At 47.8% G+C, this 284,408-nt stretch overlaps 6 protein-coding genes, 1 non-coding gene and 1 pseudogene across 13 annotated transcripts; 6 read left to right on the plus strand and 2 right to left on the minus strand.

The window, feature by feature from the left end:
* Positions 1-1,030: 1,030 nt before the first annotated feature.
* Positions 1,031-3,228, minus strand: TXNDC17 (thioredoxin domain containing 17). The gene is made up of 4 exons (XM_019981238.2): positions 3,017-3,228; positions 2,336-2,417; positions 1,851-1,926; positions 1,031-1,218 (listed from the first exon to the last, which is right to left on the minus strand). The coding sequence occupies exons 1-4, from the start codon at positions 3,159-3,161 to the stop codon at positions 1,150-1,152; spliced, it is 372 nt and encodes a 123-aa protein (XP_019836797.1). The 5' UTR covers positions 3,162-3,228; the 3' UTR covers positions 1,031-1,149.
* Positions 3,229-3,325: 97 nt separating this feature from the next.
* KIAA0753 (KIAA0753 ortholog) lies at positions 3,326-61,475 on the plus strand. 6 transcript variants are annotated; one of them, XM_070772876.1, is made up of 19 exons: positions 3,326-3,616; positions 9,009-9,171; positions 12,289-12,423; positions 15,230-15,854; positions 17,657-17,763; positions 19,793-19,855; positions 20,267-20,482; positions 22,292-22,502; positions 30,058-30,293; positions 32,542-32,708; positions 34,341-34,460; positions 35,529-35,618; positions 38,756-38,834; positions 39,891-39,974; positions 43,244-43,429; positions 45,211-45,292; positions 50,262-50,382; positions 50,866-51,090; positions 59,971-61,475. In XM_070772876.1, exons 2-19 carry the CDS (start codon positions 9,079-9,081, stop codon positions 60,086-60,088), a joined length of 2,958 nt encoding a protein of 985 aa, XP_070628977.1. In that variant the 5' UTR covers positions 3,326-3,616; positions 9,009-9,078; the 3' UTR covers positions 60,089-61,475. The 6 variants fall into 6 exon arrangements, with proteins under 6 accessions (XP_070628977.1, XP_070628978.1, XP_070628976.1 ...); XM_070772877.1 differs by lacking the exon at positions 3,326-3,616 and adding an exon at positions 4,134-4,269; XM_070772875.1 differs by lacking the exon at positions 3,326-3,616 and adding an exon at positions 7,976-8,113.
* LOC139177526 (collagen alpha-2(I) chain) lies at positions 3,783-7,255 on the plus strand. Its single transcript, XM_070772884.1, has one exon. It carries the CDS (start codon positions 3,923-3,925, stop codon positions 7,253-7,255), a length of 3,333 nt encoding a protein of 1,110 aa, XP_070628985.1. The 5' UTR covers positions 3,783-3,922.
* LOC109573785 (small ribosomal subunit protein eS1-like) lies at positions 51,097-59,962 on the plus strand (annotated as a pseudogene).
* Positions 61,476-78,680: 17,205 nt separating the features above from the next.
* PITPNM3 (PITPNM family member 3) lies at positions 78,681-175,700 on the plus strand. Its single transcript, XM_070772885.1, has 20 exons — positions 78,681-78,759; positions 96,813-96,908; positions 106,942-107,049; positions 131,363-131,410; positions 148,099-148,175; positions 148,729-148,964; positions 152,148-152,337; positions 152,739-152,861; positions 153,488-153,672; positions 157,099-157,271; positions 158,513-158,683; positions 160,473-160,664; positions 161,205-161,353; positions 163,234-163,350; positions 166,219-166,335; positions 166,621-166,769; positions 167,052-167,201; positions 169,089-169,272; positions 169,682-169,810; positions 171,505-175,700. Exons 1-20 carry the CDS (start codon positions 78,738-78,740, stop codon positions 171,805-171,807), a joined length of 2,919 nt encoding a protein of 972 aa, XP_070628986.1. The 5' UTR covers positions 78,681-78,737; the 3' UTR covers positions 171,808-175,700.
* TRNAK-UUU (transfer RNA lysine (anticodon UUU)) lies at positions 160,142-160,214 on the plus strand. Its single transcript has one exon. It is a non-coding gene; the product is annotated as a tRNA-Lys (tRNA).
* A 164-nt stretch (positions 175,701-175,864) lies between the features above and the next one.
* PIMREG (PICALM interacting mitotic regulator) lies at positions 175,865-180,489 on the minus strand. 2 transcript variants are annotated; one of them, XM_019982629.2, is made up of 6 exons: positions 180,428-180,489; positions 179,564-179,893; positions 178,127-178,422; positions 177,539-177,634; positions 176,871-176,920; positions 175,865-176,496 (listed from the first exon to the last, which is right to left on the minus strand). In XM_019982629.2, exons 2-5 carry the CDS (start codon positions 179,855-179,857, stop codon positions 176,887-176,889), a joined length of 720 nt encoding a protein of 239 aa, XP_019838188.2. In that variant the 5' UTR covers positions 179,858-179,893; positions 180,428-180,489; the 3' UTR covers positions 175,865-176,496; positions 176,871-176,886. The 2 variants fall into 2 exon arrangements, with proteins under 2 accessions (XP_019838188.2, XP_019838187.2); XM_019982628.2 differs by having other exon boundaries at positions 175,865-176,535.
* Positions 180,490-186,227: 5,738 nt separating this feature from the next.
* AIPL1 (aryl hydrocarbon receptor interacting protein like 1) lies at positions 186,228-195,599 on the plus strand. Its single transcript, XM_019982627.2, has 6 exons — positions 186,228-186,323; positions 187,061-187,240; positions 192,236-192,424; positions 193,453-193,629; positions 193,736-193,877; positions 195,397-195,599. The coding sequence occupies exons 1-6, from the start codon at positions 186,228-186,230 to the stop codon at positions 195,597-195,599; spliced, it is 987 nt and encodes a 328-aa protein (XP_019838186.2).
* The last annotated feature ends 88,809 nt before the right edge of the window (positions 195,600-284,408 follow it).

The raw sequence follows: 284,408 nt of genomic DNA on the forward strand, positions 1-284,408 counted from the left end.
AACTGCATTAAGGTTCTTAAATTCTACAGGCTGGAGACATACCTGTGTCACGGGTTGCTTTGCAGGAGAGCTTTAAGGAAGAATCATTGGTATGTCACTGACCTAGTAACGGCAGGGAGAAAACTGGTAGTTAACTACTAATTGGACTCTTGACCTTGGACTAGAACAAAAGTGAGGAGCCTCAGATACTTGTACTCATTTGAGAAAGCTGACATTTATTTGGCAGATACCACAAACCCAGGCCCTAGGCTTAGCTGCATTCTCATTTTATCCTCAGAATGATCCATGTTCATAAAGGAGGAAACTGAGGTTTAGACAGGTTAAATAACTTGCCTAGGGTTACAGTTAGTCATAATCAGTGAGACTGACTCACAGACTGGAGTCCTTCCCACCACTAGGTTATACAGTCTCTGATCTCTCGGCCACCCACCTCATCCCAGTGAAGCACATCCAGAGAGCTGTAACAACACTGCCAGCATTAGGCAGAGGCTGGAGTAGATGGCGCTGGACTTTCCTTCAGTGGTTAGGTTAAGTTCTACACTGTAAAGCCAAAGGTGTTTTAGGAATGATGATTCTTTGTAAATTCATGGAATTTAAGGTAAAAGATCCTAACTCAAATTGGAAGCTGTCTACTGGACTATTAGGGTCTTTTAGGTATTTGTCATCTCCACTAATACCTTTGTGCTACTACTGCCACTCCTAAAGACTTACTTTATCTACGGTAGCTTAAAAGTACCCTTGTTGTTGTTTAGTTACTAAGTTGTGTCCGGCTCTTTGCGACCCCATGGACTGTAGCCTGCCAGGCTCCTCTGTCCATGGAATTTTCCAGGCAGGAATACTGGAGTGGGTTGCCATTTCCTCCTCCAGTGGATCTTCCCATCCCAGGGATAGAACCCATAACATCCCCTGCATTGCAGGCAGATTCTTTACCGCTAAGCCAATGGAGAAGCCCCAAAATACCCTTATATTAAAGCAAACTTGAGGGTTCATGAGCATTTTAATAGTGCTCTATTGTTTAGATATATACTGATTTCTTTTACATCATCCTTTATTAATTTACTTTTTGTTAACATGAATTCAAAGTAGGCATACAGTTTCTTTTATAGTAGAGCAAATCAGGAAATAGACATAATTTGCCATCAGCAAATCTTAATCTTCAGAAAACAACATCTCCACAAGGTTGGCCTGAAGACACTCAGATTCTACCAGTTTTTGAGGCTGTAAGAGAAGAACAGTCATATCTTAACCCACGGTTACAAAAATGTTATTAGGAAGGGAATGAGTTGTTACGCTTTGAATGACACAAGTCTTGGAACAGAGAAATTAGGCCATACAGAAACTATCAACTAGTTGTAACAAGTTTTATGAAATAGTTAAGATATTTACCTTAAGGTGAATCATTAAAATACTTGGTTCCGTGGACTAAAACAGGAGAGAGCAAGCCCAATTTCACCCCTTCCCCTTAACTCTAATTGAGAATCCCAGGGCCATGACTAGAGGAGGTGCCCTTTCATTTCCTCCAGGATTATGAATTAAGTTGAAAACAACTATTGATGCCACTGTTTTAAGGAATTATATGTGAATCAGCCTTCTTCAGCAGTGGTTACAGAATTTTAAAATAAGAGTGGCTTTTAAAAGGCACGAAAAAACCCCAGTATTTGCATTATTAATATGTTATTGGGATTGGCCATAGGGATGAACGGCCAAGTTGTCTGTTTTGAATGCATTGCAGAGAGCAGTATGATGTTTGGGATGAAATGTCAAAATCTTTTCAAATTTGAATCCAGAACAAGTGAAGAGTGTTGATAGGGTGAATTGTATCTCCAAAACAGTTAAAGAAGGATACTCACTGTTCCATACTTAAGTAGTGTAGGCACTGCAGTTAATTTCAGGTTTTTCCTGAAGTCATTATTTGGATCTTTCCAACTATTTCAAAAAGAGAAAATGATCATGAAAAAGATTTACTTGGTATCTTAAAGTCAGCTGGATATTTGATACATTCCCACTTTTAGCCTTTAGTAATCATTTTTGTTGTAAACATTTAAAAAACCTTGAGGTCTATGACCTATTCTCCTGTGCAAAATTTCATTTAAGTGAATATATACTAAGATATAAAATAAATGTAAAGGCAATTAAGTTCTGAACTAACATCAGGCCAAATTATTGAATTGCCCTTACCTAATACAAATGGCTGAACATTCAAAAATATCTTTTACTTGCTTGACTTATCCATGACTGAACCTTAGAACTCAGAAGCTGAATCACAAAGGCCCTTCTCACCTGTATGCAAAAGTCTAGTGCGTGTCTGAGAAATAGAGTACCCATTGCCACTTACTAAGGTTTTTCTCCTACTTGGCAGTAGATGAACACACATCCTTCACCAACATGCTTCAGCCCCTCTCGTACGACTGGTTCAGCTTTTTAAAAAGTTGATAAAAATGAAAATAATTACACACCAACTCTACAATCAGGCGCTGACAATCGGCGTCCCTCTCCCCTTCAGTCTTGGTAAGTACTTAGACTACCGTGCAGTTAACTGAGGTTAACACAAGTTAGGTGGATTTGAGAAATCAGAACTCCTTTAAGGGTAAGGTCCGACTCTCAGTCCTGATTTGTCCCCAGGCCACAGGTCCGACTCTCAGTCCTGATTTGTCCCCAGGCCACAGCGCCCAGCACAATCAAAGACATAAATCTTTGCTGAATTACGGAGAAGAGACCATCTCACGTGTCTTGCAAGACACTAGTCATACCAGGGAAGTGAAAAGTTCTAAAAGACTAGATTCCAAGATTACCTGGATCGAATGATTAGAAGAGCACTTTTGGTGGGGCAGGAAGGTCTTAATATATTGAGAGTCGGAACAGGGCAGGAAAAGGCAAGAGGAAAGCTCAAATCGCCCTGCGGGAGTCCAGGAGCAAGACTCCCTCCGCTTCCTCTCCACCCGGCTATCTGGCTATAACCTCGGCCTTCCAGCCACTTCCTCTGGGCAGCTAGCTGCCTCCCGAATCCTGGCCTCACCCTGCACGCAGTCGGGGCACCAGCTTTTCCCTTCGGCGTCCTTAGAACCAGAAAAGTAGGCGAAAATGGTCTTGTCACTGTGCTGCTCCACCACCTGCATGAACTCCTCGTAGCCGGACACGCTCACCTCTTCGTAGCTGGCCATCGGGAAAGCGTGCCTCGGAACACAAGGGATGTCTCGGGTTCCGCCACTGCGGGGCGGGGCTCTGTGCGGGGTGGGGCGAAGCAGTTTCTGAATGGGCGGGGGTTGGGGTGGGGCCTGGGGGAGCGCGCCCGGCTCTGCGGTGCTATGGGAGCCTCTGAGGGCCAAAACGCCTCCGCACAATCTGTCTGCTCTGGTTTGTCAGGTCTTTCTGCCCCGGTGGTACCCCGCAACCCCGGCGTCTGCCCCAGTCTGGTCCCGGTACCAGCCCCATATGCAGTGGATGCAAAACCTGCCGCGGCGCGGTCCCTGAGCCCCTTGGTGGCTCCGGAGCTTTAATGGCTCCCAAGTTGCGCTGCGTCTGTTGCCATGGCGACTGGGCCAGCGGCCGGAAGCGGGGCCTAGGCGCGACCCACCCCCTGCCGGCTTCCTGGTAGCCGCGCCGCTCCCCAGGCCAGGTGGGCTCCAGCTAGAGCTGGGGGGATTCTGGGAACCTGCGTTAGGAGTCAGCGATCTGAGGGAGAGGAGACTTTGACCCGGGGCGGATCCTGCCGCTTGTCGGCACTAGTTACCTTTTCTTCTGCCGAGGCGTTAGTTGGGGGCGGGCGTCCGGGACTGGGCGGGAGTAGGGGGCTGGGAGGGAAGAAGGCTTCGAGGGCTAGAGCTGAGTGTGTGAGAACGTGTGTGGAGCCGCCCTCGGAGCTCGTTCTGAGACAGAAAGTGCCCCGGGGCTGCGTTGGGAAGGCGGGAGTCATCCTGGATAGATGAGTGGGGCGGCTGGCCAAGGGGCCTTGCCCGGGCCGAGCGTGCGTGAGCTCCCGGCGGAGAGACCGGGCCTGTGCGTGGGACCCAGCCGGTCCGGACGCGGAGTCCGGCGGCCGTGGGGGAAGAGATGGGGTGCAGGGGTGTTCCGAGGGCGTGGAACTAGGCGCCGGGCGAGGTCTTCCGTGCGGGAGACGCGCTGCGTGAATGCGGACAGGCTGCCGAACCGTCGGCGGCCATGGGGGAGAAGACAAGCAGCGGGAAAAGCCCAGGCCTCGGGGGAAAACGAGGCTGCGGGAACACCTGGCGCTGTAGTCTCGAAGGAGGCTGCACGAGACCGTGGGACCGTGTGGGTAAACGGGGCTGTGGGGGAACCGCAGGTGGTGGGGCCTGTCGGCTCTGTATGGGTGACTGGCACTGGGGAGGAGGAGACGGTTTACAGGAGTCCCCCGGGCTGTGAGAGAAAAGGTCGTCCGGGATCCTTGGGGCATGGGAGCATTCTGGAACTGTGGTTGAAGGTGCAGGCTCTGAGGGCAGCGTCAGGAGGTGGGCAACGAAGCAGAGTCGAGCTCCATCCTGTGCCCGCAGGAGAGGGCCCGATTGAAAGGGGGGTTCCTGGCCGGGCTTCGTGGGTAGAGACCAGCCGTGAAGGTCTCACCGGACCCTGGGTGAAAGGACAGGCGGGGGCAGCCCCCCGGGGCCGGGGACTATCCATCCCTCCGGGCCCAGGGGCAGGCTGTGAGAGGGCCATGGGCTGCTGTGGGCAGGGCCAGGCTGTAAGGATGCCATCTGTGGCTATGCCTGGAACTCTGGAGGCAAGTTCCGGGATTGCCCCACACCTGCCTGGGAGGGGACAAGCTGTGGGGGTCCCTGGGCCCTTGGAGGGGATTGGCTATGGGGTTGCCCCCAGCTCTTCAGTAAAAGGACTGACTGTGGGGGTGCCCGGGGTCACGGGGTGGCCTGAGGCTGTGGAGGTACCCAGAGCTGTGGCGGGAGAGCTCTGCTGGGGGGGGGCTCCAGATCCTTGGGGGAGACAGCGAGCAGCACAGGTGCCTGGGGCTCTGGCACAGGGGGTGATCTGTGGGCATACCACAGGCTTTTGGGGGAGAGGGCAGACCGCAGTTGTGCACAGAACAGCCCAAGGGGACACCCCCTCTGTGGATGCCCCAGCCGTGTGGCGGAGGAGACGAGCTGTGGGGGAGACGGGCACCAGACAGCCTGTAGAGGTGCCTTGTGCGATTGAAGAGGGAGTGAGATGTGGGGGTGACCCGTGCTACAGGGAAAGGGGACAGGCCGGGTGGGCAGAGACAGGCTCTGGGGGCAACTCAGGGTCCTGGGAAGCTGCCCAGACTGCAGGCTGGGCAATGTGTGGTCCCGAGGAGCAGGAGGCAGGCCCTGGCAGTGTTCCAGGCCACTGGGGTATAGGACAGGCTACAGGGGTACCTTGGGCTCCCGGGACAGAGACAGGGTGTGGGTGTGTCCTGGGCCTGTGGGGAACACAGCAGCCATTGGGGGTGTCCCAGGCGGTGGGATTATCGGGGACCAGAGGAGTGCAGACCAGTTGCTGCTGCGTCCCGGGCCTGTGGGCTAGACAGCAGGCTCTGGGGGTGCCTCTGGCTGAGGCAGTGCCGGCCGTGGTCAGAGAGGAGACCTATGGTGGGAACGTCTTGGGTCTCCTGGAAAGGAGGCAGGCCCTAGGGGAGCAGGAGGCTGTAGTGCCCGCCGCTGTAGGGGGTCCTGGGTCTGTGTGTCAGGAGACTGGCTGTGGGGACTCTTCCTGTCTCTGCCTAAGGAGACAGGCTGTAGGGCTGTCTGAGCTCGTGAGGGTGCCAGAGACAGCTGGGGTGTCCAGCTACAGGTGTGCCCTAGCTCCATGTGAGCTAAGTTCTGGGAGTGAAGCTGCCAGGGTGCCCGCCGCTGTGTGGGTGTCTGACTCTGTGGGTCAGGAAGACAGCTTCAGGGAGGACTGGAACCTGCGGGCAGGGGTTCATCCTGCCAGGAGACCCACGGCTTCAGGGGTACCCATGGCTCCCCAGGAGCTGTGGTTGGCGGGGGAGGATGCTGGCTTGTGGGGAAGGAGACAGAGTGCCAGGGTGCCCGTGGCTGCTGAGGTGCCCCGGGCTCCTGGGGTGTGTGGTTCCCTGGGGGTGGAGACTGGCTCTGGAGATTTCTCGCACTTGCCGGGGAGGAGACAGACAGCAGGAGTTTCTCTGACTGCAGGGGTGTTTGCAGATGCTGGAGTGCCCGTGGCTCTCAGGGCGCCTCGGCCTGTGCAGGAGTTGGCTGGTTCTGGAGGCGTCTCAGGCTTGTGCAGGGAGAGAGAGACAGTGTGGGGACCTATGGATGCCGTGGATCCCACCAGAATGGGGATGCCCACCACTGCCAGAGTGCCTGGGCCCATGAGTGAAGAGATGGGGCCTAGGGGCATTTCAGGCTTGGTGAGAGGGAGACAGTCTGGGGGAGCATGTGTGGCCATGGGGCTGCACACAGCCATGGGGATGCCAGGGCCTGTGGGGGAGGAGATGCTCTCTGGGCATTTCTCGAGCTTATCAGGAAGCAGACAGACTGCTGAGGTGCCGATGGCGGCTGCCAGCATTTCCCTGACGGTGGGGGTGCCCACAGCTGCCGGGGCCCCTGGACCGCTGGTGGGCGATGTTATTTCTGGGGATAGCTCAGGTGAATGGGGAAGGAGACCCGTGACTGAGGTGCCCGTGGCTGCCAGGGCTGTAGGACTTGTGGACGGGGAGACTGGCTCTGAAGGCGTTGCAGACCCATGGAGGAGACCTGACGGAGCCATCCCTGAGGCTGCGAGAGTGCCTCTGTCTTTGGGGGTGCTTGCAGCTGTAGGAGTTCCCATGGCAGGGCCCAGGCCTGCGGTGGTGTGGGTGACTGGGCCTGCAGGAGAAGAACCCAGGGCAGCTGTCTCAGACCTCACAGGGGTGAGGAGACAGTTCACAGAGGGCCCCAGGGCTCCCCGCACAGGGGAGATCGGAGGTAGAAATGTCCTGGCGCTGGCTGGGAGGAGCCAGCCAGTGGGGGTGTCTTACACCTGTGGGCATGGGACCAGGTTATGGAGGTGCCTGAGGTCAGCGGGGGAAGAACTGGACTATGAGAATGTGCCAGGAGTGTCCAGAACAGGTGTGACTGTGGGGGAGAATGGAGCTGAGGAGGTGCCCCCAGTTTCACGGGAGGAGACAGGCAGCGGCCTCATCAGAGATCACGCACGGCAGGGTGGGAGGAGACAGGCTGGAGGAGAGTCTGCTGTCAGGGCAGGGGGGAACAATTTGGGAGACAGTTTTGAAGGGGAGGACAGATTGAGGGGGGTGTTCCACTAGTAAGGATGGCGTTGGGGGATCCTGGGGCTCTTGGGGAGGGAACAGGTTGGGGAGAGGTTTGTCCTGTGGTGTAGGGATGTCTTGGGATGGAGGAGAGAGGCTTTGTGGAGACACCTCAACACATACGGGATGGCAAATCGGGAGGTTCCCTGGTGCAGTGGGAAAGGGACAGGTTGCAAGGAGAGGGATGTCCTCTCCTTTGTATGGAAACTTTGTATGGGGGAAAGGTTTGGGGTCGGTGTCCCTGGACTTTGTGTGTGCATGTGTTTGTGTGTGTGTGTAGCATCACTCGAGGTATTCTGGAACTGTGGGATCACCTAGTTTTTTCCTGTTGGAGAATGGACCCATAGGCCTTCGGCATCCAGCCAGGGAGTACTGACATCGTAAAAGTCCCAGCTGCGAGAGCCCGACTCTGCAGGCTCCTTCCTCCTGCGGCTCCAGCCCCTGAACTCTGTTGACATCAGGCCAATTGCGATGGCCTCACTCGCGTTCCTCTTCCCGTCTTCGCTTTTGATTGTATCTCTACAGCCTTAGAAACAAGGAATCTTTATATTCCTACCCGTGTATCAGTCTTTAAGCAAATCCAGTCTACAATCCTTGGCTTTATTCAAAAGTTTGGGAAATCCTGAGTTTTCCAGTTGAGTTCCTATTGAATTCTTTAAGAGGACAAGCTCTCCTCATACCTTTAATGCCGGTCAACTTATGGAAAATCTGCTTAATTCGACAAATGTTGAGTTGAATTGTCTACCGTGCTCAAAACACTGTGTTGGGGGAAATCTCAGAGAAGCACACGACAAGGTCCTTCCCCTCAAGGAACCTTGTCTAGCTGGGAAGCTGAGACAGATACCTGTGAAATAGGTAAATAACAACGCAAGCAAGTGGGTGAGTACAGGGGGCGTGGTGTCTATAAGGAGGCATTCAGAACAGGGAGAGGCCCTCCCTTGTGGTTTACAAAACACTTTCCTATCTTTGGACAGCTGTAGGGTGGGGGAGAGTTAGGGTGAACCTGAAGAGGTACAGAGGTCATTCCGCTAGTTCCTGGCCATTTCTGGCATCCGTCTAGGTATTCTGATGCCACTGGTTTATTTAGAGTCACTCAGAGTTAGATCCTTTTGAGCTACCTAGAAGAGTGAAGTGTACTGCCTTTTGGTTGGTAATTAGAATTTATTAACATAGGCTGTATATCCATAAAACTCCTGCTGGAAAGTGCATGTTTACCATAGAAGAGCTCCGTTTTTGGAATAACATCTTATTGGCGACCCTTGAGCTGTGAACTTTGGAATGAAAAGGACTCAGGAAGTAGTCATCAGGCTAGTTGTTGTTTAGTTGCTCAGTCCTGTCTGGGACTCTCTGCGACCGTATGGATTGTAGCTTGCCAGGTCCCTCTGTTCGTGGGATTTCCCAGGCAAGAATACCAGAGTAGGTCGCTATTTCCTTCTCCATCGGATCTTCTTGACTCAGGAATTGAAGTATAATTCCTGCGTCTTCTGCATTGGCAGGCAGATGCTTTACCACTGAGGCACGAGGAAAGCCCATGTCATTAGGCTAGTGTGTCCCCTATTCTCGTGGAAAGTAGACTTTCAACAGTGCAGTTGCTTTAGTATATGAAAGAAACGGTCAGCAGAAGCATTCGCTCTAGTGTGAGGTTGCTATGGACTACTAGAAGACTCGTACGTGAGCAGAGCATTGTGTTTTACTTATTCTTTCACTTTGTTGGAAAAGGTTGGTCTAAAAGTGCTTTCTTTTATGTCAGGCAATGATTTTAGGAGAAAACTGTTGGCCAATGACTGAGCTTTCACTCTCCGTCTACACTGTCTGACACCATGGGACCAGGCCGACCAGCCTCAACCTGCGTTCATCTAGCATCTGGTGTCCAACTCGATGGGAGGAGTGACCCCAGGAAACTTCACACCCAGGTAGTTTTGTTTTGTTTTTCTCTTCCGATTTTTGTTACGAAGCTTTTCAGACAAAGAGAAAAGGACAGTGAACACATTTTAAATCACCGTTTAGATTTAAGCATTATCACACCTAAGAAAATGGAAAAAAGTAACTCCCTCATATTCTCTAATAATGTCTTCTTTCAGCCTCACCCACTTGTCCTCTAAATGTCTTTTTGTATTAATGAAAATCCTCACACATACAGCAAGCTGCATTTTACAGTGAATATATCTGTCCTTCAGTCCATGCCTCTAGAATCCGTTCATCAGTCCATCTTACTTTAGGATGCATATCAAACTAAATTGCAGATGTGAGTACCCTAAGTACTTGTGCATGCATATCATAGACTAGAATTCTTTCTTTGTATACTGTTTTCTTTTATTTTGATGTATATTTTACATCTTAAGCAACTACATTGAAATGTATACATTTTGTCATATTTGCTAAGTTTTGATCAGTGTGTACACACATGTTTAAGTCATATCTCAGATACTGATCATTTCCATTACCCCAGAACGTTCTCTTGTGCCCCTTCCTAGTCAGTCGTGCTGCCCACCCTTAACAGGCAACCGCTATTCTGATTTTTTTTCACCGGGATTAGTTTCTGTGTTCTAGAACTTCATGTACACAGAATCATATACTACGTACTCTTTGGCGTGAGGCTTCTTTCACTGGGTATAATGTTTCTGAGATTGATCCACCTTGTTGGGTGTATCAGTAGTTACTTTTTTAATACTGAGTCCTGTTCCATACCACTGTTTATTCATTCCCTAATTGATGGACACCTGGGCTATTTCTAGTTTAAGCCATTGTGAGTGAAGCTGCTACATTCTTATACAAATCTTTTTGCAGACATGTTTTCATTTCTCTTGGGTAAATACCTGGGAGTAAAATTACTGGCTCATAGAGTAGGTGTATATTTCGTTTTTTAACAAACCAACAGACTTTCCCAAAGCAGTCTGTATCATTTTATGTTCCTACCAGTAATGAATGAGAGCTCCAGCTGTGCCACATCTTGGCCAGCATTTGGTATGTTTTTTAATTGTAACTGTTTTGGTGGGTGTGTAGTAATATGTCAGATAAAATTTTGACTTAATTTCAGACTGACAGAAAAGTTGCAAGAATGGCACACAGTGTTCCTGGATACTCTTCTCCTGGATTTCCCAGATGTTAACTTTTTATTACATGTCCCCTCTCCCTTGCTCCCTCTCTTCTTCCTTTTTCTTTTCTTTTCTTTCTGTCTCGCTTCACACACACACACACACATACACACACACACACACACATGGAATTGTTTTCTGAACTGATTAAGTTAAGGACATGATACCCTTTTGCCTCTAAGTACTTGAGCTTGTATAATCATGGTATAGTGACCAAAATCAGGAAGTTAGCATTAAAATGATGCTATCGGGTCATCTACAGACCTCACTGAGATTTTTTTAGTTGTTTCAATAATGTCCTTAATGGTGAAAGAAAATCCAAAATCATGACTTTTGTTACGTTTCTTTAGTTTCCTTTAATCTGAATGATTTCTGAGTCTGTATTTCATGACATTGACATTTTTGAAAAGTGCAGACCTGTTACTTGAGGATTTCCCCTCAATTGGGGTTTGTCTGAAATTTTCTCACAGTTACATTCAGGTTGTGCCCCTGCGGTGGGAAGACCTCTGAAGTGATGCTGAGTTCTTCTCAGTGCATCACCTCAAGAGGTACATAGGTCGATTCATTCCCGTTACTGACCATGTTCACTTTTATTGTTTAATTAAGGTGGTGTCTGCCAAGTTTTCCATTGTAAAGTTATTCTCTTACCTTTTGTAATTGGAAGTTTCTGTCTTTGAGACCATGTTAATATCCTTTTACTTCCGAGACTTCATTTGCTTTTAGCACTCATTGATGACTTTGGCCTGAACCAGGTTTTTATTATGACAGTTGACAAGTGGTGATTTACTTATATCAGAGGATACTTTTAGCATTTTACTTAATTAAATATGATATTCAAACGGTCTCTTATTTGGTCAGTGAAATGAGAGTCACTTCAAGTTGATTCCAGTGTCCTTTTCACGTTGCCATCAATCTTTGACCACTTTTTGGTATAAAAAGATATGCCATGCTCAGAGTATTTTGCCCCTTCCCAGCCATTCTTGAAAGGAGCCTTCATCCCTTTGGTGGTGAATGGATTTTAGAAGTCAGTGTCTAGGTACTGGATATGCTTGTTAGTTCTTGGATGTCAGTGTTTTGTCCTATGCTGTCCCCTAGGACTGAGATGGGGAATAGCTGTGTACACTCGTGTGCCTGAACACAATTCATATGCAGCTCTGCACTTACATCTGCATCCCTCCTCCTTCCTTCTCCTCTCCTCTCTCTTATTCCCTTCTTTCCCTCCTTTCTCTGTGTCTCTCTGCCTGTCTGCCTGCCTATCGTCTATATTAAAACCCTCTGAATGCACATAGGTGTCTCCAGTCCAGTCCAACACTTCGCATCTGTAACTCCCATATTCAAGTAAAACCAGTTTCCAGTTACCCACAGTGTGTGTACTCATTTGCTTAATCCTAGAATGTACAAAACTGTTTGAAAATGCGACCCACGCCTCTGCAAAGAAAAAGAACACTACAGGTTAGAGCTCAGTGTTTGTTCAGAGGACTTGTCTTTAGCCTGAGGGCAGATAGTCCACATGTTATGTTCAGAAGTTGATTGGGTTGATTTTTTTTTTTTAGCCCTCACTTTTTAGTCTGGTTGTGTTAGTCTTTTGAACTTCAATTTGCTTCATTGGTTTCTGTTAGTATTAATTTGTAGTGTTTTCCTTCATCCTTCTGAATTTTGTTTATTATCTCTTTCCCTTTCTCCCCTCTCTCTTCCTTCCTTTCTCTCCAGTGTATGTGAAACATTAACGTGATTCCAAACAGATCTATGCAAAAAAGAACAGTGAAATATTACCACCCCCACCCCCAACCATTCCCTCTGTCCTTTCCACCCGATTCCTCCCCATACCCTGTAGATACTTTATCTTATTTGATTTTTCTTCCCTGTGTTTGTTTTTGCACAAATGATCAGCTGCATGTGTACTTTCTCATGAACTATCTCTCCCCTCTTTTGAAGGGTGGAATAGCCTGCCAATGCAAGAGGCACAGGAGGCGTGAGTTCAATCCCTGGGTCAGGAAGATCCCCTGGAGAAGGAAACTGCAACCCACTCCTGTGTTCTTACCTGGAGAATCCCATGGACAGAGGAGCCTGGTGCGCTGGCGTTGCAAACAGTTGGACACGACTGAGCATGCATGCACGCACATATTACAGATACTCTTTTTTGCACTGACCAGCATACCTGAGGAAATGGCAACCCACTCCAGTGTTCTTACCTGGAGAATCCCAGGGATGGGGGAGCCTGGTGGGCTGCCTCTATGGGGTCGCACAGAGTCGGACATGACTGAAGCGACTTAGCAGCAGCAGCAGCAGCAGCATACCTGAGAAATCCCTACACATGGGTTCTTGTACATCTTTCTCATTCTTCTTTACATCTTCATGGTACTTCTCTGCGTGGGTGTACCATAGACTGAGACATGCTTTTACATGGGCATTTAGATCAACTTCAGTGCTTTGCAGTTGCAAACAACACATGTATACCCTGTGCGCATGTATTGTTGTGGGTATATCTTCAGAATATATTTCTGGAAGTGAGACTGCTAGGTCAGAAGGCAAATGCATATATGGTTTTGTTCATTGTTGCCAGAGCCCCGTGCCCGGGACCTGTGCTCCCACCAGGACCCCCTGAGCAGGCCTGTCTTCCCACAGCCCTGCCAGCTCTTGTGGTGGTGTGTCTCTTGAGTTTGCTGCTCTGTTCTGTCTCAGTGTATTTTCACTTAGTATTTTTATGAGCCTGACCAACATTTCATGCATTTAAGGGTCATATTTCTATCTGTTTTTGTTGTTGTTAATTGTTCATGTGTTTTTACCATTTTCTACTGAGTTTTGATCTTTTTTTCACCTCAGTTTTTAAGATTTCTTTATATATGGGAGCCCTTTGTATTTGCAGATATTTTTCCAGTTCTTTCCAGATGGTGTTCTTTTTTAACCATAAAAAACAAGTTGTTTTTAAAATTTTTACTTGAAGTAATAAAATTTATCACTCTTATTACATGTGGATTTTGAGTTATAGTTGGAAAGCCTTTCTCTACACCCAGGTTAAATAGGAATTCACTCTTTGTTTATTTACTTTAGTACGTATATCAAATCTCCTAGGTATTTTAGGTCATTTTTTACTCTGGGGGGAAGGATTTCTCTAATAAGGCCACAAGTTCCAAGTACTGTTCCTCATTCTTTGCACTTTCCAGATGGTAACTTTTTTTTTTCTCTCTCATAATCTCTACTTCTTTTCCCTAAAATTCTTTCCTTCAGTTTTCTCGCACTGGGTTTATTTTAAACTGACTCTTCATGTACATGATTATATAAACACACATTATTATGTGCACTGTGAGAGTTGGGGAGGCTGTCTCCACGAACAAGACATCTTCGTACAGGCCTTGCCAAGCTTGCTGGCAGAATCTTCCAAGGCTGATGACCTGCCACAGACATGGACACGTCCAAAGCCACAGAACAATTTGCTCCCTTTGACATAGTAATCCCAGAACAGATAATTTATCCTCAGGAAATAATTTGCAAAGAGAAAAAAACTAAATGCATGGGAATATTAATTGAACTAATATTTCTATTATTGGAAAACCTGGAATAATCTCAGTCTTTAATAATAAGATTATAGTTAGGATAAGCATGAAAAGGCCATTCATTGGATTTTGGAAAATGCAACTATGAAAAATAATAAAATTTGTGGGAAGATGGAAGCACGCCTATGTTTATTAAGTGAAAAACAAAACCTGTGTCTATGATGAGGATGATGTTCAGTTGCTAAGCTGTGTCTGACTCTTTTGCAACCCCATGGACTATAGCCTGCCAAGCTCCTCTGCATGGATTTCCCAGGCAAGAATAGTGGAGTAGGTTGCCTTTTCCTTCTCCAGGGGATCTTCCTGACCCAAGGACTGAACCTGCATCTCCTGCAGTGGCAGGTGGATTCTTTACCTCTGAGCCTCCAGGGAAGCCCCATCTATCATGATAATAACCTACAAAAACTTCAACCTGCATGGAAAGGTGTAAGTGGACTATTTAGAGCAAGATGCATTTAGGCGCAGGATAAAAGATGTGGTCCAACCACCAGGTAGAAAGTCTCAGGAAAACCTGAAGAAGTATTGTCACTGGCTTAGATTCTGGGTGGTACGTCTGTGGAACAATTTTCAGGAACACTTGTGATGAACTGTGTTGGTCACTTACTGCAACCTGACATTTTGACACAGGGCAGAAGTCCACCACTGGGCAGTTGAAGAACTTACTGGTTTTGCTTGAAGCTTTCTGGGTTGACTTTGTGAGGAGGATCATAGTATGCTGCTAGTAACCAGAAGGATAATACAAGGGACTCAGTGATTTCTAAGAGCTTCCCAGGTGGCACCAGTGGTAAAGAACCCGCCTGCCAATGCAGGAGACAGAAGAGATATGGGTTCGATCCCTGGCGTTGGGATCTTTGATTTTTCTTCCCTGTGTTTGTTTTTGCACAGATGATCAGGTGCATTTGTACTTTCTCATGAACTTTGTCCTCTTTTGAAGGGTGGTGTAGGTGCAGGAAGTACAGGTTTGATCCCTGGGTAGGGAAGATGTGCTGGAGTAGGAAATGGCAACCTATTCTGGTATTCTTGCCTGGAGAATCCTGTGGACAGAGGAGCCTGGTGGGCTATAGTCCATGGGGTCGCACAGAGTTGGACACGACTGAAGCGACTTAGCAGCAGCAGCAGCAGCAGATGACTGTAGGATAAAACCAGGGGTATGTGATCAATTCAAGGGTGTGAGAGTGGCCAATTCTTTGCAACAGGAAAATAAATACCCCATAAGCACTAATAATAGTGTGGGTGAAATGTTAGAAACTTGATTGTAGACATATGTCAGCTATGCAATATGGTATTTTTCTAACATGTGCTTGCTTTTATTTATTTTTTTAAAGAACCAGCTGCAGTTTAATAGGAATGTTCCTACACATTCAAGCAACTTGGCAACCCAATACTCTTGCCCACATGGAATTAAAATCGAGAAACTGAAGCACTCATACAATGAGTCTTACCACTGTAGAGATTTGGATTTCAGAGATGGTCCCGGCCTGGGCAGCTCCGTTTCATTTTCTGTTGTATCAGAAGAGAGACTTAGCTATGCGGTTCATCTGGCCAAAAGAGATGTAAAACGAAGACAGTTAGAAGAACATAGAAAAGAGCATCACCTCAGAAGTCCACCCCACGTCTTTCGGAACTGTGGACACTCTCAGCATAAAACGTCTGACCTTGGGGTGGAAAGAGAGGAATCAAGGCGTCGGGAAGCCTGTCATGGCAGCCACCAGCCGTCCAAAGTAGAGATTTCCAGCTCAGGCGCCAAGGTATACCTGTACACATCTCATCCAGGACAGTCGGGTCTTCCTGTGCCAAATTCTCCACCCACGCATGATCCAGGCCTTCAGCCACATTCCAGGATAGATGACCACAAAAGCCTATGTGAACACAAATGCCTGCTGGAAGTTCAGCGACTCCAGAAAGAATTGAGCAGTTGTATCCGTAAAATTGAAGAAGTAGCTAAAAGAGGTGAGACAAATTGGACTCTTGACTTTGAAAAAAACGCTCCAAGAGGGTAGAGGCCAAATACGTTCTTCAGGACCCCTGCCCCTCATCAGTTCCCTTTCTGTCCTTCTGTCACTAGAATGAGCATTCATGGCAAGACAGGTGAATTTTGAGTTTGACCAGTGTCTTTTTTTCTGAAGAGTTTGCCCTAGCATCTCTCCAGCAGAGGCACCTGGAACAGCCCCTTTTCCTTAGGCTGTGCTAGGTGAGTTGAGTGACTGAGGGTCCCACCTAGTAATCACAGTACCTGCTGTCTTCTGGCGCCTGAGTGCAAATCATCCTATAATGTTTTGCTTCTGTATCCAGAAGTCCTTCTGGAAAAGTTATTTTTAATTTGTTCAGAAAAGAACATTATATAAACATGTATGTTCTAGATAAAAACAGTTCTAAGTTGGGCAATGTTTAGATGAGTATGCCGTAGTGATAGGGAGCTACAGAATATGTATGAGATATCTGACCGCAGAGTAGAAAGGAAGGTATATAACCCTCTCATACTGTTTTCTACAATCTTTCAGCTTTCTCTACACCATTGCATTTTCTTGGAGAGTAGAGGATTGGTTGCACATGGAAAATTTGGGGTTGCCATAGCTGAGAAGTAGGGGAGTCAAGCCTGGCTTTCAGACTGCAAGGCACAGGGAGTTGGCATCAAAAGGAGCTACTGTGCCAGGATAGTAGAGTCTATGATGATCTTTTGCATTTTAAAGTCAAGTAATGTATGCATATGCACGTTACATAATGAATTTAAGGTACGGTACAGAAACAGATTGAACAAAATAGAACAAAGATATGTAAATGAGGGTATTTTGGCATGGGAAAAAAACAAGGAAAGTACAAAATAAGACTTATTAGGAATGGGCAAAAGATTTGTTTCTAAGCTTCCACAGAGTCTGCTAAAGAAGAAAATGTGATCAATTAGAGAAAGAAAAAAAAATTGCACAAGGAGAAAATTATGCCAGGTATAGAGGTTGGAAGATTTCTCTGGTGGGTCTTCATAAAGAATATGTTGTGTAATATAAACAAGCCAAAAACATTCCTACATCACAGTAACAGAAATGTTTTGGCTTATTTCTCCTAGCTTTGCTCAGTGGTGGTCTGTAGCATGACCCCATGGAACAGTGTGGTAGAAACCATGCTCCTGGGGTGAGGTGGGGGAAGCAAAGCCACGAGGCATGCCGCCCTACTGAGGGGGGCTTGTATAGGGGGCCTTAGAGCACAGCTGCTCAGGTAGTCTTCCAGAAATAATTTCTTTGAACTAATCACTTGAAAATACGGAGCAGCATTGTGTACAAGGGTCTGCTTTCTGAGAAATAGACAAAGGCTTTGGCAAATAATTTTAGCCCTTGCTATCTTAATATGTTAGAGAAAGGTTTCCTCTTCTGGGTTCAGGATCAGAAAGTATAAAAGAAATTTTGCTATATATAAAAATAGGTCAATAAACTATTTTTTTTTAAATGGAAAGCATAGATTTGGGTTCAGTATAAATAGCTTAAAAATAATAACTGCACAACAGTGGGCTAGGCTGTCCGGGGCATTTGGATTTGATTAACACCTTCCTGTCTCTTCCATCTCGGAGTCAAGTACACAGGCCCCCTTGCCCGTTGCTAGTTTCTTGGCTGATGAAAACAAATTTTTTGTTATGACAGCCTCATTTTTTTTCTTAGTAAAACTAAAGATCTTTAACCTCATTATTTCTTTGAGCCATTGAAGTTTTTAATCAGCTTTTATATATGGTTTATAATCCACTTTCGGGGGGAAAATATTTTCAGATCGCGTGGAAGAAGCTTTGGATCCTGATGAGGAGCGGAGGATCCGGGTCAGGAGACAGGAGCAGGCAGTCCGTTCTGCCCGCACGCTCTATGTCCTCCAGCAACAGGTGCGGAGGCGCAGGGACGAGGGTGGGGTGGGCTTCCCAGGGAATCGTGCTTTCCTTTCGTGCCAGAAGTATCAGCATCAGCGTATCCTACATGGATTCTGATATGTTTGTGCGTCTAAGTTTCCTGAATGTGTGGACAAGCAATTCTTCCTCTTTCTGCCCTCCGTCTTTATGTGTCTGTGTGTATACAGCCAAACTCTTTAAATACTGTTTTGTTCATTTTTTCCTGCTTTTGGGGGGTCACAGATGCTTGAGGATCTACTGAAAGCTGTGTGTCCTTTCCCCAGGAAGAAATGCTTATACAGCACATATTTTTGTAGACAAGTTTAAGTGTATCGGTTACCCTGAAATCCTTGGTCCCCAGTAACGCACCTTGTAGTCTTAGAGGAAAGGGACTTTGTTAGTTTCCCATCCATTGCATGTTTATTGTATATTAGAAGCTTAGTACACAGTAGATGGGCTTCCCTGGTGGCTCAGCTGGTTAAGAATCTACTTGCAGTGTGGGAGACCTGGGTTCGATCCCTGGGTTGGGAAGATCCCCTGGAGAAGGGCTTCCCTCATAGCTTAGTCAGTATAGAATCTGCCTGCAATGCAGGAGATCCGGGTTCGATTCCTGGGTTGGGAAGATCCCCTGGAGAAGGAAATGGCAATCCAGTCCAGTATTCTTGCCTGGAAAATCCCATGGACAGAGGAGCCTGGCAGGCTACAGTCCATGGGGTTGCAAGAGTCAGACATGACTTAGCGACTAAACCACTACCACCGTGTAGTAGATAGTTTGGTTGTCTTTACTAAATAGTAAAGAATGAAGACTATGTTAAATGTCACTCAGGATACGTTTTGTCATTGTTCAGTTGCTCAGTCGTGTCCAACTCTTTGTGACCCCGTGGACTGCAGCATGCCAGTCTTCTCTGTCCAGGATACATGTAGTGGCTCATGAATAGGCATTTATATTATTTACATTATGGGTAGATTTTTAAAAATGTTTGTTTCAACTTTAATTGGAGAAGGAAACGGCAACCCATTCCAGTATCCTTGCCTGGAAAATCCTGTGGACAGAGGAGCTGCCCATGGGGTTGCAGAGTCGGACATGACTGCGCGACTTCACTTTTTCAATTTTAATGTCTTACTTGTTAGTAAGCATTGAACTTATTTCTGGTCGCTTAGGTCACATGTTAGCTTTCTTGCTTGAACCCCGAACTGGGCTCTTTGATTGAAAGATAATGCCTGAGTGAGATTTTGTTCTTATTCTTGTTGGCTTCTATTTTGGTCCTTACTCTACACTGCTGTCACAGGGATTGTTCTGAAACACGAATCTTAGCCTGTCAGAGCTCTGCTTGAAATGTGTGATTGGCTGTCTGTATCTAAGAGGGTGAAAGCTGACTTCTTTCTTTATCATTGATTAACTATTTTCTTTTTGGTTGTGCTGGATCTTTGTTGCTGCACACAGGCTTCTGTATTTGGTGAGCGGGGCCTACTCTCTAGTCGCAGCGCACAGGCTTCTTAGTGCCGTGGCTTTTCATGCTGCAGAGCACGGGCTCTAGGGCGCGTGGGCTTCAGTAGTCGCATGCAGCGCCTGGACTCTCAGAGCACAGGTTCAGTAGTTGTGGTGCATGGGCTTTGTTGCCCCACAGCATGTGGGATCTTCCAGGACCAGGGACTGAACCCTGCATCAGCAGGTGGATTCTTAACCTCTGGACCATCAGGAAAGTCCAAAAGCTGAATTCTTTGGCAGCACGGCACTGCAAACTTCCTGATGTGCCTCCTGCCTTTCCCGAGTCACCTCCTTTATGTTAAATTCCTCTTTCAGTGGGAATCAAGGGATGGAAGGGAGACCTGTGCTGTAGTCACCATCTCAAACTGGAAACCAGTAGCTGTTGTGGGAGTGCTTGAATGAGGAGTCTGTTCTCATTTTCAAGTGACTTGAATCAATAATGGTTATATTTGGACAAGATAAGATGCATCCTTTTCTACAAAAAAGATCAGTGGAAAGGTACAAAGATTTTCATTTTTCCCCCCCTTTATGAACCAGGTTAAAGAAATCCAGGAAGAATTGGATAAATTGAGTCCACATAAGATTAAACACACTAAGAAGGTATGATGCAATTTAATTATGCTTAATTCTTATTATTTATAAACTACATTTCCAGTGCTTTGATGGTATTACATGTGGGTTCTCTGCACTGATATTTATCATCAACACTTGTAGAAACTTGTTAGGGAGTGAGCGTCTTAAATATCCTGACTTCGAGGATCACCTTCCAAGAAACAGGTTCTGAAAATAGATTGTTTGTTGCTGCAGCTGGTATAAGAAATTGAGCATGAGAGGGAAAACACTTTGTCATTAGGAAAACTTTAAACTTTACAGTTCCCTTTACTATGAAAACGTTTTCACAATGGAAGTCGTTCTTACACAGAAGATTGACTGTAAATGTTTGTTAAGGGTTGGGTGAACATTTAGATGTTCTGAGTATTGAAGTAACTCTTGCATCTCGTTTACTGCCAGTCATGGGCAGTGTCCAGGCTGGCTGCTGCCCATCGAGGAGCAATTCGGGCCTTACAGACGTTTGTCACTCAGTTCACTGCCGGAGGGGAGTACCCTGTTCCTACTTGGTGCAAGGAGCTGGGCAGTCTTATCCGCCAGCTCTCTCTCTGTTCTGCCAAGCTGGAGGCTGAGTCTTCTGTCCCTGATGTGGTGATAGATATCCTGCAACAGATCGAGGTATGAAATTGACCATGATTTGTATTTAAAGTGTATTATTTCTAAGCGGGGAGGTTGTGTTCACCACTGCCCGATTTCATTGAGGTTCACAGAGAATACAAGACTCGTCTGATACCTAGTAAATTCAAGCTTTGCAGAGAGCAGAAGGAGCACTTCATTTTCATTGTTTTTATAGTCTAGTCAATATTGTGTCTTACTTCTTTGAGAAATGGTGTCTTAAGTCTAGGACATAAAACAACTCATAACCAGGCCATTAATTAAGCAGAATATTCCATTCCATGACCATGCCATTTAATAAAGAATGTATTAGCATATGAAAGGAAAACAGTAAAACACTGTTTAGTAGTTAAGTTAGCATATCAGTGTACAACTAGATAGATTTTTGAAAAGAAGCACAAAAATGTATGGAAGCAAGCCTAAAGTCTTGTGCTACGGCTAGAGACTTCTGGAGATCCCAACTGGTGTGTACTAAGTTGTTTTTATTGGTGATGTTCTTAGTTTTTGGTGATGAAGACGACAAAAACAGTCTGTCCTTAAATCTTGATAGTTCTCTGAAGTTTAGAGAATGCTGCCATTCATCCTTACTATATTGGTGTGATTTGCAGTTGGTTTTATTACTATTTTACATATTAAAAAAAGCAAAGCTCAGAGACATGACACAGACACTTCTCTTGAAGGCTGGGAATCAAACACCTGTCTTCGAACTCCCGTACCATTGTTATTTCCACTGTAACACACGTTTTCATCCACAGATTAAAAAAAAAAAGCCTTTATGTTGGTGTGAGATATATAATAGTAAACTGTTAGCTATAGGGAAGCACGCTGTAGTGGGAAGAATTCTAGAGCAAGTGACAGACCATTTCTACCATTAGCTAGCCCTTGGTGATCCTTAAGACCCTTTCTACCTTTATCCAGCAAATATATTTGTGATTTATGTTGCTTACATTTATGTATATGGAATCACTATCAGGAATGCAATTTTATTTGAAGAACATAGCTTGATCATTCTAGAAAGGATCTCAAGAGATAGAAACTTTCTATCCCAAAGTTTGGGCAAGAGTACCTTAACATAATGTTTCTTAAACATACCCTTTATCTCCCCTACATTTGAAAATATTCAGTAGCACAAGAAATTTATTCTTGTTGATGTGTACTACACTATCCCACAGTTTATGTTCTTATCCTTACTGTCATCTGAACTAAATGTCCCTGACTGTGTTCAGTTTTCGTTAACATGTACTGACCATGGGAGACTGGGCCCTTGCTGCCTGGTGATGAGTGAGTGGGTGCTTGTTAGAGCACATGCCTCTCTCAGGAAAGGGGGCTGGCAGGGACAGATCTCCCCCATTGTGGTGGATGAGTGATCAGAGCCATTAACATGCTAAGTTTCCTTTAGTTTATGAAAATGTGCGTTATAGTTTGTGTGCCCACTTAAAAGATTATTTAAGTTTATGAGGTTTTCATTGGAAACTAATGAAATAAATTATATTGGATTATATTCTGAAGACTGTGGTTAGTTTTTAAACGGGGATCCTTAGTTTTAGAATTTGGATACCTTTAATAGTAATGATATTCTTTACTTGTTGATCATTGGTTTTCATGAGCTAAACATGTAAAAGAACATGCAGAATTCCTTTTATTAACTGGATGTCCTATATAACCAAGTTTTAAAAGTAAGTGATGGTTCACTAACAATTGGAGATGGCTATTTAATAACATATTTTTCCAGGGTCCCCATTTTCCATTTTGTGATCAACAGTCAGACTTCTGTGAGACAAACTAAGAGAATGATTGACTGTTTCATGGCAGGCTTTGGAATCTCTCCTGGAAAAGAAACTGTCTCCAAAAAAGGCAAAGAAATGTTTCGGTGAAATTCGGAGCAGATTTCCCATTGGTAGCCAAAGGGCTTTAGAGAGATGGCGAAACACATCCCCAAAGAGTGAGAGGAAGCCCTTTGTAGCAAAGGAGATATTTCCACAGGAAACAAGACAACCTTCAGTGGCAAAGAAGCTCCTTGCTGGTATGTGTCCTAAAGTGTTTACTGCAAGATACTTTATTCCTTGACATTGTCTGGGCTTTAACAGTTGCCACATTGATTTATGCCACAGGATTTATGTCTGGTCAACAATAAGTGCACTTGAACTAGGATAAGTGAACAGCAGCCAAGATGCTACTTTAGGCTGGAGGCTGGAGTATTTCCATAGAGGAGGGAGAGTGAAGAAAGTAAAATTTCCTTTTCCTGCATTTGGGCTAACCAAAGTAAATTCCTACAGAGCTGACAGTTAGAACCCTACTTTCTCTTCTGAGTTTATTCACATTTTAATGATAGCTGTGTATACATATACACACAAACACATACTTGGTTGATATGAATGGATTTTTTTTTTTTTTTAACATAGGTAATAAATAAATTCTTGTTATTCCAGTAAGTAGAATTACAAGCTTATGTGGTTTGCCCATTTAAAACAGACACTGCCAACTTGCCCTTGAAAATGGGTGTACAGTTATGTTTTCAACTAGCACTGACCATCAGTATATATTTCCCCATATCCTTACCAAGTACTTTATACAATGAAATATAAAAAATTTCCAGTCTCTTGGTGGAAAATGTTACTGAATATCTTATTGTTTTATATTATATTCCCTGGTTCCTGGTGAGGAAGATTTTTCTTTCACATGTTCCTTGGCCTTGTTTATTTCTTCCTCTTCTGTGATTTGTCTGTTCATATCCTTTGCCATCTCCCTGCTGGGTTCTGTCTTTGCTTCAGAAGTTCTTTATGTATTTTGGATCTTCATCCTTTTCTGGTTTACATATATCATAAATATTTTCTCTTAAGATGCTTGACTTTTGCAGGGTCCCCCTTTCCCAGTATAAAGGGAATGCATTTTGACACATGATGCTGACTCTTGAGTTTTGGCAAATGTGCATATGAAGTTAAGGAAATTTTCTTCTGTTCCTGTTTTGCTGAGAGATTTTCTTGTCCTCTTTTTTTTTCTTCATAGTTAAACTTCATACTGATAGTACTTTAAAGTAGTTTTAAAATTTTAATATTGAAATTTTTAATGTGCCATTATATCAGTGTATGGACAAATCCAATAAGCTGGTTTCCCTTATTTTAGTTGAAGTAGAATATATGATGGCTCATCGGGTAAAGAGCCTGCCTGCAGTGCAGGAGACACAGGAGATGTGGGTTTGATCTTTGGTTTGGGAAGATCCCCTAGAGGAGGAAATGGCAACCCACCCCAGTATTCTTGCCTGAAAAATCCCAAAGGTTTGCCAAGAGTCAGACACAGCAGAGCAACTAAGCAACAACAGTTTTCCTTTTATAAGTTGAAGTGGAATGTACAGTCATTGGATTTTGTCCAGTTTGGAGTGGTTTTAAGGAGAACTACTGTGATTGTTTTTATATACGTCTCTTGGTACATGTGTGTATGTATTTCTTATGGGTTTATTCCCAGGAGTATTATTGTTAGGTCATCAGGGTATGTATTTGTTCAACTGTAATAAGGATTTTTTTTAAAGTAGTTTTATCTTTTATATTCCAACCAGTCGCCTATGAGAATAGTTGCTATACATCCTTGTCAGCACTTGTTATTAGTTTTAAAAATTTTAGCCACCTGCTTGGTGTGTAAGGCTGTCATTGTGGTTTTAGTTTATATTTTCTGGATGATTTATGGTGAGTACTTTTTCGTATATTTATTGGCCATTTACATGTCTTTTGTGAAGTGCCAGTTCAAGTCTCTTTCCCAGTCCTCCCTCTGCCTCCCTCTCTTTCTTATTTTCTGTTCCTTTTTTCCTTTCACTTTTCTCAATTGATTTGTCGAGTTCTTTGTAGGAGTATGCTGCATATGGGCCCTTTCCCAATTACCTGTGTTATAGATATTCTCTTAGAAATAAGATGTGGCTTGCTTTTAAATGTTGCTGTAGTGTCTTTTGATGGACAGAATTCTTAATTTCACTTAATTCCAATGTGGCAATCTTTTCCTATATAGGGTTTTTGTTTTTTAAGATTGTTTTTGGATCTTGTTTAAGAGGCTTTTCCTGGAAAAGGAAATAGCAGCGCACTCCAGTATTCTTGCCTAGGAAATCCCATGGACAGAGGAGCCTGGCAGGCTACAGTCCATGGGGTCACAAAGAGTCAGACATGATTTAGCGAGGAAACAACAATAACGCCCTGGTTGGGGGAAAAAATAAAGAATTAATTACTAGGGAAAAAAAAAGCTTTTCCCTTTGCTATAGTTAAGGAAACATTTTCCTATATTATTTTCTAGAAAAGGTTCATTTTCTTCCGGGTGGATATCTACTTGAGGTAGCACTCTTCGTTGAAAACATTATCCTTTTTCCCGCAGTGGCGATGTCACTTTTGTCATAAGTGAAGTGTCCACATGTGTAGGGTCACTTCCTGGGTCCTCTCTTCTCTTCCACTGATCTAATTGTGGGTTCTTAGGCTAGTGTATACTATCTTAATTATTCTAAGTCAGTAGGTTCTTAGGCTAGTGTATACTATCTTAATTATTCTAAGGCAGCTTTTGTCACCAGTGACCCTCAGTATTTCCATAGAAATCTTAGGATCAGAATTTGTTGCTTCCCTGCCCTCTCTCTCTCAACACTCCCAAACAAACAACCTATTGAAATTTTGATGGGGAATTGATATCTTTACAAAATTATATTTCCCAATCCACAGGCAGGGTATATGTCCCTCTATTCATTTAAGTTGTTTTTAAATACTCTTAGTAACTTACAGTGTGTGTGTGTGTGTTCATCTTTAGTTAGAATTATTGCTATTTCCAGCGCTCTAGTAAAGGATGTCTTTTTAAAAATTTAATTTCTAGTGTATATTATGGGTATACACATAGTTGATTTTGTGTGTTGATCTTGTATCTAGCAACCTTGCTAATTTATTTCTGTAATTTATCTGCATATTATTTGTGTTTTGCAATGTATATAGTCATGTCATCTATAAATATAACCATTGGTTTATGTCCTCCTTTCCAATCTTTATTTCTTTTATTATTTTTTTTCTATGGTTTTCTGGTTTTATTTACTTGATTTAGACGACTGATATAAAGGTATGTTAAAGTCTTTGAAGACTTTTAAAATTTCTCATTGTATTTGTATTCATTTTTGTTTAGTACATTTTGAAGTCATGCTATTAGATGCATAAGCATTCCTTACTGATAAATCTTTTTTGGTGGATTTTATATATTATTATTAAATATTTGTCTTGCTAATGTCATTCACTTTGGGTTCTGTTTTGTTTGATACAAATATTGTTTCATCTACCCAACTTATTTGGCATTTACCTAGAATAACATTTCACATCCCTTTATGTACAGTCCGTCTTTGCTCTTTTAAGAATGTTTGTTGTAAGTTCTTCATTGTCAGTGTTTTTCACCCTGTTGTAGAGTTCTATATTTAACCTACTGACATTTACTGAGATTAATGGCACATTTGGACTTCTTTCTCCCTTTTTATTTTGATCTGCCACTTCTTTTTCTTTGTTGTAATTTACTATGTTAATCGAGTTCTTGTTTCATTTTGTTTCCTCTACTGATCTGAAGTTATAAATCAGTTCACTTTCTCAATTTGTCACTAATTCTATGGCACCTGCATAGTATAATGTCCTGCCTGTATCGTGAATGTAACAAAACCTAACCTCCTCAGTCGCTGTTAGATATTCACTTGCTGTAACGGGGCATTCTGTTCCCTTCATTGGTAGGCGGGTAGAACCAATGCTGCCACCTTTCTTCTACCCAGGGGCCGCCTTCCGCTCAGTGTGGGTGTGATGCTTATTGGATGCTGTATCCTCTGTGGGAGCCCAGGGCCCGGCAGTAATTAGGCGCTTAAACAACCAGCTCTGAAGAGGGTGTGGTAGAACAAGAAAAGGCTTTGAGCAACAGATCATGGTAACTTCAGTTCTGGGTATTAGGGGCTCGTTTACGACGCTCTGGAGGAAATGTAGAGAACTTTACAGGCCTGCCCACAGAGACGTGTTTCCCAAATGAGTTGAAAGATGAGAGGGACCCGTAACTGTGAGTGCACCAACAGGCGGGGACCAGCTTCAGAGAGAAAAGTTGGGAAACCTGTTCATTTAAAACTCACCACAGGTACCAGTGAGGGAAAGCAGGAAGACAGACCACTGTGGGGAAGACGGGGACCAAAAAGCCCTCCCTCTGGTCCCAGCTCGGCCCGTTTGTGATCCTGGGTGGGTAATTTCGTCTCTCTGAACCTTCATTTTTGTATCTGTGAATGCGGATAATACAGGCATACTTCACATTACTGTGCTGCACTTTATTGCGCTTTGCAGATACCGTGGTTTTTACAAGTTGAAGGTTTGCGGCAACCCTGTGTTGTCAGGTGATGGTTAGCATTTTTGAGTGATAAAGTATTTTTTAATTAAGGTGTGTACATTTTTTCAAGACACAGCACTATTGCACACGTACTAGACTACATACTATATAAGCATACATTTGTATGCACTGGGAAACCAAAACACTTGAGTGACTCACTTTATCATGATATTGCTTTATTGTGGTGGTCTGGAATCGAACCTGCAACCTCTCTCAGGTATGCTGGTGGTCCTTATCCTGTGTGACTGACTGAGCTGTTTAAAGTAGCAAATTAGGTATTTCATCCAGAAGTACGTAAGCTTCAGTTGTCTGGAACAGCGCTGCAGTTTCTGACGGCAGGATGAATGGGCCTCACCCTGGACTGGGGGTCAGAAGATGTGACGCTGTTGCTTGCTGTCCTTGACCTTGAGTAAAACACTTGACTGTCATTTCCTCATCTGAAAAGTTAATCATTGCCCCGCCTGCTCTGTGTCACGGTGAGCCTCAAATGTGAATGTGAAGGATGTTAGAAACTGAAGAGATGTACAGATGTAAGAGATGATGATAAAATCATTGTTGTTATCATCATTACAAATTGAGGTGTGATTATGCTTAGCCACTTGGCAAATTTGGTACAGTTGCTTATGGCGAAGGTTGTGGTCCTCTTATTTTTATTTATGTGTATTATTTTTTTTTTTCTTTATGAACCGGATTTCAGAAGGTTGTGGTGTCTTTTCTGTTTTAGATGTCGCTCTACCTAATTCCTCCATTCTGACCTCCCGCCCCTAAAAGTCACAGGGAGCCAGTTAGGTGGGAAATCACGTCTTTGCCATTTTCATTTGAATTAAATGTGTGAGCCTGATTTGGTCTTGTGATTTCTGTAACTGATGCATTTCTTTAGCAGCTGCTGGAATGTTCTTGAAGTGGTGGATTGCATTAGCACAACTCGTCAGACGTAAGGACAATCCCTCCCCATCACCAGCAATGTCCTCAAACTCAGCTGCCCCTGGAGCTTGTACTACATTTGCAGTTGGTTTATACAGATCATTACTGGAAAGGCATCGGGACCTAGAGGTCAGAGTCACCTTGCTATATGTAAACCTGAGGGTTAATAATTAAATTTTAGACTAGGATTTGTTCTAAGCATTCTTTCCTTTCAGTTTATGTATCCTTACTGTGTAACCTCCATGGCCTTGAAAAGTACCAGATTAAAAAAGTGATGCAAGAGGAACCTGGCCTTTAGCCTACTGCTGTTAAAAGCAGTCTAAATGTAGTAAAACTGATGGACCTTTGGGTTGTGTCTGATTTTTGCTATTATAAACGCTTTGAAGTGATTGTCTATCTCATGTCTTCCTGTGTACGCATGAGGCTCCCTCAAGGCTGAGGGTGTTCCTAGGAGTGAAGCTTCTGGGCGACAGTGTGGGCGAATCTTCTGGTAGCTGCGCCAGTTCACTCCTGCACTAATAGCTATGAGAGTACTTGTTTTTCTGCATCTTTGTTTGTACTTGGTATTGTCACATTAAAAATTTTCCTCCCAATCTGATGAATTTGAAACGGTACCTCATTGCTTTAATTTCGATTTTTCTGATTGCTGGTGCTCATCTTTTCATGTTTTTATTGATAGTTTAGATTTTCTCTCTGCCATTTTCTGTCCTTTGCCTGTTTCCCTATTGCATTGTTTGTTTTCTTATAGATTCACAGTTGTTCTTTATCTATTCTGGATATTAAGCCTATATTAATTATATACCTTACAGAAATCTACTTTCAGACTCTGGCTTCTCTGTGACTTTTTTGGTGTCTTTGTCAAAAGCAAGGTGCAGTTTAGTGTAATTAAGTTTACATATGTTAACATTATATTTGGCTTTAAGAAAGCATTTTCTGCCCTGATGCCATACTCATATTCTTATATTTTCTTGTAAAAGCTTTAAAAGTTTTGCTTTCGCATTTAGGTCTTCTTTACATTTAGAATGTAAGCGTTCGGTGTGAGGGTGAGGATTCTCACACGGAACACTTAGATCTTTCCTTAGTTACCTATGGGTACTAGTGATCTCAGCATCATTTATTGAGCGCTGCAGCTCACACTCATTGATCTGTCATACTGCCTTTGTCACACCCGTCCCGCTTCGTTGGTTTCTGCCTGTTCCTGCATCACTCCCACACTGCCTTAATTATTACAGCTTTATCACGAACACTGTCTCTGGGAAAATAAGACTCCCACCCCTGCCCTACTCCTCACTTTGTTGTTCTTCAGAATTAGTTGGGCTGTCTTGGGATTTTACACTTTGTAAGAATTTTAGCATTAAAATTTTACATCCACAAAAAAGAAATCTGTTGAGATTTTAATTGAACTTGCATTTGAAATTGAGGATCACTATGGGGAGAATTGACGCTTTACAGTATTTTTTTCATTCATGAAAAGAATTGATCCAGACTTTCTTTCTTGTCCTTCAAAAATACCTTTGAACTTTTTTGTTTGGTAAAAAGTCTTATACATCTTTCCTAAGATTTCTTCCTTAGTGCCTTATAGTTTAGTTGCTATTGTTAATGGGGTACTTTTTCTCTTATATTTTCTCTAATTAGTTATTTTGGTATCTGCAAATGATACTGAATTTTGTTTATTTTTCTTCTTCTATCCAGAAACATTGCTGAACTCTATTCTTAGTTGTAATTGCCTATCTGTAGATTCTCTTTGGATTGTTTCTATATACAAAATATCTCATCTTCAAATACAGTTTTACTTTCTTTCCCATTGCAGCTTATATGTCATGTATGGATTTCAGACTTTATTCTGTATCAAATTTGGAGCCATCGAAGGTTTTGAGAAGTGATACTTAAATATTTACATTAAAAACATAATTATGGTAGTCAGGAGAAGGTGTGATTGAAGAGAAGGAAGGGGTCTGTTAGAAGATGCTGCTGTTGCAGTCACAAGATATTTATTGCAAGCCTGACCTTAGGGAGTGGCAGGAGGGAAGAAAAGGGCAAGAGGTATTTTACTGATAGAATTAGGATTTGAGGGACCAGGTGAGTAAGTAAATGTGGGAGGTGAGATTTAGGAGTCACCCATGATACTTAGGTTTCTGCCATAGAACTGCAGTAGGAGTCATAGGATCAGAAGCAACTCTTGGCAGCAAGACACATCAGCTTTTAACAGGGTTTTGTGAGCTTATCTGCCTCTGGATAATCATTCTTACTTGATTTGAATAGCATTTCCTTCCGCTTGTCCTTCTGAAATCTCCATGTAGATAAGTATCAACCCAATACAGAGCTTCCAGTGACCCAGAGGCTGGAAAATCAGCTTGATGGATTAGAGGCGGATATCCTTCAGGAAAACGCTCCATCTATCCTCGACCAAAATGCAGGCTTCAAAGAAGAGGCATTAGCCCTGGCAAAAATAAAAGCAGGGAGAAAGAAGCTTGTGACTGAGAACGTGCCACCGTCTAGGAAGAAAGATACTCTGGCATCAGCAAGACCACAGCAAGTATGAAATCACTCCTCTCTTTTGGCCCATTTGTATTAATCTGACATTGTCCAAGGTCACACAGGCTGGTAAGTGGTGGAGTCAGGATTTGAGTTCTTGGGCATTTGAATGCCAGAGCCCTTAAGCCCAGCTGTCTAAGCTGACATAGCTTATAAACAAAAAACAAGTTTTAGTATTGTTACTAAGGACAGGGCATTCTTTCTTGTCCAGGTTTAGTAAGAGCCTTTCTGATTTGATACCATGGTCTTCATTGGGCAGGCTATTTTAAAATACAATTTTTTTCTGCTTCTGATTTGGAAGTATGAAATTTGAAGGTTTAAGATGGAGATTTTCTGCTAAATATTGATACATAATATATCACTTGATATTGAAAGGCATCTTAGGGTGAGTACTTTCTAACATGGCTTTGGGAGTCAGCTGGCTTCAAAGTACATTATATTCTTAAGCGCCTATCTAAAATTTAACTTTAGGCCCTACCAGTGGAGAACTGGCTAGAAGACCACCTCCTAGTCTGAATATGCTTAACGTGGTTACTCCAATTTGATGGCTTCTCCATAGGCTTCTGTAACATAATCACCTGTTACTCATAAATTATGGATTAAGATCAAGTCTTTATTGCTTTTCAAACAGACTCTCAAGGGAGATCATTGGGCAGTCAGGGTTGAGCTTATACAAATTCAGCCTGGAATATTTCTCCGAAACAGCCTTGTTCTCTATAGCATTTTATGGTAGTTGTTCTGTTTAGGTGGCATATACCTTCCTGCCTTCATCATGCTGCTGCTGCTAAGTCGCTTCAGTCGTGTCCGACTCTGTGCAACCCCATAGACGGAAGCCCACCAGGCTCCCACATCCCTGGGATTCTCCAGGCAAGAATACTGGAGTGGGTTGCCATTTCCTTCTCCAGTGCATGAAAGTGAAAAGTCAAAGTGAAGTCGGTCAGTCATGTCCGACTCTTAGCGACCTCATGGACTGCAGCCTGCCAGGCTCCTCCGTCCATGGGATTTTCCAGGCAAGAGTACTGGAGTGGGGTGCCATTGCCTTCTCCTGACTTCATCATACTCCTTCTCTATTAGCTCTTTTAATCTTCTAGAAATTTGGGAAGACATTATCTCCCATTTTACAGATAGGAAACCTCAAGACTGAGAGATGTGGTTTATCCAAGAATGTTTTACAATTTATCTCTTTTGCTTAGTTAGGAAGAAATATATATTTCTTTATATATATACATTTATATATTAAATATATAAATATTTAATTTATATTTAATATATTTATATTTAAATATATTTAACATTAATATATTTATATTAAATATACAAATATATACTTATATATAGTATATATATATATATTTATATAAAATTCATATATTTATATATTTATAATATATAATATAAATATATATTATATATTTTTATATATTTATAAATATATTGTTTATATTGTATATTTATATATATATATAAATATATATTTATATATTATATATTTTTATATATTTTATATTTATATTTATAACTTTTATATATTTACATTTATAAATATATAAATATATAAAATATATATTTATAAAATATGTCTTTATATATATTAAATATAAATATTTAATTTATATTTAATATATTTATATTAAATATACAAGTATATTTATATTTATATATTATGTATATTTACATATTTTATATATTTATATAAAATTCATATATTTATATATTATAATATATTATAAATATATAAGACGTTATATATATTTTATATATTTATAAATATATTATATATTTATATATTATATATTACAATATATATTATAAATTTATATATATTTTATATAGTATATATTATATTTTTTATATATTTTATATATTTATAAATATAAAAATATAAAAAAAATATAAAATATGTGACTTTATATATATTAAAATATAAATATTTAATTTATATTTAAATATATATTATATTTATATTTAATTATATTAAATATATAAATATATATTTCTTTATATGTATATATATAAAGATGGCCAAGCCAGGGATTCAGTTTTACACGTGTGCCCCTCTCCCCACAACCAGGGTTGTTTTAGTGTAATCTGTGCTGTCCCCAAATGTCTACAACAGTGCTTTCCACTTAAGTTTTTGCTGAATGAATGCATGAACAGCATAGGGACATTTGAACCTTCAGTAAGCCTGAGGTTAAAACCAGTTTCTTTGCTATCCATTTGGCTTTATAATTCATATTTATCTCTTGCAGGGACTCCACAAAGCTGAAAAAAGTAGACTAATCCCCTCTTACAGCAAAAGCAGGTTGCAAAGGACAACAGTCTCCTCCAGATTAAAAATGAACCAACAGCCTGTGAAAGACAGTAGGGCTCCTTGGATACCTCCAAACCCCACATCCCCACCAGCATCTCCTAAATGGTATGTAAAAATTCAAGCATTCAGGTATGTGATCTTACTTTTCCTCCACAGATCAAAGGTGACCTATTGCTTAGAGCAAGTGAAGCAGTGGCCTTAGTCCCCTTTACGGAAAAAAGCTTATTTGGATGGGTAATACATGAAATGTTTTTGACTGGAAGCCCATTGGGTCCTTTTTCCTACCTGACTGTGGGTTGAGTAACTCCCATAGGTTACTCCAGTACCCTGTGGACTTCGAGGGCTGCTCTTCACTTGCCTCTACACCCAGTGGATCCTGGTTACTTGAGGCTGGGAACTGTGCCTTATATCTGAATGTACAGTGCCTGATGTAGTCAATCTTAGTAGGCATTTAGTAAATCTTTGCTGAATGAATGCTTAAAAATAATTCCTAGTCCAAGTCAAGACAACATGAATTAAAAAACCGTACAAACCTCATAGATGCTGTCCTGACGCAGAGGACAGTTAGGATAGAGCTGACATTACTGCCTTGTCACCCTTACTCAGGAGAAGGCAGTGGCAACCCACTCTAGTACTCTCGTCTGAAAAATCCCATGGACAGAGGAGCCTGGTAGGCTGCAGTCCATGGGGCCATGAAGCAACTTAGCAGCAGCAGCAGCACTTACTCACAGCACATAGAGAATGAGGGCCCAATCTTCTGCAGAGCTGGGAAGAAGGCATTGTCCTTCTGGGGCACAGAGTCCAGTGAGGCAGAAATTACAGTCTTCAGGGAAGTGGTTAAAAATGGGAGCTCGTGTACCATGGACAGTGGTTCTCAGAAGCACAGTGGAAAGGACCTGGAGCTAGGACAGTCACAGGAAGGCAGGCAGAAGCAGTCACATGAGGAGGAGAGCGAGCGAGAAGGTAGGTGACATGAAGGGTCCCACTTCTAAGAGGCCCGCAGGAGATGTGGTGAGAAGCTTGGTGGGATGGGGTCCCCTGAGGGCTGAGTGATTCTCAGTGGACGGTTATGCTTATTCATCAGCTTTCACTTTAAAGGTGAAGAAACTGTCCAGAGAATCTAATGCCTTGCTTATGTAGCAGGACTAAAATCAGGTCTTCTGATTTCATAATATATGTGCTGCTTTGCTTTATTTCTGTGCTCTTAATTCTCTGTTTTTATGTATGTACTAGTGTAGAGATGTAAATTCAGTTGGTAAGCTCATGAAAACAGAAGTTGGTTGGAGTTTATATTGCAAACCAAATATACAATGCACTGTCTTCTAGAGTGTACATGTGGTAGATAGGGGAGGTAAGGGGGAAGGCTTTGGGGTTCAAAGTGCTGTATTAGACCTGATAAAAGGTACAGAGTTTCTGTGTAATGTGAAATATAATTTGTGACCCAAATCTGTATATTAGAACAGGGTTTTGTTGAATTTCACCCATTATTCTGTAATTGACAATTGTTTTTTCATTTAAAATAGTGATTGCTTCTGTGAAGCAAAAAGGACCTTCTCTTTGACACTGAACCTGAATCGTGGATGCTGTCACTCTGCTTCACATTCAGCTTCCAATGTAGAGCCCCCCCGTAGATCACCAGTACTGTGACACTCTTGTCTTTTCTCAGCTGGCACCTTTTATGAGTGATCAGGTGTGGAGGGAATGGTTACAAAGGTGTAAGTTTTCCTTGTTTTGCAGTGCCGCCTGGCTCAAGGCGAAATCTAGCCCCAAAGATACCACCAAAGAACAGTCTCTCCAGCAGGAAGATACGCAAGAGGACAGTCGGTTGAGAGGTGCTGTTGAACACGAAGCAGTGAGGTTTGTGCTGGCGTTTGTCAGATCTTTGAAATGGGCTCCCTTTCAAATGGAATTCTGAAGTGAGCTCTCCTCTTGCCCATGTATAATGTTGGCTGTTTAAAATGGAAATTACTAAACTTTCCTGTCAAATTATACAGCTTAGACAGTGAGCCCCTCTTTTATTCCTTGCCTAATTCATTCAAAAATTATGTGCGTTTCAGTTGTCTACCAATTGCTTGTTTTGGTACAGTTGTGAGCTCTTTGGAGACCTTTGCAGGGGTCAAGGGGGTGGGCAAAAAGGACAGACTCGCAGCCCCTGCTTATTTATAGTCAACAGGGAGGACATGTTACTGACTATAAGACAGAAAGGTGTATGTCCCCTGAAACCTGAAGTGTTAAATGCTGAGAGAGTTCAGAAGGCGGACAGGACACCTCTGCAGAGATCTGGGCTTCCTGGAGGGAGATGGAAAAGCAATTAGGACTTGAAGAATAGGCTTTAAATAGGGGGTGATGAGGTGAGGCCATTCCATGACAGGAGAACAGTGAAAACAGGTTGCCTGCATTCATTTGGCTGGAATTGTTCTTGCAATTATGGGGAAGCCAGGGTGAAAGTGGACCATTAGATAATTTGATACTGTTCACTGTCCTGGGCTGAAAGCATCAAGCCCTAACACATACAATAAGGTTGTTAGGACCTCGCTTTTCCTTACTGTGTTTATTTGACTTCACTCTGCCTTGAGGGCTCTCCTGGGAGCCCATTTCTTTGTCTGAGCTGGAAGATAGAGCAGCAGCATTGTTTTACAGCTGAGCAAGAAGTTCTAATTGCAGCGAAGGCTAGTTTTCTCGAGAATATTTGTGGCCAGGTTTTTGTGGCACTGCATGCTAACCAGGAATGCTCTTGTGGGTAAATGTCTTTTTACATGGAACATTACACCGAGAGCTTCACTGGCCCAGAGACTGAGTTACCTCCTGAGTCTTTGATGGAGCCGAGATGGGTGCTCTGCGGGGTCCTGACTCCTGGTCTGTTTATGCGGTAATGACACCTGCAGGTTGAGGCAGAATTGGCCTGACTTTTGTATTCTCTGCTAGACTCGCTTGGCTAGATGCTGAAACTTCCAAAAGATTGAAGGAATTAGAAGAATTAAAAGCCGAACAAATGGACAAAATGCAAAAACAGAGGTAACTGTCTGTTTTCTGAGGTAGAGAAAAACACAGCAGGCCTATTTTATATCATCTAGCTATTTTTACAACTTGTTGGGATTGTTTTTTGGTGTTGTCACACTTTTCATGTCTATTGTCTGTCAGACTGCTTAAAGTTCTTTGAAGTCACCTGAGAAGCCAACAGCGGAGCTCAGACGGGAGCCCCTGGGAGTCCTGGCTAGTTTGAGGAGAGTTGGGATGTCTCTGTGATAGTATCCTTTAGGCTCCATTGGCTTGATGCTGAAACTTCCAGAAGAACAAAGGAACTGAATGAGCTGAAAACGGAAGAAAGGGATAGTTGTCAGAAACTGAGATATGTGTTTGCTTCTGAAGGATGGTGCATGCTTGCCTATTCTTAAATTGGTCCAGACAGTTTCACCACCATCCTGGACTGTGTGGGCCTGACCTCACCAAATGAATGAATGAATGAGTGTCTGCATGCCTGCGTGTATTTGCACAGTATTTTTTCTAGAAAGTATTTCTTTTGTGTGCAGTTTGAATGATATCTACAGTTTAGGGGGAGTTTTATCTGAAAGACCAGTGTTATGTCTGTCTGTGTTTCCGTTGGAGATGCTTGTCTCTTGGCCAGGTGGGGCATATATATGCAGTCTGCTAGGATACTTCTGCTTCACATGTTAGCTTGAGTACAGCCTAAGGTTTTCGAGTGAGGTTGCTTTTCCCATTTGCCCCCAAGAGTGTCACCACCTAAATCCAGGCACGAAGAAGTTCATGAGCAGGCTTAGTTGTTACCGCTGCAGTTGGCTCATCTGTCTCGCTCTCATAGAGTCACCCTGAAGTCACGTGAACAGAATCCTCATTGATACAGCTGTGCATTCTATCACCAGTCATGAGAGAGCGTCCACTCCCAGGTTAGAAGGGCTGTGGCCCTTTCGTTAGAGGGTGAGTGTTGTGAACTACCACCACCCCCAAACCAAGAGATAGGTCAGCACCCCTACTCTCAAACTCCCCCCTGTGGGTCCCTCCTCAGTTGCATCTCCTTCTTTCTCCCCAGAGCTCACCACTGTCCTGATTCCTGTCTTCATCTTTTCATTTCTTGTATTCATAAATCTGTTACCCTTGTGTGTGTCCCTAACGGCATACTGTTTCATCTGGACAGCTGAGAAGCAGGCCCAAACCTGGAAAGGCAGTGTGCTGCTGGGATTAGATGAGGACTCCCAGGGAAAGCAGGCTGTGCAGGGTCCTTCCTAAACTTCTGGGAGTTTTTAGGTGCCCATCCGGAAAGTTTATAGATCATGAATGAGTCCTGGCAGATGTAGGGCTTACCACGTTTGGGGCATCCGGAGATGCAGCAGGTGCAGTGGACCTCCGGAAGAGGCCTGGGCAGGGGGACAGCAGGCTGCCCGGTGTAGTCTTCCATTTTGCTACCAAGTAGTATTCCATCGTGTGACTGTTCACACACACACCTCCACAGTCTGTTTATACATCCTCTTGTGAATTAACCTCTGGGTTGTTTTCCATTGTTAGTTAGTATAGGAGTTCCCTTCTAGTTTTTCTGCATCCCAGCTGACATGTGGTAATGTCCGATTTTTAAAATTTCAGTTATTTTGGTGAGAGCGTGGTGGTATCTCGCTGGGATTTTACTTTGCATTTCCTTGAAGTCTAATGATGATGAACACTTGGTAGTGCTTACTGTGATGTGTTTATTCAAGTTTTGTATCCATTTTTTATTGTTTTTATAATTACTGATTTTTAAGAGTTTCAAAAAATATGGTCTGGATTTGAGGCCTCTTTCAGAATATGTGCAGCAAATATTTTCTCCCAGTCCTGTGGCTTGCCTATGTATTTTCTTAATGGGATCTTTTGAATATGAGAAGCTTCAAATTTTGATTAAGATCAGCTTAGCAGTTTTTTCATTTTACAGTTAAATCTTTTTTATGAACTAAGTAATCATGACCAGTGCTGAAGTTTCAAGGATATTCTATATTTTCTTCTAAAATGCTTTTAGTTTCAGTTTTATTTTTTATATCTGTGATCCCATTTTTGATTAATTTCTGTGTGTGAGATGAAATGCTTATCAGGGTTGATTGTTTTCCTTGTGGATATCTGACTAGTCTAAGCACCATCCAATGAAAGGATTATTTACCTTGAGCTCTACACTAGGGTCATCTGGGTGAACTGTTGGTTAAGGACCGTCATGCAGGTGTTTAGGTCTTTCCTTTGGGGTACACCACGTTCTCCAGAGATGAGTCTTTTGATCTGCTGCCTAGAGAGTGAGGACCTGTGTGTCCTTGGAGCTGAGATGGTCAGGAGGCTGTGAGTCTTACCCCTAGGCATTCAGCTTGCATCCATGCATCCCTCTTTTTAGTAGGGCACCTACAGTCTCAATGCAGTTGCATCTCAGGAGGCCCCTCCCGAGAATGAGCAACCAACCCATCTTCCCTCAGAGTTGCGGAGAGGCCATGGTCCAGTGCGTGAAGGAGGGAAGGGACCTAGGACCCTAACTTCTCAAACATCATCTGACTCTTGTCTTTTATAGTTAAGCCACCTCCTCCCAGGTTACCCCTAGGCCTCGAGGTACCTGGTGCTCCCAGTCTTGAGCCTCTTAAGTCAGCAGTGCAAATTGTGTGAGTCCTCAGCTTTCCCCATTACAACCCTAGAATTCAGCCTTCTCAGGTTGGAAGTTACTTACCACTTTTGTCCTTGAGTTACTAGCACCATTTCCCGTGCCTTGTCATTGTGAGTTTATGTCTGATTCTGTTATTGTGGGGTTTGGGAGGGAACAAAATTAGTTTCATTTGTTGAGTCTTGTGCCCTCTATAGTTGTTTCGAGGCAGCCATTATTCTTTCAAAATGGACTCAGAGCCTAATATACTTCTTCAGATGTTATCTCAGCCTTTGTCCTCAAAGTTGGGGTCAGGACCAGCAGTATCACATCACCTGAGAGCCTGTTGGAAACACAGACTCTCAGGCCTCCCTCAGGCCAGCCGCATCAGAGTCTACGTTTAACAAGATCCCCTGGGATCTTGTATGAAAATTAGAACGGCACTGTGGTTTTATAGTCATTCAATTTCCCTTCGCCTGGGGTGGTAAATAAATATGCACAATAGGATATTTTCTTGCTTTTGATTTTAATTTTCAATTTTATTTCTAAATAGTGTTTCTACCACCCAGTTAGCAGACAAGGTAGAGAAGGCAGTTCTGGAGCGTTTGAAGCCTCTCCTGGCCAAGGCCCAGGTAATCTAGTTCATCCCATATGCTTGCCTTTTGGAAGCTCTCAAATAAAAAGTGTTGCCCCAGAGGTCACACTGACCCTTTGCGGGGCTGTGTGTCTGTCCAGCAGTCAGCAGCTGCACTGCTGCTTGTGTGTCGTGGTGTGGGCACAGTGCTGCCAGGGCCCCTTTCGGGCACCCACACTACTGATGTGTCTTCCTTTGTGGATGAGGGTTCAAGATGGGGAGGAGAGAGAAAGTACCACTTTTGCGAAAGGTGAGATTTTCATTTAGGGAATGAGTTTCGATTGCAATTTATGTTCCTAATCAAATAAAGCTATTGTTGGCATTAGTGTTCAGTTCACTGCTTCCACTCTTAATTTTGTGCTTTTTCACCTCAGTGATCTGGAATGATTTGCTGTATTTTTTCCAGAGGAGAGAAATGTGAGGACAGCTTCTGTGCACAAATTAGTGCTTTTTTCGAGATGAAATTGTATAGAGCATCACCAGTAGGTTTTGCCATCTTCCTCTGAGTAGTGAGCTGAATGCTATGGCCAGACCCTGTAAATCCATCCTGTAAATAGGAATGCTCTTGTTCGTGTGATTAGATGAAGCCATGGAAGAGCACTAGAATCTTAAATGGAGTGAACAACATTCTGGGTCTCTTGAGTAGGGCACTGAACTTCTCTATCTCTTGGTCTGAGACATGTTAAATCATTTTTAGAGTCAATGAAAATCTCAGAAGTATAGAACTGGGAGGGTTCATAGAGGCCAAACCATTCAACCTCCTTATTTTGTCAATGAGGAAACTGGAACAGAGAAGTTGAGTAATTTGCACAAAAACACACAGCTACTCTGATAACAGTTTCAAAATTGAGGGAAGAAAAGGGGCAGAAAGCCAAGACCAGCACATGGCATTTATTTTCATGAAGACAGAGTGCTTAAATTTCCACAGAAAGCCTAATATAGCTAAAACTGATGAACAGTTCCACACAGAAGTTATTCTGGGAGCAGAATTCATTTGTACTAATATGGGTTGTAAATTTTCATAATTCATGAGTGTGCTTGTCTGTTTTAATAGAGAGTCAATTCTTCTCTGGAAGTAGATACTCATTTGAAGGATCAGCCATCAGAAATTGCAACAACAGCCCAGCCTGCAGAGGAGGTGCGTGTGGTGGGGCTGGCATTCTGGACTGACACTGGGATTATTACATGATGATATCCTCGGGTATAAGGAAAAATGACACATAGATGACCCTACAGACACTAGACTGCCCCACTCCCAAGGGTGGAGGTTTTTCACATCTGGCATGTTAATGCTACAGTGTATCTTTAGCATTATGACTTCCATGAGCCTTGTGAACAGCTCACAGAAAGCTCTTGAGCCACAGGTTTTTGTCAGCGGCTCTTTGCTTTCCTTCCAATGACAGAGCGTGGGTAGACTGCATGAGCCTGAATGTTGATGGCCCTCGGCAGAACAATGACTGCCCTCATTTCCTCTCGTTCAGCCTACTTTTGCTCATTACTGGCCTAATTTCCTTTATACTGAGGGCCTAACGTGTATTGTTAGGCAAGCATGTTTTGAGTGCCTAGTAATGACCAGTATCTGGCCTGGCAGAGACTAAAGGTGGCCCAGGAACAAATGACAGCATTTGAGAGAAATGAAAGCATGGCATGTGGTTGTCTGCCCCTGTGCTCTTCCTCTGGACGTGTGTTCCCCATTTGTGGGAATGTTGTCCTCCCTGCCCTTCCACCTCGGCGTAGGGACAGGAAGGTGCAGGCTGCCTCGGGCGGCTGTTCGTGGAGGGCGGAGAGAAGTTACTGCTTTCTGTGTTCAGAGCAAGTGAAGGGCCGAGCAAGGGCCGAGCTCAGAGTGAGAAGGAAATTGGATGCAGCTCCAGCAGCCCAACGACCTGAGCAACAGGAAGATGGTCGGTCCCAAGGATATATCCCAGTTCTAATTATTAAGCAATAGTTCAGCTTTGGCATATTTCTGTAATTTTTGCAGTTGTAATTTTATTGTACCAGTATTTTAGGACAGAATCTCATGGGAGGTAAGGCATCTGAGACTGGAAGCTGAAACCCTGCATATGGCTTTGTAGACCAAGTGCATGATGGCTGTGTCTTTTGTACTGCAGAGCCACCAGTGATGCCTTTTTCCCTAGAAAAGTAATGAGACTCACCTCTCATCTAGGGAGGCAACTCGTGGTATTTTCATAGGAAAGAGAAATGAAGTGGTCATAAATGCTGTCAGTGAAGTAGGCATGTTTGAGTATTACTAGAAATGATCAGCTTTGTACATGAGAACCATGCATGATATAGGCATTAAATGGGCCTTAATACAATTTCTTAAAAAGGAAAAGTAACTCTGTCCAGTATTTACCATTCTCAGCTGCTGTTAAACTTTAGCATCACCATACAAGAGTTTCCCTGGCAGCACCATTGAGGGTCAGTGTTTATAAATAACTGAATAGAAGCAAACTTGTTGAAGTTGGCATGATGAAGTTAAAAAAGAGATATTTTGCTGTGTTAACTTATAAAAGAGCTGTGGGACCTTGATCCCAGATACCCAGAATTCTCATCTCTCAAAGGGAGGAGACGTTTGCTGCACTTTGCAAATCAGCTGTAGCTCTCAGTAGATTTGCTTGCAGACAGGATGATCCCTGGTGTCAGGAAATAGATTTTGGGAGGGTGCCATCATGGCATATTTGTCTCCTGCTGCTACTATTGTCATTAACTGAACTTGCGCATGAAATACATTTTTCCGAAGTGTGTAAGGTTTTCTCTTAATTAAAAGCTGTACCTGGCTAAAAAGGCAAACAATTCAGGAAAAGTATCATGTAAAATCTCCCCACCAGTGGGTACCGTATGCTCATCTGTATCCAGCTTCTTTATATTTTGGTGATCTTTTTCATATCAGCTCATTGGGTCCTTCCTTATCTCACAGGATTCTTGATATTTGATTCTTAAGAATGAAAATAACAGATATATACATCTTAATTAGCTAGACCTGCATTATTGGTTTAGTTAACTCTAGATTTCTTGGTAATTTTATTGTACTGGCTATTCAGCTGATTTTTATTTCTTTAACTTTGGTCAAGGTTGAACATTTCTTTGTTGGTCATTAATGTATTTTCTTCTGTAAACTGTTAAAAGGTTTTAAAAATTACTATGGCGGTAACCATTCTTCGTGCCAATCACTGTTTTTTAAGTGTTCCAGTGTACAAGTGCGCATATAATCCTTATAACTCTGAAATGTAGGGTTATTGTTTCTATATTACAAACCAGAGGATTGAGGCCCAGAGAGGTTAAGTATACTCGCCCCCACTTTGAGGCCTATCAGTGGCAGAACCAGGATTGGGTCCCAGAAATGTCTCCTTCCAGAGCCTGATACGATCATTTCCCCAGCAGACGTTCTTTGTTAAAAAGCTTCTTTCAGAGCAGATTATAGACACATATTAGAATCAACAGAAATACAACACATATAAAAATGTTTTGCAAGCCGTAAAGTGCTTTTTCAATGTAAAGGATACAAAGTCAAGAAAGGCTGGTGAAACTCTTCCAGGTTAGGGGTGCTGTGCTGTGCTTAGTCGCTCAGTCGTGTTTGACTCTTTGCAACCCCATGGGCTGTAGTCCACCAGGCTTCTCTGTCCATGGGGATTCTCCAGGCAAGAATACTGGAGTGGGTTGCCATGCCTTCCTCCAGGGGATCTTCCCAACCCAGAGATTGAACCCAGGCCTCCCGCATTACAGGCGGATTCTTTACTGTCTGAGCAACCAGGGAAGCCCCCAGGTTAGTGGTAGAAAGTCTCAAACAGACAAGAACCATCAACTGTGATGTTGTGAACAGACGTTTTTACAAAGCACTGAACTGAAAAAGAATAGTGTAGGTGTGTCCTCTGGAGAATATGACATGTGCTGGATGCTTAGTTGCTCAGTTATGTCCAACTCTTTGCCACCCCATGGACTATAGCTCGCCAGGCTCCTGTGTCCATGGGGATTCTCCAGGCAAAAATACTGGAGTGGGTTGCTATGCCCTCTAGGAGATCTTCCCGACCCAGGAATTGAACCGGGGTCTCCTGCATTGCAGGTGGATTCTTTACCAACCAAGCTACCAGGGAAGCCCCATGACATGTGCAGAGTTGGACACTCTTCTGAGTCTAGCACAAGGCAGATACTTGCTTTACCAGCTGGCAAAACAGGTAGTAACAATAATTTTCATGGAGATTAATGGTGTTACTCAGTTGATGCAACTACTGAAATGACTGTGGTAGAAACTGTCCTGACTGTCCTGATGTCTTGCTATCAATGTTTACTGACTTAGAAGAGGCTAGGTTTAGTGTAGAAATGCCTGTTGTATCATCGCACAGTTGGTGTGTATGAGTCTCATGCTGTCTTCATATTGCCTTTCCACCCCCTTTGCTTGTTTCGCAGGCTACAGCTGTTGATGGCGAATCCAGTAACATTCATCAGCTGGATGGTTTTTTGGAAAATACCACTCATGAGCACTGGCCCATGACTCACTCTAAGATCTGGGAGTCTGATGCCTTAGCCACCTTAGGGGACGGCAAGGACAGCCCGTACCTGGAGACGATGATGCTCCGAATGGAGGAAATGGAAGTAGGTTGCAGGTGGCAGCTCCAGTTGGCTGCTGGTGGCTGGCTTCTGTTGAGCACAGCTCCTCCTCATGGTTTTGTAGCTTAAAACATCAGAGTTACCTGGTCCTCAGTTTAAATCCCAGCTCGACTGTCAGCCAAGTGTGCAGCCTTCATAAAGTCACTTACCCTTTCTGATAAGTGGGGTGGTTTTGCTTTTTTTAATTTATTTTTTAATTGGAGGATAATTGGTTTACAGTGTTGTGTTGGTTTCTGCCATACAGCAACGTGAATCATAAGTATACATATGTCCTCTCCCTCCTGAACCTCCCTGCCACCCCCCACCCCACCCCGCCCCTCTCATCATCACGGAGCACTGGGTTGAGCTCCCTGTGTTGTGTAGCAGCTTCCCACTGGCTGTCTGTTTTATACTTGGTAGCGTATATATGTTAGTACTGCTCTCAAGTTGTCCCACCCTCTCCTTCCCCCGCTGTGTCCATTCCTGTCAGCACCATTTTTCTAGATTCCCTATAAATATATAAATGTGTGTTAATATATGATATTTGTTTTTCTCTTTCTGGCTTACTTCACTCTGTATAACAGGCTTTAGGTTCATCCCCCTCACTAGAACTGACTTAAATGCATTCCTTTTTATGGCTGAGTGATATTCCATTGTGTGTGTGTATATGTATATATATAAACACCACAATTTCTTTATCCATTCATCTGTCGATGGACATCTAGGTTGCTTCCATGTCCTGGCTATTGCAAATAGTGCTGCAATGAACACTGGAGTACATGTGTCTTTTTTAATTAAGTGAGGGTGTTTTTAAGGACAAAATGAGGTATGAGGTGTCTGTATACTACCTGACACATAACTCATCATTGATATGTGATACCAAAAACGCTGGACCAGAGCCCAGTCCTACAAATGGAACCAACAACGTCTTCGTCCCTCAGCTTATAACTGCTGCCCAGTTGCCTCTTCTGCTCTCCTCCCATTGGATCCTGGCAAACCACAGATAGCTTTACCTTTCTTAATTCCTGTGACACTGCTTTAGAATGCTCGTAGAGAATTCTAGACCTCAGACATTATGCAAACCAAGCCCTGGATGGTTCTGAGGAGGAAATTTAGATACAGTAAGGGAGTGAGTGACGTGGCCAAGGCTACCCAAAAATTTCCACCAGAGCGGAGCTGAGAATCCGGGTCCCTGACTCCTAGCTCAGAATTTTCATTTTAACTCCACCTGGATGAAATCTCATTTTGGCTTTGCTGCTAAACCAAAAACATAGGGAAGACAACATTTAGTTGGTTTTTGACAATTTAAAAATGTGTAGTTTATCCTAGTCTTGTAACTGATTTCCCCTTCTTGGGGGTAACTGTCTAGACCTGAAGTATCCCAAATGGTAGTCTGTAGCCACACACATGGCTGTTTACATACACGGCTATTTACACACATGGCCATTTAATGTAAACCAGTTAAAATTAAATACATCACTACGTTACCAGTGGTCAATAGTTAGTGGCTAGTACATTGGACAGGGCAAAAATAGAACATTTCCATCATCAATTCAGATTCTAGTGGGCAGTTCTGGTCCAGATTAGATTAATTAGTATAGATTAATTGCCTCATTTTATTTTACACTTCCCCTCATGAGCTAACCACTTCCTGGCCTGGGAGGTGCCTGTTTGCTGGCGAAGTGTCTGTATCAAATGTCTGCTGGACTGTTACAACCTTCCTAGTCTCTGGTTTGTAACGAACTAATTTTTTTCTGCATAAATTAATCTTTTTTTTTTTTTTTAAGAAATACCAGGAGACAGTTCGCCAAAGATATAATAAAATTGTATATACCGATCCTCATTTTTGGATGCAGGAAGAAAAAAACGGTGAGTGTTCCCCCACTTTTCCCTCTACATTGTACTGTGAAAAATTTCACACATACAGAAAAGTTGAAAAAAATTGTACAGTGGATACTCATATGTACATCTTCTAGATTCTACAATTAAAATCTTGCTACATTTGCTTTATCATATATCTCCTTAGCCTCTCAGGCTTCCCAGGTGGCTCAGTGGTAAAGAATCCACGTGCCAATGCAGGAGACACAAGAGATGCAGTTTTGAACCCTGGGTTGGGAAGATCCCCTGGAGGAGGGCATGGAACCCATTCAGTATTCTTCCCTGGGAAATCCCATGGACAGAGGAGCCAGGTGGGCTACAGTCCATGGGGTTGCAAAGAGTTGGAGATGGCTGAGCACACATGAGCACCCATCAATTCGTGTTATTTTTGGGTGCATTTTAGAGTAAGTTGCAGATATCAGTATATCTTACCCGAAACGTTTCAACCTGTGTATCAGCAACTGGAGCTTCATATTTACTTAGGGTTCTTTTTCCTTTTGAGATAAAATTTACATCTAATGAAATATGCAGATCTTAACTGTGTTATTTGATGAGCTTTGACAAATGGGTGCATCTTTGTTACCCGTACTCCTTCCATCGCCCTGTGCTCCTTCCCAGTCAGTGTCCCCCTACCCAGCCAACCACTGTGCTTTTTAACTTTAGATTAATTTTGCCTATTCTGGAATTTCATATAAGTGGAATCATACACATATTTAACCTTTTGTCTTTGATTTAGCATGATGTCTTATAATTTATCTATTGCTCATTTCCTGTTGCTAGGGTAACAAGCTTAAGTTAGTAACAAGTTATAGCACAAATGTAGTGGTTTTAAAATAAATTTATTCTCAAATGAATTCCTGGAGGTCTGAAGTCTGAATGTCTCAAAGGGCTAAAAGCAAGGGATTGGCAGGGCTGGTGCCTTCTTCCAGCCTCTGAGGCTGCCTGCGTTCTTGGCTTGTGGCTGTACTGCTCCAGACTGCTTCTGCCTTCACATTGCCTTCTCCTCCCGAGTCACGTCTTCCTCTGCTTGCCTCTTACAGTGACTTGTTGGTTACCTTTAGGGCCCATCCCAGTGATCCAGGTTACTTTCCCCATCTCAGGATCCTTAAAGTCTCTCCTGCTATGTTAGAGACATTCCCAGGTTTCCGGCGTCAGAATCTGGACATCCTGGGGAGCCACTGTTCAGCCTGCCCACTTTGTGTCAGCGTCCGTTCCTTTTTATTGCTGAGCGGTATTCCTTTGTGCACAGGGACCACATCTAGTTTAGCCATTTGCCTGGAGATCTGCATTTGATTGTTTCTAATTTGGGTCTATTAGAAATCTGCTGAGTGTATTCATGTGTAATCTTTTTATGGACATAGGTTTTCATTTCTCTTGGATAAAAACCTGAGTAGATTTGCCAGATTATGGGCTAGGCACATGTCTAACTTTATAAAAAACTGTCAAACATTTCCCCAAAGTGACTGTACCATTTTACACTCCCTGCATTGAGTTCCTATTGCTATAGATCCTTGCCAACATTTGAATTGTCAAAGTCTTTTTCATTATAACCATTCTGGTGGACCTGTAGCAATATGTCTTTGTGGCTTTAATTTCATTTCTTTGGTAAATAATGAAGTTTAGAACATTTTCAGGTAATTATTAGTCATTTGCATATCTTTCTTTATGAAGTGTCCAAGTCTTTTTTTTACATTAAAAAAAATTGGATTGACTTTTTATGTTTGAGTTATAGGAATTCTTCATGCATTTGGGTGTGAATTCTTTGCCATATATATACTATTTTCAAAACAGCTCTATTGAGATATAATTCACATACCATAAAATTCATCCTTTTAAAGTCGAGTCGTTTTTAGTATATTTACAGAATGTTGCAAATGTCATTGCTGTCTAATTCCAGAACATTTTCATCACCCTGACAAGAATCCCAGCTACCATTAGCAATCACTTCTCATTCTCCCCCATCTCTTCCCAGCAGCCACTAATCTGCTCGGGTGAATGTTTGCAAATGTTTTCCCCCATCTGTAGCTCACGTATGTATTTTCTAAAATGTGTTTTGTTACGAGGAAACATTTTAAATTTTGATAAAGTCTAAGCTATCCAATGTTTCTTGTATAGATTTTGCTTTCTTTGATCTCATAAACCTTTGCCTATTCCCAAGTTGAGAAGAGAAGCTCTTGTTTTCTTCTAGAAGCTTTATGGTTTTGGCTTGTATGTATAGGCCTGTGATCCATCTTGAATAAAACTTGCCTCTGGTTTGAGGTAGAGGTTGAGGTTCATTTTTCCTTCTGCTAATGGATATTCATTTGTTCTTACACTATTTGTTGAAAAGACTTTCAGTTTTCTCTTCCACTTTTAAAAATTCATACATATGCCTTTTGGCTGCAGTTGCTAGGCCAGTGTCGCAATTTGGGCTGGGGTGTGTTGCTCAAGTTCTCTTTGACTCATGCTTATCAGTTAGTACTTTACTCAACGAAAGAAGGAAAATAAAATGTGGTTAAACATTACCTCTAAAGGATTTTTGGTACTGTGAGTATTAAGAGAAGGAAAGGAAGTTGTGGGTATAGAAGATTCATAATAGCAGCATATGTACATACACTTCTTTAAAAGAGTATGAGTTTTGGGTATTGTCTTAGGTAAAATGTTCTCTGTGTCACATTTTGACTGAAAAATGAGCCATGTAAACACAATAGAGATTCATTCCTTTCAGTTTGGGTAATTGTTTTTAAAGTGTACCACTTTATAGTTTTATGTATTTATGGCTGTGCTGGCTCTTTGGTGCTGCGTGGGTGGCAAGCAGGGGCCACTCTCTGGTTGTGGGCAAACTTCTCTCATGTGGTGACTTCTCTAGACGCAAAGCACGGGGCCCTCAGGCATGCCGGCTTTGGTAGTTGCAGCGTGTGGACTCAGTGGTTGAGGTTCTCAGACTCTAGAGCGCAGGCCCAGTAGTTGTGGCGTACCGGCTTAGTTGCTCCACGGCATGTGGAATCTTCCCGGATCAGGGATCGAACCTGTGTCTCCTACACTGGCAGGTGTATTCTTTACCACTGAGCCACCAGGGAAGTCCCAGTGCTGGTAATCTTTCAAGCTCCATTCTTTGTTCGTCTCATTCTCTCTCTCTCTCCCCTAGCCCTACTCTAGCTTCTGTGTTTGTCCTCACATGACAGGTGAACCATTCTTCCAGGCCCGCTTTATGTTCGCTTCTTCCTGTGAACTCCCATAGACTTCTGCTGTGTCCTACCCTGTTAGAGATGTTTGTGGAGGGTCTTTGCTGCTGCTGCTGCTAAGTCGCATCAGTCGTGTCTGACATTGTGCGACCCCATAGACGGCAGCCCACCAGGCTCCCCCGTCCCTGGGACCCTCCAGGCAAGAACACTGGAGTGGGTTGCCATTTCCTTCTCCAGTGCACAAAAGTGAAAAGTGAAAGTGAAGTCGCTCAGTCGTGTCTGACTCTTCGCAACCCATGGACTGCAGCCCACCGGGCTCCTCCCTCCATGAGATTTCCCAGGCAAGAGTACTGGAGTGGGTTGCTATTGCCTTCTCCGGGAGGGTCTTTATGTCTCCCAAATAAGCCAGAGAGGTTTATCATATTAAGTAGTATCCCAGCTGCACCTAGCAGGGGCATGACCCAGGGAGGAGCCTTCTCATCATTGCCTGGTGAATTACTGGGCATCTTTCGGTTTGGAAGCAGAGGAAAGGGGAGTGCTGAAGGGCAACTGTTTCACTGTTGGTTTGGCCATTGGCCACAGTCAGGTTGCATCGTGCAGAAGATAGCCTTACCAAGGACTCAGTGTTCTCTTTTTCAAGGACAATTTAAATTATTAGTCACTATCTCTGACTCTGCTGGAGTCTAGGTATGCATTTCAAAGGAGCTTTGTAGAACACTAAGAACTGAAACAAATTTGTGGATACTTTAAATCCAGAATCATGAAATCCTCATAAGAACCCTCTGTCTTTAATTATTCTGATTGTATGTTTAATTGCATCACAAAAACCAAATTTAAAGTGATTTGTGAATTGTGCAGTGTCGAATCTGTATCTCTTATTCTGTCTTTTCTGAAGTCAATTAAAAATCGATTGTACTTTCAGTAATATTTTTATAAAAACTGACTTATGCAGTATTTCTTTTTATTAATATTTTTAAAAATTTTTTGAAAATTAAAAAAAAAAATTTGGCCACTATTGCATGGCATGTGAGATCTTGGTTTCCCAACCAGGGATCGAACCCACACCCCCTGCATTGGAAGTGTGGAGTCTTAACCTCTGGATTCTTAACCTCTAGATCACCAGGGAAAGACCTATACTGTATTCCTGTGTGTTAAAAATCATAAACAAAGAAATACATGAGTCAGAGAAAGGTGTTTGACTTATACATGCTCTTTACCTAAGAGAAGGGCAATTTTCTTTTTACATCTGAAATGTGTTTAAAAATATAAATAATCCGAAACTCCAAAGAGCTGTCAAGCCTGCCCCAATGTATAGTTAATAAGTTAATGTTTTGACTGTCATCATGCAGATTTTCCCAGCGAAGCTGAGACAAATTGTCAGCTAATCAAGTGTTCAGGTGTGAGTGTTTTTTTTTCCCCTTCTCCAGTAATCAGATAATTTAAAGGTTAAAAACAAACCCAACTGCTCAAGACTCCTTGAATGGGGAGTGGATCCTAATGGAACCTGGCTTTGCACAGGCCTTTTCAAGGAGTCTACCTCAGAGCTGACAGAAGCTTTGAAACAAGTTCCTTGTTTTTTAAAACTAACTTCTCATTGGTTTGTTTCTTGCTGACTTTTGAATTCACCTTTTCAGGTAGAACAAAGGCATTGTGTGCCTTTTGCACTGCCAGCTCAACCCTTCCGCTTAAGAGACATGCCTGTGCATTTCCTCACAGGTTACTGGCCAGTAGGACAGCTCTGATGTCTACTCCAGCATTTCTTTACATATAGTCATTTTATACCTCTCCTTTTCTAGACCACAAATTTCCAGCGGTGAGTGAAAGGCCTCTTTCTCCTCATCCAATCAGGATCACAAAGACAGCAGCTCGAAAAGACCCAGATGTGAACATCGTGTTAGAAGGGCCCTGCAATGGCGCGTAAGTGGTCACGAGCCTGTCTGATTTCATTTGTAGTTGGTTACCTTTGACCTTGTTAGATTTTGCTTTCCTTTGATAACCACAAGACAGAGAGAGATTCTTCTCTTGACCAAGATCTTGCCAAACTCCAAGATGGCCCAGCAAAGCAGTGTGTTCATAAGATGGGCACTGAGTGTGTTGCATCTTAAGGAGCCTTTAGTAACAGCTGAATTTTATGATTGAAAGCATCACAGTGGCACAGGTGACTTGTGCAGGTCATTACGGCAAGATTTGCTTTAAGAATTCTTTTGTCCAGATGTTGCTCCCATGAGGATGGTTGGTTCATGTAAAGGAGAAACAGTGAGTGGTGATGTTGGGTTTGGTGCAGCGTGAGGAAGGGAAATGAAGGTCAGCCTTTGGTTGTCTAACCATCAGGATGCATTAACAGTTTACTTTCACTTGCAGATGATTTTGAATGCTCTCATCATTTTTATTTGCTCTCAGTTCCCTGGATGAAAGTGTGGTTACAGAGGAGGGATCGGAGAAAAGAGAAGCTCCCCTTCCCTCCCTTTTAGAAGATGCTCAACAGACTGAAGGCCGAGCTGCCCTCTTCGTCCCGCCGGCCATGCGTCGTAGCATCGGTGACTACTGCCACCGTTTCGAGCACTACTTGCGGGTGATCGCGCACGAGGCCGTGGGCTCCTTCAACCCATGGCTCATAGCTGAAAGGTCAGTAGGAGGGCGTGTGCTCTCTTGGGGAACAGGCTGCCATGTGTTAACTTGACTGCAGAAAGGCCTGGCCAAGGTCTCAGGCCGAGCTTTTGGGCCCTGGAGTTCCAGTGGCTGCTCTGGGGCTGAGGAACAAGCTTTCTCTGCCAAGTGCCTTTCTTCAGGGAGAGGAGATGGGAAAACAGCATGGCTGATGCCATCCCAAGGAGCATACTGCAGCCTTCTGCCAGAAGTAGAAACTTCGTTCAGAGCAGGCTTCCTGTTGGTGTTAGTGAGGTCAGCATCATCAGAGAACGTGAATTATGACTGGGCAGGAAGCAGTTACGATCTTGAAATCTTCATGGTCAGGTCAGACTTGCACCAGGACAGCAGGTCTATAGACTTCACACTTGACCTTCTTTTGGCTGTTGCCTCCCCTGAGAAAGGGGAGTTCTATGGGACTCAACCAGAAATCAGTCCCACTGCTGCTAGGCATTTGAAGAATGGGCAGCCTTCTTTCATGTAAATATTCAATTGAGAGATGTGTGCAGATTCATTCTTTAGAAATAGTGCTCAAATTTAAAGTCCTTATGAGTATCATTTTATTATTATACGAGCAGATAATTTTCATCAGTGAACCTAGAGTATACTGTTATGACATCTTTCTTGAACAGGTTTCACACATGTTCCAGGAGTTAATAATTGCCTCTTTTTAAGTTGCTTATTTTTTTAATATATTATTCAAGTTCTTCACACTCTAGCCAACACCTCTCAACATAATTTTCCTCATGATTCGATGTGTTGGTTAATCTCACCTCTACCCCCACTCTTTCTCCTGAGACTCTCTTTCCTTCTGTCCCAGCCTGGCCCAAGCACTCTCTAGATCTGCGGTGTGGCTCTTGTCCTGCCACGTGTCTTCATCACCACCCTGGCATGAGGTTCTCCCTCCCGTGTTAGGGTCTTTGTGTTCTCTTCCCACGTGTCTTCCTCCTTCCTGGTTTACTCCCTTACTTTGATGGAGCCTATCCTGCTTTGTGTATCACAGGACAGTTCCTGAGACTTATATGTTTGAAAGTGTCTTATCTTCATACTTGACTGATGATTTGGTTGAGTTTTAAATTCCTGGTTAATTTTTCCCAAAGAATATGCCTCCCTTCCTTTGTGGGGGTGAAGGAGGGATTGTCACGTAGCTGCCACGAGCAGGGGTGGAGACCCATCAATCTACCAGCTCATCCTGCAGTCTCAATCTGCATTCTCATCCCCTACCCAATAATACTTCTTTCCACTTTCATGGTTCCTGGTTCTCTTACTTCCAGAGACTTTGTAATGTTCTGTGAGACAGATCAGCTTGCTTTTCCTTGTTGTCTTTCTCTATGCACCCTAAGGTTTCTGCTTCCTCTGCATTTCCTCTGAACTGCTGAGTCGTTTTGATTACCTGTCTCATCTACTTTTGTCTTTTTCTTCATGTAGTTTCATGTGTTCATTTATCTCCTGAGATTTGGGTGGGATCAGAGATAATCACATGTCCACTCCCTTAAGTCAAACCTGAAGTCCTAAGACTTCTCATAATGTACGTACCCTTTGAAGCATATGAAGACCCTTTGTTCTGGTTGAGATGCCACGTGTATTTCCTAGGGAGGAGAGTACAGTGAACTTGACTTGCTTCCGTGCATTAACCTGCAGCCCTGTAGTATGCCCACTGGTTTGCACAGAGCCTGTCTGGATTGATTAGGCTAACTGGCATCTTGGGAAATTTAAAATAAGTTAAAGAAGATAGACTGTTCCCTGTATGACATTCTTACCACTTGATTAGTGATACATTCTGTTATAGTTGTTTTGTAGATGTAGGAGGAAGCTCTCTCCCCCTGTGAGGACAAATACCCTAAGACGTAGAAGTTAGAGCTGTTAAAATATGCCTGAATTTCACAGATGTTCTCCTCTCTTGTCCCTGACCCTCAAGTGACGGCACGTCTAAATATTCTAGCTCTGCTTTTGATCTCTCTTGTTTCTTGTTTGGGTGTTCCAAAGATGAGAAGTGTATTGATCTAATCTGGAAGAAATATCCAAGGACAGTTGGCTTCATCTGATGCCTCTTGGGTGAGGGAGAAATCAGCTGAGTTTTTCCTCTTTATTTTATTGTCTCCATTCCTCCCTTCACCTGGAGAAAAGGACTATTCCAGTGATCAGAAGGGGCAGATAATATAAACTGGATGTAAATAAAAGCATGATTCTGAAAGGAAAGGTTTAAGGTGATGATGCTTTTAATGAAAGCAAACTCTTAAGGATTCCTGGTTGGAAAAACAAATCAGGAGACTTCTGGTTGAAAACAACAGACTGCACATATGATTTATCTCTACTCCTTGTAGCTCTGTCCCACTGTATGTCACTGAAAAACTGAATAAAAGGCATGAAACCAGAAATGACAGCAGATAAGAACCAGCAGGAAAATTTTGGAAGCCATGAAGCGGTTAGACAAATGGGCAGTGACTTACCAGACCAGAGAGAGCCAAGAACCGATGAGGGTAGAGCCAGGAATCAAGCTAATTTGTGCAGAAGAATCTTGGTAAGACTCAGGAAGGAGAAGCACTGGGGATGCATGCGTGCAAGGGAGTCAGAGCATAGGAGGCTTAACTGATTCTCATTCTTGAATAGAGCAGATCACTAAAAGATCCCAACATTTGCTGAAAACCATGAAAGCTACGGAGGCTAGAGTAACAGAAAACATTGGAATATCAGGATTTACAGAATGTGAGAAGAGGGGAAAAGGAGGAATGGAAAACGAACAAGGAAATACTATAAGAATCTCCAGAAGGTCATTAGTCTCTAGATTGAAAGGATTCACTAGTTGTTCACTGCGAGTGTGTGGGTGAATAAATGCATGAATAAATGAAACTGAACACCTCATGACATGTTGTTGTGCACAGGAGATGCGAGCATCCTCGTGTAAGGAGAAGGTGACGCACGGCTCCAGAGTTAGAACTGGGCACGTTCAAATAATCAGAACTGAGAAGGGTGTGTTGTCAGTAGCAGCCCTGCTACAGGATATAAGAGCATGCTTCCAAAGTTTACCCTGGAATTCTGTGCCCAGCTAACTTATCAAATAAAAGGGTAGAATAAAGGCAGTTTAAGGTATGCAAAGTGTCGAAAAATGCAGTTTCTCAGTAAGCTTCTAGAGGGTGTTTACCATCAGCAGGAGAAAGAGGAAGAGGAAGGCATGAAGAAAGAGGATTTGGGAAATTGGGAACTCTAACATGGAACTTCCAGGAAAACAGCAAAAGCTATTTTCAAGAGAATTTTTTTTTTTTTTTAAATTTAAATTTTGGCTGCACCACGCAGCATGTGGGATCTTTAGTTCCCCACGCAAGGATCAAACCTGAGCCCCCTACAGAGGAGGTGCAGAGTCTTAACCAAGACCACCAAGGAAGTCCCTCCAAGAGAATTTTTCGGTGAGCATAGAAAACTAGTCTAGAATAGGAGGACAGAGGGCTCTAGGAGGAATAATTTCCAGACAGGGAAGGCAGGGTAAGAAAGGTTAACAAGGAAGAAAACAGACACATGACCTAATGTGCCTTGGAGCTTGTATTGGGAGCACACGTTGAATGTGTGTTTCTCTCATAGTTTGGGCATGAATTCGTGATAGGAATATAGAAAGCAAAGCAAGGCGAGCATAAAAACAAAACAAAAAAAAGCACAAATAATCACTTCTGCTTCTAGTAAGGATGTACTTGGTAATTTGGACCGCCTCTCCCACTGAGGATCACTGTTAATAGAAAAGCTAGATCCAAAATAAAACATACATGCTTGAAGGCACCAGGAAGTTAACTAGGTAATAAGGAATAACTGGGCCAGGATCCTGGAGAAGACAGAGACCCAAGGAAGTTAGCCCTCGTCTGACCCTGGATTGTCGGTTCTGGGGGAAGGTGAATGGCACTTCCAGTGGTCTTTTCAGATCAAAGGATAGCGGTGGGAATTAAGGGCTTGCCGAGGGCTGACCTGACGCACTTTGCTCACTTCTGATGGGGACCCTGCAGGGTGGCACTCTGGAATAAGGGTGACCTGGATGCCGGCAGGCCCTCCCAGGACTCCACTTGGCTCCACTTCGTCTCACTTCTGAGACTGAGCTGAAGTCATTCTAGATTGTTGCCTCACAGCCACTGAGCAGAAGCAAACGTAACTTTTCTCAGAAGATTTATAACGCCATCTTAGGATTTAAATTATTCCTGCAGTTTTCAAACTTAGTATCTGATAAATGGTAAAAAAGCCTGGCCGTGGAGAGACATGACAATAACAAGAACAGACCCACGGCAGCTCCACACATTAGAGCCATCAGACTCAGATATTAAAATACCTGTGCATACTGTGTACAAAGAGGTAGAATTTTGGCAGAGAACTGGGAGTAAAACTAAATCCATGTGGACATTCAAGAACTGAAAAGTACAGTTTCTGAAATGAAAGTGAAAAGTGAAAGTGACGTGGCTCAGTCGTGTCTGACCGACCCCATGGACTGTAGCCTACCATGCTGCTCCGTCCATGGGATAAGCGACCCATCAAATGGGCTTAATAACAAATTAGACACATCAAAAGAAAAATTTAGAGCCTTTTGGCTCTCTGAGTAGCACCTATGGTGGTTAGCATGAGTAAGCATCTTACGAAAGGAGGTGAAAAGGGAGCCAAGAAGAAAGTGGTTGACCTATTTTCTAAGAAACATTGGTATAATGTGAGAGGACCAACTATGTTCAGTATAAGAAATATTGGGAAAACACTAGTCACGAGAACTCAACCCAAATCACATATGGTGGCCTCAAGGGTTGTGTTTTTGAAGTGAGCCTTGCTGATCTGTGACTGGTACAGTTGCATTTAGAAAATTCAAGCTAATTACTGTGGATGCTCAGGGCAAAAGCTGCCTGATTAATTTCCATGATATGATCTGACAAAAGGTGCTCCGTGGCCAAAAAATGGCAGACAGTGATTGAAGCTCGCGTTGATGTCAAGACTACCAACAGTCGTGTGCTTCATCTGTTCTGTGTGGGTTTTACTGAAAAAAGGCAACAAAGAGATTTGGAAGACCTCTTACGCCCAGCACCATCAGGTTCACCAAATCCACAAGATGGTAGAAACCATGACCCGAGAGCTGCAGACAGGCGACATGAAAGAGGCAGTCAGTAAGTTGATTCCAGACAGCATGGGAAAAGGTAGAAAAGCTTGCCAATCTATTTATCTGCTCCATGACATTATTGTTAGAAAAGTAAAAATGCTGAAGAAGCCTGAGTTTGAGTGGGGAAAACTCATGGAGCTGCATGTGAAGGTGGTCATTCTGCAAAAGCTAGAGACAGGTGCTAAAGTTGGACGAACTGATGGATACGAGCCACCAGTCCATGAATCTGCTTAAAATTCAGACTTTAATGGTGACAAAGTATCTTGTTTGGGGGTGGGGGGAGAAAAAAGTTAGAGACTTGGACATAGAATAGAAGAATATATCTGGAGTGAAGCACGTGCTGTGCTCAGTCGCCTCAGTTGTGTCCGACTCTTTGCAACCCTACGGACTGTAGCCCGCCAGGCTCCTCTGTCCATGGGATTCTCCAGGCAAGAAAACAAGTGGGTGCCATCTCCTTCTCCAGGGCATCTTCCCTACCGAGGGATCCAACCTGGGACTCTTATGCCTCCTGCATTTGCAGGTGGGTTCTTTACCACTAGTGCCACCTGGGAAGCCATGAGTGATGCATGGAGACACACAAAAAGGTGAAAATGAAGAGAGAGGATGAGCGGCATGGAGGATAAAGGTCAAGGTCTAATACACATGTGGCTGGGGTCACAGGAGAGGAAGGAGAGGGAATGGGTCAGAATGACATCCAGAGAGATCATGGCCGATAACTTCCCCAAAGTAACACTAGACGTCAAGCCACAGATTCAAGAAACTCTCAAAGTCCCAAGCAAGAAAAACAAAAGAAAATCCGTATGTAGCATATATCACAGTATTGTTGGAAAATGAAAGACCAAGAGAAAAAAAATCTTAAAAATCAGCCAGAAAAAGGACAAACAGTGGAGGCTGGATGCCCTGGTGTAAAGTTCCAAAAGAGAAAGCTGCCAGTCTGGATGTAAGCCCAGTGAAATGTACCTCAAGAAGGAAGGCAGGAAAGGTTCTAAACAAAGCCGCAAAAATTTATTACCAGTAGACCGTCACTATAGGAAATAGCGAAAGGGTATGTTTCAGGCAGAGCAAAAACAGTCACAGATGAAAAGTCAGAAATACAAGAAGCATGAATTAAGAAAAAGTCAATATGTAGGCAAGTGAATATTGACTGTATAAAACAATAAACTGATGTCTTATGGGGGTGTATGAATATATACTGAAGTACATGATAACAGTAGCATAGAAATTGGGAAGAGGATAAATATGCTTAGTGTCCTAAGGTTCTTGCATTATCTGGGAAACTGGTAAGAATATCAATTAATGTTAGACTTTAAGTCAAGGATGCTTATTGTAATCTAGAGTGGCCACTAAAAGAACAGTAAAATAGTGTATAATACCCAAATTAAAAGTGAAAAAGTAATTTAAACAATCACAGAATCCTAAAAAAGTTAAAAAGAGAGAACAAATAGACATAAAGAAAATACTTAGTATTTTAGTAGTAGAAATTCGGCTGTATCAGAATTAGGTTAATCAAAGAGCACTTTACACACCCATTAAAAGACTAAAGATGGTCAGATTAGCTGTCCCCCCTCAAAAAAAACAAAACCAGAAAACAGCTGGGACAGGAATGGGGTAGAAGGGAGAGGAAAAGGGGAGGGACACTTAGCTTCGTTTCCTCTTTTGTATACTTCGGAACTGTTAATGTTTCCTATACAACCCTCCAAATTCAACAAGGTTTGGAGGATGTTGAGCGACCCTAAATTGGAATACAGGAAGAAACTGACTGTATATCCAAGAAGTAGCCACACTAAAGGGATACATACAGATAAGAACTTGTCTAAGTCACTTTTGAATGTAGTATTTTGACTCTGTACCCTCTGGCTAAAGACAAAGACTGTAAACACATGTTAGATTCTAATAAGTAAGTTTCTTTTACCCAGCAGCATGGGTTAACAATTCTAAAATTACTTTCTCTGTATTTTAGTACTGATTGAGTAAGTATATTGTGAATAATGAGAGTCAGGTTTCAGGGGAAAGGCTAGAATGAATCCTCTGTTTTGAAGTGAGATTGGAGGTATTACGACTTACGGTTTTTGATAGATACAGAGAGAGACACGGGTGGTGCATCTGTGCACCTGTCTGTCTGAGCCTGTCTGCTGAGAGGACCTGGAAGCCGTGACACACTTAGCAACTGGCACACTTGGTACCCAGACTGTGGTTTCTGAAATACGCTTCTCCATGACAAGGCACCAGGGCTCCGTGGAGAATTGGCCAGTTCCAAGAATGGGGCTGGGAAAATGTAAGAACCTGAAACTTCATTTTGTTCCGGAACTGAAGTGTTCAAAGAATGATGGGGGCATCTCAAAAGGACGTGGGAGCTGACTTGAAGGGGCTCCTGCCGACCATTTGGGGGGACACTAAATATCATAATAAGTAATAAAGAAACAGATTACAAACTGTTGAATAAAATAAGAATCCATAAGATCAAGCTGATACGAATGAATGAATGGATACATAAATTCATAAATAAGTAATAGAGAAGGGAAGGCTCTTCCATATAGTAGCATGCCAACTATTGAACAGAGAAGGAATGATGAAATTAGAAAATCAGTGTTGGCAACCTTGTAATAATTGAATCAGCAAGTTTGATGAGAAGCAGAATATTTACATAGTCTCAAAGTATCTCCCTGCAACGTACGTATTAATTACAAAGGGGAGGTAGTAACTGCAGGGTAGAAACTTGGCAGACATCAGCATGACCAAGTGACAAAAATTAACCTCATTGTAACAAGACAGATAATGCACGAAGGGACACAACATCCCTTCTGGGCATTTGTTCCAGAAACATAGAACCTGAACCTGACCATGAGGAAGCGTCAGACAAATCCGCACTGAGACATTCTTAAAAACAAAGCTTCTACTCTTCAAAAAATATTAAGATCATAAAAGACAAAGGCTGAAGAACAATTCTAGATGAAACTAAAGACGTGTGACTGACCATCGACTACAACTCGCAATCCTCCATTGAATCCTGGACAATCTACAGAATCTTTTCTTTCAAAGGACATCTTTTGGACAGTTGGCAAAAACATTGAGAAGGTCTGTAGGTGAGATTGGATAATAGCATTGTGCTTGTGCTTAGTCACTCAGTCGTGTCCAACTCTATGACCCCATCAACAGTAGCCCACCAGGCTCTTCTGTCTGTGGGATTCTCCAGGCAAGAATACTGGAGTGGGTTGCCATTTCCTTCTCCAAGATAATAGTATTATGTGAGTGTTAATGTTAAGATTTTTATAATTGTATCAGGCTTATTTAAGAGAATGTTTTCGGAAAATGTATCCAGAAGTACCATGCACGTGTGTGTGTGTATGTGTGTGTAGAGAAACTTGCAATTTCCTGGCCCCTGTCCCATAGAGAAGGCCCCCATCCTTTCTTCTGTCAGGCAGTTGGTAAGCCGTGGGAAGTGGGCTGGGCCAGTTAGTTAGTGTCCAGCCGTCTCTGGCTTCAGCTGTCTCGAGGGTGAGGTCCATCCAGTAGGTGTTACAGGCCCCTACCTCAAGCCTGACTTTGGAGTCTAAGCACCACCTTCTTACTGTCTAAGGAAGCAAGGGCTCTCACCTTGTTTTTCTTCTTCCAAAATACTGTAGCTCTTCTTGGCCTTTTGAATTTCCATTTAAATCTTAGAAGTGGCTTGGTAAGTCCCTCAGCTGAGTGACAATGGCTCCCATACTTGGCTGTATGTACCTTTAGCTGTGTTGTTTGTCTTCCAGCTTTTCAGAAGAGCTGGTCGACGAAGCCCTGGGGGCTGTGGCCGCTGAACTGCAGGACATGTGTGAAGATTACGCAGAAGCCGTGTTCACCTCAGAATTCTTGGAACCTGCTACGTGATGGCTCTCCAAGGCGGGGCCCCTCATGTCACACTGACCAAGGGGCGGCACCCCTGCTTGGTTTTAGCCACAGGAAGGCTTTGTCCTCAGCTGTCCCTCCAGGACCAGAAGAGCTGCCCACCGGGAGGAAGGACGTGCCTCACTCTGATCCTCATTGTCAGAGCGAATGGTTCTGGTAGCTTATGACGGGATGTGTCCTGTTTATGAGTGCCCAGGAAACATGAATCAACGACAGTATAATATTTCCTGAATGTGTAGTTTTCCCATTGAAATACCATGGTCATTCTACTGGCTCAGTTTGATGATGAGCAGGTTCTGAAAGGTAATAGATTAAGTCTGCCTCACACAGGGATTCAAGTTGCTGCTGACCTGCCCTGATGCCAGCACAAGAGCAGTTACTTTCTGGTCCCATCACCTGGCTCATGTTCCCTGCTCTGACAGTTCCTACCAGGACACCTGTCCTGCTGGGTTACAGACTTTTGTCGAGCACAGGACTTGGTTATGCTGCCTAACCCTGCTCTGTTATTAAAACAGGAACCCAGCAGTTACCGCGTGTAACAGTAAACATATGCTCCTCTCATTCTCAGTTGCTAGGTGCTTCCTCACATTTTTAGTTCCTTAAGTCTTCTGTTGCTGTGAGTTGACGTATTCTGATACACAAAACTCTGAATTCAGAGGGTTTATGGACCTCAGGAGAGGCTGGCCTTCTCTGGGGTTTGGGCGGAGGTACGGGCTCACTCTCCTCTCTGCTGAGGTCACGAGTGTCTCGTGTCTCCTCACTGGAAGGGAGCCTGAGTGGGAGGACAGAGTAGATCCGGATGGCGTGAAGACGACAGGGTCTCCCCCAAGACAGGAAGAAACTTAGGAACCATGACAGCTTAGTCCTCGAGCATCTTATATGAGTCCTGTTTTTTCAGGAGGAGAGCCTCTTGTGCTTTCAGAAACTGAGTTCAGAAAAAGAAAAGGAACGTGTCTAAAATAAGGCCACTGCCTGGAAAAAGTTCCCCTCACTTTTTTTGCCTGAGGCCTTGGTGAAAGAAATGTAGAGAGCGAGTGACGTGAGACACACCCCACGGGATAATGTGAATCTTTTTATAGCGCATGCAGTGTTGTCATCTGGGGTTTGCCTCTGAAGTACAAGTATTTCAGGTGGTAATTTAAGCTGCTTGATCACACATACTTGTGCAAAATTGATTTTTGTTTAATGTTAATGTTTTCCTGCTTAATTTTATATAACCTCAGAATTTAAAAGGCCTCAAGGGAAATTATAGGTCTTTAATTTGAGGAATTACATAATGTACACTTGAATTGATAGAAGTGTCTGTTACTGATAATTTGTGTGGCAGTTTTTATTGTTGATTTTTAAATAAAGTTGATATTTTAAAGTAGCTACATGTTGGTTTAAAATAATTTACATATCCTTTTTCCCCCTCAGGCAAAGTGAAGTGGGATTTACGGGAACCACTGAGAATACTTTTATATTTAATATGAGTATAGTGGATTATTTGCCACCTCTCATTCACCCCCAGAAAGAAATACATGATAACGAAAGCTAACATTTATTGAGCACATACTATGTACCAGCCATAGGTCTAAATGCTTTCCCTGTATTAATATATTTAATCCTCATATCCTTGTGAGGTGGATACCATTATTATTCCCATTTTTAGATGAATCAAATGAGGCCCAGGATGGGGAGATAATCTGATCAAACAAGCTATGTTCAGCAACGCCATGGGCATGGGTTCGTTTACTTACTCTTGTAAAGATAGTTGTTGAAGTTTTGAGAGTTCACTTGAATGCATCCTCCTACATCTCCCTGTCTGCGCTCAGCGTGTGACGCCAACCCTCCAGACGCTGTGGTCTGGAGCAGTCCTTTGCTAAGTCCTGTCTGCTATAGGGTGGAGTCCAGACTCCTTTGCTTTGTTTGCAGATCTTTCCAGCATCTCTCCTACTCCCTGTCTCTGCTGCCTGGGGGTGAGGCTTACACCTGCTTCTGGGTCTGCTCACTACTCCACCACCCTGGCCCACAGCGAACCTCCTGAGCCAAAGCTTATTCTTTGAAGATGCAAAAATAACCACAAGAAATTAAAACTTTCATCTGAAAATGGAAGTTGAATCCTTCAAATATAAATTTTCCTGTGTACAGCCTTGCAATTATCCCAGACCTCTAGCATTTGTTCATGAGCAAAGGCTGGTCCTGTCTAGGTCATTCTCTAGTCCCCTCCAATTTTCTCCTGACCTGTCCAGGTGTTCTTTTCAGAAACAGAGAAGTGCATGAGTGTAGTATTCCTGGGTTACATAGGCTGTCCCAATGGACAGACATGCTGAAATTCCTGTGTTGCTCACCCTGATCTGTCCAGCTTCACAGCCCTGGCCACTGGGGGTCTCGCCTGTTAACGTGTTTGCCTGTTGTCTGTTCAGCTCCTTGAGGGCAAGGCCTCTGCCTAGCCGTGTAGTTGTCACCAAGTTGTGTCTGACTCTTGTCAGGCTCCTCTGTCCATTTCCTCTGAATTTCCCAGGCAAGAAGGCTGGAGTGGGTTGCCATTTCCTTCTCCAGGAGATCTTCTCAACCCAGGGATCAAACCCACATCAGCTGCATTGGCAGGTGGATTCTTTACCTCGGAACCTCCAGGGAAGCCTGGGAGCAGGTAGGTAGTGCTCTGTAAATTGTTTTGAGTTAAGGAAGGCATGCTTTTTCCTCAGGTTTTGGTTTGGGATGGGGGCTCTATCACATATCTCTGCTGTGTCCAGGAAAATCTTTGTTAACTCTTGGTGACCTGCTGTAGGATGCTGCCTGTGAGGAACTGTAGATCCTGAGTCTGAGGCATTTCGAGGGTTTCCTATAATCCCAGGAAATCCCAGTTTGGGCTGCAGCCTGACCCCAAGCGATCTCTATCAACTGGTCCATCAGGGCAGGTCTCACCCCGACCCGGTGCGTAGCTCTGCTAATGGCCCTAGGCTGGCTGGCTCTGTGGCCAGGCCCCACCTTGCGCTGTGGCTCCAGCTCTCAGTCCCTCTCGCCAGCCTGCCGGGGGCCCTGTTCTGTAACACTGGGCCTGCTCTGGCCTCGCCGGTCTTCCTAGGACCTCAGGTGTGGCCTCAGACCCTCAGCCTGGAGCAGGGAGCCCCCAAATTGCCCCCACCTTCTCTGATAAACCCCCTATATCTGCTGCTCTTCCTGGGGTCCTCTTTAGCTGTTTCTGGGCCCATCTGCTTAGTAACCCTGATCGATTATTCTTGAACCAAATCTGCTGCTTCTCACCAACTTTTCTGACTGACTTACCGTCTACCCAACTGAACTTTTTCCTGTGGCTGAGTCCATGCATTCCTGCCATGAACCTGCTGGCACCCCCACCACCAGTGCCCTAGTGGGTGTGGCCAGAGGTCAGGCCCCTCCACGTCCCACTGCCATGAAATGTGTCCCACACCTGCACCCGCTACCCTTCCCTGAGCCCTGGTTCTCCTGGGAGCTGCCGGAGGGGCTGCTGCCCTCTCATTCCACTCTGGATCCAGAAGTCACCCTCCCCCAGAGCCCCTTCTGTCACAGCCTTTGCCTCCCCAGGCACTTTTGCTTCCATTGCAACCCTCCCCCAGGCCCTTCCACGCCTGCTCTGGGGGTGTCTTCTCACCTTGCTCATTCCCTGCTCTCCCCTATTCCCAGCCTTCCTCACTGCCCCCTCCTAGGACCTCACCCTTCTGCTCTGCTTGGCTCCCTGGAATCTTCCACCTACACACCATTCCTCTGTCTTCGCTTGGGTGTGGGTGAGGTCAGCCCAAGGCCTCCCACTAGTCATGTGCCCGTGCCGAGAAACCCGTTCTACACTTCTGCCACTCATTGGGTGGGGCCCTGAAGACCTCGACTCTGTCTCTGTCCCCGCCTGGCAACCTGTTTGGGAACAGGAGAATTGCAGCAGTGCCCTTCTCTAACACACTGTGACCAGATCCTGGACACCTGGGCTCTGCTATCTATCCCACGGTCCCCAGGGTTCCCTGAGTCTGGGCTGGGTTCTAGAGGCCCCCAGCAGACGATTCCTCAAGATGGCATGGGAAGCTGGGAGCCCAGAGAGCTGGGGAGATGAGGCTGGCCACCGGATCCCGTGCCTTTACGGCCCCTAAAGACCAATCTCCAGGGCCAGGATCAGGAGGAAACAGTGGTTCTCCTTAACCACAATTGTCCAACACACCCGGAAGGTCAAGTGAATACCTGGGGTTTGACCCCATCCCACATCTCCTCAGCACTTTGCAAGTCACAAAATGCCTTTCGGTACATCCGTTCTCTCTTTCAGTCACTGCAGCCATCCTGCTTTGTGTAACAGACTACAGAAGAGTGTGAGCCGTGAGTTAAAATCTCCCAGGACCCCCATGCCCCTTAGTTTCCTAATCTGCAAAATGGGGCTAACAGTAGCCCCCACCCAGGGATACTACGCATGTTAAGGGAAATAATCCATGTAGACTATCGAAAAGAGCACCCGGCAGATAGTAAATGCTAGGTTTATCACAAAGGGGGAACTTTTGGCTGTTCTCATAGCCTTTTTTCTGAAGTACTTTCTTTGCCTCCTTGCTCCTGTTGTTCTTCCTACTCACAGCCCTGTGTCTCTTCTTGCCTTGAAGCTGAACACTCGGCGACACTTCGCCATACCTATGGCTGCCCTGAACCACATCTGGTTTCCTCTCCAGCTGGTCCCCTGGTCTCCTCAGAGAGCTGTCCCCTTTGGCCATGGGACTAACTGTATTACCGTGGACAGTGATCCTGTACGCTTGCTCTAGGGATCCGAAAACCTTCTGAAAGAGACCACATCCTTATGGGGCAGACGGATAAAGTATGAATAGCCTTGTTTTATCCTCTTTTTTCTTTTTTTTTGGCTGCACCAGGCAGCGTGCAGGATCTTTATTCCCCGATCAGGGATTGAACTCACAACCGCCTGCACTGGTAGCGTGGAATCTTAACCACTGGACTGCCAGGGAAGTCTCAACAGCCTTGTTTTACAGATGAAAAAACTGAGGTCTACAGAAATGAAGATGTCTTCCGGGCACACAGTGATGGACCAGAACTCAATCTGCCTCCTTCAACTTCAAATCTAGTAACCTTTCCATCCTGTGACACCATTTGGTCTTTCTCTCCAGCAGATGTTTCTCAGACAGTCTAGAAAATCTTGGTAGATATAATTGTAAGTGAAATCTCCATTTAAAAACACTTGTTACGGACCTGCTCTCTGCCAGGCACTCGGTTTGCTCTGGGCGTACAAAGATGATTAAGATGTATTTCCCACCCTCCTGACACAGCCCAGCACAGCAGCACCACTGCTCAGAGTCGAGCTGTTGCCTCAGTTTTCGTCGTCTGTGTCTCCATTCCCTGCCCTCCTGCTGGGCTCTGAACCATCCGCCCAGAACCCCACCCACAGAGCCTCGATGATAATCCACTGAGTGCTGACCAGGTACTAGGGGCTTTATTTACATGATCTCATTTGATTCTCATGGCTTCCCTGATGGCTCAGGTGGTCAAGCATCTGCCCACACTGCAAGAGACCCGGGTTTGATCCCTGGGTCAGGAAGATCCCCTGGAGAAGGGAATGGCAATCTACTCCATTATTCTTGCCTGGAGAATTCCATGGACAGAGGAGTCAGGCAGGCTACAAAAAGTAGCTACAGGAGTCAGGGGTCACAAAGAGTCGGATAGGACTGAGCGACTGACACTAAACTGAAATAGAGATTATTAACCCCTTTTACAGAGGAAACTGAAGCCAAGTGAGATGGAGATATGCCCAGCTAGAAAGTGGTTCCAGGTCTGATGACAAATTTGGGCTGTTCCCCATACCGCAATGGCTCTCCCTGGGCCCTGGCATCCACACTCTCACTGCCAAGGACCTTGGTTCAAATGCTGGTCAGGGAACAAAGATCCCACAAGCTAAATGGTGTGGCAAAAAAGAAAAAAAAAAACAATGTAATATGTCTTCTTAAGACTAGATCACAAGATTCATTTTTGTTTGCACTAATATTCATTCAAAGTTCACTACATGTACAGAAATTCAGATAGTTAAGGCACAGAGCCTCCTAAGGCAGAATGAAAACCAAGGTGAAACAGAAAAGTAACAGAGTATGTGCTGAAAGGAGGGATTCATTTTTACTGATTGACAGTTGCGATCCTGGCTGTCTTCATGGAGGAGGTGGTATTTGCATTCGCCCTTGAAAGATAACTCTAGTAATTATAGAAGTGAGGGAAGGATCCTCCAGGCAGAGGGAACAGCAGGGCAAGGACTGAACTCTCAAAGGGGGAGGGCATGGGTGAATATAATGCGATTAGGGTAAGGTGCTAGAGGGGTTTAGCCAGAGCTGAGATGCCTGCACCGGGAGCCTGTGTGACCCGAGACTGAGCGCATGTGAGGCAGTGGGGAGTGACCTCGGCAGCTCATGACTCCTCTCAACGAGGAATTTTTGTCCGGCTTCGAGAAGATACCTTGAACTGAAACAAGCAGTTTCCCTTCCCTTCCCTTCCCTTGAAAGCAGCGTTTGCCCCAGATTGCCCCTGCTCAAGCCGCCTAAATCTGTACTCTGTTTCTAAATGGGGGAGTCTACTGGGAGCCCCAGGCCCCTGCCAAGCACTCCATCTGTATTTAATCAATCCCTCCTCTGAAATCCAATCCGTCATAAATTCCAGCCTTGCAATAAATGTGCCGAGAGGTCTGCAGGGACGGGCTTCTATAGTGAATGAGAAACAGAATAGCTGCCCAAACTATTGAAATGAGAACAATGGGGATCCGTTGGACGTGCTGCAAGAGGGGCAGATCCTGAAGCCTAAGCAGTGGCCCAGGGAGCCCCAGGGAGCCCCACCCGCCCAGGGCCCCTGCTGTGCCCTCAGCACGTCCTCCGCCTGGCCTCCTCGCCCTTATTAGCTCCTGGTAATGGATTTTATATCTGCTCAGTGTGACGGAGGCGTCTTGGCAATCCCAAGACCTGCAGAGTCTCCTCTAGGCCCTCCAATGAGAAGCCGGCAGCCTCGTCAGGCACGGAGGTGGCTCTCCAGCCAACATTTACTTTTGTGTCAAAAAGAAATCCCAGGCATGTTTGGAACAGATGTGGGGCCCGCTGAGCCGTGGGGGCTTTTCGAGGACAATCGGGGCTGGGCCCTGGGATATAGCTTTCCCGTTGGTGCTGATTCTGTGGTCCTTGCCTGGGGAAGGCGGGGCAGCTGGGTGGCCCACTCCTCACTCCATGCTGGGCCCTGAGACGCACGCATGGTCGGGCACTGCCGCAGCCCTGTGACCTGTCTGTGGCGGGCATGGCAGAAGGCCACCTTGCTGCGGGAGGGCACAGGGACGCCGGCTCAGCTCTGCCAAAGCTTTTAATTAACTCATATAATCGTTCACAGCTTTAGACACCAACACACCCTGGTCTCTCCACACTAACTCGGGGGGCCTCTTTCCTCAGCCGCACAAAGGGCTTGACTGAAATAGGAGTTCTGGCTGTTTTGAAGGGTCAGAGTCCATTCAAAAATCTGGAAAAAATCATGGATTCTTGCCTCAAAAAACACACATACAAACACAAGTACATACACACACACACACACATATATATATATATATATATATATATATATATCATATGCACACATACACATACATATATATATATATTGAATATATATGCACACATACACACACCTATAGTGTCATGTCAGGGGGATCCAGGCAGGCTCGGATGGGGCCTGAACCCTGAACTGAATGATTTTTGGGTCTGACCTCTTCCCCTGTCATCCTCCTGAAGCTGTCTGTATATAAGCAGTGTCCCATCACAAAGCTTTTCCTAACCTCTTACTCCGAGGTAGACAGAGGAGGTTTATCACCCTCTTTGTGCTTAGTCACTCAGTCGTGTCCGACTCTTTGCAACCCCATGGACTGTAGCCCACCAGGCTCCTCTGTCCATGGGATTCTCCTGGCAAGAATACTGGAGTGGGTTGCCATGCCCTCCTCCAGGGGATCTTCCTAACCAAGGAATCGAATCCAGGTCTCCTGCATTGCAAGTGGATCCTTTACCATCTGAACCACAGATCTTATAGAAAATCAGTAGTGGAACTGGGTCTCTTTACCTCCACTACTGCTTCCTCTAACTTTTTAAGACTGTGCCTTCTTTTTTGAAAAGATTTTTTTTAAATGTGGTCCATTTTTAAAGTCTTTATTGAATATGTTACAATATTGCTTCTGTTTTATGTTTTGTTTTCTTTGTCAGGAGACATGTGGGATTTTAGCTCCCCGACCAGGGATTGAACCCGCACACCTTGCATCAGATCAGATCAGATCAGTCGCTCAGTCGTGTCTGACTCTTTGCGACCCCATGAATCGCAGCACGCCAGGCCTCCCTGTCCATCACCAACTCCCGGAGTTCACTGAGACTCACGTCCATCGAGTCAGTGATGCCATCCAGCCATCTCATCCTCTGTAGCCCCCTTCTCCTCTTGCCCCCAATCCCTCCCAGCATCAGAGTCTTTTCCAATGAGTCAACTCTTCGCATGAGGTGGCCAAAGTACTAGGAAGGCGAAATCTTAACCGCTGGACTGCCAGGGACGTCCCTGTGTTCCTTTTGATGCATGGGGGAAAAGATCTCATTTCCCCACCCCAGAAATCTCTAATAACTCACGGTAGGGAGGGGAGCAGAAATCTACCTCCCCAAGTTGAGGTGCACCAAATCTCAGGCCAGGTGGCTAAATTTTACTTTCTAGAGCTTGAAATATAACGGGAACTCTGGAAATCATAGTTGTTCTTATTTTCTAAGTATGAAATATCTTAACATTGAAATATTTGAAATCCTGTTATAGCCTGCAGCAGCCTGGACTAAGAAGCACTACGGAAGGACTGACAGCCGTCCTTATGTTTGTGAGGTCATCTGGCCCCTTCCCTGCAGTTTCCTGCAGGGGACACACCAGGACTCTCATGTTCTGAGGACTCCAGTCGCAGATGGCTCTAGGCAGCAGAAGCAGTGCTCTCCAGAAGGTTCTGGAACCCTTAACTTCAGCAAGTCTTCAGGATTGAGCTTTTGTGGGATGGCAGGGGCTCTGTCAGGCTTCCCTGGTGGCTCAGCAGTAAACAATCCTCCTGCAGTGCAGGAGATGCAGGAGACTCAGGTTCAATTCCTGGGTGGGGAAGATCCCCTGGAGGAGGGTATGGCAACCCACTCCAGTATTCTTACCTGGAGAATCCCCATGGACAGAGGCACCTGGTGGGCTACAGTCCACGGGGTCTTAAAGAGTTGGACATGAGTTAAGTGATTAAACAGCAGCAGCAGCAAAGTTTATGTCATCCATGAACTGACACAGCCCCCAATTCCTCAGTGATTTGGGGGACTTCCCTGGCGGTCCAGTGGTTAAGACCCTGTGCTTCCACTGCAGGGAATACAGGTTCCATCCTTAGTTGGGGAGCTGGGATCCCACGTGCCCTCATCCCCCTCTCTCTTCCTTACACATTTCATGACTGAAAGTCAAAGCTTCCCGTGAATCCTTTCCTTGCCGTCTTTGCCTTCCTGCCTCTAGAAATGGATTTGCATAAAATAACCAGAGGGAATTTCTACAACTGCCTCTTTATTCACCCGAAGTCCTTCTGGGCCTGAATGTTTCCTTGATGGACTGCGATCCTTCAGCCGGTAATTTAATTGGCACCTGCCCCGTGCAATGTCTCCCCCCATGGTTGACAAGGGTGGGGGGAGCAATTCGGCTCCGAAAGGGATGTTTCTGTCTTCGAGAAAGGCCTAGAGTCCCCCGAGCGTCTTTTCACTCGGGCGAGTAATCTAGTATATCTGTAATAAGTGGAGTCAATTCACTTTTGGAACCCTTGTAAGATTCAGCCTTTGAGTCATTCTGACCAGAAGTGTTCAGATGCCAATAGGAATAGAGAGCTGCAGCAGTGCCCACCCACGAGATCTGCCCTGGGATGCAGGGCCAGCAGCTCAGGGGAGGGAGGCACTGATAGCCCCAGCAGGCTTCTGCCCTGGCCAAGGCTGCAGCATCAGTGCCCTGGAGAGTCCTGCTGACTCAGCTTCTCCACCTGCCAAAGCATCTCCAGTGTGGGCTTTGGAAAACCACAGAGTCAGAGCCCAGCAGCAAAGATGCTGGGTAAGAATCTAGCATAGACAGAAGGACGGTGCCCGAGGCTGCACCTGGAGTTTAGTGGCAGAATCTCAGCTTCCTGTGTCTTGCTTTTGTCTTATTTATTTCTCATCTTCTTCTGTGTAGAGGTTAAGGGAGAGAATTGTAGACATCAGAGGGCTTGGTTTGGAATACTTGGCCCATCACTTACTAGCTGTGTGACCTAAAGAAAGATACCTAGCCTCTCTGAGCCTGTTTCTTATCTGTGAAATGGGAACGGTTATGATAATGGCATCGCCAACTTGATGGACATGAGTTTGAGCAAGCTCCGGGAGTTGGTGATGGACAGGGAAGCCTGGCGTGCTGCAGTCCATGCAGTCACAAAGAGTTGGACATGACTGAGTGACTGAACTGAACTGATAATAATGCCTCCCTCATTATATTGCTGTAAGGATTAAATGAGGCACCACGTGAAAAGCACTTAAAATACTTCCAGGTACACAGTAGTCACTCAGCAAGTATCTCTTGTTATTGTTGTACTGTTGGAGAGAAACAGAGTGGATGTAAAGAGCTTCCCAGCTGGCCTAGCAGAGAGGTCCGAAGGTTTTAGCAAAGTCTGGAGACAGAAGGATGGACAGAATGACCCCTTCTTAGCAGTTCTCTCCGAGTCTCTACAATGACTCTGTCTTGGCTTCTATTCAGCAGTTATCTGAGCCCTGCTGGTGTGGGGTCCTCTCTGGGGAGTTAAGACTAATACACTTTGATATCTGTATCAACAAATACCGATGATGCCTCTGCAGAGAGAGAGAGTGGTAGGAGGCATGGTCTGCAGTGGGAGTTTTAATCACACGTGGGCCACAGGGGCTGCCAGCGTTTATTCCTGTTGAACAGGAGGCCTTTCTGTGCTGACTTCAGCTCAGACCACCCCCCTCCTTCTCCATCACCTCCTAGGGAGGTGTGTGATGGGTACCACCCTGCTTCGATCTGGAGGAGAGAGAGAAAACTGCTATCACAGGCTGAGCTTCCAGCTCAGCGAGGCTGCGGCCGTCCTGCTGGCTTTGTGGAGTGTTCTGAGCGGATGGAGCCTCCGGTTCTAAACTAGGACAAGTCCTTTTCCCTGTTTTGGCCTCCATTTTACTATTATGGGATGGGGCACTGGCAGAACATGCTCTCTCAGAGCAGCTTGCTGTTGCCATGATTTGGGGAATCTATGTGTTCACAGTGGCCCTAGGGCTCCTGTGCTGTGCATGTGCCCTGGAGAATCTCCAACACGGAAACCCAAGAAGCGCAAGGGGATGTTTGTTGCAGCAGTATTTGTAGCAGCGAGGAGCTGTGAAAACTAAATGCCCATCAAGAGGGGATGAGGGAATACAAGGCGAGGTCTTACCACACTATGAAACACTATCATCGAAAGGAACCGGCCAAACCTACCACTATCAGTGTGAACAGATCTAAAAACAATATTAAGGGGGGAAGTAAGAAGCAGAACCAGCTAGCCATGGTGCCCTTATGGAAAGTTTTAAATACATCCACGCAGGTATATAGGGCCAATGCAGGAGACGCAAGAAACCTGAGGGTTTGATCCCTGGGTTGGGAAGGTCCCCGGGAGGACGGCATGGCAACCCACTCCAGTATTCTTGCCTGGAGAATCCCAGGGACAGAGGACCTGGTGGGCTACAGTCCATAGAGTGGCAAAGAGACACGACTGAAGCAACTGAGCACGCACACATGCAGGTATATAACGCTCAGGTTAAACGGACAGGAGAAAGAGCTTCTAAAGGTAGACTGGAAAAACATAAGCATTTGGAGGAGAGGAATGGACTGGGAATGAGGACAAAAAGAGACCAAAAAAAAAAAAAAAAGACTTTGCCCAGACTGCTAGGAGATGCCATGAGCTCGTAAACACCAATCTTATTATAGAAGGAAATGGCAACCCACTCCAGTGTTCTTGCCTGGAGAATCCCAGGGATGGGGGCACCTGGTGGGCTGCCGTCTCTGGGGTCGCCCAGAGTCGGACACGATTGAAGCGATTTAGCAGCAGCAGCAGCAGCAGCAGCAGCAGGAGGTGCACCTTGGGTGAAAACAAAACAGATAAAGATGGTTCAGGTCAAGATGATTCCCTCAGGACCTTCCAGCACTGCCGTCCAGGTCCTCGGTCAGCATGGCCAGAGCTAGGACCTTGTGGAGGTTCAGAGCAAGGACGACGTGGAGTAGTGCAGCCAGAGGAAAGTTGTATCTGAGGTATACAAGAGCCCTAATAGGTGAATAGGTGTAGGTAATCTATTACTAATACTAGGTGCTGATAAAGCCAGTCTATTACATAATCTAGTCACATAATCTGGTTGCGATTTCCTGTCTTGTCAATACAGTTACATTAGTAATCAGGACCCACAGGCTGATTGATCTATTGTCTCCTTAGGGCCTTATCATCTATACCTGTGTTTGGTTCTCTGCGTACTGGAATCTGTCATATATAAACAGTGTCACGTGCAGGGCCAGGGCAGGAGAGCAACAGGGCTGAGGTGGGCGGATCAGTAAGAGCTTGTTTCAGGCCCCGGGTACTGATGGATATTTGCAGGAGCGCAGACTCCAAGGACCACTCTTGCAGTGTGTTTTCGATTTTCACCCAGTTCTTCATTTGTATTTGGTCTAAATATAACTTGAAGACAACTGGGTTTGCTTGGGGCCAATCTCAACAGACTTGACATCAAACAAACACAAAATGCAGCTCCAACTGCAAACGGGAGACTCAGAGATAAATCGCTGCTAACCTATTGGGCAGCCTCTTAAATCAGCTCATTCCTTACAGCAGCGGCCACCTCTTTCTGCCTCCAAACAGCTTACCTCTTTTCTTAAAACACCTACCCTCAGCCTCTCCAGACACTCTCTCCAAAATCCCATCTACCGGCGTGCCCCACTCAAAAGAAGAGAGGTGCCAGCGAAACAGCAATTGATGAGATAAAATCTAGACTGGAGCCTCAGTTCATCTCAGCACTCAAAAAATCAGGCAAGGTATCAGTTCAACAGGTTCTGCAAGATGTCTCCAAGCATCTCTTAAAACCCGTGAGGACTCAGGAATGTGAATGTCATCTAAATTTTGCAGCCCACCCCCCACCCTCTTGTGGGCATGGGGTGGACCATGGTCTATGTAAAGGAGGAGCATTTGGCTTGGTCTGCTGGGTGAGGTTCTGTCCTAGCCAGAGGTTCTTATACCTGGGCTCTGGCACTCACCTAAAAGGTCACTTGTGTTGATCCTAAGGGAATCTCCCTGCCTCTGTGCCTCTGCAGGGAGAGGCAGATGAGACCCTTGCTGATCCAATGCTTCCTTTACAGCATTTGCTGTGAACATGAGGCTGCAGTTCCTGATGTAGCAGGAAAGGGGACAGGCAGAGTCCTAACGTTTCTTGAGGTTGGAGGCGGAAGCACGGACTAGATAAGCCACAGCTCCCAGCAAGAAGGAGAGTTCTGGATGCAAAAGCACATTCTGGCTGCGATCCAAAAGTCTACAAATAATAAATGTTGGAGAGGGTGTGGAGGAAAGGGAACCCTCTTACACTGTTGGTGGGAATGCAAACTAGTACAGCCACTATGGAGAACAGTGTGGAGAGTCCTTAAAAAACTGGAAATAGAACTGCCTTATGATCCAGCAATCCCACGGCTGGGCATACACACTGAGGAAACCAGAAGGGAAAGAGACACGTGTACCCCAATGTTCATTGCAGCACTGTTTATAATAGCCAGGACATGGAAGCAACCTAGATGTCCATCAGCAGATGAATGGATAAGAAAGCTGTGGTACATATACACAATGGAGTATTACTCAGCCATTAAAAAGAATACATTTGAATCAGTTCTAATGAGGTGGATGAAACTGGAGCCTATTATACAGAGTGAAGTAAGCCAGAAGGAAAAACACCAATACAGTATACTAACGCATATATATGGAATTTAGAAAGATGGTAACAATAACCCGGTGTACGAGACAGCAAAAGTGACGCTGATGTATGCAACAGTCTTATGGACTCTGTGGGAGAGGGAGAGGGTGGGAAGATTTGGGAGAATGGCATTGAAACATGTAAAATATCACGTATGAAACGAGATGCCAGTCCAGGTTCAATGCACGATACTGGATGCTTAGGGCTAGTGCACTGGGACGACCCAGAGGGATGGTATGGGGAGGGAGGAGGGAGGAGGGTTCAGGATGGGGAGCACATGTATACCTGTGATGGATTCATTTTGATATTTGGCAAAACTAATACAATTATGTAAAGTTTAAAAATAAAATTAAAAAAAAAAAAAAAAAAGCACATTCTCTCCAGTGTCCCGGATGAATTGGGGGCAGCCAGGTGAGAGAACGCAATAGTGAGGACAAACCAGCCCCTCCCAGCTGTTCTAGAAGGTTCCAGAGAAGAGCATCTGTTCCTAAGGTTGCTTTTGTGATTGGAGGCGATCCTCATGGCAGTGAACAACCACTTAGGTTCTTTAAAGTGTGGGAACCAGGGACTTCCCTAGCGGCCCAGCGGTTAAGATTTAGCTTTCCAAAGCAGGGGCTGCGGCTTCGATCCCTGGTCAGGGAGATAAGATCCCACAAGCCTCTTGGCCAAAAAGTCAGAACATTAAACAGAAGCAATATTGTAACACATTCAATAAAGACTTTGAATTAAAAAAAAAAAAGCATGGAACCAGTGAGGAGGGGGCCAAGAAGGGGAGAGCCAGGCCAGGAGACAGAGCTGGAAGGTATTTCCAGCGGTTCCAGTGAGAGAGGATCCTGTGAAACTGGTAGAGGCTGGGGGACTCAGTGTGGTGGGCACCGTTGCTGCCGGGCTTGAACTGGCCCTAGTCCTGCTCCAGGCTTCCTTCTGCAAGCATCCATCAGCAGTGGATAGGAGTAAGTCACTTAACCAGCCCATTGTCCTGCTGCTGACCCCCATACTGTCCACAAGTCACCATCAGAAAGCTGGGCAGCGGCCATGCCAGGCCCAGCAGGCACTGCAATACCGAAGTCCACCAGCTGCCATGTGTCCGAAAATAATTATAACCTGGTGTGGCTACCTTTCCATAGGGCCACACTGGCTCCTGTTGACGGTCACTTACCTGTCCAAGTGCCTTGGCAACCGCTCCCCAGGATGGACACCCAGGTCTTCCGTCTATGGTGTAGAGGAGTCTCCCCGGCCATCTCCCACTCACCACCTGCCTGAAGCCCTCTGCTGTGTCCACATCTGTGCTCATGTTCTCCTGGGGAACAGGCAGCACTGGCCTCTGCACCTTTCCCCTAGTTCTCTGGGCTGGCAAGCTTGGCTGAGCCTGGGGGCACCTGGGAGTCCAGAGGCACCAGCTGACCAGATGGTAGGCAGGGGAAAGGGCCTGGGAAGCAGGTCCCAGAGGAAGGATCCTGTCTGGAACTCTGAGACCTTCTCTCGGTTGCAGAGCTGGGAGCCCTGACTGACTCTGGCTTCTCTATTCTGCAGGCAGCCGAGGTCAGCGTCTCTAAATTGCTAGTTACTCCTTTCTTCAATTAAGGACGAGTCTTCTGACGCAGGAAGTTAACTCCCACCAGTTAATCTAATGGCCTTGTGTCCTGATGTGTTTGCTGTCTGAAGGCAGGGCCAGCAGGTCACAGCCAGCACATTCGGGAGCTGCCCTGGGGGGCCAGGGCCCCACATTCCCTGTTGAACTCCAGAGCCACACAGCAACACTGATCTTCATGTTGGGGCTGGGACTGTGGCGGAGGTTGGAAGTGGGGAAGCCATGAATGGAGCCTGGAAGTGGGTTGTCATGTGGCAAAGTCTCCTTCACCTCTGGCCTACTGCCTTCCCATCTGAGAAATGGGGACATGGAGGAGGGTCTGGCTAGATGATTTCTGTCATTCCCATCAACTTGGCGCATCCCCTTACCCGCCACACTCCCCTGCAAGGATTTGTGGTGACTGCATGGAGTGGTGGGAGGGGTCTTAGTGCCCACCTCAGGATGCATGATGTCTTTGCCTATGCATTCACACACATACACACACACACACGCATGCATGCACGCACACACATGCGAGGTGCTGCCTGGAAGCAGGGTCCCTGCTAGGCTGTGGTCACTGCTGCCGCTGTGAGCCAAGGGTCCCGGGAGGTGCTCGGCCCAGGTGTGTCTGCTCTGAGGCCACTTTATTGTTCCCCTGTGACAACTCACACCCACAGAGCAGGTGGCCAAACCTGGACATGGTCCAAGCAGTCAGGTTTCTGACTGTGCCCCACCTGCAGGGAAGGGTGAAGACAGTCGAGCCCAAGGGACAGAACACAGGCTCTAAACTAAGCACCGAAATTTCTCAGCCTCCCTTTCCTTGTGTGTGTTACATGCTCAGTCTCTAAGTTGTGTCTGACTCTTTGAGACCTCATAGACTGTAGCCCTTCAGGCTCCCCTGCCCATGGCATTTTCCCAGCAAGAATACTGGAGTGGGTTGCCATTTCCTTCTCCAGGGGATCTTCCCAACCCAGGGATCAAACCCATGTCTCCTGTATTGCAGTTAGATGCTTCACCACTGAGCCACCAGGGAAGCCCTTCCTTATGTGTAAACTGGGCATAATACAAGACATCCGAGGATATTATATAGGGAGTGCCTGAGGGTTAAATGACATGATAAATGTAAAGCCCTGAGCATACCGCCTGCCCACGCATGGCTAAGTCTACCCCCACCACGCCTGAGTAATGGGGAAAGGCTGCAGGGATTCACTCACATGCTCCCAGCTGCTGACGGATGGCGCATGCTGGCCAAGAGCTCTGGCTACAACCTCAGAGCTGCTGAAATTCTGTCTACTGGTCAGCACTGCTGTCTGGTTCCAAGATCCAGCACTCTGGGGCCTGAGAGACTTCTTGGGATACGTGACTTTCAGTGCTAAAACCAGGGGTCTCTGGCAAATCAGGCTGGTTGGTTCCTTTGGTGAAGCGACACTAGGTGGTTTGGACAGATTGTCCTTGGTTTGGTTGAATGAGGTCCCAGAAGGACCCACTGGGGGTGGGGTCATACAACCTGCAGATTTCAGCTAAAACAAAGGGAAACATTCCCACGATCAGCAGTGTCCAAAGATGGAAAAACTCTTGTTTGAGATACTGAGCTCCTGGTCCTTGGATGTAATAAACCAGCAGCTGAAGGGCCACTTGAGGGGGATCCTGTGGATGGAGACAAAGTCCCAGGGTGAGGCGTCAATGCTGGGCCAAATGCCCACTGAGGACCCTTTTAGCCCCACATGTGCCCTGTTTCTATAGACGGGTTAATGGGACCCTGGAGTTGGGACCATGGCTAGCCTGAGCATGGAATTATTCTTTTCCGTGGACAGCAGGAGTGGGACCGGGTGGGTGGGGAGATTGGCTACAGGTTGCAACTGGGTTTTAGCCCTTTCTGGTTCCTCAGAAGGAAGCCGAAAGCATCTTCCCAAGGGAGCTTAGCTTGGGGGTTGAAAAATCACCTGAGAACAGATACCCCCAGCCCTCTCCAGCAGCAGAGAGCCCGGCAGCCGGCTATGGGGGTGTTGGGAGCTGCCAGAGCCTGGTCAGCCATCTGTTGGGCCCATGGATCTGGCCCAGCCCTGGGCTAGGGATAAGACTGCTCTCTCCCCTGGGCCTCCCATCTGGCTATCCCCCAAGTGCCACCGAAACAACTGGGCTTCTCTCATCACCTTTTAGGGCTGGACCGTGAATCCCTGGCCACCACCAGGCAGAAGCTACAACACCAACCTCCCCAACCTCTGCTGGGCCTGTTTACCAGGATGTCTGCCCCCCAGGTTTGGGAAGCGAAGGGGGACTATTGCTCACCGCTAGGCTCCTGGCCTCCCCAAACTGCTCCAGCCTGGAATCCCAGGGGGGCTCTGCATGTGTTTTTACACTTTCCTTTAGAGCTAAGGGCACAGAAATCCCTTCCCCTCTAAGGCTAGTTTACACCCAGGTTCTGGATCCTAGAAAACGATTCCATGGAGTGGGGGCTGATGGAGGGTCCATCTCGTCTCCTATCCCTGGAGCCACCTCCCTCTTGGCTTCCCGGGAACCTCCCCAGGTCCTTTCTTCCTTTCTGTCTCTCCTCTCTGTTCTCTGTCACTCTCCAGGTGCCAGGGTCTCGAGTCTGCTCCAAATTTCTCTCCCAATCTCCCGTCGGTGTTTCGGCCGCAGAGGTGTCTCTAGCGCCCAGTCTCCGTGGCTCTCGCCCACGACTCCCGGTCCGCGTGCCCATCTCCGCCCGGACCGCAGTGTCTCCGCGTCTCCGCGCCCGTCCGGGACTCGGAGCGGAGCGTGTTGGAGCGGCGGCCGCGGCCCCGGGCGGGGGTGCGGGCCCGCGGGGGCGGCGTTGGGCGCCTTCCTCCGTCAGTCCCTCCCCGGCAGCGCGGGGGGGCCGGCGCGGCCGCCGCTCGGCGCCTTTAAGGGAGCGGGAGGGAGCGGCGAGGCGGCGGCGGCTGCGGTGGCGGCGGCCGCGGCGAGCGGGGCGGGGGCGCGGGGCGCGGCGCTCGGAGTCCGCTCGCGGCCGGAGGCGGCTGGGCGGCCGGGACCGGGCTGGGAGCCGCGAGGAGCGCGCGCAGCGCCGCCGGAGCCCGCCGCCCGGGCCATGGCCAAGGCGGGCCGTGCAGGTGAGGGCGGGCGCCGGGAGGGCCGGGCCGCCGGCTGGGGGAGGGACTCGCGCGGCTTGAGGTGGGGGGGCTGCCTGTTCAGGTGAGCCCCCGGCGCAGGTGGGCGGAGGTTCTAGGCGGGCCGAGCGGGCGGCGGCGCGGCCGGCCCCCTGGGAGCGTGGAGAGGGGGCTCCGCGCGCCCCGCGTCCTTCCTGCGCCCCCGGTCACCTCGTGGGACACCGCGTCCCCTCGCCACCGCCCCTCTGGAAAGGGCTAGGTCCGCGGCGCCCCTGCCCGGCCCGGCGGAGGGGAACGATCGCCACCCTCCCGAGACCCTGGGCAGACCCGGGCGCGGGGAACGAAGGCGAGGTCCCGCGGCTGCAGCTCTATCCCACGCCCCTCGCCCAACCCCAGCGCCAACCAGGACGCGCCCCCTTGTCCTGCCGCTCTCGCTATCCAGGGCGCGACAACCCCCCCACCCCCCCGCCCCCAGCTCAGGCAGGAGACCCAGATTTCTTCTGGGGAAGGAGGGGTGCTCCGCTCTGCACCGGCTTGTGAGCAGTCCCGCCCCCTCCCCCTCCCGGACCCTGGGAAGCAGCGCCTCAGGGGCCGAGGTCTGAAAGGGGGGGTGCTCTTCTGCGGTCCCCAGGGCTCTGCCCTCCCCCAGACCCAGGCCGTGTAGTCCGGGGTGTGAGGGAGTGGGCGTTAGTCATTTGTTCATTCATTCAGCCAGACGTTCATTCACCAACATCTGCTTTGTGCCAGGCCCAGAGCTGGGCACTGGGATGAGGAGGTGGACCGGACGCTGCTCCTGTTCGCACTTTCTGGGCCCGAGGGTGACTTGGGAGGTCGCTGCAACGAGGGTGGCAGCAAGCCTGGTCACGGCAGGGCCGGCTTTCGAGGCTGGCATGTGTAAATCTCCCATGAACTCACACCCAGCCTGTGACGTTGGCAGGTGCCATGGCACCCCCTCGGACTCAGCAATGGTTTGGCACGAACCCCACCCTCTCTCCATCAGTGGTGGCAATGATGGAATGAGTGTGAGTTCACTTCTGCACACACTTCGAGTGGATTCTGCTGGGCTGTGTGTGTAAATCCACTGCCGCCCCTCGGATGCTGCCCTGATCCTGGGCCGGGTCCTGATGCTCCTATACATATGCTGGGTGTGTGCTTTGGGTGCCTGAGAATACACTCCTGTTCTGTCCCCTGGAGTCCTGTTGGGGTGGGGCTGGTTGTGTGCGACACAGCCAGTGAGGAACACATCTGAACACTCCCTTTCTCACTTCCCTCCCTTTTCCTCTCCAAAGGGAGGCTCCAGGAGATGACACCCATGGGGCTGGAAAAGGCGGCCTCCCTGGGTCCTTGCCCACCCCCATTCCTCACACAAGAGCACATGGCAGGTGTGTGTCCCCCCCACTGTCCTCGTTCCCCGTGTGCACACGTGTGCAAGTTCATGCACACCCCTTGCACACATCATCTACCCGAGCACCATCAACACAGCAGCAGTTAACAATTGCTGCTTTTACTAGGCACTAGGCAATGTGCACCACCATCCCGGTAGGCAGGAAGTGTTACTCTTCCCTTTTGAAAACATCTGCAAACAGAAACTCAAAGAAATAGCTCCATCCAGGTGGCCCAGAGGGTCTACGCAGAGCCTGGATGTCGGGCCAGACTGTAAGGACTTCTAACGATGGATTTTCTCCATTGCTACCCTCAGAGGTTCCAGCCCTTCCACTTTGGTCTGTGGGTTGTTTGGTCTCTAGACCGAGAGTCTGTGGGAATTTGTTCCTGTGACAGGTGAAGAACTGCTCTGCCCTGAGCATCGGTGCCTCATGCTATTCTAACATCTTGTCTTTCCTGCTGCAATTTCATGCTCGGCCCTTTCCCTCAGGGCAGCACAGACCCCACTTCTCCTCCATGGGTCCAACAGCCCAAGCTCTTCCCTCCCACGCTCAGCTGCCACCCCAAGGAGCCTTTGGGATCGACCCTAGCAAGATCGGATTACTTCTCCTCTTCTGAGTTCTTCCAGGCTCCTTTGCATTTTGTAAAAGTCCCTTCTCTTCCTAAGCCTTCTAAGCTTGCTGACTTGAAGACAGCAGGCGGTAATGTGTGCATGGAGATTGAAGTCTGTGAGGATGGACTGGTGAGCTTTACAAGAGAGGGAGTCCTCGGAGACAGGAGCCCAGGTCCTTCTCTTTACAGCTAGAGAAACTGAGACCCAAGGAGGGGATGTAACACAGACAGGGGTGGCTATTGAGGACCATCTACTGTGGATGGACAGATTGACAGTCAGAAATGATCAGAACTTCATCCTGGGGGTGACATTAGAACTGAGGAAGGGTGAAGGCTGTGAGAATCTGGCCTGTGAATGAAAGAGTCTGCTCTGTGGCCTATGAGGTGTTCTATCTAAATCTGGCCAAGAAGGCCATTGACTAGAGATAGAGGTTTGGGCCTCAGAGCTGCCCTAGTGCCTGACTCCAAGGTCACCAACACTGTAGTCCTTTGAGAGCAGCCCAGACTTGTGCAGTGCACACCCTAAGCAACCAGCCATGGCTGTGTCAACAGAGTCACACAGGAGCTGAAGGGAGGCAGTGAAAGGAGCTTCCATGTTGCCAGGAGAACCCAGGTACAAGAGAAAATGTAATCAAGTCTTAGAAAGGATTGGATAAATGGCAGAGGGTGGATCCCAAATGGGAAGGTTTTAGTCACACAGACCAGGATGGTTATAGTGTGTCCAGTCTTGAGAGAAAAGGCTAGGCAAGAAGAGCCCTTGGTCTTGGCTTGAGGGAACGCTTGATCTACTGGACAAAGGAGGAGAGATGCTACCTATGGGATGAAAGTCTGTAGTAGGGAGGAGAGTGGGAGAGTGGTAAGGGTCTGGGAAATGACCTCTTACAATACAGAGCTATCTGGTTATCAGGCCTCAAGTGTGTTGTAGACAGGGAGGAGGCCAAAGGGGGCTTGAAACAGTGAAGGCTGAATTCCTCTAGAAGCTGGGCCTTTAAAGGCTGGCAGAATTTGGACAGAAAGGTGGCAAGGTGCAGGTAAGACCTCCTAGTCTTGGGAATGGGAAAAATGTGCCTGTAGAGGGTATAAAGGGGGTGGGTGCGGAGGAGGTGCCAAAGGGTGGAGAAAGTTGGCTGGCTGTGGAGAAGGTTCCTGGAGGGGTGCAGAGGGCTTCGAGAAACTCTGGAGAATATGGAAGATGGAAGGGACGCGTAAGGTTTGGGTGTTTTGACAGATCCCTCCTGGGAGGGCAGAGAGAGAGGCCAGCCAGGCAGGGCTCAGTAGGGAAGGGTTTGCGCTGGTTCCTGCCAGCTACCGGGCCCCTCCCTTCCTCCCTACGCCCCTCTGGCCTCAGCAGGTTGGCAGGCGGGTCAACCCCGGGGGCAGGACAAGTGGAAGGCCCCGCCGGGGCAGGAGCCGAGGCAGCAGCCAGGACGGTTTTGGAACCTCTCTGGCTGGGCCAGCACCGCCACCTGGAGAGGCTGGGCGGGGGCTATAGGGCTGGGCCTTCTTCCAGGCTGGAGGAACCAGTTTATTTGCTCCCAGGTGTTGGGGAGGAGCCAGCAGGCTGGAGTGTATCAAACCCAGTAATTTGAGTCAGTAAAATACTGATCCTTTAGGAGCAGAGCTGGGGGCACGCCTTCAGAAACTCATGTTCAAAGCATTTGCCAGGAGCTGACACTGAGGCCTGGGGAGGGGGGCCCAGTGGAAAAAGGTGGTGGCAGAATTGGGCCCAGAACCTGTGTCTCAGGGATTTGGTTTGAACCCGATTCTGCTGTGTCAGCTGCCCTCTCACCATCCCAAAGTCAGACCTCCTCCTGGGCCTCCGCTTTGTGGTCCCCGGGTGGTGTGTATGGTGGGGGGATGGGGGTGAGGGAAGTGGCCGGATCCCTCAGAGGACAGAATGTTTCAGAACTTGGGAAAGGGACGAGCTCTGAGATTCTCAGGACTTTGGGGAAGAGCCAGGAGATTTGAGGCACGACTCAGAAACCCCCGAGCCTGGGGTACCAGGATGGCTTTACTGTGTATCTGCTGAAGGGCCTCATGATTCTGCGTGGAGATGGCAAATGCACCTTTGCAGGTTCCTAGGGAGCCGTGTGCACATGCTCAGTTGCTTCAGTCATGTCCGGCTCTCTGTGACCCCATGGACTGTAGCCCTCCAGGCTCCACTGTCTGTGCGATTCTCCAGGCAAGAATACTGGAGTGGGGTGCCATTTTCTACTCCAGGGGATCTTCCAGACCCAGGGATCGATCCCATTTCTCTTACGTCTCCTGCTTTGGCAGGTGGGTTCTTTACCACTAAGGCCACCTGGAAAGCCCCTAAGGAGATGGCTAGGGCCAAATCAGACACCAGTGCCCCAACTCAAAGCCCTTCTAAAGCTCTGCCTCCAGGAAGCCTTAGCGGCCTTCTGTGCAGTCATAGAAGTGCTGGAGGTTGGGCCTGTCTCTGGTTCCTCTGCTGAGTTACCTGTCATAGCAGTCAACCTGGCAGGCCCCAGCAGGCTTCAGCTTGAGGCCCTTTGGTGCCTCTTAGCCCTGCCTGTGGTGAGGTTTGGGGTAGTGAGTCAACACAGCACGGTTCGTGAAACAGAGTCCCACAATGAGCACGTGGTCCTGGGCCTGTAAACCCTGGTGGCGGTCTTGGCTGGTGTTTGGGAGTCCAGTGGTGGTACACAGAGTCTGAGGACATGGCTAGACCCCCTTCTCTGGGGCCCTGTCTGTGTCAGACTGGCCAGAATGTGTGATGCTTTCTCATATATGTCTTAGTGGACTGCAATAGTTCATGGATAGAAGAGTCTTGGAGATCTTCCGGTCCTACCGGTTAATAATGCAGGTGGGAGACCAAGGCCAGAAAGGCAAAAGGTTTTACTCTGAGCTCTGGTGTCTTCAAGAACAGAGGGTATGAACTCCCAAGATCAGTGAGGACTTGAGGACTGGGGGCTTCTTTTTAATCTGGGTGCCTCCTAGAAATTCCCTGGGATTCCAGGCTTGGGAGAGGGTCAGTGACTAGCATTCCAGGAACAATCTGGCTCATTTTGGGTAGCAGTCAACATGCTTTCCCATCCAGCAACATGCCAGCGTCTCTTTGAAGTAGGGCTGATGTCATTCCCATTTCATGGATGATAAAACTGAGGCCCAGAATGGTTAAGTATCTGATTCCAGGGTCACACATGAAGTTAGAGGCAGAGCTGGAATTAGAACTCAGGTCTCTCCTTCTCTTGGATTCAGCATTCCTGGGAATTTGACTGTGTAACAAAGAACAGACCTGGCTCTGTCACTGGTTGCTCTTGAACTGCCCCTCTGGGCCTCAGTTTTCTCGCCTGTAAAAGGGGGACGAGAAGGAAAGAGCTGGGGGGACAGGACAGCTCTGAGTTTGCTCTAGTTGAAACACTGCTCTCTTCTTCCTCAGCCTGTCTCCCCATTGCTTCACTGCATTTCGGCCCTCACCTCCTCCCATCTCCCTCCTCATGGGGACCCTCCCAGAGGCTGGTGGGGATGGGAGGACAGATGGGGAGCTGAGGATAGGCATTTGGAGAGCACCTGCCTCCTGGGGGTCCCAGGACCCCGGCCTACCACCACATCTGCAGCCAGGAGCTTTGTGGAAGAGGGTGGCCAGGGCCCCCAGGGAAAGGGCTGGGGGTGGGAGTGGGGAGGAGAGAATGCATAACAAATGAGTTTGGAAATCAAATAGGATCTGAGCTCCCCACCCACTCCCTCAAACCTCTTTATACTCCTTCTTTTAAAATTCTTGTTTTCTGAAGAGAAGGAAAATGCTACCCGGCACCCCTTTTGCAAACGAATGGGCGCCTTAGTGAGTCACGCAGGAGGTAAATGCCACCTCCAGGGCCCCATGTCTGCCTGCCTGCGGAGGCCTGCACAGCTGTGTGGCCACCAGCCCCCATGGGGGTACACGTGTGGGGTGCCCCCTGCCTGTCAGAGGCTTTGGGGTGGGAACTGGGTGCCTGCAGTGGAGCCTCCACCCTGCCTCCTCCAGGCTCTCTCCAGGGTGGCATTTTATGAGGTTCAGTTGTGGGTGGGACCACGGCTCAAGTTGGGGCCAGGCCGAAAGCAGGCATGGCCACATCAGGGCTCCGTTGGAGACTCGGGGAGGGGCTACAGGGGCTTGGCTGTGACCTGTCCGTGGGGTGAATTCAGGACCTTCAGGGAAGGTTTTGTGGCTGTGGGGCTGCCCAGGCTGGGGGCTGGTGGGAGAAGTGGGGGCAGGTGCTAATGAGTCTGTCTCTGGAAACCAGAGTTCAGGGGCACTAAGCTCTTCTCCCCAGGTGTCCTGGCAGGGGCATGGTGTGTGTGCTTGTCTGGAGTCTTGTCTTCCTTTTGGATGGTCGGCCTGTTAATTTGCAGACCTAGGGCTGGGGAGGCCAGGGAGGAGGTGTTCCTCCTTCCCAGATGACCTGTTATTCCGGAGGGAGGGAAGTGGCCGTCTGTTAGCCGGGGATGCCAAACAAGGGTTGAAAGCAAAAATAGAAACACGTCGGGCTTTGTGTCTGGGAGGGGCACCGAGTTCTAGTGGATCCAGAGGCCTCTTCCGAGCTGTCTGCCGCTGATGCTGTGTTTGCTTGGCTCAGTGTTTGCAGAGCACGTCACTCCTGCGCTCCTGACCTCCTCGGGGATGCATCTAGGTGTGCAGGCTCTGGGCTCGGGCTCCAGGGGCTGCAGCTCTTCTGTGAGGCTGTCTTCAGGGGGTTTGGAGTGGCTGTGGCCACCCATCCGTCCCTCAGACACCTCTGACCTTCCCTGGATGGCTCCCGAGTGGTTCAGCTCACTGCTGTCTGGATCAGAGCTCCTTTTGGCCTCCCATTCCCTTCTCATCCCCCGACTTCCCACCTCCCGTGAAGCTGGTCTCAGCTGACCGACTCTGGAATCATCCCTTGTGGTAAAAAGAGCTATTTTCAGCCTTCCCATTACTGCCCAGTGGGGGGGGGGGTGGTGTTTATCCCTTGCTGCCGTTTTGTTTCCTTCTTGTTCAGTGTAAACTGGAGCGGTGTGGAGAGCATTCCACAGCCCCACCTGCGGGGTCCCGGCTGGCAATTCCCTGGTGCTGTGATTTGGCACCAGAGGCAAAGCCTAGTGGGGCCAAGGCCACCTTGGGCCCCCTCCCTGTGCTATAGTTGACCCAGGGTAGCAGGGTCACCAAGGCTCCCGTGGAGTCACCTCGGCCTTGGCTTGTGGGGGCCACTCCCCTGCTGCTGCCCCATTCAAACTGATGGCAGCCTTTGGTGACCTTACCGGCAAGCTGGGCAGCTCACTGAGGTGGGGAGAGTGCTTTAAAAGAGCCCCCAGCATCCTTTGTTGAGTCTATGACAACCTCCATCCCCCCAATCTGGCCTCCCCACGCCCTGGTTGGATGCCTGGGTCCCTCCTGGTCTCTGTTCCCTGGTCTGCATTGCGGGTCCTGGGGTGATTGGAAGGGGCCCCTCTGTCCTGGTTTTTGGGGCTCCCCTCCCCCTCCCCCACCCTTCTGAGGAGCCTGCAGGTGGCAGAGCCATCAGTGGTGAACTGGCAGGTGCATTGGGAGCTCCCGTTAGAGGCAGGAGAAAGCCTCTCCCGTATGGAGCAAGAGTCTGGTGGGACGGAGTGGGGACATCTGGGGCTGGAAAGAATTGTTCCAAATAACTCAAAACTGTTGGGAGCCGAATTGGCAGAGCAAAACGAAAGTACAATAGATAGCCAAAGCTATTAATCACTAATTATCTCCTAAATAAAGTAATTAATGGGTATTTAAGTGGCATATTTATGAGACACCAGCAGGTCTTCAAAAACCACATTTTTTTTCCCCCCAGAGCAACTAGTTGGGCCAACTGTGTCCTGCTTGGGAGACTGGGGTTGTCATCCCACCCTCAGGCCTGCCAACCTCCCCACCGACACCCCTGGGCAGGGAGTGTAACCCCATCTGAGCTTCTCCCTTTTTCATCACAAACAGGAGCAGAGCTCCTCTGAACTGACCTCACTGGGCTGTCCTGGGGACCGTAGGAAGTGCCTGCAAACCCCTGGCAGTGGTGGAAAATGCTGCACAGAATTTAGTGTTAGCTGCAAAAATAGCCTTGAAGTTATATGCTACAGCCCCTTGATGGTGCCCAGTGCTGTTTATGGCCAGGGTCAGGCCGCAGTCGGTGGCTGGAGGCATTGCTTTTTTTTTTTTTTTTTTTTTGAGTCGTTGCTGAATGTGTGGTTGGGTCAAGGCTTAGTTTGTGGCATGGCCTGTGGTCAGCTTCATGGCCTGTTTGAGATGGGGTCCCAGTTATTCTGTGATTGGGGTTGTGACTTGATCTATGGGCAGCTTGAGGTTAGGCTATGGTTGAGGTCAGGGGTGGGCCGTGGTTAGTCTGAGGAAAATTCTGCAGCCTGGAGTCTCAGCCTCAATCCTTGAGTCCACCCCTGGACTGATGGAGCTACCTGGGTGCCCTGGAGACTGTATTCCTTCCAGATCCTGCAGGATCTGGGCTTCAGGTGCTGGGAACCCCAGCATGCAGGCACTTCTGGGGTGCCTGGCATGTCCCCTGAAATAGCCCAGCACACGAGCTCATCAGTGGTGCATACAGCAGTTTGGGAGATAGTTAGGACCTGTTTCTATAGCAACCAACCCCCAACCAGCACTGGTTTCCTTCAATAATGCCTTTTTCTGGAAGCAGCTTCTCCTGGCCTCTTGTTTCTCCCTGGGTGGCCCCATAGCCCCTTGAAGGCTGAGCATGGGCTGTTTGGCCCTGATTGATCTTGTCAGGCTCATCCTGACCCAGAGAGGGGCCTGAGGACATTCCCTATGGGATACTTTCCTGAGAGAGGGCTCTCCTGAGATCTACCAGCATGGTGCTGGGCCATGCTGAGCATAACAAGAACTTTCTCTGGTCCTGGGCTAGGAGAGGCTACAGGCCTGGGGAGGATACCTACTGAGTGTTTTCCTGGAGGAACCCACAGCCCAGTGTAGCAGGCAGGCCTGGACCTAGTCTACAGACAGGCGCTCTGATGGGCACAGGTAGAGGATGTTACGAGACAAAGAAGAGGCAGGTGCCCAGACCAGCGTGGGGGTCAAGGAAGGCTTTCAGCTGGGGGCTGGGGGCTGGGGATCGAGGGTATTTCAGGTACCAGGGGCTTCAACAGCAAAGTCTTGGAGGGAAAGGACATGGCATGGTGGAGTGGGGGTGCTTCCCAGTAGTGACATGTTACTGGAACCCAGACTGATGATGGGCAGTGGGGCTCGGAGAGAGTGTAGGTCCTGGCTTTAGGTAGCTCAAGATCTGGGGGATGGGGGCAGACAAGACACAACCCCAGGGAGCTGCACTGGCAGAGAGGAGAGAGGCCAGCCATGCACCAGAAGCAGCCCCAAGAGTGTCAGGGCTCAGGCTGTTCTAGCTTCTGGGTGAGGCCAGCAGTTCCTGCCCTGCCCTCGGGGCTCCAGTTCCAGGGGCTGGAGGAGAAGGAGAGGGGCCCATCCTTGGGAGCGTCCACTGTGAAAGGATCAAAGAAAGCCCCGCGGATATCATGATTTATTTATTTTATTTAACAAACCCTTTTATAGCACTGTCTGAGTGCCAGGCACTATGCCAAACCTTTTTCAAATATTCATTCATGTGATCCTTCTAGCAGCTCTAGGGGAAGACTGTTATGATCCCCATTTTACAGAGGAGGAGACTGAGGCACAGCGTGCTGTAGTGACATTTATTAAGATCACTTGAGAAGTGCCAGAGCTGGGATATGAACCAGCCCTTCCCTGGTGGCTCCGACGGTAAAGAATCTGCCTGCAATGCAAGAGACCCGGGTTCAGTCCCTGGGTCGGGAAGATCTGCTGAAGAAGGAAATGGCAACCCACTCCAGTATTCTTGCCTGGAAAATTCCATGGACAGAAGAGCCTGTCTTTTCACTACTGGGAGCAGAGAGGGGACAGTGTGGGGCGAGGAAGGCAGGGCTCTGGGAGGAGGGGCAGAGAGGAGGTGGGTCACATCCCTCCCTCCCACTCCCTGCCCCTCCTAGTCCCTCCTCACACCCCTGCCTGCCTGTAGGAGCCTTTCCCAGATTGTGTGCATCTCTCACTGCATCCAGTGTGTAGAAGGACCCCTGGGACCTCAGGTCAGAGCTGAGGAACGGTGAAGTGTGCCTCTATCTGTGTGTGTGTGTGTGTGTGTGTGTGTGTGTGTGTGTGTGTGTGTGTGCCTGTGTGGGCCACATCTGGGCTCTGGACTCTACATGTCCTGGCTTCCCAGGTGGCTCAGCAGTAAAGAATCTGCCTGCAATGCAAGACCTGCAGGAGATATAGGTTTGATCCCTGGGCCAGGAAGATCCCGTGGAGGAGGGCATGGCAAATTATTCCAGTAGTCTTGCCTGGAGAATCCCATGGACAGAGGGGCCTGGCAGGCTACAGTTCACAGGGCACAAAGAGTTGGACATGACTGAAGTGACTGAGCATGCGTGCATGTTCTCTACATGTCTGTGTCCAGGGCAGCCTGATAATTTAGCAGCATTGATGATCAGCAGTTAAACCCAGATGCTTGTGCTTGTAGAACCTGCCATTCTCGTGCCCGTGTGTGTGTATGTGGACACAGGAGACAGACTGGAGACAAGGGACCTGCCTGAATGAGCCCTTTTCTTCCGAGGCACAGATTGCCGGGATCCAGCAGGCTGGCCAGGTCTCAGTTTCAGATGTGTCCTCAGGCAGGACTGGGCACAGAAGCTGTGACCATGGTCACGGGCGGCAGGCTCAGTGCCGGGCACCCACTTTGGCCAGCTCAGAGGTGCTGTGACTCCCTGGAGGCCTGGATATTGTCACTTGAACCCCTGCAGGGCCATGGCGGTCACAGCAGACGCCCATGTTCCCTCCCTCGCTCTTACAGTTGAGGAGAAATTTCTGGGTCCAGCATCTCTTGGAAATGGCCTAAAAGATTGCTTTGACCACTGTCTCTCCTCCCTCCTCTGTTCCCCAGCCTAGCCAACTCTGCCCCTACTTCCTTTAAGGCTCAGTTCTGCCTCGTCCTCCAGGAAGGCCTCCAGGCTGCCTGCCTCTGGAAGGTGCTGTCTACACCTCTCCGGGCTAGGTTGATGTGGTATTTCACCCAGGGGCCAGGCCGCCCACCCCTCCTTTGTCCCTTGCCCTAAGCCGGGCCACGTAGGCTGGGCCCCAAGGCTGGCACTGGGGCCAGGGATTGAGCCCATTCAGCTTTGTCAGAGCTCATACCTCCTAGGCAGCATCTGGTTCAAGGTCTGGCCCAGGAGGAGTTGGCCAATGCCTCCTGCCTCCCTCACTTTACTGGGCCAGGGCTTTCCTTGCTGTGGACTCTCTTTCCCCTCAGACTGGGCTCCCAAGAGCAGGGTGGTGTCTCCCTTCTGGGGTGGGGAGCGCTGACCTTCAGGCAGGAGCTGCCCTGGAGTCCCCAGCAAAGGGCAGAGCACCCACTGTTGGCTCCTGTCTGTCTGTCCATCTTCCAATTCCTGTGTCCATGGGAACCAGGGCTAAGGTGGGGAAGTGGGTGGCTGCTGGCTGCACTCATGCTGGGGAGACCCAAGCCTGTGACAAGGTCAGGGAGACTGCACTGGGCCTGATGGTGGCGGGCAGATGGATCAGGAGAGGAGCAGGAATGGCTGCCCACAGCCTCTCCCCCTGCACCCCACTCCTTTGAGCTCTGCTGGGGAACCAGTGCACCATGGGGTGTGAAGGATCGTTTGTTTCTCTGGATTGCCAGGGAAGGATTGGGGTATTCCCTTTTCTCTTTTACCCTGATTTAGAGTGTTTTTTTTGGTCTGTGCTGGATGGCTTGTGGGATCTTAGTCCCCTGACCAGGGATCGAACCCACACCCCCTACACTGGAACCACTGGACTGCCAGGGAAGTCCCTTGATTTAGAGTTTTGAATAAGTGTGATAGAGAAGGTGGGACAGAAGGAGAGTCTGTTGGAGGATGTAGGCTGAGCCCTGGAGACCCTGCAGCCTGGGGGAGAGAAGCGAGGAAGAGACCTGGGCTCCTGCCCTGAGCTCTGCTGCAGAGCACACCCTGTCTGGTGGTCCTGAGCACAGGCCCTGGAGTCAGATGGACCTGGGTTCGGATCTTGCCTCATCCCTTATGAGCTTTATGACTTCAATTGAATGACATCACACCTCTGAACTTTATTTCCTGAACTGTAAGATGGGAATTCATAACACCTGCTCTATGGGACTTGGTTAGGATGAGTTTAGATAATACCTGTGAAGCTGCCAGCAGATCATTTTTTGATCATTTGCTTGTTTAACAAACACCTCTTGGTTCTCTTCTGCCTGGGACCCTATACTGGACACAGAATGCAGAGGGGTGAAGGACAGGGACCTACCTTAAGGAGGTTGTGCTTCTGGGCCTTTGCCCTCACTGATCTGGGATCTAGGCACCCACCTTCTCTGACTCTCAAGACCATATGTGGCCTTTAGCGACCTGACCTGAGACCCCCTACCCCTTGGGAGATTTTCTGAACCTCTTGGGCATCTGAGTCCCCTCTTCTGGAAGTAAGCAGGTGATAGACTCTGGATAGAAGTGAGAACCTTAAAACCCACCTGTCCTGAGCTCCCATCTATGACAGGCAGGTGAGCCCTACCTGCTTGGGCTCCATTTCCTCTCTCACCTCTTCTTATACCTGTTTCCCTCTGTCACTGGCTCCGGCCACGTGGGTTTCTTTCTGCCCCTTACAGGTAACTTTGCCCTTGCAGTTCCTTCATCCAGGAAGGCTCTTACTCTCATCCTCTGCCTGTCCATGCCACGCGTGTGTGCCAGGAACGTGCATGCACACACATGGATGTACACACCAGTGCTTAGGATGTCTGGCTCTTTCTCACCATTCAAGTCTCCACTGACCCTCCACATTTTCAGAAGTCTTCCTCTCATGCCCTCCCAAGACTCTATATCAGTGTTTTCCTTTTTTGAAATATGACCTTTGCCATTTGCTAAAAAAAAAAAACCCTGCATGCTGGAGGAAGAGATGAAGGGAACATCTTCCTCCATAAGCCAGGTGACGGCTGCTTCTTAACATGATCTGTCCTTTTTTTTTTAAAAATAATTTTATTTATTTGTTTTATATTTGGCTGCTCTGGGTCTTTGTTGCTGCTCGAGCTTTTCTCTAGTTGTGGAGATTGGGAGCTACTCTCTAGCTGCAATGCGTGTCCTTCTCATTTCAGCAGCTTCTCTTGCTGCGGAGCGTGGGCTCTAGGGGCCCCAGGGGCTCAGTAGTTATGGCGCGTGGGCTCAGTAGTTGTAGTTCCTGGGCTCCAGAGAACAGACTCAGTAGTTGTGGCACACGGGCTCAGTTGTACCATGGCAATGTGGGATCTTCCCGGACCAGGGATTGAACCTGTGTCTCCTGCATTGGCAGGTGGATTCTTTACCACCGAGCCACCAGGGAAGCCCACATGATCCATTCTTATAAGTTCTTTTTTGCACCAGGGTAGATAACTGAGATCCCCCTACGTGTTAAATACCTGCCTTTCCAGAGGCTGTTTTGAGCAGCCTGTCTGCAAAGAGGGAAGGACTGTAGCAGGTTCAAACTTAGAGTGTGCATTTAAAAACCAGTGAAGGTATTTTGAAAACAAAGAGGATGGCACTAAACCAGATAAAAGATGCTTTTAAAGAGAAAATCAACTGTAGATACTGACCACAAAGGAGATTCAACACTCAGGTGAAGGGTTCATGTGGGAGGAGAAACAGCACTGGTCCAGTGTTTATAACTCACTGGGTGACAGAGTTCTTTTGGAGCCGAATGCCCTTGTCATCATCCCTCGGTGGATGTACGGATCCACGCATTCATGCCTGTCTGTTCTCTAGGCTATGATGACACTGTAAGAGACACTTGAGGGAAAGGGCACAGTGGAGGTGGGAAGAGACGGTTTTCCTTTCTTCCTAGCACTTGCCACTGCTGAAAGGATTATTGCTTCCCTGTTTTAGGTCTGCCTCCTCTGTCCCCCTGTAGACTTACGCTTTGGGAGGGCCCCACTCTGTCCCTCTTATTCACCTCAATGTCCCCCAGCACCTAATACAGTGCCTTGCAGGATGGGCAGCTCCCTTTGACACCCCCGAAGCCCCACTCCCTTTCTGACCATCTCTAGCTGGAAGAACATGTCCTTCAAATGGAGCTGAACCAGGCTCCTTGCAGGCTTCCCCGCTGCCGGGCTCTCCCCACTGGGACTCCCAGCAAGTCCAGCCCATCACATGGTGTGGGTGTTGTGATGGCCTAAGGTGGTGGTAGCCCCAAGGATGGATGCGGTGGGGGAGGCGAGGGAGGGACAAATTCCAGAGCTCCCCTCTTTTCCTCAGGCCCTAACACAAGCTCTCTTTAGGAGGGGGAGGTTGACAGGAATGCTTCTGCCCTTCTTTGTTCGTGGCTGAAGTGAATACTGTGCGGGTATGAGACCCACCATAGCCAGTCCCTTCTCGTTGAAACTTCGCTATTTAAATTCAGGAGACAAATCGACACAGATATATCTTTAGATGAACCCACCACTAATTAAACTCTTGCTGCTCATCATACAAAATTCAAGGACCAAATAGATGAGGTTAATATGACTGTCCTGACTGTCCAGATTCTTGCTTTCTTAGAAATGGAATAGATTTGGACAGCAAGGGATATTTGCACATTCATATCATATGTCTGATAGTTTTTATATCCTTGATATCTGTTGATTGAGAAAACATAAAATAAATGTAAAATCAGGAAGGATTTTAAATGATTATATTTTTTGAACCACAGAAATCTTCGCATACATTTAATGTATACCTATGCACTTCTTTATTTTATTGTATTTTGGTGCTATTGTAAATGGTATTATTTTCCAAATTTCAAATTCCATTTGTTCATTTCTGACATACAGGAGTGCAATTGACTTTTGTATTTTGATTTTCTATCCTGTCATCTTACTATCCTCAATAATTAGTTCCAGTAGGGTTTTTGGGGTTTTTTTTGGTAGATTTTGTAGAGTTATTGTTTTCTAGATAAACAATCATGCCATCTGAGAATAAAAGCAGTTTTATTTTTCCTTTCTCATATGTATACCTTTTATTTCTTTTTCTTGTCTTATTTCTCTAGCCAGAAATTCCCCCATATACATTTGGGAAACGGTCCCATAGTCATGTTAGAAATACTCACTTATGGTGTTTCTGGATTCTTCCAACTCCCTTGCAATAAATCCAGGGTCATAGGAAGGAAATTGCTGATCAGACTGTCATGCCCTCCACACTGTTGTGTGAGAACGAAAAGCTTAGAGCGTCCCCACTGGGAATGTGGGGGAAGACCCAGATTTACACCCAGAAGTGACTCCCAGGTCAGTTTTCCTGATGATCTCTGCCTTTTCTGTGTTTCAGAACGTGCTTTTTGCTTGGCTTCAAGCCATGAAGCTCAAGTGGGGTGTGTGTTTGGGAGTTTGTGGTGGGTGGGGCAGGAGGGCCAGGCAGGAGGGCTGGGGCCCTGGGCTGACCTGTGCTGGCCTCTCCCTTCAGGAGCAGTTTGTGTTCTGGGATCTGGGCTCAGGGCAGGAAACGGTGTCAGCACCCTGCAGGGTAGCTGGGTGCAGTGAGCTGAGGCTGCAGCGGCTTTTCTGGGGAATGCGTCATGAGGTGTGTTCTAGCCAAGGCTGGGGGAATGCCCACCTCGTGCTGGTTCATTTACATCTACTATGTGCCAGATCAGCTCCTCAAACATCAGTCAGAGTTGAAAAGTTTCAGGGGAAAGTCTCTTTCTGGTTACCTATTGCACAGATGGGGGAACCAAAGTAGGGGCATTGCTGATGCAAGAAGCCATGTGTACTAGATGGCCAGGGCTGAACAGAGGAAGATAAACCCTGTGTGCAGGGTGATTTTACTGTTTTCCATTGAATTACAATGCAGTGAATTGTAAGATGCATCACTATTTTCTATACCCCAAGAAAGAATAAACAATGCCAACAAAATTAGGACATGCCACCAAGTAAGATACACCCCAGTTTTAAAGCTGTTGAAGTGTGGAAAAAATGTACGTCTTAGCACTAATAAGATGAATTTATGAAATTAATGGGCATATGAAGTTATATGTGCAGTGGAAACATGGAGTTTTCCCTGCCTCTTCTTACTAAATTTTGCTCTGTAGAGGTAATCCCTATTCCATTCTTCCAACAAGCTCGTGGGGGCACGTATGAACTTTCCTCACTTTATAGCTGGCGAAACTGAGGCACAGACAGGTGACATCATACAGCATCTAAGAGGTGAGGGCCTGAGCTTGAATCTGGGGCTCTTCCAACCTCAGATCCTGAGTTCTTAACTAACATGCTGTACATATCCTCAGTGTGCAAGCAGGAGTATATTTTTCAAAAATGAGATCAAAAGAAACATGGTTCTGGGACCCATGTGCATTTTTTTTTTCTCTTAACCATACTCCGTGGGTATCTTTCCATGTTAATACATAAGGAGCTACTTTATTTTTCTACCTACTGCAAAGAATCCCCTTGCTAACTGTGAATATACATCTGGTCCTCTGTGGGTGGACACTGGGATTTCTTCCGGTTGGTGGGTATCACCGGAACACTGAGTTGATCAACTGTGTATTGCCATCTTTGTCTACTTCTCTGATTACTTCCTCAGGAAAATTACCAGGTCAATTTTCTCCCAACACTTTTATGGTTTTAGTGTTTCCAATTAGACTGGAATTCATCCACAATCTCCAGTATTTCACGTGTCTTGGGAGCCGTCGGAGGGCTTCCTGAATGTGCCAGATATCAGCTGCTTTCCTGAGAGTCCCAAAGTGCCAAGTAAAGAGGCTCTGAAAATGGGGGGCGGGAGAGAGAGGCTCCTGACCCAGCTGTATCTCTGGTCTTCCTTCCCCTGGTCCTGGGGCAGGAGGTGGGTTGGGGCTGAGTTTGGGGCCCCCAGGGGGCCACATTCTCTGCATGCACTTGTTCCTGTCTGCTCTGGAATACCCCCCAGCCTACGTTCTGGCCTCTGCAGATATTAATAATAATAGTAGGCATCATCACTGAGCCTCCCGAGATACTGGCGCTGAGCATGCATTATTTCTGATCCTTCCAGCTCGGGATTGATTGTTGTTGATATTTTATAGACTGAGAAACTGAGGCTGCAGTATTCAGTGGGAATGGCTGCTAGGTTGTAAGTAGCAGAGACGGGGCAGAACGCAAGCTCCGGTCCCCTTTCTCTTAGTTCGGGGCTTTTTTCCCCAGGGGAGGCTGCAGTCCCAGCCTGACTTGCACACGTGTGCAGCAGACATCACTTCTGCCCATCAGGATGTCAGCTTCTCCTCTCCTGCACCCTCTTGAAGCTGGCCATGGCTACGTGACTTGCTTTGGCCAATGACACCTGCGCAGAAGTGTGTCACATGTGAGAAGACGTGTTTACGACTGGGCATGACTTTCTGTGCTCTCCTCCCCTGCTTCTGAAAGCCTTGGAGTCCCTTTTTGAGATGCTGGCATCGTATGGTGGCAGCTATGAGTGACTGCCGTGGCCAGAGCCCCCTTCCTACCTGTGTGTGAGTGAGAAATGAACTATTATTGTGTTAATATTTAATTACGCATCCATTTCTTTTTGGCTAGGTCTTTCACCGCAGCGTGAGGGCTTCTCTCTAGTTGTGGCATGCGGGTTCCTGGGCTTAGTAGTTGTAGCGCGCACGTGGGCTTAGCTGCCTCACGGCAGGTGGGATCTTAGTTCCCCAACCAGGGATCCAACCTGAGTCCCCTGCACTGGAAGGTGGATTCTTAACCACTGGACCATCAGGGAAGACCCTGTTATTGTTTTAAGATCTTTTATTAACACAGCAAAACTTACTTGATGCTTCCTGATACATGTGTCACCTTGGCAATGTCTCTTAACTGCCTCTGGTCTTGGTTTGGGTGTGTGCAAAATGAGCACCCTTGTTCCTGCCCCGCCAAGCCATTTCAGAGAGGTGTTTGGGGCTTAAATGAAAGCACAGCAGTGGGATGGCTCTGTGAGGGGCAGGGCACTTGAAGTCAAGAGGGCAGGGATGTGCAGAGTGCTGACCAAACCTTGGTCCAGGGTCGTCTGCATCTACCTCCTTCGTGCCAAGACACAGTCACAAGCTTGGCTAACAGGTGTGTTTTCTTTGGCAGGTGGCCCTCCCCCGGGCGGTGGTGCCCCCTGGCACCTTCAAAATGTCCTCAGCGACTCAGTGGAGAGCTCGGATGATGAATTCTTTGATGCTAGAGGTGAGTGAATCCCATCCTCCCATCGATAGCTGGGTGACCTTTTTTAGAAGCGCCAAGAAAGGGTGCTACTGGGAGTTGATCTCTCTCCCTACTCAGACTCTGTAGTTCCTTGCTTCATAATCACCCAGTCTGTACGTTCCCCCAGGGCTGGGGCTCAGCGCCCCGTCACGCATTCTTTGAGCTATTTACTGAGTTGCTCAACTATTTCAGGTGCTCACGGTACTGCAGGAAACCAACAGACATGGTCACTGCCCTGGTCAAGCTTACAGTCTAGTGGGAGAGGCAAACATCAAGCAGTGACATGAAGGAAAATACAATCACAAATGGAGAATAAGGGACTTCCCTGATGGTGCAGTGGCTCAGACTTGGTGCTCCCAATGCAGGGGGCTCGGGTTCAATCCCTGGTCAGAGAACCTGATTCCACATGCCGCAACCAAAGATCCTGCATGCTGCAACAAAGATCGAAGATTTTGCCTGCTGCAACTAAGACCTGGAAAAACCAAATAAACTTATACATACTAACAAAAACCCCAAATGGGGAAAAATACCTCTGAATAAGAAGAATCAAATGTTAATAGAGTGATGATGGGGATATCTAATTTAGGGTGGAGGTCCTTAACATCCTCTCTGTAGAACTGAGGGTAGGAGTTGGCTAGGTGAAAAGTGAAAAGAGCCTTAGGCAGAGGACATAGCAGGTATCATGGTGCTGAAGCAGGAAGGATGGGGCCTTCCAGGAACTGAAGGAAGCCTGTGTGCTGGGGGAGAGGAGAGATGAGACTACGTGTAGGTAACATGAAAGATCAGCCTACAGATGGGATGGGGAGCTGGAGTAGAGTTGGAGACCAGTTAGAAAGATCATAGCAGACTTTCAGGGGAGAGACGATGGAGGAGAGGATATATCAGCTCTGCATTTCGGTGCTGGGTGCTTGGCCAGCACACCAGATGTAGCAAGGGGCACTATATAAGTGAGGACGGAAAAACAAGAAGCATTATAAAGGGGACATTCCTGGTGATCCAGTGGTTAAGACTTTGCCTTCCAATGCAGGGCGTGCAGGTTCGATCCCTGGTCGGGGAACTAAGATGCCACATGCCTTGGCAAAAAATCCAAAACATAAAACAGAAGCAATACTATAACAAATTCAACTAAGACTTTAAAAAAAAAATGGTCTACCTCCAACAAAACTCTTTGTATAAAAGCCTTGTAAGGATTGGAGAAGAGGGCACTAAATGGGGCGAGCGTTTCAGACTAAAAGATTGACCTGAGCACAGTCTCAGAGTTGGAGATGGGCAGGGCAGGTGTGGGGATCAGTGCGAGGCAGAGTCTGCCTGGACTTCAGGAGAGAGGACCCTCCCAGCCGTGCTCCTGAACTGTGCAGGGGTGGGTGAGACCCACAAGCCCAGGAGGGTCTTCAGTCTAGGAGGGTCCTCAAGTCTTGCTTGGCCAACTCAGCTCCCCTTTGGGAAGTCACCGTATTTGGGAGATTGACTTACTCCTGAGATAGAACCAGCTTTGAAATGCCTGGCTGAACGGGGTCTTGAAAAGAGAAACGGAGCATGTGCTGGGAAGACCTCTGGACTCAGAGCAGGACAGTTGGAACATGATCTCAGACAGTTGGAACTTGGCGTCACAGAACATGCCATTGACTTGTTCTGTGATGTCGGGCACGTCTGTCACCTGCTCTGGGCCTCAGTTTCCCTATCAGCTCTGTGTCTCCAGAAATGGAGACTGATTTGGGGAGGAATCACAGTGGGGTTGGCGGTGGGATGCTGTCCCAGCATGAGGCTCTCCCATTTTTGACTCTGGGTGCCGAGTCCCCTTCCTGATGCCAGCCCCACACCAGCCCATTTTGGGCTTCTTGCCTGTCTCCCATTGGTGTCTGCTTGGAGTGGCAGCCGGGGCTGACTTTCTCCATAGCAACTAACCCACAGTGTGACAACAACGGCTTCAATATTTTGACGCTTAGAACACTTGCATTTAAAATATTTTTGCAGTTCATCAGGGCTCTGCATTCCCAGATGACGAGGATGGCTCACGGAGGGATGCGTCTGCAGGAGGCGCCGGTCAGCTCCACCTCCATCCCAATGGCCTGCACACCTGTCTTTCCTTTGAGCAGCTGTGGCTCCCTCCTGCTGCCCTCCCCTGCGGACCCTCAGCATTCTGTCCTCTGCTCCTATCATCTCACTGCTCGCTCTGCAGTTCCCAAGTTGGCCTCATTTCTGACGCCTCTCTTACGAGTGGTCCCACCTTCTCTTCCTTCATCTCATCTCCTCCCCACTGTCCTTACTTCCTCCATCTTTCTGTCCCTCCACTATCCCAGGATTGCAGACTCTCCTGCCTCTTTCCCTGACTTCCACCTCTCAGCACTGCCTACCGGACTCTGAACCTCACTTCTCCGCATGCCCCTTCCTAGGTCACCTCTCCCAGAGCATCCATAGCTCTCAGTTGCATGGTCCGCCCACAGGCTGCTGGAACCTTCTTCAGTTCTGAGTTGCCAACTCCCCACCTCCTGTCTGTTCCCTGAGGTGTCCCCGGGCAAGGACTCTGCATGTTTCCTTGGCTCGGGGCAGTAAGAGGTGAAGCCAACCTCCTCCGTTCCCAGGAGCTGACTCAAGCCAACCCGGCAGCTCTCTCAGCATCGAGGGTCCAGCCGTGGGTGTCCGTCCGGCTTGCTGGGTGTGCTCTGAAGGGTCGCCTTCCTGCCTCTTTCCCCGGTCCCGGGCTGAGGTCTGACCTGACCTGGTTGTGGTCTCGGTCCCCACCTGCATCCTCCTGCCTCCGTGGTTCCGCCTCCCCCTGCAGTGGAGCCACACTGTCAGGAACAGAGGCCAGAGCATGGAAGGGGCCTGTCCAGATCACACATCAAGGTGGGACAGGGGCTGGAGCCAGGAGCTTAGTGTCCAGGCCAGGCCTTTTCCTTTGACTTATTAATGAAATGGGGCCCTCCTCCCTCCGTTTCTCCCTCAAGCTCCAGCCCATTGGTCCAGCACTGGGGTTAACCAGGGGGACGGGAGATCCTCATGGATCATGGTCTGGTAGCAGAAGAGAGACTCTTAGGCTCTGGGGGGCTCTGGTTGTGTATGTAAGGAAGGGGAGGGACAAGGAGGGGCACTCAGGACTATGGAGGTCTCTGGGTCTATAGCAACCCCCGGGCAAGATGCCGACTCCCTGGGCCATGGCAGCAGATGTGGGGCCTCAGGGTGATGCTGCAGGGTGGGTGATGGGGTCCAGGTGCCCCAACCCAAGAGGCTCCATACCCTATCCTGTTGATAGAGTCCAAGGAGAGCTGGGGAGCCATGGCAAGGTTGGAGTGCAGAGTGAGGGGAAACCCATGGTGGCCAAGAAGTGACATGCCTCAAACCCAGATCATGTCAGGGCTGGGGGTCCTCAAGGTCTTTGAGTTCAACACCCCCACTCCATTTTATAGGCTGGAAAACTGAGGCCAGAGAACTGGGAAACTTGGTCAGGGTCACACAAAGAGTCAGGCAGAGCAGGGGCTAGAATTCAGAGTCACTCATTCCCTCTCTCAAGTAATTATTGAGCATCTGCCCATCAAGTACCAGGCAGTGTTCCCTGTATGGGACACAGGGCAAGTAGACCCCATCCTGGTCCCCATGGATTTATTTATTTATTTTGGTCATGCAGGCAATGGCACCCAACTCCAGTACTCTTGCCTGGAAAATCCCATGGATGGAGGAGCCTGGTAGGCTGCAGTCCATGGGGTCGCTAAGAGTCGAACACGACTGAATGACTTCACTTTCATTTTTCACTTTCATGCATTGGAGAAGGAAAGGGCAACCCACTCCAGTGTTCTTGCCTGGAGAATCCCAGGGATGGGGGAGCCTGGTGGGCTGCTGTCTATGAGGTCGCACAGAGTCGGACATGACTGAAGCGACTTAGCAGCAGCAGCAGCAGCAGTAACAGCAGCAGCGGTAACAGCAGCATGCTATATGACGCATAGGATATGTTTCCCAACCGATCAAACCCATGCCCTCTGCATAGGGAGTACAGAGTCCACAGACTCCAGAGAAGTTCCCTGGACTGTACAGTTTAGTGATGATGGATGGGAAGACAACACACAAGTGAGTTCTATGGATAAGTTCCATAAATAAAATAATACAAAGGAACAGACATATTGGCAAAGAAGGTAGATGAATGAAAAACGAAAGGTGAAAAAATGAAAATATGTTCACCGTCGTTAGTTATTAGGAAAATACAAACTAAAGCCACAATGAGATACTGCCTCGTACCTGTTAAAATGGCTAATTACGACAACCGACCAGAATGTGGAGAATTGGGACATTCAGACTCTGCTGGGGGGGATGTACAATGGGACAGCCCTTTCAGAAACCAGGTTGCAGCTTCCTAAAGAGTTGATCATCATTAACTACCTTTCCACCCCTAGGTTTTTAGCCAAAAGGAAAGCAAACACATGCCCACCTAAAGATGTGTCCCTGAATGTTCATAGCAGCTTTATGATGGCATCAAAGTAAAAACAACCCAAATGTACATCAATGGGTGTTCAAATAAACAAATGGCAATACATCCGTGTATTTGATATCGGCGATAAGAAAAGAATGAGCTGATATACCCAGTGATATGGATGAATCTCAAAGTAATCATGGGGAGGCAAAAGAGTCAGGCTGAGAAAGAGTGCATACTATGGTTCTATTTATAGAAAACTCTAGAAAAATGCAAACAAGTCTATAGCAACAGGAGCAGATCTATGGTCTCCTGGGGGTGGGGAGGAGGGGTCAAAAGGGATAGGAGAAAACTTCTGAGGGTGATGGTATATGCCCACTATCTTGATTGGGGTGATGGCTTCCTGGGTGTGCACAAATGTCAAAACTTATCAAATTGTACTTTTTTTTTTTTTTTTTTTGTCATCCTGTGCCGCTTACAGTTAGTTCCCTGTAATCCTTAGTTCCCTGACCAAGGATTAAACCTGGGCCCTTGGCAGTGAAAGCGCCAAGTCCTAACCACTGGACCGCCTGGGAATTCTCAAATTGTACATTTTAAATATGAGTAGTTTATTGAGTGTCAAATGCTGTTAGAAAAATGGAGGCACCCCCCCTCCAATATAACATATGGGGCTGTAATAGAGTGACTGAGTGAGTAGGAGGTCCCCAGAGGATGTAGCCTTGAGCTGAGAGCTGAATAACAAGAAATGACACATGTGGGGATCTGGGGCAGCGTTCTGGCCAGGGGGAGCAGCAGTGCAAGGCTTTTCCTGGAGCGGTGAGTAGGAAGGTGGATGCGGCCAGAGTGAGCAAGGGGGCACCGGCTTAGTGCTCTGTGTGAGGACAGACCGGCCTGGTACCTTCCAGATATGTTTCTGGGGCGGCCTTGGGCACCCTGCTCCTGCTCTAGGAGGGAGACTCAGAACTCAGAATCTCTAGGAGCAGAGGAAAGTGGTACAGGTTGTCTGGGTTCAGAGCATCCAGGTTCTCCCCAGGGTTGGGGCACTGACCGGTTACTGTCTGACCTCAGGCATGTCTTGAGTCTAGGGGCTCCAAGTCCCTCCTCTGGAGCACGGCAAGGGTACAGGGTTTGTCTCATGGGTGGAGTGGAGGATGTCGCTGTTGGAAGCTGGACAAAGGAGCCCCCGGAGATGTAAAGCACAGGTGTGTCGCTGACCCCTGATCCTCCCTTTCTTTGGAGGAGCAGAAGTAGAGAAGCAGATGCCAAGGAGCTGCCCCAAAGGCTTTTGGGAATGGGCTGAGTGGGGACCCCTATGTGATGAAGAGAGGGCGATGGTATGGCTGCAGGTGGGGGAATGGGGCAAACATGCAGCAGCCAGGGAGGTTAGTGATCATGTGTCCCAGAGGCCTCAGAGCAGGGCGTATCTAGGTCCTTGGAAAGACTGGCATGTGGGTCTGTGGCAAGGAGTGAGAGAGGGAACTGGACCAGCTGATGGTGGGAGGTGACCGAGCCCTGGGCTCCATGAGCTGAAGGTGAAGCCTGCCTGGCACAGGGCAGGGAGATTCTCCGCTCTGAAGTCCTGAGGGTCCAGCAGACACAGAAGCCCCAGCGTGGGAAGAAAGGCTTTTGCTGTATCCAGGCTCTGGCCAGGGGAGGAGTCAGTCTGGGGTCAAGGCCAGGGTCATGGTGCTGGGGGCTGAGCTGAGCCTGGCACCTAGACTGGGCAGGAGCTGGGGTTCACTAGGGGTGAAGTACATGCAAAACCCGTGTCCACACAAGAGGTCACCAGGGCTGGGAACTGGCACGCCAGGAGCAGTCATCAGTAGTTGGAAAGCGAAATCAATAACCAGGATTTTGTCTGAACAAGCCCTTTGTGGCCTCATGGCCTCTGTTGGGAGGCTTGTACTACAATGAAGAGAAATAGAGCGGAGGCTCAGGGCTGAGGCACGAGGCTCCCTGGTTTGTCTGAATGACTCTAAAAGGAGCTTTCTTGGCTGCTCTTTCCATGTGTGTATGTGTGTGTGTGTGTGCTGATGTGTGTGTTGGTGTGTGTGTATGTGTTTCTTGCTTCCACTCAGGGGACAAGCCCATTGTTGCCAGACTGAAGATCTAAGGCTGAGTATTGAGAGCAGGGGCAGAGGATTGGCCTAGAGAGGGAGAGAAAGCTTGTCTGCAAGCTGGGGGAGCAGCTGGAGAGACAGGGATGGGTTGTGGAGGGAGTGTGCAGAGAGTGCAAGGGAGCCAGGGAAAATACGAGAAAGCAGAGAGGGAGAGAGAGCAAGACTCAGTCAGGATGGGAGAGGACACACACACGCAGATACACACACGTGCACACACACACACGAACACAGATACACAAACAGACACACCAAGAGAGCACAGGAGAGAGCTGAAAGAGAGACAGTGACCCAGAAGGAGAGGGTGAGGTCAGAGACCTGCAGAGACAGAAAGATCCTGAGGGGCAGGCATGCAGAGAGAGAAAGAGAAGCCCAGAGAGGGAGAGAGGACAAGAAAGAGAGAGAGGAGAGAGGTTCTGGGATAAAGACAGATCAAGTGCCAAGAGTCATTGTGATGGAGGCCTAAAGGGAGGGACACATGTGACAGACAGCCTGAGACAGAGAAACGTGAGGACCCAGAGGGACAGAGATCAGGGAAAGGGCCAGACGTCAAGCAGAGGGGACCATGCGGAGAGTCTGAGAGGAGATGCATTTCCTAGAAAGACAGACAGAAGACCATGAGGGAAAGATGGAGGCGGGTCAGGTAGATAAATAGGAAGAGGAGGAAAGATGCCAAGGATGGTGCATGCTCAGCCTCAGAAGCTGGGAGCTCTCGGGGTTCTGATAGCGTCACAGACAGCCAGAGACAGGGATCATGCATGGCAGAGGAACTGGAAGCTAGGATGTGTGAGCACCTGCTGTATACCCAGCATTAGACCAGGAGCCCTAGCTCACTCATCTGACTGTCAATTTCCCATGTGGTTTTTTTTTTTTTTTTTCACTAAACTGATTTCCTCCAGGATGGAGGTCATGTCTCACATGCCATATAGCACTGCTCAAGAATCCATTCATTGTAGGATGAATATTAAATGAACAAGCAGACCGCTGCATGATTGGGTCACTGAGCCAGGAGACACAGGCGCTCAAGGTGGGTTACAGGCTGACCCTGACGCCTCCACTGTGGAGCTGGGACAGAACGACATAGGGGCAGACAGCAGCAGAACTAAGTATTAGAGGAGAACACCGCATGCTCTGGTGGTGAGAGGGGTGGTACCTCACCTTCCTGTGCTTCTACCCACATCTATGCTCCTACTGTGTGCTACTGATGCTTACTGACTCTTTACCTTCATTATCTCACTTAGTCCTCACAGCAATCCTATGACATGGGCATTACCCTGATATTTTATGGATGAGGAAATGGAGGCTCATGAAGCCTAGGTCATTGTCCAAGGTCAGATCGCTAGCAGATGGTGCATCCAGGATTGAAAAGAGTCAATCTAACACCATAATAGAACTCTTAAACCCCCGGTGATCCTGCTTCCCCAACATTAATGCTACCTGATATTTGTTTACAGCATTTTGACTTGTGTAGACTTTTCAAGTTTACTATGTCATTTGTTCTCATGAAAGCTTGCTAGAAAGAGTTGTGGAACCAGAGTGTTATTCCTACTTAAGAGATAAGAAAACAGGAACAGTTGAGGGCCATCTGTAAAGGTACGGGTTCACTTGGAGCAACTCAGGACTGAAATTCAGTCAGAGTTCTGCCCAGAACACAATGCAGCCCACAGGTGTAAACCATGTCCAGATGGAACACCCCAGGCTCAGGAAATTGTCTGGGTGCGTGTGGCGCTTGGGCTGCCGATACAGGATGTCCAGGGCAAGCCATCAGGAAGGCAGGATTTTAGGACTCTTGAAATAGTATATCTGGGTTTAAATCCTGGCTCTAGCCAGTGATCTTCAGCAAGTTACTTAACTATTCCATGCTCCTTGTCTATAAAATGGAGATAATAAGAATTTTATCTTTTTAGCATTGTTATGAGAATGAAATGAATTAATATTTGTAAAGCACATAACAATCTCAATGCATAGTAAAGATTTGATAAATGTCATTAAATAGATCAAATAAACACATCAAGTAAGACAGGAAGGGGGAGTGTTCCAGCCTGAAATGGGGTCTAGATTATGGATTCAGAACTCTGGACAGTTCCCCAAGCTTCGGATCCACCATATTGATTCCATCTGCTCTGTGAAGTTCTTTGGCAGTGAAATGGGTCGGATCAGACCCATTTTTTCTCGGTTATGATGAGCTTGAGGATTCTTCTCAGTACCCTTTAATGTCTGTTCTATGAGAAAAAGCGCAAAGCTCTTTACCAGGAAGGCTTGACTCTTTAAAGAGAGGGTGGGGTCATTCCTGTGGTTTATCCTTGAGGAAATGTCCCTTTTTGAGATGAGGGACAGCACCAGATGTGTGTAGTTGAGGTGTAGGATCCAGGGGCTGGTGTTCAGTGTGGTTAGGGAATATGACCTCACCAATTCCTCTGATTCACCCCTAATTCACCAATTCCTGTCCTTTCAGACCAGGAAAGGACAAGACTAGAGACAGGGTTGAAGGGAAGACTAGAGGGAGGATGGAAACATTAAGAGGTTCATAAAGTTGAGATGTAGGTTGAAGTTTCCATATAGCTCACAGCTTAGAGGCAGAAGTCTTCTGCTTTCTCAGTTATTCCAAAGCTGCTCTGATCCCAGCCAAATCTTGGTATGCTTAAATACTGATGGCAACTCCCTCCTTGCGTGAAGAAATGTCCTTAACATCTCCCATGTATAAACAGCCCCCTGTGCACCAAGACCTTTATATTCATTAGCTCCTTTAATCCTCATAACAACTCTATGATTACATGTTGCCAGTCCCATTTTACTGATGGGAAAACTGAGGCTCAGAGAAGTCAAGTAATTCACTGAAAGAAAAACTGCTACCCAGGGGCGAGGCTTTGCTTCTTCTTTTCTTTTTAGAAATTAACGTATTTACTTTTGACTGCATTGGGTCTTGCCTGTGGCACGTAGGATCTTTCACTCCACAGCGTGGGGTCTTCACTGTGGCACAGGGTCTTCTCTCTAGTGTGGCATATGGACTCCAGAGCATGTGGGCTCCGTAGTTTTGGTGCATGGGTTTAGTTGCTCCTCAGCATGAGGGATCTTAGTTCCCTGACCAGAGATCAAACCTGAGTCTCCTGCATGGAAAGGCAGATTCTTAATTTCCCTGGACCACCAGGGAAACTCCAGGGCTTTGCTTTTACTTCCCAAACACACTACTTTTCAAGAAAGACCACTCTTGGCACTAGGAATGCAGCCTTCTTTGAGTTTTCAGTCTCTCTCATGACTGTTTCTTTGTTACTTTCTTTTACTGTAACATGGAGGTCCTGTAGGATACAACAATGCATTCTTGGAATGAAAAATTTCTGCATGTCTTATACCTGTCTATAACTACCGACACCTTCAATAGTCGAAATCTACTTCAACTCACAGGAAGAAATAAACACTCCTTTGAGATATAAGCTCCTGTTAGGGCTACCTCTACACAGCTTTGCCTGTTCATGCCCCTCTCTGCTTCTTTCCACAGAGGAGGTGGCTGAAGGGAAGAATGCCATCCTTATCGGGATGAGCCAGTGGAATTCAAATGACCTGGTGGAGCAGATCGAGACCATGGGGAAACTGGAGGAGCATCAAGGTGAGATTCCGTTCCTCTGAGGTCTGGGTGTATACCTATATGTGTTTTGGAGAGTGGTGGTGGGGGGGTCAAAGTGATGGCAATTTGGGGCTAGAACCTGGGTTTTCTGTTAAGAGTCATCTGTCTCTCTTGGGACTTCACCTACAACCCCTGAAATCTGTGGCCTGCAGGAATGCTCATGGGGACTTCTGCAGGATTTTCTGTGGCAGAAAAGCTCTAGGATACTTCAACAGAGCTTCCTTTGTCCATTGAATGATCATTCAGGAGGGTGGGTAGTTAAGGGCAGGTGGTGGGGTCCCAGCTCCTAGGATTGCCAGGCCTATGTTGCTGGAATCTTCTGGTAAGGTAGGATAACCACTGGAGGAGCCTTTGAGAATGGGCAGGGGAGAAGAGCAGCAGTTGGAGTTGTCGCTTCCTTTGGTTGAATTGTTGACGAAGGAGGGGGCTGAGGATAAATCCAGAGCCTTTTTATGGAGGGGAGTTTTGACCAGGAGCTTAATCCGCAGGCAAAGCAGGCATATCTTTTCAGGCATCCACCCCTCCTGTCCATCTGACCATTTAGCATCATGAGCAGAATATTTGTTGAGTAGCTACTATGTATATGTGCTTGGTAGAAAGGACCAAGGGCTTCCCAGGTGGCACTTAGTGGTGAAGAACCTGCCTGCCAATGCAGGAGACATAAAAACATGGGTTTGATCCCTGGGTTGGGAAGATCCCCTGGGCATGGCAACCCACTCCAGTATTCTTGCCTGGAGAATCCCTTTGACAGAGGAGCCTGGCGGGCTGTAGTCTATAGGGTCGCACAGAGTCAGCCATGACTGAAGCGACTTAGCACACATGCATGCAGGAGGCACCAAAGGTGATTTAACTGAGGCTTCTGTGCTGTGATATGCGATGCAATGTAAGTCAAAACATGGGTGGGGGGAGTCAACCCTTAATCTGAGGGTTATTGGGTCAGAGGGGAGAGGTGGAATTTTAGAAGGAGGCAGGAGAAGAAGCTCAAGGAAGCATTCTTGACAGTGAACCTATGGAGCCAGGCTTTGAAAGGCAAGTGAAGGATGAAACCAAGGAGTTCATAAAATCTTGGATGACTTAGGGGAACCTGAGGCTCAGAGAGGTGCTGCAGTTGGTTATGGTCACATGGGAGTGAAGAGCAGAGCTGGGGCTAGAACCCTATCTGGGATCCAGGGTGCCTCTGCTTCTGTTAGCTTTTCCTATCCCTCCAGCCCCCTAGTATATCACTCCTCTTACTCCCCTCGTCCCTATCTCCTCTTTTCCTTTCTCTCTTGACCCCATAATTTCTCAGTTATGGTCTGGGCTGGGCTACCAATCCGGAGGTATTCAGTGAAATGGTCCTGCTTCAGCCCAGGAGAATGACCATCTTGGTACTGGCCATCTTGCCCCAGCATCTGTTCATTTTCTTACCCCTGTCCCCATCCCTGCTTCCCCCATTCAGAGCCCTCCCCAAAGCAGGTGGCCCATCCTGAGAAATGCACAGGCCTGGGATGACGGTTCCATTTTACAAACGAAGCACCCAAGGCTCAGAGAAGCTGAATCTTGCCCAAGGTCCTTCAAAGCTAGTAGCAGCATCACCCTCACATTGCTAGTCTCCTGATTCCGAGACCAGGGCTTCACCTTCCAAACTGGACCAAGCTGGGCAGTTCTTCGACAGCAAGGAGATTGAACCAGTCAATCCTAAAGGAGATCAACCCTGATTATTCACTGGAAGGGCTGGTGCTGAAGCTGAAGCTCCAATACTTTGGTCACCTGGTGCGAAGAACAGACTCATTGGAAAAGACCTTGTTGCTGGGAAAGATTGAGGACAGAAGAAGAAGGGGACTACAGAGGATGAGATGGTTGGATGGCATCATCGACTCAATGGACATGAGTTTGAGCAAACTCTGGGAGATAGTGAAGGATAGGGAAGCCTGGCATGCTGCAGTTCATGGGATCGCAAAGAGTAGGACATGACTTACTGATTGAATAAGAGCAACAAGGCAGCTCTGAGCTCCTGCAAAATCAGGTCCAAGCAACCCAGAGTCTTAAAGGCAGGGCCCTCCTGGACCACTGTCACATTTACAGAAAGGATGGGCTCTGAGTCTGGTCCCTAAGACCAGTCCAGAGACGATTTCCCTGTCTCTCCAGCCACACATGTGCAGACAGACACTGGGTCTGCTCTTTCCTCCATTCCCACAACCTGGCAGGAGCCCAGAAGGGGTCATGGACTCCAAGTGCTTCCCCAGGACGGTGTTTGGGAGCAATGAAAAGACAAACCCAGACTTGTACTCACCACCCATCTGGCCATCCCCTCCCATCCCAGCCCGTACTTGTCTGCCAAAGAATGTGTGACTCAGACGCAGTGTGAGCTAAGGAGGTGGTGAGTGAGAAGCAGTGTGAGCTGGGAGGGCAGGGGAGGAGGAAGCCGAGGGAGGTCGATGGGAGAGGCTGAAACCGAAGCTCTGGAAGCTAAGAGGTCTGGGTTTGAACCTTGGCCCTGCCTGCCGCTCCATGACTTTGTGGCCAGGAAAGTCACATCACCTCTCCAAGCCTCGGTTTCTCCATCTGCAGAATGGGGCTGGCACACAAGTTGTACGCGTTAAATGAGCTGATACTTGCAAAGTGCATTCAGTGACAGGTCATTATAACGTGGGATGGGGAAGAAGAGGGAAAGGTCTTGCACAAATATAGTTCTAGCAAACACTTTGTGGAGCTCATGAGAGGTTGGATTCGAGGCAGTTGCTTGCCTGAGTCTGAGAACTGATGCTGTTTCCTCTCAGTATGAAATGGGGAGCAAGAAGGAGAGAGGGAGAAGGAGGGGATGAGGAAGAGGAAACCAAACCTGTTTCGTTCCTTCTGAGTTCCATCCCTCTGTGGACTCACAATGTAAATTTCCACAACACGGCAGAGCACACGTGCCAATTTCATTCATTCCAACAGTCACTTTTGGAGCTGAGACATGGGCTCAACACAGGATGGTGGGGAAATAAAGACAAGCAGGCTGGCCTCATGGTCCTTGTAGGAGCTCACAGCAGAGGAAGAGGGTCATGGTCAAGGCAACAGTGTAGTAAGACAGGCTGAGTCTGGGGCCGGAGGAGAGAGCCTCGGGAGACTCTTTTGGGGAGAGGAAGTTTCTGGAAAAGGTTGCAGTCAAAATTGGTGGTACACCTGAGGTAACCAGAATTGAAAAAGACAAATGCACCCCTGTGTTCATTGCAGCACTATTTACAATAACTAGGACATGGAAGCAACCTAGATGTCCATCGACAGATGAATGGATAAGGAAGTTGTGGTACATATACACAATGAAATATTACTCAGCTATAAAAAGGAACCAATTTGAGTCAGTTCTAATGAGGTGGATGAAGCTAGAGCCTGCTATACAGAAAGAAGTAAGTTGGAAAGAGAAAGACAAATGTCGTATATTAATGCATACATATGGAACCAAGAAAGATAGCATGGACAATCCTTGCAGGGCAGCAAAGGAGACATAGACATTTTGGACACAGTGAAGGAAGGAGAGGGTGGGATGATGTGAGAGAATAGCATTGAAACATATCCATTACCATATGCAAAATAGATAGCCAGTGGGAGTTCGATATATGACGCAGCGGTCTGTGACAACCAGGAGGGGTGGGATGGTGAGGGAGGTGGGAGGGAGGTTCAAGAGGGAGGGAACATATGTATACCTAATGCCAATTCATGTTGATGCATGGCAAAGCCATCATGATATTGCAATGATCCTCTAATTTAAAAAAAAATGTGGTGATATAGATCAAGCTCTCACCCTGCCTCCTTCAATGTTCCTGCCCTTAAACGCAGGACTCACTCCAGAGACACCCCCCTGCTCATGGTTCATATCCTGGCCAATCACAGCTACCCTTGATGATGGCCCCAAATCCGTCTCCAGTCAAGACCTCCCCCTTGGGCTCCAGACTCTTACTTTCAAGAGCCCCCTACTTGCTCCACCTGGATGTCCCGAAACCGCTTCACACTCTGCAAATTCCAGATGGAATTTGGACCTTCTTCCTTCTGAACCTTAATTATGTTCTATAGCCTGTTCTTTGATCTTCTCAGTCATTTAGAGCCTGTGTTGCATAGATACGTTCAGACTGCTCTGCTATCTCCAATTCTTGAGGGTGCTAATTCTGGTGCATGCGTGTGTGTGTGTGTGTGTGCGCATTGTGTGTGTGTGTGCATTGTGTGTGTGTGCGTGTATCTGCATGCATGCTATCTGTCCCCCATGAGTTTTGTTTCTTCATTTTTTACTGTGACCTCATCCTGGTTAGCACCCCACCCTTTTCTTTTCTATGGGACTCTTGTGTCCCCCAGCTTTTGAAAATGTCGTTCTAGAGATTGATCTTGTATTTCTGCTGCACCTGAGGGTCTCACTGATCTTGGACATTTATATGCTGAATTTACAGATTTGTTTCCATTCTGCATGAGTGGTGTAAATTTAGACCCTACACCCATAGGTAGAAAGGGCTTAGAGTTTTACTCATGTGTGAGTGTTTTCTCCCACTGTCTGTAGATGGTTTTTTTTTTTCTGCTTCCCCAAAGGAATTTTGCTTTTTTTAAAAAAAATTTATTGAAGTATAGTTGATTTAAAATGTGTTAATTTCTTCTGTACAGAAAGGTGACTCAGTTATGTATATATATATTCTTTCCCATTATGGCTTGTCACAGGATACTGAATATAGTTTCCTGTGCTATAAAGTAGGACCTTGTTGTTCTTTCTGTCTTTGAGACTCTTTTGGGGGACTTGTTATTTTTACCCGTATTAGAGTATTCTCTACGGTAGATGTACCACAATTTATTTAACCACTGTGCAGTGATAGGCATCGGGATTTTTCACCATTAAAACAATGATCCATGCATGAAGAGTATAAGAAGTTGAAACTTGTAATAGATACTGCTAAACAGTTTTCTAAAAGAGCCATGCGAACGTATATCTATTCCAACTGTGGATCAGGTGAACCATTTCTCCCACAAGCTCACCAGACTTAATCTTATCAAACATTAAAATTGTACCTGATTGACAGGTGAAGACGTTTTCTTGCTCTGTTTTGTACTTACTTGCTGGCTAGTGAGAGTGATCATTTTTTCATAAGTGTGTTGACTATTTTCTTTTTTCTGTTTCTTAATTATGGCTTTTGTTCATCTCCTATTGAATTGTCTTTTTATTATTAAAAGTGAAAGTGAAAGTTGCTCAGTGATGTCCAACTCTTTGCAACCCCATGGACTATACTGTCCATGGAATTTTCCAGGCCAGAATATTAGAGTGGGTAGCCGTTCCCTTCTCCAGGGGATCTTCCCAACCCAGGGACTGAACCCAGGTTATTGGTTTCTAGGAATTCTTTACCTATTTTATGGATATAAGTAATTTATCTGCTATAGATTTGAAATATTTGTCTCTTAAATTCCTGCTAGTTGGCTGAATTTTCATATTAGCTCTAATAGTTTGTCAGTTAACTCTTTTTTTTTTTTAGGGAGAGAGTGTCAGATTGTTTACAAATCTCAGCAATTATATCCTTGCCAATATTGAGCCAGCTTACTTATTTTTCTTATTCAATTGCATTGCACAGGATCTTCAGATAGACGCTGAGTGGCAAGAGTGATCTGGGCTTGTTTGATCTCCCCCCTTCTCTTCTCGTCCTTTTCCCTCCCCCTTCCTCCTCATTCTTCTCAGTTAAGTTACTGAGGAATGATTTACATTAGGTAAATTAAGCCTTTGTAGTATATGGTTTTTACCGCTGCTTCTTAAATTCCACGACTTCCTCTTGGATTTACTTGTCTGTTAACTGAAACATCTCAAGACATTCTTTCAAGTAGGAACTGCAGATAATCATTTTCTAAGTCTTTGCATTTCTCAACATGCATTCATTTGGCAAGTTTGCCTGCATCCGTAATCATCTTCCAAACTATCTTTGAAGACGTTCCTCGTGGCCTTCTTGCCTTTAGTGTTGTTGGTCAGACGTCTGAGGCAAATTTCTGAGTAATCTGTTTTTCCTCCTTGTTGAAACTCAGTTTTTAAAAGCTTCTTTCTTTGCCTTCTAAACTCACAACCAAGTTTGCAGATGAGGTTTTGTTCTTTGCCGCGTCTGAACTTGGTGTCCTCTTTTTTTCATCACTGTGACATTTTCTTTCAATTATCTCTTCAAGTATTTCTCTCTGTGTTTTTTCCTTCCAAAACTTCTATTAGGTAGGTGCTGGAACCATGTCTCAACTCTCCCTGTCTATTCTTATGTTCTGGTCTTTGCTGGGTTCTGGAGCAGTCTGGTTCCAGCTAACCAACAGTGCACGAATTTTTCTCTTCTTTGGCTCTTTCCTTTCTTCTGATTAACTCTTCTATATAGTGTGTGTGTGTGTGTGTTTTAAAAGCAATCATCTTTTCATTTTCAGGCACTCTGGTTGATTCTTTTTCATAATAATCTAATATGGATGCCTTGGACTCATTCTATGCTTTTTAGAGCATCTATCTCCTTGTTCTTTTCAGAGTTTTCTGGTAGGTCAGAGGAGGATAGAAATAAACCACTCACACGTCAGACTGGATTAATTAGCCAAAGATCCATAAGTGAGATTACAACACAGAGCAGGAGCGAGTTTGGTTCTAATTGTCTAAGGAAGCACACAGCTGTCATTAACATTGTCCAAGGAAAGCAGTCTTGCCAAGTTCTTTTTTTAACTGAGACACAATTCACATATCATAAAATTCATCCCTTTAAAGTGCACAATTTTATGGTTTTTAATATAGTATTGAAGGTGTGCAATTATCACTATTATCTGGTTCCAGAATATTTTTTCACCCCCCTTCCCTCTCCCACAAAAAAAACCCCATATCCATGAGCAGTCACTTCCCACTTTTCTACCCCCAGGCCCCTGGAATTTCATATACATGCAGTCAAACAATGTGTTTTTTGTGTCTGATGTCTTGTCTAGCATAATGTTTTTGAGATCCTTCCATATTGTACACTGAATCAGTACTTCATTCCACTTTGAGGGTGAACAATATTCTATAGTATGGGTATATCAGGTGGCTTCCCCGGTGGCTCAGAGTGTAAAGAATCTGCCTGCAGTGCAGAAGACCTGAGTTCAATTCCTTGATTGGGAAGATCCCCTGGAGAAGGAAATGGCAACCCACTCCAGTATTCTTGCCTGGAAAATCCCATGGACAGAGGAGGCTGGCAGGCTACAGTCCATGGGGTTGCAAAGTGTCAGACACGACTGAGTGGCTAACACACACATGGGTATATCACATATTGGTTATCCATTCATCAGTCAATGGACGTTGGGTTGTTTCCACTTCTTGGCTATTATAAATAATGCTGTAAAAATTTTTGTGTACAAGTTTTTGTGCAAACATATTTTCTTTTGAGTATATATATATATGTATGAGTAGAGTTGCTGTATCATGTGGTAACTGTTTAACTTTTGGGAGAACTGACAAACTCTTTTCCAAAGTGGCTGCACCACTTCACATTCCTACCAAGAGTTCGAATTTCTCTACATTCTTGCCAACACTCGGTATTGTCTGTCTTTTGGGTTACCGTCATCCTCGTGGGAGGAAGTGGTACATACTTGTGGTTTTGATTTGCATCTCCCAAGTGAAAGTGAAAGTGGAGAGTGAAAAAGTTGGCTTAAAGCTCAACATTCAGAAAACAAAGATCATGGCATCCGGTCCCATCACTTCATGGGAAATAGATGGGGAAACAGTGGAAACAGTGTCAGACTTTATTTTTCTGGGCTCCAAAATCACTGCAGATGGTGACTGCAGCCATGAAATTAAAAGACGCTTACTCCTTGGAAGGAAAGTTATGACCAACCTAGATAGCATATTCAAAAGCAGAGACATTACTTTGCCAACAAAGGTTCGTCTAGTCAAGGCTATGGTTTTTCCTGTGGTCATGTATGGATGTGAGAGTTGGATTGTGAAGAAGGCTGAGCGCCAAAGAATTGATGCTTTTTGAACTGTGGTGTTGGAGAAGACTCTTGAGAGTCCCTTGGACTGCAAGGAGATCCAACCAGTCCATTCTGAAGGAGATCATCCCTGGGATTTCTTTGGAAGGAATGATGCTAAAGCTGAAACTCCAATACTTTGGCCACCTCATGCGAAGAGTTGACTCATTGGAAAAGACTCTGATGCTGAAAGGGATTGGGGGCAGGAGGAGAAGGGGACGACAGAGGATGAGACAGCTGGATGGCATCACCGACTGGATGGACGTGAGTCTGAGTGAACTCCAGGAGTTGGTGATGGACAGGGAGGCCTGGTGTGCTGCGATTCATGGGGTCGCAAAGAGTCGGACACGACTGAGCGACTGAACTGAACTGGACAACTAATGATGTTGAGCTTCTTTTCATGTGCTTATTGGTCATTATTAATCTTCTTTAAAGAAATATATATTCAAATCTTTTGTCCATTTAAAATTGGATAGTCTTGAGAAATCCCTGGCAGTTGAGTGGTTAGGGTGTCATCCTTCCATTGCAGAGGAAACCAGCTTGATCCCTGGTTGAGGAACTAAGATCTCACATGCTGTGCAGTGTGGCCAGAAAAACATTGGGTTGTCTTTTTATTGTAGAGCTGTAAGAGTTCTTTATATATTCTGGATGCTATATCCTTATGAGTTATATAATTTACATATATTTCTCATTCTGTGGATTGTATTTTCACTTTCTTGTTAATGTCCTTTGGAGCACAAATTTAAAATTTTTATGAAGTCCAATTTATTTGTTTTTTATTTTATTGTTTGTGCTTTTGGTGCTATATTTAAAAAGCTATTGGCTAATGCAAGATCATGAAAAATTTATTCCATGTTTCCTCTTAAGAGTTTCATAGTTTCAACTTTTATATTTAGGCCTTTGATCCACTTCGAGTTAATTTTTGTATATGGTGTTAGGTAGGGATTCAACTTCATTCTTTTGCATGTGGGTAACCAGTGGTACTAGCAACATTTATTGAAAAAAAATTATTCTTTTCTCCATTTAATTATCTTGGTACCCTTGTCAAAAATCAATTGATCATAAACATATGGATTTATTTTTTTACTTTCACTTCTATTCCACTGATATATATGCCTATCTTTATGCCAGTATCACAGAGTCTTGATTACTGCACACTTATAGTAAGTTTGAAATCAGATGTGGGAGTCACCAACTTTTTGTATTTTGCAAGTTCTTTTCTTGCAAGTTTGTTTGGTTCTTCTGTGTTTCTTGCATTTCCATATGAATTTTAGAACCAATTTCTGCAAAAAATACACCTGCAATTTTGATAGGGATTGTTGTTGAATCCTATAGATCAATTTTGGAAGTATTGCTAATTAACAATATTAGTCTTCTAATGAATGAACGTGGAAACTCTTTCCATTTATTTAGGTCTTCTTTAATTTATTTTAATTATGTTTTATGTATAGGTTTCAGTGTACAGGCCTTCAGATCAGATCAGATCAGATCAGTCGCTCAGTCATGTCCGACTCTTTGCGACCCCATGAATCGCAGCACACCAGGCCTCCCTGTCCATCACCAACTCCCGGAGTTCACTGAGACTCACATCCATCGAGTCAGTGATGCCATCCAGCCATCTCATCCTCTGTCGTCCCCTTTTCCTCCTGCCTCCAATCCCTCCCAGCATCAGAGTCTTTTCCAATGAGTCAACTCTTCGCATGAGGTGGCCAAAGTATTGGAGTTTCAGCTTTAGCATCATTCCTTCCAAAGAAATCCCAGGGATGATCTTCAGAACGGACTGGTTGGATCTCCTTGCAGTCCAAGGGACTCTCAAGAGTCTTCTCCAACACCACAGTTCAAAAGCATCAATTCTTTGGCGCTCAGCCTTCTTCACAGTCCAACTCTCACATCCATACAGGAAAAACCATAGCCTTGACTAGACGAATCTTTGTTGGCAAAGTAATGTCTCTGCTTTTGAATATGCTATCTAGGTTGGTCATAACTTTCCTTCCAAGGAGTAAGCGTCTTTTAATTTCATGGCTGCAGTCACCATCTGCAGTGATTTTGGAGCCCAGAAAAATAAAGTCTGACACTGTTTCCACTGTTTCCCCATCTATTTCCCATGAAGTGATGGGACCGGATGCCATGATCTTTGTTTTCTGAATGTTGAGCTTTAAGCCAACTTTTTCACTCTCCACTTTCACTTTCATCAAGAGGCTTTTGAGTTCCTCTTCACTTTCTGCCATAAGGGTGGTATCATCTGCATATCTGAGGTTATTGATATTTCTCCTGGCAATCTTGATTCCAGCTTGTGCTTCTTCCAGTCCAGCGTTTCTCATGATGTACTCTGCATATAAGTTAAATAAACAGGGTGACAATATACAGCCTTGATGAACTCCTTTTCCTATTTGGAACCAGTCTGTTGTTTCATGTCCAGTTCTAACTGTTGCTTCCTGACCTGCATACAAATTTCTCAAGAGGCAGATCAGGTGGTCTGGTATTCCCATCTCTTTCAGAATTTTCCACAGTTTATTGTGATCCACACAGTCAAAGGCTTTGGCATAGTCAATAAAGCAGAAATAGATGCTTTTCTGGAACTCTCTTGCTTTTTCGATGATCCAGCAGATGTTGGCAATTTGATCTCTGGTTCCTCTGCCTTTTCTAAAACCAGCTTGAACATCAGGAAGTTCATGGTTCACATATTGCTGAAGCCTGGCTTGGAGAATTTTGAGCATTACTTTACTAGCGTGTGAGATGAGTGCAATTGTGCGGTAGTTTGAGCATTCTTTGGCATTGCCTTTCTTCGGGACTGGAATGAAAACTGACCTTTTCCAGTCCTGTGGCCACTGCTGAGTTTTCCAAATTTGCTGGCATATTGAGTGCAGCACTTTAACAGCATCATCTTTCAGGATTCGGAATAGCTCAACTGGAATTCCATCACCTCCACTAGCTTTGTTCATAGTGATGCTTTCTAAGGCCCACTTGACTTCACATTCCAGGATGTCTGGCTCTAGGTCAGTGATCACACGTCTTACACTTATTAAATTTATTCCTAAATGTTTTATTCTTTTTGGTGCTATTATAATCAAAATAGATTGTTTATTGCAAGTGTATAGACATACAATTTATTTTTGTAAACTGGTATTGTATCCTTCCTCTTTGCTGAACTCATTTATTGGTTTTATTTTGGGGGGATTCCTTAGGATTTTCTATTTATTCTGCCTCCAAATAGAGGTAGTTTCACTTCTTCTTGTCCAATCTGGATGGCTTTTATTTCCTTTCCTTGTCTCATTTTCCTGACTAGATTCTCCAGTATAATACTGAATAGAAATGATAAACAAGAACCAGGCTTCCCTCGTGGCTCAATGGTAAAGAAGCTGCCTGCCAATGCAGGAGACATAGGTTCTGTCCCTGATCTGGGAAGATTCCATAAACCAAGGAGGAACAAAGCCCATGTGCCACATCTACTGACCTCAAGCCCTAGAGCCTGGGAGCCACAACTCCTGAGCCCACCAGCTTCAATTGCTGAAGCCCGAGTGCCCTAGAGCCGATGCTTAGCAACAACAGAGACACCGCAGTAAGAAGCTTGTGCACCGCAGCTAGGGAGTAGCCCCCGCTCGCAGCAGCTACAGAAAAGCTCATGCAGAAATAAAGACCCAGCAACAACCCAAAACAAAAATAAATAAAGAAGTGATGAGAGCCAACATCTTACCTTGTTTCTGATCATAGGGGAAAACTTTTAATTCTTTCATCATTAAATATGAGTTAGCTGTGTGTTGTTTTTTTTGTAGTAGTCTTTTATGTTGTTGAAGAAATTCCCTCCAATTACTGGTTTCTTGAGTGGTTTTGTAAAGGATGTTAGATTTTGCCAAATGCTTTTTCTGCATCTACTGAGATGATCATGTGGTTTTTGTCCTTTATTATATTATAATGATTGTAATACAATATGTTGTCCTTCAGTGTATTACATTGATTGATTTTCATATATTGAATAATCTTTCATTCCTGGGATAAATTCCACTTGGATCTTTCCATGGCACTAATCTTTTATGCTCAGGGTTTACAAATCTCTTCCAGATTAATTTATACTAATAGTCTATGAGCTGTCACTTAAAAGACTCTTTACAATCAGGGCCCTTCTTATTTTGAAACAAACTTAGTGTCATCAAGGCCACAATCTCATTGAGACAAAGGGAGCGGTCGTCGTATACGTGTCCTTGATCAATTTTTCTGCCTCCAGCTTTCCAGACAACTATTTTCTTTTTCCCTACTACTTGCGTTCTGACTCTAGTTTATAACCTTATTTCTAGATATGTAGTTCTTAAAGAGTGGTCCCTGGACCCACAAAATTAGCATCACTTGGAAGCTGTCAGAAATATGAACTTCAGACTTATTGAATCAGAATCAGTAGGGCTCAGAATCTGTGTTTTAACTAGCCCTTTGGGAGATTCTGGTGCTTGCTAAATTTGAGAGCCATTTATGATTATGATATTAAGTTGGTTGAAGGAACCCACAGATCCATTTTCCTGCACTCTACTTCCTTCAGTCATTGAGTCTGCTATCTTTCTTCTACACTGTTGGTTTTCCTCTAGTATTTAGTCATATTTGGATACACACTCTGCTTTGCATTTGCAGCTCCCCCTTAGCCTCTCTCTGAGTGGTGTGGTATGTCTGTTGACTGCAAGCTTCCAGCATCTTATTATTGGGGAGGGTAGGAGCTGCTGCTGGCTGAGTTGAACCATTAGCTTCTGGGTATTTTGCTCCTCTTGGGTATTTTCAGCCTCCCAAGCTGTCCTGTCCCTCAAACTTGGCCCTTCTCACACTTGGGCATGGATGCCTCTGCGTGGTGAAAGCAGGGGTGAGGGGGGAGTCCAATCACCTGGCTTCTCTCCTATGGAAGCCCAGACAGTGGCAAAACCTTCTTTTGCTTCTGTGTTTTCCACCTGTGACCCTGCCAGTCCCTCTGGGCTGCCTCCACCTTTGGCTCCAGACCTTCCTTTGCAGGATTGAGGTTATGGTTTCCTTTCACATGGCTTGGTTTTATGGACATTTGACCTTCACAGTCACACAAAAGCTCCAGGCAGAAAAGGGTCTCACACTAGAGTTTATGCTCTGCTGTTGCCATCTTGAAATTCTTAATCATTTTAAACAAAAACCCCATATGTTCATTTGGCCTGGGTCTTACAAACTCTGTAGCTAGCCCTGCTGCCCTCCATCCAATCCCTCTGTGTTCTGCCTTTTAGAGGTGCCTCACAGTCTCTGATGTGCCAGGACATCCTTTCCTATTTTACAATGCTGTGAAAAATGAAAAAGTCAAAGTGTTAGTCACTCAATCATGTCTGACTCTTTGCGACCCCCATGGAGTGTAGCCTGCCAGACTCCTCTGTCCATGGAATTCTCCAGGCAAGAATACTGGAGTGGGTATCCATTCCCTTCTCAGGGGATCTTCCTTCATTGCAGTCAGATTCTTTACCATCTGAGCCACTAGGGATGCTGCTAAAGATTCACTCACATAAAATGGTTAACGTCATTTTCTGGGGATTTGGGACAGGAGAAAAAGGCTAGATCAGTTTGCCAGTTGACCAATTTTAGCCGATCCTACTGTGATGCTTCTAAAATATAAATCCAGGAGTATCATTCTGCTGTGGAGTTGGCAACTAAGTTTTTGCTTCCTGCAGAAGGAAGTATAAATCCCCCCAGCCTGGCATGTAAGCCCATCCTGATTCTATCCTTTCTTCTAACAATTGTCATTGTCTATTGTCATTATCCCTGCAGGAGTCAGACAGCCCTGCAATGGCTATCATGAAGGATGTTATGAATACATTGGGACTGTCAGGTCATGGCTAGATCTGGCAATCTCAAGGTTATCTCTACTCTGGTATTCATGACTTCCAGGCCATACCTCCCTCTTCTATTCACACTGAGTTCCAGCCAAATGCCCAGGGGCTGCTTGTTGACTCTCAAGCCCACTTGAGCTTGCCTGTTTTTCCCCCAGTTTCCTCTCCTCTTGTAATTCTGTGCCCTTCCCCAGGGAGCCTCCCTGATGGCCCAGTCTCTCCCAGACCACCTCCCAATTGCCCAGCATAGCTTGCTTGGTCCACCTGTGTAGTACTGACCTGTGTTCTTTCAGCTGTGCCTTTCTGGGTGGGTACTCTGCCTCCCTTTCTGAAGTTGAAGCAGTGAGGGGCTCATCACGCATTCATGCCCTCCCTCCATCATTTATGCATTCAAAACACATGTACTGGGACTTACTCTGTGTCGGACCCTGTGCCGGTCAATGCTGGGGACACAGTGATGACTCAGAAATGGACTCAGAATTGACTGGCTCCCAGACTTGGCGGTGGGGTGGTTACAGGCCAGTGAGCTAATTACCCTAACAAGAGTGAGAACAAGGTCCAGAGGGATCAGAGAAGAACGTGGAGCCAGGGCTGAGTTGTGAGGCATGAAGGAGGCCTCTCGGGACTCTGGCCAAACCCATGAGGGTGCAGCAGGAGGAGGGGATGGCAGGTGTGAAGATGCGGTGGGAGGCATAAGAAGGCAGGGAAGTTTGGAGGGCTGCACAGAGTTCACCTTGATGAAAGTTGGGATGCTAGATATTGGGCTGCTGCTGCTGCTGCTGCTGCTAAATCACTTCAGTCATGTCCGACTCTGTGTGACCCCATAGACGGCAGCCCACCAGGCTCCCCTGTCCCTGGGATTCTCCAGGCAAGAACACCGGAATGGGTTGCCATTTCCTTCTCCAATGCATGAAAGTGAAAAGTGAAAGTGAAGTCGCTCAGTCGTGCCCGACTCTTAGCGACCCCATGGACTGCAGCCCACCAGGCTCCTCCGTCCATGGGATTTGCCAGGCAAGAGTGCTGGAGTGGGGTGCCATTGCCTTCTCTGGATATTGGGCTGAGTGGTGGCCAAAGGGGTCACGCGGTCTGGGAGAAGAGGTAGGCGTGGGGATGTTGAAGATGAAACCCTGAACATCAAGGTGCGGAGTTGAAGCCCTTTTAAGAGTATCCCTGGGGACCCATGCAGTAGTTTAAGTGGGAGTGACAAGCCATATTTTAGAAAGAGCGTTCTAGAAGGTAGTGTAGAAGATAACAGGAGGGATCAGGAATGAGTGTAGAGGGTATTGTGATGGGCCAGGTGAAAGGTAATGAGAGTGAATCTTTTCTTTAAAAATTATTTCTTTTCGGCTGCGCTGGGTCTCCACTGCTGCGGGTGGGCTTTCTCTAGCTGCGGGGAGCAAGGCCTACTCTCCAGCTGTGGTGCGTAGGCTTCTCATTTTGGTGACTTCTTTTGCTGTGGAGCACAGGTTCTAGGGCTCGCGGGCTTCGGTAGTTGCTGCACGTGGGCTCAGTATTTGTGTGGTACACAGGCTTACTTGCTCTAGGATCTTCCTGGACCCGGGATCGAACCTGTGTCCCCTGAATTGGCAGGTGGATTCTTAGGCACTGGCCCACCAGGGAAGTCCGGAGGGTGAATCTTGACCTTGCAGCTCAGCAGAGGCTCAGCATCTGGGGAGCACCCTGAGCAGAGAGGGAGGTGTGTGGTTTTTTTTCCTTCTCAGCCCTACTTCATGAGTTGAGTTACCAGGCTGGCCAGAACCTGGTTCAGACCCCCTGCTCATATTCCTGCTCCATGGGGTCTTCCCAGATACTTTTCTGACATGTCAGAAGCTGAATTCCTGATTCCTTCTTCTCTAAGGCCCATCTGCCTGAGTGGCTTCCCCGGCGGCCACTCCATCCTCCCAATTCAGGTGTTTGGTGATTGCGTGTCTGTTCTTGCCTGCACACTTTGCTTCTCTTGCTCTTGGGGAGCTCACAGTTTGATGGAGGGGGATTGGAAAGAGGAAATATAAAATCACACAGGAACCATGAGCAGAATACACTGTAGCAGCATCTTCTTGGAGGAGATGACAGAGCTGAGATGCGTGTGTGAGGTTGGGACAGGCAGGACTCGTGAGTGACAGAGGACCAGCCCTCCCGGTACCCAGCCCTCCCTGTGTAGCCTGTCGTGTTCGTAGGGGTTACTGGCAGCTTCTGCATTTGAAGAAAACTAGTCGGGGCGAGGCTGTTGGGCCCAGGGGCCCTGGAAAGCTTAGGCCAAGTGGGGTCTCATTTAGACAGTGGCGAAGACAGCTGCACATCTGGTTAATCACCCTCGTCCTGGGAGCCCGCTAATCAGGAAGCCGGCTTCACCGCCTCCAACTCCTCTGCACGCCTGCTGGCGGCTGCACGGAAAGACAGAGCTGAGCCAAGAGTCAGCGGCTGGGCAGGGAAGGCCAGCTCCCCGCTGCTCGGGCTCCACACCTCCCTTGTCACACAGCAAGCTCCTTCTTGTCCAGGTTGGTGGCCTTACCAGGCCCCTCGGACGCCGGGCTCAGGCATTCAAGCTTCAGTAACCCTGAAGTTCGGCTCCAGCCTCTGGGTGCTTCTCCCCAGCGCTCCTTACAGACAGCCCATTCTCCATGCCCCCCTGCTCTCCCCTCTTCAGCCCCTGACACCCCACTTCAGGAAGCACTGTCCACATGGCCTGAGGCATCACCGGAAGCCTCTGCTCTAGAAAGCCCCTTTCTGGGACTTCCCCGGTGGTCCAGTAGCTAAGATTTCACGCTCCCAGTGCAGGGGGCCTGAGTTCCATCCCTGGTCGGGGAGCTAGATCTCACCTGCCACAACTGAAGATCCTGCGTTTGTTGTTGTTCAGTCACTCAGTCGTGTCTGACTCCTTGCGACCCCATGGACTGCAGCATGCCAGGCTTCCCTGTCCATCACCATCTCCCGGAGCTCGCTCAAACTCAAGTCCATTGAGTCGGTGATGCCATCCAACCGTCTCATCCTCCATCGTCCCTTACACCTCCTGCCTTCAATCTTTCCCATCATCAGGATCTTTTCCAATGCAGGCCACAACTAAAAGAAAAAAAAAAAAAAAAAAAGATCCTGCCTGCTGCAACAAAGACCTGGTGCAGCCAAATAAATAAGTAAATTTTAAAAACAAAAGTAGAAAGCCCTCCCCCCGCCCCCAGTAGGAGGCAGAGGTCATGGGAGAGCCTCCATCAGGTGTGGGGCATTGAAAGGGACCAGATCTGAAATCGAGTTAGTGACTTTCTCCTTCTGAGCCTGTCTCCTTATCTGTGAAGGTGGCCTTTCCCACCCAGGTGTGAGATCTCAGTGACCTAGCAGGTGGGTCAGCACCGGGCAGACCACAAAGCCCCTGCAGCCCAGAGGCAGCCTTTCTGGTTTCCACCACTGAGTCCGCATGGTGGGGGGAGCTCTGACCTCCCTTTGTAACAGTCTTCCTTCTACCCAGGCGACACCAGTGTGAATCTGTACCAGCATCTCAGTGACACTCCCTCCTGGCTTCTTTCCACCTCTGCACCTCTCCATCACCCCTGCCCCCAGTCTTAATGCCCCAGCTCCACTCCCCCACCAGGCATTATGCCCACTGAAATCCTGCCCAGGCTGCAAATCCTATTTCTTTACTGGTAATGAAATATTGTTTGATTTCAGCATCTTTTAAACCATCCAGGTGAGTTGCTCCCAGGACCTGGCATGAGAACAGGGAGGTGATGGACCAGACCTAGCTCATCCCTTGGCTGGACGCCTCCCCATTCCCCAGGGTCTGGCAGACAGTAGGTCCTGGAGAAACACTGGAGGTGTATGTGCTGTGGTCAGGGCTGCGACCTGTGCTCTGAGAAGTCCTGGGTTTGGGGTGGTGTTGTTCAGTTGTTAAGTTGTGTCCGACTCTTTGTGACCCCATGGACTGCAGCACACCAGGCCTCCCTATCCCTCACTACCTCCTGGAGTTTGCCCAAGTTCATGTCCATTGAAACAGTGATGCTATCCAACCATCTCATCCTCTTCTGTCCTCTTCTTTCGCCTTCAATCTTTCCCAGACTTTTCCAATGAGTCAGCTGTTTACATCAGGTGGCCAAAGTATTGGAGCTCCATCTTTAGCACCAGTCCCTGGATTTGGGATGAATGATCTCAATTCTGAATGATTTCATCTTCATATCTGTGCTTTGTAAGTGCCGCCTGATGGACAGTGGAGCACATGCCGGGGGCTGGGAACTTGGTTTACGCGTGGTGCTGTCCACATGGCCTGAGCCATCGCCGGAAGCCTCTGCTCTAGAAACCTCCCTTTCCCTCCCTTCCAGGATGGGCTCTTGGCCTCCTGCTCTCCTGCCCTCTGGCTCCCTGGCCCCACCCAGCTTCCTCCTCCCTGTACCTGCCCACAGAGAGCTACTCTCTTCCCCCAAGCAGGGGCCTGGGTGCTGGGAGAGTTGGGGTCAGAGGCCTAGATCCCAGTGTCTCAGGGCAGAGCAAGTGTCCCCGCCAGGGGCTGGCAGGGCTGCAGTGCATTCAGTGGGTGATTCAGACAAAGCAGGCCTCTCACCCACCCATCCAGGGACCTAAGGCATTTTGATGCAGAGGCTGTAGTACTTTTGGGAGTCGCCTGCCTGCCCAGGGGGTTGGGACAGCAGGCAGTGGGAAGGGTGGACGCATGGCACCCAGCTTTCTTGCTCTCAGTCATGGCACAGTGCCCAGGTCTGGCAGCTGGTGGGAGGGGGAAGCTAGGTGGCTGCTGGGCTTGGGGGCCAAGTTGAGGAGTGGGGCCCCCAGGCACCTGTGAGTGTCTACACTCACCTCTTGAGTATCCCTGTGCATGAGAGAGCATAACATTAAATAGCAAATAAAAGCTACCCAGACAGGTCAAGAAAGGACAAAGGGAAAAACTGTATTTTTTAGTGCCTTTTAATAGTCTTTTTTCTTTTTCCTTTTTTTTCGCCACATCACAGGGCTTGTGGGATCTTAGTTCCCCAACCAGGGATTGAACCGGTGCCCTTGGCAGTGAAATCATGGAATTCTAACCACTGGACCACCAGGAAATCCCTAGTTTTTCTTCCTTTCTGAATGAGGGCCCCTGCATTTTCATTTCGCACTGGGCCCTGCTAATGATGTAGGTGGTTTGGGGCACAGTAGAAATGGCAGGAGACTCGGGTTTGGAAGAGTTAGTGACTCCCTCTGCCTCTCCAGGCACAGTTTCTTCTCTGCTGCGGTGCCTGCTCCCCTACTCCTGCCTTTCCTTGGGCTCAATGTACAGCAGACACAGTCCTGTTTTCTCTCCCTGTCAAAGCTCCCTTTGCCCTGAGGCTCTCAAGTTGTGACTCTGCCACCCCCTCCCTGGGGTCCCCGGGTCAGAGTGAGTCTCTGCCTCCTTCTTGGTCATCTCACCTTGACTTTCTCATCTCCGCATCCCCCACGGCTCCTGGCACAGTGCTCAGCAGAGAGATGAATAGAAGGGGTTTTGTAAGTGAGTGTCTTCATCTCCGTGTGAGGCTTCTGTCCTGCTGGGTGGAGGGAGCCGACTTGCCCTGTGGACTCAGCTTGTTCTCAGACCACATGCTAGTGTTCAGCTCTGACCCATAGATCTGACATCCAATGCGGGGTTTGAAGTCACCTCATCGTGCTGGCAGTGGGGGCTACTCTGAGAGGATGCCCAGGCCTCTTTTCCACCTGGGTCTCCTCTCTAGAGCACATGACCCCTGGCCTGGGGAGCACCGTGAGCTGGCACCCAGCACTAACCATTGAGTCTCTCCACCCCGCTCCATCTGGAGTCATGCTGGTGACAAGGGAGACAATGCCTTGAACCAGTTGTTAAAAGTATTGATAAATAAGTAAATGAACCAACAATAAGCCCAATCCTTGTGGCTCAGACGGTAAAGAATCTGCCTGAGCTGCCGGAGACCTTGGTTCAATCCCTGCGTTGGGAGGATCCCCTGGAGAAGGGAATGGGAACCCACTCCAGTATTCTTGCCTGGAGAATTCCATGGACAGAGGAGCCTGGTGGGCTACAGTCCATGGCAGACTACAGACCAAAGTGTCAGACAGGACTGATGCGATGAACACTTTTACTTTCACATCTTGAATGGCTGCTGTGTGCCAGGCTGTGTGCTAAGGACTTTACACTCGTTAATCATTTGATCTTCACAATAACTCTCTAGGTAGGCGCACCACTACCTCCATAGAGTAGAAGACTGAGGCTTGCGGAGGTTAACCTGTCCAAGGGTACGTGTCCAAGATTTGAATCCAGGTGTTTAACCATAATGCAGTACAACCCAAGGGCTTTCGGTACTTGTAGGGTCCTCAGAGACCACTGGACCCACACTCAGTCAGCCAGTCAGATCAGTTGCTCAGTCGTGTCCGACTCTTTGTGACCCCATGGACTGCTGCACGCCAGGCTTCCCTGTCCATCACCAACTCCCGGAGCTTGCTCAAACCCATGTCTGTCAAGTTGGTGATGCCATCCAACCATCTCATCCTCTGCCGTCCCCTTCTCTTTTTGCCTTCAATCTTTTCCAGCATCAGGGTCTTTTCCAGTGAGTCAGTTCTTCTCATCAGGTGGCCAAGTATTGGAGCTTCAGCTTCAACATTCAGTCCTTCCAAAGAATGTTCAGGACTGATTTCCTTTAGGATTGACTGGTTTGATTTCCTTGCAGTCCAAGGGACTCTCAAGAGTCTTCTCCAACACCACAGTTCAAAAGCATCAATTCTTTGGCACTCAAAACGTGGTCCACTGGAGAAGGGAATGGCAAACCGCTTCAGTATTCTTGCCTCAAGAACTGCATTAACAGTGTGGAAAGGACCACACTAGATTGTGGGAATGAGGCTCAGTGAGGGAGAGGGATTTGCCTCAGTTCACACAGTGAGTCCATGGGAGCCTGGAAGGGAATCTCAACCTCCTCACTCCACCTCTTTGCTCTTTCCACTCTCCACTCCTGCCTTTGAGAGTACCCAGGGGCTCTGATCCCAGGGAGGAGGGAGACAGATTGGGATTCAGGTGACATGAGGTGAGAAGGCAGCCCTGGCAGACAGAGGGCTGCAGAAACAGGGTGATGGATTCTAGTGCATGGCAGGTGGGATGGTGGAAGGGAGTCGCCCATCAGCTCCTGGATTATTGGTGGGGAGGTGGTGGAGGTTCCTATATGGGAGCCACCCTTGAGTCTGCAGGGAAGGGACCTGCAACTTTGTCCGGGGAAGGGCTTGAAGGGCCCCCAGGAGAGGCCTGGAGGCAGCTTCTCTCTGTATCCCAGAATCTTCCTTGGATAATCAGAGTCTTTGGGGGAAGCTGTGGACACATTTTTTTTTTTTTTCAGGGAACTAACTCAGACTTGCTCAAGAAGCTGGGGATACCAGACCTGGTGTCTATAGGTTCTGCCATCAAGGTCAGAAGAGAGGGTCCTACCTGGACAGCAGGATTCTGCCTCTAGCTAGAGATTTCAAGCTGGAGGTGTGACCTCTGTGTTGCCTACCCTGCACCTACATGCCAGTCTGACCACTTCTGTGCTGTCCCCCAGGTCATGGACCCTTGTCCTGGCAGAGCTGGGGGACCCTTCAGCAGGGCGGAGTGAGGCCTTCCATTGGACAGATGTGTATAATTGAGCCCCCAAAATGTGGTGCCAGAGAACAAGGGTCAGGACTCCTGATACCAAGGGGCTCCTCCTGGCTGAAGATCCTTGGGGGTGGGGGTGGCTCCCTGTGGGCTGAGGTTGAAGACCTGGGACTCCAGTCCTCAGATTCCAGCCTTGCTCTGGCTACAGGTAGTTTTCTAGATCCTGGGGGTTTGGCTCAGGTCCCTTTCTGAGCCCTCCAGTCAGATGGAGTGGGCTCCAGGTGAACATTTCAGATGGAAGGGATTTGACCATTGCTGAACCTGACCCTGTGAGGCCCTTGGGATGCAGAGATGACCTTTGTGAACAGCAGTCCTGAGAATTGAGGCCTTTGATGGGCAGGCAATGTAAATCAAAGCCTTTGTGGAAGATGTGGCCCCGGGATTGATTCTCAATCTAGCTGGTAGGATACAGAGGGTTTGAAAGAGAAAGATGGAAAAACTGTAATGGTGTACCAGTGATTTGGCTGGTGGAGGTGAAGCAGGAAGGGGTGGGCAAAGGTTGGTGATGTGGGCGGGGGCCACTTTAAGGAGAGGCTTTCTTGTCAGGCTCAGAGTTCGGTGATGGGAGGGCTTAAAGCAAGAGAGTGGCTTGGGAAGGCCAGCTTTCAAAAGATTAATCTGGTGAAGTCAGAGGCAGAGAAATCCAACAGACAAATATAAAGCCAGAGAGGTGAGTGTCTGTTAAGAGTCGCCCTTACATCCGCTGCGCCTGGGTGTGTGAATCAGTACATACACCTCTCTGGAGAGAAATCAGGCAATAAACATCAGGAGTGTGAAAAAGGTTCCTGCCCTTTGACCCAGAATTGTCCTCCTTTGGCTGTATTTTAAGGAAATCATAAAACATGCAGAAAGAGCTTCAATCACAAAGATGTCCTTCACAGCAGTAATTATAATGGTGAGATTTTGAAACTTTCTGCCAATAGGATAGTTTTATTTTTATTTTTAATAAAAATTTTTATTGGGGTATAGTTGCTTTACAATGTTGTTTTATTTTCTGCAAGGTGGCTCAGCCATATGTACACCTATATTTCCTCGTTTTTTGGATTTCTTTCCCATTTAGGTCACCAAGGAGCACTGAGTAGTTCCCTGAGCTGTAGAGTAGGTTCTCATTAGTTATCTCTTTTATACATTTACAATAGGGATTCCCTGGTAGCTCAGCTTGTAAAGAATAAACCTGCAATGCAGGAGACCCTGGTTCAATTCCTGGGTCAGGAAGATTCTCTGGAGAAGAGACAGGCTACCCACTCCAGTATTCTGGCCTGGAGAATTCCGTGAACTGTATAGGGGTCACAAAGAGTCGGACATGACTGAGTGACTTTCACACACACGTACATAGCCGTGTATACATGTCAATCCCAATCTCCTAGTTCACCTGGAGAAAACCATAATTCCAAAAGATCCATGCTGCCCAATATTTATTGTAACACTATTTACAATAGCCAGGACATGGAAGCATCAACAGAAGAATGGAAAAAGGAGGTGTGGCACATTTATACAATGGAATAATACCCAGACTTAAAAAAGGAATGGTATTGTTCCATTTGCATAGGAGAGGTATGACGAATTGCTAATAGAATAATTTTAAAGTCAACCATGATGTGGTTTGGGCTTCCTGAGTGGCTCAGTGGTAAAGAATCTACCTGTCAATGCCGAGGATGGTCACAAAAGAGTCCGACACGACTGAGCGACTCAACAGCCACAACAATGATGCAGGCTCTCAGTAGGAGGTTCCAAAGCCATTGGAGTGATACTTACAGAGGTTTCATAGCTTTATGTATTTCTTCACGCTTCCACTTAAAGTACACAAGGTGTGTTTTGTGCTTCTTTATTGTCTATGATACCTTTCAGAGCCAACCACCATTCACCTATTTGTTGGGAATACAGAGATAAATGACATAATCCCTGCCCACAGAGGGCTGGTTTGATCTCAGTCGGCCCCAAAGAAATGTGTGTGGAAAAAAGCCTGGAAAGAATGACATAGAATGGAGCCAGTTTTCCCTCAGTTGTGGGATTATAAGGAATCTTTTCCCTTTTCTATGTTGGTTGGAGTTTTCCAAATGTTGCATAAGGAGCTTGTATTACTTTCATAATTATAGAAAAAAGCTTCTCATCAAAAGACAGGAGCTTTGCAACAGCTTAAGGAGACAGGATGGATTTCTATATTTAGGGAGTGTGTGTGTGTGTGTGCATGCGCGTGTGCTTCATTCATTTATTCATTCAACGAATATTGGCTGAGACACACAGTTCTAGGCCTAGGGACACTCCAGTGCACAATACAGAAGTACTTTCCCCTGGGGAGGGCCAATCTGGTGAACTAGGAGAGGGTAAGGAGGAGAGAAGCAGCCAGAGCCCCCAGCATCCTGTGACTGACTGAATGTGGACATGGGACAGGGAGGGGGTCACGGGTGGTTCCCAGGCTCGGTGAGAAGGTGGTGCCTTCGTTGAGGTGGAGACTTGGGAAGAGGGGCAGCTCCAGAACCCACTCTGTGGTCATGGTGCACATGGGCGATCTGATGAACAGATGTCCAGGAGGTGGTGTGGATCAAGCACTTAGGAGAGAGGCTGTACTAGAGGCAGAGCTTTCCGGTTGTCTGCAGGGCTGTGGTGACCCTCATGGGTGAGAGTAAGAGCAGAGAGAAACCCACATAAGCATCTGCTTTATGAAGGTGAGCAGGCAAAGGTGAAAAGGTGTCCAGGATGCACTCCCCGGGCAGTGGCATCAGGGATCCTGCTTCGTCGTGTATAAAGGTATAAAGAACCCAGATCTGGGGGTGGCAGGGGTGGGGCAGGGCATGAGGGGGTGGGGGAATCCCTCCGCCCACCCCCTGCTCGGGGAGGCAGCAGCCAGACAGGAGGGACTGAGGTGGCCACTGTGGCCTCCCCGTGTCTGGCCAACAGTGATGGGGTGTCCACTCACCTGTCTCTTCTTCTTCTGCAGGAGAAGGGAGCACGCCGTGCACTTCCAGCCTCCTCCAGGAGAAACAGCGTGAGTGCCCCCCAACTGCCCCCCAGGAGTCTCTTTTTGTTTGAAGGGTCCAAACTCCCTCACCCACTTGGGTGGTAGGGTCTTCACCACTGCATAGGACCAGAGGGCTGGGGCCACTGTCTGCCTCTGGGGCCTGAGGCTGGGGGTGCCAGGAGGAGGAGGCCAGCAGAGCAGGTGGAACCACGGGAAGCCTCGTGTGGGGTCTGCTTGTGGGTAGACAGGGTGGGGGGAACGGGAATGGGGAGAAAACCCTCTGAACCTTTGAGATCGACTCTTTTGGGTGACTCGACTTCCAGGAACCGCAGTGGGTGACCCGGTCACCAAGGCTGTGCCAGGGCTCAGGACCCTTAGGTCCCATCACTCGGAGGCTGTGTCTGCAGAGTGGGGTTCCCAGGTGCTTGTGGTCCTTCCAATGATGCAGGCTCCTCCAAGTTTCCTTCTGCTTGTGTTTTCTCAAGAGGCTGAGCGCAAGGTTAGACCCAGGAGAGACTTGGTAAAGATGTCCGTTTCTGACGCAGCAACCTCAGGCCATCTTTCTTGGAGGTTTGGAGTGGACTGGAAGATGTCTTTCCTGTTGACAGTATTGAGTTTTACACGAGGCAGGGGTATGTGTGTGTCTGGGGGAGTCTGGGCTCAGACTCCCCTTCCTTCTCTCTCCTGCTCTCCTTTGATCTGCGGTTGCAGCTTTGTGGGGCTCAGCCCATTCTCAGACCCTACCACCCCATTCCCCAGGCTGAAGTCTTTCTTCCTCCCAGTTCTTCCATCCATCAGTCACAGAAAGGGTACCTACAGCACCAGCTTCCCATGACCTGCCCCGAGTAGGTGCATCGGTCTCTGAGAAGGTTTCTGTGCACCTAACGTCCAGTGGAAGTTCATAGATGAAGCTCAGGGGTTGGGAGGCTTGGGTATCTCTGAGAGGGGTGCCCCCTCCTCACCCCACCAAGGCTCAGGCCAAAAAGTTCACGGGGCAAGGGGAGGGGCAGCGCAGAGAGTGGGCAGTTCTCTCTCTCTCTCGTGTCCTTACAGGATGTGAGGAACCAAGCCCTGTATGAGGGGATCTCTGTGTTAAAATGTACCCGCAGGATTTTTTTTTTAAACAGCTTCCTTTATTTATTTACTTGTGTCTGCACCGGGTCTTCGTTGCTCCACAGGCTTTTCCCTAGTTGCGGCAAGTGGGGGCTACTCTTTATTGGAGTACACGGGATTCTCATTACAGTGGCTTCTTTTGATTTTGGGGAGCACCGGCTGTAGAGTGCAGAATCAATGGTTGTGGCATATGGCATGTGGGATCTTCCCGGACTAGGGATCGAACCTGTGTCCCCTGCATTGGCAGGAGGATTTTTATCCACTGTACCACCAGGGAAGCCCCCCAAGATTGTTTTTTTTTTTAACGATATGCACGCTTATTATTTTATTGACCATGCCATACAGCATAAGGGATTTTAGTTCCCTAATTAGGGATCAAACTTGTGCCTCCTGCAGTGGAAACATGGGGTTCTTAACCACTGGACTGCCAGGGAAGTCCTTACCCACGGAATTTTGATTTATAGAGGTGACTGAGTGAAGCCCAGAGAGATTAGTGCTTTTGACAGAAGGATTTGTTATTTACACTTCTCCAGGGGAGGGACCATGGGGGAAGCACCAGGTCGGTCAGGAGGCAGAAGGAGCGTGGGGAATGCATGGCCCAGAGCCCGGATTGTGTTTTCCACAGGAAAGGCATGGCAGGGCAGAGGAAACAGCTGAGGGCTGGTTGGTCTGAATAATGTTGCACGCTCTGGGCTACAGGACGGTCTCTAGTTCTAGGGTTCCTGGGCAGGGGGTTGGATATCGGCTTGATGGGTGAGAGTTAGATAAAGGAGTTGATTGGAGGTAAGGACCCACGATTGGTTGGTTTGCACAGAAAGGCACGTTGAGTTGTTTATTATCTCTAGGAATTAGCATGGCCCGGGAGGGGCAGTCTCTCCTTGGCAGCTAGACTCCCCTGGAGATGTCAAAATATCATAAAATAAAAGCAATGGATTAATCATGTTCATCAGGAATGTGAGAGAGAAACCGAACCCAGGTCACTCCTTCTGGGCCTCTGGGAGGAAGAAACCACAGCATCCTCAAAGGGAAAAAACATGGCCACATGCCGTGGGGCTGTCTCCACGACGCCAACCACAGGTCTGTTCTGCATAGATGCAAATACACTGATCAGACGGTTGGTGTCTTCTGCACTTGGTTGGAAATATGTGTGTTTAAGGAGAGGCAAAGCCATTTTTTTTTATACCATGGTTATAGATTTTAGTCAGAATGATATTGCTGAAGGTTGTCATCCACGTCTGCTCCTAAAGCATATTCTTGTTTAGTAAAGAATAACTATAGATGCATGGAAGAATTTCAGAGCTGAAATGGTCATTGAGGGCGGTAATTCCCAAGCACAAACCCAACATTTTTGACAATGAGACAAAACGACAGTCTGTAATGTGTTTTATTGTGATGTTGAACCCATTCAGTTGCGAGAACAGGATTTTTATTCCATAATTTTGTCCTGTCTACACATTATGGCATTCAAATACCTTTTCTTTTATGAAATAATGGTGGTAGTTGTTGGTGATTTGCAGCAAAATAAATGTCTGTGACCCTGAATAAAAACAGAATAATGGCAATGCCTGACATTTATAATGTGCCCTATCATTTATGCTATACTTCTGTGTATATTATCTTATTTAATTTTTACATTTGGTTTTTCAAAACGTCACTAAAAACAAGGTGGGAGGTGGTGCAAATTGCCCTGACTGAGGAGTCAGAAAATCCTGGGACTCGTGCGTCTGAGCTTTAAAGGTATCAGACCTGGGTCTGAAGCCCAGTTGCTTCATTTGCTCTCTGTGCTGATTTGGGCAAGTTACCTAACATTTCTGGGCCTCGGTTTACTCCATTGTGGAAAGGTGGTCATAATGTCTGCTTTACTTCTAGAGTCACCGCGGGCATAGCGGTCATGTACGTGGGTGTCAGGGTCTGCACCCCACACGTAGGAAGCGTTTCCTGGTTCTCACTAATTATGGGCTTTTGGATGAGGTTACTACACCTGGTGCAGGTGTAGGAGCTGCATCTTAGCATCTCTTGGAGTGCGGTCTTTTCCGTGCTCTACTGGTTCCGTGGCCGGCTCCACGTCACTCTCACAGTCTGAGTGCCCAGGGAGCCCTCCTGAGCTGGCCATAGAGACTGGGAGGAGTTTGGGGATGGGCCTGCTCTGTTCCCCATCCCTTCTCCAGTTGAAGCCACCATCGTCTTCTCTCCTGGACAAATCCAGCCCCCCATGCTGGCCTGCCTGCCTCTGGTCTCTCCCACTTTGATTCTTCCTACAGAGTGTCAGAGAGACCTTCACAGGTGGCAGACTTGTTCTCATACCCTGATGCCCTTTCGTGATTCCTCTCCAGTAAAGGATGAGACTTTCCTCGGCATGACCTAGCTGCCCACCTTTCCCACATTGCTTTCCCCTTCCTTTCCACACTGACTTCTAAAAGGAGCTCCAAGCACAGTTTTCTCTTAAGCTAGATGAAAAGCTGGAGCAGTGCATCCAGCCCCCTGGAGGGGATGGTAGCAGATGCTAGCAAGAGATGCTAGGAATGACTTGGGCTTCCAGAGTGATTCCCTCAGGACCCAGTCCTCTTGGCCTCTGCCCTCTACTCCATTCACAGCTGTTTGGATCAGGGAGTGGGTCTACCCATTTCCTGCCAGAACCTACTGTCACCACAGAGGAGGCTGGGGGCACAGCCATTGGTTTGGTGGGTGTAGTAACTCTCCTTCCCCTGCCCACGAGGTCCCATTCCAGGGAGGAGCGTGACTCCCAGGAGACCCATGGCTGCGTCACTCTCTCCATCCCCCCTCCTTTGCCCTCCCAGCAGCTTCCCAAGGCACTGGGCACTCTACATGGATCTTCACGAACACCTGGATGCTGGGAAGGGCTGCAGTCATCACAACTGTGTCACACTGAGAAGATGAATGCACGCATGCTAAGTCCCTTTAGCCGTGTCCAACTCTTTGTGACCCTATGAACTGTAGCCTGCCAGGCTCAGGGGTACACAACCTTCCACCGAAGGTTCTCAAACCCAGATCTCTTCACTCCTCTGTCTCCAGAGCTTAGTCTCATGTCTGGTCTGAGCTCCCATTTTCCCCCTTTCTGGTCACCCCAGGTACTGGGAGAAGTGTCCACTGTCCCCTGTGTCACACAGGTACCCTCTCCAAGAGCCAGCTCCACGAACACCCCCCCAAAACCGTGCAGTCCAGGATGTGCACAGAAAAGTGCAGGTCAGAGGGACTTCCTCTCTCTCATCTGCACCTGTGGGGGGTGGGAGGAGGGGGCAGGCAGACAGGAGGACTTCCTACTGTGCCCTCGGAGTTGGACCCAGTCTGTGTGGAATACAGTGTGACCTGCTCATGTGACCTGCACTTGTGGTCATCAAATGGCTTTCCCAGGGCCAGTGTAGGGCAGCAGGCAGTGCCCAGGGCATGGGGTGGGTCTGTTCATGGCCATGCCTGCTTGTTAGAGCGAGGTGAGTAGTGGATCTCTGAACTCAGTGGACCCCAACAGTGGTCCATACTGAGTCCCAGTCCTGGTCCCAAACCATCCCTTGATCTTCATCCTGACCAAACCTCTACCCAAGGCACTGACAAAGTCCCAATGTCTCCCAGGCTGTGTCCTGGCTCCAGTCCCAGATTCTGGGCTGACCTGGACTTCTTGACCCCAGTAACTGTCAGAAGAGCCCATAGGTTATCCCAGAAAGGGAGAGGGGGAAGATGACCATGCTGTAATGGGGACGTGGCTTGACTTCACCTCCCACTGCCTGGGATCAGGGACTAAAGAAATAGCTCTGAACGTCCAGACCAGCCACCAAAGGGCTACCCATCCTGTGTACCCTCATCCCCTTGGCACCCCCAGGAGCCCCACATAGGTGTGGTGCATGAAGCCCCCAGCCCATGGCTGGCCTCCCCACTGTCTGCCTGGTAACTGGTATCTTTTCCTGGCCTGTGTGGGCAGCTTGCTGAGCACAGCTGCAGACGGGCTATATTTAGCCGGCTTTAATGAGCTCAGGGTGGCAGACGTCCGCCTTGGGAGCACTTTTCTTGCGTGCGTGTGCGTAAGCCGATGCTTGGCATGGTCCATTCGTGTGTGTGCGCGCGCACGCGCACATGCAGGGAAGTGTGTGCCTGTGCATTTGTGAGTGTGCACCACTGTGTGTGTCAAAGCATCAATGCAGTCATTTACGCGAGTCTCTGTGTGCTGTGTCTGCTTCGCCTGGGACGTGTGCAGCTTCTGACACACAGAGGGGCACAAAACAGGAACAAATGATTAGTTCATTCATCTGCTTGTTTGAAAAATATTTAATGAGCCTTTTTTATATGCCAGGACCTTAATAGTCTCTGGGGATAAAATGGCACAAAAACAAACCCAGTTCCAGCCTTGAAGGACCTTACAGTCTGCTGGGTGTTGGAGGAGGGAAAGACAAGTGAAATAACCACAAAACGGAAAGTATAAGGATTAGTCCCAGGAAACAGAAAGCCATGGTGCTTTTGGGAGGAAGAGAGTGAGAAGGGAAGACCCCCTGGAGGAGGGAACACTGAGGTTTCTGTAGGGGCTATCTGGGCATAGAGGGTGAGAGGTCGAGTCCAGACACAGAGAACAGGATGTGCAAAGGCCCTGTGGCCAGAGGGGCAGGAGATGCTTGAAAACAGTCAAAAGACTGCCGTGGTTGAGCTCAGAGAGGGTGAGATGAGTGGTGGAGAGGCAGGTGGAGATTGGGGCCTGCGGGAGGACCACACAGGCTGTGGTCAGGATGGGGGAAGCCGCAGAAGAGGACAGTGGGGGCTGACGTGACAAGATTTCTGTAGGGCAATTAGAGTCTAGTCATGATTCTGTTGGGGATTTCCAGCAGGAAAAGGAAGGCTCTCAAGCAGCGTGACTGGGGGAGAGTCTAGTGGGCGGGACTTCATTCCCTGGTTGAGGAAACCTACGGGCAGAGGACAATGCCCTGGGCCTCTCCCAGCCCTGAAGGTCACTGTATGGAGAGTCCTCACCCTGAACCCCGCAGAGCCTGGCCTTGAGGAGAGGGGCCGTGGAGGGTCGGCCTGTGGTGATCCGGTGCGGGGGAGCCTTATTGGGGAGTGGGGAGGGGGAAGCTGGAGGGGAACTTGGAGCCTGTACTGCAACATCCACTGACTTACTTGTGAAAGAACCACCCCTTCCTTTATTTTTTTTTGTAAAGCTGTTTCAGTATCGAGACAGGGATGTTTCTTTGTTTTTCTAGAGGCCACTTTGTAATTTTGACTCTGCAGACCCACCCAGCTGGACTGGTGAGACAGCCCCACTCTGGGATTCCAGGGGTTTCCCTTTTCCTCCTCTTCCTGCCTGGGTTCCAAGGCCCCCAGGACTCTTCTCCACCACCACTGCGTGGGCACACACGTGTGTGCTGGGAGCTCTCTGTCCACACTCATGGCCTCTGTGGGGCCCCAAGCCCCAGCTCCCTCTGTCCTGGTCTGTGGCTCCTGGCTTAGGGGCCAGGCTGCTTGTGGCATAGGGCAGTCAGACCCTCCTCAGATCATCCTCTACCTTCCTGGACTTGCAACAGTCCCCTGAGTTGGGTGGGCACCCCTGCTAGGTCTGCCTTCTCCCTTAGGCCTGGGGCAGAGGGTGGCGATCTCTTTTTAGTCTCAAGGAACCTCTGTCTCCTCAAATCCCTTTCTTCTGAGAACAAAAGGGCTTTTGGAAATAAGATCCGGGAAGCTCTGCCACAAAGCTCCCCAGAGGCAAAGAAGCTGGAATGGGGAGGACATACAAATTGGTATCTCAGAAAAAAACAAAACAAAACAAAAAAACAACACCCTGCTCCGTGCCCTTTGAAAAAAATTTGTATTTTTAATATGTCTCTAGAGTAGATAGCACACGGACATGGTATAAAATAGAAAATTCTAAAGGAACGAAGGTAATGAGGGTGTCTCCCTTTTTCCAGAAGCCACAATTGTGACTAGGTTCTTCTAGAACATTCCAGAGATATTCTCTGCATACACGAGCATCTCCATGAATATTCATTTATATATATCTTTATATATACCCCACACAGATGGTAGCATCCGGTGCCTTCCAGTCTGCACTGTACTTTTCTCAGATGATAACGTATCGGGAGTATTTGACTATTGAATACATCGAGGGAGCATCCTTCTTTGCAAAGCGTGCATATTTCGCTGTGGCCTGCTTTATTGAACCAGGCCCCTGTTGGTGGGCACACAGGTTGCTTTCCTTCTTTCCTTTTTTCCTCTTCTTTTTTTTTTTTGGCTGAGCTACATGGCTTGTGTGATCTTAGTTTCCCGATCAGGGATCAAACTCACGCCCCCTGCAGTGGAAGTGTGGAGCCCTAACCTACTGGACCATCAGGGAATTCCCACAGAGGTTGCTTTCTGTCTCTTGTCCATACCATAAGGGCTGTGATGATGGTTAGTGTTGTATCCACGTCGTCCTGCACATAGACTTGGGATTGCTGGGTCAAGGGCATTCTGTGTCTGGAATGACCTTGCCACACTGACCTCCATGGAGGTTGATCTGGTTTTTTATTTCACCAGCAATGAATGAGGAGGGGCTGATTTACCACACCCTGGTGGGAGGCTGGGTGTTGATAACTGTTCAGCTGAGAAGTGAGAAAGAGGCATTTTAGAGCAATTTCTTTTCTTTTTAAGTTAATTTTTACTGGAGTACAGTTGCTTTGCCACGTTGTGTTAGTTTCTGTTGTACAACAAAGTGAATCAGCTGTACGTACACATGTATCCCTTCTTTTTTGGATTTCCTTCCCATTTAGATCACTACAGAGAACTCAGTAGAGGTCCCTGAGCTATGCAGTTGGCTCTCATTAGTTATCTATTTTATACATAGACCAATAGTGTGTGGGGCTTCCCCCGTGGCTCAGTGGTAAAGAATCTGCCTGTAATGCAGGAGTCGCAAGGGATATGGTTTCGATCCCCTTGGAGGAGTGCATGGCTACCCAGTGCAGTATTTTTGCCTGGAGAATCCCACAATCTCCAGAATCCTCCTGGAGAGGAGCCTGACGGGCTACAGTCCACAGCATCGCAAAGAGTCAGACACGACCGAAGTGACTGAACACGCATGCATGCACCAGACTGTGTATATGTCAATCCCAATCTCATAACTCATCCCACCCCTTTCTTTCCCTCCTTGGTGTGCATATATTTGTTCTCTACTTCTGTGTCTCTATTCTGTTTTGTAAATAATCTCATCTGCACCATTTCTCTAGACTCCACATATAGGCCTTAATGAATGATATTTGTTTTTCTCTTTCTGACTTCACTCTATATGAAGGGATTACCGTGGGGGAGTGTGCTGTTGGGTTCCTTTGTGTGCTGACTTTCAAGCAGGGCCAGGGCTGGCTTGATGGGGGTCCCTTAGAGAGTAGGACCCCAAAGTTCAGGCAGCCTCGCTCCTCTGCCTCCCTCCCAGGGATTGCTCTGTAGGCCGGCTGTGGTGTGGAGGCATTTAAGCATTTTATTTATTTATATTATTTTTCATTGTGCTGGGTCTTCATTGCTGCATGTGAGCTTTCTCTAGTAGTGGTGAGCAAGGGCTCTTCTTTATTTATTTATTTGGCTGTTCCAGTTTTAGCTGTGGTATGTGGGATCTAGTCCCCTAACCAGGGATCAAACTCAGGCTTCCTGCATTGGGAGCATGGAGTCTTAGCGGCTGGGTCAGCAGGGAAGTCCTGGGGCTATTCTTCATTGCACTGTACAGGCATCTCATTATGATGGCTTCTCTTGTCGTGCAGCATGGGCTCTGGAGCACTGGCTCAGTAATTGTGGCTTTCAGGCTTAATTGCTCAGCAGCATACGGAATCTTCCTGGATTGGGGATTGTACCTGTGTCCCCCTCTTTGGCAGGTGAATTCCTATCCACTGCACCAACCAGGGAAGTCCATGTGGAGGCACTTAAAAGACTGACAAGAACACTCCTTTCCTACCCGCACCATCGGGGGTGATGCTTCAGGAGGATGAAAGAGCCCTTGCTGTGTGACCTGAGTTCATATCCGTACCCTTTCACTTAACCTCTCCGAACCTCAGTTTTCTCATCTGTAAAATGGGCAGAACACCTCGGATGAATGTGAAGTGTGCCTGAATGAGGACTAGAAACTTAAGACACATTTGAGGAAGACTGCGTTTATTATAGGAGAGTCCCCAGGAGAGAAGATGCCAAGCCCTTCCAGCATTGCTGTGTAGTGGCAGGAAGGGTTCTTAGGTTGTATGTCTGAAACCTTCCCTGGGCTCGATTCAAGATAGCCACACTGGTTTCCCCCAGGGGAATGGCTCCTTGGAGCTATCCCCAAGCTCCCTTGTGGTGGCCAAAAGTGTGTTTTCAAGAGTTCGGATCTGGGACCTAGACCCTAGTGAGGGTCAGGCCTTAGTGGAGACCAGTATCCCTGGAGGTTTGGCCTCATTCTCCAGATGAATCCAGGCTGACTTGATGGGCTTCTGACCCTGAAAGGGTTGAGGAGTCACAGGAGGGGCCCCGGCCTCTAGATCCCCCGCTCCTAGATGAACAGTTCTTGCCAGCACCCCTGCTGAGTGACCACTTACACCCTTACTTGTACAACATCCTGAAGGGCAGAGAGCATCCTGCCTTTGGGCCAGCATGGGTCACTCTTGAACTGTTAAACAGTCCTTAGTTGTGCTGATTTGGAACTCTCCAGAAACTATCCCCACTCCCATTCATCCCACACCTTTGCTTCCATGACCCAAACGCAGCTCAGCTGGGATTTGCAGGCTGCCACTGTGTCCTATGGAGCCTTCTTCCCCAGGCTGGGCTTCATTCCTTAACTTTCCTTCCCAGTTATTGGGTTCCAGACATGTCCTCAAAGTGGCCTGAGCTGCAGGGACAAAACAGGGATGACCCCTCCTCATTCCAAAGTCTCTAGTGTGTGCAGCCTCAGAGGCTGACTATCTTTAGGGGGTCCCATTACCCTGGCTCCAACAGTTTGCAGCCTTTGGTCACATGACTGGCCTTGGCCACATGACATCTTTGTCGTGTGACCTGACCTTGATCATGTGACCCTCAAGTACTAAGAGATCCTCATAGTCACCTGCTGTATGTCTGATTCATCTTGGTACTTTCAGCCCTGACACAGGTTTGGGCAATAGCCAATGGAAGAGGAATTGGCAAGTCATGTCAAGTTGAATTTTTAACTCAAATGCAGGATGGTGACTCACTCATCGGGTTTCCCATTTGTTCTTTCCTTCCATAACATTTCTTTTCCTTTTTGCGTTCTCTCATTTGCTCTCGGCTCCCAGAGGGCAGAGCACTTCACTTTGTTTTGTCTGTAGTATTTGCATTTAGTAGAATCAGGAGTTGTATGATAGCGTGTTGAAAATGTTCTTATTGTAAATATGACACATACTTGTACTGCATCCATTCGATGTATTCATATAGTTTTAAATGAAAAGAAATGAGTTTGCTAGAGGAAAATTGGAAAACAGAGAAAAGTAGAAAGTTAAAAAAAATCACACATTGTCCCACCATCCAGAGAAAACCACTTATAAACACTCTGTGTTTTCTTCCGCTATCAGGCCTCTAACCCTTCATCTCACCCCTCCACCTAGATTGCTATTTTGCATAAAGCCCAGGAATGGGGCTCCAGGGAGGAGGGTGGCCTGAAGTCTGTCTGGTGAACAAGGTCGGTGGCTTTTTTAATTGTTCTCTGGAGCCCTCAGTGGTTGCCTAAGGCAAGGGTGAGGGGAGTAAGGAAGTGGGGCTCTGGGCCCCCCAACCTGCTTCAGCCAGAGCTGCCCACTTTCACATGTTCTACAAATTGGCCTCTTAAAGAAAATTGCGCTGGACAAAAGATTTCACTGTTTCAAAAAAGTTTTAAAACTAACCAACAAAGGCTCATTCTTTTCCCTGCTTCACACCATCCCATCCGTGTCCTGGCCCCATTCACAAACCCACACTCCTTGAGCTGCTTTGACAGCCGAAGGTTCTGACCTGGTTTGTCATCTGCCAGAGTCCCTCCTCCCCAAGATGTCCTAAGCCCTTGGTGCTTGCTCAGGTTCCCAGTCCAGTGACCCCACCCAACAAGCAATGAGATGGGGTTGGCCAGAGAGGTCCAAGTGAGCCTATCAGAGCTCTGGGGGCCATTGCTTCCTTTTCTAATGGCCCCCCAAACACTTGTTTTGTTTTTTTTTTTTTTAATTTGCAATAGATCTTGTCTGGAATTTGACATGACACTCCCTAGGTGCAATCAACCACTTTGAAAATCCAGGTGACATCTGCCACCTGCCATGTTCTGGTTCCTCTTCCTTCCTCTAAGATCCCTCAAAGCAACTCACCCATCCTGCCTGCAGGTCTCATTAGGGTCCAAGGGTATTATTCTGCTGGGCATGGATGCTTGAGCTCACGCAGCACGCTTGGACTCATGGAATCTCGGACTGCCTGACTCTTAAGAGGGAACACAGGGGACTTCCCTGGTGGTCCAGTGGTTAAGACTTCACCTTCCAATGCAGGTGGTGTGGGTTTGATCCTTGCTCGGGGATCCATGCCTCATACCCCAAAAACCAAAACATAAAGCAGAAGCAATATTGTAACAGATTCAATAAAGACTTATTAAATGGTCCACATTAAAAAAAAAAGCTTTTAAAAATAGAGGGAATATAGTCCTACCCTCTCATTTTGCAATGGTGGGGAGAGTGCTCAAGATCACCCTCTGACTAGGGCATACATTTCCCATCCTAGAACTCTATGTCCGTATCCTGTGTGTGTGCCCTTCTCCATGTGGGTCTCCCTGGGGAGGGGGTGGGTTGGGGCCGTGGTCTGAACCTCCTGCTTGCTGCTGGATGAAGCTCTAGATATTCCCAGACATTTCTAGATCTAGCTCCTGTCTCCCGCTTCAGAATGGGACAGCCAAGCCACTGGGCTCATCCAGAAAAACATGTGTGTGTTTGCCCATGCGTGTGCTTCAACGTGCTCTAAAGGATTAGGTATTTTTGCAGACCTGTCTCAGAACGTGCCATGTGGTCTCAAGCTGTGTCTAGTTCTGTTCAGTTGACCCTGGGGGGTGACTTAAGAGAGAGACAGGGTGACTGTCAGGGCTGGTAGAAGGAGGGTAAAATTCAGTGGTCAGCTTTAGCCTGGGGGCACTGCCAGCATCTACTCCTTGTGGGTCCCCAGTCGCGGATGGCAAGAGAGATGGAAACGGAGTCTTCGGCCAACCCGGGTGACACTCTGCTTAGGGTGCCGAGTGTGTGGGTGACGACCTTGGCTTTTGTCTCGAGAGCAGTGCGGCACATTGGTAATTAGAAGGGATAATCACGATTTGTGCCTTTCCAAGGTTGTGATTAAGCAAAAATAGCCTCCATTCTTCAACTGGCAGGAGGAGCCATGGTGAGCTGGGTGGGCCACTGGTCCGGGTGCCAGTGCTGGCAAGGGTGCCGAGCACAGGCATGGCAGTATCTGACTTGCCTCAGAGCTCATCACAAAACGTTGTCACAAAAACAGCTGTGGGCTCACCCCACCCCAAATCTGGGCACGGCAGGGACCCAGCCTGAGTAAGGCCTTGCAAACAGAAATGAACAGGAAGTGGGAAGAAACAGGCAGCCTGACAATGAAGTCCTGGGGCTCCTGGCATGTGGCTTCCCACCACCCAGGAACCCCTGCCGCCAGCTCTTGTCACCAGTGGCTCTGGGGCAGCCTTTAGGGGCAGAGTGATGAGGCCCAGGCCAGACTGCTCTAGAATTCCCAGAAGTTCCCTGATAGCACTCCTCTGGGGACTTCCAAGGAATGTACCTCCCAGTGGATGATGCTCCCTTGATCCTGATTTCTCCTAGGGGGCTGATAGCATAGAGATGTCTCCTAGGTCATGTGCACCCTGGGATCTTCACTTGCAATAAGTTTTCACAAAAATGCCATGACCACTGATAAGCCCTGCTCTCAAGTGGTCCATAGTCTGATGAGGAAATAGACAAGTAATCTCACAGCCACAAGCCAGGCCCCACCAGGCACACTGTGAGATAACCATCTCTGAGTAGATCTCAGAAAGCTTTCCAGAGGTGGTGACAATTGAGTGGGGTCTTGAAGGTTAGGTAGGAGTTTGCTGGTCTGCAGAGGAGGAAGGCCTTACCAGGCAGAGGGTTCAGGATGAGCAAACGCATGGAAGAGTGAGAGCTGTGTCTCTGAGTGATTCAGAGCCTGTGGCCTCACTCATTGTGGTAGGAATGTCTGGTTCTTAGAGGAGCAGAACCCTTGTGGGCAAGATACCAGCAGACGGGTACTAAACTGCCTTTCAGCTTGTCTATAGAGGTCTCTTCTAAGACTGGAGATGGGGAAACTTTGCTCCTGTTACTCAGCTCTCAAGGGGCCAGGATCCAGATCTGGCAGGTGAAGTCTACCCTCCTCCCCTCTCCTAGAGCAAAGCATCTCTGACTTTTGTGCATTAAAAGGAAGCAAGTCTGTGTCTTCAAACAGCTTGCGGGGGTCAGGCTCTTCCCCTCAGCTAGAGAAGGGTTGAGGGATGCTGAGGGCAACCCTGCTGGTCTCTTGTCTCCTCTGAGCCAGGAACTGCCTCAGCATTGTTTGCGTCCAGGACTCAGCATGGTTTGATGCCCAGAGCATCATGTGGGCCCCAAGGGAGCTGACCACAGGAAGATCAAGGATGCAGGTGCTCTGAGTCTGTGTAATCAGCGAGGGTACAGGATGCGGTCCCCACCTAACACAGGGCATGGTGCCCAGGAGATGGCAGGACCCTCATGTCTTCCCTGCAACTTATTTATAGCCTCGCCATGGTAATTTGTGGCAATCACAGTATTTAATTCTGTAATCACACTGCAAGCAGGCATCCAGCCCAGTGAGGCTGGGGAGCCTGCCAGGTCTCAGGGAGGGACTTGGGGGCAGGGCAGGAGTGTGGAGGCGGTGATGTCCCCATCAGCTTCTAGCCCCATTGTGTCAGCCGTGGCCCTGACTCTGTGCCCCACCCACCCACCCCGATGCACCCTGGATCATAGTAATTAATAAACAACTACTAACACTTACATAGCACTTACCATGTTCCAGGCCCTGTCCTAAGCACTTTTTGTATATGGGTTCCTTTATCCTCATCATCCACTCTATAAGGTAGCTTCTATTATTTTGCCCATATTCCAGATGAGGAAACTGAGGCACAGAACTCACAGCTGGTAAGAACCTACATTTTGGGACTTCCCTTGGGGTCCAATGGTTAAGAATCCACCTTTCAATGAAGGGGACATGGGTTTAATCGCTGTTCATGGAACCCAGATCCTATGTACTGTGGGGCAACTTAGCCCGAGTGCCACAACTATTGAACCTGTGAGCTCTAGAGCCCATGTTTCATAAGCGAAGCCTGCGTGCTGCATCAAAGATCTGGTGCAGCCAAAAAAAAAAAAAGGGCCTACATTCATGTTCAGGCATTCTGGCTCCAAAGTCCACGGTCCCAGCTAGGTCTCTCCCAGCCCCAGAAGTGAGGGGTCTCCCAGGCTTCCCGCCCGTGACCTCAGCTCTGCCCAGCTCCTGGTTCCTCCTGGTCCACCTGCCCCAGAGCTGCACACACGAGGATGCACACACTACGAAGCATGGTCGCTTCATCCTGGGGAAGTGACCGTCAGCGTCCCTTCTTGGGGTTTCCCCTTAGCAGACTGTTTCAAGTGCAGTGGGAAGAGGTCTTGGGGACTTCGGTCTTCAAGGTGTCACTTATCATTTTGTGCTTCTGTGTTTCTCTCCTGCAGAAAGGAGATTGTCATACTGCCTCATTGGGAAGTTCCTGTGGAGGTCAGGGGGATGGGAGGGGAACCACTTTGTCAGGCATCGTCTTCCACTAAGTGTGGGGCAGCTCGCTCAGTCTTATTAGTTGTGTGGTTTGGGGCAAGTGATCTTGGTTGTTGGAGCCTCAGTCTTCTCGTCTGTAAAATGGGGCTAATAAGAAAAGGACCACAGCTCAGAGGCTAACTGTGGGGGCTATATGAGATAGTACCTGTAAAGCTCATAATGCCTGGAACATAATAAGTGCTCAATAAGAATGTGCCCTTTACTGGTGTCTTTTATTATGATCTTGTCCTGAAGATGGGGTGCAGGCCTCTTTTAGCCAAGCCCAGGGCAAGGTCTACAGGATGTTAGAAATAAGGCAGAAGAGCCTGAGCCACTGAAGGAACCTGAGTAAGTGCTGGGCAGAGTCCAGCCTCAAAACAAGTTTTTTTTCTTCCTCCTTCAAGGCAACCCCCTCCATCATCGGGGAAACGATTTCCTGTCTGTTTGGGCAGCAGCTCCAAGCTCATAAAGCAGTTACCCTTAGACCAGAGTTGTGTCCGTGAGGACACAGTATTTCAGAAATGCACTTCCCGGCTAAGCAAAGCTTCTCACTTGGAATTCTTTGCAGAAGTGCCCTCCCCTGGGGCCAGAAACGGCTGAGATGTTGTTGACTCAGAAACATGTTGGCCAGGGCTCTCACCCACACCCACCAGAGGGTTGCCCACAAAGCCTCTGGGAAGGCCGCTCCCCAGACGTGACTCCTAGTGGGTGCTGCAGTCTCACAACAGGGGGTGGGGGCGGAGTGGGAAGCAGAGAGGGCCATCCTGTCTAGAACCCGCTGCTTTAGCGGTGAGTGAGTTCCCAGTCATTGGAGGCAAACAAGTGGCTCACAGTCCAACCATGTGGTTCAGCCACACAGAGGAAACAGTACCCTTCTTATGGGGAGAAAGGAGAGGCGGTGAGGATTTCTGCGTGGCTGGCATCACTGGGTGGGCCGTGAGGGGGCCATTGGATGTATTAAAGGCCTCTCTCCACCTGAGAGTCCAGTGCAGTGGCTTTCAGAAATGTGGGTGTTAGATCAGACAAACTGTTCTGTAAGGGGTCAGATAATCCTTTGTCGACTGTAAGGACTCTGTGATGACCAGTTGACTCTGCCACTGTGGCACAGGCAGCCACAGACAATACATAAATGAAAGAGCTGGCTGTGTCCCAATAAAACTTTATTTACAAAAACAGATGGTGGGCCAGATTTGGTCCACAGCTCTCGTGTACGTAGAGGAACAGGAGCTCAGGCAGGGCTGGATGCTCAGAAGTGCTTCCTAGGGGAGGGGGTGGCTGCTGAGAGAAGCAAGGAAAGAGTCTTGGCAGTGGTTGGCCCCGAAGCTCGTGGGTGACAGCTCATGTGGTCCTAGATGCTGGCTTTGCCTCTCGGAGGCTCCACCTCCCCGGGACCAGGGTCCCATCATTTAAGGCTTTGCAGTCACTTTGAGAGCTTCAACCAGATCTTTAAAAAGTATTTTATCCAGCATCTCTAGCTATTTTCAGAGAATGCTTGGTCCGAGTTTCCATCTGTATCTGGGAGTCACGAGATGACACTCATCCTGCTGCTGAAGTTACTGGGAGAGGAAGAAAGAGCAGGAGAGTTACCTTCTGGGACACCCCTCCTGGCCTCAGGGACCTCATCATGTCTGGCCTCCCTGCCGGCCTCCCTTTCCCAAGGAGGAGAAAGGTTTTAGGTTGTGTTGATGTAGGAAGTTGGGGCTGGGTGGCGTGGCCCTCCCAAGCTCCAGATGCTATCGTTCCAGTTCTCCTGGGAGCCCAGGCCATGGGCCAGCCAGGGCCCAGGGAGTGTCCAGTCTCTGTGAGGGAGGCCTGAGATGCTGAGTCCTCCATTCCCCACCCTACAGGAGAACTGTACCGGGTTTCCTTGAGAAGACAGAGGTTCCCAGCCCAAGGAAGCATCGAGATCCATGAAGACAATGAGGTGGGTTTCTGGGGATGTCTGGGCCGCCTCTGGGTTCAGAAAGCTAGGAAGAGTCGCTAGCCGGTAGACAGGCCAGCCAGTCTTCACCCAGCTCCTCACTGGCCTTTCTGTGTGACCTGGTGCTGGTCTCTGTCTCTCTCTGGGCTTCCCTGGTAAAGAAGCCACCTGCCAGGGCAGGAGACAGGGTTTCGATCTCAGGGTCGGGAAGATCCCCTGGAGAAGGAAATGGCAATCCATGCCAGTATTCTTGCCTGGAGAATCCCATGGACAGAGGAGTCTGGCGGGCTACAAGTCGGATACACTTGAGCGACCAAACACACACTGTCCTTCTTTGGGCTTCCAGGACCCCGTACAAATAAGAAGAGCCTTTTGGGACTCATCCCACACTAACACAGAGGGGCTTGCCCTCCTGTCAGCCCATGCCCCTCACTCTGAACGCACAGGAGGTGCCATCAGAGTCCCCTGTGTGTGCGTGGTTCTCTGAGTGTCCCCTGCCTTCCCACCCCACCCCACTGCCTGTCTCTCTCTCTATCCTGATTGATGTCCCCCTCAGGAAGGCTGCCCGCAGCGCTCCTGCAAGACACACGTCCTCCTGCTGGTGCTGCACGGGGGGAATGTCCTGGACACGGGCTCGGGGGACCCATCCTGCAAGGTGGCCGACATCCACACCTTCAGCTCCGTGCTGGAGAAGGTCACGCGCGCCCACTTCCCCGCAGCCCTGGGCCACATCCTCGTCAAGTTCGTCCCCTGTCCCGCCATCTGCTCCGAGGCTTTCTCGCTTGTCTCCAAGTGAGTTCCTTTCTGCTTGTTTGGGCTGGCTGGGCCGGGTCGGGGGTGCCTAAGCAGAGGGGCTGCCCCTGCCACATGGGCAGGTGGGTGCCTGCCAAGGCCTCCCTGGGATGTCAGATCCTGACTGACCATGAGCATCACTGGAGGAAAATGATCAGCAAGAATCTAAAGGGATTAACATGCACCAAATTCTCTTCTGCCTGGGACTGGGTGGCGCTGGTGCCCCGCAGTACATAGCTCAGACTCCCTTGCTGTGCTCAGCAGGCCCTGGTCTTGTTGGTCCAGATAATGAAGTTGAGGCATTGAGAAGTTAAGCAGTTTCCTCCAGGGTTACGCAGGGACCCAGGAGTCAAAGCCAGGCAGCCCCACTCTTGATCTAAGTCAGAGCCAGTAGAGATCGAGGTGGCACATGGTGTTGTGGACACTCAGAGAGAAGGCCAGGGAGGCTTCCTGGAGGAGGTGATTTTTGGGTGTGCTTTGAGAGTAGCGTAACCTGGTGAGGGGTGTGGGCTCTTCAGTCATCCTGAGCTTGAGTTCCAGCTCTGTGACCTGGGTGGGGGGTGGGGTGGGAAGGGCAGGAAGTTGTTTAACCTCTCCCTATCTGTTTCCTCATCTGTAAAGTGGGGATGATCATGGTATATCAACCATGTCTTAGAGTTTTTGTGAGGATTCTGTGTGCTAGAATGGGTGAAGCACATGGTAGGGCACAGGGATGGGCTGGGACTTGCGTCACCATCCTCGTAGGAGCACTGTCCATTGGCAGACAGTGGGCTGGGGCGGGAGGAGGGAACCCCACTGGCTGGAAGTGAGGCAGTGTGCTCTCAGGGCCTTGGCTCCTCATCCAAACCTGCCCTGGAAACTCTGCAGGATAGACTGAGAAACCGGGGGCCCTCAGGACCTGGGGGCCTATGGGAGACCCTGTCCAATGATCCAGGAGCCAAGTGCTCCCCAGATGCCCTCCCTGTTGAGGGGGTGCCTGGAGCCAGTCGGGAGCCCTGGATGCACCTACAAAGCAGTGCCTAGTATGTGTGGTAGATGGCTGGGACTGGAGCCGGGAACTTTCTGTAGTGCAGTGAGAGGGAGGCCAGTGGCACCTCTGTCCTGGCCTTTACCCTCTTTCACAGCCTCTGCAAAGAAGAACCCCCTTGGGGAGGGTAGAAAGGGACCCCCAGCCTAGTGCCAACTCCCTAGGGAGATGGAGAAGGGGCTCTGCGTCAAGTGTGGCTGTAAGGAGAAGGGCTCAGCTCCGCTGGTTGGTGGGTGGGAGCACGGGGAGCACATGCAGGGGTCTCACATGTCCCCTCTGAGAGAGAAAGGAAAGTCTCCTCTGCCTTTGAGATTCGTCTGTGTTCCCAGAACTCGGGCTGGGCAGATCTCTATCAGAGCTGGAAGAAAGGAGATTAGCTCAGGAAGGAAAATGTATTTCCCCAACGTGTTTAATGGCCCAGATCCCGGGTGTGATTTTTGTTAAACTGCTAGGCGGTAGGCCTCCCCCTGGGGCGTCTGAATCCGGAGGGGAGGAGCCCTGGAATCTGCATCCTGACTCCCTCTGGGCTTTGGCTCGGCAGCGGGTTTGGGAAGCTGAGTTGAAAGAAGACTCTGTCTGTCACACTCCAACAGTCGGAGTTAATTGTGTTCCTTCACAATCAATCTCAGTCCTCCAGCAACCCCCTCGCCCCCAGGATATCTGACCTCCAGAGCTGGGTCACCCAGTCCAGGCCGATCTCCAGGAAGACATATGGCCCAGGGACACTGGAGGGGCCGGAAAGTGGGAGCCCAGCGCTCCCCCAGGCAGCATCTTGCCTGGGCCATCAATCAGCCCTAATCACTGCTGGGAGGGAGCTCTTTCTCAGATAATTAAAATCTCTCCGGCTGCAATTGAGGGCTGTTTCCTCTAATTTGTGATTTTTTGGAGATGAGGAATGGCTGTCAGGCTGGCCTTGCGCAGCAGGGGCTCTTTGTCACCTGCCCAGGGTGCCCTGCACCCTGTCACCTTCCGCAGTCTCTGTCAGACTCCCACTGGGATCAGTGTTGGGTCCTGGGTCAGCCCGAGCTTGGACTCTGGGGGAAGGGCAGGCTCTGGGGAGGGGGTGTACAGTGCCCCCCCTCTGCTGAACCTCCCAGCCAACTGGGCCTGATGCCCCTGGGGACAGAGGTAGGACGGGTGAGGGTGCAGGCAGGCACGGGCCACTGGGAGCTGGTTCCAGATGAGGCTGAGCTGCCCAGAGAGAGAGGGGCAGAGAAGTGAGGGAGCCCATGCAGGAGCTGACAGTCAGTCCACTTGTTGGGGGATGCTGCAGGACAGGCTCTCTCAGTCCTTTCTGGGGTCACAGACCTTTCTGCAAAGCCCATGAAGGCTCTGGATCCCCTCCCCAGAAAGACAGACATGATACCATACATGCAGGCGCATGGCTGGTGTGTGAGCCCTATGCCTGGCACACCCTCTTTCCTCTTTCTAGCTTCCCTAAAGACTTCCTTGAGTCATAGATCAAACCTCACCTCCTCCAGGAAGTCTGCCATGATGACATGTTCCCACCCCCTTTTGGCTGCCAGGTGGCACTAGTGGTAAAGAACCCATCTGCCAATGCAGGAGACACAAGAGATGTGGGTTCGATTCCTGGTTGGGGAAGATCTCCTGGAGGAGGGCATGGCAACCCACTCCAGTATTCTTGCCTGGAGAATCCCATGGACAGAGAAGCCTGGCAGGCTACAGTCCACAGGGTCGCAAAGAGTCGGACACGACTGAACCAACTTAGCATGCATGGATATGGGATCTTAGTTCCCCACCAGGGATTGAACTCTGCAGTGGAAGCATGAAGGCTTAACCAATGGACCACTGGGGAAGTCCTGACATACCCCCATTCTGACCCACACCAGTGGTGGCCTCCTCCATAACTGGTGTGTCCTTTGAGGCGGGCAGAGAGCCCTGCTGTCGTGGGAGACTCCAGGGGCCACACGATGGCTGGCACGGGATGGACACACAGCGGGTCCTCACAGGCTAGCCACTCCCCCCATGCTGGGATTCACGGCTGGGGCTTTGTCTCCTGCCTGGGTCCTCCTCAACAGCCCCGACCCCAGGGCCCAATTTCTGGTCAGCATGTGCTCTCTCTCGCCCCGTCCACGACTCCAAGCCCACCCTCCTGCCTGGTCCCAGGTGGACTTACCTTGGCTTCCTGTCTGCAGCCTGAACCCATTCAGCCACGACGTGGGTTGTCTCAGCAACAGCCAGGACCATGTCCCTCTGGCCGCCCTGCCCCTGTTGGCCATCTCCTCCCCACAGTACCAGGATGCGGTTGCCACTGTCATCGAGCGAGCCAACCAGGTGTATGCGGAGTTCCTCAAATCCCCCGATGGGATTGGCTTCAGTGGGCAGGTAGGACAGCCTGCCCTCACCTCCCTGACCTTGTCCCTGCCCTGAGAGATGTTGGGACCTGCCGGAAGGATCTAGATCAGGCTGCTCTGCAGCCCTAGCTTCTGACATCCTAAGAGGCTTTTGAGATCTTTGGGTCTGTCCTCATTTTACAGATAGGAAAACTGAGGCCAACACCTGAGTTCTGATTATCAGCCCATGCTGATCTGTGACCCAAGTCTGACCCTGACTGTAGCCTGGTTTCCATCCTCAAGCGGACCCTCCTGTCCCCATGTTGGGACTCTCAGTGCCTCCCTGGGACAGGCTCCTTGTTCCCCTGTGGACCGGCTGGCTGCACTCTGGCTGGGTGTGGGGCAAGGGGGCAGCAGTGGGCAGGCCCGCAGTCCCAGCTCTGCCTTCTGCAGGTGTGTCTCATCGGGGACTGTGTAGGGGGCCTCCTGGCCTTCGATGCCATCTGCTACAGCGCGGGACCCACGGGTGACAGCCCTGGCAGCAGCAGCCGGAAGGGGAGCTTCAGCAGCACCCAGGTGCGGGCCAGATGGTGGGGTGGGGGAGGGGATGTCCCTGGGAGCCCCCCCCGGGGAGCAGGGCCTCTCGTGGGGGAGCAGTGTTAGCCCTGGTTGGTGCTGTGACATCCAGGTTACAAAGTGTTCACAATCCTGCAAGAGTGGTGGGAGATTACTATCACAGGTGAGGAAACTGGAGCTCAGAGAAGGCTCATTTAGCCTCAGCTCCCCAGAGAGCTCTCCAGAGTCCCACTGGATCACTGAGACCTTTTTTTTTTATATATAATTTTAATAAGTTGATATTTTGTATTTTCGTTTTTTAAATTCAGTTAAAGAAATTTTCTGGGTGTTTTTGGGCCATGTGGCAGTAGGATCTTAGTTCCCCAACCAGGGATTGAACCGGTGCTCCCTGCAGTGGAAGTGCAGAGTCTTAACCACTGGAAGGTCAGGGAAGTTCCTTCAGTGAGCCCTTTGGACTTAGGGGACAGCCCTGTGCCTAAAATCCCATCTTTTTTGTGTGTGTGTTGTGGCTCCCATGCTCCTTTTGGAAGAAGTACTGCCTCTCGCATCTTAGGAGAAGGGGGTTCATTTGTCCTGGGGCCCCAGAGTGACCGCAGTGCCCTCCTGTCCTCTGCTCGGCCCCCAAGGACGCCCCGGTGGTGGTGGAGGAGGATTGCAGCCTGGCGGGCAGCAAGCGGCTCAGCAAGAGCAGCATCGACGTCTCCAGCACCTTGGAGGATGAAGAGCCCAAGCGGCCATTGCCACGGAAGCAGAGCGACTCCTCCACCTATGACTGCGAGGCCATCACCCAGCATCATGCCTTCTTATCAAGGTAGCCGCTCCTTGTGCCTGCCCTGCCGCCTTCCAGCAGAGCGTCCAGGGGAACAGAGCCTCGGCCCAGTCATCTGGGAGGCCTGTGACCAGTCACATGCCCCAGCTTTTTCTATGGGGGGCCCAGGGACCAGCACTGAAATGCAGGGACTGAGGCCACGCCCCACGGACCCTGCACGGAGACCGGGGACTCTGCACGCTGGGCCTGCCAACCCCATCCGCTCAACTTGCAGAGAGATGGGACAGTTGGTCTCACCAAGAGGGTAGATGCTGCCCAGCCTACTTCACTGATGGTTTTAAGAATCTGGTGAAAGAACAGAAGTAGGTGTGTTTTGTATTTCTTAGCATTTCTTAGTATTGTGTTCTTGGTATTTCTCAAATGGGCCAGCAAAGGCCAGGTAGGTCAGGAACTTTCCATGGATCACACAACCAGTTACTGGAGAGCCGGGGTCTCCCAGTGCCGGGCACCAGTATCCTTTTTTTTTTTTTTTAAATTGGGGTATAGTTGCTTTAAACGTTGTGTTAGATTCTGCCGTAAGCAATGCACTTTTATTCAAAGACCAGCCAGGTCCCTCCATGGAACTGCCCACCCTTTAACTTTCTAGAAGGAGCACGTTAATGGACACTGGTTAAATGAATCTGTTGTTCTTCAGTCTTTCCGACTCTTTCCGACCCCAAGCACTGTGCAGCGTGCCAAGCTTTCCCGTCCTTCACCATCTCCTGGAGTTTGCCCAAACTCATGCTCATTGAGTGATGCCATCCAACCATTCATTCAGGATTCATATGAGTATTTTTTCAGGATTCATATGAGCATTGAACATAAGTCCAAGTGAGAAGAAATGCCTCTTTTCTTCTCCCCTTTCTCCTCAGTTCTCTCCTCCCATCCTCCTTTTCTATCCAAATGATAAGTAGCACCAGGTCATCACAACATTTGGAAAATGTATCCTCTCACCACTGCTAACACATTGGATATTAATTCCTTTCAGTATATTTTTTACATGCTTTGCTTGTGAAAGCGAAAGTCTTAGTCGCTCAGTCATGTCTGAGAGTTCAGTCATGTGTTTGCGATCCCATGGACTGTAGCCTGCCAGGCTTCTCTGTCCATGGGATTCTCCAGGCAAGAATACTGGAGTGGGTTGCCATTTCCTTCTGCAGGGGATTTTCCTGACCCAGGGATTGAACCCAGGGCTCCTGCATTGCCGGCAATTTCTTTACTGTCTGAGCCACCAAGGAAGATTTGCCTGTAGGTTTACTTAGAGAAAAAAAAAACAAAACAAAACTCTTATATTATGGTCTTTCACCATATGATGAAAAATATTCTTAATATAAATATTCTGATAAATATTCTTAACAATGTTTTATTAAGTGAATGGATGATATCTTGCACAGTCCCAGTAACTGGACACTTCGGCTTTTTTTCCAATTCTTTATGATTATAAACAGCAGTCCGGAAACATCTTTGTGCATAAATGTTTAGGTATATATTAGGGCTATTTTATTCAGATGGGTTCCTGGAGGAAGAATTATTAGGTCAAAGGCTCTGCATATTGAAACCTCTGACTATTCAAAGGCCCTCTGAAAGATTATTCTTGAGGGAAGCAGCTACATTTCAAGTCAGGTTGCAGGGTAAAATCCTAACATTTCTGGTTCATCCTTGAAAAATCCTTTAAGAAAACCCCACATTTGGAGAGTGACGTGAAGTTGGAGGCTCTCAGTGGCTGGTCCAGTGCAGCCAGCTCTTTCCTCTGGTGCAGGGACAGATGGCTGTTTCTCTGGCAATTAAGTAGTTGGTATGTGTTTAGGGACCACGCTGTACATGAAATATGAATTGTTTAACAGCAGGGTCGTCATTCTCACTGCAAGATGCTCCAATTGCAAGAGGCAGAGGGTGTGTGGGGATTCAGATTCCACTGCCCAGACCCTCGCCCACAAGCGATGGGGGACTGGCACACATTTCGAAGCTTATTTCTAAAATTCCCTTTTTCCTCCAACTTGCGTATTTTGGTGGAATTTGCATTCCATTAATGGATTCATGGGGCTTCCCAGGTGGCTCAGTGGTAAAGGATCCGCCTGCAATGCAGGAGATGCAGGTTCAGTCTCTGGTTTGGGCAGATCCTCTGGAGAAGGAAATGGCAACCCACTTCTTGCCTGGGAAATCCCATGGACAGAGGAGCCTGGCGGGCTACAGCCCATGGGGTTGCAAAAGAATTGGCTGGGACTTAGCGACTACACAATAACAAAAATGTATTCATAGATCGTGTGCCACTGGATTTTCTGAAACCCTGAGTGGTACCTGAATGCAGCTGAAAGTTTTGGGAGGTCCCCAGTTTTCCTGCCTATTTTTGGCAGCCTGCTCTGGGTCTGCACATCAACTTGAGCTCTTTGAGGCAATGGTGCCTGGGATGGGAACCATTGGAATTCTGTGTGGCTCCTGTTTTTCTCTTTAAGCTCGATTTCCTCTGTGAGCTGGAGGGGAGGAAAAACCAAGCTGTTTGCATCTGTGTCTGCGGGTTGCCTGGAACACGAGTTACCATGAAAGCCCTCATCCTGGCAGGACCGATGATGCCCAGCTGTCCGGCCAGGCTGGGCTTCTCTGTTGGACAGGAATTCACAGTGTGGCCATCACAAAACCAGCACGATGAGGCAGGAGGCTTAGGTTTCATGTGCTCAGTCCGTTTTAAGGAAGATTATTTTATTGGATCACAGTCACATGGGTTTATTCACGTATCGCCCGAGTGCCATGCAGCAGTGTGAAGTAGATGTGATGGAGGCGATATGGACCCCAAAGTCTGAAATATTTACCATCTGGCCCTTTATAGGAAAAGTTGGCTGACTCCTGCCTTAGTCAAATGTTGGCCAGGCCTTGGTGGCAGATGCTGAGATGGTCACCAATTTGTGTTGGTGATCAAGCAAGTGGGTCCCGGGCTGAGCCCTGCCGCAGAGATCCAGCGCTGGGTGCTGCAACTCAGACATCAGGCTGCCCTGCTAGGTGCTCACTCCTGAGTGCTTGTTGTTGTTCAGTCGCTCAGTCAAGTCTGACTCTTTGCGACCCCATGGACTGCAGCACACCAGGCTTCCCTGTCCTTCACCATCTCCCAGAGTTTGTTCAAACTCGTGTCCATTGAGTTGGTAATGCCATCTCATCCTCTGTCGCCCCCTTCTCCTCCTGCCCTCAGTCTTGCCCAGCATCAGGGTCTTTTCCACATCAGGTTCCCAAAGTACTGGAGCGTCAGTATCAGTCCTTCCAATGAATATTCAGGGTTGACTTCCTTTAGGATTGGCTGGTTTGATCTCCTTGCTGTCCAAGGAGCTCTCAAGAGTCTTCTCCAGCACCGCAGTTTGAAAGCATCGCTTCTTCAGCTCTCAGCCCTCTGTATGCTCAGTTCCCCCCCTAACCTGCACTCCCCTGTCTTCCTCCCTGGGCCAGCATCCACTCCAGTGTGCTGAAGGACGAAGCCGATTCCCCAGCAGCCGGGGGCCCCCAGGTCCCCGAGGTCAGCCTGGGCCGCTTGGATTTTGAGGTGTCCGACTTCTTCCTCTTCGGCTCACCCCTGGGCCTGGTCCTGGCCATGCGGAGGACAGTGCTGCCCGGACTGGATGGTGGGTGTGATGCTGGCTGGGGCCTGAGATGCCTTTGAGTCACTAGGGCACTGTGTCAGGACCTGGAACTGGGGAGAGTAGGGGTGGGGAGGACCAGAGAATTGGGGGTAGATGGAAAGAGAGGCAAGGAAGAAGAAGAAAGGGATGGAGGCAGGAGGGAGAGTGGGGCAACTTCCCCGATGGGGCCAGGTGAGGCAGCCCCTGGTGGATTTCACTCCCTACCACAGGCTCCGTTGCCTGGTTGTCATGCTTTCTGGGAAGAGAAACCCTACTGTACCCACCCGCTCCTTCCCCAATACCCAGGTAGGCCCCCTGCAGCCAGGTTGGTCTTACTGCCCCCTGCAGATCCGCCCCCTCCACCTCAGTGCCTCTGCTTGCAAGGTCCCCACAGCCTTGAATGCCTTCCCCCATTCCTCTGATATACTTCCAGAGGTGATTTGCACCAGAAGATGGTTTAGCAGTGACTCTGAGGATATAAGAGGCTGGAGGCCCCTGGGAGCACAATGGATCAGGGATCCTCCAAATTCTTTTGTCCCAAAGCTTACCAACAAACTGCACTACGACTGTTGATCGTAGATACAAAGTCGGGAGTGGAGGGGCTCTGATAGAAGTAGGGGAAACAGGCAGAATCTCACAGCTGTGGTTAACGTTGCTAAGAAAACCTAGGGTTCCCAGGATGCTGGACGGTCCAGTGCCCTGACTGAGACCGACAGGGCAGCGAGATGATGCGATGAGGCCTCAGTGGAGACACCTGCTGGTCAATGGGAGAAGTGTTCGGCCCTCTCTGACAAACTAAGTTTACTTACTACCCCAGTTCTGGGAATTTAGCTGGGCAGAAGAAAGAGGCAGCTGATCCTGAATGAAGGACCCTAGGTCTGCTTCATAGATCAGGTAGCAACTAAGTGACAGCCAGAATTGAAAGGAGTTTGATCAATGGAAACAGTGGAGGACATCCTGCTAAGAGCAGGGGGAGCTTGAGCAAAGGCACAGAGAATGGAAAGCAGCTGTCCATCACGGCCCCAGTGCTGGGTGCCTACAGTGGTGCTTCCAAGTGGGGTAGGTTGGCAAGGCCTTGAGGGTTAAGCTGAACCAAGTGGCTTTGATTCTGTTGGTAGCAGGAGCCATGGAAGGTTCTTGAGCAGAGGAGTAGGTTTCTCAAAGTTGCAGTCGAGGGAGCCTCCTAGGACCAAGGCAGCAGGTGTTCAAGGGGCTTCCTGTGTGTCCTCCCCCCACCCCCCAAGGTTTCCAGGTACGTCCCGCCTGCAGTCAGGTCTACAGCTTCTTCCACTGCGCAGACCCCTCCGCCTCCCGGCTTGAACCACTGCTGGAGCCCAAGTTCCACCTGGTGCCACCTGTCAGCGTGCCCCGCTATCAGAGGTTCCCACTGGGCGACGGACAGCCCCTCCTCCTTGGTAAGCTCTCGGGGGTGTCAGAGTGTGCTGAGCTGGAGGCTGGGCTCCATGCAGGTGGTGCCCTAGGGCCACCCTCTCTGGTCCAGCCCGTCCAAGCTGTCAGATGTCAGAGTGGCTAGACTCACCTGAACAAAGTCTGAACAAAGTACTTTTGGGGGAGTGGGGGGTGGCGTGGACAGGAAGACCTCTGACTCACCTGCCTTTGGGGCAGCCCACCTGTGTGAGCTCCTGCTCTGCAGGAGGCATCTTTGGGCTCTGCCCCCTGATTAGCTCCTGTGTCTGGGGCCAGCGTAATACTGGCTGTGTAATACTGAGATGTCAGACCTGATTGCAAGTCTGGGATCCATGCTGAGTGCCTGGACTCTAGAGGTGCAGGTCAGGGAGTGGGTCACCCTGGTGGGCTTCTTGGAAGAGGGGGTCTTCAACCAAGGCATTTGTACAGGTGAAGAGCTAGAGGGTGGGTTTTGAGGGATCTTCTGGGTGGAGGAGCAGCAGGAGCAAGGGAGGTGGACTGGGGGAGGGCCAGTGGCCTACGGGGCTCACATGGGGTAAGCTAGGCATGGACTGGGTTGAGGCCAAGGGGAGGCCTGGGATGGACAGTCAGGGCTTGGAGATCAGAGCCTTGAAAGTTTAGCCAGACCCTGTTCAGAGATTTGGGCCAGATTGGAGTTGGGGGGCCGGCGGGGGGGGGGGGGCGGAGGGGATGTGCTGCCTTGCGTGTGTCTTATTCAGGATTTAAACCCAGCTTACCCCTTTCCACCCCATATCAAAGGAAACTTAGTTTCCAAAGTCCTGTTTTGTCAGGAGTTTTTATTAATAGAGGGGTTCTATAGATAGAAAAATGAAAGTCACTCAATCGTGTCCAACTTTGCGACCTCGTGGACTATAGCCCTCCAGGCTCCTCTGTTCATGGAATTCTCCAGGCAAGAATACTGCAGTGGGCAGCCATTCCCTTCTCCAGAGAATCTTCCCAACACAGGGGTCAAACCCAGGTCTCCCGCATTACAGGCAGATTCTTTACCTTCTGAGTCACCAGGGAGAAGGGCATCCTAAAATGTGCCGGTCTCTGGTCAGGGCATCCTCCTGCCCCCAGAGGGCGCCCTTGCCCCCAGGCTCATTTACGTCCGGGCTCAGCCGCAATCCTCCAAGGCTGAGAGGAGTGTGTTACAAAGCTCATGGTTGTCACCTGTGACCTCAGCTGGGGCTTTGGGTGCAGTGTCCCAGAGGTGCCCTCGGCAGCTCTGTTGGGGTTGGAGTGACGGTTGGGACCCTGACTTGTGCCTGCATAACCCATGGCTTGGAGGATGTGAAACCAACGGGTACCTGGTGAAGGGGTTCTGGTCAGGCCCTGGGATGAGAGGTGTGGGCTCCTCCCCAGGTGCCCAGACTCCCACCCAGCATGGGGCTGGCACTGCCCGGGCAGCTCCATTTGAGACCCACCACTTGTCCTTGAGGCGGGGCTAAGTAGCTCAGTTGGTAGAGCATCAGACTTTTAATCTGAGGGTCCAGGGTTCAAGTCCCTGTTCAGGCATGCCGCCCTCTATTTTGGGCTTCCCTCACAACTCGGTTGGTAAAGAATCTGTTTGCAATGCAGGAGACCAGGGTTCGATCCCTGGGGTGGGAAGATCCCCTGGAGAAGGAAATGGCAACCCACTCCAGTATTTGTGCCTAGAGAATCCCATGGATAGAGGAGCCTGAAGGGCTACAGTCCATGGAGTTGCAAGAATTGGACATGATTTAGTGACTAAACTACCACCATGCAGACTTGACTGTGAAATTCCCCCTCCAGCTGATGCCCTGCATACCCACAGTGCCCTCTTCCTGGAGGGCAGCTCCCGGGGGAGCCCGCCGCTTCTGGATGCCCCCGCCTCACCCCCTCAGGCCCCGAGATCCCAGCGCCAGGCACGGAGGATCAGCCAGGGCAGCTCCAGTGAGAGCTCGGAGTCCTCGGACAGCTTGGCCCCCGTGGGTGCCTCCCGCAGTGAGTGAGGGTCTCCTGGGCCCCACCTGGATTCGCGGGAAAGGGGCTTCCTCCGGGTGGGCACTGGTTCCCTGCCAGGGCTGTTGAGGATCGTGGAGGAGGGGAACAGGACATCTAGACTGAGCTCTGATCTCAGAGAGAACTGTGACCTCTGACCTGGACAGGGGTCCTGACCTCTGACTGTGGTCTGAGCTCTGACCTCAGCCAGAGCCCTAATCCCAATGTTCAGTTTCCCCACGGGAGTCCCTCTGACCAGCAACCCTGGGGTGAGACTCTATATGTCTGTGGATCTGGCCCTCGTTCTGGGGATCAGTTTGCAGCATGTGACCTGGAGGCCAGTTGGGTGGGTGAGGGGACTGGGGGGGTCGTTGAAGCTGGGGAAAGACTGGCACATGTCCTAGAGCTCATTTTGAGCTGAGTGCTCTGGCTCCAAATTCGTGTCCTAGTGGCGTGTCCACCACTGGATCTGCACCCTGGGGGTCCCACACGCACTGCCTCTTGGGTCAAGGTCCAGTCCTCACCTCCCTCTCGGATCCACAGTCACAGCCAAGTGGTGGGGCTCCAAGCGCATCGACTACGCCCTGTACTGCCCTGACGTCCTCACAGCCTTCCCCACCGTGGCCCTGCCCCACCTCTTCCACGCCAGCTACTGGGAGTCCACGGACGTGGTGGCCTTCATCCTGAGACAGGTATGCCGCCCCTGCCTGGGAGGGCCCAGCCTCCAGGGAGAAGACGCTTGCCTTGCCGGTCACACTGGACACTGGAGCATGGCAAGTGGAGGGGGGAGTGACCTGGACAGACAACCGTTTTCATAAGGAATATGACTTCTGGTCAATGTCATGGCACTTTCTAGACAATTAAATAGATGCCATGTAGGAGAATGTGCCCATGTTTCAACTTGGAGATTGGAGTCATCACGCCTGTTCTCCTGTGGGTCTCAGTGTCCTCATCTGTAAAATAGGTGGAGCAGAGAGGCCAGTGACTGAGAGAGAGCCTGGGAGGAGGGGGCTGGACTGCATGCACCTTCCATGGCCAAGGAGGTGGAGACACAAGAGATGCGGGTTCGATCCCTGGGTTGGGAAGATCCCTTGGAGCAGGACATGGCAATCCACTTCAGCGTTCTTCTTGCCCAGAGAATCCCATGGACAGAGGCGTCTGGCATGCTACAGTCTAGGGGGTTGCAGAGAGTCAGACATGACTGAAGTGACTGGGCACATAAAAGATGTAACTCAGGAACAGCTAGATGGAAGAGATGCAAAGGACAGGGTATGGGGAAAGGAGTTGAGTTTTCCATGCCCTCTCAGAGGGCGCCACTGTCCCCAGAGCTCCATGGCTTACCAACCTGGAAGCTCTCTGAACCCCATCCTTTTGGGTTTTTATGGAGCCTTCTTTACAGACTCGATTGATTAAATCCTGCCCATGGGTTCTCCTGGCAACCAGCCCCATCCTAAGACACGGTGCAACTCACTTCATTAACATAACAAAAGACACCTTTGTACCTCTTGCTTAGGAAATTCCAAGGATTTTAGGAGCTTTGTGCCTGAAGCTGGACAAAGACGAAACATTTACTTCTTATTATAAATCACAATATCACAGATTGAGGGAGTCACTGTGGATAGAGAAGTTCAGGGAGGAGTCCTGGAGCCCCTCTGGGGAGAGAGGAGGAGCCACTGAAAGAAATAGAGGAGGACACCCCTTGAGGTCAGAGGTGGATCAGAGTGGATAGATGGGAGGGGGCCTCTGAGCTGGGCAGGATGGAGGTCACGGGGCCTTGGCAGGAATAGCTTCAGTGGAGCCACGGGGTCAGAAGCCTGCCTGGAGTTGGGGGAGGAGAGGCAGCAGTGAGGAAGGGGAGATAGTGCAGGCTAAGTCTTTTGTGATCTGTTGCTGTCAAGGAGATCAGGGACATGTGATGGTTGTTGGAGAGGGATCCTAGAAAGAGGTGCCAGAACACATGTTTACTATTTATTTATTTATTAGATTTTTGAAAAAAGAGAAAAAAACTGTTTCTTTTTTTTTGTTTTGATCAGGCCGTGTGGCATGAGGGATGTTAGTTCCCTGACTAGGGATCAAACTCGAGCCTTAACCACTGGACCGCCAGCAAAGTCTCTATGAGATGCTAAGGAGTCGGGATGCTAATTTAGATGCTAAGGAGAATGAGCCAGTAGTGAGGGGCTAACCAGTGATGCAGGGTTGACAGGGGAGCTTGCTCCATCATGTTCTTGAGCAGGTGGGTGGAGCTGGGACCAGGGCTCCAGCTGGCCTTCGATAATGGTCACCCACCATGACGGGGGCAGGGGGAAGGCAGAGAATGGGTACAGACCCAGGTGGTTCCTAGGTTGGGGTGTCAAAAGCAGGGGCTGCTCCCAGGGCAGAGCATTTGAGAGACAGTGGTCTGGCCCCAGCTGTCAGGACAGGTGGGCAGAAAGGCTGCCCTGAGGGTCCCAGGCTGGGAGGTGGGGAGGCTTGGAGAAGGGCCTGGCTGTAAGCTGGAGGGCCCTGACACCAGGAGGAGGAGGCGGGGGTGTCCGGACAGCCTGACCCGGAGTCCTGCTGGGCTGTTGATCAGGTGATGCGCTATGAGAGTGTGAACGTCAAGGAGAGCGCTGGCCTGGACCCCGCGGCACTGAGCCCTGAAAACCCCCGTGAGAAGTGGCTTCGTAAGAGGACCCAGGTCAAGCTGCGGGTATGTGCTTGTCGGAGGCGCCTATGGGTTGGGGCTGTCCCCAGGGGATGGGGCATCCACATGGCCAGGAAGGGCTTGGGTTAGAGCTCCATGCTGATACATGCTGGGATTCATGCTTAGACGAGGCCCCCAGGATTTCTGTAGAGGTGGGGTGGGGGTGTGGAGCAGATGAGATGGGGGAGCTGGTTCCCTGTGGCCTGGCTCCACAGGAGCACCATGGGTGCAGGTCCAGGGCACTGAAGATGGAGATGAGATGCCAAATATGGAGCTGTATGCCAGGCGTCTGTAGATGGGCACATGAGTCAGAAAGAGTTCTCCCCACAACCGTGGGGCTCACAGCCTGGGGTGGCATTTGCCAGGACATAGAGGGAGGCCCGGATTAGGAAGAAGGTGGAGAGAAGGATTGTCAGGGTAAGCTGTGCAGGGCTTCCCTGAAGAAGTGTCACCTCTGCAAGGTATTGAAGTATGAGTAGGAGTTCGGCCCACATACATTCATTTACTCAGCAACAATCATCCGTGTTCACTTTGTCCCTGGCCTTCTGGCAGGCAGTGGGGCACAAGAATATACAGACAGAGCCACTGCTATGGGGGGCACTTATAGTCTTGTGGGAACCTCAGACATGAACCCCAAGAATAGTCTTAAATGGTAGAAGGTGATCCATAAATCAGCTCTTTTTTGGTAAACATTTTTATTGAGCTATAACCACACTTTACACAGTTCACCCACTTAAAGTATGCAATTCAGTGTGTCTTAGTATAGTTACAACTGTGTGCAGCTATCATCACAGTTAATTTTAGAACATTTTCATCACCTCCAAAAGAAACCCCTTACCCTTTAGCCACTATCCCCCTCCACAGCCCCTTACTCCCACCCCTAACGCTGAGCAACCAGTAATCTACTTTCTGTGTCTATAGATTTACTTATTCTGGACATTAAATGTAATGCAATCATACAATATGTAGTCCTTTATGTCTGGCTACTTTCACTGAGCATAATGTTTTCAAGGTTCATTCACGTTGTGGCTTGTGACAGTACTCAGTTTCGTTTTATGGCATCTTTCCATGTGTTTATTTCCATGAATGGAATCTTCTGCCATCAGAATTCTTGTTGGGGGGCCTGAATTCCTCACTTGACTAAGTGTCTCCAGGTCAGGGTCCATGACTGGTTCCTCTCTACATACCCAGAGCCCAGCCCAGGGACCAGCGGGGATGAGGTACCCGCAGATATTTGTTGAACTATTGAATTAAAATACTGTGGGAATTGAGAGAAGGTAGAGACTGTGTCCAGGAGAAGGCAATGGCACCCCACGCCAGTACTCTTGCCTGGAAAATCCCAGGATGGAGGAGCCTGGTGGGCTACAGTCCATGGGGTCGCTAAGAGTCGGACACGGCTGAGTGACTTCACTTTCACTTTTCAGTTTCATGCATTGGAGAAGGAAATGGCAACCCACTCCAGTGTTCTTGCCTGGAGAATCCCAGGGACGGGGGAGCCTGGTGGGCTGCCGTCTATGGGGTTGCACAGAGTCGGACACGACTGAAGCGACTTAGCAGCAGCAGCAGCAGAGACTGTGTCCAGAGAAGGCAATGGCAGCCCACTTCAGTAGTCTTGCCTGGAAAATCCCATGGATGGAGGAACCTGGTAGGCTGCAGTCCATGGGGTTGCAAAGAGTTGGACACGACTGAAGCAACTTAGCAGCAGCAGCAGCAGCAGAGACTGTGTCTGGAGAGTCCCCAGGTGCTTCTTAGAGAAGAAGTTGAGTCAGGTCATAGTGGATGGGCGGAATGTGGAGACAGAGGACCAGGGATGCTGTGGAGAGTCAGGGGGTCGGGGGGATGGGGAATCAGTGTGAGCGAAGGCCCTGAGGCCTCTCTGGAGAGTCAGGGGGTTGGGGGGATGGGGAATCAGTGTGGGCGAAGGCCCTGAGGCCTCTCTGCAGAGCCTGACCTGAAAGAACCAGCTGGGCTTCCAAGGGCAGCAGCGTGAGAGGGGACTGAAATGGTTTCCCAGCAAAGTTTTGATGCCAGGCTCAGGATTTGGAGCCAGGAGCTTAAAAGTTCTGTGCTTTGTAAAGACAGTGAATCTGCCATGGGGGCTGTGTTTTGAATAAGGGGCTCCTTTAAGATGCTACTAGCAGAGTCCACGAGAGAGGTACCTGGGGTGTGGGCAGAGACACTGATGTAGGCAGTTTTGTAAAAATTCAGTGGTCTGGGGTCTTGAAGCCAGGCTGGGAGTGGTAGGTAGTCCTGGCTGGGAGCTGTGGAATGAATTAAAACCAGACATGAAAAAGGATGGGGATGCTGGGATATAGTTACAAACAAATGATGCGATGTCCAGAATTGCTCCAGAATAATCTGGATTGGGGCAGGGGTGGGGTGGGGGATCCTGCAAAGGAAGAAGGGAGCCAGAGGCTGTGACTGGTTTCCAGCCACATGAAGCTTCCTACACTGTTCTCTCTACTCTTCACATTTAAATCGCCCACTAAGCGAAGACGGATGGTAAATGGCTACTGGATATGAGCCGTGATGTGGAAGGAAGAAGCGACGGTGACCCGAAGTTTCCAACCTGGCCTTCTAGAAGGATGCCAGGCTCTGAGGACTGGCTGTCACCTCTGGGCCGTGGGGAGCGTTAAGAGCAGAGGATATTCATTTGTGGGAGTCTAGCACGCCTTGGAGATGATATGAAGTTTTTAAGGGTCTGTTTTCTTCAGGGGTTCTGTGGGGACACGTCTTGGAAACTTTAATGGGATTAATAAGGAAGAAAGGCAAGATTTCACAGGGGACCATCCTCCAACCCATCCTGAGGACAATGCAAATCAAAAGCAAAGTCAAGTCCCCTTGCAGAGGTTGAACTGGTTTCTGTCCTTCCAGAATGTCACTGCCAACCACCGGGCCAACGACGTGATTGCTGCCGAAGACGGCCCCCAGGTCCTGGTGGGGAGGTTCATGTACGGGCCCCTCGACATGGTGGCCCTGACCGGCGAGAAGGTACAGAAGCTGGGCCCTCCTTCCTGGGTACCAGATGGCACCTGGGCCGAGGGCTGCAGGGAAGGGCTCGCTGCATGAGCTGGGAGATGCTCACCCGGGTCAGTGAGGGATGGACTGGGTGCTTTGGAGAAGCAGGTATGGCTGCAGAGGAAAGAGAAAGGATGGTGGGAGCCAGGAACTAGCATTAAGTGGGGACCCCGAGCCCTGCGGTCTTGGCAGAGAGCTCCCAAGTCCAGCCCCTTCCCCAGCTTTCAGCGAGTCCCCTGGCCCCCTCGCCTCCTGCAGGTGGACATCCTGGTGATGGCAGAGCCGTCCTCCGGCCGCTGGGTGCACCTGGACACAGAGATCACCAACAGCAGTGGGCGCATCACATACAGCGTGCCACGGCCCAGGCGCCTGGGGGTCGGTGTCTACCCCGTGAAGATGGTCGTCAGGTCAGACCCAGGGGACATTCTCACGGTGGTTTCACCCAATTCCATGGCCCTTCCAGGCCTGTTCAGAAGATGGGGTCCTGGGGATGCTGTCTTGGGCCCCATCCCTGTCTGCTGGGAGAGAGGAAAATGGATGTGGTTACAGCTTTAGCATCAGGAGGTGCCACCGGCTTCTCTCTCATCCTGGCCCCGATTGAGCTCTGACTCTGACCAAGGGCTGATGTTGGCCTCAGGCTGACACCTGACCCTGAGTGCACAGCTAACCCCCAGGTGGGCACTTTTCAGGGGTGACCAGACCTGCGCGATGAGCTACCTCACAGTGCTGCCCCGGGGCATGGAGTGCGTGGTCTTCAGCATCGACGGCTCCTTTGCCGCCAGCGTGTCCATCATGGGAAGTGACCCCAAGGTCCGGCCAGGGGCAGTGGACGTTGTCCGGTGAGTGCTTCCTTCCTGCAGGGGACATATCCTCTGGGGAAGGAACCAGTGACTGTGCGGGAGGTGGGCTGTGTTTTTCTAGTTTCCTCTAGGAATTCCACTAGTCTCTGGGCTGGGAGCCAGGAGTCCTAGCTTCACCTGCAGGAGTAATTTACTGAGCGTTCTTGAGAAGCTCCACCACCTTCCAGCCTTCTGTTCCTCCCTGCCTCCCTCTCTCCGTTTAGCCTAACACCGTCAGAGCATTCTGTGCAGTGAATCAGGACGGGTCTCTTGCATTCAGATCCCAATCAGGATAAAATTGTTCTGATTACCAATCGCCATGGAGCAAATGGCTCCATTTTTAGTGACTTATGATAGTAGTTTATTATTCTATGACATCGTTTTGATTGGGTTCTGCTGGGAGGTTCTCAGAGGGGGCCTCTCCAGAAATGGTAGTCAGATTGTGGTCTGGGCTGGGAGTCATCTAAGGGCTGGATGTTCAAGATGTTCAAGATGGGTGATGAATTCTTATATCTTGTTCCTTGGCTGGGGTCTGTCTTTTTCTCTCTCCATGTGGCTGCTCCAGGTGGCCAGCCTGGGTGATCTCAGACTAGCCAGACTTGGTACCTGGTGACGGGCTTCCCTGCTGGTAACTGGCCTACTATGGTTTCCAGATACCCAGCTGGAAGCTACAAGCCTTCTTAGTACCCAGCCTTGGGATTCAGTGTCTTTCCCACTACACTTGTTCTATTAGTTCCAAGCTAATCCCAGGATCAGCCCAGTTTCAAAGAGGAAGGGAACACATAAAGGTGTGAATGCTGGGACACGTGGCTCACTGGGGGCCCCTTCTTTCGAGACTAGCTAACGCACAGTGCCAATTAAGAGACTGGACTTTTTATAGCTGATTGGAGAAAGCAGAGCAGGCTTCCTGGGAGAGGTGGCATTTGAGTCTGCCCTTGAAGGACAGGCACATATATATTTCAATCCATGCCACTGTACAAAGATGAGCACAAACAGAAAGGCAAAAGGAAGAAAATACAGGACTGAGTTTGATAGGCCAAGAAGGTGAGAAGGACAGGGAAGAACAGACCATGTGTAGGGATAAGTTCAGGGCCATTGCGTGTTGGAGGCCAGTTTAGGACAGGGTGGGAAGTGTGGCTGGAAACAACCTCCCAGGGCTGTTGTACTGTGGAGAAATGTGCAAAAGGATTTTGCCAAGAGAAAAACAAAAGAGGTACCACTTGAGTTCCTCCCTTCCTGTCTGCCTCCCTCCAGTCTTCCGAGGCCGGTTCTGGGCCAGGCTCTATGCTCTGGGACTGATGCAGAAAGAGCTCCTAGTTGGAGGAAACTCACAGTCCAGTGGAAGAAAATAAGTCATGGGCACAAGAAACTGTCCTCCAGGACTCTGAATCGTCAGCATGCCAAAAGTGGACCGATAGCGGTCCTGGGAGTTCTTGGGGACCAGTTTAGTAGGCCTGAGCTGAGGCTTAGAAGTGGAGTTAAAGTGAGAGGGTGGAGTGAAGATGCTGCCTGGTAGAATCAAAGGCTCGCTGACTGGCAGGGAGACGGAGGGAAAGGGAGGAATCCAAGTGGCTTGTCTCTGGCTCCAGAAACTTGAGTGATGGCAGTGGCATCAGGGAGAAGGGGACCCAAGCAGAGAGGGCAGGGGTGGGGGACCAGCTGGGCTGTGGGCATGCGGTTGGCACCTGTGGCCATCTGGGGGGAATGGCTAGGACTCATGGGGACTCGGGGTGTGAATTTCTGGGTCCCCCTTGTTTTCCCCTACCATGCCCTGGAACAGCTCCTCCAGCTTCTTGGGGGTAGGGGGGAAAGCAGGGGGTGTGGGCTGCTGGGCAGTGGGTGGCTTGCACTGGGCGAGGGCTGGACCCTGAAATATCCTCTCCCTAGGCACTGGCAGGACCTGGGCTACATGATCCTCTACATCACGGGACGGCCAGACATGCAGAAGCAGCGGGTGGTGTCGTGGCTGTCCCAGCACAACTTCCCACAGGGCATGATCTTCTTCTCCGACGGGCTGGTGCACGACCCGCTACGGCAGAAGGCCATCTTCCTGCGCAACCTGATGCAGGAGGTGAGGGTCCGGCGGGGGAGGGGCTTTGGCCAGGGAGGGGTGAGTCCTTGGCCACCCTCCTCGGCCGCTCCTCCTCCCTTAACCTGGGGGGAGCCCCTCCTTTACCCCACATGCTCCGATTGTCCAAGCGGATGCCCAGTTGGCAAAGCACACTCATGTGCATTTCATCGGTCCTTTTACTGCCCAGCGAGGTGTGTATCTCCTCCATCTCCACTGATGGATGAGAATGGTGAGGTTTAGGAAGGGGAGGCCACTGCAGAGGGTGGCCCCTGATGCAAGGTGGACCCGTGACCTGGAGTCTGTCTGTGTGCAGAAAAGGGCCCCCCACCAGTGCTCCCCGGGGGGACATCTAGGAATCCTTCGTGGCGGATGCGCTGCCCCTGCCCCCATCAGCTGCCCTGTATTTCAGTGTTTCATCAAAATCAGCGCAGCCTACGGCTCCACGAAGGACATCTCCGTCTACAGCGTGCTGGGCCTGCCGCCCTCCCAGATCTTCATTGTGGGCCGGCCCACCAAGAAGTACCAAACCCAGTGCCAGGTGGGTGGAGGTGGGGGTGTGGGGCTGGTAGAAGCAGAGAGGGGGAGAAGGTGGTTTATTCCGTTTTTGTTCATTCAGTCATCTGTTCGTTCTTTCACTTGCTCATTCATTCATTCGACAAACACAACTGGGTACCTGTGCAGGGTGTAGGTGGACTCGGATGTCACGTCATCTAGTCTAGAAGGGGAGGTGGAAAAACTAGCCAACAACGACAGTGCAGTGTGGCAATAGCCATAAAGAATGGCAGGGGAGACAGAGAATTGTGGGCCCTAAAGAGGAGCAGCTAAACCTGACTCAGGGACAAGGTTGATTTTTTGAAAGTTGGAAGGGGTTGTCTGTGAAGGGCCTGAGCTTGGATGAGCCTTTATGACAGAGGCAGCAGCAAAAGGAAGGGTCAGGAGGTGGCAGAGCAAGTGTATATTCTGGGAACTGACTGCAAGTGACTCAGCTTGGCTGAGGGTGATGCGGGAGGGAGCCGGAGCAGGGTTTGGTGTGGTGCATGGCGGACGGCCTGTGTGTCTTGCCAAAGTTGGGACTGGATGGCTGTGGAGGGGGTTCATGATTCAGAGAGATCCCTCAGGCTGTGGTTGGAGGGAGCATCAGAGGAAGGGAAGAGGGGAGGGGAGCAACGGCAGGGTGGCAGCAGGGCAGTGAAGGCCTACGGTTTGAGAGGCACTTCTAAAGCAGGATGGATTGGATTTGGTAACGAAGGGATCAGATTCTCAGGATGGGAGAAACGGAATGTCAAGGCTGGCCCTTGGTTTCTGACCTGGGCAACCAGGTGCGCGTGTGCTAAGTTGCTTCAGTCGTGTTTGACTCTTTGCAACCCCATGCACCGTAGCCCGCCAGGCTCCTCTGTTCACAGGATTCTCCAGGCAAGAATACTGGAGTGGGTTGCTATACCCTTCTCCAGGGGATCTTCCCGACCCAGGGATTGAACCCCCGTCTCTTACATCTCCTGCACTGGCAGGCAGGTTCTTTACCACTAGTGCCACCTGGGAAGCCCTGGGCAACCAGGCAGGTAGTACCATTACTGGGATTGAGAAGCAGGTGATTGATGGGAAGGTGATAATGATCTCTTTGTACCATGTTGAATGGAGGTGCTTGAGAGTGAGCATCAGGTGGAAGGGCAGAGATGGTGGGACCTCAGAGTGGGGACTGTTAGAGTAGGGCTTCTTAACTCTAACCTGCACACGGATGACCTGGGGAGCTTGTTTAAATGCAGATTCAGATTCCTAGGCGTGGGGTGGGGCCTGACAGTCTGCCTGTCAAAGGTCCAGGTCCTGCTGATGCTGGTGCTCCACGGCCCACACTTTGAGTAGCAAGGTTCTGCAGGCCCAGCAGAAGGGATTGGCCAGGAGGGCCACTGTGGGGACCAGGAAAACATCAGTGAAGTTCCCTGGGGTAGAAGCTGGAGGAGGGGAGAGACTTACCTTTGGGGGACCTTAGTGAAAGTGACAAGGATGAGAGAGCTTCAGGAATCCAGGAAATCCCAGGTGTGTCCCGTGGGTCAGACCGAAGCACTCAGTTGTACCAAGCCAGACAGGGAGCCTCTAAGAGTAATGAGCAACCTGGGTCGGGGAGAAGCTGGGTGCTCCAGGGAAGGGGCGATGTTGGGGCTGGTGGGGGCGGGGGTTGGAGACTGGACCAGGGCCCGCCTGCCCGCGCTGTCCTGACGCCTGTCCCCTCCGCAGTTCCTGAGCGAGGGCTACGCGGCGCACTTGGCGGCGCTGGAGGCTGGCCACCGCTCGCGCCCCAAGAAGAACAGCTCGCGCATGATCCTACGCAAGGGCAGCTTCGGCCTCCACGCGCAGCCTGACTTCCTGCGGAAGCGCAACCACCTGCGCCGGACCATGTCGGTTCAGCAGCCCGACCCGCCCGCCAACCCCAAGCCCGAGCGGGCCCAGAGCCAGCCCGAGTCCGACAAGGACCACGAGCGGCCCCTGCCCGCGCTCAGCTGGGCGCGCGGGCCCCCCAAGTTCGAGTCGGTGCCCTGAGGGCCGGGCGGTGCAGCAGAGCAAGGTCGTGGGGGGCCCACCAGGGCTGCCTGCGGGGACGGGAGGGGCTGCCTTGTCCCCGGCAGACACAGGCTGTTTCCTGCTTTTTCCCTCCCGTGTCTGTCCAGCAAAGTGTCCAACCAGCGAGGCGGGAGGGACCCTGCCTGGCCTTGGCGGGGAGGCTCCCTGGGCGGCAAAGGGGTGAGATCCAGGGGTCTCAATGCAGTCGCTGCTGCTCCCCTACGCCTGCAAGGCAAGCCCCAGTCAGGGTGGATGTCTGTGTAACCCCCGGGGGCAGGCTTGCCTGGAGCCCGAGTGTTTGACAAAGTCGACCATCTCTCTGAGTTCCGGAGGCTTGGGCAGTGATGGTTGGCAGGCCCTAAACGGAGGCGCCCCCCAATCAGGGACCAATAGCCGCTGGCAAGTGCAGCTTCTTGGTTGCCTGCTGGGGTGAGGGGAGAGGGGCAAGTGGCATTTGTGCCCGCCCCCTGGCTACGTCCCAGGTCACCATCCTGGGCCTGGCTCGCCTGTGGCCAAGTGGCCACTATCTGGGAGTGAGATGATGTCCAGTAGGTTCATCCTATGTTTGAGCTGTCTGTCCAAAGACGGTTGGGGGCGGGGTCTGGTGCTGACGGTCTGTCCTCCTGCAGCTGTCTATGGTCCCCCCTTTCTTGTCCTCTGTATCCTTGCCTTTCTCCCAGGGCCCTGGAGGACAGTCCTGCCTCTTCCCGGAGTCCTGCCCTGGTGCCCTCCGCCGTGAGGCTGCGGCCCTGGGCTGTGGCCTAGCTGGGCTGGCTGAGAACCCTTGAGCCTGTTGCTTGCCCTCGCTGGGCCCTGCCTTCCTTCTGTAATTGGAGGGGTCTCCCCAGCTGAGATCGTGGGGCGCTTTTGACTCCTAGCCTGTCCTGCACTTCTGCCCTCTGCGGCTTTTCAGGCCTAAGAGCCCTTCAGAGTGCCCAGTGATCTATACCCTCCCCGCCGACTGAGAGAGGGGCTCTGGGGGCCCACCACTTCCAAGGAAGCCCCTCTGCGGGGGTTGCTGGGAAAGGGGGTCCCTGCTCCGTGGAGATGTTGCTTTGCACTGATGCCCAAACCTGGCGTCCCAGGAACAGACACATCTCCCCGCAGGCCCTGGCCTGGCTCCTCCTCCCCAGCTCGGCTCAGAGTGATTTCTCCCCTTGGCTCCTGGAAGGTAGACAGCTGAGGTCCCAGAGCTCCGGGGGTTCATGTAATTTTGGCTCAAACTGTTGTGTTCTCTGCCCTTCCCCCGGCCATTCAGCTTGGTTTGATGCCTATAACCTCCTCTTGGGTCGTCCCTTGAGGTTGGCAGGGCTTGGCTCTTCTGGGGTTCCCTCAAATTCTGCCCAGGCCTTCCTGCTGCTGAGCCCCTGGCCAGGGCATTGGTCCCCTGCACTTCTCCTGCTTCCTGGCCCAGACCCACGCCTGCCGTGTGGGGTGCTTCCCGGGCCGCCTCCGAGTCCCTCCGGGCTGTCGCTGAGGCTAGTCCAGCTCTTTTAGCCGGGCTCTGTGTCGGGGGCTGGGCTGCCCCGGGGCCCAGACGTCTGTTCGCCCAGCAGGCACCTGTTTTGCTTGGTGTTGCTTCTGCTGTCTACCTCTCGCAGCTCCCATGTGGCCAGGGTCCTCCCCAGTGGCGGCTGCTGGTGGGGGCAACTGGCCCTGCTGTTGTGAATCACCTGGCACACTCGACGCCCCTCTGGGGCTGGAGGGGTCCGGGCTCCCAGCCCCCACCCTTGCTCTACGAGAACTGTGTCTTCTGCAGCTCCACTTCCAGCGCTGCATCTGCACCCAAACCCAGAGCTGCTGGCAAGTCTGTCGGGGAAGGGTGATCACCCCCAGCTTCTTCTCTGGTCCTGCCTTTGGTGGTTCACGACAGGCCCATCCCTCCTTTAACATTTTACCCTTCTTGGCTCTCCATTGGGCACCAGCTCCTATGGCATAGTCACCCCAAAGCCAATCTCTCCCCTCCTTTCCAAAATAGACCCTGAATTAAACTCGGGCAGAGCTAGTCTGCTTCTCTGAAATCCATCTCCTTTTTGCAAAAGCCACTGATGTATTACTCTCAAGTGATGAAATAATTAGCGTGAGATACTTTTCCCCCAGCTAGAGTACCTCTACCCCTTTTTTTTCTGAGAACCCCAGCCTGGGAGCAAGAGAGGCTGGGACCCTGAAGAATTTGGAGTGTGGGGGAACACGATTCTGTGGTTGTGGGGGTCAGAGCTGGGACGTGAGCCCCAGCAGAGGGCCCGCACCCTTTCCTTTCCAGAGCTCCGGTTTGAGGCTCTGATGACTTGCAGCTTGATATGGAAGGTGTACAATGAGGTATTCTGAACACAGTGTTTTGGGAGCTGCAGTTGGTGTGTGTAAATGTGTGTACGTGGGGTTCTGTATAGTGATCAGACTCGTTTCAGTACTGCTTTCATGGCAACTCTGTAACCAGTATGCACTTTCTCTGCTAGTGGTTTGTTTGATTTTTGTCCATCCAGTTGAGTTGGAGAAAAACAAAGAACCAACTTGTGTTCTCTGGAGGGGTTGCCGCTGCCTCTCCTGGAGTAGTTCTGTGACCCCCAATCCGGCTGTTTCCTAGAGAATCCTTCCAGCTCCTGGTGTGCCTGCTCCCAGGGGCTGGGAAACAGATCTTCCTGCCTGACCAAAGCTCCTTGTTTCTTGCGTGGCATGTTTGTTCTTCCTAGTCCGGGGGGCTATCCCGATAGATGGCCTGCCTGCTGCCTTCCCCTGCCTTCGCCCTGTTGGGGGTTCAGGGTGCATCTGTAGCCAGGGCCTGCTCTTCCAGCCTCATGGCATTTTTCTAAAGATCTCAACTCCTCTCTTAGGCTCCGCAACAGATACATTGAAAAAAAAAAAAAAGTTGGACTCTTTCCTGCACTTGGGTAAATGGCCCTCCAGTCTGGGTGCTGGGCCACAGAAAATAAACAATTTTGAACCCCAGTATTCCAGACATTACTGGGGGTGGGCTCTAGGAAAGGGGGGAGGCTGGATCTCATGGTTTTTAAACTGTACTTTTATCACTTTGGAGCCCAGAACCACGCCCCGGAAGTGCCCTGCAGATGAAACATGGCGCCAGTGTTTCAGTGGAAGCCGGACCCCGAGGCATGTGGAAATGGGTCCCGAGGTGGTGCCGGTTGTGCGGGGACACTCACCCACCCAGCCCAGGTGCAGCTCTGCCTGCGGAGCCTCAACTTGACCCCGCCTTAAATGACCAACCTTCCTGCCGAATCCCCGGGGGGTTGGGGTGCCAAGTGCTCTGGAAACCTACTCTCTTTTGGCTCAGCCAAAGGAAACGTCCCCTCCCCTTCCCCTGACCCCGGGCATGGGGGAACTTTCTTAAAAATCCTAAGTAGTGTTCAGTCCAAGCAGCGAGGCATGGCCTGGGTCCTTGACTCCTGGCTGAGAAACCAACAGGGTGATTGGGGAAAAAAAAAAAAAAAATCAAGAGTTTGTCCCCCACCCTCATGCACAGAAGGAGAGGCAGGTGACATCAAGGAGGGGTGGGACCGTAGGGCGGCCGGCTGGTGGGGACTCCTGCCCTCGGACCCCGCTGTCCTTTTCTGTTTGTTTACTTGGTGATGGCAGCCCGTCGGATCTTGTCTGTCTGACTGTTTCTAAGTGTGCAACTCGCAGTATTATTTGTGGTGGATGGTTCTGTGGTGAAAAAGATTTATTCTATTTCTCATGGCTGCCTTGTACAAAATCCATTAGAAAAGAAAATGTAAAATATGAGATTTCTAACAAGACAAAAACAGCACTATGAAGTTAAAAAGATTTTTACAACTGGTCTTGATTTTGATGTGAGCTGGTTTTTAACTCTCAAATGTTGTCACTTAAATAAAAACCTTATTTGCCTTTAAAACATACCTTGCTCTGGACTAAGCCGAGACCTTTCTCGTTGCTCGTGTTCCCCCTGATCTGGGGGCAGGCTGGCTCAGAGTTGGGGTGGGTGATGGTGACAAAGCCAGGTCCCAGACCTATTGCCCAGAGTGGTGTGGGGGGTAGCGATGACAGCAAACAGATGCCAGCTACAGAAAGAGTCTTTATTATGAAAAACCAGTGTGATCCAGGAAAGTCACACACTGGCTTCTTTCTAATAAAATGACAAAGCAGATTTCTTAAATAATTTACAAAGGGCAGAAATCGCTACTGAATAGTGTGTGCCCTCTACGCCCACAGTGCCCTGTGCTGAGAATGAGAATAGGTCCCTGTGGACCCAGGATCTGGGGCCTGGAAACCTCTCCCACCCCTCCTTCTGGGGTTCTTGTGTGGGAAGTAGGGCTAAATCTGGGTTCTCAAGAGCCCCCGCACTGGTGATAATATGGTCTGACTCTTTGTAGACCCCACTCCTGGATACATAGCTCAGGCTCTCAAATATTACCTGCCATCTGCACTTCACGTTACAAACGAAGCAACTGTAAAGCTCATACGTGGGTTGAGTTCCTAAGCCCCAAAGGGAAGTAGAATGAATGGTTCCCCCCACCCCTCCGAGATCTCCCTGAGTCGCTTGCAGGCTGTGGCAGGTGGTCCCTGGCGGGCCGGGAGGTGGCTGAAGCAGGAAAGCAGAGGACCCCAAGCAGCCCCCACCTGGGGCTTTGTGAGTCAGGTCCTTGTTTGTGGCAGCTCAGGGGCATCACCAGCAACTCCCGGGAGGTGTGGATCCTGAGTGTGAGGGCATGGTGGTCAGCTATGGCTTGCTTCCTGCAAGACAGAGCTCCTTCATACCCCAGGGGAAATGGGAACACCAGAGACTGCCCCCCCACCAAATGAGGTTCTGGAAGGTGGTTGTGGCTGTTGGGGGTGCCCCGCGTGTGCTCCATCAATGATGGGCTCAGTGAGGTTAGCCACAGCCCTGGCTCCCAGCAGATCAGAGGATTTGCATGCTTTCGGCTCTGTGGGGCCCATCAACTCTACATCTTTTTCCAGCAAAGACTCAGTTCCAGATATGCCTACGAGCTCATGGAAGAAAAGGAGAAGGAGGAGGAGGGCGAGAGAGAAGAAAGCTCTGAGAAAGAGGCTTGGAAGGAGGGCATTACCTGAAGGGTGCTGTCCTCAGTCTCGGATGAGAGAAACAGTCATGTCGCCACTAGAGATGGGAGAGCGGTGGGGACAGTGCTGCTGTCTGTCCTGGGTGCTTCAGGCTCCGAGGGGCCCTCCCCACCCAGGCTAGACAAGACCAGACCTGGCAGTGTGGTGGGTACACGGCCCACTTGGCATGTAGTCAGCGCCAGCGGGGACCCACCTCAGAGCCTATCACAGCCACGTACGTATGACCCCAGTTAGGGCAGCTCCAGGCGCAGGTGCTGCCCCAGGACAGGGTCCTAAGCAGACAGACCAGGCATTTCACAGCAGCCACGTCACTTTCCCCAGTTCCAGGGTGGGCATGGTGGAGAGGAACCATGGAGAGTGAGTGGTGGAAGAAGGGTGGATCTTTCAGGAACCAGGTACCCCGTCACATGTGATAGACACATTTTGGGGCCCAGGGCCCGGGGGGCCACATCCATCCAGGTGTGTCCTTAACTACCACCCCAACCTAAATATTTGATCAAGGAGGAGACCAGGGCATGTTGCAGAGGCTCAGAGAGGGAGAGAGATTGTTAGACTCACACAGCAGAGTCTGAACAAGAGACCTGCCTAAAAAAGTGGGCTGGCTCGCAGGGGACTCTCCTGGCCATGTCCTTTGAAGCACGGTAAGCTGGCTCACCTGTCCTCCGCTACGATGGCCTCCTCTAGCTCTTGGGACACCTTTTGGAGATGCCGGATTCCTGCCCCCACAGGCTCCAGGTCACTGTCAGACTCACTGGACAGAAGGAAAAGCCATGCGTATCAGTCACTAGCTGGAAACCTGTGGCAGGAGCCTATTCTAACCCAGCACTGGGACCTGGTGTACAGGCCCCAGAGATGACCATGTGGGCTGGGAACTGATCATCCCAGACCCCCATTCTAGGAAGTGTTGTCAGAGGGGCTTGGAGCAGATGGCAGAGAACAGCTGGAGGCCATTGTCAAGGGTAGATGATCCTGCAGATAGGTGAGCATCCACCCACTGACCCTGCCAGGTGGCTTCAAAAACTTTTGGTGGAGCTTGGATGACTGTGATAGTCTTAGAGTTAAGCTTGCCTCTTCCTTTGGCAGGTGGGGAAACTCAGGCCCAGAAGGACCTCCCCAGGTCCCCCATAGTGGGGCGCAGAGCTGAGCCAGAGCATGGATGTGGCTCAGCTCAGGGTGTCCTGAAGGTGCTCAGCAGCCCCCAGGGCCCAGTTAGTATTTGAAGGGCAGGCACTACCCCACTCACCTAGGGGAGCAGAGGGGCTCTGCCGAGGAGTAGGGGCTCCGGAAGGCAGCCTCCCTTCTGGACCGTCGCCAAGGGTGGGCACGGGAGCTCATCTGGACAGAGAGGCGGTGGTACTCTTTCTCCCAGGGGCCCAGGGTTGAGTGGGCAGGGGCGGCCACAGATAGCCGGGTGCTCCTCTGGCTCAGGCTGTGAGCTGGGGGGCTACTGCCCTTCTGGGCCCCTCTCTTCCTCCTCCTGGCTTTCACCTGGGTTTCCACCAGCCACTTGGTGCCACTTTGGCAGGACTCCTGGATCCTCTGTGACATGGAAAAGTCAGTGTGGACAAGCCAGGAGTGAGCTACCTGATTCCTCAGGGCATCCCCCAACCCCTCAGCCCACCAGCTGGTCCTACAGATCCAGGCAGCCTTTAGGCTCAGAGTGAAGGATGCGAATGAGTCCATGAGGCCACAGGTCCATGGCAGGGACCCAGCTTAGGCCCCCAGGGATAAGTGCATGGGCAGCAGCAGAACCTCTCTGGCTCATGGAGCCTGCTGCTGCTAAGTCACTTCAGTCGTGTCCGACTCTGTGTAACCCCATAGACGGCAGCCCAAGCCTGCATTGGTCTAAATCCAAACCCTCTTTCTGGACAGACTCAAAGGGGAGGACCGGGGGAGACCACACCTACCCCCAGGAGACAGTGAAATAATTCTAAACATGTTTGGCACACACCCTACCTTCTCACGCCCTGCCTTGCTCTCTGTCCTCCAGCCATACCCAGACTAAGTTCCTGCCAGTTCTCTGCAGCATCTTGCTCTCCTTCAACCCTGGGCCTGGACTATTTCACCTGTCTTGTACACTCCTCTTACCTCCTCATACCTCCCCTTTCCTGGGGGAATTCCATGGAGTCACCTCCTCCAGGAAGCCTTCACTGACTAAGCTTGTTTTTGGTGTTCCCCCACCATTAGCCCTTTGCATGCAATTTCCTCTCACAGTATAACTCTATCATCTTGTCTTGTGATGTTCTGTTTCCTCCACAACACTGTTTTCATTCACTCATTCAGCTATTTGTTGAGCATCTACTGTGTGCCATGGCGCTAGTGGTAAAGAAACTGCCTGCCAATGCAGAAGAGATAGGAGACATGGGCTTGATCCCTGGATTGGGAAGGTCCCCTGGAGGAGGGCATGGCAACCCACCCCGGTATTCTTGCCTAGAGAATCCCATGTACAGAGGAGCCTGGTGAGCTACAGTCCATAGGGTAACAAAGAGTCAGACATGACTGAAGCGACTTAGCATGCATGCACTACTGTGTACCAGGAATTGTTTGGAGAGCTGGGGACACAGTAATAAATCAAGGACCCTGTCTTCACAGAGTCTCTATTCTTGGGGGCTCTTTGGGGGCAGCCATTTTTCCACATCAAGGAAGCCCTACATCCATACCTGGACATGGTCGGCATTACCTGGGACATGGCACCCAAGGTGCTCTTAGCTGAGCGAGCTGCAGCCTGGAGGCCCTGCTGCCCTGGCTCTGGGGTTTCCAGGCGTTTCCAGGAGGGGCCCACCCCGAGGTTGAGGCTGACTGCTCTCAGGGGCAGCCGTCTCTGGAACTGTCTGCACAGGGAGCCCAGGGCCCCGCTGGAGGTGTCCGGGTGGCCGGCTACAGGCTGCAGGGCCTCGCTCTCCTCCAACCGCTCCTGGTTCTGGAGAGACCTCCGACGCAGGGAAGCCCCCACAGCTGGCCATCGAGAAGCCATCTGACTGTTCAAGAGTCTGTTCTGTTCCCACAGACCCTGGGGAGGAGATCAATGGGAGATCAGCAGGGTATCCCCCATCCCACTCCCAGGATCCAGTGAGACACCGGGTACCAAAGGAAGAGATTCCTGTCCTGGGGCCCATGGGGTGGGGCGCTTGTCAACCGTGGGTGCAGGAAAGAGGAATTCTTCCTAGAAGTGAGGTCAGCGAGGCCCGGGAGAGGGCAGAGTCTGAACAAGTCCGGCCAGCAAGGCGTCCCTTGCTGTGAGTGTCTGGATTAACTGTCTTTTCATCCCAGCCTACTTTCCGTTATCTGCCTCAGGCTGGGAGGGAGGCAGTCAGGACCCGCCGGCCTTCGCTGAGCCTCAGCACTTGGCCCAAGGCTGGACTAGGGACTCTTTCACGAGCTCGCCCTAACCCAACGCGCGGAGGTGGGCTGACCAGACACCCCGATGTCCATCCGGCTATACCAAGAAGCCCCACATGCCGTGCCCGTCCTAACTAGAGGTCCCCACCCCACCTGCTCCCGTCCCTTCTGAACAGAACCCCACCACGCCCCGGCCCGCACTCACCCAACAGCTCCCGAGGCTGACCAGACGACGAGCATAGCCGCTCCTCGCCCATCCAGTCGATTTGAAACACCGCGCGGATCCGCCCCCCTGGTCCTGTCCTCACAGCTGATTGGCTCCGTCCCCGCCTCGCGGCCACGCCAGGGATCCGATTGGCTCCTACGCCAGTGGCTGTGAATCCTGCTCTCGGATTGGCCCGGCCGTCCCCATTCATTTTCTGGAGGCCCGCTGGGCAGGGAGCCGGGCTTAGAGGACCCTTTGTATCTACGGGCCCGCCCGAGTTTCCTGCAGAATCCGTAGCCCGCGCCGGCTCAGCCCCGGCGCCATCTACTGACGCTCGGTCTCGGGCCACTGACCCCATCCTTAACTTTATAAAGGGTTCTGGCTGGCCTGACTGGGCGGGGCGAGGCGGGGTCCCCGGCTCCTAAGAGTCCCTCCTATCCTGCCTGAAGGTCTCAGTGGTTTTGTCAGAAAGAGCCTGGGCTGGGAACTCGGAGCCTTGGGTTGCTGTGGAAATTTTGTTTCCAACTTTCCTCATGACCCTCTGCCTTCCTGAGACTGTCCTTCAGTTCACCAAACTTGCCACCCGCACGGATCCCCAGGAAAACCCATCCTGGAAGAGGGGACAGATTGAGTGCACCTCCCCAGCCCCCTACCCCCACTCCAAGTACGCCCCCCACCCCTGTCCCACTGACCATCCCCTCTATCCAGCTGAGTGCCTCCCTCCTTCCCTTTAGCATCCAAGCTAAAAAATTCACCATTTAGAAAGCCCCCATCCCCCCTCCCCCTCAAAGTAGTCCCTACTCCGTTTCCTCACTGCCTTCCTCACCTGGAACCTGCCCCCCCCCAAATAAAACCCCCCCATTCCCGAGTTTCAACTTATGGGTCCCTTGAAGGTCAGTCCTTAACCCTGTTATTCACCTCTGGGTCATCTCCCCCACACCCTGGTAAAGGGACTCTCCCCATGGGAGGAGACCGATTCAAACGAGTCACTTACTATGCACCTGGCCGTGGTGCAGTGATTAAAGAATCTGCCTGTCAATGCAGGAGAGGAGGGAGACATGGGTTCGATCTTTGGGTTGGGAGGATCCCCTGGAGAAGAGAATGGCAACCCACTCCAGTATTCTTGCCTAGAAAATTCCAGGGACAGAGCAGCCTGGAGGGCTACAGTCTATGCAGTCCTAAAGAGTTGGACTGGAGAAGGAAATGACAACCCACTCCAGTATTCTTGCCTGGAGAATCCCATGGACATAAGAGCCTGGCAGGCTATAGTCTATGGAGTCGCAAGAGTGGGACACAACTGAGCAGCTAAGCACAGCACAGAGTTGGACACAGCTGAGCACACGCACCTGTGCACTATGCACCAGGTACTAATTTCCAAGCACTTTACAGGAGGGACTCAAGAGCCCCTCGCTGCAGCCTAGGACTAGATGAGGAAATGGAGGTGTGGGGAGGTCGGGTCAATTTTCCTGTTTATATGCAGCAAGGATTCAAACTCTGTCACCCTGGGACCAGGGTCCATGAGCCTCTCCAGCATAGCACATGGCCTCTCCTCAGGCTGCACCTCTCCCCACAGTTGTACCCAACCAGCACCTGGCTCCCCTTCTCCTCCTGGGTGCGGTGGGCACCTTAAACCAACATGCTCCAACAAGGTCACGCTGGTGTCTCTCAACCCCCCTTTTCTCCTTCCTCATTCCCCTCACCTGTCCTTCCAATTATTTACTTGTGTCTGATAGATTAAGCTCTGTGCTGACAATGATCCACAAAGGTGAACCAAATGGGTGAACTAACTTGGTGAACTAGCTCAAACCTGGTATGTGGGGGAAAGACAGACATGGATGAGTCAAATAACAAATCCTCAATTCATCAAAGAGAATTATGACACAAAAATTATGTCACTTAAAGCTGAGACCTACAGAATGAGTTCACCAAGCAAAGAACGTGTGTGTGTGTGTGTATGTGTGTATTTGGGGGTGGGGATCTTCTCCCACAAAGAACATCATGTCTGGGGGGCCAAGGACTCAGGTGAGACCCGCCCCCCCCCCCCCAGCCCCCAGCACACATACCTATGTGTAACTGAAACAAAATCTTCCTGAAACAATACTTGACAATGTGTGGGGTGCTTTGACATAATTTCTATTCAGTATTTAATTTTTTGAAAATGCTGGTGACAACTTGCTGCATTTGTTTTTCAGTGGTTCACTAAGAGTTCCGAGCTGTGGTTTGAAAAACCCTGCTCTGTTCTGCATGTTCAACTTCTTCCCCAGTTGAGTTGTTTCCAAAGCATCTGAAGTGTTTGTTCCCACACTTCTGGTATGCTTGTTGAATTTGTTATTGTAATTAGGGAATTTCATTCATGTCCTCTTCCAGTGAAAGATGAAGGGGAAAAGAAAGAGTTATTATTTTTCTGGAAACTAAGCTGAATGTGTGTGAAAGACTCAGGGAAGATGACGCACTTGGAAACAAAGCCTCTCAAATTAGATTGTCTTTCACCATTGTCCATCCACGCCTGTCTGCCTGTCCCAGTGCCTGGCACGTACATCATGGGCACTGATACAATAGCTTATATGTGTCAAGCCCTTACATGTGTGTGCTAAGTGCATTTCCTTTTCTTAATCTTCCTTAATCCTCACAGCAACACTATGAAGTAGGAGCTATTTTTATTCCCATTACACATGACAAAACTGAGATTCAGACAGGTGAGGTGTCTCGCCCAAGAGGGAACAGAGAGTGGAGCTGCAACTTAAATCCTGGAGATCTGACTCTGAAACCTGAATTCCTAACCTTGGGTTCCATGGCCTCCTCAAGTGTCAGGACGGAGGTGGTGATGCCCCAGAGGCCCTCCCTGCTTGGAGCTTTTGGTCCCCCTCCCTCATCTCCATGACTGACAGGGCAGGTGAAGGAGAGCAGTCTCCATGGCAATAAAAGAAGGAAGAAACATTTTCTTCTGAATGAGGAGCCTCTCTCATTGCCTTTCGAGGAGGGTGGAGTGTAGGAGTGTAGGAGTGGAAAGGAGGATGTACGGAGGGGAGCAGGCTCCCAGGGAAGGAGTGGTGGGTGCAGGGGCTCTTGGTCCTCCTTGCAAGAACTAAAAACCAGTCCGTGGTCCAAGGCTGAGGTTTTCTAGGTCCAGCTCCATCCATGACTCTTGGGGAGGAGGTTGGAGGAAGAGAAGGAGCTCCAGCCTTGCCCTGCCCTAAGGGCTCCCTGTCCAACAGAGTACTTTCTCCAGTAAACTTGACCTCCTAGAATTGCCAGTGTGTTGGAAGAAGCAGATGTTAAACTGTGTTAAATGTCATGAATGTGAGATGCTAGGAGATGATGAAAGGATATAAAAGGAATTGGGGGTCGGGCAGGTTTCCCTTAGCATATGGTGTTTTAGCTGAGGAGTTAGGGGGCAAAACAGAAGAGTTTTTCCAACAGAGGGGTCTATTTTGGGAGGCCAGAGTGCCATCAAGTTCCAGGAGTAGAGGAAGGCCAAGTAAGATGGAGAGGCTAGGGGCTGGGTGGCAGGAGGCAGGGCTGGCAGGATCCTATAGGCCGGGGAAGGAGCTTAGAATTTATCCTGATGGCAGTAGGGAGCCTTTGCTGAATTTTCAGAGGGAACTGGGATTATTAGAGTTCTGTTTTTATGAAGCCCATTTAGAGGTTAGTTTGGGGGCCAAGCAGGGACTGGGGTCCATCTAGAGGCTATGGCCTGAGCACCTCTTTCTTCTCAGAAGTGAAATGGAAACCTCTGGCATCAGCTTCAACAGCCCCTTCCCCTCACATCCCCCAGTCTGACCAGCCATGGGCCAAATCTGTGAGTTGGACCCCTGGGTGTGTGTGCCTTTTTTCCCAACTGTGTTGCTTGGCATGCATGCTCTTAGTTTCTCAAGGGATCAAACTTTGTGCCCCCTGAAGTGGAAGCGCAGAGTTCCCACCGCTGGACAATGGGGAAATCCTCACATGTGCCTTTCGACTCTCTGCAAAACAACTGAAGCAGAGGGAGAGAGCGAGCAGTGCAAGACCCAGTTAGAACTTTTTCTTCTGCTGTGAATGATATCAGGGACAGAAAATGCCTAAAATGTAAAGCCTAGTAGCATGAATACTTATGAACCGCCCCCCCTCCACCATGTAACCATCAGCTGGGTGAAGAAACAGAACGCTGCTGAGACCCCAGAAGCAACCCCTGCCCCTGCTCTCTGGCCTCCCTCCCTTGACTTTTACGGAAATCTCTTTGATTTTCCTTTGTAGTTTTACCGTCTAAATACCCATCTCACCTCCTTTGCAGGCGGACTGCTTTAGGTTGCTGTGTAGCTGCAGAAAGAATGGAACGGAAAAGAAGGGCCACTGCCTTACCCCCACTCCACCTTAACTCCTGCCCCTAGAGAAGGACGAAGCTGGGCCCACGGGAGGAGGGGAAGATTCTGAGCACTGAGGGATGGGTTCTGGAGGGGTGACTGGGCTGCCCCAGGCTGGGTTCATGGCCCAGACCGGCTGACCCAGGTTTGGCCTCCTGTATGCCAGTGGTTTCTCACGGCAGTCAAAACTTTTAAGGGTTCTGGGTTTTTTGGGTCCCACTCACTCCCTAGGGGGAGGCTTCTCAATTTCATAGAGAGGGAGGTGGGAGAGGTTGATTTTCCCATTTGGGAAAAAAAGGAGACAGGATGGGTGATACCCAAGGCCACATGGTCAGAGAATAAGAAGGGGGATCAACCCTCTGAACGCAGCTCTTGGGCTCCTAGTGCCATCTTCTCATCTCTCTCATCCTGTTGCCTGTCAGCCTCTGGTCAAGAAGAGAAAGCCTTTTGCTGCTCCGGGTCCTCTCACCCTCAAGGCCTGGGGGAGCCAAGGCATAAGAACCTAAATTGACCACAAGGTGGCGCCAAACACCATGTCTTCACATCATTTCTCACTTTTAAACCCTAAATGCTGGGAATAAGCTCTGTCTGGGTTCCAGGGTACAGGGCTGAGACCCTCCCAAGGGAACGAGACCGCCCACTGCCCCCAGCCAGACCTTGTAGGGGGACAGGAGCAGGGCTGGTGGGGGTGCCTCAACTTCCTCAAATGGCCCCCTTCTCTTTTAGGGCTCTCCCAAACCTGGTGGCTCAGAAGGTAAAGAATCCGCTTGCCATGTGGGAGACCTAGGTTTGATTCCTGGGTTGGGAAGATCCCCTGGAGGAGGAAATGGCAGTCCACTTCAGTATTCTTGCCTGGAGAATCCCCATGGACAGAGGAGCATGGCAGGCTATAGTCCATAGGGTCGCAAAGAGTCAGACACAACTGAGCTGCTGAGAACAGCACAGCAGCCAGAAACCTGCCTGCCCTTCCCTCTGGCCACTATGTTACATCCGCTGGTGGGCAGATCTTGGGGAGGAGAGGGAAATAGGAAAGGGGAAATAGGACTGCAAAGGCTGCAAGGCCCCGGCCTGGGCTCCAAAGCGACCAAGAGTCTGAGACAGGGTCCCAAGTTCAGACAGGGCAAAGGGGGTTTCTGGTCCCCTGTTCTTTCCTCCTGACCTGTGATCTCTCTCCTGCTCATTCTTGACTGCCTGTCTTCAAAGCTCCAGCTGTCTTCCCTCCTTCTTGGGGTGGGCAGACAGAACAGAAGCTGAGGTGGTACTGGTGGATGTCAGGCAGGATCCCTGCCTCACTGCTAGAAGCAGAGGCTGGGGCAGAACCCAGGCTACCAGGAGTGGCCCCACCTTATTCCTCTTGTTCACACCCCGCCCAGCAGGGCAAATCCCCACCTCTTAGCCCTAAGTACCTTCCGCTAGCAGATTATCTCGGCTGGGCTGGACATCTCCCCACACCTGGAGCCATGGATGCCACTCTGCTCCTGAATGTGGAAGGGATCAAGAAAACCATTCTGCATGGGGGCACAGGGGACCTCCCCAACTTCATTACTGGAGCCCGAGTGAGTGAGACCCACCCCCTAGGCCACACAAAAATCCTTCTGCATTCTAGCTGGGTCACGGGGCACTGCAAACACCCTTCTTCTGCTTTGCCAACAAATGGCCAAGAGGTCCTTCCTGGAATTATCAGCCTCCATCCCCACCCTGGGCATCTCCATAGCTCTGGCTTGATGCCCATTTCCCGGGGTGTTTTTTTTTTTTTTTTTTAATATTTTTCTATTTGGCAGCACTGGGTCTTAGTTGCAGCATGTGAACTCTTAGGTTTTGCATGTGAGATCAAGTTCCCTGACCAGGTATTGAACCCAGGCCCCCTGCACTGGGAGGGTGGAGTCTTAGCCAGGACCGCTAGGGAAGTCCCCCAGGTGTTTTTGATATATTTCAAATTGAACTTCAGTGTGGAGTGAGGGTGGGACTTTGGGAATTTTCTGAAGTCCCGAATGTTGAATGAGAAGGAAGGGTATGCAGGGTCAGGGTGTTTGTCCGGGAGTCTCTGGTGGGTTTCCTGGATGACGGAGTGTCTGGGTCAGTGGCCTCAGATCTAGGGTGTATTGAAGGAAGGACCTCCTGACCTGCAGAGCTGTCTAGAGTGGGATGGGGTCCTTTAGGAGGGGGAGCACCGGCTGGGTGGGGATGCTGGTGGGAATTGAGCAAGGACGGCCCAGGGAGTCGGAGACATGGGCGGCTTCTGGGGGGCCTTGGGAGGTGGGTCTTGATCAGGGTCCACTCTCTTGGTGACCAGGTGACCTTTCATTTCCGAACCATGAAATGTGACGAGGAGCGGACGGTGATAGACGACAGCAAGCAGGTGGGCCACCCCATGCACATCATCATTGGGAACATGTTCAAGCTGGAGGTCTGGGAGATCTTGCTGACGTCCATGCGGGTCAGCGAGGTGGCCGAGTTTTGGTGCGACATCATCGTAAGTAGGCCCCGCCCATTTGCCACTGTACTGGCACGCCGGCTGTGTTTCAGGAAAGTGAGGGTAAAATGAAACTCTTTGGGGAAACTCTGCCTCCTCCTCCTCAGCCACTGTAATGATGAAGGTTGTTGTGTTTTAGTTGTTCAGTTGTGTCCGACTCTTTTGCAACCCCGTGAACTCCATGAGCCCGCCGGGCTCCTCTGTCCATGGAATTCCCAGGCAAGAATACTGGAGTGGGTTGCCATTTCCTTCTCCAAGGGATCTTCTTGACCCAGGGATCAAGCCCGTGTCTCCTGCATTGGCAGGGGGGTTCTTTACCACTGAGCCACCAGGGAAGTCCCAAGGTGGAGATGGATTCCCCCATAAGAACAGGTGATGCTAAAATGAGAATCGGTGTCAAGGCTGGCTGGTAGGATATGGGAGCAGGGCCTGCCTCACAGCCCTCACTTTTGTGCAGGATTATTGGATACTGGAGACTTTTGGCCACAGGTCACTTTTCTGCCCTCCTCTCCATTCCTACTGACGTTACAAACTTGTTTTCTCATGTAGGCACTCTTAACAATCACCCGGAGAAGGCAGTCTTCTTGGCCTTTGACCCAAATGGAAATGGCAAAGCTGACTGCCTTTAAACCAACATTTCTTGTGGAAACTTTCAAACTTATACAAAAGTCGACAAAAAGTATAATCAGATTCCAAATACGCATCATCCTATGCCGGGCACCATCAATCCATGGCCAGTCTTATTTCATCTAAGCCCATCCGCTTTCCTTCCTTATCCCATATGGTTAGAGCACATTTCAGACACCGTATCGTTTCACCTGTAAATACTATAATTTGTATCCTTCTCTAAAAAGAAAGATATTACAAATATAATCTCAATATCCTTATCATATTTTCAAAAAAATTCAACAATTTCTTAATGATATCTAATATCCAGTAACTTGACATTGTGGGCTTCCCTGGTGGCTTAGAATTCACCTGCAATGCAAGAGACATTGTGTGACCCTAGGGAAGCCCCTTTGCCCTGATAGCACTCTATCTCCTCATGTAGAAATGAACAAATCCTCATTTTAGGGGGCAGTTGTAAGGATTACATGATATCATGTATACTAGGGCAAATCATGGTATGGGGCAATTGAGAAGTGGGAGCTATTATTTTCACTAAGAAGCATTTTAGAGACTAACTCCCTTGATTCATTGATGAGGAAGTATAAGACTCAAAGAAGGAAAGTAGCTTGCTCTAGGTCAAACCATCTCGGAAACAGCATCAGGGATGGATCCCTGGTTCCCTCTTTGTACAGTATCCCTTTTTGGCTACTATGGTTATTAGACAGGCTGCAATGCCATTCTCTACCACAAGAATTCCTCTACCAAGGAATTATTCATTTCTTCATCAGTTAGCAAATATTCCAGGTCTCAGATGGTAAAGAACCCACCTGCCAATGCAGGAGATACAGGAGACCCAGATTTGATCCCTGGGTCGGGAAGATCCCCTGGAAGAGGAAATGGCAACCCATTCCAGTATTCTTGCCTGGAGAATCCCACGGACAGAGGAGCCTGGAGGGCTACGGTCCATGGGGTCACCAAGAGTCAGACAGGACTGAGCAACTAACACTTTCACTTTCACATTAGCAAATATTAGTTGAGCATCTTTATCCTGATGTTTTAATTTTTAAAAGATGGCTTATTTTTAACAAGTCTTCAGAAAATTGGCTTTTTTTGTGGTTTCAGTTAGTTTAAAATGGTATCTATTGACTTTGCTTACAAAGCTCCTGTACTTTTTTTAGACCTTTTCAGACTTTTTAGACCCATATGTGCTTGTCATTTAGGCCATATGTTAGACAAGCTTGGTCACCAACAAGGGCCCCTTCTCCATAGAATGCATGTTTGCTAATGTAGGAGTGTAGAGTGCAGAGAGCTGTCAATAAATTCTTGATTGGTTGATTGACCTGTTGTTTGCAGAACCACAAACTGCTGTTATTCCTGGAATGTGGGCTTGGTTCTTGGTTCCCTGTGGGGCCTGTGTTCTTTTGGCCACATCATGCACACAAGTGCCCTGCCCATCTCACAGGCTGGTCATTTTTACGCCACAAAGATTACTGGTTTTTCCAATAGCCCCGCCCCCCATCTTTTCCCGGTTCACAGCCACTATGATTTCGCATGTCCACATGCATGTGCACACACACACACACACACACTTCTCAGAGTTATTTTGTTGTAACTGTTGTTTACTCACTAGGAAGTGTCTGACTCTTTTGTGACCCCATGGACTGTAGCCCTCCAGGCTCCTCTGTCTATGGGATTTCCCAGGCAAGAATACTGGAGTGGGTTGCCATTTCCTTCTCCAGGAGATCTTCCCAACCCGGGGATTGAACCTGTGTCTCCTGCATTGGCAGGTGGATTCTCTATACCACTGAGCCACTGGGGCAGCCCAGAGTTATGTACTCACCTACATATTCATCTTTTATCCACTTTTCTATCCATTCACTCATTCAGGCATCAATTTATCCATCCTTCCCTTCAACCAATTACTCATAATCCATTCTTTCATCACTAAGCATCCAGCCTTCATCTATCTGTATGCCTATCTATCTGAAAACATTCAGTGGGTACCAGGTTTGGCCTGTGCTAGGTGTTAGGAATGAAACAGGCCAAATCCCCATCTCTCAAGGAACTTGAGTTCTGGACAAGAAGCAGACACCCTGGTAATTACAATGCAGGGCAGGTAGCACCATAATATAAATAAGGACAGAGGGATTTAGAGCCACGGGAGGGGAGTGACTAATTGCTTGAGGATCATAGCAGGAATTTCTCCAAGAAAATGACATCGATTTGGGTGTTGAAGGATGAATAGGAGTTCACCAGGCTTAGAAGTGGGGAGTGAGGTAGCATCCAGGCCAGGAATTGTGAAGAGGCAGGGGTGGTCAGGGGCTCTGACAGCTTCTGCCCTGAATTGCACTGCCTTCCCCTCCACCCAGGGAGCACACTGGTCTCTATGCTGAATTTTCTGCTGGTGCCCAGTCCAGTGAGGCCAGAGGTTGTGTGTGTGTGTGTGTGTGCGCACGCGTGTGTGTGCTCAGTTGCTCAGTCGTGTCCAACTCTTTGCAACCCTATGGACTGTAACCCACCAGGCTCCTCTGTCCATGGAATTTTCCAGGCAAGAATACAGGAGCATTGCCATTCCCTACTCCAGGAGATCTTCCTGACTCAGGGTTTGAACTCACGTCTCTTGAGTCTCCTGCATTGGCAGGCACATTTTTTACCACTGAGCTGCCTGGGAAACCCAAGGCCAGGGGTTACAAATGCAAATTCCACAGGGGCCAGGGACCCTGGGTGACTGAAGGTTATCTGCTCCATTCACAGGGGCAGATTCTCCTGATCTCCAACTGGATGGCTGCTGTGTGAAAGGGGCAGGTCTGGTGTGGCCAGAGTGTCTGAGTTTTGGACACAAACCAGAAATTTTCATTAGTCTGTGAACTCTCTCAATGCTTAAGTGTTGACGACTCATTAACACAAAACCCCCACCATGTGAAGGATGAAACGAAGTCAATCTGGGAGTTGAATGTGGCCTCTCGAGTGCCAGTTTGTAATCATCAGATAGTAATAGATAGAGCCCCTCAGACAGAACCAGGCTCTGGCCTTGAAGTCCCAGAGAGGGGCATGGTCCTGGGGTCCCCAGGCCAATCTCAGTGGAGGTGCTACGGAGATGGGTGTGGAGCCATGGAGTTCTGGCCTCTATACTTTTTCCTGGGATTTCTGCCCACTCCTGGTGGCATCCCACAGCCCAGCGTGCTGACTAGCATCCTGGTGGTGCTAGAGTGGTACTGGTCTGAGGTCTGGGCCTTGGTCTGAGGTCATGTCCAACCAGCTGCACAGCTGCAGGGTTGGCACTAACTGCTGACTTTCTGGGGAGCTCGCGGCTGTGTGCGTGGGCCAGGAGTGAGCTCTCCCTGCAGCAAGCTGTTCCCCGGGGGCCCTACACTCCCTTCATCCAGGCTTAATCTCAACAGGCTTAACTGCCATCTGGTCATCTTGCTCATGAGGACGCTGAAGCTACTCTGGGCTAATCCTGGCTGATGGGGGCGGGGCAGGGTGACCTTCATCTTCTTACTGGTGACTTGGAGACCAAGCTGAACCATTCCTGCTCCTTCACTTTTGGGGTGTCTCTTTACTGGAGTTGCCGTGCAGGAGGCTGAGATGGGCCATCTGAGGACCCGTTCCCAGGAGAGCAGTTCTTGGAGCTCGTCTGTGGGGCATCCTAGCTCACTGAGGACAAGCAGCTGATTTTCCTAGCCCATCTCCACCCCCCGAGGGTGGCCACCCAGTTCCTGTGCTGGGTGAGGTTGTGATGAACTGGCCTTACCTCAGCACCATCTCATTTAACCCCTGCAATAGACCCACTACCTGACTGGTGCAACCCAGGGGGCAGGAACTCAGGGGGCTGCAGTGATCCAGGCTCGCTGCCAATCAGCAGTGCCATCAGGACACCAACCTGGCCCTCAAGGACTTGGAACCCTGGTCCTTCCACTACTTTCCATGCTGCCCTCCCTGTGAGTCACAGGCTCCATGGACTCAGGGTCTCCTTGGGAGAGAAGCCTGTTAGAGTCGACCACAAGGGCTGGCAAGAGGCAGCCTAGCATTTTGGCTACAGCATGGACCCCAGAGCTGGGTTTGCATCCTGACTCTGTCATTTGCTAGCTGTGTGACCTTAAACAAATCACCTACCCTCTCTGGGCTCTAGTTCCCACATCTATAAAATAGGGAGGATAATAGTGCCCCTCTCATAGGGTCATCTGAAGGATTAAAAGTACTAACGGTGTAGAGCACTCTGCATTCAGGTAGCTGCAGTAATTAGATGAGTAGTAACAGCCATGGGACAAGTGTGTGTGTGTGGGGTAGAGGTCCTGCTCTGGGAGGGGCCCAGAGTGGGGCTCTCTGTGGCCCAGCTGGCTCTGAGCAGACAGGCTGATACTATCTGCCCACCTTTCCCCATAGCACACAGGGGTCTACCCCATCCTGTCCCGGAGCCTGCGGCAGATGGCGGAGGGTAAGGACCCCACGGAGTGGCACGTGCACACGTGTGGCTTGGCCAACATGTTCGCTTACCACACGCTGGGCTACGAGGATCTGGATGAGCTGCAGAAGGAGCCTCAGCCACTGATCTTCATAATCGAGTTGCTGCAGGTGTGACCCTAGGGTGTGGGAGGTGGGGTAGGGACGGTCCCTGCATCAGAGAACAACTGGAGCCAGTGGGCATCAAGGGAACCCAGTCCCATGGGTCACTGGACATCACCCAGATCCTATTTAGAAAACCAGAAAGGGTTCCTAAACCACGGGAGAACTGGAATTGGACCCTCCCACTCCACCAAAAAAACATCCTTTGCCTTTTCCAAAGGAAAAGCCCCTTTGAGACCCATTTTAAAAAATGTTATTCTTTTTCTTTTTGGAGGCATTTTATTTCTGTTGGTTATCTACTTCCTTTTCCCCTCAAAAGTTTAGAATTATATTCTCAGCCCCAGTCCCTGTGGTTTGTGGGTTCCGATCTGGTTTTCCAATAGTGGGAGAACTGCATGGAACCATCCATACCATCTCCCTCGGACCTCAGTGTGACTGATGGTCCCTGTCTGTGGGGTGGTGGGAGAGCATCAAACCAGAGCAGGACTCAGCTAGTGGCCAAGGTTGAGGTTCAGCCTGAGGGTTACATGGGTGAGTACAAATAAATAAGAGAATTGCATCAACAAGGGACCTTTTCAGGGTCTGCTTGAACAGTTGCACAGCTTGTGCACTGCACAAGACCATGGCCTCTAAGGTGCTCATTAGAGACAATATATATTTGTGATTTTATAATGATAATTTTCCAGTAGATGGCAATAAAGTGTCTTGTTCTAACAAAATGAGTGTCATGGCAATTTTCTGAATATTATCAGTAAAGTGTGTTGACATATTACCTTTTCTTACTTTGCACAAAGGCTCTGATTTAGGGTAAAGCCATGGTGGTGGGGAGGCGGCGCTTGCTTCCTTTCCCTGTTTGCCTGTGTTTGGTCAGCAAGCATGGTTCTGCCCACCAATCCTCACTGTGGAAAATGCAAAGCTGACTTTAGCCAGATGTTCTGGGTCCACTGTCTCTGGTCCCTTGCAGGGGAAAGGGCCTGCCCTACTGGGCTGCGGGCACCCAGGGTCCCTGTGTCACTGACCTGCAGCTCTTGGAGCAGGTCGAGGCCCCGAGCCAGTACCAGAGGGAGACCTGGAACCTGAATAACCAGGAGAAGATGCAGGCGGTGCCCATCCTCCATGGAGAAGGAAACCGGCTCTTCAAGCTGGGCCGCTACGAGGAGGCCTCCAACAAGTACCAGGAAGCCATCGTCTGCCTGAGGAACCTGCAGACCAAGGTGGGAGGCTGCCTGCCAGTGGGGATGGGAAGTGGGGTGCGCTGGCCATGGCGGTGGTGGGGAATGGTGGGGGCGCGGCGGAAGCAGAGCTTTCTCCACCGGACAGGAGAAACCCTGGGAGGTGCAGTGGCTGAAGCTGGAGAAGATGATCAACACCCTGATCCTGAACTACTGCCAGTGTCTGCTGAAGAAGGAGGAGTACTACGAGGTGCTGGAACACACTAGTGACATCCTCCGGCATCACCCAGGTGGGCGGGGCGGGGCGGGGCTGTGTGGGCGGGGCGGGACGGTGTAGGCGGGGCAGGGGTCCAATCTTGCCCACGGGTCCGAAGTCACATGCACAGACCTTCGTCGCTATCTCTTCTGACCCGGTCAAGACATCAAATCTTCCAAGCCTATAACGGTATCACAGGTGATGGATGAACGGTGCTTTGTGGTGTTGTGGGAGGTTATTTTATTTTACAGTGAATTAGGAGAAGGCAATGGCACCCCCACTCCAGTACTCTTGCCTGGAAAATCCCATGGATGGAGGAGCCTGGTAGGCTGCAGTCCATGGGATCGCTAAGAGTCGAACATGACTGAGCGACTTCACTTTCACTTTTCACTTTCATGCATTGGAGGAGAAGGAAATGGCACCACTCCAGTGTTCTTGCCTGGAGAATCCCAGGGACCGGGGAGCCTGATGGGCTGCCGTCTATGGGGCTTCACAGAGTCGGACACGACTGAAGCGACTTAGCAGCAGCAGCAGCAGGACAAATAAAAGTCACCAAACCTGTGTGGAGCAGTCAGTGGGTTTTAAAAGGGGGGACAATCAGTATAGAGAACAATATTAAGTACATCCTAGTAAACTCCAAGAGTTGGTGATGGACAGGGAGGCCTGGCGTGCTGTGGTTCATGGGGTCGCAAAGAGTCGGACACGACTGAGACTGAACTGAACTGAGTGAGTGCCGAAGAATTGGTGCTTTTGAATTGGTGTTGGAGAAAACTCTTGAGAGTCCCTTGGACTGCAAGGAGATCCAACCAGTCTATGCTAAAGGAAATCAGTCCTGATTGTTTATTGGAAGGACTGATGTTGAAGCTGAAACTCCAATACTTTGGCCACCTAATGCAAACAGCTGACTCATTTGAAAAGACCCTGATGCTGGGAAAGGTTTAAGGCAGGAGGAGAAGGGGAAGACAGAGGATGAGATGGTTGGATGACATCACCGACTCAATGGACATGAGTTTGAGTAAACTCCAGCAGCTGGTGATGGACAGGGAAGCCTGGGTGCTGCAGTCCATGGGGTCACAAAGAGTCAGATATGACTGAGTGATTGAACTGAACTGAACTGATTATCTGTGGTGGGGGGGATATGGCAATATTTGTGAAGACGATGTTTGAAGAACGTTACAGGATCACTTACCTTGCGCCACACACTTCTCTGCATTTCTTTCTCTTAATTCTCATAATGACCGTGATAAACAGGTTTAGGGATAGGACCTGGAGCTTGCATCATTTGGGGAGCCTCTATAAGAAAAGACTTAAAAAGTTGTGAATGTAAAATTAGTTACTGGGTCTTGGAAGGGTCCGTGGGAAGGGAGTGGGTACTGCGATTATTATCGTCATCCATATTTTATAGTGGAGGGGCTGGGCTCCGGAGGTACAGAGAGGTTAAGGGTCATCATGGCCAAGGTTAAAGGTTGCGCTAGCTGGTGAAGCCCAGCCGCTTGTCGGGTGAGGGCTGCCTCCTGGGCCAGGCGGCGGATACAGCAGGATCTTCCCCACAGGCATCGTGAAGGCCTACTATGTGAGGGCCCGGGCTCACGCCGAGGTGTGGAATGAGGCGGAGGCCAAGGCGGATCTGGAGAAAGTGCTGGAGCTGGAGCCGTCCATGCGGAAGGCGGTGCAGAGGGAGCTGAGGCTGCTGGAGAACCGGCTGGAGGAGAAACGCGAGGAGGAGCGACTGCGCTGCCGGAACATGCTGGGCTAGTGCGCAGGCGCCAAGCCTCCTGCCTCCGCCCCCCGCCCCTCCACCCGCCCCCATCCCCGACCTCCACCCGCGCCCCCACTTCCCCGCGACCTCTACCTGCCCCTCCCTCCAGCCTCCCCATCCCGCCATCTCACTGTCCCCCTGCACTCCCAGTCCAACAGCAGGGTACTGAACATTTCTGGTGCAGTTGGTCAGGATTTTGGTGTCAGTTTTTCAACTTTTACATTAATTTATAAAATCAAAATAATGCGTGTCGACTGACAAAAAATGCACAACCTAGAAGGTGAGAATTATGTTATATTCAGCGGACTTTCTAAGGACTCACGCGCCGGAAGACAGCCTCTCAGCTCGAGGGACTGCTCCTAAGAGGTAAGGGAGGAACCAAGATACAAGACCAGGTTCTGGGAATTTCAAAAGACTGATGTTAACTAAAGAAAGCCAGATATCCCAAGTTAACAAGTTTAGCACTTTTCTATGTATAGGAAGATGCAAGAGTCTGGACTCAGTAAAATCACTCCTTCGAGACGCACCTTAATTGCATTGGCGCAGTATCCTGCTTTTCTCCATCCTGAATCCCCTGTGTGTGCACACTGGGGTCGGCTGCAGTGCTGAGGGCTTGGCAGCCAGCAGTCCCTCAGGGCTCACTGTTCGGGTAGCTGTAGTGTCTGCTGGCTGCAACACCCTATGTTGACTGATATGGCAAACAACATTTTTTACTGACACATGACCAGGGTTAAAAAAGAAAAACCCAAAGGGCAGAGACGAGCTTATGAATAAAAGTGAAATTTCCTGCCCAAACTCCCCCATCCCCTAGAGCCAGCCATTTTAATGGACCCTGTTTTTTGTTTTTGTTTTTACTATTTTGGTGATTTTCTCTGTCTCCGAATAATATGTGTAAATCAGTTTCCCCACACGTCCTTTTTACCCCATGTTAGTGAAAGGTGAGAATTGAATGCTTTGATGCTCTTGGATCCCTTCTTTCCTTCCCCTTGTAATTTTGGGGAGTGTATTGCTAGTTCTTTGGTTACTTTTGTAGCTTGGTACATTTCACCTAGAGCTCTCTACTGGGCTGCAGGGATTCTCCCGTGTGTAGGATGAGGGTGGCAGAGCTGCAACCTCCCCTCCCATCTCCCACTTCTTCCCTCAGCGATCTGATGTACCTTTACTCTCCCATCATCTTGGCTCTTAACATCTCCGTTTTGTCACCAAATTAAGTCTTCTGTGCTTTGCCCACTGGTTGACTCTAAACTTTGAAAATCAATAGACATCAGTTACATGAATGTGGTTGTGCAACGTGATTGCATTTTTCTGTGGTTCTGAATTCAGGACCCCTGGGCCACCAGGGGGCTTCCCAGACAGTAAAATGAGGATATTCCTGGTTTCAGGGGTGGCAGCGTCTGTTTTAACATGGGAAAATTTTTCCTTTTCTTCCCTTTTGTGGCACTGGCAAGATTTGAGGTTTAAGTCCTCCCACTGTGGAGGAAAAAGGTCAATCAATTTTTGGTTGATTCAAGCTTAGTGTCTGATGGGCTGCCAGGTATACTGTCCAAAAACCAGGTGGAGATTTTAGAGGTGGTCAGAGGAAAGGGACATTATGACCTGCAGAAGCTGGAAGGAAGGAAGGAATGTCCTAGGCTGGAAAGAAGGCTCTGGCTAGAGAAGGAGGAGTGGGGTGAAGGCTGGGAGATGGGAGCAGAAGGGACCTTCAGCATCTCCGGACTGCGCTGGAAGAAAGGCCTGGGTGGGATCTGGGCAGTCTCAGAGGCGGCTCAGAACAGATGAAGAGCCTGGCAGAGGCATTATTTGAGGGCACACAGTGGCCTGCAGGCTTCCTAGCCTCCTGTCTTGTCTATCTTCTGTGTGCAGTGTCCCTATCGTGGCCCCTTTTCCTGGGGACAGTGAGGATCTCAATTCAGCTATGGTCCTCCCAGCTGGACTGATGCCTGGATGTGTCTCAGGACCTTGTGTGGTCTGGTTCAAAGCATCCTGGGTGGAAGTCTCCCCTCCTGATGCCCCAGGACATTTGCAAGTCCAAGAAAAAGGCATGGACATAGGACCCCCAGGAAGTGTGGTTGGAGACACCTTGGCATTAGTACTTGAGGGAGTGTTGAACTCAAACAACTGGGAACCCCAGTCCCTCCCTGAAAAACTGGAGCAGCTCTTAGGGACGTTTCTGTTACAAAAGCCCAGGCAATTCCTTCTCACGCACCATCTAATGGATTAAAATCAGGTCACATTTTGGTTCATGACTTTCAAAGCCAGTTTTTGTCCAGCCTCATCTGCGCTCAGCCTCTTTTTAAACTGGGGGCACGAATCATAATCAGCCTTTGACATACCTTCCGGTTTACTCAGCCTCTTAATTGTGGTTTTTGCACTGTCTCCCTCTTCTTTCCTGGTCCAGCCCTCTTGGTGCCCTCTCAGTAGACTTCCCGCTGCTAATTTCTACCTTGTAAAGCACACTTATCTGCGTGCTTCTTTTGGGTGAGTACGTGTGTGTGTGTGTGTGTGTGTGTGTGTGTGTGTGGTGGGGGGAAGGAACAGAGACACATTATCTTCTTGTTACTATCATCCAAAGGCAGCACATGGGAAAACATTACCACTTTCCAGAATCCACAGCATCTCGTACTTCAGCTTACTAGTGCTGGAGAGGTGGAATGCAGAGATGGGGAGAACTGACTGTGCCCCACAGCAGGCAGCCTCCCCATCCAGGCCTTTGGTCCTTGCATTGGCTTCTTTGTGCCTCCAAGGAGGTCTTGGCTGGCCAGGTCTAGGTGGATGAATGCAGGAGTGGATGCAGGAGATTGCAGGGGAATCTCCCTAGGGTCCCTTTTGACAGTTTCCAAGGGATCTCACTGGAAAGCTTTGTTCTTGAGCAGCCAGCAGGGGGCAGCAGAGAACAGATTGTAGTTTCTGGTCCAGCAAGTGGACTTTCCAGAGAAAGCTTAGAGTTCTGGAGGTGGCAGCTCTCCACCGGCCCTGACCACCCCAACTCCTACAGGGTCAGGCTGGCTGGCGACAGGGAATAGGTGTTTAGAACCATAGAATCAGCCTGCCAGTAGACTCAGGCCTCAGTCTCATTCCCTTATACTGATGGGGAAACAAGCTCAGGGAAGGCCAGAAACCTTTGTAGATTCAACTTCAAAGCTGGGGAAGACCTGGGGCTAGCATCCAAGTTTCCCGGCCTCTGGGCTGGGCCTCTTTGTTCTCCATCATGTTGTCTTTCTCACCAGACAGTCCATATGAGGGTTTGATGTATTTTTTTTTTAAATGAAAGGAGAAAAATATGACACTTCTATTAGAGAGTAACCCAGAGCATGGCTTCAGGCTTAGTTTGGGAGCAGTTGTGGAGTCAGATTTGTTCTCTATTACACCCGCTCTGAGCTGCTCCCTCCCTCTGCGAATCATTACTGCTTAACCAAGGCATTCTCTCCCCAGCATGTACCACCCTCCTGACCTCTGTCTACCTGGGGTTGACATGTATCCAAGACCAGAGAGTGATCTGAGAGGGTGGCAGAGGGCTGCGAGCTGGGCAGAGGGACCCCTGGGTATTGTGCAGGTATATTAGATTTCTATTGCTGCTGTAGCTAATTACCACAAACAATGACCTAAAACAGCACAGATTTATTCCATTACAATTCTGGAGGTCAGAAGTCCTAAAATGGGTCAGCAGGGTTGTTTTCTTTCTCCAGGGGAGAATCTGTTTCCTTATCTTTTCTATAGAGCCCCCCGTATGCCTTGGCTGTGACCCCATCCTCCTTCTCCAAAGCCACCAGTGAGCATCTTTTACTCTCTCTCTCTCGATGTCCCTCTACTTCCATTATCACATACCCTCTTACAAGCACCCTTGTGAATGCACTGGGCTCAGTTGGAGCAAGTTCTGGGAAATGGTGAGGGACAGGAAGCCTGGTGTGCTGCAGTCCATGGGGTCTCAAAGAGTCGGACATGACTGAGTAAACAGTGATGATGGGTAATCCAAGATCATTTCCTCACCTTTAGATGCTTAACTTAATCGCATGTTAAGATAACTTATCTTTCTTCAGTGAAGATAACCTATTCACTGGTTCTGGAGATGAGGATGTGGACATCTTTGGGGGTCATAGGCAATGGCACCGCACTCCAGTACTCCTGCCTGGAAAATCCCATGGGCGGAGGAGCCTGGTGGGCTGCAGTCCATGGGGTCGCTAAGAGTCAGACATGACTGAGCGACTTCCCTTTCACTTTTCACTTTTATGCATTGGAGAAGGAAATGGCAACCCACTCCAGTGTTCTTGCCTGGAGAATCCCAGGGGTGGGGGAGCCTGGTGGGCTTCCGTCTATGGGGTCGCACAGAGTCGGACACGACTGAAGCGACTTAGCAGCAGCAGCATAGAGCCTTCCACAGTCAGCTGGTCTCTTTTTGTCCCCAGATCTGTTCTCTGGCCTGCTCTGTCCCTTGAGAAGCTCACCATGCTGGTGTGTCCCAGCTCCCTGGCCTTCCAGCCTCTGGTTGGATTTGGCAAACAGGAGGCACCAGCAGGAGATTTGGTGGGAGGAGAGTCAGGCTGGGTCTTGGTTTCTCCCACCCCTTCTTGCTTGACTGTGGTTTAACAACGTCTGTGCCTTTTACCCTGTGGTCACAGTTGGGGTCAGGAGCCCTTCTGGGCCGCAGCTCCCACCACTTCCCGGAGCAGTGGCACCTCTCATGATCCTTCCCCTGCTGTTCCCTGGGTGCCGCTCATTCTTTGCGGGTTTACTTATCCCACCTTGCACCTTTATTCAACTCTCTGTGGCTGTACCTTCAACTGGGCCCCCTGTTTTCTGCCAAGATGCTGCTGATGAGGCATCAAGTCTTCTCCAGACTGGAGGGAGGGAAGGAAAGCTGAGAGGTAGGGAAACACGTGCAGCACCATCCAGCTAGTCAAAGGTGGAATTTGAATTCAAGCCCAGGTGAATGGGGACTAGGGTCAGCATTTTCCTGCCCCACTGGGCATGCCCCCTTTTAGGGGTGAAGACCCCTCCAGTGGCAGAACCCCTGCCATGAGATGGGCTCAGCTAAGAGGGGCATCTAAGGGTTTGCTGTGTGTCCTGAAGTTGATGGCCTGGCAAAGGGCTAAAACACATGCCCAGTTACTGCTTGTCACAGGCCAAGCCACCTCCTCGTCTAGGCAACCTGAGTCATATGCATTTAGCCAGGAGTTCAGCCTTCAACAGTTTGGGCTCTGCTGGAGGCTTGGCATGAGCCCTGGAGATGAATCAGTGCTCATATTTGAGTGCTTTTTCCCTGCTTCGTGGTGGACTGTATTGGTGCCACTTGGCAGAGGAACCTCAGCTCGGGGTGGGGGGAGCAGTGTGGGGATGGGGAGATTTGGCTTGTCCGGCCTCACAGCTGAACTCAGTAAGTGGCATTGGTGAGGCTGACCAATAGCAGAACTGACATTTCTTTTAATTTCCTGCAAGGATTGCTCCTATGGGGTCCAGGAGCAGGTGAGGGTGGAGAGAGCTGGGAAGTGAGAGGCCAGCTGGGCCTCCCCTGACTCCTGATTCCCCCCAAATAATCAACCCTTCATAGAAAGTGCCAGAGCCCTGGGTTCACCCATGCCCACTGTCCATGTGATGACAACCTGGCAGCCCGGGTTTGAGTTCTCTGACAACCGCCGTCTGGATGCTTCACTTTCACTCTTCCTCCCTGGACTTCCCACATCTCCTACTGGAGACTCAGTCTTGAATTTCATGTTGGCCAATCAGCCTGTGGATGAGGGATCCCCTTGACCGCCTCCAAGTACTTGTTGTTTTGGGGGAGGCTGCCCCCTGCTCAGCCTCTCCCCCCACATCCCTCCATTTCCCAGGACTTTCAAGGAAAGGTTAGGCACAGCCCCGCTCTTATTTATGGCCGTCGTGCGTGTGCAGAGTTCCTGGCCTAATTACAATTGCTCCATTACTCCAGGTATTCTCATTAGTGCGAGAATCTGATGAACAAAGAATCTCGCCTTTCCTCCTGCCACCAATAAAAATATCATCTGAAGATGTAGTGGAGCATTTGTCTCTCCTCAGCAGTCTTGAGGCTGGCAGTTTTTACTGAGTGTGACAATTTCTGGAGGGCAGCGAATTTCGTCTGCTGTGTTCTATGCTGCATCCCCAGTAGTTAGAATAACACCTGGCCTGTGCCGTTGGCTCAGAAATACCATTTCCTTATGAAAAACACAACTCCATTCTTGTATGTGGGGGACCCTCAGAAATCATTGTACAGCTTATTTGGCAGATGGAGAAACTGAGGGCCAGAGACGAGAAGGGGCGCATCCAAGGTCATGACAGTGAGTCTATGATGGATCCAGGGCTAGGAGGAAATGTGTCGACTTGCAGGCAGCCTCTTCTCCACCAGCCCACTTACAATTTGCAGCTTTATTTGCATCCCAACATTTTTCTTTCTGCCTCACTAATTTTTTTCCTGTACTCTTGGGTGGTATGTTAGGATTCCCCTCTCTTTTTAAACCTCCACCCACACTCTGTTCTCCCAAATTTCTTACGAGGCTCCTGGTTTGCCTGCTTCCTCTCTGATGGGCTCAGCTTCCCTGGTCCCCAGTTGGGGCTGCCAGTGGGTCTCACCTTCTCAGTCTGTGTTACGAAGGAAGGAAGGAGTCCTGTGCTCTGCAGGGCTGGTTGCCCAGGGCAGGACATGACCACAGCCAGGCTGCTAGCTCCTTGATGAGTTGGGAGAGAGACCCCCCAGAGACAGAGGCAGAGGGATCGCTCTCCCAGTGGTGACAGGTGAGCAGCATCACTGGGTAGAGTTGGCAGCTTGTCTCCCACTTGGTGGCCTGAGAAATAGGGAAGAAAGCTGATCAGGGAGAGAGGAATGAGAAAGATGTGTAGAGAGGCGAGAGAGGGAGTGAGGAAGAGTAGGATGATAACAAGGAGAGGAGGAGAGAGAAGGAGGAGAAAGAGGAGAAAGAGGAGAGAATTGTTAAGATCTGATTCCCCGTGTGCAATACCCATGTGTCCTAATAATGTCAGACCTTCTGCAGATGCTTCAAAACGCCTCACTAGACCCTCCTGAAGAAAGGGCGGGATGGGATCAGCCAGCGGGCAGATGCCCAGTTCACAAAGATCAGCTGCGGAGTCATCTTCAGCCCAGGTCTGAGGCATAGGCATGAAGGGCTGAGAGGGGCTTGGTACAACAAAAGATAGTACAGGTCGCCAAGGTAGTTTGTGGCTTTCTAGTAGCCATCTTAAAAATATAAAAGAGGAAATTGCAGTCCATGGGGTCGCAAAGAGTTGGGACACGACTGAGCAACAACATCTTAACCCAATCTGTCAAGAATGTTATCAGATTATCATTTATGAGATGCTTTGTGCTCTGGTTCTCACTAAGTCTTTGAAGTATGTATGTGATGCTTCTAGCACATCCCAGTTCAGATCAGCTGAGCTCCAGGTGCTCAGTCATTACATGGGTAAAGGCTACTGGTTTTTAAGATTTTTTTTTTTTTTTGATGTGGGCCATTTATAAAGTCTTGGTTGAATTTGTTACAGTATTGCTTCTGTTTTATGTTTTGGTTCTTTGGCCATGAGACATGTTAGATCTTAGCTCTCTAACCAGGGATCAAACCTGCAACCCTGATTGGAAGGGGAAGTCTTAACCACTGAAGTGCCAGGGAAGTCCCTAGTGGCTGCTGTATTGACAGTGAATATACCCGCCTTCCTGTCCAGACCCTGGACCCTGTAAATTAATTTTACTCATCCTTGAGCTTGGTAGAAACAGGCATGTGTGCATGCATGCTCAGTCACTCAGTCATGTCTGACTCTGCAACTCCATGATCTGTAGCCCGCCAGGTTCCTCTGTCCATGGGATTTCCAGGCAAGAATACTGGAGTGGGTTGCCATTTCCATCTCCAGGGTGTCTTCCTGACCCAGGGATAGAACCTGCATTTTCTGTGTCTCCTGCATTGGCAGGCAGATTTTTGCCATTGAGACACTGAGAAGCCTTGAAGAAACATGACCCAACAGTATATTCTCCCCTGTGTTCTCTCACTGCAAGTGCATAGACCAGTGTATTCATCTAGAGGGATGTTCTAGGAGGTTTTGGCTGGAGGGCACCGATGATAGTTTTGGTGGGGGTCAGGGGGACAGACAACAAGTCAAAAGAAGGCCACAATCACGATCATCCAGTTGTGTTGACAGCTCTATCAAAATCTACAGGGCCAGCACTTACCATTGTGCATGCTGAACACTGCACAATTTGGGGGTGGGGGGAGTGGGGTGGCTATTTACTTCATTGCTGTCTTGGATGTGTGCAGTTATTACAGATCCCAGAAGATGGCAGTAAAGTGTCTTAATCTGCACAGTTGCCTTATTGGCTAGTGCCAGGCTGCACATTCCAGCTAAGCTGCCCTGTGAATGTTAGTTTGCCAGGGTAGAGCCTGACGATGTCCCCAGCTGGTACTGTGGGCAGTAGCAGTTGGCCAGAGCCAGGCTAGGAGGGACCGCGGGTACCTGGGACCCTGGGCTTTCCTCTCCATCCTGCAGAATCTCACCCTTGAAGGGTGTAGCATGAGGGAGGGATAGCCAGGGCTGGGATGGGTGGTTAAGGCGGGAGGAGTGGTGGTGGGCTCTGAACTGACCTCCCCTACAGACTGCCTCCTATTAGATGATAGAAGGTATTCCCCGCTCCCTGCCACCCCCTGGGAAGCTCTGGAAGAAGTTCCACCCTCCACACTTCAGATCTGAGTCTGTGTTGCTGGGGTTCTGTTCTGGGTGGGTCTATTTCCCAGCTGGAGTGCAGGCATCCTGCTCTTTTTCAGGATTCACAGGTGGCCCCTGCCTCTTGTACAGTACGTGAGCCCATGCGGAGTTTCTCCATGTCTCCCTGTGGTGCTAGAGAACCTCTTCATCTCATCAGATGGGTCCCCACCTTCATTCTCTGTACTCAACCCCAGAGGCTGATCTGTTTGGACACAGCCCCCCTCTGGCTTCAGTTGACTTCTTCCCAGCTTCTTCTTCAGAAGAGAGAGATCAGAGTTTTATTTCCTCTGCTTTCTTTCTTGGGGGGATTTCTTGGCCTGACTGATTGAAGGCCACACCTTCTTCAGGGCAGCCCTCTTGCATCCAACCCCAATTGGATCAGTTGCCCATGGCTGCTTTAAGGAATTGCCGTACAGTTGGTGGCTTAAAACTACACAAATATACCATCTTACAGTTCTGGAAGTCAGAAGCCTGAACGGAGTCTCAGGGAACTAAAGTCAAGGGGTCGGCAGGGTTGTGTTCCTTCTGGAGGGTCTGGGGCAGAATTCCATCCTTCTCTGTTCCAGCTTCAGAGGCTGCCTGCATTCCTTGGCTTGTATTATCATATCTTCTTCGATTCTCTGTCTCCCTCTTATAAGGACCTTTTTACAAAAATATTTATTTTTATTTATTTATTTGGTTGTACCTGGTCTTTGTTGCAGCACGTGGAATCTTTACTTGTGGCATTCAAACTCTTTAGTTGCCACACATGGGATCTAGTTTCCTGACCAGGGATTGAACCCAGGCCCTCCTGCATTGGGAAGGTGGAGTCTTAGCCACTGGACCACCAGGGAAATCCCAGGACTTTTGTGATTACACTGGGCCCACCCCAACAATTCTGCAATATCTCCCCACCTCAAGATCATTTTTGCAAAGTCCCCCTTTCCATGTGTGGTAATCCATTCACAGGTTTTGGGATTTACTAGGACCTGGACATCTTTGGGGGACCATGCTTTTCTCGGAGTTCCAGCTATCCCATCCTCCCCCACTTCCTAGAGCAGGAATTTGCTTAGTCGCTCAGTTGTGTCTGACTCTTTGTGATCCCAGGGACTGCAGCCCACCAGGCTTCTCTATCCATGGAATTCTCCAGGCAAGAATGCTGGAGTGGGTTTCCATGCCCCCCTCCAGGGGATCTTCCCAACCCAGGGATCAAGCCCAGGTCTTCCGCATTGCAGGTGGACTCTTTACTGATTGAACCACCAGGGAAGACTGGAGCAGGAATGGCCCGAGGCTGTTACTAGTCTAGGATATGCACTGTTACATATGGTTTCACTCCATCCTGCCCTCACTTTTATAAAGTCCCCTTTAAAAACTTTCCTCAAATTACCCCAATTGAGGGCACTATTGGATCCCTGATAAACCCTGACTGACACACCTGCTCAGTTAATGTAATCTTTTCCGCCATCTTTGAGGTGGAGTCTTCTCTCTTCCCCTCCCTGCCCGTGCCCATTTTATCTTTGAGGAATTTGAGAGATGGAGTGGTTATCTAACTTGTCCAGGGTTGCCTGGCAAGGTCACGGCAGAGCTGGGGTTTGAACCAGAACTAGCTCTGATCTCAGGGCAGAATTCTCCCACCTGCAGTCACTGCCTCCTGTAGCCTGGCCTGGAATTTTTCCATCCATTCGGCATTCACTGTCTGGATGGTGGCATTGTAGTGATTTTCGTAAAACACAGGTGACTGCTCCTCAGTGGTCGTCTCAGCTGTCCTCTTTTTAAAATGTTTATTTATTTTTGGGTTGTCGTTGCTGCGAGCGGGGCTACTCCCTAGTTGAGGTGCACGGGCTTCTCACCGCGGTGACTTCTCTCGCTGTGGAACACCGGCTCTAGGGCGCTTGGGCTCAGTAGCACTCAGGCTTCGTTGCTCTGCTGCACGTGGGATCTTAGTTCCCAGACTAGGGATCGAACCTGTGTGCCCTGCACTGGCAGGTGGATTCTTACCCCCTGGACCGCTGGGGAAGTCCCTGGGTAGTCCTCTTGCATGTGACACTGGGACATTGCTGCTGGCAATGGTTGGCCAGTTAAAGCTGCCCATGAGTGTTGTCCATTGGCCAAAATCATTCCTGGGGTCCTTCTGAGATCATCTCAGTGATCATCCCTTCTGCTACCTCTAGGGCCACAGTAGAGGTCAGCATAGGATGAAGGTCACGAACAACGGCTCTGGAACTGGACAGGCTTGGATTCCTAACCCAGTGTGACCACTTAGCAGCTGTGTGACGTTGAGCAAGTTACTTAACCTCTCTGATCCGCTTTCCTCATTTGTACAATGGAGGTTACGATTGTTGCTGCCTTACGAGGTAGTTGGTAGGAGTGTATTTGTAAATACATGTTCTGAAGTGCTTAGAAAGGCTGACCATGACCGTGGGTAACCCTGCTGGCTGCTTTTCTTATTTTGATTATTACCCATGCTGTCACCTCAGGGTCACCTCGGCACACCCTTTGGTCACACCCCAGCAGTCTCAGCCTTATGTTTGCCTTTGCAAAGCCCTGTGTTCTGGTGCCCTCTGTATCCTGGCAGAAGCACCCCCCGTTGCCTGGCTCTAGGTGAGCATGAATTTTCACAGCTGCCTTGTAGTCCTGGCAACTCCTGCCAGTGTGGAAGTGAGGGATTCGTGGCCTCAGGGAGCCTGCTGCATATTTTGTGCCAAAGTGAATGGTGTGACCTTGCCCGGACATCTCTTTTTTGTAATAAATGTTGCAGACGGCCAACACCGAATCTTCAGTTCTTTTGCAGCTACTTTTCAGGACTCCTTGGGGGAATTCTTAGCAAGAAAAGCGACACTGATCTCAAAACTTTGTATTCATCCTGCCGACAATTTTGCCCGTATCTCTTTAGAAGTGCCTTTTCTTTTCCTGGGACTTTGCATCTCCGGCTGGCCCCTCAGAGCTGTCCTGTCAGTTCCTGGGGCTGGCATCAGAAGCCCCCATCTCTGGGTGAACAGCCCTGAGTTCAGATCTGAAGAAGGAACTTGAAAGACATCCTTTGGCCCACGGAGAGGGGAGGCTTGGCAGCAGGGTAGCAGGAGCAAAGAGGCTTCCTCTGATTCAATGAAGCCATCAGCTGTCTCTCCAAATGCTCCTTCCCCTCTCTGCCTTGTTTTGGTTAATTTAAGAACAGCTGCCCTCGATGGGAACTGATTTCTGGCGGTGTGCAGAAGCCAGCTTCCCAGGAAGGCTGCTGGCATGGGATGGGCAGGTTAGCTGGGGATTTAGAGCCGGTGATCATCAGAGTGTGCCACTTCAGTGCTTTCTCTCTTCCACGAGGAGCCCGAATCAGGCACGATGAGTAACTTGGTTATTCCCGGGGAGAGTTAGAAGCAGCTTGGGAGCCTAGAACTATGGTAGAAGGATCCTTGTGATGGACCAGATGGCTGGTCACCAAAGTCTTTTCCTTTATCTCTGGGCACATAGCTGGCCTGCATCCCAGTTCCGCCTGCAGTCAGATGGGCTCAGGTGCCTGAGCCCTGGGCAGTGGAATGGGGGTGGAGTTAATGTGCCCTGCTCCTGGGCTTGCCGCTAAAACTCTCTACTGGTCACCTTCCTGTCTGCCAAATGATGATGCCCAAGTATCCCTGAAGCCACTTACTCCGTGAACCATGTAACAGGATGCTTCAGACCACTTGCCATCTCTTTTTGTCTTTTCATTGCATCCTTCCTCTTATTTTTATCCATGGCCTTTCACTTCTCACTTGTCTCCTGTAAAATACTTTTCCCTATTATGTATGAGATTCCTGACTTTCAAGCCATTCAATATACTGACACTTTCTGGAGAATCCATATATACCTACCCACACTGCCAAGAATCGGATCAGCAGAGCTGGTAACGTTCCTAACGGAGGACGCATCCTCCTAGGATGAAGATGAAGTTGTGGGAGATCTGGCAACACTGCCTCCAGTGGAAAATTCAGATAGTCCCTCAATATTGTGACAAATGAACTCTTGGTTATCTTTGAAATAAAGAAACAGAAGCACAGATACTTAGTATCGCTCAGTAAATTCCACTACATTCTGGGCATAAGAGTTCAGGTTGCTACCAAGGAAGAAGGGCTATGCCTTCATCCCCAAGTCCACATTTTACAGGACTTGCCCTTGGAGCCCACCACAAGGCAAGTACAATTCCATAGTCATCGTCAAATTCATCAATAAGAGTTTCTTCCCACTAAAACGGAGATTGTTCTGTAAGTAAATCTCAAACAGAGGAAAGCATCTAATGAGAACTGTAATGCTGCTGCCCAACGTGCACTGTATTATTCCAGCCCATTTTATTCTTTTTTAAATTGCCAATTTAAAAATACTTCCATTCCAAAGATATGAAAAGATTAGCTCTCAATTTTCAATTTTGGCTTCACTCTTACTTTAATGGAGCATCTTTCACCAGTGGTTTTTTTTTTTTTTTCTCTTCAACCCTCAACCGCTGCATTAAAATCTTCTCGGGGAGGAAACACCCACCCTGGTTTTGAGTAAAGAAAAGGTGAAATTACTAAATAAAACACAAACTGTCTAAAGAGACACATGAAGCTGGAAAGCAGATGTGAAAGAATCGAGTTATCTGTTGCCTGTTCGTTATCGCCGTGGGCTCACTGGGTCACAGCTTTGTGTCTTCCAAGGGAAAAAAGAATCCATTCAACAAATGGTTTAAGATAATAAAACCTGAAAGAACACATCCCCCTTTCATCTTAATGAGAGTCCAATTCATAACAGCATTTTGTATCAGACAGTTCTGAAGTTTTTTTTTTCTTCCCCTTGTAGAATTGTTTGTTAGCTGAAGCATTGTAGCCTTGGAGAAGCACAGAATTACTGGGGGGGGGGGGGGGGGCGGGGAAACCATGCTTCTTTCCAGAGTGAACTTCCTGGCAGTCAGCATGTAATGGAAGAAAGAGCATGTTTAAATTAAAAGTATTCTTTAGAACACATATTCAAACATGCATTCCAGTTTAATTACTTAAGCTATGTGTCCAACAGTGATTTCAGGCTATTGAACAAACGCAGCATCTTGACATGGGTGCTGAAGCTGCATTTGTTGAGTGATTGCTGGGCGCACACAGTCACATTTCCAGAAATGTGCCACTTATTAAATTGGAACTCTCCTGCCCTTCCTTTCCCAGGATCTGACCAAACAAGGGAATGAACAGGGCTGCTGTGGGGAAGGAAAATGGCACTTTCTTTTAGGGCAACTTCCAGATTACTCTGAACCAGGAATGTCTTTTATGACCAAGTCTGACATTCTAGATTTCAAATGTTATCTTTGTCCTATTGGGGATCCTGAGTTTAAGCACTTGAAGATCTCACTTGCCGGCTCTTTCTATATTTCGTCCATCTTCTTAACACAGTTCAATCATAGTTTTAGCTAAATCAGTATCTTGTGTTTGCGTTATTGTGACTGTATAAATGTTTTCACTGCCAAGCCAGAGGTGTGACACAATGCTGCTTCCTTCCACGTCCTTGTTTGACTTTTTGCTTTCACGGTATTGTGTGGAATCTCACCTTGCATCCATGGCGTTGACCATCAGGTCTGTACTGATGACTGTCACCTTCCTGTCCCTAGCCCTGACCTCTACCTTGAACTCCAGACCTTCATATCCAGTCACCTTCTTAACGTCTCCACTTGGACATCAATAAGCTCTCAGTCTTAATGTGTCTAAAACACAACCCCTTATCTGACCTTCTGCCCTCCCTTCTGCCCCACATTCACCTGTATTCCTCCCTAGCTTGGTGAGCAGCCACCCCATCCTTCTGATAGCTACAGCTAAGGTAGCTACAGCCAAGCTATCAGCTAAGAATTTTGGAGTCCTTCTGATGTTCTTCTTTCTCTGGGTACTCCACATCCAGCCTCAGCATATTCTGTTACCTGTACCTGCAAAATACACCGAGAATCTGTTTCTCCTTACCCCTTCTGCTACCATCCTAGTCTGGGCCATCATTAGCTCCTCTCACTTGGATTTTTACAGTGTGTCCCATAATTGGTCTCTCTACTCTGCCCTTGTTCTCTGATGGTCTATTTCAACACAGCAGTTGGAGTGATTCCTTTATTTTTATTTCTTAAATCTGTGTTTTAAAATTGTATTTATTTGTTTATTTTTGACTTTTCTGGGTCTCCGTTGCTGCACAGGCTTTTCTCGAGTTGCGGCGAGTGGGGGCTACTCTTCACTGTGGCGTGTGGGCTTCTCATTGCAGAAGCTTCTCTTGTTGTGGAGCATGGGTTCTAGGGCGTGTGGGGTTCAGTAGTTGTGGCTCTGGGGCGCTAGAGCACAGGCTCAGTAGTCGTAGCACACGGGCTTAGTTGCTCTTTGGCATATGGGATCTTCCTGGACCAGGGGTCGAACCTGTGTCTCCTGCATTGGCAGGCGGATTCTTTACCACTGCATCAGCAGGGAAGCCCCTGAGTGATTCTCTTAGAAGATAAGATGTTTCCATTGTCCCTCTGGGTCCACCCTGGCTCTGGTCTATTGCTCTTCATGCCCTGAGAGGTTGACCACAGGGGCCAAGTCAAGAGGATCCCTTGCTTTCTGGGTTCTGTTGGGTTTGACCAGCGGGAGGCCTTGGCAGGAGTTCAAATTGTGGCAAAAGAGTGAGGTCGGGGGACCTTGGGTTGGTTGTGTCTTGGCTGAAAGTAAGAGCCCCCATCACGAAGCTTCCTGCACTTCCTCTCTCCAGATCCTGGTGACCATTTCCCCGCTTCAGGTCCAGAGATGGTCAGCGCCTCTTGCTGTCACCAGCCCTGGGTACCACGACCTGCCTCTTCATTTACCTTCACCCTGCCCACACTTTGTAAATGGCCCTCATCACAGGCTCCTCCATTGTCCCATGAGACAACTGTGTGTTTGCATCTGAGACCCCACTGATCAGCCTCCCCTCCCCACCTCCAATCCTTCTAGTACCTCTTCATCATTCTGGTCTCCCCCTACATGTTACTCAAGGTCAGTGTAATGTTCTACTCATTCCTAGAACCCTCTTTTTATCCTTTGGGGCACTTTTTGGTGCATTTAATCATTTACTGTCATCTTCTCCACTAGCCTGTGAGTCCATCTTCTGGGATGGGTCTTCTGCCCGTCCTCTTATTCCCAGCCCCTAGCAGAGGGTCTGTGGGGACTCTGAAAACATTGCTCAATGGGGGAGTGAATGAATGACTGAAAAGGCCCTTTCCTCCAAGAAGCCTTCCCTCTTCGTCCTTCAGCATCAGTGGCAAAGGCTCAGGCCATTCTTGCAGCCTTTACCACTTTTTACCTTGTTCTGCATGGTTTGCGGCCACATCTGCCAGCTCTCCCCACCCTGACCTCACTCTGGATGATCCAAGTCACACCTTTTTTGAACCTCCAATGCTTTGAGCAGTGCCTGGCACATAGTAGGTGCACAATAAATAACTGAGAGGTGAATCAATGATGGAAGGACTGAGTCTGGGAACAGACCTTTTTTATCTGTGGCTCAACCCCACATGCCCCGGGTTGGCATATTTAATTGTCATTTTCTTTGTGAATTCACGATTGTTTTATTTCAGTGTTGTTTTTCCAAAGATCTGCTTCTCCCAGGGCCCGTGGAGATTGCTTTGAACCAGGCTGATCAAATGCTGGGCAGCTGCATAGGAGGGAACACAGGCTCAGGGGAGAGGGAGGCTGGAGGCAGGCTGAGCCTGGGGCCCTGGAAACCATAGACTGTATGCTAAATTGCTTCTGCCATGTCTGACCCTGTGCGACCCCATGAACTGTAGCCCGCAAAAATATTAGCGTGGGTTGCCACGCCCTCCTCCAGGGGATCTTCCCGACCCAGGGATTGAACCCACCTCTCTTATGTTTCCTGCATTGGCAGGCCAGCTCTTTAGAGCATGCCACCTGGGAAGCCCTGGAAACCACAGACCAGACCCCAAAGAATCAGCGGACACGACGGCACAGTCAGAGACAGGGCAGGACTGCGTTCCCCTCGCAGGAGGCGCAGGGCTCAGAGACCATGGTGCAGGTGGGGCCAGTGCCTTCTATCCCAGCTGTCTCCAAATCCTCACTTCTTCGCTCCTGCCCGCCCCTGCAGCAACTGTCTCCTAATCCAGCTGATTCCTTCCGCTGAAGTAGGGGCAGAGGCATGGGCTCTGAGATCCGGTGTGTCTGAGTTTCAGTTTGGGATTTGCTACTTCTGGTTGTGTGACCCTGGCCTTCATCTCCCCAGGCCACAGTCTCCGTACCTTCAAAGTAAGAATCATAATAATGCTTGTTGCAGACTGTCGTGAGGATTAGCGAAGGTCACAGATAACACCGTGATTAGCAGTGTGTAATGTTAGCTTTGATTAAAATTGACGCTGTTGTCAACTGTTGTCTTCATACTTGCTTCAGCAGCCTGAGCCCAGGGCTTTGACTGCTATGAGGGTGCCCAGTGGGGCTTCCTCAGTGGCTTGGCAGAAAAGAATCCGCCTACAGTGCAGGAGCTGCAGGAGATGCGGGTTCAATCCCTGAATCAGGAAGATCCCCTGGAAGAGGAAATAGCAACCCACTCCAGTATTCTTGCCTGGAGAATCTCATGGACAGAGGAGCCTGGCGGGCTACAGCCCATAGGGTCGCATAGAGTCAGACATGACTGAAGTGACTTAGCACACACACATGCATGCAAAGTGCCTAATTAAGGGGACCATATCCAGCCAGTGGTGGAATGAGCTCCCTGTCACTGGAGGTAATCCAGAAGCTACCAGCTGGCTTCTGTTGGGCTTAATGCCCTGGATGGAAGTAGCGAGGGCCAGGGTGATGGGCCTGGAGGGTCCCCAGTCAGTTCCTGAGGGGAGGTTTTCGTTCTGTTAAACAGTGAGCCAGGGACTCCATGTGTTAGCGTGCTGCCTGGCAATTAAAATCGGGAGAGTTTAATCTGAAGAGAGTTCCAGCTCCGTTGTTTGCCCTTTTAATCTTGTCTGTTGCCATGGGAACGGCAAGTGATTGCAATCACCACTGTTTGTATTGTGAGCTCGCTCCCATCAATACAGCTTTTGAAAAATAAGAAATACAAATCCTGACTTCAGCATGCCACTCATTACTATTCAGAGCAAACCCCTGAGAAGTTCTGTCAAACGTTTCCTTTACCGGAGCACGGGCTCTGGTTTGAAAATACCCAGCAGCCCAGCCCCTGGCCTGCTTCCTCCCACCCTGCTCAGCCAGGTGGCTCTGCAGAGGGTGTGTGCAGGGGACCAGCCGCCACGGCCTGGAGGAGCCGGGTGAGGCATCGGCCACTCGACTTCCCTCACTGCCGCCGGTGGCACTCCATTCCAAGCTCGTTATTATTATGTCGATGGATCATAATCATCTTACTTACCACTTTCTGAAGATGAGGACAGAGACGGATGCTATCCAGGTTCAGAGTCCTTGCAGAGTGATGGGTGAGGAGGAGCAGGTTGCCTGAGCCAGCACCTGAGAGGTTTATGACATGTCCTGGCTCGTGGGTGCCTGTGGAGACTCAGCTGCCCCCAGCCCTCCAGATCTCTTTGTCTGGATGCTCAGATCCAGAGGCTGCCTGAACGAATATCACTCCAGCCTCCTTCAAGTAAATGCCCAATGCCTCTGTCTCCCTCCTATGCTTATAGAATGGATTATCAAGAGAATGTGAAGATGTTGGCCTAAGGCCTGAAGAGAATTGATTACAGCACTTTTCTTTGAGTAGGGAAAGACTCCAGAGAGCATCTGATCCTGCCCGCCTTGGGACAACTGAGATCAAACTCCTGAGCAAGGGAGTGACTTGCCAGAGGTCACAAAGTGAAAGAGTGCCTCCCTGCTCCTGTCTCTTGGTTTTGTGTAAGTCCGGTCTCATTTGCGAGGCATGCCCCAGGGCACCATATTCCATAAACTTTCCTAAATTAAAACTATTTTGTATTTGAAATACATAGATATTCAAGACCACTTTTCTTAGGTCAGATACAAGTTGGAATACCATTTTTTAAAAAATGAGTTTAATTCTGGAAATTGGTACTTTGTTGATATTATGTTCTCAAACCAGAGCCACAGGCAAGGGGACGGGATAGATCCTTATTGATTTCAAAATCAGCCTTGGCCTCCAGACCTGGTCTTGGGGATCTTCTAGCTATGTGAACTTGGAGTCTCTGCTTCACCTCTTGGGTCCTCTGTATCCTCCTCTGTAAAATGGGGAGAATGGAGCTTGCCTTGTCAACCTCACATCATTTATGAGGCTTTCCCAGGACTTCATGGATACAGATGCATTTTATCAGGTATAAAGAATTGTATTGAATCCTGGCTGTTATTGTCACAGAGTCTTAGAGTTCCTGGTTTCAGCAAGACTAGAATTTCTCTCCTAGACCAAATGTCTACATGATGGATCTAAGTTTTTATTTTTTTCATTTGGATGAAAATTTCTTCTTTGATGTTTTGACATTACACTAATCTGAGATTTTCTGGTGTAGATGATAAACCAGTGAGGTATGAGAAGTAGCCTGTTCCCTCCACCCAAACTTACAGGGTCTAACTCTAGAAATGAGCCAGGGGTTCATCATTCATTCATTCGATAAGTACTGGGGCTCCTCTGTGTGTCAGGCCCTATGCTGAGCTCCAGGATTCAGTGCAAAATGCATACAATGGTCCCTGCTTTGTGAGGCCTTCATTTGTTCTCTGCCTCTCCCATCAGCTCCCTGGTAGGACCATAGTTTTCAGCCTGGCATTTGGAGCACCTGTTTGAAGCCTCAGAAAAAGAGCTGAAATCTTATCTTAAAAACAGATGCATTTTCAATTTAAACTAGACTCTGAATCTTCCAGGGTGGGAGCAGTATCTTGTGGACCCTTGTGTTCCCAGATGGAGCACAGAGCCCGTCACATAGTAGAGGCTTGGTATTAGTTGAACGTAACTAAATTCTCAGAGATGGCTGTCTAGTAAATCGCCAAAGACCCCGTGCTTTCCCTTCCACAGTGCAACATTGTTGCTAGGAAGTGATTGCCCAGCCAGGGACATTTCCATCTAGGTAGGGACACATGAATGGGTTTCCCAGGTGGCTCAGTGGTAAAGAGTCTGCCCGCCAATGCAGGAGATAAAAGAAAGGTGGGTTTGGTCTCTGGGTCAGGAAGATCCCCTGGAGGAGGAAATGGCAACCCACTCCAATATTCTTGCCTGGAAACTTCCATGGACTGAGGATCCTGGCTATAGTTCATGGGATCGTAAAGAGTTGGACACAACTGAGCACACACACACACACACACACACACACACACGAATGTACATGGAAGTGATGTGTGACATTTCTAGCTGAAAGAGCTTAGGAAGTAGGCATTCCTTTTTTGGCTCCTTATCCCTTTTGCCAGTTGGATGTAGGAATCAAATTATAGCCCATGGGCCAAATCTGCCCTGCTGCATGTTCTTACAAGTAAAGTTTTATTGAAACATGGTTATTCTCATTTGTATATGTGTTTTGTAAATAAAGTTTTATTAGAACATGGCCATATCTATTCATTACCCACTTTCTCCCTACAATGGCAGAGTTCAGTAGTTGTGACAGATGCAGTCTGGCCCATAAAGTCTAAAATATTTACCTTCTGGCCCTTTACAGAATATGTTTTCAGAACCTTGCCATGTAGGATGGTGGGGACACAAGATGGAGGGAGCTGGGACCCTTGAATCCTTAAGTGGAGGAAATTTGTCTGCCAGCCAGGAACACCCACTCACACTGGACTCTTGGGTGAGAGAGATGATCTTTCATTGTGTTAGGCCCTTCAATTTTTGGTGTTATCCAGCAGCAAGAAGCATTACCTTAATTGATCCCCATGCCATGTAGGAAGTACGCAGGGGCTTTATGCTGTTGAGTGCTGGGTGGACACCTGCTTCCAGACTTCTTGATGAATTTTTATTTGAATCTGTGCAGAATGGATTTCCCAAAGTCACTGTCTCAGCCACAGGTGGCAAGAGACAGAGACAAAACTAACTTGCCTCCAGTGTTGTGGGGAGGGTCATTGAGAGGATGCCAAGGGCATGAGAGAGAAGAGGGTCACACAGCAACTTGGGGACAAGAAGGGCGGAAGAGCGAGGCCTCCTGGGACCTGGAACTGCACCTAGGACCTGTGTGAGGCGGGTGACAATGTGGGCTGTGGGCTCAGGCAGCCTGGGTTTGCACCCCACAGGTTCAAACTCTGCCATTGTAGAATTCACAGGTTTGATCACCCCGAGTTGCTGGGTGATCTCGGGCAAGTTCCTTCCTTCTCTCTGAGCCTGTATCCCCATCTCTTAAATGGGGGTAATAACAGACCTACCTTCTGGAATTGTTATGAGGAATAAATGAGCAAATGAGCAAAGAAACAAACAAAACACCAAAAACCAGAGTGAGGTCTTTTCTAGGTACAGACCTGTTCACAGTACTCATCTTTCCATCTTAAGTTCCTTCCTGATGGAGACAAAGCTTCTTTCCAGAGTGGCTCGGCCTCACTCGGTCTCTGCCTTCCTCTTCCTAATTCCCTCAGTTCGGTGGGATTGCTGTAACCTCTCCCCTAAACTTCCCCAGGGCCCTTGCACATGCTGTTCCTTCCACTTGCAGCATGAAAAAAAGGGCACTGGAAAAAGAGGAGGACAGGCTGGATAATCTAGGGACCCAGCTCTGACATTCCAGGTACCTCGGGTGGAGTTGGGAAGGGGTGAAGTTACTTCAAGGGTCCTGGGAGGAGGGTGTTGTTGAAGTACCACCCTCTTGGAGGTGAGAGGGTCAGCTGGCCTTCTTCTCTGCTAAGACTCAGGGTCTCACAAGCTGAGGAGACAGTCAGGGAGAAAATTTGTTGTCCAAATGTCCAAGTTCACTTTGGGCATATTGAAGAAAAAAAAAAAAAAGCTATTTCCTAGTATCTAAATCTCATTAAAAAAGCAATTTTGCAATCAATTACAATGCAATTTAGCCACTAACTGTTTAATTATGTTAAAAAAAGAGAGAGAGACGAAGAAGCAGCAGAAGCGAGTTTGTTCCTCCTGTCTTCATATTTATGAGTTGGGCCGAAAGAGCTTGTCTTTGGAGGGCTGTGGAGTAGAATGAGTGGCTGGCTTGGCCCAATTACCTTACAAGTTAAACTTTCCGAGTCAATATATTACATTCGCCTGAGGAGGTTGTATCACATGGAATATACTGCAGAGGGAGAGATTCCTTTTTCTCCGAGAGCTTGGACCTTTCTTATTCTGTCATATGCTATAAAATTTGTATCATTCTAGGCATTTTTTCTTTTTTAATTAAAGGAACATTATTTCTATAAACTATCTTTTAATGCTGTGGAAAGAATTTGCCTTCTGGAACCATCTCGGTTGAGGAATTGAGGGCTGAAATAGAGATCTGAATCTGCAGAGGACTGGGGGAGGTCAAGGCTAGGGAGGGTGAGATACGGAGAAGGCTGGACATGGGCAGGTCTGCTGTCCCCAGAAGGAAAGAGCCTGGAGGGAGGCCGTGGCATCTGGGGCCATATGGAGAGGGGACCATGGTTGCTGCAGCATGTGCTTCTTATCTTGAGGGACAGGGGACCGGCTCCCCTGAGGTGCTCTGTTGTTGATGAAGAGCGGTGTGCCCCCCACCCTGCTGAGCTCCTTCCCATCACCTCATCCTCAGGCCAGTTCTCACTCAGGGTTCCCAGACTCTGCTTCTCTGCTTTCTGGTCCACATCCGTCCAACTCCCACTCTTCTCCTGGTGGATGCTTTCGAACCTGTGTACCATGACCTCAAGCATCACACACACTGTCCTTCTGGCCCAGTGGCTCCCTTCTTGCCACAGGAAGGGTTTTTGGCTACAGAGGACTCGAAGATGGGTCTTTGGAAATATTCAAGGGAGGTTTACTTTTCTCCCTGTTTGGAGTCGTGAGTGCCAGGGCTAGGTCTGTTGAGGGTCCTTTTTTTGTGTCAAGCTGCAGAATGGTTATGGCAGGTGTACTGGCTTCAGAAGATAAATCACTCATGTGGATATTCTTGTTTTTAAAACTGTCTGCAGTAATGTTGCATGGGGACTGGAAGATGCATTAAAGCCATGGACGGAAATGATGCATTTCAGTCCCCTGGAGCATCCGTGGCATGGTTAGAACCTGATGCCCACAAAGCTTTGGCCATGGGTTATGTTCATAGAAATCTTTAAATTTCATAGCAGGAAATTCTGTTCCTTGTCCTCAGGCCGAGTCTCCAGTATAGTTCAGTGTGAGCCCTGATTCTGGCTACAGGCTGAGGGCTGATCCCAGCCCTGGGCTGAGTTCTGACCGCAATTCCAGAGTGAGCTCTGGCACCAGCCCAAAACTGAGGTCTGAACACTAGTCCCAGAATAGCTTGGATCTTTGCACAGTCAGCGCTGTGAGCCAGTGGTAGCCAATCCTGGCCCCTCCATCATCATACGCATATGCCGACATCACAGGGAAGTCCGTCAGGACATGAGTCCATGTCTTGCACTCACAAGGCTCAGGACCTTTCACAGGTGGAGAAAAGATGACTGAAGCTCTTTCAAAGCATAAGTGCTGTGGCTCAAACATGTGAGAGGAGGCCTGGAGAAGATGAAGAAAGTGAGCCTTTTACCAAACACCAGCTGGACCTGCCACTTGCCCAGCAACTGTCCCTTTGAAGATGGCCTGACCTCCTCTAACCTCCCCCTTGCTGTGAACCTAATATGTGTATCCTCCCAAATTCAGATGTTGAAATTCTCCTTCCCAATGTGATGTATATTGGAGGTGGAACCTCTTTTTTTGTTTTTCAAAGAATAAGTAATTTTTAATATTTATTCATTTGTCTGTACTGGGTCCTTGTTGCAGCATGTGAGATCTCTCGTTGTGGCATGTGAACTCTTAGTTGTGGCATGCAGGATCTAGTTCCCTTCTTAGGGTTTGAACCTGGGGCCCCTGCATCGCGGGCATGGAGTCCTAGCCACTGGACCACCAGTGAAGTCCTGGGAGGTGGGACCTTTGATAGGTGATTAGAGTTAGATGAGGTCATAAGGGTGGGGCCCCCCAGGATGGGAGTAGTGCTATTCTAAGAAGAGGAAGAGACACCAGAGCTCGCTCTCCTATCACCACATGAGGACACAGCATATAAGCAGCCATCTGCAAACCAGGAAGAGGATTCTTACCAGACAAAATCTATAGGGACCTGGATTTGGGACCTCCCAACCTCCAGAGCCATGAGAAATAAATGTTGTTTCAGCCACTGGTCTCTATGGCATTTTTGTTACAGCTATCCAAATGGCAGACTAAGATCACTCCCTCACCCCTTCTTGGCTGCAGGGCTCTTTGTTTGGCTTAGCTCACCAGGCGCTGCCTCTGGGAAGCCATAAAAAAGTGATGTTGATGATGATAATGATGAAGGCCATTACTCACTATATGCCAGGCACTGGTTTCCATGTTTTGCTGATGTGATTTCATAGAACTCGTACAAACAACTCCGTAGGGTCCATGCTCTTGTTTGTCTGACAGAGGAGTTCAGTGACTCACGGTGGCCCAGGAAAGATGCAAACCTAGGCCTTTCTGATTTTACAGAGGATGATTTAATCCCCACACTGCTGCCCAAGCAGAGAAATGATGCGGTCATATCTACAGTTTGGAAGGTCATCTGGGCTGCAGACACTCATGTGGGGTGGATTTGAGAGGGAGAGTGTGGAAGCTGGGAGGATGCCCCAGAGTCCTGCCTTCTGTAGAGGCAGCATTGAATCCTGAGGGAGGGGCCAAGGATCCAGCTCCCCCGCCTTCAGGTCTGAACACATCCCAGGATACGGCGGCTTTTTTTCAAGAGAAAAGTCTATGAGACCTGAGAGGTGGCCGTAACCTCCAGGCCCAGGTCCTTCCTGGCCAGTGGGCATCTCTGGTCAGCTTGGCTAGCCTTGACCAGCCTGTTTCTACTTTATCTAATTCCCAATAAGCCTGGCTCTGGGCCACGCTGTCCAGACAGAACACATAATTATGTATTGATTTCCTTCCAAAGATGCAATGGCCTTGAGTTAACGCGGCACTTCTGTGGTCCTGCATAAACATGATCTGAAGAGCAAAGGGGTTTGATTTTGGGGGGAAGTCAGAGGATCTTGACTCTGGGGTGGGGAAGGGAGGGCCTGTCATGACACTGGAATGAGGAAACCATCACTGGGCATCAGAGGAGGGGCAGGCTGGTCTCTGGGGGGATTCAGAGATTACTGGAGGCTGGGCAAGTGGCTGGGTTGGTCATGGGGGTGGGGAACAGAACCATGGGGGTGGTTTGTCAACGTTTATCATTGGGAAAGTGAGTACAGATTCTGTGTGTCAGTTTGTCCATCTTTGTCTCCCTCCCCCAGCAGTGCAGTTGCCCACAAATTCCCCCTGGTGATTAAGTTTCATGGTGCTTTGCCAGATGGCATATTCTCCCACTCTCCTGGTCCTCCAGTGGCTGTCAGAAATACAGGCCAAGCACTCTTACCTCAAAATTACATTAAGGAGTTTAATTAACAGAAATGACTCCATAACCCATAGATCACACTCTCAATGCATGTGCTATATGCAGATACATGGAAGCTCTCGGCTGGCTCCCTTGCCTCTGGGGACCCAGTCACGTCACCCACCACTATCAAATCAAGCTGTTATGTTCCCTTGTTCCTCAGGAGAAACCTTGGCAGCATGGGGGCACCAGCCTTAAACAGGAAATCTTGCACTATCTCCCTCCTGCAAACCCTCTCCCCTGAGGCACCAAATTTGTTCCCCCTTAGAGTCCAATATGATGATTTCCCTGGTGGCTCAGACAATAAAAGCATCTGCCTACAATGAGGGAGACCTGGGTTCGATCCCTGAGTTGGGAAGATCCCCTGGAGAAGGAAATGGCAACCCACTCCAGTTTTCTTGCCTGGAAAATCCCATGGACAGAGGAGCCTGGCAGGGTACAGTCCATGGGGTCACAAAGAGTCGGACACGACTGAGCAACTTCACTTCGGAGTCCAATAAAAGTAAGTTCCACGGTGTCAGCTCTAGATGTTGGATCTGGGCAATCAACTGCTGGTTCATCACCTTCCAGGCCTCAGGAAGGCGGGTACAAGCCACATGAGTATAGGGGCTGCTCAACTGCCTTCCCCCAAAGAGGCAGCATCCCTGGGTCTTTCCTGATTCTGATGTGGGCAGAAAACACAGAAACATTTACATCAAGATCTGCTGGAAGCTGTACCTGCTTTGGTCACCTCATCTTAGGCACCTTTCTGTTTTCTTCCTTTCTCTCCAGAACCTCACTAGCGGTCCTCCTGGGTGTTGCTTTGCCTCTGACAGTGCACCAGGAGCCTCTCCATAGAGTGCATTTTTGGCCCATAGCCCTGTTGTAATAGCCCGTAGTCTGATGGTTCTCAACCAGCAGTACAGTCTCCAGGGGACACATCAAACTCTAGAGCGCAGTTTTGGTTGGATAAAAGATGAAGGAGGTAGAGAGTTGTCCTGCAATGTTCTCAACAGTTGTCTCTTGTCCTGATGGACTTCACGTTCCAGCTGGACATTGCTGAAGGTGCCAGACTTGTTCACATGTATCTGAATCTAGAACATGAGGACTTTTTCGCTGAACTTTTAATTTGCAGTGAATTGTCCAAGAATACAACTGTAGTGTCAAACAAGGGAATTTTGTTTCTTGTTTTGGTAATGAACATTACCAACATTCACCATTTTGGAAATTTTGTTCATCATTTTGAAAATCATTACTACGGTAATGATGCTCATAATATCTGAGTCACCGACGTAACACTCCCGTGTGCCTCTGCGTGTGTATGTGTGCATGTAAACATACGAGGCTGCTTACTTCATTATGTCTTCTAGGACAATTATGCCCAGCATTTACATATCAAGTGCATATTGTTTTATTATAATTTATTTCCTTTCACACACATCCGGAATACTATGGGTACTGAATTATTTTGAGTTTTAAAAACTTTGAGATTGGTTCTGTTTTATCTGTTTTCATTCTAAAGATAGTAAAGGGTAGATTGTTGATGGCCACAAAATCCTGCATCCAAGTATGCATGTCCTTTGCAATGGGACTCTGCCACTCTTCCTGTTCACAGGAGAAGTCTGTTTCCTCGTCTCTGGGAATCTGGGGTGGCCCTGAGACTGGCTTTGATCAACAGATTATGTAGAAGGGATATTATATAACTTTCAAGGCTAGATCTTAAGTTGCTTTGCATTGTCTGGTGTCAGCCTCTTGGAATACCATCCAGAGACCACTAGGCCAGGTGTGGCTTTCCACAGTATGAACTGAGGTGCACTCAGTTCAGTTCAGTTCAGTTGCTCAGTCATGTCCGACTCTTTGCAACCCCATGAATCGCAGCACTCCAGGCCACCCTGTCCATCACCATCTCCCGGAGTTCACTCAGACCCACATCCATCGAGTCGGTGATGCCATCCAGCCATCTCATCCTCTGTCGTCCCCTTCTCCTCCTGCCCCCAATCCCTCCCAGCATCAGAGTCTTTTCCAATGAGTCAACTCTTCGCGTGAAGTGGCCAAAGTACTGGAGTTTCAGCTTTAGCATCATTCCTTCCAAAGAAATCCCAGGGCTGATCTCCTTCAGAATGGACTGGTTGGATCTCCTTGCAGTCCAAGGGACTCTCAAGAGTCTTCTCCAACACCACAGTTCAAAAGCACGAATTCTTCAGCGCTCTAGCTGACAGCTAATACAACTGCCAGAGATGAACAAAGCCATCATGGGAAAAAATTCAGAATCCAGAGTCTCTACAACATAGTATGTAATGACCAGCAGAAAATTAAAATTTGCTGGATACAAAGACACATAAAATGTGACCAATAGTCAAAAGAAAAAACAGTTAATAGAAACAAACTTCAAAATGACCCAGATGTAGGAAGTAGTTGACAGGTCTTTAGAAAAGAAACTATGAAAATATACAAAGATTTAATCATAATGAGCAGATAGGAGAAAGGAGATTAAAAAAAAACAAAAAACACCAAGAACCAAATGGAAATTCCAGAATTGAAAACTAAAATATCTGAAGTGAAAAATTTATTAATGGGTTTAATTACAAACTGGAGATGCCAGAAGAAAGAGTGAGTGAAGCAGAAGGTGGATCAAAAGAAATTACCCAATCTGAAGAACATAGAAAAAAATTAATTGAAATAAAATTGAACATGGTCTCAATGACCTATAAGACAATATCAAATGGCTGATTGTATGTGTAATTGGAGTCCTATAAGGACGAAAGAGAGAAGATCAGTCAGAAAAAAAAAGTATGGAAAAAACAATGTTGGAAATTTTGTGGAAACATAAACTTACAGATCCAGGAAACTTAGCTAACCCCACAGCTGGATAAATCTAAAGGAAACTGCTACCTACGCACATTATCGTCAAACTACTGAGAACCAAAGAAAGGAAAAAAACTTGAAATCAGAGACAAAAACTTCTTTACATCCTGGGGAACAATGATACAAATGAGAGCAGACTTCTCATCAAAAACAATGGGGATCATATGACGATGGAATGCATCTTTAAAGTCAACTCGAAATTCTTTATTCAGTAAAAAATACCCTATTCATGTAAAAAAAAAAAAAACGAAGGCAATAGAAAGTCATTTTCAGCTAAACCAAAGATGAGCAGACCTGCATTTCACAAGATGTTAAAGGAAGTTTTTCAAATGAAGGGAAATGGCACCAGATGGAAACTCAGATATAAAAGAAAGGATGAAGAGCACTGATGATGGTGAAATGTCAGTAAATGTAAAAAGGCAATACTTTTTCTTTTTTTGTTGTTTTTAAAAGACAAGTGACTGCTTCAAGGGAAAAGTTTAGCATTATATCATGGGGTTTGTAATGTACAAAAATGGAAAAAAAAAAAAAAGAAAATGGTGCAAGAGATGGGTAAATATAATTTTATTGTTGTAAGGTGCTTACACTGAAAAATATTTTGGGTACCCCAGGTTTGCTGGTGTCCTAGTCTTGAGTGATGGGGACAAGCACAGGGCAGGCAGCCCCATCTCTAGGGGGAGATGGAGGAGAGGGCAGGGGGCCAGAAAGCTCCTAGAGAAAATGTTCTGCTCAGGACCAAGGTGTTCCTTGGGCTTAGGGTAGACATTTGGGGTCACTAAGATGAAAAGACTGCATAAGCTTTTCTCTGCATGAGCACAGAGAAGAGCTAAAACTCTTGAACTTTTAGAGCTACAGGGAAACTTTGAGATGAAAATCTCCCTTCCTTACATCTTACAGATGGAGAACCTGAGGCCGGGAATGATGAATCACTTTTTTGTGAAGGATTGGCTAGGTAGTAACTGTGTTCAAGATTTGAACCCTTGTCTTCAGGTCCTGAACTCTGCTCTCTTCCCCACGCTACTTCCCTAAGCCTCTCCAGGTCCTCCCAGGAGGGCTGACCTCCTGGCCAGGTACTCTAGAATCATTTTTGGATCCTCATAAGAGAGACTACAGGACTGCTGCTGCTGCTAAGTTGCTTCAGTCGTGTCCGACTCTGTGCGATACCATAAACGGCAGCCCACCAGGCTTCCCTGGGATACTCCAGGCAAGAACACTGGAGTGGGTTGCCATTTCCTTCTCCAGTGCATGAAAGTGAAAAGTGAAAGTGAAGTCAGTCAGTCGTGTCTGACTCTAGCGACCCCATGGACTGCAGCCTACCAGGCTCCTCCATCCATGGGATTTTCCAGGCAAGAGTACTGGAGTGGGGTGCCATTGCCAGGACTATTACTCACTTAATACCTAGAGAGCAAACAACGTGGTACCACTGACTGGAGGAAAGCATTCCCCAGGACTCCCAGTACAACTAAGAACCCAGCACACAGCCTTTATCTTGTTTCCATCAGCATAACCTGCTAGGAAGAGAACATCAAGGCTTCTCCCTGGCACCTTATCAACAATAGGATCGGTCAGGTCAGTGGGGTGTGGGGAACCGTGGTGTGAACGCTCAGCGTGGATGGGAGGATGCTGTTACCGTGGCTACAGCTCAGCTAGCTGCCAATCCTATCAGCAGAGGAGAAGCTTTGCTGTTCAGAAGGGGAAAATCCTCCAGGTCTGTTTCACACTGAGGCAGGGCATCTTCCCAGCCTGCTTCACTCCCTGGAGGTGAGGGAGGGAGCGGCAACCCCCAAGGCTGGGCCCAATTTGTTCCCCACTTGTAGCCTTAGGAAGGCAAGGGGGGACACTTAGAGCCATATAGAGATTCCACTGGGCTTTTGTCTCTACTTCTGGAAGTGTCTCTCATCGTAAACAACACATATTGCATATTAAATGTGGATTTTTTCTTACTGTAAATAACTTTAAAGGACATTTACAATTTTGCTTCTGAAATGATTGGGTCACAAGTAACTAATTTAGTATTGGTTATGGAAAAATCCCATGGACAGAAGAGCCTGGTGGGCTACGATCCATGGGGTCGCAGAGTCGGACACGACTGAAGCAGCTGAGCACGCATGCCCTAGCTTTCTCAGACAGTCTCCTGAATACTGGGCATTCTTGCAAGGTAACTAAAACCAATCTACACATTGTTTTCAAATGTAAGGAAACCTTTTACACATCAAAATATTTATTTGTTTGTTTGCGGCATGCCAGATCTTTTAGTTTTGGCATACGAGCTCTTAGTTGCAGCATGTGGGATCTAGTTCCTTGACCAGGGATTGAACTCAGGCCCCCTTCTTTGGGAGCATGGAGTTTTAGCCACTGGATCCCCCAGGGAAGTCCCTCCTTTTACACATTCTAAATGTAGCCATTAATGAAGTCACTCTCCAAGTTCTGTCCTATAAACTTTAAGCATTCAACTAAATTTGTGTTTTCAGTTTTCTTTTCATATTTTGGAACCAATAATTCTTTTCCAGGCCTTAAGGATTTTCACAGGCTCTAGGCTCTCCTCTATCACACCTAGTGGATAAGAGGACCTCATCTCAGTTCTGCCCCTTGTTAGCCAGTCACTCTGGGGAGGAGGGCCTGGCCCCTTCTGAGCCTTCTTTTCCTCAGTGGGTCTTTGAGGAGCAGAGTGAAGCAGACACTGCATCCTCTGTTCTGGGATGCCCTTTTGGGAATAGGCTGGATAGCAGGTAGAGCCAATCCAGGTGAGTCTAGAACTTTGGCATACGGAACCTGGGGGGCCAGATTCCTCCTACTTGGCAGGTGAGGGGTTAATCAGGCTGGAATCTGAGTCCAAACTGGGGCCTCCGTTGCCTGAGCAACAGGTGCCTGCTCTGTGCTGTGACTCAGATGGATGTGGGCTTTGTGAGTGGGCTCCAGCCCCCCAGGACTTCCTGCCTGTGACGCTGGCTCCTGATTCAGGCAAGCAGCCTGAGTCACTGCTGGAACTTCTCCCGCCTCCTCCAGCCCATCATGGGACCTGCCTCCCCCTCCTAGGTGCTGGGACTGTGGGAAAGGACTCTGAGCACAGCAGCCCTGGGATGAAGGATGGGAACACACCCTTCCTGGCTTTTGGGGGTGTGCAGGATGCAACCCTCACTGCTTACCCCCTCACCACAGATCTAGGAATCCCTACCACCCAACACTCTGCACCCAGTGGTCAGAACTTCTCACCACTTCTCCAACATCTGTTTTCCTGTCCCTGTGCTGTTGTTTATTCCATTTCCTCCTGCTTTATTCATCTGGGGTCCCGCTGTTGACCATGCCCCCTTCCTTGGCAAGACATCGTTTTTCTCTTTGCCACTATACCTCCACGCTCATCCCTCTGTCTCAGGCCTTATCTCCTGTCTTGTTTGAATTTTGGCCAGTCCTGCCTTATCTGGGAAGAGCTCTCTAGGAACATTTTGGGCCACAGACAGTGGGATGTGTTGCTCTTTGTGCGTGCATGCTAGGTTGCTTCAGTTGTGTCCGATTCTTTGCAACCCTGGACTGTAGCCTGCCAGGTTCCTGTGCTGTTTACCCAAATTCACTTTCCTCTTTCTCCTGGCCACACAGATGGACTACATTTCCCAGCTTCCTTTGCAGTGGCATTGCCCTTATGATTGATTGTTCTAACCACTGGAATGTGACAGCAGATAACCTTGCACTTTCTGGACTAAGATTGTTTTTTCTTTTCTTTTCTTCTTTTTGGCCACACCACATGGCTTGTGGGGTTAGTTCTCTGACCATGGATTGAACCCAGGTCCTCGGCAGTGAGAGTGTTGAGTCCTAAACATGGGACCATCTGGGAAGTCCCAAGACTTTCTTTTCTTATGTTATAAAGGTATAATTTACGTACAATGAAATGCACCCTTTACAAGTGTGCCATTTGATGGGTGGATGTCCCTGATACCAGATGGATGTAGACCATCACCACCACCACAATCAAGTTATAGAACAGTTCCATCATCCCAAGGGTTTTCTTGTGAGCCTTTGCAGTAGACCCTCCTCCCACCCCAAACACAGATATCACAGATCTGCTTTCTTAGATCTTAGGTGCCATTTAGAGTGGTTTGCATAGTTTAAGATGTCATATAAATGCAAATCACACAACATGAAATATCTGGCCGGCTACTTTTGCTTAGGATAATGTTTTGAAATCCATCTATGTTGTTGTATGTAGCAGTAGTTTTTGTTTGTTTGTTTTATCTTTTTGCTGAGTAGGATTCCATTATATGAATCTGCCATAGTCCCATTAATTTTAAGCATCCTGGTAGGTGGTCATGGTAGTTTTAATTTGTATTTCCTTGATGACTAAAGCTGTCAAGCATCCTTTTGATGTACTTCTTTGTTGTTTGTATATCTCCTTTTGTGAATGCTTTAAAAACATTTCCTCATTTAAAAATGTCTTCTTATGATTGAGTTCTAAAAGGTCTTTATAGAGTCGGGATGCAAACCCTTTGTCAGATATATGGATTACAAAAATGATCTTTCTGTGGCTTGTCTTTTCATTTTGTTAATAGTATCTTTTGAAAGGAGAAAATTTTCATTTTAATGCAGACCAATTAATTGGTTTGTCAATTTTTTTTTTTGATGATTTGTTCTTTCAGTATCTTATTTAAGAAATCTTTGTCCCAAGTCACTGGACGAAAAACTTAAAAAAATAGATGTATCTTTCCTCCCTCCTCTTCCTCTTCCTCTGGCTAGAAGCAGATAAAAACAAGGACCTCAGGGGATGGAGAGGCTGTAAGATGAAAGGAGTTGGGGATCTAATCACTGCATGAAGGAGAGTCCCCAGCCAGGAAGGACCACCTTCCTGGGACTGGTCACAGAAGGCAGAAAGGAGTGCCTGCTGTGTTTACACCACTAACATTGTGGGTCTGTTTGTTATGGTAGGTCGGCCTGCCTGGAACTTATATCTCTCCAGTTGTGCAGATAGAGTTCTTAGCCTAGGAATCCCCAGCAGCGTTACTGCCAATGATGAAAGGACCACCACCACTAATCACTCCTCTCTGTTCCTAAATGTCCCCACTGACCTTCTCCAAAGAGAGCACATGGTGAACTCAGAGGAAGATTTGCACACATCTTCACTGAAGTGTTAAGGTGTGGTACCTAAATTGCACTGAGCTGAGGTGAGGACAGATGGGGTGCTGTGTTCCCCCAACCCCTTGTGAACCCAAAGTAGAGAAGTTATGACTTTCAGCCAACCTGTTATCCTCTTCCTCACTATCTGATCCCCCATTCCCACTGGTTTGCCTTTTGAGTCTGTATGAGTGCCCATTGCCTTTAAGCTCTGGGAACTGTCTTCCAACTCTGCCTTCTGTGCTGTTATCAAGTCTCAGGTTGGGTCGAGTCTTACTCCCCACTGGATAGGGTGTTATTGTATCAAGTGTTCTTATCAGGTCTGCCTTTAGTTTCTTTTATGTTTTACTTTATTCATTTGAAGTTGTATTTATTAAGCTATAGGACAGAAACAAAATAACAATCTATAGACTATATGTAAGCTATAAAAACTATTGATACAATGAACACTGTGTATCACCACCCAATATAGGGAAAAAAGATTACAAATACCTTTGAAGTTCCCTCTTTGCCCTTATCACTTCCCATCCCCCTCCCTTCCCTCCTAGGGATGATAACTATCCTGAATTTTATGTTTATCATTCTCCAGCATTTGTTTACAATTTCTCCACATTTTTAAACATTTTTGGCTGCACCTTGCAGCATGTGGGACCTTAGTTCCTCGACCAGGGATCGAACCTGTGCTCCCTGCATTGGAAGGCGGAATCTCAACCTCTGGACTGCCAGCAAAGCCCAGCTTGTGTCTTTAAATTGTAATATATGGTTAACACTTTCATCAGTAATGTGTGAGCTTAATGAGGAATAATTTACATATCCTAAAATCCACTTATTGTGATGGTATGGTTCAATGATTTTTGGGGGTAAATTTGTAAAGTTGTGCAGCCATCACCACTCTCATTTTAGAATATTTCCCTCTCTCCAAAAAAGATTCCTATGGCCCTTTTGCTGTCATTAAAAAAGAATACACTCTAGTGGGTATGAAATGTATCTCATTGTGGTTTTAATTTGCATTTCCTAATGAATATTGATATTGAGCATTTTTCATGTCAGTGACTATTCATCTGTCTTCTTTTGTGCAATGTCTTTTCAAGTCTTTGGCCCATTTTTAAAGTTGCATTACTTGTCTTTTTGTTATTGATTAGTAGGATTCCTTATAAATTCTTCACATGAGCCCCTGGTTAGAGATATGTATCATGAATATTTTTCTGTTTGTAACCTGTTTATTCATTTGGTTAGTAGCATATTCTGATAAGCAGAAATTTTGGTTTGCTTGACTTGTTAATTTTTCTCTCATGATACAGCGAAAGCTGTACTTCTGACACTTCTGGTTAACAAATGTGTGAGCCACCTCCCACCCCCACCCCCGCCAAGTAATTCTCTGTGACATCAGTTGGTGTCCTATAATTTAACTAAGTTCTGACACTGTCTACCTGGAGATAATGCCAGGTTCTACAGGGTAAGGGTTCAGTCCTCCAGGACTTCCCTGCCCAACTTCAGATGCCAGTCAGAAGCCCAGGTTGTCCCGTGTGCTTCTGATGACTCTATCAACTGGAAGTTTCCATGACCTCCTTCTTTAATTAATTTTAATGAATTAATTTGCTAGAGCAGCTCAGGAAAACAGTTTACTTACTAGATTACAGGTTTGTTAAATAAAAAAAATACAACTCGGGAACGGCCAGATGGAAGAGATACACAGAGCAAGATATGTGGGAAGGGGTGCAAGCTTCCATGTTCCCTCCAGCATCACTCCTCTGGCACCTCCAAATGTTCATCAACCCAGAAAACTCCCAGGATCTTGTACCTTGGGGATTCTTATAAAGGTTTCATCAAGTAGGCATGACCAATCATTAACTCAATTTCCAGACCCTCTCTGGAGAATGCAGGTTGGACCGAAAGTTCTACGCTTCTGACCATGGCTTGGTCTTTTGGGTGACCAGCCCCCATCCAGCAGTCCACCAGGAGTCACCTCATTAGAACAAAAGACATTCCTATGGCCCACGAAATTCCAAGGAATTTAGGAACTCTGAGCAGGAAGCAGACACTTATAAGTGTATATTTTTTATTGTCTCACACTTTGTCTACCCAAGTCTCAAAGATGTCATATACAGTGGGGTAGGAGTTGAATTCTTTTTGTTTTCATATGGATATTCAGACTTTCCTCTATGGAGTTAACTTGTTCAAAGATTAATTGACCATACATGTGGGTTTATTTTTTTTGGATGTCCTATTCTGCTCTATTCACCTATTAGTTTATTCTTGTGCCAAAACCATACTGAATTGATTACTGTTGCTTAATAGAAAGTCTTGAAATTAGTTTATAGCTCCCAACTTTGTTCTTTTTCAGTGCTATTTTGGTTCTTCTAGGTATCTTGAATTGTCATATAAGTTTTACAATCAACTCATCCGTTTCCTCAAAACTCCTCTCGGAATTTAGGCTTGTGAGCTATAGATCAATTTACAGAGAGCTGACATCTTAATAACGTCAAATTGTCCAATCCATGAACACTGTATATCTTTACATTTATTTAGATCCTTAATTTCTCTCCCTGGTGGCTCAGCTGGTAAAGAATCCACCTGCAACGTGCAAGACCTGGGTTTGATCCCTAGATTGCGAAGATCCCCTGGAGAAGAGAACAGCTACTTACTCCAGATTTCTGGCCTGGAGAAGTCCATGCAGAAGTCCGCGGGGTTGCAAACAGTCAGACACGACTGAGCAACTTTCACTTTTAATTTCTCTCAGCAGTCTTTTGTGGTTTTCTGTGTAGTGGTTGCACCTTGATCATTAGATTCATTCCTAGGTATTTGCTTCTATTAATTCTATTGCAAATGATATTTAAAAAGTTTTCTTTTTCTATTTTTTGTTGCTAGTACATATAACAATAATTGACTTCTTATAATTTTATAATGTGATATTATATGCTGCAAAGCCAAGAAGCTCAGTTATTCTAGTATTTTTTTTGGTAGATTCTATGTATAAACACAGTTTTCCTGAATAATGGCAGTGTTCCTTCTTAATTTTCAATATTTATTATTTTTATTTATTTTCCTTTCCTATTACAGCATCTAAAGTTTCCAGTACAATGTTGAAGATAATTATCTAATAATTTTGCTATTGATCTTATAGGAAAAACATTTAATGTTTCGCTATTAGATACAATGTTGTTATCCTTAGGTATTTAAAAAAATGCCTTTCTTAAGGCTTAAGGAAATTTAATCTTAAGTCATTAAGGAATTTCTTGAAGACATTCTTTCATTATTTCCTTTTAAAAAACATAATGGGTGTTGAATTTTGTCTAACGCTTTTTGTGAATCATATAGCATGTGATTTCCACGTATATGAGCAGTTGTGAATTACATTTTTCCTTTATTATGTTAATTTTGTGAATTTCATTGATTTTTTCATTAATTTCATTGACTTTTTTCAAAAATTTTAACTTGACTTTTTTTCCAGACATTTTCCAAATGTTAATTAACCTGGCATTCCTATGATAAACACTACTTGGTTGTTATGTGTTTTTATATTTTATATGTAATATATATTTTACCAGTATATTTAATATTTCTGTAAGGATTTTATTCTCCCCAGTCATGAGAAGTATTTTTCATGGTTGGTGATCTATAGAAATCTGTAGAAATTCTTTTTTTAAAATAATACCTTTGCCAATTTTTGGTGTTAGAACTATTCTGGCTTTGGGAATTTGCTCAATATTGTTATTATTTCTTTCTTAAATGTTTGATAAAATTCATTGGTAAATCAATTTGGACTTGGAATTTCTTTGTGGGAAACTTTTGATATGTTATACTTTATTTATAACTTTATTTTATTTTAAACTTTATTTATATAGTAAACTTTATTTAGTATGTAAAAGGTTTTTTAGACTTATGCTTTCATATTATGTTAGTTTTTGGTGAGTATATTTTTCAAGGAGTTTATCTATTTCACCTGTCAATTTATTGGCATAATGTTGTTCATAATATTCCCTATTGTTCTTTTAATACATATAGAATCTGTGGTGATTCTGTGTCCTTTCTTTAATTCTTGATATTGTTAAGATGTGTTTTCTCTCCTCTTTTTTTATTAGTCTTCTCTGGGAGGCTATAAATTTTATTAACCTTTCTCAAGAAACAACTTTGGCTCTGCTTATTTTTACTATTGTTTTACCCAATTTTTATATAATTGGTTTTCTTTCTTCTTCTTATTTCCTGTTTTCTGCTTACATTGAGTTTCATTTGGTCTTCTTTTTTTGCTCTATAGAAGCTGAGATCATTGATTTAATGCCTTTTTTCTTTATTAGTATAGGCATTTAAAGGTCTGACCTTTCTTTTAACCTCTGCTTTCGCTCTGTCCCCCAAATTCTGATGAGTTTTGCTTTCATTATCATTCAGTTTGAAATATTTTCCAATTTCCCTTGTTATTTTTTCATTGACCTTTGGGTTATTTAAAAGTGTTTTGCTTAATTTACATTTGGTGATTTTCTAGATGGCTTACTGTTATTACTTTTAAATTCAATTTCATCACATCAGAGAATAAGCATAGGCTTTCAATCTTAAAAAAAAAATATTTGAGACGTGCTTTATGACCAAGTATGTGGCCTGTCTCAGTGAATATTTCTTGTATACTTGAAAAGAATGTGAATTCTGTTTTTAGATAGAGTGATCTCTAAATGTCAGTGAGGTCAAGTTGGTGGATGTGTGCGTGCGTGCTCAGTCACTTCAGTCGTGTCTGATTCTTTGTGACCCCATGGACTGTAGCCCTCCGGGCTCCTCTGTCCATGGGATTTTCCAGGCAAGAATACTGGAGTGGGTTGCCATACCCTCTTTCAGGTGATCTTCCCAACCCAGGGATCCAGCCCGTGTCTTCTGCATCTGCTGCATTGCAGGTGGAGTCTCCACCGTTGAGCCACCGAGGAAGCCCCAAGTTGGTGAACGCTGTGCTGTACTTAGTCGCTCAGTCACGTCTGACTCTGCGACCCTATGGACTACAGCCCGCCAGGCTCCTCTGCCCCTGGGGATTCTGCAGGCAAAAATACTGGAGTGGTTGCCATGCCTGCCTCCAGGGGATCTTCCCAACCCAGGATTGAACCCAGGTCTCCCTCATTGCAGGCGGATTCTTTACTGACTGAGCCACCAGGAAGCCCAAGAATACTGGAGTGAGTAGCTTATCTCTTCTCCAGGGGATTTTCCCGACCTAGGAATTGCACTGGGGTTTCCTGCATTGCAGTACATTCTTTACCACGAGCCACCAGGGAAGCCTCAAGTTAGTGGATAGTACTGATCAAATCTGTATTCTTACATGTATGATGAGTGAGGATAGATTAGGACATGCTCTGTTTTGGTGGGATTCACTGATGATTTATTTGCAGGGAACTGAGTTTTGGTGTAAACACTCTTATTCAAGATTCATATATGTCACAATTTAAGAGTTGATCTAAACCAGCAGATGAAGAGAGTGAGCCTTGGCTAAGATTGCTTAGTTTGTTTAATTCACTTACTTGCTACAGACCCACTGTATGTCTATCCTATCTCTGGGGAGCTCAAGGAGAGAGGGTAAGCTTTCATCAGGAGGCAAAGTATTACCCTTATTGCCCTGTGATTAAGCAAGCGCAGCTCCCATTTCATTTAGAGCTGAGCATGCTCAATGAGGCAGGGTCCACTCCAGTGGCTGAGATGAGGGACTTGATTGCCTTGGCACTGAGCATGCTCAGTGGGCAATTCACCTGGGGACTGAGCATGCTCAGTGGGCAGTGATCTGTTCACCTCTAATAGTTGATGTTCTGTGTGATTGTTGGAATCCAGGAGTTGTTAAAATTCTGATGCCACAAAATGGCAGAGTTTAGCATTATCAGCACCAAGCGTTGATTGTTCAGATGGGGAAACTAAAGACCAAAGAAGGACAGGGAGTTGGTGAAGGCCATACCATAAGTTGGTGCCAATGCAGGAATAAGTATTCAGGTCTCCTGTTTCCTCTCCAGGGCATGGCCTATTAGACTATTTCAGCCATGGGCTGGAACCTGAGAGAGTCCACCGTGGCTGACTTCTTGCTGCTGCTAAGTCACTTCAGTTGTGTCCGACTCTGTGCGACCCCAGAGACGGCAGCCCACCAGGCTCCCCCGTCCCTGGGATTCTCCAGGCAAGAACACTGGAGTGGGTTGCCATTTCCTTCTCCAATGCATGAAAGTGAAAAGTGAAAGTGAAGTCACTCAGTCATGTCTGACTCTTTGCGACCCCATGGACTGCAGCCTACCAGGCTCCTCCGTCCACGGGATTTTCCAGGCAAGAGTACTGGAGTGGGGTGCCATTGCCTTCTCCGGCGGCTGTCTTCTTAAGGGTATTTAAACAGATGCAGTTTTCCTTTGGCTTCTTATTTGAGGAAACCTTCTCTCTTTTTTCCCCAACATCCCTGTGAGAAGAGCAGGTGGGAGGAGAAGGGAATAGCCATGGCCATCTCGCTGTCTCTTGGCTGTGCTGGAACCCCCATGAATTGTTTCCTCTTGGGACTGGTTTATTCAGGGCCGAGGTCACAGTTTGGGAATGGGAGCAGAGGGGAGTGCTGCCCAGAGATTTGTGGCTTAATTGCCCTGAGTGATTGAGAAGGTAAGGATGAGCAGGAAACCCTTTAGGGGGAACGGGTAATTGTTTGTGTACAGAACTCATATTGCGCTTGTTACAACATGTTTGCAAGCTGTCATGTATTGGTGGTGAGCGTGCACACGTGCATGTTTTAGTTACAGCAATTTATGCATCCTATCTCTCAATCTGTCGGAAAGTGGTGTTGCCACGAGGGCCTGATGGTTTGTTTTTTCTGCTTAAGCAAAACGTAAATTATCTGGCCCATTAATATCTGGATGCTTTAATCTGTTATTAGAGGAGAAAAGTTAAAATCCTGCACCAAGATGAATGTTTGCTTTTAAGGTGATTAATAATGTGCAGCTTCTAGCACATTCATCACTCTGTCAGTGGCCTCAGTTGGGAAAGAAGGAAGGAAACAGACCAGGAATATTGTGGGTCTGCTGCTCAGTGCCTCACCCCAATGACCCTTGCTATCATCTCCCTTCCTCCGGAACCTTCACTGGCTCCCTACTGTCTTTGCTGTAAAAGCCAAACTTCCAGCTCTTAGTGATGGCTCCGTCCTATCTGCCTTCCTGGAGCACCTTCCGTGTGCCCAGCCCTGCTCTGTAGGGGAGGCAGGAGAAGACAGGGAGGTACCTCTGCTCTCAAAGAATTTTCTGGACATTAACAGAGACAGTAGCAGCTCACGGAGAGGAATCAGTGTCCTCAAGACAGAGTGAAGGAGTTTGGTGTTAAATTGGTGGGAATGGACAGCAAGGGCTGTCAGAGCCAAGAGAGGGAGAAATCGATGTGCTGGGCTGGATGGTCATGGAATGCTTCCTGGAGGGGGTGGGCTACACCTGGGCCTTGGGAAATGAGAAACCTGTGGATAATCACAATGAAAGATACTGGTTATTAGGTACCAACACCTCACCTGTTGTGTTGTTCTCAGACTCATCGTACTGGATGGACTTAGCATGACCAGGACCACCAGGTATCCGGGGGAAATCTAGTGACAGAAAAAGAGGGAGGCAAATAAAGTCATGATAAATGTATAATGCCACCCCCTCTACTACCATCATCCTTTAGTGGAGTAAGTGTCTCTTATTTTTAATCTGCCTAAGACTTATCCTCTCTGGGGAACTCTCTTCCTCCTTCCCGCAGTAGTTCTGGTGGAACTGTCAATCCCAGTGTTTCCTGTACAACTCTGCCCACAGGGATTGGTTCAGAGGGAGGGCATGTGACTCAAGCAGGACCAATCAGATTTTTTCTATATGGGATGGTCAGATAAAATACAGGATGCTCAATGAACTTTGAACTTCACATGGAAAACAAGTAATTCTTGTAAAATAAGTATGTCACTAATAGTGCGTGAGGCACATTTATACTAGAAAACTGCTTATTGTTGATCTGAAATTCATTCATTGGGCATTCTGTAATTTAAAAAACGTCTGGCCACCTTACTTCTGTGGAATTTGCTCTGGTACTGGGGGCAGTAGGGTCTCTCTTTTAGAGACTGAGTTTATATGTGACTTCCCATATCACCTTCTCTAATTGGATCTCCACATTTTTCTCTCTAATATTTAGTTCCTTTTTGGTGCTTACCACACTCTCCAGTTCTTGAATGAAATTTTTTTGTATATAGGTTTAATATCTATGTCAGGGGTCCCGGAAATAACGTGAACTCCACAAGGCAAAGGTCCTATCCAAGTGGACTCCAACTGTCCATCAACATTTATTTGTGAGGATTCTTGAGTCTTCATTTGATAAGTTTCTCCAGAGAGGCTATCTATTTGCTTTGACAGTGCCTAAAATCATTCCTTGAGGTTTTTGAGACCTCACAGGTAGTATAATTTTTTTTTATTTTTTAGGTAGTGTAAATTTGAATGTCAAAGTTGTGGAAGAAGTAGCTTGTGTTTATAAGAAATTTTTTCCCTTTAACCAGTGCCAGGGTCAAGAGAGATGAGTTTCCTGGCTGTCTCTTTGTGGAAATCCTGCCTTATTTCTTATTCACTTTCTGAGTGTGTAGCCCTTTGGGATCTCGGCTTTAAGTAGGGATTTCAAATCAGAACTCCTGCCTTGGGCTGTGCTTGGGTTTTATCTCCCATGCCCTCCAACCTCCTGTGGGCTTCAGTGAAGAACTTCAAAGTCCCTGGGGTTTAGCAGAAACCTTCAGGGAGAAAGCCGACTTTAACACTCATTTTCTTTCCAGACTTCTTATTTCCCTTTGTTTTAGGGCTTTGTAGATTTCTTACTTTTGTGCCAGTTCAGTAATGCATTTAAATAGATTAAAAAAAATTATTCCACCATTTAGTAGTTTCTACTCGGGAGAGTCCTTCACGGAAATCAGATCGGTGCTGCCGTTGGAAACAAACCATCAGGTTATTCGTTATCAACTCAAGTTAATTTCTGATTAAAACCACTGTGTGTGCGTATGTGTGTGTGCCCAGTGAGTCCTGTCTGACTATTTGCGACCCCATGGTACTATTCCCACCAGGCTCCTCTGTCCCTGGAATTTTCCAGGCAAGAATACTGGAGTGAGTTGCCATTTCCTTCTCCAGGATCTTCCCGACCCAGGGATTGAACTCATGTCTCTTGGGTCTGTTGCATTGGCAGGCAGATTGTTACCACCAGGGCCATTTGGGAAGCTACCATGAGCTTTGTCAATCCTGGTGTCCTATTTCTTCCCCCTCTTTAGTGAAGAGAGGGGCTTGGTAGTGCCAACACATGAGTGTGGGGTGGGGATACCTGGTCCCGATCTCCTTTCCACAGGGGAACATGGTCCACCTGAATGACCACGGAGCCATCCGTCAGGTCGCAAGGCAGTTTCAGGTCTGGGGACTCTTGTCTGTAGTGTTGTATCTCTCTAGGGGCTGTACCAGCGGCACCCCCACCCCAGGGCCTGGAGTTACAGAGAAGCACTCGTTCCCACCGGGCAGAGGGTGGACAGTAGGAGTTCAGTCTGGGCGTCCTTGTCTAGTGACTCATACAGGGCCTGGCTCTGATCACCTGGATTCTAGGGAATGGCAGGGATGAGGACAATCTTGGCTGTGGGCCTGCAGCTGAGCTGAGGCTTTGAGAGCTTAGGGCTTGACGTAAGGGCCCGGGAACCTGGTGAGTGAGTGAGTCTGGGGGTCAGAGAGTCCAGCCTGTGGCCTGGGGCAATGGAGGGGGGGACGTGTTCTGAAGGATCAGATGTTGCTGGTTCAGAAAGTGAGCACAGACCCTGTAGTAACTGAGGATCTTCATAGACTAGGGGAGGAGGCTCCTTCTATCGTTCTCTGGGTCTCTGTGAAGGTGGACCCAGGATTCAAACTTTGGGTGGTGTCATTCTCCCCATCCCCGTTCCTTCTCTCCCTTTCTCTCTGTCCTTCCCTTGCTACCTTCCTTTAGCTTAAAACATCCATTAAGTTTTTACTTACTTAAAAACAATGCTCATTTTTCTTTCTTTTTTTTTTTTTATAAAAGTGATATATGTTCATTATAGAAAACTTAGAAAATGTAGAAAAGTACAAGGAAGTAATTATTGTTTACCCCAACTATTATTTATAACTATTATTTATATTTTGCTGTATATATTTATATCTTTACCACATATAACTAATACATACATAGTTTAATAATTTCTATTGTAAAATGTAAATTTATGTTATAAAATTGGATGATAGTCTATGGCATTATTTTATAGACTGTTTTTTCCCCATTTGATTTATTATGAAATATTGTATTTCTCCAAGTGTTCTTTGAAAAGATTATTTCGAACGGCTCATGTGTAAATGGAATGTGTATTTCGAATGGTTCCTTTGTGTAGATGGAATATCAGGTATTAATCAAATATTCTGCATTTGAATGCTTTCTAAATTTTTCAGCCTTGCAAATAATTCCTTGAGGGACCCCCTTGTACATAAATTTTTATGTGTAGCTCTGATTTTTTTCCCTATGCATATATTGCTGTGAGTGGAGGTGCCACTTAATTTTTTGAGAACACACAATGTCGTTCTACAATCATATGATATATATTTATATGTACATATGTCACATCAAATGCCGAGCAATACTGTGTTCTGCAGAATTGTGCACTAAAAATGACATGACTTCTGGGAAAACCATGGTTAAGGCAGATCACTCAAGATTTATGCTACGTTGTAACTGCAACACTAATAAACAATAACAATCCTAATAAAAAATGCTATTTAAAAATTAATTAAGTATCCAATAAATAGGGCTACAATTGCGTTGCTCAAAAAGTTGCTGGCTGGAAAGGGGTGTAAGGAAGGATAGGGGATGATGAATTACCGTGACAAGGACAAAATGTATCAAGACGCAGAATCATCATGTAATAAGCACTTTCAAAGCACAACAAGCAGCCAGATCCAGCCATGAAGAAGAGCACGGTTGAGTGGCCATGAACTACATCCCACTAGGGCTTCCTGAGCTCAGCTGTGAGAGCATCCTTTTGGGTTCAGCTGCTGGTTCTTGGTGGCTTAAAACATAACCTTTTGGGAGGAAATGCATACGAGTCAATGCAACCTCTGGCTTCTATTCACATCCTTACTTTTGCTGCCAGTTGCATCTGACCTCATTCTCATTGCAGAAGCAGAGGCTGCAGCTAACGGTCTGAATTGTGAAACTGCAGCCCAGAAAGGCTGCACAATTGACATCCACTGTTGGTGTGGAAAAGTCCTTAACTGTAGTCTACACAACACTGAGTATTTGGATCTTTTTACATTTTTGCCAATTTGATAGATTAAACTTGGGATCTCATTTTAAAATGTGCATTTTTTAATTACTGGAGAAATGGACTATTTTCATGTGTTCCCTAGCCAATTATATGTCCTCTGTGAATTGTGAGGGCCTGTCTGATGCCTGTTTCTCTACCAGAGTGTTTGTATTTTTCTTATTGATCTTTCTTTATATATGAAGGCTATTAATCCTTTTTCTGTCATGGTGTTGTCAAATATTTTTCTCAGCTTGTCATTTGCTTTTCAGTTTTGTTTATGATTCTTTTGAGGTACAGAAGTTTGAAAATGTTGTCATGAAATCTAAAGCTCTCTTCTTTTACTGTTTTTCCCATTGCTTTATGCTTGGAAAATTCTTCCCTGTTCAGCAATCAGTTAAATATTTATGAGTATTCTCTTCCAGACTTTTATTCTTTGCCAGTTTCTTTTTTTATATTTCATTTTAAAAATTAGGCTTGGATTTATTCTGTGGGTTAGTGTGATGTGATGATCTAATAATTTCTCCCATATCCCAGTTATCCCCAATATTTAAAAATTGTATGTATCTCTGTAAATAAGCTTCTCATATTTCCCATAGTATATATTAATCTCTTCTTGTTACCAACTAGGCCCATTTAAGGTTGACATATCCTATTTCATTAATCTGTAAGCCAGTGCTTTCCCTATTTTAGTTATTATAGATTTATATACTTTAAAAATACATATTTAATTTGTTATTTATTTATTTGGCTGCATTGGGTCTTAGTTGAGGCATGTAGGATCTTTAGTTGTGGGGTGCAGGATTTAGTTCCCTGACCAGAGGTGGAACCTGGGCTGCCTGCATTGGGAATGCAGAGTCTCAGCCAATGGACCACCAGGGAAGTCCCAGATTTATATACTTTAGGTATTTAAAGATCTCAGAGTGCAATCTCTCCTTCCTCTTTTTTACCCAAAGTTTTCTTAGCTAAGAATTTCACTGGTTTCTTCTTCCAGACAAGCTTAAATTTATTCATTGGGAAATGTTATTAGGGTTGTGTTAAACCAGGAGTCATCACTTTTTTTTTTTTTCTTTTTGGTAATGGGCCAAATACAAGACATTTTAGATTTTTGTGGGCTACATGTAGTCTATAGTTCTTCCTCCTTCTTTTTACATTTTTCTCACAGATGTAAAATATAAAAACCACAGTTTAAGGGCTGTAGAAAAACAAGCTGTGGGCTGGATTTGGCCTGCAAGCTGTAGTTTGCCGAGTCCTAATTTAAACCAATTGAATGGTCTTTCTAGGGCTGCTGTAACAAAGTACCAGGAACAGGGTGGCTTAAACCAACAGAAATTTATCGTCCTACTGTTCTAGATGTTAGAAGTCTGAAATTAGTGTATCAGCAGGCCTGTGCTCCCTCTAAAACCTATACGGGAATCAGTCCTTCTTTGCTTCTTCCTGGCTTCTGGTGGTTTGCGGGCAATCTTCGGTGTTCCTTAGCTTGCAGCTGCATGACTCCAGCCTCTGCCTCTGTTGTCACGTGGCGTCCTTCCATCTGTCTCTGTTTTCACAGGGCTGTCTTCTTATAAGGACACTAGTCTTATTGGATTAGGGACCCACCTTACTCCAGTGTAACCTCATCTTGACTAATTATATCTTCAACATCCCTATTTCCAAATAAGGTCATATTCTGAGGTTCTGAAGTTAAGACTTCACCATATCTTTTTAGGCAAGATACAATTCAACCCATAACATAAATAAATAAATTTGGGATGAGTAAAGTTGAATAGAGTAGAAATAGAGAGTGCCAGATCTAACCACTCAACCACTAGGGAGCATCAAATAGACTAGAAATAGATATCTTCTCAATATTGAATATTTCCATCCAAGATTATATAATGTGTTCTATGTTAATTATTTTTGTAACATCAAATCATCCTTGCAAACCTGGTTTATCCCTATATATTCATCAGTATAATTTTAAATTTGTCTTGCCACTATTTTCATAGGAATTTATATCTACCTTCCTAAGCAAGCTCAGTCTTTAGTTTTCTTTCTTTTTTGCTATGTTAAGTGTTATCGAGACCATGCTTCCTCTGTAGAATGAATAACTTCGTTTTCCATATTTGTCTACATGGTGAGAATAGTTTATATAGAATGGGAAGTAATGCTTTCGGGAAAGTGTGAAAGACTTCACCAGTAAAACCACCAGATCCTCTGGCCTTTTTTGGCAGATAATACTTTGACAGCTCTACAATCCCTACATGGCTACTTCTCCTTCTCAAAGCAGACATATTCAGAGCTGAGTCATTAGAACACCAGACTCAGAGCTCTAAAAATGCACTCCTGCACCTGGATATACAAAAGGTGCACAGGTACTTGACCCTGAACTCGGAGCATGGCTTTGAGATCAAGCTGATGGGCTCTGATGTGGGCAGTCCCCCGTCACAGAGTAAGTTTGTTGATGCAAGGTATCAGGAGTTCACCTGCGAGTGCATTAGCCCGACTGTTGCTGACCCAGATATATCTATATACATTGGAGCAAGTGTGCAGTGATCAGAGGGAGCATGGATGGGAAATGGAATGTGTCATACTCTGCCAATGGGTGGTACTTCTAGCAATCACTGAAGCAGCAAAGTGGGGTCAAGGGCTGCAGACCCTAGCTACCCTCTTTGGCTTCAATAGGAACCTGCCAACTCAGGCATCCATCTTTCCAGTCCAGCCCAGCACACCCAGGGCTTGCCTGTTTCAACACCAGTCCTCACCATGTTCCCACGTCCTCCGCAAGGCATGGAGTGCACCTGCTCCCGTTGGGTGCCCACAGGCGATTGTGTGCGGAACAGCCCATCAGAATATCGGATTTCTGGCCACTCTTTGGAGCTGCTGCAATCCAATATGTTTCCCCATATGTTTGAACCTTTCTGAAATTCTTCCATCTGTTTCTGGGAAATGTGAAGGAATTTAATGATCTTTTCTGGGGTTATTAAACCGACAGCTGTTGTCATTAATAGAGGACATTCTTTACTGCAGCGAACAAACGCTAGTCATAACTTTAGCCTGTCGTATACGCTCTCGGTTAATGACTAGAGCGTTTGTCTCAAGACTGGGGTTATGAACATGGGGAGGGGGGGTTCTGTTGCCAGCTTTGAAGATGATTCATCTTCAGAGTGTGAATGCCCTCACTTCTTTTCTGTACTCTAGGCAGCTTTTGAGGCAAAATGTATAACTGGCAAAAAACAAAATCCGATCCGCCGCCAGCCGTTGGCTTGCTTTGAAAATGAAGGAGCTCGAGTGCTGAAAAGGAAAGATTACATTTTACTGTGTGTTTCAAATTATGGTTCATTTTCTAGTAGAATGGTGGAGGCAGAGAAAAACCAACTTTTATAGTTTGAATTGAAGGTTAGCTACACTGTCATACATTGGGAGCTGGGAAACAGGACTGGGCACACACAGAATGACAACAGGGAGGAAAGGGATCTGCCTTCTGCCTGACCCCGGGGTGGAATGGGCTTTGCTGACCAGTAGCCTTAAGGGTTGATCTTTGGGGTTCAGCTAGCCTCACAGGGCCTGGTAGCAGAGGGATGGAGGAATTTATGATCTCACCAGGTAAGATTCCAAGACGCCAGAGGTGGTAGGTGGAGTAGGGAGGTGATGTCGTGTCAGGGTACAGCCATCCCAGCTGACCCTGTCTAGATCTTCCAGGTTCTCCAGGAGGGGTGTTGGAAGAGCTGGGGCTGACAAAACCATGTTTAGGTCCCGAGAAGCTGGGTTATAAATGGGTAGTGATCAGAGAAGGAACCAAGAAGACCACCTCTACCAACAGGCACTTGGCAGTGGACCCGGCCCAGATCCTCCTCCCTGCCCTCCTCCAGCTGCCATTCAGGCCCATCGAGAGCCCATGGTGGAGGTGGGGGCTCAGTGGTTGGCTCTGGATCTTGGATTAGTTCAATGGGGAGGCTCTGACGTCTGTGACAGGAGATCTGAACAGGTCAGGAGAGTGAACCTGCTTTACTGCCTGATGCCTGAGGTTTCCGCTTGCTCATGGAATGAGGAACCAAACCCACAGCAGGAAGCTGAGAGGGCCCAGCAGTCAGGAGTCAGGGAGACAAGGTGGGGAAGGAAGGGGGCAGTGGCCACCATAGGGTCACTGCTGCTCTCCTTCTCTAGTGATAGAGGGTTTCCTCTGATACCTCATTCATCCACCCATTCAAAACCCTGAACGGAGTACTTCCGTGGACTGACATTTTGCTCAGCCCTGGGAATATCAAGGGCCTGAGGCCTGCCCCCAGGAGCCTGCAGTCTAACGGGGAGACAGACATTCAGACCACATGGCGCCGTTGTGTGGTGGCTGCTGGGTAGGGGCACATGCAGGATGAAGTGAGGCATGGAGAAGAGGTGTTAATTAACCCCTGTTTTGGTGGATCAGGGAAGGCTTCCTGGAGGAGGCAACATCTCAGCCGGGTACAAGAGGACAAACAATCCATCCTGCCCACAGGGCGTGGGGGAAAGTTTTGCACAAAAAAGGCAGCAGCAAAAAATCCCCACAGTGAGCGAGACACTAGAGCAGGAATGTCAGGTGTGAGTTGGGAGCAGCCAGAGATGAGGCTGTGTGGGAACCAGATTCTTGGGTGGGCTTTATAACTCGACCTCACCTGACTTTCTAGGCTTGCAGCTTACAATAATGTTTATAATTTGCTGTGATTTTCCTGTTGGCTTTACCCTCTGCCCTATATGCCAATTAGAATATAAAAATCTAGCAAAGTGTACATAAAAGAGATGTGGGTATTTGCTTGTGAACTGGCTGCTCTGCTTAGAGATTTAACAACTTCACAGTGTCTCCATATCTTATGGGTGGGGGGAGAAAGAAAAAAACCATCTCTTGGCATGGTTGCCTTTGTTACCATCGGGCCCTCTCCAGGATCAATCCTTTAGGGGCGACTTCTCTGCAGGAAGGGGTCTATCCTGTGAAATTTCATGTCTCATCTTTTCCCAGAGTGCTGGACACAAAGATGGCCTCAAAATGTTTCTCTCTCTCTCTTGATTCCAGATGATGATGTGCCAACCATTTGTCACTGGGCAGAAGCTGGTACCTGGATGTTTCTGGTTGGAGGATTCAGACAGCAGCATTCCCTGCCTCCCACAACCCACTACAGGCTCCTTTGTAATCTCTGAATTTGCACGTGGGCGTAAAGGTGCCTCTTGAGAAAATCCGCCCCCGCCCCAGATTTCACATGAAGAAGTCGCCGGAGTTGGGAGGGATTTAGAGACATCAAATAAAATATTTCTCAGATTCAAGCAATGCTTGAATCCCCTTTTAAAATGGAAATATTTTCAAAGAACCCTTCCCCCACTTTTGTTGAGTCAAGTAATTTCTATCATAATGTTACTTAAGTACGTACCGACATGAAGGCTAGAGTAAAAGCCTTCTGCTTATGGCTCTCATATGACTATAAAAGCAAAACAAATGGACAAATTATAGAATGGCAAACTACAAAATCAATAAAATTCAAATTAACAGTATTAATTTAATGGGATGTCATTTTATCAAACCTAAATCACCACGCTGCCCATGAGCAGGGGCTGAGTGAGCGGTGCAGCCCTTGAGAGCCTGGCAGGCTTGGAGGAGCTATTTTCCACGTCTCTCAGTTACAACTCCATGGAAGCGATGTCTTTGGTCTTGCCTTGGCCCAAATGCATCACCCACAGAGCATGCACACCTCTGCCCTTTTCTTCTTAGCTTGCTGTCATTAGCAAAAATAAAGTCTAACGTGGTATCTAAAAGATGGAAAACTATTTTTAAGCCCTGTCCCCTGTCCCCAGCACTCAGGAGGAAGAGAGGAACACTAAGAAACAGACCGATCCTGGCCTTATGGAGCCAGTGGAGAAAACCAGACTTCCTCATGGAAGCATCAGCCACAAAGAACTGCCAGCCATGTGATGTAATCTGGACTCCAGCACCAGCGTGCCTGAGAAGGAGAGGTCAGAGAGACATGGACCATCAGGGAGCCAACAGTGGGGACTCTGAGGACAGAGCTGGCTGTGCTGGTCTGTGGGGTGTAGACTCTGTGTCACTGGGGTGGGGAATTCTGGCTCTGGCTCTGTTCAGGAGGAGGCACCTTCCCTGGGGGCTTTGGCCAGGATGCTGTCTGGAGGGGTAGGGGTGGTCTGCCCTATGGGACTCCTTCCCTCTGCTTTTATTCACCTCTGCGTCCTTCCCCTGACACTCAATGGGGCAGCTTTCAGACCAGGTCGCTCCTCCAGGAAGGTTAAGCCAGGAAAATTCAGCCAGCATCAGTAGCATCAGCCCAAACCACAACAATGACAATAAAGGTTTATTTAAACAGCAAGCGTTTACGTACCAAGTCCCTGTATGAGGTAGTGAGTGTGGAGCAATATCAAGGATCCAACGAGAAAGAGAAATCCTGTGAACAGACCACTGCAGTACAAGAGGAAAGCGTGATGAGTCCTTGCCAAGAAGAAGGGAAGTTAGTCCAGCTTGCATAGGGACAGAATCTAGGCAGGCTTCTAAGAGGAGGTGGCCTCTGAGGGCCGGGTAGAATCTGGAAAGGTGGAGATGAGAGAGGAGAGTCTAGATGGGGTGGCTGCAAGAAATCCTGAGAACATAGGGGCTGGAGTCTGGCTTAGGAGAGAGAGGCCAGGCGTGGAAGGGCACAGAAGCGTTAGAACTGGTAGCGGAGTTGTGCCATAGAGGACAGTGATGGCCAAACAGAGGGACTAGGGGTGTCTCCGACAAGCAAATCAGAGCCCTTATGTTTTCCAGGCCTGGACTGACCCCATCTGATCAGTGAGCTGGTTCCATCCCTCTGGGAGTGTGGGGAGAGAGCAGCGGGAGAAGAGGCAGGAGGTGAGGACTACTGTCTAAGAGAGGAGATAAGGCTGTGGGCCAAGGGGGCAGCCCTGGATGGACAGAAAGGACACGAGGTGACTACAACCCATGGCTTCCCATCTCCTGTTTGTTGCTGGTCCACAGATTTGAACACATGCAGAAGAACTTGCTCCACCAGTCTCAGGGCCTGGAGATGCTCCCCACCTTGCTCCAGAAGAGGTTTCCAAGAGAGGGCTCTTGGAGGATACCCGTTACAATCACTCTTTGCCACCCTAATCATATCTCCTCCCTCCAAGAAATTCTGATACATTCTGCCTGCTCCCTGTCCCAGTCCGGCAGCCTACTGTCTCAAGGGCCCACCCTGCCCACTCAGCCTGACACTGAGCTGGAGGACAAAAGCGTGACTAGAGATGGATGGAAGCACCAGATCCACACCAGGAAGCAGTTTACTTAAGAGTTAGCATCCCTCTTCCATAGATTTGGCTACAAGTCATAGAGCATGATGTCTGCCATGGTCAACAAGGAGTCAGGAGAACGCCTTCCTGAGAAAGGGGGCTCCTCGGGCCCATGACAGGCACCCAGGTACCACTGGGTTTGCTAATCCTCTTCCCTGTGCCCCATTCCAGGCTGCCCTGGGAAGGCAGCAGGCACCCCTGTGTACCGTGTGCATCCGAGCCCAGCCCCACTGCACCGTTGCCTTGTGGCCTCCACCAGGAGCTGCTGGAGGCTGGAGACAGTCACTTGTATCTTGCTGGGATGCCCCAGCACCTGGCATGGAGTAGATGCCCCATCAATATTTGCTGAACTGAACTGCATTCAAAGTCTTAGTATGTCAGTGATGGTTTCAAGTTCAGGCTCCAGGCACAGTTTGCGACTGTGTTTCTGTTGTTCGGCATCTCTGCTTTCATCAGGGCAGCCCAGGGTGTCCCTCTGCCTCTCAAGCCCTCCCCTTTGCAAAGCCCCTGCTGCCCATTTTACACCTGGACCACTTCTCTTCACTTTCCTGTTCCTTAGCAGTCTGCGCTGCCTCTGTCTGCACATTCCTCGATTCTGTTCTGGATCTGAGTTTGTCTGACCTGGATTTTAGCTGTGATCGAAGGGACTTTGTCCTGGTCCAGTTTCTCTTGAATCCACAGACATGTGACATGGTTTCCTCCTGTTTAGCACAGTGAATTCGCTCTTCTAGGGGAGCAACATGTGTGTGTGTGTGTGTGTGTGTGTGTGTAGAGGAATAATGTTTGCTGTTTAACCACATCCTGTTCACTGCTGTTGGTGGTGCCTCCGGCCTCTCTGATGGGAAGGTCATGCTGGAACTGATCTTATGGCTTTCTTTGCAGAAATCACATGCTTAAAATAATTAATATATAATTGAGATCATTAAAAAGAATTTTCCAAATGTTTTTAATTCACACTTTGTGTAAGACTGAGAAAATATCATCTATCCATCTCAAAAATATGAAAATGATGGTGGTTTATATTTTAGGTGGATGGTAGGGCTGATGGTCATTGGAGATGGTGGTAAACCCCCTCCCAAGATGCCTTCTCATCTTTACACCATGTTGGGTGTGTCACATGCACTCCAGCACTTGTGGATTCCCTGAAATGGGCTGGTTGGGAAGCTGAACTGCTGCCCAGGCACACGGGGGCAGGTGAGGAGGGGGAGGGTTCTGCAGAGCCATCCAGAGATGCAGTCTCCTCTGGCTTCTATACTCAGAGCTGGGTAGTCTCTCAGGAATTTTCTTTAAACTCATGTGAAACCAACTTTTCATTCCCTGTGTGGACTTAGGGAACAAAAAAGCTCAGTTCCTATGACTCTCACCCCTGCATTCATTTATTCTTCCTGTGAATATTTATTGAGCACCTGTTATATGCCAGAGACCTTTTTAAGGACCAGAGACCCACAGCAAGTGAACAGAACTGATCAAAACCCCCTGCTTTCTGGAGATTGGCAAAAAAAAAGGGTCATGAGGGAACTTTCTGGGGGGAGGTAATATTCTGTATCTTGGTAAGTTTGGGTTATAGAGGTATATGTGTTTGTAAAAACTTGTTGAATGATACCCTTGACATTTATGCATGTCACTCTGTGTTAACTTTGCTACCAAAAATATAAAAGGATTGTACATAAATACTGAATTCTGGTTGCTGACATGCATTCTGAATGTTTAGGGGTGAAGGATACTAACGTCTGCAATTTACTTTGAAGTGAAACAAAAAATAAGATGGCATGATGGCTGGATAAAGAGAAAGATGGAGTGATGGTTAGACATGTGCTAAAGCAAATGTTGCAAAATGTTAACGGATGTAAATCTGGGTGGTGGGTATATGAGAGCTTATTGTGCAATTTTTTTCAACTTTCCTTGTCTGAAAATTTCCATACTGAAATGTCAGAAAAATAAAATAGAAATGAGTTAAACATGAAAACCAAAAAGTTTGAAGTCATCTCTGCCCTAGCTGAGTTTGCAGTTGAGTGGAAGGAGAAAAACGGTATCTAGTATTAGATGGTGAAGGTGATGAATGCCTTAAAGATAAATGAAGCAGGGGATGGGGTGGGGAATACTGGGGTGGGTGGGAGGCAATGTGATTTAAAATAAGGAAGGCCTGAGCTGGTGAGGGAACTGGTTGTGGGGGGACCTGGGAGACCATTATGCAGGGGGCATAGCACCTGCAGAAGTCCTTAGACAGGTGTGTGGCATGCTCAAGAAACCAGGAGGCCAGCTGGTCTGCAACAGAGGGAGTGAGGAAGATGAGGCTGGAGAGGCAGTTGGGCCCTACAGGTACCATGAGAACCTTGGCTTCTATTCTAAGGGAGATGGGGAGGGACTTCCCTGGTGGCCCAGTGGATTGGACTCCATGTTCCCAATGCAGGGGCCCAGGTTAGATCCCTGGTCGGGAAACTAGATCCCACATGTCGTGACTAAGAGTTCACATGCCACAGCTAAAGATGCTTCATGCTGCAACTAAGACCTGGTGCAGCCAAATAAACGATTTTCTTTTTTTTTTTAAATAGAGAGACAGGGAGCCACTGGAGGGCTTTTGAGCACAAGAGTGAAATGGTGAAATAATCAGAAAGAGAGTGGGGGATCCAGAGTCACACAGAGTTGGACGAGGATGAAAGTAACCTCCAGTTATAGTCAAGGCCATAAGTTGGGGCCAAGCCCCAGAAGAGATGCAAGAACCAGCCCTGCCTTCCAAATTCTGGCTTTGCTGGTCTCTGAGCCTGACCCAGGCTTGGCTCCCCACTGAATTTTGGAGCAGGCTCTGGTGAAACCTCTATAGGCACAATGTGCCTAGTGATCTTATCCTAAAGCCCCTCTTGGGGCAATGTGGGTGTCCCATCAAAACCTGTCTTCCCATGGGTATTGCTGATGTGCTCACAATAGGTCCTGGGTATTCTCCTGGCCTCTCCACTCAAAGGCTTGGCCAGGTTCTAACATCTAGGTGAGTGGGACTAAACAGAGGTGCATAGAAAGACTATCATCTTCTGAGGTGACTGACCATCCTGGTTCACCTGGGAGAGTCCTGGTTTTAGTCCTGAGAAATTCCCCAGTCCCAGGTAAACCAGGAGAAGGCAATGGCACCCCACTTCAGTACTCTTGCCTGGAAAATCCCATGGACGGAGGAGCCTGGTAGGCTGCAGTCCATGGGGTCGCTAAGAGTCAGACCTGACTGAGAGACTTCACTTTCACTTTCATGCATTGGAGAAGGAAATGGCAACCCACTACAGTGTTCTTGCCTGGAGAATCCCAGGGATGGGGGAGCCTGGTGGGCTGCCGTCTCTGGGGTCGCACAGAGTTGGACACGACTGAAGCGACTTAGCAGCAGTAGCAGCAGCAGATAAACCAGGACGGTTGGTCACCCAACATTCTGCCCACCTCACAGTCTTGTCTCCTGTCAAGTTTGTCTTTTCATTGCACTCTGGACAATTGGTGCATCAACATATTGCCTTTGAAATGTTGGTTTAGGATCAGTGACTGCTTCACCTGAAAAAAACATCCTTCCATCCAGCTACACCTGTGCCCCACTTTCTGGCATGGGGGTGAAGAATCAGAGACACCAGGTTCCCAAGGAGGGGACAAGTTCTGCCACATGTTCGAATGTAATGGGCCAGTATATAGGCCAGCCACCAACCGGTGAGGCTCATGGGACAGGCTGCCCTTGGCTCCGACCACCCTAATGACCACAAGGCGCCATTGAACCTGGAAGCAGACAGGATGTCTGCAGAAAACAGACTCAGTGAAGCAAAGCTCCCTGGCAAAGCACACTGAATTCATAACTCTCATATTTGTGATGGGGCCAGACTTCCCTACTTGAATCAGACCCAGGGTGTTCAGTGAAAAAAAGAGAGAGAATGATATTGATGGCCCATGTTTTGTAATAACTAAAATCCAATAATATACCTTGTTAATTTAGTGCAGAAGGAAAAAAATTCCCCACTGTAAATACAGGTTACAGGAAACAGAGGAAGAAATTATATTGTAACATGTAAAGATGCTAATTCAACATTTTGTACTATAAATACCATAGCATCGCATCAGCCTAGAACATGGAATTGCTTTTCTCTACTTATTGGATTCAGCCCTTTCCATCTTCTGATTGGATGGAGACCTTGAATGAAGAATAGATACATGATCAGAAAGAGTTTTTTTTTTTTTTTTTTTCAATTTCTTATTTAAAGCTGCAGAATAAAAACACGATTTAAGTAAAAGGAAAAGCAAACTACAATTATCTGTATTTAGGAGATAGGCATCTCTGTCCTTCCGGGAATAGCATTTGAAGAAAAATTAAATCTTTAGTTTGTTGGAACAGGAGGAGATCAGATATGCAGTTCTGATCAATCCCCAAGTTGCTGACTTTCTGGGTCACTGCACATGGTGTGGAAGCCACAGTTGGGGCTACACCAGCTTTTTAGAACCCAGCACTCCTCTCTAAGGAGACAGAGTGTTTGAAATATATCTGTGATTGCAAATACTTAAGTGTGAGGCCTCTAGCGTTCTTCCCTTTCAAGGTGACAGTAATTGAGGGATGGCGCCATGCAATTCTGACATTTATAATTTGGCGGCGGAAAAGGTCAGCTTCCTTTTGGAAGTGCACGGGGGCCAGCGGGAGAGGAGCGCTGAGATGTCACATTACATTTTTTTTTTTGATATTTTCAGGGATGCTTTGATTAATAACAGCTTCAATTTGCAATATGTAATTATAACCCCCCCTCCACTGTATGAAATGACAGACTCTGAAGAAATAAAGCTATCATTTCCCCTTGGAGGCCCAAGAGAACTTGGGAGAAATCATCTCCACGAGAAAGAAATTCTCTTTCTTCACTGGTGAAGCCTGGTGCAAGGAGGGGACTGGGAGTGGTCTGAGGCGAGATCAGGTGGGCCTGGAACACCACGTCGGGAGGTTGGGCCATCTCTGGGGGGTTGTGGGAAGCCACAGGTGAGTCATAAGCAGGAAGGGGTGAGTCATAAGCAGGAATGTTTATTTATTTGACTGCGCTGGGTCTTAGTTGTGGCACTCGTGATCTGGGCTGTAGCATGTGGGATCTTTCGTTGCTGCGCGTGGATTCTCTAGTGGTGGCACACGGGCTCAGTAGTGTCGGTGTGTGGGCTTAGTTGCCCCAAAGCTTGTGGGACCTTCGTTCCCCGACCAGGGATTGAACCCCAGTCCCCTACATTACATGGTGGATTCTTAACCACGGGAAGTCTCCATCAGGTCTTTTTAAGGAGATTCTGACCAGCGGTGTCTGCTTAGATTTTCATGCAGAGCAATCTCTGACCAGATCAGGGCTTAGTCCATGGCCAGGTCTGTGTTAGTTTCGGGTTTTCTTTCAGTTTCAAATTCCCAGGAGGGGAGAGTGAATTTGGTTAGTTCAGCTTGGGTCAGGTGCCCAGCCCGCTATCAGTCGACCATCTGTGCCCAAGGGGACCCCGCTACCATGTACTGGGGTAATTCCCAGAGAAGGGGGCACCATTATGAACCAGGGAGCCACCCCATGTGTGTGTTTTCAGAAGCAGTATAATATCCTTCCTGGCATGATTCCTCTGGTATTTCTGACCCTAAATCTTCCCTCTCATCCTCTCATTCCTCCCCATGGAGATGGATGCCTAGGCTGGTAGACCAGCTGCTTTCTCTGGGGAATGTGAATCCAATGGGAGGCAGGAGTGTTTTTCTTTTTAGTTGGGTGGTTCATATAAAGAGTGTTGGTCTTACTGACAAGCATGCAGACACTCCCATAGGCTCCAAGCCTTTAGATCTGGAACCATCCTTTGGGAGACATCATGGGGCATCAACTGTGGTCCACATCAAGGGATTCTGTGTGTGGACCGTGTGGTTGGACCAGAGCGGTCAGCCTGTGGGTTGGTTATGGCTACTGAGGTATTCTAGCAACAGGAATAATGGTGGCTGTCTGGGGCTTCCCTGGTGGTCTGGTGGTTAAGAATCTGCTTGCCAGTGCAGAGGATTGATTGCTGGTCCAGGGAGATCCCACGTGCCATGTGGCAAGTAGCCTGGGTGCCACAGCTACTGAGACAGGACTCTAGAGCCTGAGGACTGCAATTTCTGAGCCCATGCATCACGACTACTGAAGTCTGTGCATGTAGAGCCCGTGCTCCACGACAGGAGAAACCCGAGCACTACAGCTAGAGAGTAGCCCCTGCTCTCACAGCTAGAGGAAGCCCGCACACAGCAACAAAGGCAAAGACCCAGCACAGCCAAAAATAAATGAGCAAATCTTAAAAAAAAGCAGTGACTGTCTAGATCAATCGTATCTTTTCTCTGAGAAATTTAAGGTCAAGATGCAAAGGGACGCCTTGCTTGGTAGCAGGAGTAGAAGCAGAGAGCGAGTGAATGGTGAAGCTTCAGAGCTGTCATCCTCCAATTTCTGCAGCTGAAGGTTGATGGGGAACTTGATTCCTCAATGGCTTTCCAGTTCTTAAAGAGCTTTTCAGACCCTTAGGGATGCAGCCAGGCGTGATGCCCATTATCCTGAGAAGCCTGGCCACAAGTCAGAGACACCTGTCTACCTCACGGCTACACGTGCTCTTCAGTGAGTCCTCAAATCTCAAGGTGACTGGAGTCTCTGCTCTTTGCATCCCTTTGCAAATGGTGAACCAAGCACCTGTACATCTTTCTGCTCCAAGTTCCTGCATGTCATTGGAATAAACAGTTCATAATAGCACTGGACAACAAGAAGCATGCCCTTGGCGGCCCAGGTGTTATTTTAAAAAAATCTTTAGATGATGGAAGGCAAATGGGAAAGAATTAACAGCAAGCACTGCTGCTCCAAAGAAGAAAAAAATGGTAGTGTGGAGTCTAGGTGTGTGTCTAACTCAGAAAGGGCTGGGGGTGGGGGTCCAGAGAGAGCTGAGGGTGGGGCAGCCATCAGTGTAAATATTGGGTGTGGAGTGGGCAGATGGTGTGGCCCCTTATTTCTTTATTTTTGGCTATGCTAGGTCTTTATTGCTTTGCATGGGCTTTCTCTAGCTGCAGAGCATGGGCTTCTCATTGCAGTGGTTTCTCTTGTTGTGGAGCACAGGCTCCAGGCAGGAGGACTTCAGTAATTGCAGCACATGGGCTCCGTAGTTGCAGCTCCCGGGGTCTGGAGTACAAGCTCAGTAGCTGTGGTGCATGAGCTTAGTTGATCTGAAGCATGTGGAATCTTTCTGGATCAGGGATTGAACCCATGTACACCACATTGGGAGGTGGATTCTTATCCACCATATCATCAGAGAAGTCTGTGGCCCTTCTTGATCACCAGTCTCCAGGTGGAGAGTGATGCTGAGGTTGTTTGGACTTGGGAGGTGATGCCTCCATAGATGAGCTCAGTCTCAGAAGGGGCACCACAGAAAGGGGGTTCACAAGGCCAGCAATCAAGCTGAGGAAATCTCCGCAAACATGGTGCCCAGGACAAAGAATCAGACATTGAGGTAGATTTCAGACCCCAATGCCAGACCCAATAAACAAGAGCTGGCAAAGAGAATGAAATGGAGGAACTTCTAAAAGAAGTAATAGTAAAATAATTTCCAGGGCTGGAGAAAAAGTTTTGTGTGTGTGGGGGGGGGTGGTTGTGGGGGGGGGGGGCTCAGTTTCCTATTCTGTAAAATGGGTATAACAATACTATCTAGGACAGTGTCGTGGAAAGTATTACTGGGTCAGCCACATGGTAAACCTCCATGCCAGCTATTAACACTATAATTGTTCTTATCATTATTGAAAGATGTTGAAGGGCCAAGATGTTGAATGAAGGAGGCTTGAAAATCTAGACAAGCATAAAAAATTTTCTTAACACCAAGGATAAGAGAAAAATATCATAAACCCTTTCAGAAAGAAGAGAAACCAAGTCTCTGTGAAATAACAAGGATGGACCACCTGGATAGAAGAATACACAGAGTCATGTATTCCAAGTCCTAGGAGAAAATAAAGGCAGAATGACATACCTTGCATAAAATGCCCTAGAAGGTAAAGCTATTTTCAGTTAGGCAAGGATCTAGAAAGAGTGCCTTTCATAATCCATCTGAAAACACTAATTGAGAAATGAAAGGTGAGGTGAAGATGATGTTGGGATGAAAGATGTAATGGTGGGTAGAAAGCTAGTGAGATTTAGAGTGGAAGATAAATAATCTTTGATTGTTAAAAGCAATGTCAATCTAGCATTAGAATTCCAGAGGGTATAAATGTGGGAAGAGATAGAAGGGTAGGGGAAGGGAGGATAGGGTAGAAGGATAAGGAAGGGTAGGGAGGGGGTAGAAGGAAGCAAGAATACTCAGTTTTTTTCTGTTTAAGGGGAAGGTGTAAGAGACATTCCTTCTGGACGTTGACAGATAGTATGTTTAAATATGGATGAGTAGGAAAAAATGTTAGAAAGGGAAATAATATACATTAGGCAGGGACAGTGTGGTGCAGATACTTGGTTCCTTTGATAACAGGTAGGAGGTGGGATGTGGGTGAAGGAAAGAAAAAGCAGAGTAAATAGAAAACACAAAATAAAATGACCAGCATTAGAACTTCCTTTGTGGTCCGGTGGTTAAGAATCTGTCCTGCAGTTTAGGGGACATGAGTTCGATCCCTGGTCAGGGAACTAAGATCCCACATGTTGCAGGGCAACTAAGCCTGAGAGCTGCAACTAGAGAAGCTCCAGCACCCCATTGAAGACACAGCACAGCCAAAAAGAAAGAAAAGAAAAGAAAATGTGCAAGTGACGCAGATATACCCACTGAGAGAAATATCAGGTTGGGTTCCAAAAGGTAGCTCTATGCTATTTCCAAGAGGCACGTGCAGAACAAAAATGACACAGGGATGTGGAAAATAAAGAGATATGACTAGCTGCACTGGGAAAATCCTAACAACAGCAAAAAGCAGATGTTTCTATGTTGACATTAGATAACGTCTAATTCAAGATAAAAAGTACTAAAAGGATAAAGTGGGGTGGCTGGTATTGATAGAAGGTCCAATCAACTGAAGAAGATGTAGCAATCATGAACCTTCTGTTACCTAACACCATGGCTTCAGAATACAGTAAACAAAAACTGATGGGTGAAAATGCAGGACAAAGCTGATACATGTATAATCAGCACGGAGCTCTTTATCTCTGAAATCAACAGATCAGGGTGATAAAAATAAGTAAGTGTATAGAAGGTTTTATTAACATGGTTATTAGCTGCTCATCATGGATATATGCACACATATGAAGTTCTAGTTAATGAATAGATATTATTTTCAAGCACATATGAAACATTAAATATTCACAAAACTGACATGTATGAGGCTACAAATTCCAAATTACAAAAGATTAGAGAGCTTCGTAGAAGTCATGGCAGAAAGGGACCCCTAATAAATATTAGCTACTATTCTTTTGCTGTAGTAATTGTTTTTACTGATGTCACGTGTGGTTTTAATAGAAAAAGTACCAAATTTAGAAAAAGAAAACTTGAGTTCTATTCCTAATTATATCACTTACTCTGCCTATGATCTGGGGCAAGGAACAATTAGGAAATGTGTCAATTAGAATCTTATTATATTTCAGCTGTCATAGTTAATAATTTGTTTCTTTCATTTAAGAAGCTCTGCTTGGATTATTTATGATTCTCGGTGCTACTAAAAATTAAGGGTGTTTGAGTTTCCTTTATCTTATTACCAGTCACAACAGGGACCTAGGCGTCACTGAATGTCTTGGTACCTTTTTATTGTTCAGTCGCTAAGTCATGTCTGACTCTTAGCAACCCCATGACTACAGCAAGCCAGGTTTCCCCTCCTTCCTTCACTATCTTCTGGAGCTTGCTCAGACTCATGTCCACTGAGTCAGTGATGCCATCCAACCATCTCATCCTCTGTTGCCCCCTTCTCCTCCTGCCCTCAATCTTACCCAGCTTCAGGGTCTTTTCCAGTGAGTCAGATTTTTGCATCAAGTGGCCAAAATATTGGAGCTTCAGCTTCAGCATCAGTCCTTCCAATGAATATTTGAGTTGATTTCCCTTAGGATTGACTGGTTGGATCTCCTTGCTGTCCAAGGGACTCAAGAGTCTTCTCCCGCACCACAGTTTGAAAGCATGAATTCTTTAGTGCTCAGCCTTATTTATGGTGCCTTAAACCAGAAGATAAGTGGTCTCCCCAGCAGAAGGAAAGAGGAATACCAGTTTGTGAGCTTGACAATATTGCTGTTAGCCACAGATTTTAGAAGTACAGTTCAATCCATTTAAGGTAGGTCTTTAAAAAAAAACAACCCAAACCAATGAAAACATATGCAAAACTAGAGAGAATGATAGAACAACCCCCTAGGTACATATCACTCACCATCAATGGCAGTCAATGCATGGGCAGTATCTCATAAGATGGATCTTTAAGTGTAACCTAAATGCAGTGGGTGTGGAGTCTCAGGAGGCTTAATAATTCCTGGGATCCAGGGGGCCCCTGGTATCAGAAGCAAATCTCAGCCTCAATGCTGAAAAGTGCATGTGAAACTGACTTCTCTGCATAGCAACTGGTTACCAGTACAGGTGGCATGTCTCTGAGGACCAAGGGGTCCATGCTTGATAAAAGAAACTGTTAAGAAGTCCCATTTAGTGAGCTCTTATCCTGAACTAGACACATGGTTGAGTACTTAACATCCTGACACACTGTTATTTGTTCTTATAAATTCTCATGTCTATAACCCATTATGTTTTATTCTTCACAAAAACCCTAAAAGGTAGGCACTTTTATGATTTACAGTCTAGGAAAGGAACCTCCATAATTTGAAAGTCAAAGAGCTGGTAAGTGGCTGAGCCTGGACTTAGACCTGGGTCTGATGGCAAAGATTGATGCTTTCCACCAATGATGAAAGGATGAGGAAGAGCCTTACCCTTTAGGAGGTCTAAGGCAAGCTGGAAGGAAAGTACAGAGGAGGCTCTGAAACCATAGGTGGCATCACCCACAGATAAGCTTGAGAAGGTCACGAGTTAGCCCATGATCTGTAAGGAGAACCACCTGGAAGCCTGGCACATGCTTGGCATGACCATCCGAGCCAGTGTCTGATACTGGGGCTCTTGTTGAGATCCCTGTTGATATGGCATCTTCTCTGGGTCACTTTCTTTCTTCTCTTTCTTTCTTCTGTCTTGCCATTTAATTTGACTCTTTTGTTACTTACCAAATGTCCCCACTTTCTTTAGCTTCAAAGTCTCAAACTCGACCCAATATTTCAATGAAAGCCTCATTTAAGTTACACTGTGGGAGGATTGAGGATTAATAACATGTTTATCGACTGAATTAATTATCGAGTGAGTTCCGGGGTCCATACATAATGATTTCAACATTGTCCTTATTAATGGGTTTTCTCCCTAGGAATTGCAACTGCTATTCAAATTGGTTACCCTGTAGCAGCTACTGGAATTTCAGTGAAGGGCTCATTATTTTTGCATATTTCATGCTTCATTTTCTGCTGAAAATGATACACATTAGCTAATTGTGGTTGTGTTGTTCAGGTCACGGCTGCACGGTATTAACTCTGTACGGGAGTGATGAATCGCCCTTCCTTTGGGCTCAGAGAATGTGCCTCTCGGCTATGGGGTGGAGGTGGTGGGAGGTTGAGAGGCAGCATCCAAAGGCCAAATTAAAAGGAAGTGAAGTTGTTTTTCATTGAGTGATAAGTGGGAAAGAAACTCTTACTCCAGCACAGATCCAGTGGGAGCTTGGAGATGTGGTTCAGAAAGATGGAAAGCCTTGCTCCCTTTTTCTCCCCAGTGATGGACACCTTTACCCACTCTGGCATGAGTCCCTTCACGATCTCATTCCATCCCCACAGTACTCTCTGGGGTCTGGCAGGGCTCTTTATCCTCCTATCACACTTGAGAAATCTGGGGATCTGTGAGGGAAAATGCCTTGTTCATGGCCACATAGAAACAGTGATGACAGTGACTTCCCTGGCGTTGCAGTGGTTAAAGCTCTGTGCTTCCACTGCAGGACGTGTGGGTTTGAGCCCTGGTTGGGGAACTAATATCCTATATGCCCTGGGGCCACAAAAAGAAAGAAAAAAGAGAGAAAACTTGACAATGTCAAGTCTAAGATACCTACTTCAGAGCTCCATAAAGCTGATGTCTCCAGGTAGTACAACATAATGCTTCCTAGTGGATTGATGTCCCAAACACTATATGACTTTTTGATTGCTCAACATTGCTTTAGGGCTTCCCTAGTAGCTCAGCTGGTAAAGAATCTGCCTGCAATGCAGGAGACCCCGGTTTGATTCCTGGGTTGGGAAGATCCACTAGAGAAGGGATAGGCTACCCACTCCAGCATTCTTGGCCTTCTCTGGTGGCTCAGCTGGTAAAGAATCCCCCTGCAGTGGGGGAGACCTCGGTTAAATCCCTGGGTTGGGAAGATCCCCTGGAGAAGGGAATAGCTACCCACTCCAGTAAATGCTCTGGGTGACGTTATGGTTTGACTGACCCCATTACCTGAGATCCAAGACCGAGCATGTGACCCAGGCTGGCCAACCAGAGTGTTTCATGTCCTGTACCTCAATGATTGGTTCAGACATGACCATGTGAACTAAGCTGGGCAAATGAAATCCTTCTCTGGGATTTTTGCTGAAACTCTTGGAAAAAAGATTCTCTCTTTTGTAGTAAAACAGCAGATAATGCCACTCTGGTGTCACAAGACCAATGTCTTCAAGCAACTTCAAAAAATTAATCTAATAAATTACTTCCTCTTAGAGAGTCAAACTAAATATTCCCTAATAAGTGATAATAATTCTCTAATAAGGGTGTTAATTTCTCTTCCTTTGTGGTGCTGTTAGGTTCTGTGACAGCTACAACATAAATTTGTATAATCTCACACTCTCAGCAGGAAATAATGAGGGGAAAAGTGGTTTTGACAAATAATTATGAATGAACTGATCGGAATACACAGAAGCGTTACTGTAAATTGAGGAGTATGTGAAGGGTAAATAGGGAACTCTGAGGGCTCTTCTAAGTGTCTCCTGTCTGTCGAAGGCTCAGCCTCTCTGGTCTACTGTGACACTCACACTCATGAACTCTCCCCACTGTGATCGCTTCAGACTTGATGTTCTTGTTACTCTGGTGAGTCTTCTGACTCTGCCATGGGCTGGGAGCTGGGCCTGGGGCTAGGGAAAGGGTGTGATGTGTGTGCACTTGGGTTCATAGCAGAGACCCTAGAGAATATTTGGGAGACCTCGGGGCTGGGGTCAGAGCTTGGGATTTAGTCAGGACCAAAGATCAGCTTGTTTGGGACATCAGTCATAGCCCAGACAGAATGCATATGGCTGGAGGGTGTAGACTTCAGGCAAAGGATGTGTTAGCATATGTTGGTGGGGGTCAAGGAAGGGAAGACAGCCTTGTTTGGGGAAAGACCAGTACAGGACTGCCAGCTTGATGGAGCAGGAAAAACCTGCACTGTGTTTGATATGAGGTCTGTCCTCAGGTCTGTGACCCTCCCAAGTCTAAGATACTAGAGTTCTCCTGCTTTGTGAGCCTCAGACAGTCCTCAACATGGTCTTCCTCTTCCAGGGTGGGGAAGGCAAAACTGATATTCAACTCATCACCTGTCTCCAACCACATTGCCTTACCTTCGACTACATCACCTCTCTCTTTGATCACCACAGTCTTGAAAGCCAGGAGATATGCTGAGTTTCATTCATTCTTTCACCTAGCTAAGCCTGTCTCTGATTGCAGGCGTGCACGTGTGAGTGAGTATACGCATGTATGAATGTATGAGGCAGGTCTGTCATGCCCCTGTTTATTTGTTTGCTTTTCCTGAAGATCCTGTGGGCTCTTTCATTATCCCAAGTGGTCACAGGCTCCATAATGTCCATTCTCTCCTTCCAAGTAGTAGCTGGGCACATAGCCACCAAGCTAGAAACTACATTTCCCAGACATCCTTATGGCTGGGGAAGCCAAGTGACCCATGTGACAAATCTGGGCCAATCAGAGGTGAGTGGAAGGGTACACCATCTAGCTCATGCCTTAAAGACAGAGCCAGGTGACCTAGATTCTCGTTTGTCATTGGATTCCCCAATGACAAACTGTGGCAGCAGACACCTTGGATATAGAGATGGAAGCCCCTTGTCAAGGACGCTGGCACTGAACACCCTAAGTTCCTGAACGACCTTGGAGGGAGGAGCCATTTATCCTTTCCAGACTCCCACTTGCCTTTGTGAGAGAAATAAGTTATTTAAGACACCACATTGCTGAATGTCTTTGTTACAGTGGCAGTGTACCTTAGCGAGTACCCCATGTTTCCACTGTTAGTGTATGGGTGAAGCTGGCAGCATCCCTTCCCCCAAGGAATCTTCAGAGCATTCCTCTCATCTGATCTCAACAGTGGCCCCCGTGAGTCAGGGAGGGCACCTGATAGGCATCACCTTTTGCAGATCGGGAGACTGAGGTCCAGAGAGGGCTGGATTTTATCCAAAGTTGCAGGCGTCGAGCAGAGACAAGAACCCAGGTCCCTGGGCTCCCAGTGCAGTGCCTGTTCAATACGCCAGACGATTGCCTGGAACACTCCAAATCAAGACCATAATGTTGTTATTAAAATATTTACTTGCATGAAAAATTTCTATTACCTGAAACTCATGTATTATAGATGGAATCAGTAGCTTAGAAGGAAATAAACAAGAAGAATCACTTTAATAACAAAAGCTATGCAGATAAATTCCTCATTTCAGCAAGCTCTTGGCGGGCCCAAATAAATATATCATTTTTATCAGGCAAGCGCTCTAGAAACAGCGTCTTCAGGAAATATGTCAAAATAATCTCTCTGACTGCGCTCCTTTCTGGAGGAAAGAAATAGGATGGTGGCAGCAAAAAGAACAATTAAAAGGAGTTTCCTTACTACAGCGTGAAGTGTCATAAAGAAGGGTAATGAGAAGGCTGGACAAGCTCATCTCCAAATTTCTTTCCAGCCTCACCTGGGCATAGCAGGAGAGTGAGACCACAAGTCAGAGGACTGCACTTTCTCATTTTATGACTGGGTGACATTAGGCTAGTGGCTTGCCCTCTCTGAGCCTCCATTGGCCTACCTCATGGAACTGTTTAGGTATGGACATTTCTTATCAAGTGTAGAGTGCTATTTACAAATAATGTGTGACCCTACTTAATATTTTCATTGCTTTGTTAGTTAAATCATAGATGGGAGGTGTAAGGGAAGAGACTTCTGGAGAATGAGGGTCTGATAACCATTAGCTGAAGAGTACGTACATCTGTGTGTGTGTGTGTGAGAGTGCACCCTTGCACACTCCTATCTTTGTCCCCTCCTATGGCAGCATCACTATGCACCCAGACCTCACTAGTTGAACCCAGAGCCATCTCAACCTCTTGCTCTTCATCTCTTTTGGTGAACAGTCAGTTCCCATGGAGCCCTGGAATATCTCTGTCCCTCATTCCTTTTCCCTGCGCCACCTCCTGTTCTTCACCCTTGCTGTCACTGCCTTAGACAGGATACCACCGCCGCTGATCGCTGCTTCAGTCTCTGTGTAGAATGCCCTGCCCTGGTCTTTGCCCACACTTGTGACTGGCCTGAAATACCCACAGCACAAATTATGTCACTCCTCTGCTCTAAAACCTCCCTTTGCCTACAGGATAACATCCAGATTCTTCACCTTGACACTTCAATTCCTTCATACGTGTCCTGCCCCAATGCTGCCCAGCACTGTCAAATGACTCAGCAGTCCCCCACATGCCCTGTCTTTAAAGCTTCCACATCTGCTCATGGTCTGATCTGTCTGCAACTTTCTCTTTTTCTGGAATAGCAGCTCTTCTTTTAAGAAGCAGCTTGAGTGTGTCCTCCACCTGAGCCCTTCTGGCCCACCATGGACAGAGGCACAGGCTCTCTCGCCTATGTTCTTCTCATGGACTCCAGTCCATACCCAGTGGTTCAGACATGGCCTTTGGGGTGTAGTTATCCAGCTGTTCATTCCAGAGTTGGAGACAAGAAGGGGAAGAGGAAGCAGAGAGCCTCCTGTTCTACTCGTAAGGTGCAGCAGCTCTACCAGCTAGTGAATTGTGGGTTCTGATCAGCCAGGCCAATATCTGCGTGCTTGGGATGGACTAGGAAGTAGGCATGCAGAGGCATGAATCTGGGGGAAAGAGGTGAAAATGTCCCTCCTTTTTCACAGTAGTCTAATGTTGTTTAGTGAGTTGGCGACTGAACAACAACAAATGTTTAGTCGCGAAGCCATGTCTAACTCTTTTATGGCCCCATGGACTGTAGCCCGCCAGGCTCCTCTGTCTATGGGTTTTGACCAGCGAGAATACTGGAGTGGGTTGCCATTTCCTTCTCCAGGGGATCTTCCCAAGCCAGGGATTGAACGTGTATCTCCAGCATTGGCAAATGAGTTCTTTACCACTGAGCCACCAGGGAAGCCCAGCCTAACAGTTCAAGCCCAAGCCAAGAAACAAACTTTCCCCTTTTCTCCTGAGCTGCAATACTCTCACCTTTATCCACCTGATTTGATTATAGCTCATCCATATGTTCTATGCTTAGTGGCTCAGTCGTGTCCGACTCTTTGTAACCACATGGACTGTAGCTCGCCAGGCACCTCTGTCCATGATGATTATCCAGGCAAGAATACTGGAGTGGGTAGCCATGCACTCCTCCAGGGAATCTTCCCAACCCAGGGATCAAACCCAGGTCTCCTGCATTGTAGGAAGATTCTTTACTGTCTGAGCCACCAGAGAAGCCCAGCTTATCCCCATAGTAACCCCCATTCCTCACCAAACCATTAGACTCTTTATCAGGAAAGGAAGGAAAAGTAAGATTTTCTTTTAGAATCTCATGTAGTGCTCTTGTGTTCTGATGGGCTCCCAGAATTTTTAGAAATAAAACATCTGACTGTTAATAGTGACTCTATCCTTATATGTCCCCACATGCATTCCTCCCACATGAAGACAAGACAACTTCCAAATATGTGTGTATGTCTTTGCCACAAAGATTAACAATGAAGGATCTAAGCTCTGCCCATATTAATGTTCCTGACCCCATTAGGAGGCTGTAAATAAGCAAAACGTCCTCAGGTGGCTCCATCTCCAAGTAGGAAGATGCCCAAGGCATGAGGTCGGAGATTCAAAACCAGTTCTCTGGGCTTTAATGCTTTGTTCTCTTCATACCATCTTCTTGTGTCTGTGTGTGTATGTGAGGCATATGCATGCATGTGTGTGCACATGACAGAGTGCATACGTGTGTCTGCGTCAGTGCACATGTGTATGTATACAGACACTTGCCCTGTGTGCACACAGGTGTGATTGTGTGTGTGTGCATGACCTTGTAGGTATAGGAGCACATCATTAGTCATTTTCAGCCAAGGGCCTGCAGGACCCCAGAGGGGGGCTGAATTCCCATGCAAATGCCCATGTACCTCGAAAACTCATCTGTCAAAAGCAGAAGGAATTTCCAGTCATTCCTCTCAACTCACTCACTTGACAGAGGAGGGACTTGGAAACTGTCATCGGGTCTTCTCTTAGATGTGCCCAGCAAAATTGTCCAACTAACACAGTGCTCGTACCATGCATAATACACCCGTAATTAATCCTGTAAACTTACTTTCTGAACAACCTTCATCTATATTTTACGATTAATTAGGAGACCCACAAGGGATTGACTCTGAAGAAGATAATTATGCCTCTTTCCAGGGTTAGAGGGAGCTTTACTAGTCAAGAAGCATCTTATTTTCCCTGGGAAATTAAACCAGGGCTCCATTATCTGATCGTTTCTAAATGAATAAAGGACTGGGTTTTGACATCATGGTCTCATTTCGGCAAGAAAGAGACAAACTGACAAGCTGTTTTGTCACATGCTTGTTTGAGCAGAACATTTTGAGAAATGTCTCTGGGTCTGTTTGGGAAGGGGAGCTGCTGGGCAGGAAAAATGTCCAAGATGACCAAAAGTGACGGGGCTATTTGCCAAGTAATCACCCCACGCTGGAGCCCAGGGAAACAGGAAATGTGTTTCTATTTTCTGCTATTGAGCCAGAGGGGGCTTGTTCAGGGCGGGGAAGCAGAATGCATTTGGTGAAAAATTATGACAATTCTATATGGCTATAGATGTTAGTGTCCACAGCGATATGAAAGCAACCGGTTCTGCCTAATAAAATTTGCTAATCAGTAGTGGGCTTCTATTGGGATGACTTTCCAACTCCCACATATTTCATATTCCCTAGAAGCTGTCCTCCTGACTCAGTGGTTGCTGGCAGCCTTTGCTAACCCTGGACAGAGTTGGTTGGTGCAAGAAGACACAATTGATCTGACCAATCAGATTCTCTCTATCAGAAAATGGTACTTGTGAAACAAGGTATTCAGAAATTAGGAGCCCTTGGACTTGAATGGCACTTGGTGAGGACAGTCCAGTGATGGGCTCCTCCAGTTTGAAATAAAAAGAGGAATAGGGAAAACCTGGAGCCAGGCTTTGTAGCCAAACATTTCTAGGTTTGAATCCTGGCTCTGACTCCTGGGTCTGATCTCGTGACCTTGAGCATGTGACTTAACCACTCTGATTTCAGTTTCCTTGTCTGGAAAATGGAAATTTGGTAAAGAGAAAAAAAATTGCTATTTCAGCAACTGTCATAGAATCACTCCTGCTGGTTGTGAAATTTGTCTCTAGGAAAAGCAGATGTTGATGAAGTCATAGGATTTGAAAACATAGGCTTGAGGATATGACTGGACATTCACAGACCAAGAGAAGGAGAACTGCTTTCTCTTGCTTCACGAGCTAAGAATATTAGAGTTTCTAAAAGGCCTGAGCTTAGGGGAGAGGATGCTTCTCATGGGAGCAAGGAGAGGCGCTACAGAAGATGGGGCAAGCTGGGGATTCTGCAGAGCTTTTTCTGGTTTCTTTCTCTAATGCTGCTCTCACAGAACTCAGAACCCAGAACCTACAGGCCAGCAGCTCTCATGATATTTGCACGTCCTTTTCTCTCAAAAGCACAGGCAGGGGGACTCTGGGTTGGGCTTTTGCCAGAAAAACAGAAGCCTTGAGTGTGAGCTCCACAGTCCTTGGCAAGCTTCCAGCCCTTAGACGGGCCAAGTCTAGCCCCTTTAGTGCAACTTCAGCCAAGAGGCGAATCCCTTTGGTGGATGGACCACCAAATCGTCCTGGTAAAAGGACATTCTGGTCTCTTTCAGGAGTCTTCCCTCTTGGGGAAGTGAACTTATTCTTTGGTTCATAACTCAAGAACTCTCAAATCCCCTCAGCAGCAGACAAGTTTAAGGTCAGTTGCCTCTGCCTTTTCCACCTCCATCCCCCACCACATCACCTCCTTAATTTTTTTCCAAACTCTCAAGGATAGAATAAAATCCCTCAAATTCGTCTCCCTCCCCATATTTCCAGCTTCTTGCCCCAACCTTGACTGAATGCTTTCTAGGCATACTGCACAGCAGCCATCTGAGAACTGTCTCCTGGATCTCTTCCTGTTTCATGATTTATTCTTTCATTTATCCCAAGCACATCCTCAAATAACTTCCTAAGAAAGGATACATGGGAGGTAAATCTTCTGAGTCCTTGAATATCTTAAGAAGCCTTTACACTCTTCTGGCATCTGATAGATACTTTAGCTGAGTGTAGAACTTTAGGATAAAAATTATTTCCCTTCAGCACCTTGATGGCATTTTCCCCATTGTCTTCCGGCATTTGATGATGCTGATAAAAAGTTTTTGATGCCAGGTTGATTTTGTTCTTTTGTGAGTGAACTTTTGTCTCTTTCTATTTTTCTGGAACAAAGGTCAGGATTTTTTTTAAAAATTATATTAAGGGCCAGATAGTAAATATTTTAGGCTTTGTGGGAGTATGGTTTCTGCTGCCACTGCAGAATGGTTCTATTGTTGTACTGTGAAAGTAGCCAAAGACAATAAACAAATGACTGGGCATGGCTATGTTCCAATAAAACTTTATTTACAAAAACAAATGACAGGCCACATTTGGTATATGAACTGTAGCTTGCTGACTTCTGCTTTAGAAGAGCATGCTTTCCATCCTTGACATTTTGAAATTTCCTAATGAGTTATCTATAGATTTTCTTTTTTTCATTGATTATACTTGACCACCTGGTACAGTTCCAATACTCATGTCCTTCAAAGCTGATAAATTTTCTTGCTTTATTAAAAAAATATTTTTCTCTCTCCATTTTCTAGGAGTTCTATTATCCAATATCCATTGGGCCTACTAGATTTCTTTGCTGCTGCTGCTGCTGCTAAGTCACTTCAGTTGTGTCCGACTCTGTGCGACCCCAGAGACGGCAGCGCACCAGGCTCCTCTGTCCCTGGGATTCTCCAGGCAAGAACACTGGAGTGGGTTGCCATTTCCTTCTCCAATGCATGAAAGTGAAAAATGAAAGTGAAGTCGCTCAGTCGTGTCCGACTCCTAGCGACCCCATGGACTGCAGCCTGCCAGGCTCCTCCATCCATGGGATTTTCCAGGCAGGAGTACTGGAGTGGGGTGCCATTGCCTTCTCTGAGATTTCTTTAGTATGCTTATTTTTATCTCTCTTTTTTGTTGTTGTTGTATATTCTGAGCTATTGGATTTGACTTTTAAGAACAATCCTTTTATATATTTAAAAGATACTTTGGGCAATATATTTTTAATTTCAAAGTGTTCCTTATTGTTCTCTGGTTTTTCAAATTTTGAAGAAGCATTTTATTTTATAAAATATGCAATATATTCTGGATTCTCCTCGAATGTACTAGAATTTTGTTTTTTTAATTTATCTTCTATCTCTTGAATTATTTCTGATCCCTAAGCTTCGGGTTTTCTCTTTAATATTGTTGATTCCTTCTCTTATACAATTTTTTTTAAGTATATAGTGTTCTTGTTGACGATTTAGATTTATAATTAGATAATTTATATTTAGAATAAACTATATGTAGTTGTCCAGGTGCTTTATAAATATGAGGAAGGTGTGTCGAATTGTGGAATTTGCTTGAATCCTAACTGCTGGATGTGGAGGTCTGTTTTTCTGGAGTGTAGTGGCTTTATAATACATCCACAAATGTTTTGGCATGCCATCCTTCAAGAAGTCAAACTTAATTCTGCTCTTTTTGAGTGAAGGTTGGGCTTAGTGAATTGATTCTAATGAATAAAATGTGGCAAAAGTGACTACATGTGACTTCTAATGTTAGGTCGTAACAGGCATTTCTGTTTCCTCTTTGATCTCTCTGTTGGAAGAAACCCGGTGCTATGTCAAGAGGACACTCAAGCAGCTGGTAGAGAGGTCCAGGAGGTGAGGAACTGAGGCCTCCAACCAGTGCCCAGTGGAGTGAGCCATCTTGAAAGCTGATCCTTCAGCCCCAGTCAAGACTTGAGATAGACTGTAGTCCTGGTATCACCTCAGTTGCAACCTTATGAGATACCCCAAGCCAGAACTGCTAAGCTACTCTTAAATTCCCAATCTGAAGAAGCCGAAAGGTAACTAAATATTTGTGGGTGTAAGTGGCTAAACTTTGGGGTTGTTTGTTATGCAACAATAGTTAACCAATATGTGGCCATCATCTTTTCTTGAGATTGACTTTTTAGTGTTTTGCCTAGATATATGTACCTGGCTGGTAAGTTTTGTTTCAGGAGTGAGTTCAGATGTTCTCTGTATAGATAATTAGCTAAGCCATGCTGCTTTGGGTCCATATCTCATTTTCATTTATATGCGAAATTTCTGAGTCCCAGCTACAGAGTTCTGGAGGGCAGATTGTTTCTTGGGCTCTGTCCATTTTCATGCATGCCTGGAATGGGGTCCTCCACGCTGCTTCACACAGTGAAGTTACCCACATGAGCCCACTTTCCAGCTTCCAGAAATTTATTCGCCTCCTACTGTCTTTATGGATGTGGATTTTAATGGGATCTCAGGTGAGACAGGAAATGAATGACTGTGATTAATCTACAATTTTTGGTGCCACCTTGATAGAGTAATAGAAGGTCTAAAATTGGAAGCATATCAAGAAGATCCATGCAAAAATCAAGATAATAAGACTCCTGGCTAATTTTCACATCATAAACATTTTGTATGTTTTCCTTTCTAACCCCAGAGTTTACAGGTCTCAATAAGAGGATTGGCCCTGGTTACCGCAGAAACCAAAGGCTAGTTTGCCTCTGCTAAACCTTTCATTTCATACCCACAAGTCAAGTTTGTCAGCTACTTCTGTGTGACAGAACCCTTGATGAAGACCAGGAATCTTAATGAAGAAATAATTAGTTTTAAGAACCTAAGTTGACACACAAGCACAACTAATGCCTTTTTAATTGCTTTTGCTCTCACATCTTTAGCAAACACGTATCCTCTCATCTCACAGAATCACAGTTATCTATTATCTGCAACACTGGCATGATGGGGAATGTCTTAGGAATGCTGCAGGGCAAAGACCCCAGCCTTTGATTAATCCTTTTGCTAATGTTCAGACCACCTCTATGATTCTAGGGACAGGAAGTCTGATCCATGGACTCTTGAGATACTTATAAAAATGGGATCTCCTGGACCAGAACTTAAAAAAAAAACAAGGACACAAAAGATGCAGAGATTTTTAAGGAGCAGACTTGGGAGAGGGGGGAAGAAGGATGGAACTAGAAATATCTTTTGTTACTCCTTAGTTGAAAAAAAATCTATAGCTCAGTCTCCAAACTTAGTCGTTAACTCTATGGAGTGAAGCTCATTTTCTTTGTTCTTCAGTTTCAGTGTGAAGGTTATATTTCTTTGTTCTCATGTATTTTTTGGGTGGTGTGATACAGACAGTGAACAAGTAATCCAATAAAAAAGAAATTGTGCAATTTGACGGGTGTATAACATGAATAGATAGGGTGCTGTGACTGAGTAAAATGAGAGAAACCTTTTGGGGAAGCGAGGTTGGGTGTCTGAAAATTGTACATGAAAGGATCTAGAATTAGCTCTGAAGAATGGGGTTATTTAGTAGGGGAGTTTCACTCTCTATAGTCCTAAATTGTTTCAGTTTTTCTTCTCAAGAATGTTGCTTTTGTAATAAAAATTAAAAGGATACTTCCATTTGAGGAAGTAAAGTATCTTGTTTCAAAGCTGGGTGTCTTTTGTGTCCCTTACACTCCAGTACTCTAGCCTGGAAAATCCCACGGACGGAGGAGCCTGGTGGGCTGCAGTCCATGGGGTCGCGAAGAGTCAGGCAGGCCTGAGCGGTTTCACTTTCACTTTTCACTTTCATGCATTGGAGAAGGAAATGGCAACCCACTCCAGTGTTCTTGCCTGGAGAACCCCAGGGACGGGGGAGCCTGGTGGGCTGCCATCTATGGGGTCACACAGAGTCGGACACGACTGAAGCGACTTAGCATAGCATTTATTTTTCACTCACTCATTCAATCAACAAATATTACCGATGCATTTACTTTGCATCTGCCCTGGGCTCAATTATGAATAGGGAGACTGAAAGAACCAGCACCTGGCTGTGAGGTCTTACAGTCCAGAGAAGGGCCCATCAAGTGCCTGGCCAAGAGGAGCTGCTCAGAAACTAATGGTTGACTGAAAGAATAAATAGGTCATTCTATGCACAACAGTACTACTGCATAACCTGCTTTCCCATATATCATGGTTTTGTAGTCATCTTCCTAGATGAACGTAAGTAACTTGAGGGCAAGGATTTCCGTCTGTGTCATCAGCATCTACAACAGCACCTGGAACATAGTAGGAACTCAACAAAGACTTGTTGCTTAAATAAGTGCTTTAAAACATCTCTATAGTATGCCATTGTAGGGTTATACTCTGTAACAAAAAGTAAGCTTGTTCAGTAGTCTTGCTGTGACTTTAGAGATGTTGCTTAAACTCCCTTGAGTCTTAATTTTTTCAGCTCTACAATGTCAGAACAGCTTATATCCTATAGAGTTGACAAGGATGAACTAAAATGAAGCCTTAAGTGATCTGTTGGCGTCTGCTACTTGGTATTGTTGTTTAGTCTCTAAGTCGTGTCCGACTCTTTGCGACCTCATGGACTGTAACCTGGCAGGCTCCTCTGTCCATGGGATTTCTCAGGCAAGAAAACTGGAGTGGGTTGCCAGCTGCTTCCCCGGAAGATCTTCCTGACCCAGGAATTGAACCTGAGTCTCTGAATCTGACAGGCAGATTCTTGATCACTGAGCCACCAGGGAAGCCCAGGCAAATGATAGTGGTGGCCATTTAGCTTGTTTTCAGCTTTCCACCTTCTGGTAAATATATGTTCACACTTTTCCAATTATTTCCCTCAATAAATTTGTATGCATGGAGCTGCTGAGTCAGGGAGTATGTGCAATTTAAAGTTTGATGTATAGCAACAGGTCAGACTTGGGGAAAGTTGGTGCCATTTACAACACCACTGATCCTGGCATAATGATAAACCTTTTCCATCTGGTGGGTTCAGACAACTTGGCGATATCATGTTATTCTGCATCCCTTTGATCTCGGGGGAGGCTAAACATCATTTCATCTGTGTAACCTGTGTGAAGGCCAAGGTCTTGTGGCCCAGCACGAGGGAGCTTCATCAAAGAAGCACAGGCAAGTAGCCCAAAGTAATTAAAAGGGAATCAGGCTTTATTGGTATCTCTCAGAGAACATTAAAGGGGCTCTAATTCATAACTTAAAAGGACTCTTCTCAAAAGCTATTCCCTTTCCTCCCCACTTCTCTCACCCCTGCAGACAGAAGTGGTTCTTGAGGGCAGGGGGGTGGAGGAACATTCTTTAACTTAATAAGCTGTGTCCTTGTCATACGCATTTCACTTCTTTTGTAAATTGCTAGTTCTTGCCTCTGGATCTTTCTCCTATTGTGGCATTTGTGTTTTTCTTAAAAAAATTTTTTTAAGTTATTTTTTGCCTGCATCACATGGCATGCAGGATCCAAACCAGGGATGAAACTTGTTCCTCCCTCAGTAGAAGCTCTGAGTCCTAACCACTGGACCACCAGGGAAGTCCCTGTGTTTTTCTTTTTGATTTGCACAAATCTCTTTACACATCTCCTGGGACCAGATCAGGTAGGGGCCTCCCTTTCAGCAGATACGAGACAAAGCCCCATGTCTTTGGCATGCATCCTCAACTGTGGGCTACTGGGAATTCTTGTTTCTTGGAAGAGTCCCTGAAGCCTGTACATTTTCCTCTTTCTGACTCTTCCCTGCCTCTACCCGCCTTTTCTAGCCTCTTAGGGATATCTTAGGATCTTAGGGGTATCTGTGTATGGAGAGCAGTGGAGTTACCATGGAGACCTAAGCTACATTAAATCACATTAGTGGATTGTGGCCTGCATCTTTTTTTTATTTAAATAAAGCAGACTAGACTAGATTAGAAAATATCAGAATGTAACACAAATAGTAAGAACAAGCATTTAAGAATTTTTTTCAAAAAGATGTTTATTTCTTTATTTTGGGCTGTGCTGGGTCTTCGTCGCTGCTCACCGGCTTCGGTAGTTGTGGCGAGTGAGGGCCATTCTTCTTTGCAGTTGCATCCTTCTCACTGTCGTGGCTCTCTTGCTGTGGAGCACAGACTCTGGGCGTGCAGGCTTTAGGAGCTGGAGCACGCAGGCTCCGTCAGTAGTTGTGGCTCACACAGGCTTAGTTGTTCCTTGACATGTGACATCTTCCTGGACCAGGGACTGAACCCATGTCCCCTGCATTGGCAGGTGGATTCTTATCCACTGCGCCACCAGGAAAGTCCCAAGAATAAGTATTTTTAAAAATGAAACATGTATATATGCAAGTGCTGGGTCATGCTGTGAAAATATTGTTTTTACTTTGGGTTTTTATAAAAATAACTGGAATCCAGTGAATTGATGCTTGTGATATTGGGCTAAGGGTTTGGGGCTCTAACTTTTGAGATCACACTCAGTGAGCTGACCTACAATCGGTCCTCCACTATCTACTCTTATTGCCACACCAGCATCCTCTTTCAGTAAGCTCTCCTCTCTTCCTACTCAATTCAGACCGTGTCAAGAGATTGTTGGAAAAACCCGGGTCACCTGTTCTTCTTGCAGCTCACACATGCACTGTCCTGGCTGCCAACTGGTATGTCACCTCCCACTCATACCACTTCCTTGCTCTAAGCCTCTGTTGCCTTGAGCTTAGAGATTTTCCTAGGCTCTGTTGAGAAAAGTTCCCTCCTGCTTCTCAAAGGGGCCCATCTTTTTCTTATCTGGATCATGAATTACTCTTTGACCATTTTCCCTCCATCCATTCCTAGGAGAGGCCCCAACCTCCCGGGTGTTCTTCCACTTTTCTGTCTCTAGCTGGCATTGCTGGATGTTGCAGAGCTCTGCTCAAGCCTGAATGTTATGTCCGCCCCCACCCCCACCCCCCTCACCAATTCACTTGTTGAAATCTAACCAATGTGATAGTATTTGGAGATGGGGTCTTTGCGGGGTGCTTAGGTCATGAGGGTAGTGCCATCATGAATGGCATCAGTGGTCTTATAAAAGAGACCCCCAGAGTGCTCCCTCAAACCTTCTGCCAAGTGAGGGCACAACAAAAAGCAGCCAACAGTGAACCATGAAGCAGTCTCTCATCAGACTCCTAATCTGCCAGTGCCTTGGTCTTGGGCTTCTCAGCCACCAGAATTGTGAGAAATAAATTCTTGCTGTTTATTAGCCACCCCATATATGGTATTTTAGTTTAAGCACCCTGAGCTCAGACAGACTCTAATTTTCTCTTTCTTTGGTCATTTCAATACAATTCTGAGAAGATGAAGGACTTTATAGGATTCTGGAGGCACTTTAATTTCCCCATATTCATTGCTTTCTTACTCCCTCTCTGTTTCTGCTCAGTGATCACTAGTAAAACTCCTAAAAATGCAAAGGACCCATGCCTGTCTTTGGGGATATCAAGAAAAGAGGTGGCTGTCAAGGCTGTTTCTCCAGCTGCATCAGACAGAGGAAGAGCCTGAAAGAAAAGAGCAGGGTGGGGCTATTGCAGGGGGCTGTGTGTTGGTTCCTTTACTAGAAGCCGGGCTTTCCTGGTGGCTCAGTGGTAAAGAACCCTCCTGTCAATGTAGGAGACATGGGTTCCATCTCTGGGTCGGGACAATCCCTGGGAGGAGGAAATGGCAACCCACTCCAGTATTCTTGCCTGGGAAATCCCATGGACAGAAAAGCCTGGTGAGCTATAGTCCATGGGTCACAAAGAGTCCCTCATGACTCAGCAGCTAAATAACAACTACAAGTTAGATTCCAAGATGACTTAGATGAGTTGGAACAATGGGTTGAAATTAAGGAAGAAAAGTAGAAGTTCAAGGGGTAAGCACAAGAAAGACTTAAGTCTTAAAACTCAACTGCATACATATAATGAGGATGAACAGGTTCGAATCATTTCACATGAAGAAGACTCAGGGTTTTGCTCATTGGCATGACAAAGTTGTCGACACTTGGATGTCATGGAGAGACAAATGATGCAGGCCCAGGGAGGCTGGAATCCTTGTCCTTCCTGGACTTGAGCTGGTCTCACATGGAGGGAGTCATATATCCATTGCTTGGGGCCACCATGTAAAGACACATACTAGATATGGAGAGCTTGCAGAGCAGAATGACAAGGACAGAAAAAGCCTAGAAATCATGTCTTGTGAGAGGTGGTTAAAAAACAGTATTTCATTTGGAAAGGAGAATAGCTGGGGAGAGGAGTGGCTACAGTAGTTTGGGCACCTGCTGTGCCCAAATGGCTACAAGTGTAGCCATTGGCTTCACCTCCATCAGGGACTGCCATGAATATGATGGATCAGTTTTTCCTATTGCTGCTATTTAAAAAAAGTGGCCGCAAAACTAGTGGCTTATAAGAGCATCAATTTATCATTCCGTTCTGGAGATCAGAAGTGTCATGGGCTGAAATCCAGGTGTTGATCGGCAGAGCTTTGTTGCTTCTGGAGGCTCCAGAGGACAATCTGTTCCTTGTCTTTTCCAGCTTCTGGTGGCTTTTGTTGGCTTCTTCCCTACTCCACCTGCAAAGCAGCAATCTTTGTTTGTTTGTTTTTTTAAGGGGGGAAAGTAATATTTTATTGTTTTATTTATTTAGTTGGCTCTACTGGGTCTTAGTTGTGGCATGCAAGATCTAGTTCTCTAACTAGGAATTGAACCCGGGGCCCCCTCCATTGGGAGCATGGAATCTTAGCCACTGGACCACCAGGGAAGTCCCAATATTTTATTCTTTTAATTTAATCTTTATTTGATATTGGGAGTACAGTTGATTTACAATGCTGTGTGCATGTGGGGTGGAGGATACCAGGACAGTGTGTCCTATTTGATGTGCCAGGCTCTCATTCCACAGACATCATCCTGCAGCCCTTGGTGGCTTGCAAGTAACAGATTTGAACAGATGGCAGTGGCTTTTCAACATCCTGGGTCCCGGAGGTGAGTCTAGATATAAGGAGAGCAGGGTCGGAGTGGCCACCACACAGTCTTCCATGAAGACTCTATCCTGCTGCCCAGAAGGCCTGGGGCCCTAACCAAGAGGTGTTCACTGGGAATACACTCTGCTTGGAGCTGAACGGCCTCGCCTCAGTCACTGAAAGCATGTTCATGGCTCTTAATTGCTCCTGCATGGGCATACTCAGTTTGGGGCCCATGACAGATGGAGAGGTGGACTCCCCATTGGGTCTGGAGCGTGGGCTTTAGAGAGTGCTAATGTTTCTCAGATCTCCTCTGTGAAGCGCCAACTGTGGCAACACTGTAGCTCAGGCCAGGAAATGGAAACACACCGCCAGGTGGTGGGAAAGGCTGCTTCTTAAATAAGGAGCCTCCCCAGTTTGTGGGTGACAGGAGTGGTTTGAAAATAGTTTGGGCACCTGCTGTATCCACGTGCTGTGGGAATGCTCCTGCACCCTGTGTGAGGGGGTCCCCAGAATGATGGGAGCAATAATATGTCTTTATTGAATATTTATAACACACCAGGTGCCACGCACTCTCAGGTACTTTACCCTGCATTCCTGTTCAATTTTCTAACCACCCTGTACATAGTTGCTCTTATTAGGCCTGTTTTATAGAGGGGAATGCTGAGGGCAGAGGTAAACTAAATGGCTTAGTCTCAATAGCTGGTAAGAGTAAGTCAGCTCTCAAGGCTTATAGATAGCCAACCCTGAATTCAAGATCAAACCAGTCAACCCTAAAGGAAATCAACCTTGAATATTCATTGGAAGGACTGATGTTGAAGCTGAAGCTCCAATACTTTGGCCACTTGATGTGAAGAGCTGACTTGTTAGAAAAGACCCTGATGCTGGGAAAGATTGAAGGCAGGAGGAGAAGGGGATGACAGAGGACGGGATGGTTGGAGGGCATCACTGACTCAATGGACATGAGTTTGAGCAAGCTCCAGGAGATGGTGAAGGACAGGGAAGCCTGGCATGCTGCAGTCCATGGGGTCTCTGAGTCAGACATGACTGAACAACTGAACAACAACAGCAACCCTGAATTCTGAGTCTCAGTTCATCATGGGTAAAATAGGGTAATTCTACGTACCTCACAGGATGATTGTGAAGATTAAATGGTTCAGTTCAGTTCAGTTCAGTTCAGTTGCTCAGTCGTGTCTGACTCTTTGTGACCCCATGAATTGCAGCAAAAATCTACCAGTTTAGAATTTGCCATTTAGAAATGATTCAGTACCTTTTGAATACCTATTGATGGTTAATTTTATGTGTCAACTTGGCCATGGCACCCAGATATTTGGTCAAACATTGTTCTAGATGTTTCTGTGAAGGAATTTTTTTGAAGATATCGACATTTAATAGACTTTAAGTAAAATGGATTGATTACCTTCCATGATGAGGGTTGGCCTCATCCAATCAGTTGAAGGCCATAGCAGACCAGAAAACTGACCTTCCCAGAAGAAGAAGGAACTCTGCTAACAGACTGCTTTTGGACTCACACTTTTCCTGGGTCTTCCACTTGCTGACCTAACCTATCAGATTTTGGACTCACCAGCCTCCACAGTTGCACATACCCATTCCTTAAAATAAATTTCACATACTCTCTCTGTATATATATGTATTCATACACACATCCTGCTGGCTCTGTTTCTCTGAAGAATCCTGACTAAAACACATATGCATAGGAGGCTGTTTTAGTAATATATGGTTCATCCAAGTGGAATAATATTCAACTCTTAAAAAGAATAATTCAGAACTGTGTATTTTGATGTAGAAAAAGTATTCATTTAAAAACAAATTTTACTAAGTACATGATTACATTTTTAGAGGAAAAGAAACCTGAAACACATATGTGTGTACGTGAACCTCAAACACATATGTGTGTACATGTTCATGCATGTCTCTGTGTTTAAAGAAGGGTGTGAAGGATACACGTCAAGTTGTTGATGATCACCTTGAAGGATGAGGATGTTGGCTGTGGAGGTGTTCTTGGGGTAAGGATGGATATTTGCTTTTTCTTTCTATACTTCTTTAGGGTTTGACTTTAGCATATCTAATTTTTTTCTTTGAAAATACAATAAAGTAGATAAGGATAGTATGAAAAATGTGTTAATTTTGAATCTGCCTACCTGTATCTGCAGGCAGTGGGGACATCATAGCATAAGTCGGTCTATATTCATTTTACGCTGGTTTGTATTGAGGGGCCGTTCTGTCTGGAGGAAACTGACTTGAGCTGACTTTGATTACTAAGGGCCTTTCCTGCACAGTACCCTAGTCTAAACAAATGTCCAAGGCCAAAAGTGGTTCCAAAGGAATCTCCTTCCACAGTTCCTGGACCTGGTTTCTGGGGTTTGGGTAAGTTTAGTGGCCCCCCCGTGTGCAGCAGGAGAAGCCAAAGGTTGAGCTCCCTGTTGCTGGAAGGTGTTAAAACTAAGTTGTCCCACCTCACAGCAAACCGGGGAAACCTAGTGATAGACGCTGTCCAGGGTGCTGAAAAGTCAACTGTGACCAAGTTTCAATTCATTATGAACTCTGACTAAAGGTTTACCTGGGAGGAGCCATTCCAGCAGCCTAGAGAAGGCGAACTGGCTGGTCAGAGTGGCCTGGCTTTTGGAATGTGGCCAGTTGACATTGTTAGAGAAATGTTAAGTAGTTTGAACTTTTTGCCTTCAATCCTTTTGCAATGTCAGCTGTTCACAATTGGAATTAGCTGTTGGTTTGAGTGACTTAGTTGAATCAATTTGTGGTATGTTCCTTCTGCCAAAACCCATCGCCCACTTCTACATCCAATTCAGACCAGGGCCTTCTCACCCAAGACTATGTGTGCATGCGTGCTAAGTCACTTCAGTTCAGTTCAGTTCAGTCACTCAGTCGTGTCCGACTCTTTGCAATCCCATGAATTGCAGCATGCCAGGCCTCCCTGTCCATCACCAACTCCCGGAGTTCACTCCAACTCATGTCCATCGAGTTGGTGATGCCATCCAGCCATCTCATCCTCTGTCGTCCCCTTCTCCTGCTCCCCCCAATCCCTCCCAGCATCAGAGTCTTTTCCAATGAGTCAACTCTTCACACCAAGTGGCCAAAGTACTGGAGTTTCAGCTTTAGCATCATTCCTTCCAAAGAACAGTCAAGACTGATCTCCTTTAGAATGGACTAGTTGGATCTTCTTGCAGTCCAAGGGACTCTCAAGAGTCTTCTCCAACACCACAGTCCAAAAGCATCAATTCTTCAGCACTCAGCTTTCTTCACAGTCCAACTCTCACATCCATACATGACCACAGGAAAAACCATAGCCTTGACTAGATGGACCTTTGTTGGCAAAGTAATGTCTCTGCTTTTGAATATGCTATCTAGGTTGGTCATAACTTTCCTTGCAAGGAGTAAGTGTCTTTTAATTTTATGGCTGCAATCACCATCTACAGTGATTTTGGAGCCCCCCAAAAATAAAGTCTGACACTGTTTCCACTGTTTCCCCATCTATTTCCCATGAAGTGATGGGACCGGATGTCATGATCTTCGTTTTCTGAATGTTGAGCTTTAAGCCAACTTTTTCACTCTCTTCTTTCACTTTCATCAAGAGGCTTTTTAGTTCCTCTTCACTTTCTGCCATAAGGGTGGTGTCATCTGCATATCTGAGGTTATTGATATTTCTCCTGGCAATTCTGATTCCAGCTTGTGCTTCTTCCAGCCCAGCATTTCTCATGATGTACTCTGCATATAAGTTAAATAAGCGGGGTGACAATATACAGCCTTGATGTACTCCTTTTCCTATTTGGAACCAGTCTGTTGTTCCATGTCCAGTTCTAACTGTTGCTTCCTGACCTGCATACAGGTTTTTCAGGAGGCAGGTCAGATGGTCTGGTATTCCCATCTCTTTCAGAATTTTCCACAGTTTACTGTGATTCACACAGTCAAAGGCTTTGGCATAGTCAATAAAGCAGAAATAGATGTTTTCTGGAACTCTCTTGCTTTTTCAGTGATTCAGTCGATGTTGGCAATTTGATCTCTGGTTCCTCTGCCTTTTCTAAAACCAGCTTGAACATCTGGAAGTTCACGGTTCATGTATTGCTGAAGCCTGGCTTGGAGAATTTTGAGCATTACTTTACTAGTGTGTGAGATGAGTGCAATTGTGTGGTAGTTTGAGCATTCTTTGGCATTGCCTTTCTTTGAGATTGGAATGAAAACTGACCTTTTCCAGTCCTGTGGCCACTGCTGACTTCAGTTGTGCCCAATTCTTTTTGACCCTATGTACTGTAGCCTGCCGGGCTCCTTTGTCCATGGGGATTCTCCATCAAGAATACTGGAGTGGGTTGCCATGCCCTTATCCAGGGGATCTTCCCGACTCAGGGATTGAACCCATGACTCTTATGTCTCCTTCATTGGCAAGAGGGTACTTTACCACTAGTGCCACATGGGGCACTAGTCTGGGGAAGCCCACTCCAGACTATGGAGGATGCCAAAAGGAAGCAGCAGAAGCCCCCACACCATCCCCAAGCCAGCCACCTTGAAGCAACTCAATCTGACACAGTTTCATCTGAGTATAACTCACTGTTGTCAATTACAGGCAAGGCCCTGTTCAAGAATCATAGTTTGAGGAGAATCAGAAAGTTCAGGCAAATGCAGAATCCCAACATCCACATAATGAATGCATAGGCATGAAATGCCCATCAGAACCACTTGAAGAGGTTTAAAACATGCAGGTGGCTGAGCCCAGACACCTGTATTTTCAAAAAATTCCAGTTGAGAAGCACTGTGCTAGTACCATGGGATGGATGTTTGTTCTATTAGCTATGCCTGGTGTCTAAAATGCTGGGTGCAAAGCAAGGAGGGCTGAATGCTGATGCCAGTGGCACTGGCCATGTCATGGTGGGGCTGGCACTCTGCAGACCCAGCTGCAATGGTTTCCAAAAGGGTATCCTCTTGTATCCCACATCTTTTTTTTTTTTTTAAGGCAACCAGATCCAGAGACATATTTTCAATTTATTTCTTTAAAAAATGTTAAAAATTTATTTTTGACTGTGCTGGGTCTTTGTTCCTGTGCACAGGCTTTCTCTAGTTATTTTGAGTAGGGGCTACTCTCTAGTTGCATTGCACAGGCTTCTCAGTGCCATGGCTCCTTTTGTGGAGCACAGGCTCTAGGGCACACTATTAAAACTCTAGGCTTTAATAGTTGTGGCTCTTGGGCTTCAAAGCATAGGCCCAGTTGCCTCACAGCTTGTAGTATCCTCCTGGACCAGGGATCAAACCAGGGTCCTCTGCATTGGCAGGTGGACTCTCAACCATTGGACCACCGGGGAAGCCTATACCCTACATCTTTTCTATATCTCGGGGAACAGCTGATGAGAGAGTGACAATAACTCACTCACTGTAATTATTACTCTTGTCCTAGAGAAGGCAGGGTGTGTCTGGATAATAACAGAAGTCTAGGTGGTGGCTGGAAGGCACAGGTGGTTGAGATGTAGGTCAAGTTTCTGAACCAGAGCTATCTTCAGGATGATACCTGCTGGAATTGGTCCTTCCACATTTCCTAGATGTGCAGAGGAGCTGGTGGGTGAGAGAGCCAGAGCTAGGGCCCACAGTTTTTGTAGGGAAAGAGCAGTGTCTGGGTATCAGGAGATCAGGGCAGTTAGCCCTGGTGCTAATAGTAACTTGCTTTGAGACTGTCAAAACTGCTTTCCTCCCAGCTCTCCCATGCCTGGGCTTTCCTTGAACTGTGAGGAAATTGTTAACAAAAGTCCATGTGCTCAACGCACAGAGAGACCAAACTGAAACATCAGAGTCTGGAGCAGAAAAAGATTTATTGTAGGGCCATTAAGGAGACAGGTGGCTCATGCCCTTAAAAGCCTTGAGTTTCTACCAGGGTTTCGGCAAAGCACTTTTAAAAGCCAGGTGAGGGAGAGGAGTTGCAGGGTCTGTGATCAGCTCTGCACAGTTCTCTGCTTACTGATGAGGTAGCAGGGCGGTGTCACAGGGGCGAACATTATCAGTCCTTGGGCGCCAGGAGGCCTGGGGGTATGTGCTCATGGTAGTCAAATCAAGTAGTTAGCAATTTCTATTTGTTGGAGAGGGTGGGAGGTTTTACATCTGCAAAACAACTCAGGAAAAGTACATCAAATACTATTAGCTAGGTATTTCAGAAAAAAGCTAAAGCAGAGGATATTGGGGAGGGCCTGTCCTAGGAAGGCCCCACGGGGTCCTGCATGCAGTCACTTAATCGTGTCCAACTCTTTGTGACCCCATGGACTGTAGCCCACCAGGCTCCTCTGTCCATGGAGTTTTCCAGGCAAGAATACCGGAGTGGGTTGCCATTTCCTCCTCCAAGGGATCTTCCTGACCCAGGGACCAAACCCACATCTCCTGTGTCTCCTGAATTGCAGGCAGATTCTTTACTGCTGAGTTATCGGGTGAGCCCCCATAGGATCCTGTTTGATTTCAAAATGAGGCCAGATGAGTTTTTACATCCACTCCCTGTTTTCACTAGTTTGTGATTCTTTAAAAATCAAGATACAGTAAAACAAAAGCCACCCAGATTATCACATCCAGAGAACGTCTAGTCTTTTCATAATTTTTAAAATTATGCAAATAATACACGCTTATTATAAACATTCAGTGGACACAGAAGTATGCAGAATACAAAGTATTTTCTCTGCTTCGGTGTCCCAGAGGCAACAACGATTAACAGTTTGGGAGTGACAATTCCATTAAAAAAATTGGGAATCCCAAAGATTTAAAAATTAGAACTAGGTTGACCCTGAATTTAGACTTCAAATCTGCTGACTGGTCTCTACAGTTCTATGCAGATGTGAGCCCTGAGCCTCTGGGCTGTGTTAGGGACCCAAGTGACAAAGGCTCAGGGCTGGGTGGAGGCACCAGGAAGTGCCTGTCACATTCCCTTTCACAAAGACATTGATTGTGAGTTACAAACCATTAGGCTGGAAATTGTATTTGCATGTTAATTTCTTTAAGCTTCAAATCTTTTCACCCTGGCCTCAGGCTCTTGCACAGTTTGCTAAAGAAATTCTGTCAATTCACCTCATTTTACCTGCTCATGACCTGTGACTGGCTGACTCAAGTTTTTGGTGAGTGAGTGTGTGCGTGTGCACCCGCGCAATTAACTGGGGTAGAATTTTGGAAAAGAACAGTTTCTCTTGGACTGAAACTGGCTTTCATCCAAGAGGGTGCCCAAGGGCCATGTCCACAGAATCTGGAATGATATTGGGTTTTTTTTTATTCTATTAAAAAAATTTTTTTTACAATGTTGTGTTGGTTTCTGCCATACAACAACGTGAATCAGCCATAATTATACATACATCCCCTCCCTCTTAAGCCTCCCTACCCTCTCCCTATCCCATCCCTCCAGGTCATCACAGAGCACCAGACTGGGCTCCCTGTGCTACGCAGCAACTTCTCAGCAGCTAGCCATCTGACACCTGGTATTGTCTATACATTAATGCTGTTTTCTATATAGCTCTCTCCCTCCCCCACTGTGTCCACAAGTCCACTCTCTCCATCTATGTCTCCATTCCTTCCCTGAAAATAGGTTTATCAATACCATTTTCTAGATTCCATATATATGTTAATATGCTATTTTTGTTTTTCTGATCTTTGTGGTGCTTAAACACCTTAATCTAGAGAATAATAGCTTGCCCTGCAGAGAGACCTCCATGCCTTTGGGGGGAGCTCTTGGGAGGGGGATAAGCTTTGAATTCAGCCAATGTGGAATGTGCCTTGATAGGAGGCTAAGAGGGGTGAGTCCTGCCCACAGGTAGCAGTGAGTGTCAATCTCTTCTGTGACTAGCTGTCAACTATGTACCACAAGGGCTTCCCTGGTGGCTTAGATGGTAAAGAATATGCCTGCAATTCAGGAGACCCAGGTTAGATCCCTGGGTCAAAAAGATCCCTTGGAGAAGGAAATGGCAACCCACTCCAGTATACTTGCCTGGAGAATCCCATGGACAGAGGAGCCTAGTGGGCTGCAGTTCATAGGGTCACAAAGAGTTGGACATGACTGAGTGATTTATACACTTATGTACCACAAAACCAATTTGTGCTGAAGTGCTAAGGTCCTGGCCTTACTCTTGCCTCCAGAGATGGCCAGACTTAGTGGCTCCATTTATAATTGTGTTTTAAAAATAAGACAGAAACATACTATACATGTTATTTTCTATATTGTTTTTCCCTGTTTAATATTTTGTACATCTCTTTGCAAGTCGACGCACATAGACTTGCTTCATTCTTTGTAATAGCTGTGTAGTATTCCATAGAATATGAAGTTTCCAGTTTCCTTTTTTTATGATGACCAATTCTACAATAAATATTCTTGCTCATACAGTTTTTGGAAGGGTGCTTTTCTGTCAGTTGGAGGGATTCCCAGAAGTACATTGCTCTTGGGTCAGAGAGACTCCATATCTTTAACTTTAATAAATCCTGCTAGATTACTTTCTAAAATGGTTGAAATAATTTACAATTCCAACAGGGTTTATGAGTGCCTCTTCCCTCACATTCTTGCCAGCATTAGATGTTATCAATCTTTGTAAATTTGGAGGCTGAGAAATAGGATCACATTTTTGTTTTCATTTGCACTTCCTTGAAAACTAATGAGCTTTTGCTTTAGTCTTCAATTGTGCTCTATTATCTTTGCATTGATGCATTGTCTTTGTGGACAACTTGATTTGGAATTGCATGTAAAAACAGAAGGTGATGACCTTTGAGAAGGTCAAACAGCTTGGAGAAGATTGGGTGTGTCTTCTAGATCATTCTCCAGGCCACATGAGGGTTCCTGGTAGTTTCTGGTTCTATTTCAGACATACAGATGAAAGGATGGGACTCTGGTCAAACTAGGACAACTTAGAAAAATGAAATTGGGGTGACCTTCTCCATA

Source organism: Bos indicus, chromosome 19, assembly GCF_029378745.1.
Source record: "Bos indicus isolate NIAB-ARS_2022 breed Sahiwal x Tharparkar chromosome 19, NIAB-ARS_B.indTharparkar_mat_pri_1.0, whole genome shotgun sequence".
Classification (NCBI taxonomy): Eukaryota; Metazoa; Chordata; class Mammalia; order Artiodactyla; family Bovidae; genus Bos; species Bos indicus.

What these genes read in the sequence shown, in the direction of transcription:
- TXNDC17 (XM_019981238.2), bottom strand. Translation starts at nt 3,161, where the DNA reads ATGGCCAGCTACGAAGAGGTGAGCGTGTCCGGCTACGAGGAGTTCATG. An exon ending in CAAGTAGGAGAAAAACCTTA is followed by an intron (nt 1,927 to 2,335) that starts GTAAGTGGCAAT and finishes TTTTTGAAATAG; the next exon opens with TTGGAAAGATCCAAATAATG. An exon ending in CACTACTTAAGTATGGAACA is followed by an intron (nt 1,219 to 1,850) that starts GTGAGTATCCTT and finishes CTTCTCTTACAG; the next exon opens with CCTCAAAAACTGGTAGAATC.
- LOC139177526 (XM_070772884.1), top strand. Translation starts at nt 3,923, where the DNA reads ATGAGTGGGGCGGCTGGCCAAGGGGCCTTGCCCGGGCCGAGCGTGCGT.
- KIAA0753 (XM_070772876.1), top strand. Translation starts at nt 9,079, where the DNA reads ATGGGACCAGGCCGACCAGCCTCAACCTGCGTTCATCTAGCATCTGGT. An exon ending in CCCATGGACAGAGGAGCCTG is followed by an intron (nt 12,424 to 15,229) that starts GTGCGCTGGCGT and finishes ATTTTTTTAAAG; the next exon opens with AACCAGCTGCAGTTTAATAG. An exon ending in AGATTAAACACACTAAGAAG is followed by an intron (nt 19,856 to 20,266) that starts GTATGATGCAAT and finishes GTTTACTGCCAG; the next exon opens with TCATGGGCAGTGTCCAGGCT.
- PITPNM3 (XM_070772885.1), top strand. Translation starts at nt 78,738, where the DNA reads ATGGCCAAGGCGGGCCGTGCAG. An exon ending in GGCCAAGGCGGGCCGTGCAG is followed by an intron (nt 78,760 to 96,812) that starts GTGAGGGCGGGC and finishes TTTCTTTGGCAG; the next exon opens with GTGGCCCTCCCCCGGGCGGT. An exon ending in GCTTTCTCGCTTGTCTCCAA is followed by an intron (nt 148,965 to 152,147) that starts GTGAGTTCCTTT and finishes TCCTGTCTGCAG; the next exon opens with CCTGAACCCATTCAGCCACG.
- PIMREG (XM_019982629.2), bottom strand. Translation starts at nt 179,857, where the DNA reads ATGGCTTCTCGATGGCCAGCTGTGGGGGCTTCCCTGCGTCGGAGGTCT. An exon ending in CCTTGGGTGCCATGTCCCAG is followed by an intron (nt 178,423 to 179,563) that starts GTAATGCCGACC and finishes TCCATGTCACAG; the next exon opens with AGGATCCAGGAGTCCTGCCA. An exon ending in GCCATCGTAGCGGAGGACAG is followed by an intron (nt 176,921 to 177,538) that starts GTGAGCCAGCTT and finishes TCCCATCTCTAG; the next exon opens with TGGCGACATGACTGTTTCTC.
- AIPL1 (XM_019982627.2), top strand. Translation starts at nt 186,228, where the DNA reads ATGGATGCCACTCTGCTCCTGAATGTGGAAGGGATCAAGAAAACCATT. An exon ending in ACTTCATTACTGGAGCCCGA is followed by an intron (nt 186,324 to 187,060) that starts GTGAGTGAGACC and finishes CTTGGTGACCAG; the next exon opens with GTGACCTTTCATTTCCGAAC. An exon ending in AGTTTTGGTGCGACATCATC is followed by an intron (nt 187,241 to 192,235) that starts GTAAGTAGGCCC and finishes CTTTCCCCATAG; the next exon opens with CACACAGGGGTCTACCCCAT.